Raw genomic sequence first — 288,358 nt, forward strand, 5'->3', positions numbered from 1 at the left:
AGAGCGGCATTCTGACACAGACAGTGACAGGAGGGAAGATGACCGATCCCAACACAGTAGTGGAAATGGGAATGATTTTGAAATGATCACAAAAGAAGAACTGGAACAACAAACAGATGGTGATTGTGAAGAGGAGGAAGAAGATGACAATGATGGAGAAACAACTAAATCTTCACATGAAAAATCATAATCTACCTAATTTGGGGACTAAAAAAGTACAAGAAGTTGGATTTTCTAGGTTGGCTGACCATCATGATGCACACATGACATTTGTAGCGTTCTTTACATCCATCTACTGAAATGTATTTGACAGCCAAGGACTATTCAGTCCTTTTGTTTCATGAATACTATTATTGGTACAGTTAAAAGCCATTTATAAGTTTTATCTATTTGATAATTTTACAGTAAGTAGGTCTCATTAATTTTGATAGTTGTCAAAGGTGCACTTTCCACAATGACATTTAGATTAATGGCATTTTTGATAGTTGTATGGCTTTTTACTGTTAGACTAATCCAAATCATTAAAAGGGATAAAAAAGAAACACCAACATTTCAGATTATGTATAGTTATGTAGCCATTTCACAGTTTCTTTGAGATGAAATGCTTAAACTCATTGTTTTTGACAGTTAACTTTTGTTGATTATAAAATTATACCAGGAAATTTCTAATATTCTGAGTTAACAGGGTTCAAAAGCATTTTGTGAAAACAGGCCAACTAGTAATACTGCAACAGCACTTGTAGTTTAGCTACAAATTCTCCTTTTCCAACTTAGGAAATCCGAACTGGTTTGTGCATCTGATTCAGAGAGAGGTGGTCATCTCCAACAGAGAGCAAGCAGCGCTGTTGGAAGGTGATGGCTCTTCCCATCTCCTTGTCGTAAAGTAAAATGTATTCTGTATATAATTTACAAATAAACATTTTATTTTAATTGTTACTTATTATTTAGACATTTTCTTAACACTTAAATTTCTAAAATTAAGACCATTAAAGGGTATGTTTTTAGAGAAATGGAAGTTTCAATGACCCACAGAACATCTGTGATCTTTCTACAGCAGCCTCGGGTGTTGTGCCGACATTCCATGTGTTTGAATGAGTTAAAACGATCCTTGTTAAGTAAGAACAGACTTAAAGTAGCTGTTTGTATGCCTTAATGTTCATTTTGATTTATTTTAAATCTCTACATTCAGAAGTGGGGTACTGTATTATCAGCCCAGGAGGCACTGCTATGAAAGAAAACTCACTGTTCTAGAACATCAATTTAAAATAAAGGACGTGAAAGAAAACATAAGAGAACCATTGGACTGTAATTGCTTTGAACTAATTTTGCAGTTCGATTTTATGTCTTGCATATCTTAGTTACAAATCTTTGGAAAAGTCTTGCATTTATTTATAAGCATAATCATTCCTTGGAGTTATACTCTTATAAACTGATAATGAATATTAAATTATTTTCCTTTAGTCATAGTGAAAGCATTTTGCTTTGTAGTTGAAATAGGTGGCGTGTTTGGGTCTTTATTTTTCTTTAGGCTGTTTCCTGTCCAAGTGTTTGACTAAAGATATTAAATTTTTCTAATTGCAAAAAAAAAAAATACACTTTTTGTATACTGACACATATTATTACATATAGCTTTATTTTTCTTTATAGTATTTATTTTAAGTGGACAGAAATGTGGCTATTTAGTGCTAGTGCAACTTTATCAAGGCTGTAATCATTTTAAAAGTTTTCTCCTAACAAATACTTAGTGATTTAAGTGTAGGGGTGTTTTCCCCTCACATTTTTGTAATTCTGTGTTATTTCCACAGTAAGGGATGCATAATTATAGCTTCTGCGCTTAACCACCAGTAGAATTAATACCTATTTTGGGGTATGGTAGTGATATCAAAAGTGTTTTTCAGAAATAAAAATGACAACCTTTAAACTACTATGATAATACCCAGGCATATAATATTTATCCTTAAGCTCTTTATAATATATGTACTATATCTCCTCTTAAAGGTAGTTGTTGCATGGCAGGAAAGTCAGCTTCTTATTGATGTTTGTGCATTCTTACAAAATGTCAGTACAAATTTTTATAAATACCTGCTAGTCCCTTGAGGGGAATGTCATTCTTACTTTGGTTAGAAAGTGAGTTAGAAACTTCAGCTCCGTGTCTTTTACTATTCAAGGTTGTGTGCTTGAAACAAATATAAAAATCAAAAGGCTGCCACTATTATATCCCTCAGAGTAGATGGTTGTGTTTGTTGACTAATATTAAATATTCTTATGCCAGAGAATGGAGAACTATCTACACTAGCCAATAAAACTGTGATTTTAAAAAAAGGAACTTCAGGTTTGCCATACTACTGAAAGTAGAAGCTTGAAGCTTTTGGATCGTGTAGGATTTATTGTGGAGTCAATATAAATAGGCATAACTAAGCAGGATTGAATTCACCAGCTGAGTCCAGATAATAAGAATTGTGCATTTGTGACTGTTCTTAAAGTCAATGTACTAGGTAGATTGTTTTTCTTTTTCCCTCCATTGATTTCTTTAATTTTTGTACTATAATGGCCTTCTAGACAAATTTAATTGAAATAAGTTGGATTTAGTCAAATACTATTCAGAAAGTAGTAAGTTTTAATATATCACATTGAAATTATGCAATGGTGATGGATTTCCCCCCGTCTGGTTTTACATTATGAATACTAATTAGCTGCTGACTATAGAAAAATCATCTATCTTTTGTAAATTGAATTTCCTCTTTTTGAATCTTTATTAGGAACTGGAAAACAAGTACAGTTGATTGTCATTATTCGTGGTAGTTAGGCTCTGTAAAGTCACCACCAAAATGCGATTAAATACTTCCCCACTATTGTTCTGTGAGCCTCTGTTCACATTTCCATCAACCAACAATATGTAAACTTGTCTGAGGTATCTTTCTGTTTTGCTGATTTACTAACATTGAACTCATGGTCAACAGCACAATAACTTCATGCCTGAACAAAGCTTATCTAATTCGTGTATTTTCTGCATAAGACATATCACAGCCTTCTTTCACTTAGAAATACTACTAGACAGCACTTCAGCACTACATTGAAGGGCCACTTGAAACAACAAAATCATCCAGAAAACCCCCACAAAAATGCACTAAGGAGAGCAAAGGACACTTGTTAACATTATCAGAGCCGAAACAAGAAAGTGGCACATCACCCTGTCATCCTCAACTTGGGAACACATGTAGCAGACAAGTCGTTTTTCACCACTCTACACGTGACCGTGAAAGCACACACATTTTAAAGATTGGGCAATTGTGCAAATAAGGAATACACAAATAATGAGGATCAACGGCATGATAAAGCTGACGTACCTACAGAATAAAATGTGTTGCTCAATCATGCCCCAATATTTCTGTAAGATTTTAAATATCTACTTTTCTGAAAGTAAATACTTAGTTCCTTGATGTGTGTAGTAGATAGTTTGCTTTTATTCTGTTTCAACAATATTTCAATTCTTTGTTCATTCGTTCAGTAATACTGAGCACTTACCGTGTGCCAGGATTTTACTAGGCACAGCCATGAATAACACACACAGTTCTGACCCTGGCCAGTTTGGCTCAGCGGTTAGAACGTCGGCCTGCAGACCAATGAGTCGCAGGTTCGATTCTGGTCAAGGGCACGTACCTTGGTTGCAGTTCGTCACCAGCCCTGGTCAGAGGTTGTGCTGGAGGCACCCATTCGATGTGTCTCACATTGATGTTTCTTTCTGTCTCCCACTCTATCTGAAGATAAATAGAAGTCTATCCTCGGGGGAGGATTAAAAAAAAATACGGTTCTGCCCTTTCGGACCATCAAATAGTGTGATAAGTGCCATGGTAGGGGTTTTGCTGGGTATCTAGCTCTCCAGCTCCACTCTGTGCCTGTCCCATGAGGCTGATGAATGGACCACAGCTCCTTTGCTTCCTGATGTCGGGATGGGTTTGGCCAAGGAAATCTGAGGATGGTCAAGGTGTCTATTTTGCCTCTCACCCAGTGGGGTTGCTTCAGTGGTCAAAGGTCACCACTTCCAAACTTCCCTTCACTGCTTTCCTTGGAGTTGCCACTTCCTGTTCTCTGCGGCGACTAGCATGGAGTTGGTGCAGCTGCTGTGCGCCCCCCGTGGCCCCCTACCCCACGTCTTTGTAGACTGTCTCCTCAAAGTATCTTAACGTAAGAACCACCTGTTTCTTTTCGGAACCAAGACCAACAAACCAAAGAAGAGGAATGCCAGTGAGGAGTTTTATCTCTGACAGGCCTTCTCACCAAAATTGGTTAGCAAGGATCTCACCACCTTACAGAGCGTGTCCTAAAGAGTTTCAGTCGCCCAAATCCTGCTCTAGTGCATATCTATGCAGATAACTATGCAAACGTGTGTTTGTTTTCTTTGGTACGTTCTTAAGCCAATGTCTGCAGCCTTTAGTTGGAAGTTTCTGAGTAGGTCCACTCTTCCAACGTAGACCAGAGACCCTCTGAACTTAAATCCCACGGCTTTCCCATCCAGACAGGATTTCAGTCACAGAGGACATCTTTTCTTAGATTTGTAGTTTTAAAATAATCCAAAAGGCCCTGGCCGGTTTGGTTCAGCAGTTGGAGCGCCGGCCTGTGGACCAGAGAGTCCCGGGTTCCGTTCCCATTAGGGCACGTACCAAAAAAAAAAAGATTGTCCAAAAGGCATTGTCTCTCAGCATGACATTAGAGAGGGCGGGTGGGCTATGTTCTCAGACCACACTTTTAAGTGAATGCCCAGAGCACTTCAACTTTTATGTGTCACCGACCCTTTCTTAGAAGAATGTTAAGTGCAGAAAATAAAATGCATGGGGATTATAAAGAAAACCAGTCATATTAAAGTGTAAGTTATCAAAAGTATGTAAATGTGTGATACGGTAATAGTTCATTTAATAAGTTCATTTAATAACCAGATCTAGCAGGGACTTTAATAATTTCCATGACATTGAAGCAGCATAAACAATATATTGAGATCTATTTAACAATGAAATATGAAAATACCTATCATTGAGAAATGCACAGTTACTGTCTAATAAACTCTGGGTTGTTGCCTACATTTATAATCAAAGGAAATACTAAATTTCAGTTAGAGTCTAATTAATATTTTTTCCCACCCAAGTTCACATATCCTCTGAATTCTATCCTTAAGTCCCTTAGAGGTCTGTGAACTCCAGGTTAAGAACCTGGGACCTAGCTAATTAGATTCACCAATATTTCAAATAGGATTATGACATATTCAAAGGCCAATCATACTCAACGTAGCACAATTTAGTTTTTAATATTCATGTGTCTACTTCATAGGCACATATTTAGCAAATTACATGTGTCCTGTGAGGTTTTATTTAAAATAGATTATATGTTACTCCTAAACAAAAATTCAAGATTTTTTGTGTGAACTTGATAAATGGAGAAAGCAGGGTAAGATCATCTCCATACTGAGGTTCTCTCAGTCATCCAACCAACATTTGTGGGGCGGTTACTAATGCCATGCGCTGTGTAATCACTGAACTCAAAGAGCTAGCTTAGTGAGGGAGAGACAAGTTCTTAGGTAAACAGTTGCAAGAGAGTGTAGTTTGATGTCAAGAGTATCTTATGGGATCACTTAAATGAATACCCCCAGCCCAGTAGGGAGGATCAGGAAAGACATCCCATAGAGGTATCACAAACTAGACTTTGAAGGATAAGGCGGCCTAGGCAAAGCAGGCTCTTTGGGGCTAATGCTTAGCAAGACGTGCAAAATAAGAGACAACGGTGTGAGTCTGGCATGTTCCTGGAACTGGAAATAGTTCAGGTGCAACTACAAAAGAGATGAGTGTGGAGAACTGTGGAGTGTGGCTGGTGGTTCGACAGCCCACGGGCCTGGCTGGCTGCCGTCCTGCCACTGTGATCATACTTGTGCCCTGCTTCCCCTGTGGCAAAACCGTTGGCAACGAGTGTGGCTGCTGCAGGCTGAGTACACCAAGGGGACGCCCTGGACACTCTGGACCTGAAGTGCTACTGCAGCCACTGCATGCTGCTGGCCCACGTGCCCGTGATCGGGGAGCTGCTCAAGAGTGCACCCCTGGAGGAGTGACCCTGCAGGAGCCGCCACCTGCCATGCTGACCATGGGCAGTCTGTCTTGCCCAGAATTCAGAGTTCCGTTCAGGTGGTGGAGCTGGACCAGTGCCTGGCCTCAGTTGTGTGGCACGTGCCCTGCTCTGAAAGGGGCCGTCCAGTAAAGGTCTTGGCAGAACCACACAAAAATCAAAAGAGAGAGGCAGGGAGAGTGGACGGAGAGAAAGATGAGCCTGGAGAGGGATACAGGTGGCAGGTCATGGTTTGCCTAGAATTTCTTCCTTTGGGGAGCACCCCTTTCCCTTCTGTAGAAGTCCTCATTCCGTTCTAGGGTGACTGGCCCCAAGGAAGAGCACGTGACCCAACCTACACCGAGCCAAGTCCTCTCACTTCCTCAGGATCTTGAGTTCTTGGATGCTGTGGGCCTGGAGATGCCAATAGCCACGTTTCCCTCACAGGGGCAGAGCATGTCTAGAAGGAAAACCAACATGAAAAAGCAGAACCAGGCCCTGGCCAGTTTGGCTCAGTGGTTAAAGCGTCGGCCTGCGGTCCGGAGAGACCCGGGTTCGGTTCCCGCTAAGGGCACATACTTCGGTTGCAGTTTGTCCCCGGCCCCGGCCTGGTTGGTCGTGCGGGTGGCAGTCACTCGATGTGTCCCTTCACGTCGATGTTTCTCTCTCTCTCTCTCCCTTCCTCTCTCTCCCTCCCACTTTATCTGTACAAAAAATGGAAGAATATCCTCGGGTGAGGATAAAAAAAAAAAAACAGAACCAGGAAAGAAAGGCATTAATGCCATCTTTGAACGCCCAGCCCTACCTACAGCCAACACTGGACTTTCAGTTACACAAGCAAACAAATTCCTCACTTTTACTTGAGCTATTTTCAGTGAGGTGTCTGTCATTTGGAACTGAAAGATGACTTACACAGGGTAGTAAGTGTGAGCAGTGACACTGGAGTACCTTTAGAGGGGACTGACTCAAAGCAGGGAGGTGCCACAATCAAATTTGCATCTTTGCACAATTGCAGAGCAAACGCAGAGGGAAGAAGAATGATGTAGCTATTGGAGTGACCATCAAATTCTCTGACTATTTCTAATTGTTCTTAGATTTATGTATTCTAACCATAACTCCCCTCTTATTGTTTTCAAATCATTTAAATTTTTTTTCTTACTACAGAAAACTAAAAATACTTAAAAGCAAAAATAAAGAAACAGAAAACCTCCAAACCTACCTTTCAGAGACAACCTCTGTTAAAACTCATATATATATATATGGCCTTCTAAACCCTTACATGTGTGACTGCATTCACTGAAGTGGGGGGAAGGTATTAAATAAAATGGAATCATACCATATGTACCTTGCACTTGCAATATGCAAAAATTGATGATCTGGAAAAAGAACATGTTCTGTGAAATCACAGAATTAATATTTTCCAGAAGAACAAATCATTGACCAGCTTATTATATTAAATTGTATTTCTGCTCATTAACTTCAAGCTTCAAAATGTAAATTGATGTCAACTGTAGACTAAGAATATGCCAAATGCGCGTTACAGAAATTTCACATTACAGTATGTTTGATAATCAACCTAAGTGGGGTTAGAAGAGGAAGATTTTATGATTAACTTTTCTATATCTTCAACTATACATCTTCAGCTTCTTACGATTGTGACACTTGGCACTGCAAAGGCACAGTGAAGATTGTGACAAGCAAATTTTTCCACAGCTGAGGAAAGAGCAGTAAGTGGTGGAAACTGGTCTTCATTTACACAGCGCATATCCACCCGTCACACTTCACAACTTAAAGAGCTGTTGGATGCTGTAGGAAGTAAGACATCATGTCTCCATCTCTATTCTTTAGTTGCATATACTCTGAAAGATTTACGAAAGTGAAACTCTTATTCTCAATAACTTTTTCTCACTGATCTTTAATAAAAGAAGAAAATTCCTATACACTTCCTTTTCCCTCACTTTCTGTCCTACCCCTGACTTAGTCTCTTTGCAGAGGCTGGATTGCAGATTTTATTTCCTAAAACAGCACATTGCAAGGACTCTGAAGATGTCTAGTGCTTCCCTCTGTCTTTAACCAAAGTGACTTAATAACTGACAATATTGGAGGGGAGCACGGAATGTTTGTTTTAAGGTTTCCGTCAATGCAAGCTACAATTATAAACAGATCACTTCCTGTAGCAGGGGAACCAACTCCTGGGAATAAGCTGAAGTTTTCAGGCCCATTGCTACCTCACATTCTTCACCCCACCCGATACATATCGAAAGGAATGTGGTGATCAGTAAGGACAAAAGGAATGCCATTTAGATTCACAATATAGATTATAGATAGATTTTTCAAAAGGCAATTACAGTTTTCCGCAGCACTCAGGAAGCAGGTCATCTGAAGAATCTTGAAACTGGGAGATTTGATCCCCATCCCTTCTTTTCTTCATTCAGCCAGCACTTGCTGAGTCTCTACCATGTGCCAAACAATGAAAATACAAACATGAGGAATCAGTGGCCCCTGCCCCTGAGCCGCTCACAGTCCAGGAAAGGAGCAAGCGGCCACCTCAGCCCACACAAGAAAAAACATGGTACAGCAGGAGATCCATCTGCCCCAGGAGCTACAGTCTCTGCCACCCAAAGGCTCCCAGCCTGGCGGGAATAAGGCAGCTACAAAGTGGAACCCTGTGTGCCACCGAGACAAAACATTGGTGCTGTGGGGCTTTGAGAGAGACCATGGAGAGACTGGGGAGGCGAGATGACAGAGCGCTTACCCAACAAGCAAGGATTTCACAACTGCCATCACTGGTTCCTTTGTCCTTTTTACCATCAACGATGATTTCCAAAACTGGTGGTATTGCCTTCCGGGAGTTTACAAATTCAACGGTTGGAGTAGAGAGGAAGGGAACGGATGCATACCTCCTTGCTCCTGTTTGTGAGAGAGGCTACCAGCCCAGAGCCTTCACATCTGGGAAAATGTCAAATCAATATCCATTGATCTTGTGTTTATCATAGTTAAGTTAAACCTGCTTAAAATAAGATCCGTCAGGATGCTCACTTTTGTTTACCCCAACCCCACCTGCCACCCAAGAGGAAGCAACCCAAGACATTGTTTTATGCAGCTGAGAACAATTCCATTTCCTTCCTGGTGGCTTTTTTTTTTCTTGATACAAGTAATTATAGAAATTTTTTTCAAACAGATTGCTATAAAACTCAGTCCCTCCTGTAGCAACGTAAGGTGCCCCTGCAGATCATAGTGCCTAAGAACTGTGCATTTAGAGAAGGTGGCTTGCTTGCTTTGATGTTGTGTGTGATCTGCATGCTGCTGCCTTTTACTGTCCTGTTACTAGAACAGCTTAATTGGATAATTAATGTTAAAATGCACACATGCACAACAAATATTTTTAAATAAAATGTGACATAGTTAAAGAAAAGTGCACAAATCGTAAGTGTATGGCCCCATGAATTATCACAAAGTGAATACAGTCATATAACCTCAGTCAGACCAAGCAGAAGGCCAGCAACCAGAGGCCCATGATGTACACGCTCTCAGGAGATTACGTCTATTTATTACAAATTTCTAGGAAAACACAACTTATCAAAATGAACATGAGAAAAAATAAAGATATGAATAGTGGCCTGTCTTTTAAAGAATTTTAATTCAATTAAAGTTTTTTCCCACAAAGAGAACTCTAGGGTTAGATGACTTCATAGAAATTCACATATTTAAGGATGAAATAACACCAGTTTTTTTTGTATTACATTTTTCTTTATTGAACATTTTTCAAACATATGGAAAAGTTGAGTAATGAACCCATGTCTCTTCGCCTAGCTTCAATCATTAACGGTATCTGGCAATCTTGTTACACTTTCCTCTCCAGTTCTCCAGTACCAAAGAAAATGTGTATATTCTACTATATCCCATAAGAGTCTCTGGCTTGTACTTCCTCGGCCTGGCCTGGGCTACTTTCCCATCACTTGAACCAGTCTAGGTCAGAAGATGATCAGATGAGCCAAGCCTGCATTCTGTGCCCTCTCCTGCTACCAGGGTAAGGCAACCCCTTTTAAACTAAGGGGACTTTTGCCCTGGCCAGTTTGGCTCAGTGATTAGAGCCTTGGCCCATGGACTGAAGGGTCGAAGGGTCTATTCCTGATCAAGGGCATCTGCCTGGGTTGCAGCTTCGATCCTGGCCCAGTTGGGGTCATTCAGGAGGTAGCCAAAGGGTCCTGCAGGAGGCAGCCAATCGATGTGTCTCTCTATCATCGATGTTTTTTTCTCTCCCTGCCCCCTTCCACTCTATCTAAAAATCAATGGAAAAATATTTTTAGGTTAGGATTAAGGAAACAAAATAAACAAACAAACAAAAAAGACAAGAGGACTTTTGCACCAGTATTATACAAATTCTTTCTGAAAATAGAAAAAGAAAAAACATTTTCCAACTAATTTTATGAGGCTAGCATAACTTAAAATAAAAATCAGACAAGAACATGAAAAGGGAAAATACAGACTAATTTTTCCCATGAATGTATATGCAAAAATCCTAAATAAAATATTAACAAATCGAATCCAGTTATGCATTTTGTATGTATATATATTTTTCAAAGTGACAGACCTTTGCATTTCTAGAATAACCACATATATTGTTATACACATACAAGCAAGGTGAGTTATTCTAGAAATGCAAGGGTGATTTGTCATTTGAAAATAAAGCAATGTAATTCACTATTTTCACAGGGAAAAAAAGAAAAACCACATCATCATTTCTATATATTCAGAAAAAAAGTATCTGATAAAAGGCAGCTCTCTTCGTAATTTTAAAAAATACTCTCCCAAATATTGAGTCATTATGTTGGGCACCTAAAGATAATATAAGATTGTATGTGTCAATTGGTAGTTGGTGCCAATTCAGTGTTTACAGGAATCTCTAATTTGGGGTGCAGTAAAGAAGAAAACTTTATTCAGTGCAAAACAGCTCATTGGTGATACATCGTGGCTGAGAGGCAGCCCTGGGGCTCTCCAGCTGGACAGCTCCGCTCTGCTCCTTGCGGGTCTGCTCTGCAGTGTGCTGCTGGGCTCTGCTCCTTGCGGGTCTGCTCTGCAGTGCACTGCTCCGCTCTGCTGTGCGCTGCTCGGCTCTGCAGTGCACTGGTCGGCTCTGCAGTGCGCCGGTCGGCTCTGCTCTTTGCTGGTCGGCTCTGCGGTGCGCCGGTCGGCTCTGCGGTGCGCCGGTCGGCTCTGCGGTGCGCCGGTCGGCTCTGCGGTGCGCCGGTCGGCTCTGCAGTGCGCCGGTCGGCTCTGCTCTTTGCTGGTCGGCTCTGCGGTGCGCCGGTCGGCTCTGCTGTGCGCTGCTCGGCTCTGCTGTGCGCTGCTCGGCTCTGCTGTGCGCTGGTCTGAAAATGCACTCAGAGCCAGAGGGGAGCTGGCTTGTATGGACAAAAGTCCCCACCGCTGGTCCCTGATTGGTTTGCCCTCATGCAAATGAGGACTCCAAATCCTGGAAGTTTGATTAGTCCAAAAAGCACTGTCCTGATTGGTCAGAATAGAACCATTCTGGTCGGCGGCACAGCTTCAGTTGGATGAGGAAAGCCTCGGTCCTGTTGGTGGAAATCGGACTCCAAGAACCTCTCTGTAGGGGCTGCTCAGATGGCAGAAGCACAGTGCAGGCAGGCAGTTCCCTGAAGTGCAGTTTATGCAAAAATGGCTGCTAGGCTCTGTTTTTGTTTTTTTAAATTCAGTCACCAGGAGTCCTTCTTAGTAGGTGTCTTCTTTCTTAGGGTTCACATATGTCAATTATCTCCCAATTAAAAAAAATACAAGTGAGAACACACTGGAGCCACACCTTTAAATACTGAAATAAAACACTGTCAACCTAGACTTCTACCACCCCGATGTCTTTCAAAACCCAAAACAAAATATTTTTCAACCATACGAAAGCTGAAAGAATTCATTTCCAACAGACCCACATTGCAAGAACTGTAACAGGAAGTTATTCACACAGGAGGGAAAAATCAATGCCAAGCAGCACTAGGGATCTACCCAAAGGAATGAAGTGCAGCAAAGATGCAGCAGCGCTCATCCCACGGCCTGGGACCTCCGGTGTCCCCTTCCAGGACACCTGCACGGCAAAGTGTTTTCGTAATCATGCTAAGGTGTGATTGCCTTTTTATGCTTCTTTCCTCACAGTGCACAGTGCTGTTTTCCAGTGTGACGTGGCCAGAGAATAAATGCGGGGGCAGATCTGAGGATCTTGCTTCTTCTATTAAGCAAGATATTTGTTAAACGTGTAAAACGATGCTACTCTGAGGACACATTTTTGTTTTCAAAATGTATTTTTCATAAAAACATGTTACGCACAGTCACCCGTCAACTTTCATTTGTTATTTTAAAATTAATTAATAAATAGCTCTTTTAAATTGTTTTGTTTTAAAATTTTAATTATTTCTGAATATTGATAGAAAGAATCCATAGTCACAGAAGCTTTTCGGCATCCTCCATACTTTTTAAGACTCTTTAAGGAGTCCTGAGACCGAAAAGTGTAAGAGCTGCTGGGCCAGAGCAGCTCTGAATTGAAAGGCCTTTAACTGGTGACTGGAAATAAGGACAGTTTTGTGACAGCTGCGTGGTTTTGAAAAGCTCGGCTGGCCGGTGTGGCCCAGTGGATTGAGCATCATCCCATAGACTGAGAGATCCTGGTTCAATTCCCGGTCAGGGCACATGCCCAGGGTTGTGGCCTCGATCCTGGGTAGGGGGCGTGCCAATCGACATAGCTCTCACACATCAATGTTTTTCTCTCTAAAAAAATCAATAAAAAAAATTTTTTTTAAATGTTTTTGAAAAGATGAAAGAAGGGCTATAGAAACAGAAGCAGACAGAATGAGACCAGAATACCTCATTCTGGAGGTTTATACCAAACAGAGGAGGGGCTGAAGCTTTGAGGAGTCTCAGGCATGTAAATCATTAACCTGCTCACCGTGCACCAGTTGTGCTTGGCAAATGTAATTGCTTGGCAACCTCAGCCATTAGTTGTTTGAGACACAGTAATGAGTGTAGAGTATTGCTGCATTTAATAATAATACCACTGAAACTGTATCTGACACGTAGGGACACCATCCAAGTTCCTGGTGGCATCATCATTCATGGTTACCTTTCTGCCATCGTGTATCCATTTTACTTACAAAGAAATTGCACACTTGTAGGCGAAAGGGTGTGGACTTTGGATTCAGGCAGCCCTGGGCTCAAAATCCTGCCTAATCCTGCCTCCGTCTAGGAATTGCTGCGTGAGAGCTTAACCATTTCAAGCTTGCACTGCTGAAGGTGCTCGCCTGGGAAACAAGTGCTGTGACTCGGGCTTGGGCTCTGACCGCGTGGCTTGCCCTGCTCCAGCCCACGGTTGGAGCCTGATTCTCCAGCTTCTCCAGTAAGTCTCAGAACACTCAGACTTTAACAATGAATTAACTTCTTCACGTAGCAATAAATGTGGATTCCAACTCACCACATCGTCTCTATGCATCTTTTACTGTGCATCTTTTTTATTATTAGCCATCCCCGTGGGGGTGAAGTGGTATCTCACTGTGGTTTTGATTTGCATTTCCCTAATGATTAATGATGTTGCTATGGACTGAATGTCTGTGATTCCCCCAAATCCGTATGTTGAAACCCTAATGTCATGGTATTTGCAGGTGAGATTTTAGGAGTTATTTAGGCCATGAGGATGGAGCCCACGGTGGGGTTAATGTCCTGTTTAGAAGAGAGAGTAACCTTCTCTCTCTCTCTCTTTCCTCCAATGAGAAGGCAGCCATCTGTAAACCAGGAAGAGGGTCTTCTCCAAGAACCTGACCATGCTGGCACTGTGATTTTGGTCTTCCTGCCTCTAGAACTGCAAAAAATAATTGTTTGTTGTTGAAGCCACCCAGTCTATGTTACAGCAGCTCAAACAGATTGAGACAGATGTTAAACATCTTTTCTTGTACTTATCTTTTGCATATATTCTTTGGAGAAATATCTATCCTTATCCATTTTTAACGTGGGTGTCTTTTTATTGCTGAGTTGTATCAGACAGGGTAATTTTGAGGTGCACAATGCTACACTGTCTGCAGAGTTCTCCATTTGGGGTTAAGATCCATTTGGTCACACTGGTAACTTGCTTCATACACATGCTTTATTGGCACCCTCCCTTCTGTATTAGTGGCTTAAATGACAGAGATTTGTTGTCTCATAATTCTGGAGGCTAAAAGTCCAAGGTCAAGATGTCAGTTCTGGTGGTTCATTTGAAATCTTTGATAGAAATACCCACTCAGATCTCTGCCTTCATGTTCACATGGTGTTCAACCCGTGTGCATGTCTGTGTCCAAATTTCCCCTTTCGATAAAGACATCAGTTGTATTGGGTTAGAGTCCACCCTACCCCATATAACCTCATTCTAACTTAACTAATTACATGTGCAATATCCTATTCCCAAATAAAGATACATTTTGAGGTACCGGGAGTTAGGAGTTCAACATATGAATCTGGTGGTGAGGGCACAGTTCAACCTTTAACATCTTCCTTGTTTCACTTCCTACTCCCCAGTTGCTGTTTCCTGAGATCGCTGCCTGATAAACAACATGTACCAAATCCTTATCTCAGGCCCTGCTTCCAGGGGAGCCAAAGCCAAGAGGTACAAACAATCAAGGCCTTGCTAGGTTAAAAGGCACACATCACTCCCAGGTCCTCTAATCACCCGCCTCCAACAAGGTGGAAACTTCCAGGGACATTCATCCTTGCTAAAACAATCAAGGGCTTGGACTGGAAATATTTTGGTGGTTGTTGTTGTGTGTGTTTTTTTTTTATCCTCACCCGAGGACATTTTTGGATATTTTATTCAGATAGAGTGGGAGGGAGGAAGGGAGAGAGAGAGAGAGAAACATCGACGTGAAAGGGACACATCGAGTGGCTGCCACCCACACAACCCAACCAGGGCTGGGGACAAACTGCAACTGAGGTACGTGCCCTTAGCGGGAACCGAACCCGGGTCTCTCGGGACCGCAGGCCGACGCTCTAACCGCTGAGCCAAACTGGCCAGGGCTGGACTGGAAATATTAAGTCCTTGGCTACTTTCCCTAAGAACTTAATATAACTTGGTAACCCTGGGGGTGGGAGTCTTTGTCAATCAAGCTTTTGCAGTATATTTGGTGATGTTTTCAATTCATATCAATTGAGGTAGGTAGAGTGGAAGGAAAGGTTTTTACAAACTCCACGGAGACTGGGTATGGATGCTGTCTTATTTTAAGTCATTCCCAACTTAATTTAATCAGAGTGAATTCCAGGACCTGAGTGGCAGCCTTCAGTCCAGATGGGGGTGGGGGCCTGGAGCTCCTGGCAGCTGTCTCACCACCATGTGGAGCCTGAGAACGAAGTCAACATGGAGAGGAGCAGACAGGAGAGATGGAGAGAAGCCCAGCATTGGGGGCATCATTGAATTCCTGGATCAAACTATGGCCAACCCAGCCAAGTCTTCAATGTCTCAGTGTCATGTGCCAAAGTATTTTGCTTTCTTATTTAATGCAATTTCAATTGATTTTTGCTTTTTAGAAATGAATCCAGAGATCTAAGACTGAATCATCCATGAAATACAATTTCCAAGGTAAGGGCAGGATAGCCATGGGGACAGGGGTCCTAGAATGACACAAACCCTAACTCCTGTGGCAAGTCTTTTCTGAATAGAACATTTTATTAATTAAGCCTCATGATTTGGAAGTTCTTTTTATAGTATAACTTCAAATACATGATTTTCAATTTTTTAAAAATCTAGTTATGCCCTGGCTGGTTTGGTTCAGCAGTAAGAGTGTCGGCCCACAGACCAATGTGTTGAAGGATCAATTCCGGTCAAGGGCACGTACCTCGGTTGCGGTTCGTCCCCGGCTCTGGCTGGGTCATGCAGGAGGCAACCAGTCGATGTGGCTCTATCACATCGATGTTTCTCTTTGCGTGTCTCTCTCTCTCTCCCTCCCTCCCTCCCTCCCTCCCTCCCTCCCTCCCTCCCTCTCTCCCACTCTATTTGATGATAAATAGAAAAGTATCCTCAGGTGAGGAATAAAAAAATCTAATTATGATATTTTTTACTTCTTAGAATCTAGAATTTTAGAACTGGAGGAGATTTTAAACGTACAGAGTCCACCCCTCTCATTTTACAGATGAAGAAACATTTGCACAGATAGGTTCAAGGGCATTGCCAAGGTGGTGCTGCAGCTAATGGTGGAGGCAGAGGGATAGAACCCAGGTCCCCCACCTCCCAGTCCAGTGCTTTTTCTACTCCAAAGCATCTAGCACACTACTCAGCACATAGGAAGTGCCCAATTAATAAAGAAACGATTGATCACCCACAGGCCCTGCCGCTCAACTCAGTATGAGAACATCAGTTGTGAGACTTCTCCGAGAACACAGCAGACATGTTCGAAGAGCCTCCCAGCTGCGGGACTCTGAGCCTAGTTGGCCTGCATTAGCCTCCTTCATACCAGGAAACTGGTTTTTGTGAGGCAGAGATGATTCCTCCAGGGTTGCTGCCAGCAAAGGCAAACATCCTGAATGTGACTTGGATTAAACTGAGGTTGCCCCAAGCCACCACTCTGCAGAGCTAGGAGATTCAAAGGGCTGGATTTCTTACTCTAAAATAGTTAACTTTCCTGTCTTTTTGGGAAAAAACACATAATCACTTTTAAGACTTTGGGTGTTCAGATGGAAGACAGCTGGCCTATGACGTGTCCCACATTGAAGGGTTTGTTGTTTCTAAGGCACCCTCTCCTCGAAGCAATAGGAGATCACCGCCCTCCTGATAAAAAGTCTTGACTCTCAAAACTACAGCATCCACATCAGAAGCCAGACTAGACTCGGTCACGACACCCAGCCCCACTACCAAAGGCTTCCTGCCTGACTCTGGAGCCCTCTTCTATCCCATTCTTCATTATAGGACTAAATACAATAATAGTGTCGATAGAGAGGAACAAAATGGTGTGATGCAGACTCAACCTCAAAATGACCTGAGCCCAACCTCCAAATCCCTCCTTTTTGTTTTCAGGAAGTCCCAATGACAGCTCAAACTGCTCCCTAGCAGCCACAGTGGTCCGTCTGGGACTCTAACCTGCTCCCAGCCCCTCATCCATGCTCCAGGACCACCCACCCTTCCTTGCTATGCAGCTGTCTCCCGTCCGCCATACTTGCTGTTCCTGTCACTGCCCACTTGATGCCATGTTGTCTTATCCTGGCCGTCCTTCTGCCTGGCTCCAGCAGTCACTGCTCTGCCCCTTGGAGCCTCCTGATCTCTGGTCCCATCAGTTGTCACTGACAGACTGTTTCATGAAGCATCTCCCTCTCTTCCAGGAATGTGACACCAGGTACCTGGGCGGTTGGACTGGAAGGTGAGGTGCACACACTATCCCTGCACACCAGTGCCCATCCAGGTATTGTGTGGGTGAATTCCTTGATCAGGTACCCCCAGAAGGCTGAGGGGTAGAAATGACCCACTTATGTGAGGATCTTAATCTCTGGCCCAGCTTCAGCACTATTAGCCAATAATTCATCCATCCACTCATCCGTTCATTGTTCAGTAAAAATAAATCACTGATCAATATAAATGAGGCAGGCAGTTCTAAGAACTGAGGATACAGCTGGTACAAGACAGGTGAGGTCTCCAGGCCTTTAGAAGCCTATTTTCTGACTTCCAGTCAAGATGATATGTAGGTAAACATGGTATAGCATCCTCCCACAACCACATCAAAATTACAACTAAACTACAGAACAACCATCATTTATAACCAATTGAGTTGAATGGAAGTCCTACAACTACGGAATTAAAGGAGCCACCACACCAAGACTGGTAGGAGGAGCGAAGGTGAGGATGGGCTGGTTCTACACCCACGTGGCGGATAAAAATCAGGACACCTCGGCTGGGAAGTTCCTCCCTGAGGAGTGAGGGGTCCCTGTCCCACACCAGGCCACCATCTCAGGGTTCCAGTGCCAGGAAGAGAAGTCCCCTCACTTCTGGCTGGAAAAACCAGCAGGAACTGAGGCTGAGGGAGGCTGAGGCTGCAGGAGCCCCAGGCAGCTCCTCTTAAAGGGCTTGCACAGGGACTTACTTGGACTTGCTCCCTTGGAACTCCAGCATGGGGGAGGCAACTCGAAAGGCACCAGAGACATATGGTGAAGAACTGAGTTGTTTGGCATTGGGGCAAGGGCTGGAGAGGCAGCTTTCTCCTGGACAGACGTGCTGTCAGGGGCCTTTGTTCCTTTGGTGAGCCCTTCCTCCACAAGGCCGGCAGATGGCAGCCATATCTGGGACTCCAGCAACCTGGCTCACACTATTTGCCCCACCCTGGTGATTCCCTGAGTTTCTGCCCAACCCAGCTTTCAGAACCACCCAAGCTGTTACCAGTTGCTTTATCATAGGAATGGCCTGTCTTAGATCCTGCTTCAAATTTTCCTAAATTCTCTCAAACAAGCAGCATCTGGTCTCAGTGAGCCCCATACCTCTCATTAAGTGGCCCCAGGCCTGGCACTAGAAGCAGCCAGCTTTGGTTCACAACTTGGCTTTCCCTGGGCACCTCCAAGCCCAGCACAAGAAGCAACCATCTGCAGATTGCTTTGTAGTTTATGCCTGGTAGCCCCCGGTAGAACTCAGGCAGTGGCTGACTTGGCCCCAGAGCCAGCACACCCAGTGGACAGCTTCAGAACACTGTGAAGCACCCACCACCCAACCACCTCCACAAGTGACACACTCAAGGAATGGACTCAGTGGGTACCAGTCCATTGTTGAAGTAAGTCTTGCTCTGTGTAGTGGGCCCCTGCACAGCTGATTATCCAAGGTAGCTAGAGGTTGGTGAATAGTGGCCACAGCCAGTCCTTGCAGCTGATAAGCCTGAGTAAATCCCTCCCATTGACGCACCAACAGCAATCAAACTCAAATACAACATAAGGGTATACAGTCCACACTACGGGTGCACCTCGAGGGCCCAGCTGGGAGACCAGGGGGGCTGCACCACTGGACCCTACAGGCCACCCTATGAAGTCCAAGAGACATAGCAACTCTACCTAATACATAGAAACAATCACAGGGAGGCAGTCAAAATGAAGAGACGAAGAAACATGTCCCAAATGAAAGAACAAAACACAACTCCAGGAAAAGAACTAAATGAAATGGAGATAAGCAATCTAACAGATGCAGCGTTCAAAACACTGCTTATAAGGACGCTCAATGAACTTAGTGAGAACCTCAATTAATTTAGTGAGGGCCTCAAGAGCATAAAAAAGGACCAGTCAGAAATGAAGGAGGCACTAATTGAAATAAAGAATAATTTATAGAGATTCAATAGTAGAGTAGGTAAAGCCAAGAAGCATACCATCAATTTGGAATATAAGGAAGCAAAAAACACCCAATCAGAACAGCAAAAATAAAAAAGAATCCAAAAAAAATGAGGCTAGGATAAGGAGCCTCTGGGACAACTTCAAGTATACCAACATTCTCATCATGGGGTGCCAGAAGAAGAGAGAGAACAAGAAATTGAAAATCTATTTGAAACAATAATGACAAAAAACTTCCCTAACTTGGTGAAGGAAACAGATGTTCAAGTCCAGAAAGCACAGAGAATCCCAAACAAGATGAACCCAAAGAGGCCCACACCAAGACACATCATCATCAAAATGCAAAAGGTTCAAGACAAAGAGAGAATCTTAAAAGCAGCCAGAGAAAAACAGTTACATACAAGGGCGTTTCCCTAAGACTGTCAGCTGATTTCTCAAAAGAAACTTTGCAGGCCAGAAAGAAGTGGCAAGAAATATTCAAAGTGATGAAAAGCAAGAAACTACAACCAAGATTACTCTATCCTGCAAAGCTATCATTTCGAATCGATGGACATATAAAGAGTTTCCCAGACTAGAAAAAGCTAAAGGAGTTCATCACCACCAAACCATTATTATATGAAATGTTGAAGGGTCTTCTTGAAGAAAAAGCAGAACAACAACAAAAGCATGAACAATAAAATGGCAATAAATACACATCTATCGACAGTTGAATCTACAAACAAAATGAACAAGCAGAACAGAAACATTCTCATAGATACAGAGAACATCTTGTTGGTTGCCAGATGGGATGAGGGTTGGGGGAATGGGTGAAAAAGGTGAAGGAATTAAGAAGTACAAATTGGTTGTTAGACTAACAAACCTCAAAAGGAAGGGGGGTGAGGGAGTGGGAAGAAATAAACCAAAGAACTTCTATGCATATATGCATAACCAGTGGACACAGGCAACAGTGTGGGGAAAGGCAGGAGAGGGTCGGGAGCGGGGAGGAGGGGGGCAATAGGGGAAAAAGAGGAACATCTGTAATACATTTAACAATAAAGATAAGTTTTAAAAAAATGATGTCTATTTTCCAATGAGGTGAAATAGATAATAAACAAGTGATATTTTCAGAGAGTGATGAGTGTTCTTGAATAAATTAAACTGGCCCAGAGAGCACGGAAGGGTTGGGCCAGTACTCTGGATCAGGCTTAGGGAAGGCGTCTCAGAAGAGGTGACATTTAAACAGATGCCTGTGGAGAAGAAGGGTCCAGTCACACAGTGATCCAGGGAAATGGCTCCAGGCAGGGGGCAGACCTTGCCAAGGCCCACGGGCCGGGAGGAACTGCCTGTTCAGAAAGAGGCCTCTTGAGTGAGGGGAGCGTGGTATTGAACTGGGCTATTTTAAAAAATCAAACTCCATTCTGATCAGTTATTCCTGCACGTAAACACCTGAGCAGTTTTCTAAAACACCTGGGACTGACACCCAGAGGAACCATAAAGATAAGGGGTTAATGATGGCCTTGGGAAACCTGGAGGGACCATAAAAAAGAGATTAATGATTGCCCCAATCCCTGCAACAGACCCCCCTCCTCCTCTGGAGAAGTCTGTATCAGCCCCAACACCAATTAAGCGGAACCAGGAGGAAAGTAGGTGTTTTTCTTCCAATGTAGTTTTTTCTGTTTTTTGTTCCATTATAAGCCAATAACAAAGGAAGCTCGGGGGTTGGGATTTGGGAGATCCCCCCAGCCCGCAGGTGTAATAAAGTGGTGTGATAAAGTACTCCTTTACAATGCGGCTGTGTGTCTCTGATTATCTCGTTGACAACGACAACAGTACGGGTGAGGTGGGAGAGGCCAAAGGGCAGAGCAGGAAGGGCTGTAGGGGTGGAGGAGGCTTGAAGCAGAGGAATCCATGCTGACAGTGGGCCGGCTGGCTGCTCTGCGGAGTGGCTAAGGCAGGAAGCTGTGACAGGAGGGAGGCACGCAGCATGCATTGGACTGAGCGCGGACACAGGGAAGGAGGCAGGTTCGGGATATATTTTCAGTGTAGAGACAACAGGATCACTTTAGGAGCATATTGTAAAGACTGTCCATAGCCTTCTGTGCCTTGATTTGTAATGGCTTCTTCTCTTACCCTCAAAGGAACTGAGCCCGAGGGTTTCCAAATTTCGTTCCCTCGGGCTACCTCCAATTTAGTGGCTGAAACAACACAATGTTTCCTCTCATAGCCGTGGGAGCCAGACGTTTGAAATGGATCTGGGGTGGGGCTGAAGTCAGCTGTCAGTGGGGTTTGTTTCTGGAAGCTCCTGGGAAGAATGTTTCCTGGCCTTTTCCAGCATCTTCTAGAGGCTGCCTGTGTTCCTCCATCTTCAAAGCCAGGACTCCCATCTCTCCAACGTCTGCTTCTGTCCACACATCTCCCTCTCAGGGTCTCCGCCTCCCTCTTTCATGTATACAGACCCTGGTGACTGCACTGGGCCACTCAGATGGTCCAGGGTCACCTCCCCACCTCCAGATCCTTACCTTTTCTACATGTGTGCCGGTCCCTTTTGCCACGTAGAGCAACACAGTCATGAGGATTAGAACGTGGGCATCTTCGAGGGAGCTGTTATTCTGCCTAACCACACTCTCCACAGATTGTCATTTCCTTGCTACTTTCTTCATTGCCACATACAATCATTTGTGAAGCTCTGGCATTTCCCCGCATTTGTTGTTCATTCCTTCCTTCTTCCCTTCCTTCCTTCACCAACCATTTTCCGTGCATCTACTATTCCATGTGCTGAGCACTCTGCCAGGCGTTGTGGGGAGCAAACTGTGTATCCAGATGCTACCCTCAGGAATTTACTGTCCCCTTTCTTGGAGAGCCTCGTTACGGGTCCAGTTAAAGTGAGCTGGCTGTCGTGCAAGGACACTGCAAAGGGGGCAGGTGCTCCAAAAGGCAGTCGGTCACCACATGCCACCTCCGCTGGGGTCGGTTAAACACCATCTAAGCCTCAATAGATCCACCCGAAAAGGCAGAGTAGGGGCCAAGGTTTGGAGTCGTGGTTTTCACAAAATGTGGGGCTGACGTTCCCTGAGTGGGCACAGGTGCTGGGATGGCCGCTCACACGCTCACCGAAGGCTCGCTGCCGACCAGAGCCACCAACTCCGACCGCTCGCCCTGCCCGTCGAGGGCAGCTTTCCGGAAGGCAGCTGAGCCATGTCTTGGCAAATGTTCCCACAAACCCTTCTCAGGAAATGCTTGACAAAACACTCGGCCCCCAAAGTCTTGATCTCTTAGAGATACATACTGAAATATTTACGGATGAAATGATACGAAATCTGGAATGTACTTCTGAGCAAAACGTGGGAGGAAGTGGGTGGATATTGATGAAACAAGCCTGGCCATGAGTTAATCATTGTTGAAGCGGGTGATGGGAACGCAGGAGTCTGTTATATACTGGGTTTGGGGGGTGTTTTTATGCATATATAATATTTTTTAAAAGGTTATGGGAAAAAGTTTCCCACATTTCACCCTATGTCATCGAAACAAACTTAACATTTGGATATATGTTACTGTTTAATAATTGCCTAGATTTAAAGAATAAATAAATGCAGGCATACACATATTTGACAAAGTGGTCATTTTCTGGAGTCACTGGAGTCCCAGCAGGGAAGAAAAAGTGGTAGATAGTTTGCCTGCTGCTTCCCTTGAAGGAACAGGGTTCCTGTCCTCCAGGGAAGAAACACAGAAAACTGCAACATTATTCCAGTAATTGGATTCAAAGGGCTAAAGATATCATCTGGAAAACGACAGTTTAACTTGATTAAGAGATAATTGTGGTTCCCTGTGACTGAGGCGATGAACCAGCTCGGCCTGTCTCAGAATTTTCATTCATTAATTTCCAGCAGCACATTAGCATTAGAATCCCTGCGGATCATGAAAGTGTGCTGTTCAACCTCAGGACAAATCCGAGGAAAACAACTGTGCAGTGGATAGAATTCTCTCTGGATCCTCTTCACCTGCTCTTCCAGCACTCCTGTGAGGCAGTGTTATGTAGTGGAAAGACCACAGACTTTGGAGCCAAAAAAGTTGACTTGACTTCCACCTCAGGCACCTGCTGTGTGACTTTGGGCAAGTTACATAATCTCTGTGAATCTCAGTTTCCTCATGTATAAAATGGGCCTAATTATATCTACTTTTCAGGGATGCAATGAGGATTATGGATAATGTAGCTTATAGTATTTATAATTGCATGTGCCTCTTTACCCCATTCCATATCTCCCAATATAGTGCCTAGCACATAGTAAGAATGCAACGAATGTTTGTTGGCTTACATTCAATCTTAAAGTGGTAGATAGAGTTAGTGGGAAGAGCTATTAAGATTATACCAAAATCCTCCTCTTTGCTCGTCATTAATCCAATTGCTGACATTGCCTTCTTCCTCCTCCTCACATCTAATCAGTCACCAAAGTCTACCTATTTGAGTTCTCAATTATCACCAGAATCTTTTTACTTCTCTCAAATCCTACTACTACCCGCTTAGTTGAAGACCACCTTCTCTTTCATTTGGTCTATAGCAAAGTTAGGTCTCCTCACATATGTTCTTACTCCTCTGTAATACTTTCTCTTCATTGCAGCCGGAGGGATTATTTTTCTTTTAATTATGGAAAAATTTAAATAGTCACAAAATAAAGAGTATAATAAACTTCCATGTACCCATCACACAGCTTCAACAATGATCAATGACTAAGCCAATTTTGTTTCATATATACTCCACCCACTTCCTCCTGTTCTCAGATTACTTGAAGCAAATTCCAGAAGTCATAGCTTTTGGGGGATTTTTTCATACATTCAGAATGAAACTCTAAACCCTTCACATGGCTTGATGATCTCATCCCTATTGACTTTAACCACAGCTCACAGTTGGTTCTCCCGCCTCTGCAGACCCAGTCACATCAGCCATCTCTTAGGTCCTCTAACATTTTATGTTGTCTCCTTATGGCCCAGAGGCCTCCAGGCTGGGCTATTTCCCATGTGCAGGAAGCCCGACCTTTAAACTCTTTCACCCTCTTTGCTCAGCTTCAGCTACTCCTGCTACCACCCTGCACATCACCGCACATCACTGCTCAAGAGACCCCAACAGGCAGGTCTCTCAGTCTCCTGTGCTTCTCCTGCAATTATACATGCATGACTTTATAGGGAGCCACGCAAGGCCATCGCCTCTGTTAAAAAATAAACTTTGTGGGCATAAGAACGGTGTTTGTCTTATTCTCTGATGAGGCACCCAGCACACAGTTCAGTACCTTCCGTAGAGGAGGCATTTAATAAATATCTGTTGAATGAGGTCCCCAAGAAAGGTAAACACAAAAGCCACATCCATTTCATGTTATAACCTGCTGACAGACCAATGTCCTAAACCTTTTATAACCACCAGAACAACGCTCAGACCTTTAAATTAAGGTATGTATTTTGTAACATTCTGCAGAGGCGGGAGAACCAACTGTGAGCTGACTTTTAAAAAAGGGTATGAGCTGCATTATGCTAGACACCGAGATACTACATGGATCCTTCCTCACAGAGGTGAGTCTAGTGGGAAAGACAGTCATTTAATTGTTTGAAAACTGGTAATTTCTCACGTATTATATAGAAAGACCAGAATACTCAACTAGCCAGAGAATCTGTAAAGTGTTAGACAACTAAGAATAACAGGAGTTTGTTGTAAAAGCAACAGCTAGCATTAACTGGGGCCAGGTATAGTACAAAGCATATTTCTCAAATGATTTCATTTAGCCCTGGCCGGTTTGGCTCAGCGGTTAGAGCGTCAGCCTGCGGTCCTGAGAGACCCTGGTTCGGTTCCCGCTAAGGGCGCGTACCTCGGTTGCAGTTTGTCCCCGGCCCTGGTCGGTCGTGCGGGTGGCAGCCACTCGATGTGTCCCTTTCACATCGATGTTTCTCTCTCTCTCTCTGTTCCTCTCTCTCCCTCCCGTTCTACCTGAACAAAAAAAAAAATAAAAAAATAACTGGGGCCAGGTATAGTACAAAGCATATTTCTCAAATGATTTCATTTAATCCTCACAACACCCTTTCAGATATGCCTTATTATTCCCATTTTTCATATTTTTCTTTTTTAAAAAAGAGTATTAAAAACTCAGATAAGTCCCCAGGGGTCAGCAAACTTTTTCTGTAAAGTGTCAGACAGAAAATATTTGAGACTTTTCCAGTCACATATAGTCTCTGCATAGTCATCTTTGTTGTTTTTTTTTTAATCCTTGCTGCAGGATATGTTTGTTGATTTTAGAGAGGGAGGAAAAGAGAGAGAGAAATATGGATGTAAGAGAGAAACCTCAATTGGCTGCTTCCCTTATGTGCCCTGACCGGGAACCGAACCCACAACCTTTTGGTGAATGAGACAATGCTCCAAACAATTGAGTCACACCACCCAGGTCTGTCTTTCTTTCCTTCCTTCCTTCCTTCCTTCCTTCCTTCCTTCCTTCCTTTCCTTCCTTCCTTCCTTCCTTCCTTCCTTCCTTCCTTCCTTCCTTCCTTCCTTCCTTCCTTCCTTCCTTTCTCTTTCTTTCTTTCTTTCTTTCTTTCTTTCTTTCTTTCTTTCTTTCTTTCTTTCTTTCTTCTCTCTCTCTCTCTCTCTCAACCCTTTTAAATTTAAAACAACATTCTTACCTCTTGGGCATTACAAAAAGAAACCGAGGGCCAGGTTGGCCAACTGCTGTGTGACCTGGCCCATACTACATGCCTCTCTGGTACCTCTGACAAATGGTCCCCACAGTGTCTGTGTAACAAGGGACTACCTCCTCACCAGGAAGTGGAATTTAATCATCTCCAGTTGAACTTCTATATGCCCTCCACAAGCCTAAAAAGACGGCTGTGAGTTCTCATGGATACATTTTTTGAAATCAGAGTCCTGAGAAAAAGCTGGCAGCCACCATCATTGCTGAGCCAGCCTGACTGCCCTCCACTGCTGCTGTTTTCCCTGGGCCAGTGGCACCTGGGCCGAGTGTGTGCCAGGCAGCCTGCCCTGACAGACCCGCAGCTCCCAGCTGGGTTCAGGAGAAGCTAGCAGAACGCCTGCAAACAGACGAGCGAGCCTGGTTGCTGGGGGCTGTGGGCGTTGCAAGAGTGTAAAACCAAGCCTCCCATACAACCCGGAAAAGACCAGCTAAACTTCATGACATGATAGAATCTGAACAAAACCCCTCTCCCAGCTCAGCTGCCACTGGAATTTGAGGAGAGGGGATTCAGAAGAGAAAGGAAGATGACAGAAAATAGGTGGTGAACTTTACAGATCCTTATTAACTTAGGTATTCTTGGGAATGGGTGGTGCACTCTGTTCCTTTGGGTCTCACTAGTTTCTTCGAGATGCTCCCTCCAGCCTTCTAACACTAGTCTCCCACTTGCTTCCTCTCGTTCTTTCCTTTAACCGGCCTTCTCCCCACCTGGGCTCAGCTCCCCTGAGATGGGCAGGAACTTGCTTTTGAGCAACCCTGTCTTCCCTTAAAAAAAAAAAACATAGATAACTCTAAAGCATCCAGGCTCGAGAGCATCCCTAATCTTTATGCTGGAGCGGACAATCTTTGAGTACTGCTCCAAGACGAAATGAAGCGAAGGACACTTTCCAATCCATCAGCGTTTCTACTTGGTGTCCTGGTTCCAAACGACGTGTGCATGCTTTCAGAGGGAAACTGCAGCTTTGGAAACCTCTTACTGACCGGGCCAGGTTCCTTTGGGCCCAAAGAACTAACTATTGAATTTGGACTTTGTACCAAATTTTTCCTACAAAGAGAAAAAAGCTAGAAATTCTCAAGTTGTGAAGCTGTTGCCTGCCTCCTCAGCCAAAGCTCTGTGTTGTTTTCCTCGTTGCACAGTGTGTCTTGCCTGCTTACCTTCTACAGATGGGCACTGACCAAGAGGAAAAGTATTCTATTTTAAAAGGGAGAAATGGTTAGGGTAAATTGTATGAGTGGACCTTGAACTATGAAAACAAATTTTGTATTAATTATACTATCTGGGGATTTGTTTTTAAATTTGCTGTTGTTGTTACTCCTCTGCCGAGGACATTTTTCCATTGATTTTTAGATAGAGTGGAATGGAGGGAGGGAGAGAGAGGAAAACAAACAAAATATCACCGTGAGAGAGACACATCGATTGACTGCCTCCCACATGACCCCAACTGGGGTCGGGATCAAACCTGTCACCCAGGTATGATGTGCCCTTGAATGGAATAGAACCCACAACCCTTTGGTCTGCAGGCTGAGGCTCTAACCACTGAGCCAAACCAGCCAGGGCTAAATTTTTATTAAGGAAAATTTCAATCATATACAAAAGTTGACTGAATAGTATAATAACCCTCCCAATACCCATCACCGTTTCAACAATCATCAACTCACAGCCAATCTATGTCATGAATATTGCCTTCGCCTTCTCCTCCTCCTCTTGTTTTATTTTGAAGGACATATGATTGGGATTGTTTAGAATGCCATGTTCTGTTGGTAAACTGTAGAATATACTGAATCAATAGAATGAATAAACATGACTTGGTCAGCAAGATATCTGGGAAAACAGGAACAAGAAAGAGGAATAGGTTTTGACCATAGAAAAGGCAGCATTTGTACGGGCAGATGACAACACACCATGAGTGGAAAGTTTTTACTGTAGACAAAGGAATGTGGTGGGTCTACCTGTCAAGTGTCTTGAGCATACCATCTTTGCCTTTTATTCTCCAATCACTGTCCCTCCCCACCACCACATATTCACCACCAATGTATTTAAATCACTTGTTTGAGGATCCATATTGTCCCCCACAATGGCGCCCCCACCCTGACTTACCTAAGTCATTGCTGCATGGGAAAAAACCCTAGAGGAACTCTGTGCAGTTAAAATATAATGTGTAATTTTACATTTTTAGTAGACAGATTGTAAAAAGTAAGAAGAAGAAACAAGTGAAATTAATGTTAATATTATATTTTATTTAACCTATATCCAAAATATTATCATTCCAATATGTTATCAATATAAACATTATTATCGAGATATTTTACATTCTTTCTTTTGTAACTAAGTCTTTTAAATGCAGTGTGTATTTTACAGTTACCGCATATCTCAATTTGGACTAGCAAATATTTCAAGGGCGTAATAGCCATATATGACTAATGACTACTGTACTGGACAGAGAGCATCTCTACACACCCCAGGTGGGAAGTCAACAGCTATATTGCAATTTACTTGAAAATAATGCTATTAAAGATTTTTGGTAAAAGGTGAAGTATAATCTGTATATTCTGAGATTCTCCAGGAAATCTACTGAAATGAACAAGAGAAACAACAACAATAAAAAGATTAGACAAGTCAGTCTACAAACAAGGAAATAACTATAAACTCCAAAACCCAGGCAATAACCCAGGCTCTTTGGATCTTGAGCAAGGTTGTAGCAAGTAGAAAGCATATTAGCTGTTCCTGAGAGTTTCTTTACTTACCGTAGCTCAGTGGCTCTGGGGATTCAAATCCTGGTTCTGTTCTTCCCAAACTGTGTAGCTTGGGCCAGTGATTTCATCTCTCTTTGCCTCTAGCTCCTCATATTTAAAATGAGGGTCACAGAATCTGAGCTGGTTGGAAGGATGAAATGAAGTAAAACATATCAAATGCTTAGAACGCATGTTAGTATGGCCCATATTAACCTCTCCATGAATGTTAACCATTAAAAACAAAAATATGACAAATCCAACACAATGGCATTGTGGGCATCAAGAGGAATGTAGAATCTGAGGAAAGAGGGGCTGATGATGAAAGTGAATTCACAAGACAGTTTTATTTCTCTGGGGTCTGGGTTCTATCTTAATAAAGTTGCTTGGAAGTGGAGGGAGAAGAGAAGAAACCAAAGCTGGCTTCGCAGATGTTGACCAGAGTCCATTAAGCACAGTTAAACACAAAGTCAGTAGACAGAACACCTGTTATCTGTGAATCATTGCAGTTGCCCACAACAATATCCTACTTGGGCAACTTGCTCACCTGGAAGGAAATTAACCCACTGAGAAAAAGAACAACATAGGTCATTGGAAAAGGCATGCTGAAGCAGCATTTTCATTTAGAAGTTGTAAACTATGCCAGCTCACTCCGCCGACCCTCTTCCAATTATTCTTTAACTAAAGGTAGACCCAGAAACACATTACTGTTCACAGATAGAGATCAAATACAAAAAACAATGCAACTGGTCATGGGCATTTAGCACAACTAAAACAAAAAAGAGAGAGAGACAAGTATAGAAGAATATTTAAGAAAAACAATTCACTCTCAAAGAATTTAACAAGAACCTGTGATTCATTGCAAAAGAGCTTCAGGAGGCGATATGAGAAATCAGAGAGGAAGATAATGTAAAATAGCATCAACCAGGAAAAAGTATAGCTGTGTCTGCAAAAACAATCAATGACTTGGAAGATGGACTTGAGAAAAAAACAGAAGGCAGAGGTAAAGAAAAGACAGGACAATGATCAGAGATGATAGATATGAGAAGCAATGACTCAGAAAATATGATACCCATCAAACCTTGGAAAAGTTGCTTGCAAAATCTAGATAATCAAAAGACAGTTTGGGATAAAGAATTCAAGAATGGGAAAGACAATGGCCTTAATTGATTGTTGGTGAACAGTGAGTCCATTTAAATATGACACTAAGGTAAACAATGGCAAGAATTATCATTACAGAGCAGAATGAATTGCTGGGTTGACTCAATGTAAACAACCGATCAGGTGGTTTAAGAGGGCTACTGAGGCTGCAGTAAGCCTTGTCTGTCCCATGAGAAATATCTGACAGATGGAGGATGTGGGGAAGGAGCAGCTGTCTCAGAAGTGCTTCTGGATTAAGTGGTTTCTAGGGACGCTGGGCACCACTGTTGATTAATTTTGCTGCAAGAGAGTGAAGGAAATGTAGTCTTTGTTCTAAGCAGCCCTGGGCTCTGCTTCATTTCTATTGTTATGGAAGGAGAGAATGATATTGGGAACAACCAGGGGCTTGGTCACAATTCCTCCACTAGCCCCTGAGACAGTTCCCCTTGGGAAGGAGTCTGGTGTGTACAGCCATATACTTTTCTGGACAGGAGGGGTATGAGGGCAGTTGGTGACACAGGCTTGGGGAATGGAGCAAGAGAAGTAGGCATTTGGGGATACTTGAGTATGATGGGTGCATCTGAAGACAAATTCTGCCTCCTGGACTGACCTAGAAAGGGGCCTTAAGAATGCAGGCTGGCTCTTCAGAGACACCTCCTCCCAGCCCTGGCATCTTAACTTTCTAGTCCTTGTTTTCGTCTTCTGTAAGGGGAGTAATAACCCTACCTTCAGGGTTGATGTGAGCCTAGGTTGAAGTGATACATGTCCAGCTCCTGTCTTATACTATACAGTTCATGGATGGCAGCTGGTATTTTTGATAGGAGCATGATGGGCTCCTGCACCCCCTGCTTTAACCCAGCTCACATCCTCTCCTCAGCTATACTCACTTGTCATTCTGCTGTCAGAATATGTATTCTCTGCCCAGCTTTCTGCTTCCGGTTTTGTCCACAGTGGACTCCTGGCGGAAACACCTCGCATCCTGGTGAAGCCTGCAGTCCTTCACCTCTTCACCTCGCCTCAGCTCACCTCTCCCCTTCTCCCGGAATTCCTCTCTGACCTCTCCAGTTTGAGTCAAGCCCTTCCTCAGTTCCCCTAGCAACCCCCCTTCTATCACAGTTCCTACTGCACCCTGGCAGCCCTTCACTAAGGTCCTTACAAGCCAGTTCAGGCTTTCTGGGCGGTTAAGGAAGGCCCTGGCCACTCCCCCTGTTCATAGGTCTATAGGGAAAAAAGGAAGAAACTGTGCCCTATTTTAAATGTTTAGATGGTGCCCTGGTCAGTTTTGCTCAGTGGTTAGAGCATCAACCCACGGATCAGAGAGTCCCACTGGGCATGTGCCTCGGTTGCAGTTTGTCCCCAGCCGGGCTGATGTCTGAGAGGGACAACTAGTCGATGTGTCTCTCTCAAGTCAATGTTTCTCTCTCTCTCTTCCTCCCGCTCAATCTGAAGATAAATGCAAAAATGTCCTCAGGTGAGGATATAAATAAATAAATAAATAAATAAATAAATAAATAAATAAATAAATAAATGTTTAGGTGGCATGTCCGAGGTGCTCAACAAACATTTGTTAAATATCATATTAGCACTGTTGGGGCAAAAAAGACAACACAGTGTAAGTGTGTTATCTGTCAAAGTGCTACTTGCAGATTTTTACTTAAAAATCAGAATTCATCGAGCACCACAGGTGGTTGCCTAGGGGCATACACGGTTGAAGTTCTGTCGCCCTGAGCATACATACCCCATCCTGAGGTCATTGCCAATGACCACCCTGCCCACCCGGCTGGGAAACGGGGAGCTCCCTGGGCTCGGGCTGGGGGCCTCAAGGACTGGCACAAGGAAGGGGTCTCCCTGAGTGCCAGGGGGGTCCCACTCCCGCCACCCTCCACCCCGCACCGTGGGGATGTCCCTTCTGCCAGCCTCAACCCCAGTTCCTCTCCTGCAGGTCCGCAGGGGCGGCTTCCGTGGGTTCTCGCCGCCCCGCCGGCAGGCGGCGCCCTCCGGCCGATCTCCGGCCGGGGTCTTGCCGGGACGTGCGTGCTCCAAGGCCCCGGGCGCGGGCGCCGGAGCCCGCACTTCCTGGTCGGAGCGGCCGAGCGGCGCACGGGTTGCTTCGGGGCCCGGGCGCGCCCGCCACCGCCCCCTCCTCCCGGAGCGCGGGGACCGGGCTGCCCGGCTCCCGCCCGCCCTCGGCGGTCGCCTGGGACGGGTCGCTGCAGGTGCCGGGACGGCGGTCTCGTCGCGCGCTGGTCAGGCGCCCGGCGCGGGGACGCGGAGCGCGAGTCGGAGCCGCGGCGCCTCGGGTGAGTGCGGGGCCGGCGCCCTCTGCGTCCCCTTCGGGGTCCCCGCGGTCAGCGGCGGGCGCCGCCTCCGAGACGGGCGCTCCGCGCGCCCGGGGCAGGGACGACCTTCCCGGACTCCGCGGCTGCGGCTTCTCACCAGTGGAACCTGGTGCGCGGCCGGGCCCGCGGCCAGAGGCACCGACGCCGCTCGGGCGGCTTCTGCTCGCGCTGTTCGCGTCGCCTCGGCGCCTGGCGCGGTCGCGCGTGTGGGGGCCGGGGAGCCGCGGGTGAGCTGGTGGCCCGGGCTGGGCGTTTGCTCGCACCCAGACACTCGCCCCTGTTTCCAGGGAGGTCGGTTTGAACAGTACAGAAACAAAGAAGTGGGTGCACGCAGTTATCACGGACCTTGCTGGCACCTTGAGGGTGGTGTGCACCGCGACGGACCCGCACGCGTGTGCTGGGGGCGGACTTCGCGCCCTTCCCCTGGCCGGGCGTGGGCACTGAGCCCCGCGCACCGGCCTTTCCAGGCCGTTTGTCGTGGGCGAGGCCGTGGCGCCCTGCTTGGTTCCTCAGTGGCCAGCCTGGACTGGTCCGAAATTCTCTCCAGATAACCTGGGACCTCCCTCCGGACGGTGTTGGCTGACATTCATTTTTCTCACCTGGGCAGGTGCCTTGGCAGGTGGAGGCGACCCCGAGGAGCCGGCCGCCCGGGGGAGTCCGTTGGGTGGGACACGCGCCCGCTTCGCCTCCCCTGTGCAGGTAGGTGAGGGCCGAGTCGCCGCCGAAATCCCCGAGGTAAACCCCCACAGACCAGAATCGGCCAGGACACGTGAAGGAATGTTCGACCCAGGATTGCTGGTAGCTTCAGGTCAGACCGCTTCGCTTCTTTCAGATGAAAACAAACAGAAACAACTCATCTAATTATAAAAACGGCTGGTGTACAGTTATTGAGAATTGCCAGTGGGGATCGGCCTGGCTGCTGTGAAAATCACAGGGATGAAGAACCTGTTGGTTTAAAAACTAAGAGACGTAACACGGCAATGCAATACAAAATAGGAGCCTTGGATCCTGATTTGATTTTTAAAAATCAAATGTTTTGTGTGTGTGTTTTTTAATTGAGCCAATAGAGAAAATGTGTACTGGTTATATGATAGCATTAAGGATATTAATTATATTCAGTTACGTAAGGCAATAGTATCATAATTACATTTTTTAATTTGATCCTTATTTTTTAGAAATAGATATTGAAATTTAAATATAGGTTGAGGATTTGCTTCAAAATAATCCAGTTTTGAGGAGCACTGCTAGTGGAGAAGTGAGGTGGGGAACGGAGCTGAAAGGCTGGATGAGGGTATGGGGTATGGGATTTCTTACAGTTTGTCTCTACTTTTGTATGTTTGTTATTTTCCCTTAAAAGTACTACCACCACCACTACCTGTGAAGCTTTTTTATTTTTCCTGGAAAGGTTTGGAAGTTAAGCGCTAGTTATTCTAGATTCAAGGCCTTCCACAGGCCCTTACTCTTTGTAAATTGGGTGTAAAGGCTGCCTGTCTAGATTAATAAAAAGTCTTCGCTTTCTCTCTCCTGGGGTGCTGCTTTATTTTGCTCAGAAGGCACTGGGTGTTTGCTGAGTGTGACAGAGCTGAGCGGATCAAGTTGATGCAGGTGGATGCTGGGTCAGCTTTTTTTACACAAAGGGTATTAGCAAGCCTGGGGCTTGACTTGTCTGCAGGGGGACAGGTTGTGTACAGTGTGTTAGCAATTTTTCCGAACTGCCCAAATCCTTTCCAAGTTATGCTCATCAAAAAACAGCTCATGCCCGGCCGGTGTGGCTCAGTGTTTGGGCATCCACCCATGCACCAAGAGGTCACCGCCAGTGCAATTCTTGTTCAGGGCACATGCCCAGGTTGTGGGCCAAATCCCCAGTGGGGGGCATGCGGGAGGTGGCCAGTCGATGTTCTCTCATTGATGTTTTCATCTCACTCTCCCTCTCCCTTTCTCTTTATAAAATCAGTAAAAAAATAAAATAAAAACAGCCCTGGCTGGTTTGGCTCGGTGGTCAGAGCATCGGCCTGCGGTCCAGAGAGATTCGGGTTCAGTTCCCGCTAAGGGCACGTACCTCAGTTGCAGTTTGTCCCCAGCCCTGGTTGGGTCATGCAGGAGGCAGCCAGTCGATGTGACCCTTTCACATTGATGTTTCTCTCTCTCTCTCTCTCTCTCTCTCTCACCCTCCCTCCCTCCCCCTCTTCCTCCCTCCCACTCTGTCTGAACAAAAAATGGAAAAATGTCCTCAGGTGAGGATAAAAAAAAAAACAACAGAGCTCAGAGTAGTGAACACACCCATATACACTTAGAATTTGTGCACACTTCTGGAAGGATTGCATACGTCAATTAAAATAGTACATTATGTCCTGGCCAGTGTTCCTCAGTGGTTAGAGCATTGACCTGTGCACCGAAGGGTCTCAGTTTTGATTCCTGGTCAAGGGACCATACCTAGGTTGCAGGTTTGATCCCCAGCCCTGGTTTGGGGGAGGGAAGGTAGGAGGCAACCAATTGATGTGTCTCTTTCACATCACATTTCTCTCTTTCTCTCCCTCTCCCCCTCTTCCTTCTACCCTCTCTAAAAATCAATGGAAAAAATATCCTCAGGTAAGGATTAACAACAACAACAACAACAAAGTGTACATTATAAAACAAATCGCACGGTGTGTCGATCTTATTACTTGAAAGAGATCTTATGTGTGTGTGTTGTCTTTATAATGTCCTTACCTTGTTCGCTTCAGGCACTATGATGTGTAAATACTTAGCAGAGATCCGATTCCTAAAATATTCTGTGATTCTTTTCCTTTCCAAGAACACTGCTTTGAAGGGGCTTGGGGAGAAGTATCTGTACTGTATCCGTACAACTTTCATGTTTTCTCCCACTCTTGATTACCATGTAATTTCTCCTCATTCTGTCATCCTTCATTAGTAATTTGGATGATTGTTCAAGGGAGCTAGTCAAGTTCAGTAGAGGGAGGAAGAGGTGACATACTCCTCAGAGATAAACCCACATTTCTTAGTAGTTTGAGTGGAAAGGATTTTAATGCCTCTCTGCTTTTAACAAGCCAAGTAAATGCTATCTGTGATATTTGAAAGTTGAAGTCAGAGGAATCCCCTCAGCCTAGACCTTGCCTAGTAGATTCACTAGAGTAAAAGAAGTTGTAAAGATGCTTCAAGAATTCAGTTGAGGAAATGCCAAAGCACTTCCCAATTTCCTCGCAGTGTATGGGGAAATGAGAGAACCCACAATAGTCTCCTTACAGTTGGAAAATATAGTGAATTCATGATGGTATGTAAGTGAAATTGGCTTGTGGTTTAGTTTTCTTTGTGTGACTAAAAGATGCAACTGTTACGTGACTTTCCTTTCTGCTTCCACTCTCTAAAACAAGAGCTTGGAGACAGAAAAGAAACTTTCCTGGCCCTTAAGTGACCAGGCAGTGACCTGAGCATGTTTACCATCCTCTGTGTGAGGGTGGTGGAATGGGACTCCGGAGAGTAGCTTGCTAGTAACCATTTTAAGGAATCACCAAAACATGACATCATTTTCTCCCTCCATCATGTTGTTTAAGGGTATAAACACCTTAGAAGAGCAAATGACTACTTTGTGGGTTTGGAAGTGAGAGGGAGGGGTGTTGGCAGACAAGTCAGTAACTCTTCCACCAGATGGACACTGCTGGCGCGGTGTCACTTCGTCCCATCCCGTGAGGTTTTAGTGTTTAACAGATGAGAACATTGAACTTCGCAGATGCTAAGTAAGACTTGCCAAGTCACTTTTTTAGAGAGATGGGGGAAGAAAATGTATCATAGTCGTCTTCACACATACATGTTTTTAATTCTCACAAGTGCCTTGAAGTTGGATGTTATCAGCCCGTTTTGCAGATGGAATTATAGCTAGTCGAGGCTGATTTCACTTGCAGCTACTGAAAGTAGAGCCGGGATTTCATTTCAAATCTGTGGGATCTCAGAGTTCCTAGCCCCACTACCTTTAGCAGACCATGGAGCTGCACACCCGAGAGTTGGTTAGTCTCTCGGCAAGCTGTCTTTTTACCACCTTCGCCTACCCTGGCTACTGACTGGGGACATGGGCCACACCCACCCCACAGAGATGTCTTATCAGGCCAGCACCAAGTTAAAAAGAAAACTGAACCAGTGTTGAAAACTAGGAGGTTTCAAATATTCTGCCCTCAAGAATTCCTGAAGGCAGGTCCCCAGTCTCCACCACTCCCTAAGGTTCCCCGCCCCAGAGGCGGAAGCAATCACACTCAAACTGTTGTTTCTCTTACAGTAGGAGGTCTTTCTACATGTGTGTCTATCCAAACTGGGCTGACAGGTGATAGGCTGAGAGGCTCTTGTCCCAAGAAAAATGGGAAAGAACATTTTCCTTTGAGGGCATGAGGACTCCTGTATTTAGTCTGCATAGCTTCCCTGTGAGAAAAATACAAGGGATGTCATCATTTTTTTCTCAGCCATTATTTCATTTACTCATTACTTCATTTACTCTAGACTTGAAAGTTCACTACCCCGTAACAGCAGATGGAGTGCAGGTGTGGGCATGGGCACGCGGCAGTTGAGAAAGGATGCCCCCAGAATCCCAAACCCGAGCTCTGTGTGAGTGGGAAGATGGGCCTTGTGCTTGTTGTGGGTTCCCTGGGGTGTCCTGGGGGAATGGGCACCAAGAAACCCTTTTTCTTTCTTTTTTAAAAAATTCTCACCCAAGGATATTTTTCTGTTTATTTTCAAATAGGAGTGGGAAGGAGGGAGAGGGAGAAACATCTACGTGAGAGGGACACATCCACAGGTTGCCTCCCACATGACCCCCCCCCCCCAACCAGGGCTGGGAACGAACCACAACCGAGGTACATGCCCTTGGCTGCTGGAATCGAACCCAAGACTCATTGGTCTGAGGGCCAGTGCTCTACCGCTGAGCCAGACTGGCCAGGGCCAGAAGCCTTTTTTCTTTAAGCAGCCTGATACTGGGATCCAAGTGGCTCCTGAGCTTGTACGTTGGCTCTCTGTGGTTGCTCTGAGGGGTCCCAGGACTTGAAGGTCCTCCTCACTGCCTCTCTGTCCACTGCTCTCCAGCTAATGACAGTTTGCTCCTGAACACTGCTGAGGCATAGCCCTGTCTGAACACTTCAGGGATGAGGGATTGGGGCACCCATAGTCCAGCCTATGAGAGATTTCTGTGATGCAAATTCAAGGGTGGCCTAATATCCTCATCTTGAAACTTGTGGTTAAGAATCATGGGACAGCCCTGGCCAGTTTGGCTCAGCAGTAGAACGTCGGCCTGCGGTCCAGAGAGACCCGGGTTTGGTTCCTGCAAAGGGCATGTACCTCGGTTGCAGTTTTTCCCCGGCCCTGGTTGGGTCATGTGGGTGGCAGCCACTCGATGTGTCCCTTTCACGTCGATGTTTTTCTCTCTCTCTCTCTCCCTCCCCACTCTATCTGAACAAAAAATGGAAAAAATGTCCTTTGGTGAGGATAAAAAAAAAAAAAGTCATGGGACAGATATTGTCACATCGATCAGTATTTGGAATTTCATTAGAGTTGAAGCTTCCGTTTATATCTTTGCTTCCTTTTCCTGAATCTGAGTGCTCACACCTGGGGTGGGGGGTGGGCGCAGAGAAAGAGAAGAGGAAACAGCAATTGGAACATTGTGGAGGGGGTTTGAGGAAATGTCACAGGCTGTTTGAGGAACTGGTCACTGGAACTGTCAGGCTAGGTATGTACCTTGAGACCAAGGAAGAAACTTTCCTCAGGGTTCTTTCAGCTGGTCTAATAATGAACTCTACATGAGACAGATCATCAAGAGAAAAATAGCCAAATTTAATTACATACATACACATACCCCACATACATGAGCCGTTCATACAGAAAGGGAAAATGAGGTAATATGGCTCCCTTTCCAAGAATGAGGTAAGGCCCCTGCCTTGAGGGGGGAGGAAGATCATTTGCAGGGTGGTAAGAGCAGACGTTCAGTACAGTGAAGCCTCGATATGACAGACCGAATCCGGCGAGGGGGTGTCCCTTAAAGCTGAAAGTCTGTCATCTAATAAAGTAGGTTTTCCGAATGCGTATGTTAAAAAATTGACAAATTAGTTAGTTTGCCTGTTTTTACTCATGTAGACACATTTGTGTAATTAAGTATGTACGAAAGTTCAATTTCACAGAAAGGTTTTCTATATGCATTACTGTAATTTTAAATTATGTTCGAGAACCGAGGTATCACTGTATACTGAATAGGCCTAGTAAATGCGTACATTCACCAGTTACCATGAGTAAACTAATGCACAGGGTGGGGAGTAGCTCAGCACGTGTGGGAACATGGGTTGTCCACACAGAACTGCTGCAGAAGTCAGCCCCTCGACAGCAGAACCGATCACCATGTGCAGTTTGGTGTGATCGTCTGCTAATCATTTGTCAAATGTTGAGTATGAGCAGGGACTCTTGGATATAAATATGTACACTCTAGTTGTAGATATGTAATATTTATTTATGTCATTAAATTACTAGTTTTTTTCCAATATATGGCCTGTTTGCTAAAATTTGCTAAAAATAACTGGATTAATAATAAAAAAAATAACCTGTTAATTTAGCTATAAATAAATCTTGGTTAAAAGCATTTTAAAATTAACAGGGTGTTAATTTTCACATGTGACATATGGACTGGAAATTTTGTCCATTAAATCAATGTCTGCAAAGTCAAGGGTTTACTGTAATTAGAAGTTTGCCCTGCCCTATAGATAGCTCATAAAATGTTATTTCTGCTGATAACTCTTGTGGGCAGGGTCTCCAGTTTAAAATCTTGAAGGGAGAGGTAAAAGGATCTCAGTTGCCTTAGCTCAAAATAATTCACATGGCGACGTGGCTCACCTGGGGCGGCGGTGCCCCAGTGTGACGAAGGACAGAGGAGGCTGCAGGAGCAGTGCCTCGTTTGATTGAAAGAGGGAAGTTCAGAGACGGGGTGCTTGTAAGTGCCTGGCTGTTGGTTGCTTGGACCCTTTGGAGGAGGACTCTGGATTCAGATGTGTGGGTGTGTGCTCCCTCAGGTAGGCAATCACTAACTCCCTGGTCAAACAGGCAGGTGGTGAGGAAAAGTGGGCTGATAGATTACAGACCAGAGCAAACAAAGGTGAGGGAACAAGTCCTGAGTGTGGACTGCAGCCAGATCACTGGATTTATTTCTGGTTCTCCCACCACCTACCTGTGTAACCTTGAGTTTCTCTTGTGTGAAATGGAAGAACCAATAAATGATACCTGCCGCACAGGGCTGTGAGGATTACATGGCACATCAGGACCTGGCATGGAGTAAGGATTCGCTGTGGGTCAGCTGTTGTTGGAGCCCTGCCTCCTTTACTTTTGCCTTTATTTGGGGGATCCCCCCATAATTTTAGAAGGAAAGCTGCAGGGCATGGGCAGTGTTCTCTGTGACAAGTGCTCAGGAGTTGGGAGCAGCAAGCAGCTTTGGTTGATGAAGAGGACTGGGCTGAAGCCCTTGGCTTTGAACCCCGGGCTTTGGCTCTGTTGTTTGGGGATTAAAGTCTGCACTGACTGTGGAAAAGAGATGGAATCCCCTGGCATTCTGTGTGGGTGCAGACTCCACCCTACTGTGGAAGAGCAGACTGGTGTCAGCGTGGAATTGGGGCAGACAAGGAGTCCTAGCCCCATGGCTGTCGCCCCTTGGTGGGCCCTGGGCCTTTTCTGTCGGCCAGACATGAGCACACTTCGTAGCAACTGGTGAAAAACTGATACAATTTTTTTTTTTTTTAATCCTCATTCGAGGACATTTTTCCATTTTTTGTACAGACAGAGTGGGAGGGAGAGAGAGGAAGAGAGAGAGAGAGAGGGAAACATCGATGTGAAAGGGACACATCGAGTGGCTGCCACCCCCACGACCAACCAGGGCCGGGGACAAACTGCAACCGAGGTACATGCCCTTAGCGGGAACCGAACCCAGGTCTCTCCGGACCGCAGGCGGACGCTCTAACCGCTGAGCCAAACCGGCCAGGGCAAGACTGATACAGTTTAATGACATCCAGACACAGGCACAGGGAAGTGCTGTGTTCGACTTGCCCCTTACTGGTGAAACCATCCAGCAGGTACACCGGCAGGTTAAGGATGCTGATATGTTGGCATGGGTAAGTCACTGAAACATGCAAATTACAAAGACAGTGAGGCAAAATGAGGTATTATGTCATTCAGAACTTAGGTGAGAGGAGTAAGAGAATTCACAGGGAGGTGAAGACTTATTGTCTAGTAAACTCATGTAGATTGAGTCATCCTGAGAAGGTGGCACACAGAGAGGCCTTTGCTCAAATGGGCCTTGCTCGGTTCCTCCCTGTCCATCACACCTAGTTCATGTTAGAGTCATTTTTCCTGGCCTGTGGGGGTCAGTGGGGCTCAGTGGATTGAGCGACGTCTCATGAAATGAGAGAACCTGGTTCGATTCCTGATCAGGGCACATGCTCAAGTTGCAGGCTCAGTCCCCAGTAGGGGGCATGCTGGAGGCAGCTGATTGATGTTTGTCTCTCATGTTGATGTTTCTATCTCTCCCTTCCTATCTCTCTAAAAAAATCAATGAAAACATATTTTTAAAAAATATAGTCATTTTATGATGGTAGCCTCAAGTCCTTTGTCTAAATTTTTTTAGGCAGTAAAGGATAAGGTCAAAGTTTCTTCCTGAGCCTTCTGGACCTCAGTTGTTTTCAGGTCCAGGGTAATAATCTGTGCCCAGGGAGGCACATTTGGAGCAGCGTGTTCTGAACCACTGGCGTTCAGCTTCCCGTCTCCCATTGGGCCAGACCCTCTGAGGCTGAGCACATTCCCCCAGTAACACTGATTCAGGCATCAGCACAATGTCTAGGAGACGGGAGAATTCCATTACAGTCGCCCATAAGAAGCCCTGATATAGATACAGCTTTTATGCTGCTTCTGTCATTTAACATTATATGTCAGCATTTTCCAGGTCTTTAGTTTTTCTGAGAAGCTTGTTTTTCATGGCTGCAGACCTGTAATCCATATCATAACCATCATAATTCATTGGACTACTTCCCTATTGTTATATGCTTAAGTTGTTTTGATTCTTTTGGGGCAAGAGAGTGTTCTGTAGGCCATGATAAGTATGCTGAAGTGAGCTGCTCATGCACTAATCATTTCTTTAACTCTGATTGTTTCCTTACGATAAATTTCTGGAGTCAAAAGGCGTGAACATTTTAAACAGTCTTTAAAATGCACCAGGAGTTTAGGAAGTGCCCTGACACTATACTTTCCTGGGCAGTGGATAGCGTAGTCTGTAGATGGTCCCTGGGGAGCAGTGGTTATGTCTCTTAGTCATCACACCTCCAAACCTGGTTTAGAGCAGACCATAAGGTGTGTGGCCCTCAGGAAGACTGGGGGAGTGGGAAGGAAGTTACCAGAAGGGTGGATGGCTGCCTCTGGTGGAGGGGTTTCCTTCCTCCTGGTCCTGAGTTGTAATAGATGCACTGACCAGGCAGCAGCTTCCTTGAGGGTGTGTTCACACAAGTGCTTCCCAGTAGCTGCCTGGGTCAGGAGTGGAGCAAATGGACCTGCATTTAGTTAGTGGAGGCCTGACATGAATCTGCTGGATCTGGTGGGCACCAAACTTGTTTTTGTATCATAAGTCTGAGTCTGCTTGGTTATTGAACACTTTTGCTTTCACGAGCAGACCAGGAAAAAGTAAACTTGATTCTGTAAGGTACCCTCAGATTCTGACAGAGAGAAATATCAGCATTGTATTTGTGACTGAGTCACAGTTTGAACTTGAATGGCTTCCATAACTGTTTTTGGAGTAAATGAGTGAATGAATATTCAAAGAATAAATGAATTTGATTATGTCTTATAATATACATATGTTAAATATATGTATCACATGACATAATTAAAATATTTAAAAATGAGAAATCAGCCCTGGCTGGTTTGGCTCAGCAGTTAGAGCATCGGCCCGCCAACCAGAGAGCCCCCGGTTCAGTTCCCACTAAGGGCACATATATCAGTTGTAGTTTGTCCCTGGCCCCGATTGGGATTGTGTGGGTGGCAACTACTTGATGTGTCTCTCTCACATCGATGTTTCTCTCTCTCTCTCCCTTCCTTTCTCCCTCCTGCTCTGTCTGAAGATAAATGCAAAAAAAAAAAAAAAAAAAAAAAAAGTTCTTGGGTGAGGATAAAAAATAAATATAAAAAAAATGAGAAATCATTACCTACTTATTTACATTAACTATTTGACATGTTATGATTTCCAAAAGACACACACACATACACACACACTATACCTTCTGGAAAGAAATATGATTAATTGATTCATAGTTTGGCTAGTAGTAAGTTTGAGGGGGGCATTTTTAATCACTTAAAGATGTATTGAGGTACATATAGTAAAATGCACAGATCTTAATTGTTGCGTTTTGATAAATGTATGCACGCATGACGCATGTAAACAATATTCCTGTCAAGATATAGAACGTTTTCATGCTCCAGAAAACCCTCCTGTGCCCCTTTGCAATCAGTCTCCCTACCACAGAGGCAGTTGCTCTTCTGATTTCTAGCACCACAAGTGAGCTTTGCCTGTACTTAACTTCCTGTAAATGGAATACAACATGATAATACAAAAAAGAGTAGACTTTTATCAGTGGACACAGTATACAATAGAACCTAAGTGGCTTCTTTTGTCCACAGTTTTTGAAATTCATGCATGTTGTCTGTTTCCAGAACTTTATTAATAGCTAATATTCCATTCTTTGTTTATACCACAATTTATTCATCTCTCCTTGTGTTGGAGTTTCTCAAAAGAAGGGCCATAGGAGCTTAGGAGAAAGAAAGGCAGAGAAAGTGTGCTTGGGGGAAGGAGAGGGGAGAGGGGGGAGATGGGAAGAGAGGGAGAGGGAGGGACACCCACACTGTCTTTAGCTTTCCAGGTGTGTCCCTTCAGGGTCCTGTCTGCACTGATCCGTTGGTGCCAGGGCAGGGGATCATTAGTCATTGCAGCTGGTCCTGATGTCAACCCCGGTGTTGCCCCACCCCTGGCCTTCTGTTTTCTGGGCCTGGAACTGAAGCACAACTGAGGCCTAGATGTCATCTCTAGTTTGATCAAAACTCTGTCTCTGTGGTCAGCAGACTCGAGGCTTCGTTCCTAAGATTATTTGATTCAGGTCAGAACCTCATTGTCCTGAGAGTTTAATACTTAAGTGGGGGGTCATGGAGGGCTTGTACAGGAGGCCTATGAGGCTCTTCTGTGGCTCCCCTGTTCCTCCTCTAAGGGACTCTACCACACGACTAGCCACATGCCAGGGAAGGAAAGGTCAGGGGAGGGTCTAAACCACCTGACCAGCAATATGAAGGGTCAGGGGTCTAAACCACATGCCCAGAGATATGCCAGGGGAGGAAAGGTGACCCTGGGGTGAGGTCTCACCCTACAGCACTCGCCCTCCCCGTTGTACCTGTTGCTGGGTGCCCGGAGCTTTCTGCTCTGGTGATCTTCGTTCCTGGCCTGTCCTTCCTGCTCTGCTCATGTCTGACTGGCTGCTGCATCACTTGGAAGACCATATGGATTGTTTCTAGTTTGGGGCTATTATGAATATAGCTTCTATGAATATTCTTGTACAAGTCGTTTAAAAGGTTTTATTACAGTAATTTACATGCCATAAAACCCTTTCATTATAAGTGTACAATTCTGTGATTTTTTTATAGACTTGTACAACCATCACCACAACCTGATTGTAGACCATTTCTGTCACCCACAGTTTCCTTATGACCATTTACAGTCAGTCCCCACCCCTAAGCCCAGGCTTTTTGCTGTCTCCTGCCCTTTTTGTTGTTTCCTGTTACTGGAGTCCTAAACTCTGTGTGTTTTGTGTCTGGCTGCTTTCATTTACCATGATATTGTTGAGGTTCATCCGTGTTGCAGCACGTATCAGCAACTTGTTCCTTCAGACTGTCGACTGGTGTTCAGCTTTACCGTGATGCCACATTGTGTTTATCCATTCACCAGTTGATGGGCGTTTGAATTGGTTCTGGTCTCTGGCTATTATAAATAATGTTTCCATAACAAGTCATGTACAGGTGTTTGTGTAAACCTTTTTTTTATTTCTCTTGGGTGGCATCTTAGGAGTGTAATTACTGGATCATATACAACCTTTGCTATCAGTGCAAGTGGGGTACCCACCAGTGGGAGTGGGGGAGCCCTATCCCCACTGAGTACTGGGGGTCAGGTTCTTAACAATATCTTGAGGAAAAGAATTTCCTAAAACTCGCATGGGAAAATAGTGATTTTTATTTGAGTGTATAGTGGCGTGAGAGAACGGAGAGACCACCAGAGCCAAATTAAAGCCAAATAGAGAGCAAGCCGGCTGGTGACTGATCCCGAGTCCTCGGAGACCAGCCCTGGGGCCTCCAAATGTTGTGGCGCGACAGAGTCAACGAAAGGCCACTAGAGAATTGAAGTCCAGATAAGAGCCGTTTATTAGCCGGCCGGCGTCTGATTCCGAACACCCCTGTGACAGAGTCTTCGGAATCAGCCCGAAATGCTTCATTACGTGCCTTTTAGACCTTACAGAAAATAGGATCTTCTTGATGTAATGCCAGGGCCACAGCAATGCTGTCTAGAATTAATTTGCCTTACAGATAACAGGAACACCCAGGTACACCCAGAAACACCCAGGTATTGAAGGTATTTCAAGGTACACTGGGTCACACTTAGCCCCGAGCTGCACAAACACAATGCAAGCCTAATTCCTCGAGATTGTGGGGAGGTCGAGTCTCTGACTCAAGACCTCCAGGCTCTGTCTCTGTGGACTCTGTTAGACACGTAGCCGGCTCCCAACAATTTCGTGGTTCAGGGAGTATTCCAATTGACTGAGGTTATTTTGACTAAACAGGTTCAGCGAGAGAGCACACAGCGACTTTCCCAATCATCAGTTATGGAGCTATAAACATGCCAGCACAAGTGGAGTTATATCCCTCAGTTTGCAAAGTCTCGTTTCCCTTAAACCAGTCCTGGAAGAGGTGCAGCTGTGGATTCAACTGAGCTAAAAGCAAAGCCAATGTCCAAAGTTACCATTCTATGTTGGAGTTGGGTCTGGTGAGCATCAGGCATCAGGCTAGTCACAGTCCCTCAGTCCGTTGTGTGGAGTCCACATGGCTGTTGGCCACGTGGGTGACTGCAGGGGCTTGAGAGCCCCACAAGCCAGGAGTCAGGTGAGCAGCCAAAGAGCCAAGAGAGAGAACTCCCTCAGTTTAGGAGTTTTAATATCAAATCTTCCCATGCTTGTAGTGGCCACGCTATTCTAGCCAATTACCTCTTCCTGGGTGTAACTGACAGGTCAGCATCTTCCCACATCACCCAGACCTTAGTGGGCATGTGTCTATTGTCTGGTCCCTTCCCCCAGCAATTTGCTGGGAACAGAACTGGAGAGTGTTAAACTGCAGCCTCCTGGCACAAATGGCCTGTGTTATCTGGCCATTTACTCCTTTCCTGTTAACTAATAACCAGGTTATTGCAATAGTACCACCTTTATGTTTAACTTTTTAATTTTCTGATTCTTAAGGGAATGGAAACAAACAGGCAAGTGTATGTGGTAGCAGACTAAGTTGGCATAGGTCTGGGATGCTGTTGTCAAAGACTCATGGGAGAACTAGGTCCAGGTAGATTGGGTAGGCTATTCTAGATTGCATGATGGCGAGAAAAGGGTCTCTCTCAGGTGACTGGCCTGGTTCACCTTCTCAGAAATGACAAACAGAGCCGTGGCTTTGGAAACCACAAACGACTGAACTGGAGCAGTGTTGTCATCCCTGGTTGTTGCATCATTCCAGGAGCCCTGTGCAGTAGCCCTGCAAGTGAGGTCTCAGGATCTATTGAGCAGATTTCTGATCGGCACTTTCTAGGTCACTGTGTGCTTAAACTAACCCTCCCTCTGCTTAAGTACAAGACTGAAGTTGATGATAATCATTGAGATCTAGGAAGCAATCTCTAGTTCGAATGTCCTTTGAAGATTAAACCTCTTTTATAAGGGTGCTTGCTAAGCATATGTACTTGGACATTTCTGGTGGTGGTGCAAACACTAGCTCCCAAACTACATATGCTGCTTTTGAACAACTCCCATTTTTATAACCCTTTAACTGTTTTTCTTACGAAGCTTTTCCTCATATTTATTAACTTCTTTATGTATATTTCTGTTTATTGGTATCTTTCTTAAAATTTGGTAGCAAACCCTGAATGACTAGTCCAAGGTATAAGATGCCTTTCCTCTTCATTCTAAACATTGTACTTGTATTTATTATATGTTCCCACCAAAATGATGAAGAAGTGGGTATGTATATACAATTTACAGTAAATAAGACAGTTACATTGTGAGGGAGGGCTATATGAAAATATACATCACCAGAATATTAATTTATAAGCAAACATAGGGCATTGGGTAAAAATTAATGGTAGCTGTATGGAAAATAGAATTAATATCAGTGTAACCTAATTTTTTCAAGAATGTTGTAAGGATCTGGAGGAAGCAGGGCACATATATCTTGACTTTCTCATGCCACTGATTTAATTAAGAATATATAATCATCTGTGACCCAGGGAAACACACTTTAGCTCAGATTATACCATAGTTAGATGGTGGGAAGGTCATACAGAGGCATAGTCAAGCATAGATATTGGTGTGGGATAGCTGTTAACTTTCAGAAGTCAGTCTGGGGCCCAGTTCTATTTATTCAATTTTAATCTGTGACCAGGGATGATGTATTGTGTGTGTGTGTGTGTGTGTGTGTGTGTTTGGGTGCCAGAAATTCTAGAAACAGGAGTCAAAATAACCAGGATAAATTGGGTACTTAGAAATTGGACAAAGTCAAATGAAGGCTAGTTAATTTTGAAAGAAGGAAATTCAAAATGGAGAATGACTAGCTTTGTGCCTGTTCTTGGCAGAAAAAGCCCCTGGGCCATGGTGAATCACAAGATAGTTGAGCCATCAATAACTAATACGTGCATATGCAGAAGACTACATTCCACAAGTCAGTGATCTGGTTAAGAATACTGATAGGAGGCTGAGAGTAGGCAAAAGACACAGTGAAGGCTTATAGTGGAGAAAAATTTTGTGATAGAAGCAGGGATATATGCAGCAAGAGGGCAGGGCTATGAAAAAGAACATTAGAAGTATTATGCATTAACAGAATTACACCTCCAAAATGCAGGATTCACATTCTTCTCAAGTGCACACAGGACATTCTCATAGACCACATGTTAGGACAGAAACTAAGTCTGTACAAGTTCAAGAAGATTGAAATCATATCAAGCATCTTCTCAGATCGCAATGGCATGAAACTAGAAATCAATTCCAAGAAAAACACTCAAAAACATTCAAACACATGGAGGCTAAATAGCATGGGTTACCAAGGAGATCAGGAAGAAATTTAAAAATTCCTGGAAATCAATGAAAATGAACACACAATAACACAAAATCTATAGGATGCAGAAAAAGCAGTCCTGAGAAGGAAGTCATAGCACTACAGGCCTACCTCAAGAAACAAGAAAAATTTCTAATACACTACCTAACCTTACATCTTAAAGAACTAGAAAGTAAACAAAAAAGAATAACTCAGCAAGTAGAAGGAAGGAAATAGTGAAGGTCAGAGCAGAAATAAATGATATAGAAACTAAAAAAAACAATTCAAAAGATCAATGAAACAAAGAGCTGGTTCTTTGAAAAGATAAACAAGATTGATGAACCTTTAGCCAGACTCACCAAAAAACAAACAGAACCAAATAAACAAAATCAGAAATGAAAGAGAAGTAACAACTGACACCACAGAAATACAAAAGATTGTTTAAAATACTGTGAACAATTATATGCCAACAAATTGGACTACCTAGACAAAATGGACAAATTTCTAGAATCACAGCTTTCCAAAACTGAACCTGGAAGAGAGAGAAAACTTGAATAGACCAATAACAACTAAGGAAATTGAAGATGTAATCAAGAAACTCCTAGCAAACAAAAGCCTGGGCCTGATGGCTTTACAGGGGAGTTTTACTGAACATTCAGAGAAGAACAAACACCCATTCTCGTCAAACTAGTCCAGAAAATTCAAGAAGGAAGACTTCCAAACTCTCTTTATAAGGCCAGCATAATCTTAATTCCAAACCCAGATAAAACACTACAAAGAGCCCTGGCCGGTTTGGCTCAGCAGTTAGAGCATCAACCTGTGGTCCAGAGAGACCTGGGTTCGGTTCCCGCTAAGGGCACGTACCTTAGTTGTAGCTTGTCCCCGGCCCTGGTTGGGTCGTGCAGGAGGCAGCCACTCGATGTGTCCCTTTCACGTTGATGTTTCTCTCTCTCTCACTCTCTCTCTCTTCCTCCCCACTCTTTCTGAACAAAAAATGGAAAAATGTCCTCCGGTGAGGATTAAAAAAAAAAAAAAGACACTACAAAGAGCCCTGGCTGGTTTGCTCAGCAGTTAGAGCATCGGCCCATGGACAAAAGAGTCTCGGGTTTGACTCTTGTCAAGGGCACATACCTCAGTTGCAGTTCAGTCCCCGGTCCTAGTTGGGGTCGTGTGGGAGGCATCCAATCAATGTGTATTTCCCACATCGATGTTTCTCGCTCTCCCTCCCCCTCCCACTGAGGATAAATGGAAAAATATCCTTGGGTGAGAATTTATTTATTTATTTGTTTGCTTGTTTGTTTATTTATTTATTTTAATCCTCACCTGAGGACATTTTTTCATTTATCTTCAGATAGAGCAGGAGGGAGAGAGGGAGAAAGAGAGAGAAACATCAACATGAGAGAGACACATTGAGTGGTTGTCCCCCACATGACCCCAACCAGGGCCAGGGACAAACTGCAACCCAGGTACATGCCCTTAGTGGGAACCAAACCTGGGACTCTTTGGTCTGCAGGCTGACGCTCCAACCGCTGAGCCAAACCAGCCAGGGCTTCTTAGGTGAGAATTTAAAAAAACAAAAACACAAAACACTACTGCCCGGCTGGTATGGCTCAGTGGTTGAGCACTGACCCATGCACCAAGAGGTTGCCAGTTTGATTCCTGGTCAGGGCACATGACCAGGTTGTGGGCCAAATCCCCAGTGCGGGGCATGCAGGAGGTGGTCAGTGTTCTCTCTCATCAATGTTTCTAGCTCTCTCTCCCTCTCCCTTCCTCTCTCTCTCAAAATTAGTAAAAAAAAAAAAAAAAAAGATACTACAAAAAAAAGAAAACTACAGTCTAATATCCCTGATGAACATGGATGCAAAAATCCTTAGCAAAATATTAGCAAATCAGATCCAGCAATATGTTAAAAAAATTATTCACCATGACCAACTGGGTTTCATCCCAGGGATGCAAGGCTGGTGCAATATTCACAAATCAATAAATGTGATACACCACATAAACAAAATGAAAGATTAAAACCATATGATCATATCAGTAGACACTGAAAAGACATTTGACAAAATTCAGCACCCATGTCTGATAAAAAAACACTCAGCAAAGTGGGAATAGAGGGATCATATATCAACATAATAAAGGTCATATATGATAAACCTGCAGCCAATATCATACTCAATGGGCAAAAACTAAAAGCATTTACCTTAAGAACAGGAACAAGACATGGATGCCCACTTTCACCACTTTTATTGAACATAGTACTGGAAGTCTTAACCACAGCAATTAGACAAGAAGGGAAAAAAAGGGATCCAAATCAGAAACGAGGAAATGAAACTGTCATTATTCACAGATGACATGATATCATACATAGAAAACCCTAAAGACGCCATCAAAAATCTAGATTTAATAAATGAATTTGGTAAAGTAGCAGGATACAAAATTAACATCCAGAAATTGATGGCATATAATGAACACTCAGAAAGGCAAACTAAAAAAACAGTCCCATTTACCACTGGAACAAAAAATAAATAAAATACCTAGGAATAAACTTAACAAAGGAGATAAAAGACCTGTTCTCAGAAAATTACAGGACATTGATAAAAGAAATAGAGGAATATATTAGAAAAATGGAAACATATACCATATTCATGGATTGAAGGACTCATCATTAAAATGTCCATATTGCCCAAAGCAATCTACAGACTCAATACAATTCCTATTAAAGTACCAACGGCACATTTCACAGATCTAGAATATTCCAAAAGTTTACATGGAAACATAAAAGACCCCGAATAGCTACAGCAATCTTGAAAAAGAACAACAAAGTGGGATGGATCACAATACCAAGTATCAAGTTATACAACAAAGCCATCGTAATAAAAACAGCCTGGTACTAGCACAAGAACAGGCGTATAGATTAATGAAACAACAGAGAACCCAGATATCGACCCAAGACAGTATGCACAATTAATATTCGACAAAGAATGCAAGAGCATACAATGGAAAAAAGATAGTCTCTTCAATAAATGGTGTTGGGAAAATTGGACAGGTACATGCAAAAAAATGAAACTACACCACCAACTTATACCATACATAAGAATAAATTTAAAATGGATAGAAGACTTAAATGTAACCCGTGAAACCATAAAAATCCAAGAAGAAAATGTAAGCAGAAAAATGTCAGATATCATATGTAGTGGAATTTTCACTGATACATTACTTAGGATAAGAGAAACAAAGGAAAAAAATTAAGTGGGACTACAATCTAAAAAGCTTCTGCATGGTAAAAGAAACCAGCATCAAAATGAAATGAGAACCCACTCTCTGGGAGAACATATTTGCCAACCATACATTGGATAAGGGGTTAATATCCAAAATATATAGAGTGCTCCTACAACTCAACAAAAGAAAGACAAACAGTCTTCTGTTTGAGCAGAGGACCTGAATAGACACTTCTCCAAACAGGACACACAAATGGCCAGGAGACATGTGAAAAAATGCTCAACATCTGTAATCATCAGAGAGATGCAAATTAAAATGACTATGACGTATCACCTCACACCTACAAATCATCAAACAAGTGCTGGTGAGGGTGTGGAGGAAAGGGGACTCTAGTACACTGATGGTGGGAATGCAGACTGGTGCAGCCACTAGGGAAAACAATATGGTTGGTGTTTCCTCAAAAAATTTAAAATGAAAAAATTGAATAAAAAAATAAATAATAAAAAAATTAAAAATGGAACTGCCATTTGACCCAGTGATCCCACTTCTAGGAATAAATCTAAGAAGCCTGAAACACCAATCAGGAAGAATCTATGCACCCCTGTGTTCATAGCAACACTATTCATAATAGCTAAGATCTGGAAACAGCCCAAGTGTCCATTAGAGATGAGTAGATAAAAAAGCTGTGGTACATATACACAATGGAATACTATGCAGCTGTAAGAAAGAAAGATCTCTTACCCTTTGAGATGACATGGAGGGACCTGGAGAGTATTATGCTGAGCAAAATAGGCCAGTCAGAGAAAGACAAGTACCACATGATCTCACTTATTTGTGGAACATAATGAACAAATAAGCTGTCGACCAAGAGATCCGGAATTGTCATAGAAGGAGGGAGCAGACTGACAAACCTCAGAGGGACGGGGGTGGGAAGAGAATAACCAGAAAACTTACATGCATACATGCACAACCATGGACACAGACATTAGGTTGGGGAAAACAAGGGAGGGGGGTGGAAGTGGGAAGGAGGAAGGTCATTGGGGGAAAAAGGGGAGACATCCGTAATACTTTTTTTTTTTTATCCTCACTCCAAGACATTTTTTCGTTTTTTGTTCAGATAGAGTGGGAGGGAGAGAGAAGAAGAGAGAGAGAGAAAGAAACATCGACATGAAAGGGACACATCGAGTGGTTGCCACCCGCACAACCAAACCAGGGCCGGGGACAAACTGCAACCGAGGTACATGCCCTTAGCGGGAACCGAACCCAGGTCTCCCTGGACCACAGGCTGACACTCTAACAGCTGAGCCAAACCAGCCAGGGCGACATCTGTAATACTTTAAACAATAAAAAAAAAAAAGTATTTTGTATTAAATAGGATGGGCTAAAATGCTGTAAAAATAGACCAAAAATGTAATGACTCACATTTAGTACAAGTTTATTTCTGTCATGTAACAGTCTGGGTAGAATGTCAGGTCACTGGGTGGCTTTGCAAACAAGTGTTTAATGGCTAGGAAATGTGAACAGGACCCAGGAGCCAGCTGGAAGGAACTTGTACAGTTTGGGAAAATTGGGGCATTCAAAAGAATAAGGGTGGCAGATTATAACACACCAAATAAAAGTAAGTCCATGAATCCATAATATATTTCCAGGGGAAAAAATTGCCAGAGAGCAAAAGCAGAAGGAATCCTAGAATCAAAATCACCATTTTGTAATTCACAAGATGGTAATTGATTCAGGCAAGGGTGATAAATGGATGCTAAAGCTGTTGGATGAAACAGTGTTGTGGAACAGCATAGTCTAATAGCCTCATGTATTACCCTGGAGATTACTTATTGATTACAAAAGGGAAAAGGGACCCGTACAATAGGAGTATATGACAGACAACTCCTTAATTAGATGATCTAGCTTCACACAACCAGTGATGAGAAAAACTGGCATAATGGGACACATAATTCAGATAGTGTTCTTGCGGAAAATGTTTATCTAATACTGAGGCAACAGTTACATGGACAATTCCAGTTCGTGCAATATTCTACAAGATGACTGGCCTGGAGTGTTTAAAAATGTCATTGTGTCACTCTCATTAGGCATCCTTGTGAGAGTGATATCATCTTTAAACCCAGCATGGCAATTCCTGACACACCGCCGTGATACCCAGGGAAGACGGTGACCTAGAAGCCAACGACTTCTTTAGGATCATCCAGCTTCTGACGATTACGTAAAATGGTTCATTGTGGGAGCAAACAGTATGGGCTTCGTGCAGATGCAGCAGATCCGCAAGTCCCTTCTGGGAAAGGCTGTGGTGCTGAATGGCAAGAACACCATGATGCGCAAGGCCATCCCAGGGCATCTGGGAAACAGCTCAGCTCTGAAGAAACAGTTGTCTGGCATCTGGGGGAAGGTGTGCTCTGTGTTTACCAAGGAGGACCTCACTGAGAGCAGCCACATGCTGTTGGCCAATAAGGTGTCAGCTGCCGCCTCTGCTGATGCCCTTGCCCCAAGTGAAGTCACTGTGCCTGCCTAGAACACTGGTTTGGACCAAAAACGACCTCCTCCTTCCAGGCTTTAGGCATCACCACTAAACTCTCCAGGGGCACCACTGAAATCCTCAGTGACATGCAGCTGATTAAGACTGGAGACAAAGTGGAGCCAGTGAAGCCACACTCTTGAACATGTGAACATCTCCCCCTTCTCCTTTGGGCTGATCCCCAACAGGTGTTCAGCAGTAGCAACAGCACCACCCTCTCTCCTAAGAGGCAAACAGTGCAGTTTACATTTCTGTTTTTTTTTTTCCAATTTTTATGAGTGATGCTGACCCTCTTTTCATATGTATAATAGCCCATTAATCCTTTTTTGTGTGAACTGTCTCTTCATATCTTCTTCTTTCTCTTTAAGTTTGTTATTTCTTTCTTAAATGTTTGGTAGAATTCATCAATGAAGACATCTGAACCTAGAATTTTCTTTATTAAAGGTGTTTAAGTTCAAATCAGTTTCTGTAATAGGGATTTTTAGGGATATTTTTAAATGAGTTTTAGTGTCTTTCCAGAAGTTTGTTTCATTACAGTTGTCTCATTTATTGGAGTTAAGTTATTCATAGTAGCCCCTTATTATCTTTTTAGTGTTTGTAAGATCTGTAGCGAGGTCCTGTCTTTCCTAATTTTGATAAGTTATTTCTTAGTTTGGCTAGAGGTTTATCAATTTTATTGTTTTTGTTTTAAAGAACAAGCTTTTGGTTCATTGGTTTTTCTGTTGTTTTTTTTAATTTCATTGTTTTCAACTTTTTATTACATCCTTCTGTTAGGGGTTTAATTCACCCTTCTTTTCCTTAAGGTATAAACTTAGTTCACTGACTCAAAATCTCCTTTTCCATTATAGGCAAATATAAGAAAATCAGAACAAAACAATGCAAAAGATGTACTGGAAATTAAAATTGAATTTTGATTTTACCAATTTTCTTATACTTGCATTGTTGCTTTTCAAAGTTTTTTTTTTCTACTATAGCTTTTTAAAAATTCTGATTAAGTAATATGTACTAGCTGTTAAAAAATTTAAAAGGGTACAGAGAATTATAAAGAATTGTGTTAGGATAGGACATAAAAAATAATCACAAAATTCTTGCAGCTTAATACAACAAACTTTTATCTCTTACACTGTACATCCGTTGTGAATCATCAGGGGCTTTGCTCCACATAGTCACTCAAGGACCCAGGTTGACAGAGGCTCTACCATCTTGAGCAGGTATGGGTGAGCACTATAATTCGATACCCCGGGGGGCAAGGGGAGGATCCCCTTGCCTCCTACTCGGAGATACTCCCTACTTCCTGTCTGGTCCCACTGACGTTCCTCATGGCCAATCTTGTTTGGGTTGGTGGAAATGACTCCTGTGGTCTAACAAATCACTGATTCACATTTTGTTGTGTTCTACCTTTGCCGCTCTTAACTCATTTTATCAGTGTATAAATGAGACCTGGGAAAGGACAGATCAAGAATCCCTTGCTAGTTGCTTTAATAACAAGTAACTGGTAACAGTGATTTTCTTTTAATACCTTGCTTTAGAATGTCTCTGAAAGCTACCTAAGTAACTGGTAATGGGTTTTGTCTAGGGAGGGACTGGATAGTGATGAATGGGGCTGAGGGACGTTGAAAGAGTGGGTAGGATTAATAATTTCACTGTATACACTTCCTATAACTTGAGGTTTTGACTATGTAAATTGCTATGACCTATTTTTTTAAAGAACTCTTCTTATATTTTCTATATTGAATCTAATTATACTATGTAAATGAATAAAAAAACATCTGTTCTTTAAACTTGTCAGACAATGCCCAGCCGGTGTGGCTCAGTGGTTGAGAATCAACCCATGCACCAAGAGGTCGCTGGTTCGATTCCCAGTCAAGGCACATGCCCAGGTTGTGGGCCTGATCCCCAGTGGGGGAGATGCCGGGGGTGGCCAGTCGATATTCTCTCTCATCGATGTTTCAGTCTTGTTCTCCCTCTCTTTTCCTCTCTCTCTAAAATCAATAAAGAAAAAAATATTAAAAAAAAAAAAAGTTGTCAGACAATTGAATGCATTTTGTTTTTGCACTAAATTTTGACATATTAAGCAAAAACCACATTTTAAAAAATTTATATTTACCTTTGGAGGAATACAATTACATTATCCAAATAGATCAGTCAGTTAAGGTCCTTTGAGTACCAGGAATCAACATGGTCACTCTCAGTTGGATATTACCTTTTTGGAAAGCTCTTTCACATACATGAATTGGAACCCTTTCTACATTTCCAGTTGTGAGTGGAGCCATAACTGAGGTTCACTGAAGATCATGATCTTTAAAATCAGACCTGAGCCTCACTTCAGCTCCAACACTTACTAGTCTTGCAACCTCGGAAACATGTGTATTAACCCCCAAGCCCTTTTCCTCCTGGGGAAAAAAATAATGCCCTTTCATGATTGCTGAAAGGTATGTAAAACCCCTGGACAGGGCTCAGTTATTTCTCCCACAGGCTTTCTCCATTCAAACTCAGCAAATTCAGCATGCTAATTTAATTTTCTGTAGAGTAATTGACCAGAATGTTCATTCACTGTGTTCATCTTCCCATCCTGTTTCATGCACATGGTTTTTGTTCAGCTTTTCTGAGATTGCATAATACAACTATTTGATTATAATACTTCTATGAATGTATTGTTTAATTTATTAGTTTTTTAAAATTTTATTCTTTTATCCTCACCTGAGGACATTTTTTTCTATTTTTTGTTCAGATACAGTGGGAGGGAGAGAGAGAGAAACATTGACATGAAAGGGACACATTGAGTGGCTGCCACCTGCACGACCCAACCAGGGCCAGGGACAAACTGCAACGGAGGTACGTGCCCTTAGCGGGAACTGAACCCGGGTCTCTCTGGACCGCAGGCCGACGCTCTAACCGCTGAGCCAAAGCGGCCAGGGCTTTTTACCTATTTTTTAAAAGGTATTTTTTTCATGAATGTACAGAGGACTTTCCAAAAGCTATATGAAGTGTGATATCACACCTGATTTAATATAGATGAAAATTCAACTGTCTTCTTTTGAGCCAGACACAAGCTACCTGTGAGATGTGAAACAATACCACTTTGCTCATTCAATTTTTTGGTTTGGGAAAACAGAATTTTTCATTTTAAGAAATGTTACGTATGTTAACATACAAGTGTCAAAAGGTCCTGTAACCAAACTATGAGAACTGCTAGTTTATACTCAGAAACCTGTAGGTGAAAACTGTAATGTAAGCAAGACTTCTTTAAATAGATGACATGTTATATGCACCCATATCTCAGGATCTTTGGAGGACTTTCAGCTTAAGTATCCCCTTTGTTCCTTTGTCTAAGCAGAGATCTGGAGCCAGTTATATTGAACTCCAGTTACTAAGATAGCTATTAATGATGGTTATTTTTATTTTCTATCTTTCACACAGCTTATTCATGTTGCATTTTGGTATGCTAGGAACCAAAAGTAAGGTCATTGAAGACACCAGACTAATAAAATAGGAAGATCATCAGCTGAGAAACACCTGCTGGAGAAAGCAGAGTAAGTATGGTGTGTTGTTAAGAACTGGGTTGTTGAAAGGAGGGGGTGTGGGGAGGGGGTCGATGGGGGGAAAAGAGGAGGACATCTATAATACTTTCAACAATAAAAATAATAAATAAATATGTCCAGCTGGTGTGGCTCAGTGGATTGAGTGTCACCCCATGAACTGAGAGGTCCCAGTTCGATTCCCGGTCAGGGCACATGCCTGAGTTGTGGGCTTGATCCCGTGGAGGGCATGCAGGAGGCAGCCGATCGACGTTTCTCTCTTATATCAATGTTTCTATGTCTTTCTCCCTTCCTCTCTCCCCCCTCAAAAAAATCAATAAAAATATATTTTAGAAAATTTTTATATAAATAAAAGAGTGGGTTAATAAATTAATACTTCTAAACTGGTCAGATCACAGTACAAGCCCAAAGATGCCTGGAAAAGGACTTCCACATTAACTTTTTAAATTATATATGAAGCAATATGACTTGATTCATAAGTAGTTGAAAAATTATTTAGGAAAAGAACCATCTTATAAATCTCAATCTCTGGAGTTAATGTGAATATTTTTCAAGAAAAAATTTGGGATAGGTAGCCCATCAAAGGATTTTTGTCTTGTCCTGGGGGGCTTGTATAAAGAATAAAATGTTGGCATTTTTAATACTTTTAGTGGTTTATTGAGGACATGGGGTATAAAGTTGGTATCACTTAGCAAGTCTTGGTTTCCATGATCATGATATTCAGGAACCGTTGTAAAATGGCCAGAGCTTGTTTCCATGGCCTTTTCTGCCTCGAGTTGCACCTCTCCCCTGGGCCTTGCCTTCCTCTTCCCTGAGTGTCTTCCAGCCTTGCCGCGCCCTCACCGTCCCACCTCAGACGTGTCCTCCTCCCCTCCCCCTCTTCCGCCACCTTTGCCGCCCGTACCCCCAGGAGACAGTCCTCCAGGAGCAGCCTGCTCCTCCGGCCTGCACAGCCCCACTGCGAGAGTCGAGAGTCGGTAATGAAATGGAAACTTGGGAAACATCCCTTGGATGTTGCCTATTTAAACATGAATCCCTTAGCTTTGCTTATTTATTTTGCATAGGAGTTATTAAGGATAAAATAATTTTATACAAATAAATTTTAAATTTTATACTAAAGATAACTTTTAAAAAGGGGGGTCTTCATAAACATGAACTCTCACTCTTTCCTTTACTCACCTCCATTCCAAACCAGTATTTGCTATTTAAAACTAAGCCTGGTTTTTTTTCTTGGCACAGGAGGGCTTCATGTGGTCTTATCACCCATCTATGCTTCCTTAACCAAGCACCACCACTTAACAAAGCTAGTGGCATGCTCTTTAGATCATATAGCAAATCGGGAATGGAGCTTTTTTTGAGAGAGGGTCGGGTTAAACTACACAATATATTTGAGTATAGAAAAAAATTTGAATGCGTAAGAGAACTCGTTTCATTGGTTCTTTTACACCTACGGTTATAAACATGGGTATTCAATGACTTTTAAAAATTGTTTCTATGTATACACATATGTGCATGTATAAATATATTATTTGTGTACCTTAATAAGTGAGTTTATGACATTGGTGTATTTATGGCCATGAAAATATGTTAAAGAAAAAATTATTCATGACCCTTGTTGAATAATGGTAGGTAAACCTTATTCAGGACGATTGTAATAGGTGTACGGACCATGATGATGCAGTTTTGCAGTGACAGGAAGAGATTGGGCTCAACTCCAAATACAAGTGGGAATTTATAGCCAGGAGCAAGGTGGGGGTTGCTGGATGGAATATTACTAAGGAAACGTCAAGGGTAAGAGGGGATTCTGGCTAATCCCTAACAGGATTCTTGCTGAAGGCAGGTCAGGGTGATTGGACATCACCTGGGGCATGGTGAGATATCTAGTGGGAGATCAGCCCTGGCCAGTTTGGCTCAGCGGTTGAGCGTCGTCGGCCTGCAGACTAGAGAGTCCCGGGTTCGGTTCCCACTAGGGGCACGTACCGCCACAAAAATAAATAAAAATAAAGTCTAGTAGGAGATCAGATATTGAGGATGAGATGCTGGCTAACCTGATTTAGCAGGATTCCTGCTAAAATAAGACAATGAAAAGATGAACACAGAAGCTCAAATGTCAGGCCTAACTCTTCTCATTTAGGAGAGACTATTTGTCAGGTTAGGATTCTTTCTGTGAAGAGAACTGCCAGCCTTCTCCCATTCTGAATTCTTTACCTCAGACAATATCCTCATTACTCCTTTGAAATTATTTAATCAGTTATCTACTTGTTAGCACATTCCATTTTTTACCTTTTAGACTTGATTCTCCCTAACTTATTTTTTCCTTAAAAAAGTTTGAGAAATTAAAAAAGACCTATAAATCAGTGTGTACCTTTTAAGTTTTTTCTGTATAGGTATAATGTCTTAAAAAGTAATGACATAATTTTGTAACCGGCAATTCACTTAATTAAACATAATTGTGGAAATGTATATTATTTTTTAAACATGTACCAACTTCTGAGGCTTAACACTGAATAAGTATAGAAAAGGTAGAATGAAAACAGTCTTCCCCCTAATTTGAGACATTTTTAATAGCTGCAGGATAGTACGTGGTAGGGACGGATTGTGTATCATTCTAATCCTCTCCACTTGTTGACATTTGAGGATGGATCTGTTGTTATATTTGGGTTTGGTTTTATATTGCTACTTAGAACTACTGTGGTTGAACAGTATTGCAGATACATCTTTGGGTTAACTGAGATTTTGTTTTTATAATAAATCTTGAATTTCCTTCCTTTTCTTCCATCCTTTCCTGATTTCTTCCTCTCTGACCTTTCTTTTTCACCATCTCTTTTCTCCCGCCTCCAAGTGCATTTACCACTCAAGCTTCAACTCCTGTTCTTTTGCCTTTACTTAGCACTTCTTAATGTTCTCAGGTATCCATACTCAGTCCTATTCCTTCTCTGCATTCTCTTGTCTCTCCAGGTGTCACATCTGAAAGATCATGTCCAGAAGACAAATCTTTCCTTCCTTTACCAATGTCCCCATTATTTTCAACGGAATAGTCTGTTAAGTATATTTGAGCTTCATAAACTTAATCTGAAATGATGATTCTACAGCTAAAACGTTTTGAACACTGCCATACTAGAGGGCCTCATAAGCACTACATCTGTTCCGCTGACAGAAAGAAAAGGCGGACGGGTGAAGTAACATTATCTTGAGTCAGAGTGGGACTTGGTTAACAGCTGTCAGTGCTAGTTCTGAGTTTACCTGCAGGCTGCTATTTAAGTCTGTGTTTTCACTCCAGTAGGTAAAAAGTATCTTTTTAAAAATTATTAAAACTTGTACTTACATGGAAGTTTTAGTAATTTATATGTAACATTTTGGTTATAGATCTGAGTTCTGAATGATCTGGGTCTCAAAAAATGACCAATGTGTACATATTAATTCTTCATCATATTCTATATTCTATAAGTTTTATGAGAAATATAAATTCCTATTCAAACATTATTTATGGAAATGATTGGATTAAATTAGGTTTGGGGAATTGCAGTGCTTGTTTTGTCAAGTTTTAAAAGAGAGATAGAATCAAGATAACATCAAGATTTTCTTCACTTTTCTTTGCAGGGATGGAAAATAAAGCAATGCAGTGTTTTAGTCGTATATATTTCAGCAGGCCTTCTGAAGTTTAACTAAAAATATGACTGCTCTTTCTTCAGAGAACTGCTCTTCTCAGCACCAGTTACATCAAACAAGTCAGCCCCTTGATGGTAACTTTCTGCTTGTCTTGATTATACTTGGAAAAATATTATTAAATATCCTCACACTGGGAATGAGAAGAAAAAACACCTGTCAAAATTTTATGGAATATTTTTGCATTTCTCTAGCATTCATTGATCTTTTACTTTTGGTAAATATTTCCATTATATCTTATTTCAGGGATTTTGTACTTTTGGGCATTAGGTTTACTAAATACCACATCTGCTTGTTTACTCAAATTATTTCTTTTACTTATGGCTTTTTGCATTATCCAGTTTTCCTGATAGCTTGTATAGATTATTATATTAATTTCTCTAAAATCAACCTTCCATTTAAGTGTCAGAAATTACTTTATTTCTTTACAGTAATTATAATTTGGATTTCAGTTTTTGCTTATGTTTTGGGAGATCCAACTATCTACCAAAACTTCAAGGCACAGAATGTTTATTCTTATCAATGTCCTTTCTACATCAGCATTCAAAGTTACTGGCTGTCATTTTCCATGGTGATGATTTTATTTATGGCTTTCATAACCTCTTTGTCAGAAGTTATTACCTTGGTACAGGCTATTAGGATAACTTCCTATATGAATGAGACTATACTATATTTTCCCTTTTCATCCCACTTGAGTGATACTGTGAGTTCTAAAAAAACACTCTTGCCGAGGTTCCTTGTCTGCTTTCTTGGTACCTGGTTACCATTTGTACTACTGCAAATAATTATCCTTTTATTTAAAGTACAGATTCCCTCATATATTGAGATGAACATTCCGTGGTTGTACTTTGTCAATAGTTTTCTCATTGCTACTGTTTACTGGTTTAATTGTCAAAAGCTGAATTTAAGAGACATCGCATTACCTGTGGATCCATTTGTCAACTGGAAATGCTGCTTCATTCCACTTGCAATTCATAATCTTGAGCAAATTGAAAAGCCTATATCAATAATAATTTGTTAATATGTTATTACGTTAAAACTTACAACTGCGGAAAGAATAATGACTCAGGACATACAAAAATTGAACTGATCTGAAGCCTTCCTCCACCGACCTGCCTCCCCGTGCTCATGCTTTTTCAGAATGTGTGTTTTGGGGCTATGACATTATTTGTTTGTTTGTTTTTAACAAAAGAATTCAAGAAGAAAATGTTATACCTGTTCATGAAAAATGCATGTTGCAAATATTAATACAGAAGTGAAATGACTTTACATTTGGCCACACTGATGTTTGTGTTGTCCAAAAAACTACTGTATGCAAACTGTTATGTAAATCTGAGATTCGCTGCCAACTTTGATAGAAACTTAAATAAACTCTGTATTAAATTCAGAGCAAGAAAATCAAGATCATTTTCTTAAAATGATTTGGTACAAATATTCTTTAACATAAGGAGAAGAATAGCTCAATTTAAGTTTAGCTAATTTTAAAAACCAAATCTGGCCCTGGCCGGTTTGGCTCAGCGGTTAGAGCGTCAGCCTGCGGTCCAGAGAGACCCGGGTTCGGTTCCTGCTTAAGGGCACGTACCTTGATTGCAGTTTGTCCCCAGCCCTGGTAGGTCATGCGGGTGGCAGCCACTCGATGTGTTCCTTTCACATCGATGTTTCTCTCTCTCTGTTCCTCTCTCTCCCTCCCACTCTACCTGAACAAAAAGTGAAAAAAATGTCCTCGGGTGAGGATAAAAAAAAAACCAAAAACAAAAAAACCAAATCTGTTCATAATTAAATATTTCTGGAAGCAAAGTTTTAGCTGCTTAACCTTACACAACTAGGAGTAGTGACTAAGTCTCTTTCCATGACATACCAGATTAATTTTGTTATAATTATTTGTCACTTGCAGTGTCAAATCATAATTACATTGGCAATGTATCACACTGTAAAAATAAAGTAGGGTTTCTTGTTATCGGCACTCTTGATATTTTGGGTTACATGATTCTTTGTTTAGGGAGACTGCCCTGTGCACTGTGGGATGTTTATCAGCATCCCTACCCTCTACCGACTAGATGCCAGTAGCACCTTCTTCCCCAGTCATGACAATCAAAATGTCTCTAGACATTGCCAAACCTCCTGTGGTTGGCAGAATGACCCCTGGCTGAGAACTACTGGAATAAAGGAATCTGAATGGCGAATAATCTGAAGTCACTTTGTGAATTAAACTGAACTACATAGACATTGTTAATCTGTCGGTGTCTAAACTTGGCCCTCTTCTCTGTTTCTTTTCCTCTGAATGTATTGTTTTCTAATTGGCCATAACATGGGACTATGATATTTAAAAATATATTGTACTTAATTTATAACTATTTCAGACCCCTTATTAAGCTTTTTTTGTTGTTCAGTTAGAAAGTGTATTCCCCATGCCTCATAAGCTTAAAGAAAAAAGAAATTATTCAATAGACCAGCCAAATGGAAGAGGCTTTTATTTGTAAAGAAATGAACTTAACAGCTGGTCTACAATATATTATTGAACTATAAACAATATAAATAAATGATCCTGTAGGCCCACTAACCTTCCATCCAGACCCACATGAAGCAATGTTACACAATATTCTGTGAAAATGTGCAGGTAACAAAGGTGCAATTACAAGCAAATTTAAGCAGCAGAGTATAAGGTGCTTTAATTTAACAGTTAATGTTGCCATCAACAAACATTTGAATGTTTAATTTTACTTCACTGAATACAGACACAACAAATATGAAAATCTAAAATTAATACACATGCTACTTATATGAAAGTGCCTTTTCTTTTAAAAAAAAATACATCAAATGGACAATCTTTTTACACAGATCGTGGTGTGCTCTTATAATGTAAAATTAACTTCATTTTCATGTTATACATTTGAAAACTGTAGCTACAGACACCAATCTAGGAACACTAATACTAAGAGAGCTAAAACTATTTAATTTCCTGTAAGGAGGACTCTAATACAATATCCAATGTAAAGAATACATCTATATATAATCTTAACATTTGTTTTCTGTAAAGATAAAAAATGTTTTTTCCCCTTGGTGATGATGCTTTGTTCATCCTGGGTGGATCAGCTTTTGAGGTTTTAATAATATGAAAGTCCTATTTTAGAACAATGTGAAGAACCAAAAGGAGAAATATAAAAAAGTCAATTAACATGTGCTTGAAGCATCAAAAATTAACATTAAAAAAAAACTAATTTATCACAACAATTTGCCTTTGTCAAATCAACAAAAATAATTAACAAGCAAGACAAAAAGCACTAATGCAGAAAGAGGCTTGAACTGTCTCCCATGCGTGTCAGCATCCCTCCTGCACACTGCTGCCTCCTACTCCCACCCTCCACAAGCTCACTCCTTACTCTGAGGATCGTTTCTGAAACCTACTTGGACTATTTTTTTCTTACAGGGAAAAAAACCAAAAAGCTTTTGAATAAGGTGAATGGGAATCTGGGTAAACGTTGAACGTCTCAGAAGTTAGACATCCAAAATTATACGATCTTTGCACACTACATTGACTTTTTAAACTTTTAAGAATACACATATAAAAATATTTATCTATTTTAACAATATCTACTTTAACAGCATAAAATACTTTAAAAATTGGGTAAATCAAAGCATTCTAAAATTAAATTTAAACGCAGACTCTTGGTTACTTAGGTGTCAGTGTTTCTATTTTAATCAATTTGTGAAAGATTCTAATCCAACATGTATTTGGACATTTTCCTGCTTTAAGCAGCTGTGACTATGATGCATAAAGGTCTTTTTAACAGATTCATTTTTTATCTTTATAGTAAAGCTGCATCAATAGGAATTACAATGTAATTCACAGAATCCTCAAGTGGTAAGGAATCTCTACCCAGTTAATAAATGACCCCATTCATTGCTTACTCCCCAAATACTTGTCAATTTAAACATGGAACTCTTTTGTTTACTAGTTCTGAATTTTATTTATTTATTTTAAAATATTTTTTATTGAATTTTTTAGAGAGAGAAACATCCATGTGAGAGAAACATCAATCAGCTGCCTCCTGCATGTCCCCTCTATTGGGGATTGAGCCTGCAACCTGGGCATGCGCCCTGACCGCGAATCAAACTGGGACCTCTCAGTCCATGGGACGATGTTCAATCCACTGAGCCACACTGGCCTGGTCTAGTTCTGCATTTTAAAGGAAACACTTTTACTATGTAATGTGTGCTTTCTAAAAAGTAGATATTTGTAATAAAATTTAATTTATGTAATCTTTCTTGCTTTCAAAATAAACCAAACCAAAACAAAAAAAACAATACAAGATTAAAAAAACTACAACTGTTAAGTGATCTCCTTTGAGATTTTTCAATTTTAGAGAATTACTTCACTCTCAATACTGGGTGTAAAGCTTCTGTTGTTCAAAATGTATAGAAAGTCAGCACCAGCTTTCTATCACACACCCTGTATAGCAATATCTCTGGAATAGATTAAAGGATCAAAATAATTCTTAGGAATATGGAGTGTCACAACAGTCTCAAAATATAAATCCTTAATGTTAGTACCCTTAATTTTATAACCTAATCAGGTGTATGACTGACTGATGTTTGGTATGTGAAATACTATAGGAATTAATGTGATTCACTCAGATCCCTTAGCTGTCATCTAGCCTAATCCTTCCTGCAACACATACAAAAATTCCCTAAGTTCCAACTTTACATAAGAAAATTATGTCCATGTCTGTTTAAACTACAATCAGTATTTTGTTTGGGAAGATTTTATTTACTGATTACTAGTTCCTTAAGTCATGTATACCACATGCACACATGTTCAAACGGTTTGCTAAATGAATGGATAAATGCATGAATGATAATGTCCATATGTGTACATCTGTTCTGTGGTAAACTAGCAAGAAGCATTTAGAAAAACGTTACCTGCTTTTCTGTTTGAATTTTCTGCCTTATTCCTTAGGACAACAAAAACTAGGTGACCCAGGAAATAATGCTTAATAAACAATTATATTTTAGCAATAGCTCTGAAGTATGAAATGAACCATTAAAATGGGAATGAGAATTAAGTAGGAGCAACTTAAAAACATCCCATTATGTGGCCCAAAATCATAGTTTTAGAGCTGGGAGGACCCTTAGAGATGATTTTAAACCGAAATCAACATTTTGAGTAGTACAGGCTCCATACTGTATATTCAGAAGAGGAAACTGGTTAAAAGGTAAGTAACTACCTAGGTGTCACACACAGCTATTTCAACTGGATGTAAAACCCCAGTCATTCGTCATATTAATTTAATGATTATGTTCATCTAGTACTTAACTATTGAAGTAGATTTAGTACTACCTAAAACAAAAAGAATTATGACTTTCAACACCATTCTAAACAAAGATTTTAAGCAATGGGTACTTCTGGTTTGCTTGGAGCAAGAACTGAAAAGTTCCTTCTTTCTAAAATAGGTTGACGTTTATTTCATTACCAGCCTGACCACCCTCACAAACACCAACTTATTCACCTTCATCAATTTAAGCTCCAAAAAACATGGATTTAACACTGATAATGTGCCCTAAAGTATAACTTTTAAGCCAGTAATGATGGCTACTATCAACCCTAAAGATTACTGGAGTCGATTTAAATTGGTGGTCTAAAAGGACTTACCATTTTACTCTTAAATCTAAAACTATGCTATGTTAGCATAACGGTGTTGTAGATTTATATTGATTTCTTTTTTCCAAATTAAGATTCATTCATTACTATACTTTCTTTTAAACAATACATTTAAAAACCTTTGCACAGGTTTTGTTTCTATGGGTTACTATTTACGACACCAGTATCACTAAGAGCAATTGTACTTTTCAAAGACAGTAGAAAAAAATATTTTTCTAGTGAACCTCCTTTCCAACATGAGATTAAAACTGTCATCTTTAAATAAAATTAAATTTCATAAGCTATAAAAACAGGAAAAATGGAACATTCGTGGAAAACATTTCCCCAAAGGTTCCATAAACATGGCACTTAACGGGTTCGTGTGTTAAGAGTAGAATGGGACAGTATGCATTAGAGAAGCTGGGCTTATTAACGGGTTCGTGTGTTAGAGTAGAATGGGACAGTATGCATTAGAGAAGCTGGGCTTATTAACGGGTTCGTGTGTTAGAGTAGAATGGGACAGTATGCATTAGAGAAGCTGGGCTTCCCTTTTAATGAACATACACTAAAATGAAAGTTCAGAAAAAGCCAAATGTTTTTCTGGAATATGATGGTAATAATTACCATCGTATTAGTGCTTTACAACTTTCAAAAAAAACTTTCTGAGAGTATTATTTTAAGCTAGACTAAATAAGCTCTAAAAATAATATGTAAAACTTTAGAATTCTTAAAAATTTAGGAAACTTTTTCCAAAGAAGATAATATATTTTATAAAAATTTTTATTGAAGAAATGGCTTGTATTGCTGCTCTGAAGGAAATTATATAATGATACATTTTCTGAACTTCTAAGAAAAGAGGAATATTTTCCAAAGAATTCTTTGAATGATATACAGCTTCTAATAGGTTGAAATTAAATTTTAGTAAAATTGCATATACTTTTCCTAGAACTGTATTTGTGCTTATCTAAATTTAATCACAATCTTTAAGATTAAATCAAATGTTCTAAATAGATTCATAAAATACCAATATTGATGAATGTGAATTAAACAGTTTATTTCATGATCCACACTACTGTGCATCAAAAAATAGAGGTAGGCTTGTGTTTACTGAAATCCACACTGATGAAGAGGAACTTACAGCGCTTAGTCATCCGATCCTTAGACTGAGACACAACCTAGTAAATACAGCCTTAACAATGCTTTTCTTAATAAAAATCTACAAGATTGATTCAACTGTGGCATCTGAAAGTGAATACTCAATAATTCTGATAACAATTATCATGATTAACCTTTGCATTTTTGACAAATATTTTCTAACTATAATAGTTGTCACCTTTTTCAGAAGTCAGAAATCACTAACTTATGTATCAACAGAACTTTTGATATGCTCCTAACAGATAAAGAGAGTGAAAGATTGGAGTTTGATTACAGATAAATCCTGACACACTGAAAACCTGTTATTGCTATAACTGGAATCCAACCATTACAATGTATTATTTTGAAGTACTTAAGGTCCGGTCTATACTACACAACCTCACTCGGGTAACTGTGCTGTCCTCTCAGGTCTGGAATGCTTTTCCTGGTTGGTCTCCTCCTCCACTCCCCACCCCCAGTAGAAAATGCACAGGAAATAGAGCAAATTGTGCATAGATGGGCCAGTTTCCACTGCCCAAAGGTTTCTCTGAAGCATGACTGTTAGTATTAGAAAGCCCTGTCCCAGTTACCTCCCTAAAATTAATCCCACTACAAAACCTTCTCTAAGGATTTTCAGGCAAAGGTCTGTTTAAGAAGAGTCTTCACTATGAGTTTTCTTGGGGCTAGAGGAGGCTGAGGGGAGGTAAGGGGTGAGGAAGGCTCCTTTACACTGTTAGGTAGTGCTCAATGTCGGTTGCATATACACAGCATGTGCTCCTGAAATTCACTAAGGGCGAGGATCTTCAAACCACAAACTAAAACCAGGCTGTCTTGGTTGAAGATAGATCTTTAAAATGTTTGAACCGTGTGTACAGTTAGGGATTTCATCCACTCAATATGGCTGTGAGGATACATCATTTCCATAGATCTATAATAGTTTACTCTTTCCAAAATTGTTTACACACGTGTAAACACAACCTAAGACACAACTATAAATAAAATCTATATTGCCTCCCTACCACACTTGTGCCATGGTAGTACCAACACTCGCAAATGCAAATAATGGGACTTAATATCATTTAATTGAACACGTCAGTGACATGGGGTACTATGACAGATTTCAAACTAAAACAGGTATTTGAATAAATGTCTGACTATAATTTCACACAGGATATATGAAGATTATCAAAATGTCAGAAATTACTCAAAGGCATGGGCATGGTAATACTTATTTCATGTAGTTTTAAGTGTTTCAACATACCAGAAAACAAAAATAAAACAGTGGGCTACTTAATTTCTATTTAAAAATAGGTAAAATATGAACATTAACTTCAAAAGTGCAGAAATCTGTTCAGTGTTGAAGTGGGACAAACTAACAAGTGGCAGGTCTCTTGTCTGTCTCTTGTCTGCCTCATTCTCAAGATTCCTCACTAACAGTTCTTTCCTCCCATTCTTCCTTGCCTACTTCTAGGTGACAGACCTTAAAGTGGGGCTTTAAAAGTGTCCGTTTAGAGGGTGCCACAGCAAATTAAAAGTACCATCCTGGTAGTTAAATGCCACTCAAAAAGTGACAAGTTTTAGGACAGCAATCCGTCTCATACTATACTGATTTCATCGAAGCTACATAGCTGTGTCAGACACATCCCTATACAAGGCCTGATGAAAATCCACATCATGTAAAAAGTAATTTGTACAAACCAGCTCTCAGCTTGTTTACTTTCTTAGGAACACATGGCTTAAAGTAAATAAAATTTCAAACTTATATGTTCTTTTTTCCCTCAATGGAAAAAGAGTGCATCAGTTTAAAGAAGTCAGAAAATGCAAACTTAAGTAGCAAAAGTAGGAAGGACTTCCCATATTCCCTCCTTTACTGTTTGTCATTCCCTCTCCTCAATCAAAATCCTAAAACAATAATATAAAGGAGAATTAAAATAATAGCACTCTTCCCACATACATCATACTAAAACTGTGCTTAAAGCTCAGGAGAGAGGTGGACACCCAGTGTCATCATCTATATCCGTTACATGTAACTGAAATTAAGATGGTTTAATCATCTTAAAAGAAATAGCTGCATTAAAGGTGAGAAAGACCAGTTGAAAGCAAATGCGCCATCTCTAAATAAAACGACTCACTTGAAAAAAGCAAGTATATTTTCTGGGGACAACAGAAGGTCTGGACTATTCTTGAGATTATTATTATAAAATTTAAGATTATAAGGTGCTCTCAAATGGAAATCCTTCTTGCAAGCTTTCTTGGATATTTAACACAGTGCTAGGCACAGGGGCTTTAAGAACATAATGACTGCTGTTAGAAGAGGGTGTGAATAAAAGGACAACCTATAATACAGTTCAAAGTTAATACCTTAAAGGCTATAGATAATATAGTTATGGGAGGTAATCATTATTGTAAGAGGAATCTATCCCCAAATAATAAATTTTCTATTAATTATTTGTGGATTCTCTATAATAAAATTTTAATTCCAGGGGAGATCTTTGTGCCCCCACCCCCATACAGTGAACCGTCTCCCACCAATACTTAGACTATAGCATTGTGTTCTGAAATTGCAACATGAGGGGAAAAGTCAAGCATATGACAACTCTGTCACAATAATTAAATGCTAATAAATGAAAATTAACTATAGAGTACCTACCTTTCCTTGAAACTTTAATCCAGTAATTTAAAATGTGATATAAAGACATATGTAACATGGACTACAAGCTATTGTAGGTCTGGAACATGAGCCTTACACTATATTACACATTCTAATCCTACACTCAACTATCAGTAAACATCTTTTTTTAAAACATTACTACACAAAAGAATTCCACAAAGCATACATTCAAACGAGGCATCTAAAGATTAAAAAAATTACCCGCTGTATTTTTGTATAAAAATAATCAACATTCTCTAATATACACAAAGCCAAAAGATAAATATCTGTGACGTCTTCAGTGACATCTTTAGTCTTCTACTAGCTCAACACAATCTTTTTGAAAAAGAGCAGTGACAATGACTGAAACCCATGGACTCTTTCCCACTTTTGCCAAATATCGATGTATGTTCCCTCAATTATTAAAACATTTCCATTGTATGGTAAAGATAAGATTTTAAAAAAAGATTAAAACAAACTTTTGATGTCCAGGACTATAAAGCTCTCAGGCTCCCACAATAATTTTGTTTTTGTGTCGTAATTATAATAGATCACTAACTGTTCAGTGAAAGGTTTTGCTTTAAAATTTTCCCCCCTAAAACATGTACATACAAAATTAGATCTCATTATCCAAGAGATACAATGTGGTAAGTGCTCTGCAGGAAACATGCAAGGGTTTAGTCAGGAAAAAGGAATATGCTTTCCAGCCAGACCCAGCATGTTCGACATTAGAAAAACGCCAAAGACCAAATACAAGTATCTGCTACAAACGTCTTGTTGGCAAAAGTTGTATGTACACTGGTTCATAAGGTACAATCAGATTATGCCTTCATCAGTACAGAGGAGCAGAGAGATATGAAAGATAATTAATATGAATCAATATATTTGTAAAATTATTTGTATGCTAGTACTTATTTTATCAGCCAATTTAATGGATTTCCCCCCTTTTTCTAGTGTGCATACACTGGGAAAAATACTTCAGCAGAACACTGATGCTATCTGAAATATTTCCATTGTATAATGTATCAATTTGGGTGAAAAAGAGAAACATTTATCACTCTTACATCAGTTTCTCAACCTTGGTACCACTGACATTTTGGACCATATGACTGTTTTGGAGGGCTGTCCTGTGAATTGTAGGATATGAAGCAATATATACCTGTCCTTCCTGTGTCAGATACCAACAGCACCCCTCCCTCATCCCCCCAAGTTATGACAACCAAAATGTCCCCTGGGCAGCAAAACTGATCTCCTGGAGAACCACTGCTACCTGTACAAAAACAAAAAAGAAAACTTTCTCAGCTACACCAAATTTTTGGTCAAGTTTGGAATAGAAACCAATGCTTCTGACTTCCAGATCAGTATTATTCTTGCTAGAATGTAATCCTTTTTTATAGACAAAGCAACTTTCTAACAGACATGAGTTTTTTAAATGCACACTGATACCTCATTGCATACAATTCCAGTCACTGGACTCCTAAATTATTCCTAAATTATCTCTCATGACAACCTATGGAAAACTTATAGGGTAGAAAAATGTATAACAAAACTGAACTGAATCAAAAGAGGAGAAATGTAAATCATTAAATTACTTTTAAAAGGATTCTTTATATTAATGATAAACATTACTTTTTTAAAAAGTATCTACTATAACACGTTTCTTTGAAAAATATCATGGCCCTCTATAATAAGTCTTTTCAATGTTGTGTGTCACCTGTAAAATTAATTTCACCAATGTTGGCTAATTATGAAAATGTGTATCTGTAGAAGAAATGTCAGCTTTTGATGTGGAGATCCCAATGTGCTTGGCTATCCACCACAAACAGTGATAATATTCTAGGCCAACCTGAGCCTTTACCTTACAAGTTCAAGAGTAAAACTGCTGTTATCTCAAAGCCTCGGGATCCTGTTAAGATTCCTTCAGAGAATTGATTCGTGCACAGATCTTTAGGGCTGGGCCTAGTTTGATATTCATTGCACTCATAAGATGGTCTTCTTTTAGCAAGAGAAGGGCCTGTCCATCAATCTCCTGTGTTCTGAACTCATCTGCAATATCCTGGCAGCCTGGAATTTAATCACAGGAAGGAAGTTAGAAGTAATATACAACAATTAGATGTTATCCCTAATAGTCAGTTATGTTCTCACTGAGTCTGAGTATCTGAAATATAGGCTGAGAAGCAAATGAAATTTATTTATGGTAGTCCTGGGTTCACTCCTGAAGAAGAGAATATTTCTTGGCATTCTGAAAATAAAAATTAATACAAAATTCAGGTAAAGCAATTTACTTAGAAGCCTTGTTCTAAAAATAATATAGAAATAATTAGAGTCAAGTAAAATGTACAGATTGATTAGTCTAGATATAGCATATGTTCACAAAAAGGACAATGGTGTCACCTCAAAGCATGGCACACATATAACAAGTTTAGATTAGATAGTTATTATTATTCCTCATGAACTTATCTTTCTATAAGTACATATAGGTACAGAATAAAATATGTTCTTCCATTTCAATAACAATTTAGAAATATTTTCTTATGTACCAGACTACCACTTTCATGATCACTTGTACCTTGCTTTAACTTACAACCTTCAATTGGCAAGCACATCTAAAACATTTTTATTTTTCACTCAGGACAGAACCAATCAATCAAAACTGTAATACCACTCTATTGCAATACTGCTGAAATGTATTACACTGTTCGACTTGTGATTTCAACTTCAAATCTTAATATCATTGGGCTCTTCTCCCCTTTTGAAACAAATTCTCACTGAAACTGGGGGCTTGCTAAATAATCTCTTGTCAAATAACCAATAATTTAGCTCTCAGTCTAAACCAGGTGCTTTATCAGGTAACAAACACAATGCTAGCATCTACTTGAACCCCAAATTATTTTATTATCTACCAAACTTTGCAGTCAGGTTACTGAATAAACTTCCCCATTAAGGATGAATTAGGGAACCAAAAAAGAAGAGAATGTAAATGTAGAAGCTTCTTTAGACAGTAAAATTATAAAAATAAATTTAAAAATAAATACTAACAGCTTAAAGTCTATCTATTATATTAAAATCAGCATTCTAAGGGAAAATACAAAGAAAGATTTTAAAAATGGAAATGCTTATGTTACATCTTTCTATTGCAAATGTATCATCCTCTTGTTTATATAGATAATGGTGTCATCCCTATAACCCCTAGCACCAAGCATGAAGCACTGTAGGTGCTAAATATATATATTTTGGGATAAGTGAAGGACTAAATGAGTGAATAAAAAAACAATGAAGGAAAAAATAGAATCCGCTACCGAGGAGCTAATCTGTAAGAATGATAAAAATGCTTTTTCTGTATTTAACAGTGTGGCCATCTTTTCTTTTGCCTCTTTTGTTGGTTGTATCTTTCCCGTTTCCTATAAAGCAGCCAGCTTATCATTTCTCTAGTATTTACTTTCTCAGACTTTTAAAAATCGACATTTCTAAAGTACCCTATGCAGAATTGTTATGGTTTTGCCCATTCACAATACAAACAAAACCATGTAGTTCAGAGGGATTACTCACCACAGAAAAGCCCCTTTTCTTTTCCCAGAGGTAGCTCTCAAAACTGGGCAGACAAAACTGACTAATCTTGCATCTAGTTGTGACTTCATCCTTCTTTATATGAAAGAACTAATGTTCTTCTCTCTTCAGTCTTACTTACAAGAACACAGGAAAGAAAAGAAGAGAGAGAAAGACAGGGTAGGGCTTACTTAGATTCAGAAAACAGGAGTAATGAGAAGTAATGAGGACCATAGAGCTACATTTGGGAATAGAAACAAGGAGCGCTCCATGAGGAAAATACATAGCATGTGTTTGTTCATCTGCAGTATGAGATCCCTATTCCAGTATCTTCTTATAGGTGGACAATAAATGTATTAGCAAAATAATAAAGAAGAGAACGTTTGGGAAACAGTATGATCAAATATTAATGTGTTATCTTCGGAATTTTAGATCACAACAACTTTCTTAAGCCAACCAAACAATGGAGGGAAGGGATGGTTATACTATACATTAGTATAGAAATGAAAAAATAAAATAACTTTAAAAAGAAAAAAAAAGTAGAAGCAAATACGCTTCCAGAAAATCATTAGAGAAAACCAACAGTTTTTAAAATTCTGGATGTTCAAGCTAAAGTTCTATGAGTTTCTGACATTAGAATCTACATCTATAAAATGGCTGGCACTCTAGGGATATGTACAAAATATAATCCAACGGCAGTATCAGGATGTGCACAGACCTGAACACATGGACATGGGTACCAACTGAACTTCACAAGCATCCAGTCACTTTTCCAGAGAAACCCAATATAAACTCACCCTGCACAAAAAATGACCTCAGTACGCTGGTGAAAAAATATTACCTGCCACTCAATACTATAGAATAATCAAGTCCCAATGTTAGTATTGTGAAAACCAATAGTCATGTTTTATATGATTTCTACACTTTATATGCCTACAGAGAAACCAAATCTACTGCAGTTTCAAAGATCAATAAATACAGAATAAACTGGTCTTCACAAAAGGCAGTTCACTGTTTTAAGGAAAAGTTAAAAAAGTAACTGCAATTAACTGAAAATAAAAAGCATAATTTCTGTGGAGAACTTTTCAATGCACAAAAATTCAGAAGAAAATAGTTTTTCATTCTGCTAACAGCTCTGAGGTTTGAGTGTACTGCACACCAGCTTTATTACAGTCCCACCAGAATGGTTCACAAGATGATATTATACGAAGAGATACCTCTAGGAGTAAATATTGGTGCCCTGATAAAAGAGGGAAGCCTATCCTCAACTGGAAAGAAACAAAAGACTAAAGATCACAAAATTTACAAGCTTGCTCATTCTATGAAAAAAAACTTGAGAGTGGACTACTCAGGAAAAAAACAACAACACACACACAAAAAGAACAGGTCTGAATGAGCTGAAAGAGGCTCAAAAGGGAGTTTATAAAGACCAGAAGAACATAGAGAAATGAAGATAAAAGGTTATTCCGGTATGAAATCTACCTTAGGCTACGGGCATTATACACAGAAAAACTTTGAGGAAAGAAGATAAATGGTCACACAAATAAGCTTGTTATTTAACCTATCTAAGCAGTTTGGAAATACTCCCATTTAATCAGTAAAAGAAAAGCAGAGTTATATTAAGCAGATCCAAGCAATTCTTAATTAAAGCAGTCTCCTTTTAATGACGTGTAATGTTCTCTAAACACTGGCAATAAAAATGTCTTGGTGAACTTAGTAAGACAAGCATCTCAAGTTATAAGCAATAATTTTTTTCACTCAAATGAAGCAAGAATGAGACAAAAGAGTTAGCCTTTGTTCTAATAAAAGCAGCCAAAAGTAGCCTCATGGCAAATGGATACTAGGGAAAATTAGAAAATTATCCCTAAAAAACTGTATGAAGTGAAAGAAGACTCAGGATTATCTACTCTTTGTTTATTAGCCAACTACTTTCTTCAGGGTATGAACTTCCCCTCATCCCCAAAGGAAAATAAATATTTTTCACCAAACGAGAAATCCAGCTAACAGACAGCTCACATGCCCAACTTGGTAAACTGAGCTTACTTCTGAAGATGATGGAATAAAAGTCTAGCCTAGGACATCAGTTTGGAACTTAGGGTTAAACCTAAAGATACCTAAACTGGTCTAAAATCTAAAATTTATTTCATTAAGTATGAAAACCACAAACAGTAAAGACTCACCATCCTCTAATACATCAGCTTTAAAGCAGATCCTAAATCCACATGCCTAACACTTAACACATACCGAAGTTTTCTTAGGTGTATGCTTAAAAATCTTCCCATGGAAAATGTATCTCTCTTTAAACAATTTCTTCTTTCTTTAAAAGTGACCATATTTTGTTTTCTTTAAAAATAAACAAAAAATGTATTTAGCCTTGGATGCTTTGGCTCAGCAATCAGAGAGTCGGCACTAGACCAATGAGTCGTGGGTTCAATTCCGGTCAAGGTCATATACCTCGCTTGCGGTTCATCCCCATTGCAGAAGGCAGCCAGCCGATGTCTCTCTCTCACATCAATGTTTCTCTCTCTCTCTCTCTGTCTCCCTCCCTCCCTCTCTCCCTCCCACTCTACCTGAAGAAAAATGGAAAAATGTCCTCAGGTGAGGATTAAAAAACAAACAAACGTATTTAGTATTTCTAAAATAAGCTATTGAAAAAATAATTTAATAAAATCTCATAAAGTTCTGTATATAAATAAGGTAACATGGCTGACAAATTTTTTTAAAGCAGTAATACTGCTAAGTATACTTTCTTCACTCTCACAGCACATTAGCTGTAAGTTTGAGACAGTGGTCGCCTTCATAGAAAGACTAATTAGCAAAAATAGCTGGATTAACTTTAATAAGCCCGCAGACAACCTTAAAGGGGATGTAGTTTTCTGGAAAGCTTATGTCAAGATAAATGGTATGAGTCATAATAAAACAAAAATGGAACAAATGTTTTAAAATCTCCTTGTGTGCCCTGCCTGGCTGGTTTGACTTAGCGGTAAGAGCTTCGGCCTGCGGACCAGAAAGTCCCGGGTTCAGTTCCTGTTAAGGGCATGTACCTCGGTTGCAGTTTGTCCCAGGCCCTGGTTGGGATTGTGTGGGTGGCAACCACTCAATGTGTCTCTCTTACATTGATGTTTCTCTCTCTCTCTCTTCCTGCCTCTCTCCCTCCCGCTCTATCTCAAGATAGATGCAAAAGTGTCCTTGGGTGAGGATAAATAAAAAAAAAAATCTCCTTATGTTCCATATTTATAAGGCCAAAGTGAATAAGATTTGTTGATTTTAAAAAACATATTGTCTTACATATATAACCAGTGTGGGTCTCATCATGAGCAAAGGTGCAGATGTTTTTAATAGCCAGCCCTTTGGAGAAAGTGGATATAAAAGATAATTGTTGCATTAAAGAAAATAAGATAAAGAACATAAAGATTAAGCTGATGGAAAGAATACCAAAATGAGGGAGCAGGAAAACATAAGAAAAGTTACCCTCAATACTGGGATAGAATATCATAACTGAATGTTAGTTGTCTACTTAAAAAAATCAAATATTGGAACTATTCTTAATATCTACTTATTGCAAAGAATTAAAGAATGCAGCTTCCTTTAAAAGAACCAGCTCAATTTTTAAAAAGAAACCAAAATTTTATCATAGTCTAAAAGGTCTTGATTACTTTTCAAAAATGTAAAAAAAAAAAAAAAAAAATCAGTCTCTCTTATTTCTTTTTAAAAAGGTTAAATTAGGAAACGAGGAGGAAACAGGATAGAAAAATCGAAGAGCAGAAGGGAAGAAGTGTCTGACTCAATCTCTCTACTGACCTCTCGAGAGAAATCAGACTGAAGAGAAGAGAGCACCTTTAATATCTTCACCGGCTGAGGTGTCACAGCTGAAGCAGAACTAGTCAGTTTTTATCGACTTGGGGGTATGAGAAAATACCCAGTTGTGCTGAGGGAATAAGCAAGAGGAAACAGATCACATTTCAATAGCAAATGCCATTTAATTAATATATACACATAAGTACTTCTCTAGCCCTTTTGTGCAATAGGTGTGGATGGATCTAACGTCACTCCTGTGTGTGAATGCTCAAGAAAAATATTAAGGCCAAAGTGCCGAATTACATACCAGGCAAAGAATGGATGAAGGCCCAGACATCATCAACTGTCCATATAGAGGGCTCTGTCTGTGCAACTGGTAGCAAGTCACTGTTCTCAGGCATCTTCCTAATTCTTACATCCCGGAGCTCACGCTCTCTTTCCCGCTCACTCTGCCTGCGCAGACGTGTTGTCATAGCAGATGGCACAGGATCTTCATGAGAAGCCAAGTCTTCTTCTGCAGATGGATAAGTAATTGGAAGCTGGAAAATGTAGTACAGGTAAAATACAGCATTGCACTTTCCTTGCATTACTGAAAAGGGTATTTATTGTACATTGAAGCAAGATTTCTACAGACCTGCCTAAGGATATGTTCTCTTGCTGCCCCATCAGGGCCACTTGGACGACGGCCACGATGCCCAAGACTTTGATTATCAGGCTTACGATTCCAACGACTAAGTGCAAATTTTTTAGAACAGCTAACATTGTACCTAAGAAATTCAAGTAAGAAAAAATATTAAATGATATATGGGATAGGCTATTTAGTAGTTAATTATGACTATAAAGTGAATTTGTGAATCAGTAAATGCTATATACTTCGTTAAGAACTATAATACCTCAGGAGGTAAATCATAGTGTTCAAAGGATTTACTTATGCTAACAGTCAAAAACTGGCCTCTGTATATATCTGTATAATATAGCTTTCAATCTAATAGTGGTCAGGTATTGATATTTTCTCCTAGTAACAGCATGATAGTGGGAAACTTACTGCAAAACAGAGAGGGCAACTGATTTTTATAGCAGCAAAATAATTTCCTGGAGAGATTAATAAAAATAAGTTCATACAGTAAAGAAAGAGAAAATTTCAAATGGTTAGAAAAGGATTTTTCAAATATACAGTATTATTGAATCAAAGAGTAAAAATGTAAAGTTGAGATTTCAAAATTACACAAGGAATTCATAGCTCTCTTCAGGAAATTTAAAAATACATAATTCTTTGAAACTTATAGACTGTCTTAATATTTTCAAATGTAGACCTTTATAAGGCACAATGACAGCTTAAAAGAGTTCTATACCATTTAATGGGTTCCAATGCCCTAGAACACGGGCCAGCAAACTTTTTCTATAAAGGACCAGACAGATATCCCGGCTGATGTGATTCAGTGGTTGATTGTTGACCCATGCACCAAGAGGTCACTGGTTCAACTCCCAGTCAGGGCACATGACCAGGTTGTGGGCCAAACCCCTAGTGTGAGGCATGCAGGAGGCGGCCAATCGATGTTCTCTCTCATTGATGTTTCTATCTCTCTCTCCCTCTCCTTTTCTCTCTAAAAATCAATAAAGAAAAAAAATTTTTTTTTAAATAAAGAGCCAAATAGTAAGTATTTTAGGCCCTATGGGCCATGCAAGTCTCTGTCACAACTAGTCAACTCTGCTATTGTAACATGAAAGCAGCCACAGACAATAATAAATGAGCATGACTGTGTTCTAATAAACCTTTATTTAGTAACACTAAAATCTGAATTTCCCATAATTTTTTTTTTTTTTAATTTTTATTTATTTTTTTGTTACAGATGTTTCTCCTTTTTCACCCATTGGCACCCCTCTCCCCACCCCACACCCGCCCTGTCCCCTGCTTTGTTGTCCATGTCTATTGGTTATGTATACATGCATATAAGTTCTGTGGTTTATCTCTTCCCCCACCCCTACCCCCTCTTCTGACGGATGTCAGTCTATGCCCTACTTCCATGTTTCTGGGTCTACCGTATTCCTCAGACTGTTATGTTCATTATATTCCATATATAAGTGAGATCATGTGGTATTTGTCTTTTTCTGCTTGGCTTATTTCACTTAGGATAATACTTTCCAGGTCCCTCCATGTCGTCTCAAAGGATAAGAGATCTTTCTTTCTTACAGCTGCATAGTACTCCATTGTGTATATGTACCACTGCTTTTTTATCCATTCTTCTACTGATGGACGCTTGGGCTGTTTCCAGATCTTAGCTATTATAAATAGTGCTGCTATAAACATGGGGGTACACATATTCTTTCTGATTGGTGTTTCAGGCTTCTTAGGGTATACTCCTAGAAGCGGGATCACTGGGTCAAATGGAAGTTCAATTTTTAATTTTTTGAGGTAACACCATATTGTTTTCCATAGTGGCTGCACCAGTCTGCATTCCCACCAGCAGTGTATTAGAGACCCCTTTTCTCCACACCCTCGCCAACACTTGCTGTTTGATGATTTGTTGATGGCGGCCATTCTGACAGGTGTGAGGTGATACCTCATTGTTGTTTTAATTTGCATCTCTCTGATGATTAGTGATGTTGAGCATTTCTTCATATGTCTCTTGGCCATTTGTATGTCCTATTTGGAGAGGTGTCTATTCAGCTCCTATGCCCATTTTTTAATTGGGTTCTTTGTCTTCCTTTTGTTGAGTTGTATGAGCACTCTATATATATTGGAAATTAACCCCTTATCTGAATTTCCCATAATTTTCATGTGCCACAAAAGATTATTCTTATGATTTTTTTCAACTACCCCCAAATTTTAAAACCATCCTTAGCTCAGGGGCCATACAAATATAGACAAATATAGACAAATATAGACCACGGGAATGACTCGGCCTAGGCACAGTTTGCCTGTCCCTAGAAAGAAGAGTGAAAAGAAATCTACAAAGCAAATTTCTGAAAAGCTACAGAAAGGCTAAGAAATATACATGTAGTTCCTCTTTTCTTACACGTCTAAAACTGCCATTGTAATTTCGTATTTTCAAAACTCTTTGTTCTAAGATTTTTCAGAAAATGACAAGACTAAATCCCAAATTAACTTTGCTACTGATAATGTTCTAGGACCAATAAACAGATATCAAAATGAATTTCCTCACATACGTCTTATGAAACTATCAGAAGGTGAAAATAACAGCACTACAAGAATGAATAGACTCCCCGCCCAAAAAAATGTTTTTAAAAAAGTATCCTGATGGCCACCTCATTTTACCCTAAAACAATTTAACAAGCCTCTGCTGTGTCATTATGCTCTTCAATGGATTCAGCTCTGTCGGTTTCTGATTTCCATTCTTACCAATTGACAAAACTTCTTTCCCCACTGATTAAAGATCAGAAAAAAGAGACTAACTTCCATTTGTTATTTAGTCCCTAAATATTTAGATCTCCAAGATAGTCATGTAAAACAGCAGCAGTTCCTCACTGAACTGATTTATTCTCTCCCCTTTGTTGTCTCATCTGCACTTCCCTAGGTGAGGGCCCTTAATCTCCTAAAGAGGTTCACCTAAAGCTATAATAATGTCCAACTCAGCAATCATCTCTGGGAGAAGAGTGATGGTAGTGTTAGAAGTCCTGAAATATTTCTAAAATGTCAAGAAATTTAAAATATTCTGTAAGGCAGTTTTTCCCTCGGAGTTTTTAATTATTCAGAACCATAGAGCCACTATTCTTTCTTGTGGTGGTATACATAAACTGGAAAACTCCCAAGTTAAATGGGAGCTACATAATTTTATTAGGATTATCAATAACAAAATAATATCTGAATAACAGATTGGCAATTGAGAAACCAATGAACACATTTTGGGAGTAAAATACTTCTATTACTTATTTAATAGTACAATACTTATACTAAGTTTTACTAAGTATATTTTAGTGCCACCATACTAAATAATATGTTCAAGCAAGAAATTCCCCAGATACATAAAATTAAGGTCATCAACTCTTTTTGGAACAGAGAACAAATTTCAAAGTAATTGACCTGTGCATACATTTCACTTTTAGTGGTAAATACCAATATTAGGATGTATTACATTGACTGTAAACAAAAAGTCGGCCAGAAATTTCTCCAGCAAAATAGATTTATTCAAGAACAAGGAATTGCAACCCGATACATGTAACCATGGTGAGCGACACTTCTTCCCTTCTACTCTTTTATTTTTCTATTTTATTTCATCAATGAAGGAGAGGAAATTCTTATATATAGGGGAAAAGTAAGTTGGGAAGGTTTATTAGTTTCCCCATTGTGCCTTGTGATCAACATAGGGCACGAGAGCTCCCCCTTCTGGCCTCTCTACTTCACGTTAAATAAGGTTCCTGTTAATGAATTTTTACCATTATCAAAATCAAAGGGTTGTTTTTTTTTTAATGTAAACTAAACTTGAGGCAAGATCAATAAAGATACTAAACATTTCTTTTGTTATTAATACTATTTACCTATAAACTATTACTGCAAAAACAGATTTAGAAAAGATATTTTGCTGATAATGTAACAACATGAAGAACATGCTAGAAGCTCTTATTTAGAAACCTAAAGTTAATAGGATACAGTTAAAACAAAAGAAAATATTTTAAAACAAAACAAAGTAATTCCAGGTATTTCAATACTGATTTAAAAAATCAGGTGCTATCCCGGCCAGTGTGGCACAGTGGTTGAGTGTCAACCCATGCACCAAGATGTCGCCAGTTCGATTCCCAGTCAAGGCACATGCCCAGGTTATGGGCCTGATCCCCAGTGGGGGGCATGCAGGAGGCAGCCAGTCGATGTTCTCTCTCATCACTGTTTCCATCTCTCTCTCCCTTTCCCTTCCTCTCTCTAAAATCAATAAAGAAAAAAAAATCAGGTGATAAAACAAAAACTGTTTTGACACCTTAAGGACTAAGTAGTCTACTCACAGGAGGGATTCTCCTGAGCATATGTTCTTACCACCAAGAGATTGCTACTTCAACATTAGATTATGCTGAAAAACTGTGTTATGAATGTGTGATTTTCAAAGAGCAAAATGTAATACCTAAATACCAAAGAAGTTCCACATAATGTCTATTTGATATTATTCCTCTGTATTGTAATATCTAGTTTTGACTACTGGTAAACTCAACAAGTTTTTAGTTTTTGTTAACAGTGGTTGTTGGTTTGTGCTTTAGTAAATTCAAAATAACAGAAATACCTTTTGGCACATGACATAGTGCAGAATCGTTTTGACCGCAGAAATTCATTAGCATATCCCATCTTCCCACAGAATTCACACTTGAGCAACTCGCTGTCCATTTCTTCTAATGTCTCTAAAAAAGAAGGAAACAGAGAAAAATTATAAAAACTTAATTGTGCAAATTTTCTTTTAGCTTCTATTTTGGATGCTGCTAGTTCATACTTTCCAGGAATCTTAAAGGAATAATCTTTGAATTTTTCAATCCACAGCCGCTTTGGCAGGGCAAAGGCTCTAAAACCAACCACCTCCATAAATTCCCTCTTTGTCCTGCATAAAATGTTATGGACTTTTCTCTATATACATAAACAATACATTTTATAAGTTCATTTTACTAAGGAATCCGACATGTTTAAAGTGTGTAAATAACTTTATTAAGCCCTATAAGAAAAATGAAGATGAATGAGACAAAGTCACTACCCTGCAGAGGCGGGAACACGTTCAAAAAGCATCTTGTGGGATATGAATTTTGGTGCATTGTGCTATGGAAATATATAGCACAGAATACGTAGTCCTAACTGGAGGGAATAAGGATGACTTCAAGAAGAAGTTAAAATTTTGATATGTCTGATTTTAGAGGATTATATGAAATAATGAGCATTCTCAAAGATCCACAGTGTGTATATATATGTATGTGTATGTATATATAGATATAAATATGTATATATCTAATTATTAAACACTCTATACACTAAACTCCATTTTAGTTATATCATATTAAAACAAAAATAACTTAATCTTTAAAATCAGAAATAGTTTTGTAACCTCTGACCTCTGCTTCTTTTTGTGAGGATGCTCTCTATTAAGTTAGAATGTCCTTCCTCCACCTCTATATCCCTAACTTTCTTTGAGCCATACAACTAAGTCCTAAAATATGCAGCAGTAGTCACCTGTAAGCAAGCAAATTAATCTTCATGACATTTAGTTTTCTCACCTATAAAATGGAGTCTATAATACCTTTCCCAAAGAAATGCAGTGAAGACTACATGAGTCCCAGCAGGTATTAGGTATAGATAAGTGAGAGTTCCACATCTATTTTCCACAGAAGAACTAAGAGTACCAAGAACTATAAGTGCTTAGGAAACACTTACATAAAAACTTAAATTCTAAATCACCATATTTTTCCATTTTCTTGCATCCTCATAATTACCATACTAAGTCAGCACTCCACTAACTAAAGCTTATGGCTGTGAGCTCCATATTACTTTGTTCTTCATTAACCAAGACTTGTTAAGATGAAGAGAAAGACTGAAATGTAGACCTGGATAAACATGTACTCCTAAGTTTAAGCACTTACATTATCCTAGTGTTGGAGAAACAAATGGCAAAGTGATAAATCAAGTGAAGACAGCAAGAACTACTATAAAACATACCATGAACAATATTTGAAGTTCCAAGAGACATCCAAATACACTGTTATGACTGGCAAGTGATCATTTTAAGAAAATTCTCAAGACTACCTTTGTAAGAAAAAGTAATTTATTTAGTAACAATATGGAAGAAATAGTCTCAAAACAAGTAAAATAAAAATTGCTTCTTCAATGACCTAGAGATGGCTTTTACAAAGCCGTAGCCCAACAATACTTTACTGAGACCTTTTGTCCTAACTACCAGGGGTATTGTTTTTACTGTCATGCTTGTAATCTGATCTGACCTTGAAAAGCCTGTACTGGAGACAAAACCTCTCACCCAACCACCACTGCCACCAAGCCAGCCCCAAAGACTCCATTTGTTCCATTTCCAGACAATACTGAAAGCTTTGTTTTTTTCTTTGTTTGTTTTTTTTTTTATCCTCACCCAAGGACATTTTTCCATTTTTTGTACAGATAGAGTGGGAGGGAGAGAGAGGAAGAGTGAGAGAGAGGGAAACATCGATGTGAAAGGGACACATCGAGTGGCTGCCACCCACACGACCAACCAGGGCCGGGGACATACTGCAACCGAGGTACATGCCCTTAGCGGGAACTGAACCCAGGTCTCTCCAGACCGCAGGCGGATGCTCCAACGGCTGAGCCAAACCGGCCAGGGCTGAAAGCTTTGTTTTAACAGTTCTTATTAATCAAAGAACAATATGCACTATTAATAATAGAATACTTTAGCCCTGGCAGTTTGGCTCAGCGGTTGGAGCACTGGCCTGCAGTCTGGAGAGACCCGGGTTCAGTTCCCGCTAAGGGCGCGTGCCTCAGTTGCAGTTTGTCCCCGGCCCTGATTGGGTCGTGTGGATGGCGACCACTTGATGTGTCCCTTTCACGTCGGTGTTTCTCTCTCTCTCTCTTTCTCTCTCTCTCTCTCTCTCTCCCCCTCCCACTCTATCTGAACAAAATATATTAAAAAAAAATGTCCTTGGGTGAGGATAAAAATATAATAATAATAGAATACTTTATAAAGGAGAAGGAAATGTTTTTGCTGATGAGGGGTTAACAACCTAACAAAAATAGAACATTAGTTTTACTTCTCATAAAGAGAACAGATTCTATGCCCAAGACAGCTGGTAATTCTCTAATATTCATTCATTACTTTTCCCATACTAACAAAATTCTAATTTTTAGCTAGGAATGTGACCACTGAGAATAAAAACTACAGTTTCTGCCCCAAGTGTGGCCAATTTCTGACCAATGACATTTGAATGGAAATATTTGCAAACTCCCTTTCCCCCATCTCACTGATTAGAATGTGACCATAAAGATTAACTATCTTGGAAATGAGAATAACATTCTAGGGATGGCAGAGCCATAAGACATTGGGAGGTTGGTGCCCAACATCATGGAGCCCTAGACTGCTTACCTTTTGGCTATGTCAGAGAAAATTACACTTCTATTTTATTTATCAAATATTTTTCTGGAGTGGCTGAACATACAGCTTAACTAATAGAGGTCTTCAATTTTGTATAAGAATGGTTACTTTTTAATTTTCCTGAGACCACTTGAGGATCAGCAGCAAAAGGAGAGGGAATGAGACAGAAACCATGATCAGTGTCATGATTTACCAGGGAAGACAAAAATATTTTGGTAGAGGACTTTCAGTCAGGATGGCAGCGTAGGTAAACACTGTATTGCCTCCTTCCACAACCACATCAAAATTACAACTAAACTACAGCACAACCATCAATCAGAACCACCTGACACAGAGCTGAGTGGAAGTCCTACAACTATGAAATTAAAGCAGCCACCACCACAAGACTGGTAGGAGGGGTGGAAGCGGATGGGTTGGTCCCACACCATAGTGTGACAGATAAAAATTAGGAGGGATATCTTGGCTGGGAAAGTCCTCCCTGAGGAGTGAGGGGTCCCTGTCCCACACCAGGCACCCAGCTCAGGGTCCCAGTGCCAGGAAGAGAATTCCCATCACTTCTGGCTGGAAAAACCAGCGGGAACTAAGGCTGAGGAAGGAAGGCTGAGGTGGCTGGAGCCCCAGGCAGCTCCTCTTAAAGGGCCCGCGCATAAGCACGGACGTACTTGGACTCGCACCCTCCAGGCTCCAGCATGGGGGAGGCAGCTTGAAAGACACCAGAGACATACAGGAAAGAACAGAGCTGTTTGGCATTGGAGAAAGGGCTGGAGAAGCGGCTTTCTCCTGGACAGATGTACTATCAGAGGCCTTTGTTCCTTTGGTGAGCCCTTTCCTAGGGTGGCAGACAGCCGCCATATCTGGGACTCTAGCAACCTGGCTCACACTTTTGTCCTGCCCTGGTGATTGCCTGAGCTCCTGCTCCACCCAACTTTCAGGCCCACCTAAGCTGTTGCCAGTTGCTTTACCATAGGATTGGCCTGTCTTGGATCCTGCTTCAGGTTATCTTCAATTCTTTCAAAGAAGCAGCATCTGGTCTCAGCTAGCCCCATACCTCTCATTAAGTAATACATAGAAACAAACACAGGGAGGCAGCGAAAATGAGGAGACAAAGAAACAGGTTCCAAGTGAAATAACAGAACAAAAGTCAGGAAAAGAACTAAGCGAAATGGAGATAAGCAATCTAACAGATGCAGAGTTCAAAACACTGCTTATAAGGATGCTCAATGGACTTAGTGAGAACCTCAATGAACTTGGGGAGGGCCTCAAGAGCATAAAAAAGGACCAGTCAGAAATGAAGGATGCACAGTCAGAAATGAAGGAGGCGCTAACTGAAACAAAGAATAATTTACACAGATTCAATAAGGTAAAGCCAAGAAGCAAACCATCGATTTCGAATATAAGGAAGCAAAAAACACCCAATCAGAACAGCAAAAAGAGAAAAGAATCCAAAAAAAAAATGAGGATAGTGTAAGGAGCCTCTGGGACAACTTCAAGCGTGCCAACATCCGCGTCTTGGGGGTGCCAGAAGAAGAAGAGAGAGAACAAGAAATCGAAAACCTCTTTGAAACAATAATAGCAGAAAATTTCCCTAACTTGGTGAAGGAGACAGACATACAGGTCTAGGAAGCACATAGAATCCCAAACAAAATGAACCCCAAGAGGCCCACACCAAAACACATCATCATCAAAATGCAAAAGATTCAAGACAAAGAGAGAATCTTAAAAGCAGCAAGAGAAAGGCAGTTAGTTACCTACAAGGGAGTTCCCATAAGGCTGTCAGCTGATTTCTCAAAAGAAACTTTGCAGGCCAGAGGGGAGAGTCAAGAAATATTCAGAGTGATGAAAAGCAAGAACCTACAACCAAGATTACTCAAATAAATGCAAAGCTGTCATTTAGAATCGATGGCCATATAAAGACTTTCCCAGACAAGAAAAAGCTAAAGGAGTTCATCATCATCAAACCATTATTATATGAAATGTTGAAGGGTCTTCTTGAAGAAAACGATAAAAAAAAACAACAAACAAAATGGCAATGAATACACATATATCGACAATTGAATCTACAAACAAAATGAACAAGCAGAACAGAAGCGTTCTCATAGACACAGAGAACATTTTGTTGGTTGCCAGATGGGAGGGGGGTTGGGGGAATGGGTGAAAAGGTGAAGGGATTAAGAAGTACAAATTGGTTGTTAGACTGACAAACCTCAAAGGGAAGGGGGGTGGGGTGTGGAAAGGGATAAATCAAAGAACTTATATCCAATATGCATAACCAATGGACACAGACAACAGTGGGAAAGGCAGGAGGGTGGTGGGAGTGGGGAGGAGGGGGTCAATGGGGGGAAAATGAGGAACATCTATAATACATTCAACAATAAAGATAAAAAATTAAAAAAAAAAAAAAAGAAGAATCCTCACATTAGGGATTTTTTAAATAGTGAATCAAACTGTATATACTACTAAAACCAAAGCTACTAAATAAGTGATCTCACCACTTCACCCTATAGTGCTTCTCATAAATATTGAGGTACACAGTAATAGAAACACTTTATAAAATTACCTTGGTAAATTAAATTATAAAGTATTTAAAACTTTGGCACATTTTATGTAAAAATATGTCCAATATTAAATAATCACTTTTCTATTGACTATATTTACATGTTAAATATATTCAATAGACTTTAAGGTGTACAACATGTTAATCTGATATATGTATATATTATGATTGCCGCTGGAACAGTATTTACCACCTCTATCACATTACATAATTATGCTTTCTCTTTTTTGTTGTTGTTAATCCTCACTTGAGCATATTTTTCCATTGATTTTTAGAGTGGAAGGGAGAAAGGGGTAGGGGAAGAGAGAGAAAGAGAGAGAAACACATCGACTGGTTGCCTCCCGCTTGACCCTTAGCAGGGAATCATCAAACCTGCAACCCAGGTACATGCCCTTGACCAGAAATAGAAACCAAGATGCTTTGGTCCGTGGGCTGACACTCTTAAGTGCTGAGCCAAACCAACCAGGGCATTATGCTTTCTTTTTTTTAATGATTTTTTTTTTATTGATTTTTTTTTTAATCCTTACTCAAGGACATTTTTTTGCATTTATCTTCAGATACAGCAGGAGGGAGAGAGGGAGGAAGAGACAGAGAAACATCGATGTGAGAGAGAAATGTGGATCAACTGCTTCCTGCACAGCCCCTACTGGGATGGACCCAAAACCCAGGCATGTGTCCTAACTAGAAATCAAACTGGGACCTCTCAGTGCATGGGACGATGCTCAATCCACTGAGCCACACTTCCAGGCAGCATTATGCTTTTTAGTTATGATAATTAAGTTTTACTCTCTTAGCAAGTTTGATGATTGTAACACAATATTGTTGTCCATATTTATTATACTGTGCATTACATCTCTATGGCTTATTTACTACTTGTTGCATAGATTATTCATCTTTACTGATTTACTACCCAACTGATATCAAACATCAGAATATAGAAAGTCTAAAACCAAACAACTCAGAAGCTCTAAGTTTTTAAGCAAACTCAATAAAAAAAGTCATTTAAGTTGGCTTAGAAAAAAATACAGAAAATTGGTTGTTTTGATGCTAAAATTTTTAATTACTGTCATGTATAGTGGAATTTTTCCCACCCACATTCTTTCAAAAGTCAAACTGACATTATGCAAATTAACACCAATCTTGTTATTTTTATTTTTGGGCCATTATGAGCCTGGTTAGCGTTCTAATTATATTAGTCAAATAATGCATTACATGAGAATAAAAGTATATACTTCCAAGTAAAATTCTGTGGAATAAAAATCCATGTCCTGTTCCTAACAGTAAAAGTCAAAGTTAATTTAAAGGGTATCTTAGGTAAAATTTACAAACCTTCAGCAATCATGTCTTCCATCTCTGTGTCAGATGAATTATCCGCATGCTTTGTATTATTCTGTAGCTCTGGCTGAACACACACAGAATTTATCACCTGATTATCCAAAAGAGGTCTTTTTTTCACAGGCTGTTCTATTAGCAAAGATGAACGACTCACCTTTAAAAGAGAGAGAGAATAAAATGAAATAAGCTTTTTAAATACTTTTAGAAATAAGTTGATTAAAAACCTCTTGAAAAGAATGGTATCTGTGATCATTGCTTGTTCAATTGATCAGATACAGTCATTAAGTGCTTTATTCCTTGAGAAAAAGTTAGGCTATCTGGACATAAACACTTTATTATACTTCATGTCATCAGCAATATGGAACCTAGCAGCCTAGTTTCTTTAAAAATCAGTAATAAATTTTATTTTCCAGTTTCTTTAATTTTTTTCTGCAACTTTTAAGATTTATTTTTCATGTACAAAGTGTTTTATTTGTAGGGTTATTTCCTTAGGATAGATCATTATTATGAGTATTATATAGATAAGGGCAAAAAATGGGCATAGGACATGTACAGACATTTCTCCAAAGAAGACATATAGATGGCCATCAGTTATATGAAAATATGGTCAATATCACTAATCATCAGGGAAATGCAAATCAGAACCACAATGAAATAACACCTCACACTAGGCAGAATGGCTATTATCAAAAAGTCGCTATTATAAAAAAGTCAACAAATAATAAGTGTTGGCAAGGATATAGAGAAAAGGGAACTTTTGCACTGTTGGTGGGTGTGTAGATTGCTGTGGCTACTATGAAAAACAGTATAGAGCATGGCTGGTGTGGCTCAGTGGCTGAGTATCGACCCATGCACCAAGAGGTCACTGGTTTGATTCCCGGTCAGGGTACATGCCCAGGTTGTGGGCCCGATCCCCAGTGGGGGGTATGCAGGAGGCAGCCAATCGATGTTCTCTCTCATTGATGTTTCTATCTCTCTCTCCTTCACCCTTCCTCTCTCTCTAAATAAAGAAAAAGAAAAAAAAAAAGAAACAGTACAGAGATTCTTCAAAAAACTACAAATGGAACTACCTTATGATCCAGCAATTCCACTACTAGGTATATATCCAAAGAAATCAAAAACACTGATTCAAAAAGATATATGCACCCCTATCTTCACTGTAGCAAAATTTACAGTAGCCAAGATATGAAAGCAACCTAAGTGTCCAACCACAGACAAATAAACAAGTGGTACATATGTGTGATGGAATATTACTCAGCCATGAAAAAGAATGAAATCTTGACATTTGTGACAACATGATGGACCTAGAGGGTATTATGCTAAATGAAATAGGTCCCACAGAAAAAGACAAAGACATATTATTTATATGTGGAATCTAAATAAACAAAACAAAAAAACAGACTCACAGAAACATCAAACTGATGGTTGTCAGAGGGTAGAGGGTGGGAGATGGGTGGAAAGGTGAAGGTGAATATAATCAATAATATTATGGTAATGTCTCACAGTGACAGATAATTACTAGACTTTGTGTGGTGATCACATCATAAGGTATATAAATGTCAAATCACTAAATTGTACACCTGAAACTAATATAATATTGTATACCAGTTATACTTAAATGTAAATAAATAGAGATAAGAAAACTAATGTTCAAAATGTTGAGGTGATTTCTTTACAAAAGCAAAAACAGAACTAGAACTTATGCCTCCTGGTTCTTAGTTCAACAACCAAATCCACTATAATCGTGAAAAGAAATGGGAAAATCCGCAAACATTAACATTAACAACAAAAAATTCACTTACATTCAGTATATTTAGTTAAGTCATGAATTCAGTATATTTAGTTAAGTCATGAATAATACTTATTTTAGAAATGTTTTCAGCAAAAACAGTCCAGATAAAAAATATTTAGTGATTTGTTAGTGAACCCTCAGCTAATCTGAAAAAATAGAACCTCTTATTCTAATTAAGAATGCTGGTTAATTCTTCAATATCTGCCACAGTTGGTCAACAATAGCTTACTGAAGATGTCTACATTTAACTTTGGAGAATCATCATTAATAAACTTTTAAATTGTGTTCATTTCAGTTAGTATTGTCTAATATGCCTCAAGTAAAATTTATAAAACTTATTGCTGTAAAAACTATTAATATTCAGTGCTGCTAAGGATATATACTTTGGGTGTATTAATAAATTTAAATAATCTTTCCAGAAAATAATTTAGTAATATATAGAGAATCTTACAAATATATATATAATGTGATCCAATACCAGTACTTCTATGGAATTAATGATAAAGAAATTATTTAAAATGTGAATGATTTATATACAAATATATTATTTTCAAGATTATTTGAATAGTGAAAAAATGGAAACCTAAATGTCCAACAATGGAAGGATGACATAAATTATAGTTGTACATAAAGTAGAATATACTGTAACGCTTCAAAATGTTTCCAAAGTACTATTAATCATAGGAGAAAATAAATGCTCAAGATATACTAAGTGAAAGAAGCAAAACTATATATAATAATAATCTTAATCATATGCAAATGTATATATAAATATATATCTTGTGGTATTGGTGTGCATTTTTCTGTATATTTCCCCAATATTCCTTTTTTTGTAATCTTAAAAAAAAATGTTGTAACTGTCACTAGTAATATTAATAATAGCTATGCCTATTAAATGCCAGGTACAACAAAGAACAATTTATGCATATTTAATCCTTACAACAACCCTAGGAGCAAAGTATCATCTCTATTTGCCAGATGAGTAAAATGAAGATCAAAAAGACTGAGTGACTTCCCACGGTCAGTATTCTGCAGAGTCAGGATCCATACACTGAGGAGTAGAGAGAAGTAACTGTTCCTCTACTCAGTAAGTCAGGACTCTTATAGGAGATCCATGTTTAATATATCCATAGCAAATTGAAAACAAAGCAATTAATTAGGCAACCAACTATCACAATGTAAGATCTTCGCTACCCATAAATCTAAAAAATCAGGTGATTCAAAGACCTTCAAAATAAACTATTTTGTTTTCTTTAATTTTGGCCCTTCATTTTAAATTTTTTTCTAAGAAAAAATGTTCATCTCTAGAAAATAGCATATGAAGTATATACAGCTAGTCTCAAATTGTAAGACTTTTAGTAATAGATACTTTGAGGTGAACATTCTAAAGAATTTTTAAAAATCTGAAGACTGAGATTTAAGAATAATGAGAACACCTGTTTGCTAATTGTAAATCATCAACTGGGTAACTTCAGAAAGATTAGGTCATTGGGAAGTTATTTTCTGCACTCAAATTAAAATTCACAAAGTATCACATTATATAAGAAACACAATTTTTTAAAAATACACTTTCGGTATCATTTCAGTCCCCTTAAAAAGAAAAAACAGGAAAGTGTATTTGAATAAACTTCCAACTACCGTTCTATAAAAATTATAAAACTGGTATCTCTTTATATACAAGTTTCCTCCTTAGTTTATACATCTAAATAGCTAGCATAAAATTCTAGAAATATATTTGGAATATATACATGACATACAGAGAAATAAATTCTAGATAAAAGTGACAAATTTTTTAATATAAAATTATAAGTTTTTTATTAGAAAATAATAGACTAAATTTTAAAATAATGTTACACAAATTATTTTAAAAATAAAAATTTGCTTGTTACTTACAGGAAATGGCTCCAATCCCTCCTGAATCACAAAGCCTTCAATAACATGGGTCAAGATCTGTGGTTTAACAATGGCCTGTGGAGGTTTGTTTTCTATATTGGGAATGCTACTGGGTATAGATGTACTATTACTTCTTGTGGTAGCAGCCGGAAGTAAGAGTGGAGGAGGAGGAACAGAAACATGTGAAGGATCTGAAGGAGATTTAATTACTGAAGCACTGACTGATGCCACAGCAGGTAATTCCACTTGCTCTGAAAAGAAATCATTCTTTTAATGTTTAGCATTTTGCCCAGGCTAATATGAAAGACAATTTAAAGATAATCATGAATAACAATAATAGCTAATATCTGGTGCTTAAAAAAACCATTCTAAAAACTTTATATTTATTATCTCATTTAATCTGCACAACACCTTATGAGACAGAAACTACTATTACCCCCAGTTTACAGAAGAAGGGGGTAACTTGCTCAGTTATCATTCCAACTATGGTTAAAAAGAACTTACCTAGCCCTGTCCGGTTTGGCTCAGTGGTTAGAGCATCAGCCTTCAGACTAAAGGGTCTCGGGTTCGATTCCTGGTTAAGGGCATGCACTTGGGTTGCAGGTTCGATCCCGGCCCTGGTCAGGGTCATGCAGGAGGCAGCCAATCGATGTATGTGTGTGTGTGTCTCTCTCTCTCTCTACCTCCCTCCCTTCCATTCTATCTAAAAAAAAAAAGCAGTGAAAAAATATCCAATATCCTCTAATGAAGATTAACAACAACAAAAAAAAAACAACTGACCCATAAGACATGAATGTTTTTGAATGTCAAATTAAGAATAATTACTGAATAATTACAAAATCCCTCTATTTTGCAGGTTAGTTTATTTCATGATTTGATGAAAGTTATCCTAAATATCAGCCTTGCTTGCCCCGCCCCCCATACTATAATAGAATAATATGTATGAAGTAAATTATAGGAGGATTCAAATTGTTGCTGTTGCTGTTTCAAAATGTTAAGCTACATAGATATTAAATTCCCTATGTTACTGTTAATATATTCCAAATGGTAGGAGGGAATAAAAGTTCTTTGAAAGTATGCTTAAATAAAAAAGGATCATGCAATCCATAAAATAAGTAAAGATTTTAATCAACTACACAAATCACATCATCTTCATGTCAAGCAGTAAGGCTAATCCAAACCCATGCACAAATGTTCTGTGGTTTTTTTTTGTGTGTTTTTTTTTTAAACTCTTCAGTGGCACTGTATATGACAATTTGGGGAACACTGTATTACCAAGTAACTGCAAAATGGGCTGGATCACTGCAATTCCTCCCTTTCGAACTCTTGAAAACCATTAACAACATAGCTCTGCCATCCATTCGACAGCACTGAAACTTGACTGCCTGTGTTAAAGTGGAAAGATGGAACCAGCTGATAGCTAAGAATATCAGTGAGTATAGATATCTGAGAAAAATAAAAAAAGAGCAGAGATTTATAAAAACTGAATCCTAGATAAAAAACAAGTCCCTCTATTTTGCAGGTTAGTTTATTTCATGATTTGATGAAAGTTATCCTAAATATCAGCCTTGCTTGCCCCGCCCCCCATACTATAATAGAATAATATGTATGAAGTAAATTATAGGAGGATTCAAAATTCTACATTGTACTTAGACAATTTAGCCAGAGGGATATGCTTGACAGGATCTCAGACTATATTCCTTGCCTCACGTGGGAAGATATTATTGTGCTCCAATATTTCAAAATTTTTACAATTTCCTTTGAGTACCATTAGTGATGCTTATCAGTCACAATGCAAGGTTATTATCCAATTACTGGAAATGTCTATTTCTGCCTTTAAACCAAAATTCCAGAAAATCTGCAGCATCAATTCATTTTCAGTGTACAGAAAATACAAAAATTTCATACTAGAGTTAGATTTTCTTACATCTATCTTTTGAAGTATTGCTTTGAATATACAAAAGCAATAATATTAAACTTGTCTTAAATATTTTGTATAATTTTACTGACTAAACGTTTTCTCTTTTTTAGGAGGGGGAGAAATTGGAAGAAAATTTATTTTCCTTCTATGCTTTCCAGAGATTCAAATCTGTAGTAAGGGAATAAAAACTGGAGAGAATGGAAGGATGAGATGTAGCATGTTGAAGAAAAGAGAGGGCAAGGGTTACTGTGGCAGCAAAGTCAATGCCCCTACAATTTGTTTCCATGCCTGTTACAGTGGTTCTTCATACCTGAAATGATCATGAGGACCAAGAGATATGCAATGGAACAGAATAATTGCAATGAAACCTGAACCAACATTAGTATTATCGGGATCAGGGGTCAACAAACTTTCTATAAAGGACAGTATGGTCTTTGTAACTACTCATCTTTGCTGCAATAACACAAAAATAGCCATAGATAATATTTGTATTGCAGACAACTGTATTAAAGAACAATGAAACAGCCCTGTACAATTTGGCTCAGCAGTTAGAGCGTTGGCCTGCGGACCAAAGAGTCATGGGTTCGATTCACGTACCTCAGTTGCGTTTCGGTCCAGGCCCTGGTTAGGGTCCTGCAGGAGGCAACCAATCGATGTGTCTCTCACATTGATGTTTCTTCCTCTCTTTCTCTCTCTTTCTCTCTCTCTCTCTCTCCCTCCCTCCCTCCCTCCCTCCCTCCTTCTCTCCCTCCCACTCTGTCTAAAGATAAACAGAAAAATATACTTGGGTGAGGATTAAAAAAAAATTTATATTTCACATAATTTTCACATGACATGAAATATTACTCGTTTTGATTTTTTTCCAATCATTTAAAAAATTTTAAACCATCCTTACCTCAAGGGCCATATAAAAACAGGCAGCAGGAAAGATTTAAAGCATGAGCTAGTTTGTCAACCCCTGACCTAAATAAAATATTCATAAATTTAAAAAACAACAACACTAACACAAAATGTATAATTTTTAGAATCAAGACACTGGGCAACAGCCCTGGTCGGTTTTGCTCAATGGTTAGAGCATTGGCCCATGGACCAATGAGTAGCGGGTTCAATTCCAGCCAAGGGCACATACTTCAGTTGCGATTCGTCCCCAGCCCTGGATGGGGTAGTGCAGGAGGCAACCACTCAATGTGTCCCTTTCATACGAGATATGTCTCTCTCTCTCTCTCTCTCTCTTTCTCTCTCTCCTTCCCACTCTATCTGAACAAAAATGGAAAAATGTCCTCGGGTGAGGATAAAAAAGAAAGACACTGGGCAATAGATCATACTAATATTTTAGTAAAATAACTAGGATTCAGATTCACTTTGATATTGTGAGAAGGAGCATACAAAAGATTTATTTGAACTTAAAAGTAGCACTGAAGTAGTGAATAAGAATTGGAATGATCAAGCTCAAAAATTTTTTAATCCATTTCTAGTAAGAATTAGTGAGGCTTAATTTAAGTACTATATGGGAAAGAACACTTTTAAAAGCATTTATTCAGCCTAGATCACAAGCAATTATGAGAAATGCCAGATACGACTTAGAATGCTTTCTGATTTAGGGAAGGCATAATTGATATCTTTTTTTCTTTATTTATTTTAGAGAGAGAGGAAGGGAGAAGGAGAGAGAGACAGAGAACATCGACTGGTCGCCTCCTGCATGTCCCCCACTGGGGATCGGGCCCACAACCTGGGCATGTGTCCTATCCAGGAATTGAACTGGTGACCTCTTGGTACATGGCTTGATGCTCAACCACTGAGCCACACCGGCTGGGCATAATTGATATCTTTTGATAGAACTTTGATTTATTCTAGTTTTTAAGCTAGAAATAGCTTGATACATGAGTCTGAATGATCATATGAAACATATCTGTACAAACCAATAAAAATTAGGAAGTTACAATATGTTTTTCATTTGGGTAGTTCCTCATCAATTGCTCTCATTGTTCTTCAAAAAATCTTTAATTCTAATTTGTTTTACAGCAATTAATTATATAACAAACTAGTTTAATATCATCTGTAGTGAAAAAAAAAAAACAACTTTCCCATTAACTAACATTTTATCTAATAGAAAATTCCCCCCAACTGAGATATTTCCTTACCTAGCAAAGGATGGTCAGAAGTCAAATCTTCCCCTCTCCCCACAGTTATAGCTGCTGGAGACAATGTGGGTGGTGGTGGGGTTCTGTCCATGCGGACACATTCATCTGACTCTTCTGGCATTTCTTCTTCACACACATCTTCTACTTGATAAACCTGCAACAACAAACCATACTGCCTTAAAATGTTGCTAAAAATACATTTAATAAGGTATTTCTCACCTATTAAAAAATAAATAAATTCCAAAGTGTTTTTAATTTAAAAACAAGGCAAAATGACTATTTGACAGGTTGAAAAGAAAACTTTAAAAATGAAGTTTTGCAAATTCTTGACAATATTCACTAAAAGCAAGTTTTGGATCAGTATCAGTTTTACAAATGACTAAGGCTTCAAAAAGGTGACAGTCAAGTCAGGACATATTTTTAATTTTGATAAGTTAAAGAAATGTTTTGAATTTACTATTGTTTCTGTTAACTTCTAATTGTGGTAAATCAAAATAGATATATTTTTCATTGGCACACTAAGTAAGTCTCCAAAATGACACACAACATATCAGGAAGTGTACTGCCTAAAGGACTACATCCCAGGCTCTTTATTGTATTTATGTGAAAGATTAAATTGAGAAAAGTAATACCTGAGTACCAAAAAAAGGTATGCATGCAATTATATCTTTCTTTAATCTTCTGATCTACTCAAGAAAATCAATAATTTTTTATAAGCAAATATCAGATAAACAGCAAATATCTGTCCCTGAAATACAACAAATGTACATGCGCGCACACACACACACACCACCCTAACCCTTTTGAGACATTAATTTTAGTTCTTTAATATTATTCTATAATTATAAAGTTTTTAAGTCTTTAACTTAACTACCTTGTTATTCAATTGTAAAGACTGTACTTAAACATGGACTCAAAAGCACTCAGAGAAGGAACCATATAACAAAGTATCACTTATTAATTTTTCAATAACTTTAATACTGAATTTTCAAAGTCCAGTTTTAGAGATTGACACAGGTACTTTGATTTGTCATCATTCTTTATTTAACCATTGTTTTTGAAAGACAGGCTTTTTTAAAAAAGCGGCTAAGTAGTTCACCTCCCTTTTTTTATGTGCAAAGCTTACTACTTAAATTTACAAAGTTGTGAGTTTTTAAGATTTACCCAAACTGATTAATATTTCTAATAAATGTTAAAACTAAAACTTTTCAACGTTAACAAAAAACTTTAAGTGATATCTAACACTGCATATATTTTTAATCAAACTATTGATAAAGTTTGATTTGAAGTACATAAAATTAAATATAAAAACAATCAAGATTTCTGAATCTAAAATAAACCAGATGTCATAAAAAGGACTATAAAGTTTCATCCACAAAAGCATATTTAATAAGTGATAGGTTTTTTAAAACTAACTTTACAAGCCTCTACTGAGAAATCTTCTGGCTTAAACACTTTTTTTTTTTTTTTAATCCTCATCCGAGGACATTTTTCCATTTTTTGTACAGACAGAGTGGGAGGGAGAGAGAGGAAGAGAGAGAGAGGGAAACATCGATGTGAAAGGGACACATCGAGTGGCTGCCACCCGCACGACCAACCAGGGCCGGGGACAAACTGCAACCGAGGCACATGCCCTTAGCGGGAACCGAACCCGGGTCTCTCCGGACCGCAGGTGGATGCTCTAACCGCTGAGCCAACCCGGCCAGGGCTGCCTTAAACACTTTTTAATCCTACTGATACTGATAATTTTATATCAAATATAATATCCAGAACTGTGATCCAAATCAGCTACTAAGTAGGCAACATTTTAAAAATATTTGCTCACAAATCTGCATTTGGAAACCTGTTTCACCAACAGATTCCTTGCCTCATGTCTGGATCCTCAGAAGTGAAAGCAGTTGTTCATTATTGTACAGTGTGCAATAACAATAGCTGTTAATATCTATACATGGTTGTTGTTTTTTAGTGATGATAATGTCCAACACAGGGGAGATCATCCAAAAAAAGTCCTGAGGTTAAAGAGGGGAAAAAATCTTCTAGTGAGAGGTATCTGCTGTAGTAGTGATTACCTTATTTTGGTGGAGTGGCAGAGATGTTGAGTCAGGGGTAATTAGACAAGTATTGATTTATCAACCAGTTCAATTTTATCTGTGTAGCACTCCTTTCTTAGATATTCTTTTTCCTCCAAAAATCATTATCTTTTCTTAAAATGCTAAACTCTCTTTAATATTAATGCTGTCACAAATTTTTTAAACACCTACCACAGTACCTTTTAAGGAATCAAAGTTTGATCATGCATGGAACTCTGATTTTTAAAAAATAATGAGAATTGTAAAGGATAAATAGAGGGATATTATATATTTTGAAATAATCCATCAAATAATACTGTAAAATACTTTTCATTCCTTATAGTTAAATCTAACTATACATTCTTCCAAACTACCCACGTAAAGGCAAATTAAGTTAATGAATAAAAGAAGTAGACAAAAGCAGATCTGTCCCAGATATCTGGCACCATGAGCATTAAAAAAAAAATCTGCCTGGCCAGTGTGGCTCAGTGGTTGAGCATCGACCCATGCACCAAGAGGTCGCCAGTTCAATTCTCGGTCAGGGCACATGCCTAGGTTGTGGGTCAAATCCCCAGTGGGGAGCATACAGGAGGCAGCCAATCGATGTTCTCTTCCATCGATGTTTCTATCTATCTCTCCCTCTCCCTTCCTCTTTCTCTAAAAATCAATAAAGAAAAATCTAAAGTCAACAACTAAAATATTGAGTAAAGCAAACAAGTAGAGGTTTTGCTTACAAGATCACTAGAATACTGCACATCACAATTTCTGTTTAGCTCATAATTACTATTCCAAAAGTAGCAATGCCTGCCAAACTTACCTCAATAAAGTACATTAGTGTCATCTGTCTCCCTTTCCTAACTAAACCATGGACTATTAATTATCTACTTTCACCACATCTTATCACACCCAAATATCAACGAAGAGATAAATATACTTACAAATATATCTCTTTAAAACACACTGATTTTACTTTGATAATTCACTTATCTTTCAAATTTTCAACTATTTTAAGAAATATATATATACTTTATATATATATATATATATATATATATATATATACCTTTAAATATTTGAAACAAGGAAATTGTGAAGAAAGGTGTCATTTGTGAAGAAATGTTATTTGATTAAAAAAAAATTTGGTTAAGGATAATAAAAGAAAAACATAGCAATTTAAAACTAGGCTATGGTACTCACAGAAAGGTATAAGAAAGATAACATGAAAATATCAATAGCAAGTAGAACATACCAGTGACAGCACAGAAAGTTATTTTCACACACACACACCTTCCAAAAATGAGATAACATAAATTTTAAAAAAAATCTTTTTTGAGAGAGAAGGACATGACAAATTAGACCATAAATATTTTATTTTTTACTTGCTAAAAAACAATTTACTGAACTAGAAAATAAATATAAATTTAAATTAAATTTGATATCTTTGAAGGTACTGTATACTTTGAAGCCTGTATTTTTGTTACAATATCTATTGTAAACTCTCCAAAATTCCTTTTAAAAAAATATAGAGACATGATAATTGAATGACAAACTTATTTCTAGATGCTCGTTGTTTTTGTCAAGTTTTGTTTTTAATAAAAGTGAACAGGAAATAAAATTCAATCTCTTTATGCCTATTACAGTCAAGAATAAAGAATCAATAAATTTTCCCCACTAAGGAACAGACTTTGAAAATGCTTTCCTTTATGAGTAAATGGTTATTGATCTTTAAGTGGTAAAGTCCCTGCAGCGAGATCTTTATATAAAAATATAAATCTCCTTTTGGGAAGACTGTTTTCTTCAGTTATAAATTATTAATTTGATCATTTTACCTAAAATTTTGAGACCTTATTCAATTTTTACTCTAAATTACTTTATAATTTAAAAAGTCCTTTAGAAAATGTTTTTAAAAAACATTTTTCAGGACAACTTTCCTTTCTAGGCAATATATACCATTTTTAGGGGTTTATTCTGATAACTTTCACCATACAATCTCAATTATTCAAAACTTTGACTCCCCCTAATGGACTTTTTTCATCTTCAGTATTCAATTCATCCACTGAGATTTTTTTACCTTTTTAAATGACAAATATTTTAAGTACACAATTTCCCTTAGTAGAAATTTAAAAATCAGAAGTTTAATAATTCTGAAAGATGATCTACAGTTAATATTTTTTGCAAAGTTGCATTCTTTCCTAGAATAAATGTTTTTACAATTTTAATTACAAAATATAGTTTTACCAGAAAATTGTATCATACGAGCATACCTCCACCTTGAAACAAAAGCTCCTAAAGGCATTCTGCATACAAACCAAAAAGGGTTAACTAGATAAACCATACGTTTAAGAACATACAACAGAAGGGATCTATGAAGGATAATCACCTTAAGAGAAAAAACTTTGTGCAGATGACACTGGTTCAAATGTATTCCCTTGGGGAAAAAAAATCAACTCTGTAAAGATAGCAGATGGATTTGTTTAAATAGTAATAAAATTAATGAGGGACTTTAATAACCATCACAAATTATCAAGCATGCAACCAGACTACAACAAATGGCCATTTTTTTTCCCCCATATAGCATGTTTGTCAGACACTGACAGATGTAAATTTCAAGCTTTTTAAATTCATAGGCATGTAGCTCTAGTAATATAATGTAATGTAGGGGAAAACAGTTTTACTTTCAGTTCAGCAAGAAAGTCAAAGAGCTTCCAAGGGCTTACCACTGGTGGATCAACAGGTGCTGGTGGTTGTACTTGTAGGTTTACCGCAACAGTCTGTGGAGGAGGAAGAGTCTGAAATGGCAACTGGACCAAAGCTTCTGCAGCTGGAAGCGCCTCTTCTGACACCAAAGCATTCTGTACCAAAACCTGGCCCTGGGACAGAATTTCAGGCTGCACTTGTAAAGACTGCATAGACTGTAAGGGCAGTGGTGGAATCTGAGCTGGAGGAGATGTTGACATCTGTGGAGGGGTTGCAATTGGGATTGGAGAGGACTGCAAGGTTGAATATTGCTGGTGTGATGCTGGAGACACAATCTGCTGACCTGGGGACACTAAGGCTGACTGCTGAACTGGGCCAATGTGTACAACAGGGGAAGCTGGAAGTGGAAGATGAGATGGAAGATTCAGCTGTGCTGTTGGTTGCACTTGATTAGCAGTGGACTGCTGCAAGTTTGGCCCTGGCTGAAGAGCTGATGACACAAGAGGGTGTGGCTGAATAAGTGCTTGTGGATGAATAATTATAGTAGGAGACTGACTTGGTGAATGAGGTGGTGGAGGAGACACCACTACAGACTGCTGTGCTGACTGTGAATGGCTAGGAGACATTGTTAAAGGAGGGGGATGACTCTGAATTGGTGAACAATGCTGCGACTGGGCATTACTAGGAGCTGGAGGAAGGCCATGATTTTGGAGTGGTATACAGTGCTGGGATGGGGGTGGATCTTGAGTTGGATTTTGGAGTGTGATTGGCTGAATTTGCTGTTGCTGCTGTTGTAGTATCAGCTGATGATGGGAAACCTTGGGAGGTGGTGAATGAAGAGGAATCTGCTGATGTTTTATTAGAGGATGAGGTTGAACTGGAGGATATGAAGCTGTGAGAGAAAAAAATGACAATTAGTATTATTTCAAAAATATCATAAAAAATTTTAAATAAATTTAAAGGAGGAAACTTTTTACATTAGAAGGTCATGATTATCAGAAAGTTATTAAAAGTCTTTCAGACAAGCCCTGGCCAGTTTGGCTCAGCGATTGGAGCATCTGCCCGCGGACCAGAGAGTTCTGGGTTCAGTTCCCACTAAGGGCACATACTTTGGTTGCAGTTTGTCCCCGGCCCCGGTTGGGATTGTGTGGGTGGCAATTAGTCGATGTGTCTCTCTCACATTGATGTTTCTCTTTCTTTCTCTTCCCCCCTCTCTCCCTCCCACTCTATCTGAAGATAAATGCAAAAATGTCCTCGGGTGAGGATAAAAAAACAAAAAAGTCTTTCAGACAAGAGTGATTTAAAAATGCAATGACAAACAACTTTTCCTGGAAAACTATAGATTTCATAAAATAAGCTGCACTGTGATGAGATTATCTAAAACAATTAATTTATAAACCTGTATCTCTACATGATTTATTCTTATTAAATTTTATAGGTCCTCAGAAAATCTATATTAACTTTTAACAAAGTCTATCCACTTGAATTCCTTCTTTGGGGAGAAGAGGAGTGTCAGTGAACAAGTATAATACATATAAAGATAACTTTAAAATCATAAAAATGCAATATTAAAATCCATAAAATAAGTCCCATCCTTTCTAATCTGCGTCTAAATATTCTTCCAACTAATTATCAATGTAATTACTTATGAAGCTTCCGAAATAAGTTACCAAACTTAACCAAGATGAAGAGCTGGTATTATTTGACTGAGGAGGAGAAAATGTTTTTGTACAAAAGTTAATTCAGCCCTAGCCGGTTTGGCTCAGCGATTAGAGCATTGGCCTGTGGACCAGAGAGGCTAGGGTTCAGTTTCTGCTAAGGGCACGTACATGGGTTGCAGTTTGTCCTCAGCCCCAGCTGGAGTCGTGTGGGTGGTAGCCACTTAATGTGTCTCTCTCACATCGATGTTTCTCTCTCTCTCTTTTCCTCCCTCTCGCTCTATTTGAGAATAAAGGCAAAATTGTCCTCAGGTGAGGATTTAAAAAAAAAAAAAAAAAGTTAATTCAGAAACTCCTAGAGCACGGTCAAATAATCACTATAACTAAGAAATGAAATTTCAGGGGCCCTTCCAAATCTTTGCTTGCAGAGAGAATGAGACAATAAAAAATTCATGCTGTCTAAATAAAGGATCTGGTTTTACTTCTCCCCCCACCACCAACAAAAACAAGCACATAAACAAAATACCTACAGTAATCTATATGTTATAGTACCAGTCTTCTCCACAGAGGAGCCACTCAAAACAGGGATAATATATATACAAAGAATTAACAAAATCAAGCATCTCCCTCATTATGCCTCTTTAGCATACTAGTGTTTGTATTTACACAAGGGAGATGGTGGTGCAATCCTCTCTATCTAAATAAGAATGGAAACTGGGTTCACTATAAGTGTAGAATCACTATGCTACACACACCTCAAACTAATATAATATTGTATGTTAACTGTAATAGAAAATAAATTTTTAAAAAAGAAACGGGGGCCAAGCTGATGTGGCTCAGTGATTGGGCGTCGACCAATGCACCAAGAGGTGGCCAGTTCAATTCCCAGTCAGGGCACATGCCCAGGTTGTGGGCCCGATCCCCAGTAGGGAGCATGCAGGAGGCGGCCAATTGATGTTTCTATCTCTCTGTCCCTCTCCCTTTCTCTCTCTCTCTAACGTCAATAAATAAAAAATATTTAAAAAAACAAAAACATTTTGCATCTACTTTTATATTCAGCCACATTTGTGACAAAGGCCTCATAAAAACTTGAAACAATTTTTTTTTTAAACATTTCTGCATGTGGTTGTTTGCTTTTTAATGGTTGTTTGCTTTTTAAAATTCTGGAGATCCAGCCCTGGCCGGTTTGGCTCAGGGGTTGTAGTCCAGCCCGTGGACCAGAGAGTCCTGGGTTTGGTTCCCGCTAAGGGCACTTACCTCAGTTGCAGTTTGTCCCCAGCCCCGGCTGGGGTCGTGTGGGTGGCAACCAGTAGATGTGTCTCGCTCACGTCAATGTTTCTCTCTCTCTTCTTCCCCCCCCCCTCTCCCTCCTGCTCTATCTGAAGATTAATACAAAATTGTCCTCTGGTGAGGATACAAGAAAAAAATAAATAAAATTCTGGAGATCCTTTAAATAAATTAACATCTGATTAACATCTTAAAAAAGAGGCATTTAGAAGGTTCAATAAATATCTATGAATTTTTTAAATAGAAATTAAGTCTAAAATTTCATCTAATCAAATAATTTTCATATAACTAGACTAGTATACTTCAAACTGAGACTGAAAATTTGTCGGCACTTTACAAATGTGTTGATAAAGACTCTATAATGAGTAAATTCTTGAATTTCTATAGTGTGCCTTTCCTTCAAAGGGCTCTAGTTACTTTCACACTGCTCATCTTACTAATAAAAAAAAATGCCTATTAAGTAGATAGGTATTATTCTCTTTTTACGGATAAAGAAATAGTGTGTTTACAAGCATAACAGCAAAGGCCCATTTTAATTCAATGTTTAAGTTATAATTAAAATTTATATATTCTTTAAGTACAACGGATATTATATTCACAGGAATAAAAAATACTTCTGTGCTCTAGAAGTAAGCAATCTTTATATTCTAGAGTTGATAATTCAACAGATTAACAGTCTATCCTTTCACCTAGATTAAATTTTTCTTTGATCAGAAATCAGTGAGGCTATTATATTAGTCCATAAGTCTAACTGACAAGCACATCTATTACAGAATAATTATGAGGCTATATGAAACAATACTTCTGTACAAGAAAAGCCCTAGTGCTCTGGAAAATCATATCATGCTTGCTTTTTTCTGAAATATATTTTATTATTATTATTATTATTATTATTATTGGCATTATACTTGAAGAATCCATGACTGGCATCATCTCTCACTTATATAGAACTCTTTAATAACTGTAAATAATCGCCTGGCCAGTGTGGCTCACTGGATTGAGCATTGTCCCCTGGACTGAGAGGTCCTGGTTCGATTCCCAGCAAGGGCACATACCTGGGTTGTGGGCTTGATCCCCAGTCGGGGGCATGCAGGAGGCAGCCGATCAATGTTTCTCCTTCACATCGATGTTTCTATCTCTCTCTCCCTTCCTTTCTCTAAATAATCAATAAAAACATATTAAAAATAATAACTATAAATAATATATTATTTTAAATTACTAAATACATTATTTCATTCAGTAGTTAAAACAACCCCATGAGGTAGACGGGGTATTACATTAATCCAATATATTACAAAAACCCATAGTCCTAACTGAGTCTGGATGGATTGAATGTTTGTGTCCCACAAATTTGTATGTTGAAGCCCTAAACCCAATTGTGACTTTTTAGTGATAGGGCCTCTAAGGAAGTAATTCAGGTTAAATGAGGTCAGAAAAGTGGGAGCTTAACCTAAGAGAATCAGTGCCCTTGTAAGAAGAGACTCCAGAGAGCTCATTATCCTCTCTGCTAGCACGAAGACGAAAGGCCGCGTGAGAACACAGCTAAAAGGCAGCCATTTGCAAGCCAGGAAGAGAACCCTCACCAAAAACTAAAACATTGCTAGATCTTGATCTTGGGCTTTCCAGCTTCCAGAACTGTTGCTTAAACCACCCAGTCTAAGGTATTTTTTTATGGCAACCTGATCAGATTAACACAGGTTTTTCATTACACAATGAATTAACGTCTGCAAAGAAAAGGGTATATATTTTTTCCAACTAGACTAATTTCATAAAAGCTATAAAAACTGCTATAAAAAAATTTGAGCTCTAATATACTTAAGGATAATTTCCAGACATTTGCCTTATATATATATATATATTTTTTTTTTTTTTAAATTCTCACCTGAGGATATTTTTCCATTTATCTTCAGACAGAGTAGGAGGGAGAGAGAGAGAGAAACCTCGACACGAGAGGGGACACATCGACTGGTTCCTCCCACACAGCCCTTACCAAGGCTGGGGACAAACTGCAGCTGAGGGAAGTGCCCTTGACTGGAAACGAACCTGCAACTCACTGATCCGTGGGCCGATGCTCTAACCACTGAGAAAGACCAGCTAGGGCTGCCTTATTTTATATAATAAAAATAAAATTATTAGCTATCAAGTGGGAACACCCCTTCAAGAAGAAATGAAGAAAACAAAATGATTTTAGCACCCTAAAAATACACAGAAGGAAACAACAACCATGTCCATTTTAATATTAGACTAAGCTAAATTGGAACACAGATTTTTTTCTATTTGAAAGTGACCTGTAGGAACAAGCATTTTTGTAATTGAGAAAAAGGACAAATTACCAATCCAAAAATGTCCAAAAAAAAAAAAAAAAGTTTAGCTTCAGATTAAACTTCTGACCAACAAGAAAAACTAAAAGGGTGGAAAATACAGCTTTTGCCAGAAGATACAAATTGCTTTGAATAATCACAGTGTATTTAATGAATTTATAATTTGGTAGCTGCAAAGGTTTATATGATTTAGGATATTCCATTTGGTTTTGTTGCTAATCACCAACACTGTAGAATATTCGAGTTTGGTTAATACACATAACATCTGCATTTGGAGTTGCAATTGTCCTGAGAGCCTGTTGGTTTTAGCTTATTGGTCTTCTCCATACCTACATAAAATAGTGGTCATAAGAAGACAACAATAAAGATATTATTGCACTTTCAATGAAAGGGGAACAATAATTGTCAACTTAGGACCAGGTACTGGGAGTTCAGGGAGACTGAAAATCTGAATATAGATAGATCTCTTTGCTTGAACTAACCCTGAAAAGGTTCCTAGCTTTCTCTGAAGGCAACATTCTCTTTGGAAGGGAATTAACCTACCCTCCATTATAATCTATCAATCCACTATAATCTATGGGCATCACTAGAAATTGTCCTGAACAGTCATTCCAAGCACAGTGGGTGATCGCTGCTCCTTACTGACTCCTTTCAGCACTAGCCAGAGGCTGGTTTGAGGCTGAGAATACAAAAATTCAGTATAAAAACCCTGTTATCAAGCCATACAGAGAGCAAAACCTGGCATGCAGATATTTATAAAAAAGAATTCACTGGGGGGAAAAGGAGAAACATCTGTAGCAAAAATTAATTAATTTAAAAAATATAAATAAAAAATAAGTTAATGAAAGGAAAAAAAGAATTCACATCTAACTATACTGTGAATAAATTTATTAATTTATACATTATAAAAAAGCTTGTACTTAGGTCTAAGATTCAGATTTAAGAATTCTAGGTAGTGATACCTAATTAATACAAATATAAAAAATTATGCTATAACTTCCATTATTTAAATGGAAAAAAACTATTAATTCAACAAATATTTACTGTCCACCTATTGTAGAGAAGTACATACAAGACACAACTTAGTACAGTCAAGATAAAAGGATGGAAAGGTGAATCTGAAAAAAGGATTAAAGAGTTAATAAATGGACCGGCCGGTATGGCTCAGTGGTTGAGCGTCGACCCATGCACCAAGAGGTTGCCAGTTCAATTCCCAGTCAGGGCACATGCCCAGGTTGTGGGCCAGATCCCCCGTGCGGGGCATGCAGGAGGTGGCCAATCGATGTTCTCTCTCATCGATGTTTCTATCTCTCTCTCCCTCTCCCTTCCTCTCTCTAACATCAATAAAGGGGGGAAAATGTTTTTAAAGAAAGAGTTAATAAATGTAAAGTGCCTGACACATACGTGCTTGATATTATTATCTTACCCTCAAAGAGGTTACCATCTAATAGAAGAGCTAAGATCATAGGTTTATAAATAACTATAAAAGAAAAAGTGCCATAAAAATGTTATACAAGTTCAGAGTAATGAGAGACTTCTAACTAGGGGGATCAAACAATTCCAACATATTGAGATTGGGTGATTTAGAGAATGTGGGCAGTATTAGCATAACAGAAACTTAAAAAGAGAAATATGTCTAGGTAGAGAGAATGCAGACTTCAGTAGTGTAAAATAAATCTTTAAAAAGTAATGCAGAGTTATAATAGGATAGAAAGATGCTTGCCTGATGAGGTTGGAGAAAAGGATTTTTTTTTTAATCCTCATCTGAGGACATTTTTCCATTTTTTGTTCAGATAGAGTGGGAAGGAGAGAGAAGAAGAGAGAGAGAGAGAGACGTGAAAGGGACACATCAAGTGGCTGCCACCCGCACGACCAACCTGGGCCGGGGACAAACCCTGGTCTCTCTGGACCACAGGCCGACGCTCTAACTGCTGAGCAAAACCGGCCAGAGCGAAAAGGATTTTTTTTTTAAATGAAACATATGTGAGGTGTCTAGCCCAGTGCATCACATATATACACACACATACACACACACACACACACACACACACACACACACACACAGATATTTTCAATAAACAATAGTTATAGTGGTATAAAAACATGTGTATAGCCCTGGCCAGTTTGGCTCAGCGGTTAGAGCATCGGTCTGCGGTCCAGAGAGACCAGGGTTCAGTTCCCGCTAAGGGCATGTACCTCGGTTGCAGTTTGTCCCCAGCCCTGGTTGGGTCATGTGGGAGGCAGCCACTCGATGTGTCCCTTTCACGTCGATGTTTCTCTCTCTCTCTTCCTCTCTCTCCCTCCCACTCTATCAAATAAATAAATAAATAAATAAATAAATAAATAAATAAATAAATACATGTGCATATATATTAAGATTAGGGGAGACCTAAGTATGCTGAAGAAGCAAAGAAAAAATCCAGCATAAGGGAGACAAAAGACGCCATAATAACTATGATAAAGACCAGGAGCCAGTAAAAACGATGCAATCAATGACACAAGCAAATATTGCTAACTTTAAAGAAGAAAGCGGATAATTCCTTATCTTATCAGAGTGAAGAAAGCTCAGCACTGACAAATTCTGAGATGAATAAAAGAGATGGTAAGAAAATTTGCTCTCAAAGGCCCCAACATTTTCAGCATGAGAACCATGAAGCAAGGTTATCTGTAGATAGCAGGAGTGCACATGGGATTCAAAGGTTGATGAGAAAGAAAATGACTTAGTTGATTCCCTGACATCTTCCTCTCAGAGGTGAAATCCGAGATGGAAAAAAGCAACATGGTATAAAAAATAATTGTGCATAATCCTTATTTTTGGAAAGTGATAAATTCCTCCCACTAATGACAATTTTACACAAAAACATAAAAACTTGCTTTTCTAAAGACTTTTAATTTTGTTCCACTAAAGCATATTAAATAAACTACAGACAAATCTTGTTTCTAAAGCTAAAAGGTTTTATTATCGCTGAGACCAGCACATAATGAAGATAATCAAATGTCAATTGATCAAAATATATATGTGTGTGTATGTATATATAAGTATATATACACATACATATATGTGTATTATTACAATTTGTTTTAATTGTTGGGCTCTTTTTTTATTTTATCCTCACCCGAGGACATTTTTGCACTTATCTTCAGTTAGAGCAGGAGGGAGAGAGGAAGGACGAGAGAGAGAGAAACATTGATGTGAGAGAGAGACAATGACTGGTTGCCACCCACACGACCCCAACTGGGGCCGGGGACAAACTGCAACCGACATATGTGTCCTTAGCGCGAACCAAACCCAGGCCTCTCTGGTCTGCAGGCCAATGCTCTAACTGCTGAGCCAGGGTGCTGTTGGGCCCTTTTGATTCTTTTTTCAAGCTACAATATTGAGATATTCTTTTTTAACTTATGAAATTCACATTTTGAAATGCTTTAAAAGTATCATTTTTATTCAAGTAATGGACATCTTTGTTTTTCTCTGCCTGTAATAAAATGAATAATGCAACTATTTTCAACAAAAGTTTTATCCCACCTGGTGCTATTAACTGGTGAATACTTGATGTCCGGGTGACAGCTGTGCTTCGTGATTCCAGACTTGGACTTTCTCCTTTCCTATTACTTTCTGGAGAAGGATCTCGTTGGCTGATTTTTGAACTGGTCACTGTTGTTTTGTTATGACAAATTGTCAATGACTGAGTATGACTAGTGCTTTTTGGTGGACCATTCTGTGAGCTAGATAACACACCCAACCTCTGGCTGCGTAATGTTAAATTCTGAACCTAAGGACCACATAACAAAAAATAAGGATGAAATAGATGGTATTAATTGATGTGGTAATCATTATCATTATAATGACAACACATTTATATTATGCTCTTCATACATAAGCTCCAAGCACTTGAAACAACAAATTAATCCTAAAGGAAAGGGGAGTTATTATTCTAAGTAATCAAATCTTAAAATATTGTGACATTTTTTAAAAAGATATTAAGGGAAAGAGAGAATCATTAAGAACTAAAAGAAAATGGAATATATATATGAACTATGAGTAAATTATTCTGCAACATACTGCATTTAAAAATTATTACCAGCTTGGAGACAGCTAACGAGAAGGAGAAAGAGGAAGGTTATTCTAAGTAAAGGGGAAAACTTGAGCAAACTTGCAGAGGCAGGGGAGCCCAAAGGGTGTAGGGAAGAATCTCAGTCTGACTGTTCCATGCCAGGATTGTGAAACATTTTAAGGTTACAAGAACCTCAAAAACTTAGATAATTAGAAGAATGTGGATACATAAGAAAGAGACAACAAAAAAGTTACCAGCTCTATAGAGATTATAAGGAACCACTAATCTTGTAAGAAAATTAATTCTTAAAATCACCTGCCCCATTGTGATAATTATGAAAATAATTTTCCATTAACTCCTTTTTTAAGATAACTTAGTTAGATTTCGTTATTGTATGAAACACTTAACTTGCCTCTGAGAACCAGACCTCACGAACTGAAAAGATTGTGCATGGCCTTGAAATGGTTTCTGTGATGGCTCCTGTCTATACCCGGTGTCATTCTAAAAATACTGCCAGTCTGGATGGTGGCAAGGATCATCCCAATTACAGTCATGTGAGGTTTATAACATTTCCAAACAGCCAGGCAGAATATGCCTCTCCAATAACTGCCTATGTTTTTGCCTATCTGTAATGAATGTACCAAATACATTTATACTAACCCTGGGAGGGAAATTGAAGTAAAAGAGATTCTAAAATGATACATGGCTGCTTTATAAATGTTCTTCAGTGTCATGTGTGTTCTGTCTCTACAACTGTATTATTAACGGATGCTCAAAAGCTATCTAGACCTTCTCTTTCCTTGTGTCAAATGAAATGTTCAGCCAATAGCAGGTGCTAAACAAATATTTCAGGGCAGTCGAGGTTTTCATCAGTTCCATACTAAGCTAATGCAAGAATCTTCTCAGTGAGACCATATGGAGTATCTTCTCTGATTTTTATCAAATATTTCATAGTAATATAAGTGGACTAAAAACTACTGTATTACTGAAATTTAATGCAAAAATAAAATATACTAAAACCCAAGTTTCTCAGCTTGCCACTCAAAGCCCTTCAAAGTCAAGGCCCAAAGCACATCAAGCCCCATTTTCCACTACTCCAGTCCATAATACTCATATCCTAGCCAAACTGTTCTATTCATTCTTTTCCAAACTACCTTGCAATTCCTTCATTCAGAGCCCTTGCTCAAGTTCCTCTTGCCTCAAATGCCATTCCTCCTCAACCCTCCTTCAAGGCCCAGTAAAAATCCCATTCAATCTCCCAAAGAATCCTCCCTAAAGTCCCTGGTTAGAAATAATCTCTCCTCCCTTAGCTAATGCTTTTCCCATAGAATTTGAATCATATTGGCCTATAGCAGTGACTAATGTGTAGCTTATTTTAGCGTTGCTCATGTCTGTGTCTAGCTGGCAGCCTCTCATCTCTGACATTCATGTGTGTACTCCTCAGTTCTGTGCCGCAGACATGACAGAAATGCCACAAGTCTGAGGTAGTACTATATATCTGATTCTCAAATATATATTTACACGGCTTTCTTCTTTCTTTTTTGTATTTATTTCTATTTATGGTTTTCTTAGACTAACATTAAAAACTATTCATATTTTACCAAAAAAATCTTAACAAATATCTAGTGGAGGCACATTAAAATCTTAAAAACTTGACAATTTAAAAAATTTTTTAAATTTAAAAAGCATATATATTTACAATGTAAATAAAGATTTGACACAATGTACCCTAAAACCTGCAGCAGTCCATTTCTATAAAATAATACACTCTTTTCTTCTAATTTTCCTTTTGTTTTCTAAAATTCTGAAAGAACATCTATGTGTGCGTATTTTATATAATATATACTACATATTTTTATATGTATAGATAAAATTTAGACTATGGCTATAAAACCTATGGTCATCTTGGCTTAAATATTACAATAAATTTCAAATATGTAAACTATACTTCCAAAGCATATTACAAAGTTAATTTAGCTACTAATAGGAAGATCATATATTCAGATTTCCTTGACAGAGCTTCACTTTGGAAGAGAACACATCCTTTCTAAATAAAGAACATTAGGGTGCTCTGATGTCCAACTTTCATTTCATCTAGACTTTTCCTATAATTAAATTATGGAAACTTTCTGACTTTTGAAAAAAGTCACATGAAGTAATTTTTGCTAATTTCATACCTTACATTTTTACAATGGTTTACCAAATACTCTCACACAAATTTTTCAGTTTGAATCTAAGAAATACTGTGTGAATTACTGTAGCATCCCTTCTTTGCCTAGGAGGAAACTAAGTGTTAATATTACATTGCTGGTAGTAGAGCTGAGTTTCTAAATTTTAAATCCAAAGTGCTGTTTTCTTCTCAATTCTCACTGCATTCCCCAGACAGTAAGATCTCTTACTTTCTATAAACATACCTTTAGTCCTATGATATATCTTTCTGAAAATAAATATTTTTAAATTAATAAAAATTTACATAGTGGGAAGAAGGGATGGAGCATTTAAAACAGTAAATAAAGGTAAAATACTTCGAAATTTCTCATTTTTAAACAGTATGCTAAAAATAAATTTTAATACTAAGGAAAAATTAACTGTTATACCGACTTCTAGCACTTAAAGAGTATGACAATAAAACTTCAAATTTGGTAGTTCTCAATTACACACTATTTTAAAAACTGAAAATATAACCTTTAAAATTAACAAAGTGGAGGCACAAATTTTTCAAAACTAACAGCCCTGAGAATTTGAGGAAAGTTACCACTGGAATATTCAAAGTATTAGCATCACTTACCACTGCCATTTCAAAAGCATAGCAGAGAAAAACATTGTAGAGAAATTCCTAAAGGCTCCTCAAAGTCTACCCTTGAATTAAGTCAGATCATCACAGAGCCACATACCTGTATCACATTAAACTGAAGCCACTTTTATAAATTACTTTACTGTGGTCATTATACTATTAAAGACACTGTACGATGTTTTCTCTGTGAGAACCCACAAGGCAGACTGTGCTCTAGAAAGCATGTTAGTGTATTTTCCTAGCTGGTTTATTTTACCTTGAGTGCTTGAAATCATTGTGTTGAGATTCACTATTAGCTACTTCCAAGCTAAAAACCAAATCTGTGACTCGTCTTTAGACAATATATAACAAAAATAGTAATTAGTAGCATGTGATATCTTACATGCCAGGCAGTATGCTAAGTACTTTACGATTATTGTCTCATTTATTCCTTGTAACAACTCTTGAGCTATCACTTCTAGTTTACAGTGAAGAAACTGAGGCTTAGCAAAAGTAATAATAATAAAAGCTAACATTTAGTGAGTGCTAACTTATATGTATGAGACATTGTTCTATTTTTCATTTATTAACATATTTAATCCTCACTACAACCTATAAAATAAGCATTATAATTATTTTGCAAATATTTATTTTATATTGTTGATACTGAAGCAAGAGACTAAGGATGTCCAATGACAAAGTGGTAGAACAGGTACCTGAACCCAGAGAGTCTGGCTTCAGAGTCCAAACTTATAAACATTATGCTGTACTGTGATCTTGTCCAAAATCAATTGGCTGGCAAATGACAAGGCTGTTGTTGGAGTCAGAATTTGGATCTAGGTCTTCCTCTCCCCACCATTGCAAAAAAAAGTACTAATGAGTGCCTATAATGTTCTAGACACTAAACATACATGTTACTCGTTCTTCAACCCACCCTGAAAGTATGTATGATTATTAGAGATGTTTGATGGCTTGTCTAAAGCCACACAACTACTAAATAACCAAATGAAGAGTTGAACTTAAGTCCATGCAGGACTTTAAGCATATAATCTGAATAGCCACCCCACTCCTAGCTCCATGCCACTTTCCTTTATTTGTGCTTTTTTTCTTGCATGTTTTCAATTTATTTTATCTTATTTTAGTGTATGCATCTTGTAAATCAATTAACATTTTAGTTGGAACAAAATATAAAAAAGAAAACTGAAAATATTCTGGAAGTTCATAATAGTCTAGCTCTATTATGTTTTTAAAAAGAAAACAGAAAATCATTACTCCAACAAATCCATTCCACAAAGAGACCTTGTAAAGGTTTAGAGCTGAAAAAAAACCTTAAAGTTAACAAAGACTAAGGTCTCATTTTGTAAATATGGAAACTAAAGTCCAACAAAGTTCAGTAATTGTGGGAGGGTCATAGAGCATGTTAGGGAAAACCCAAGTTCAATTGGTTAACATCTTTATATGCTAATAATTAAAACTGTTCTTTATTATTAAATAAAATATAGAGAGGGTCTATGAAAAGTACCAAAGAGCCCTGGCCAGTTTGGCTCAGCGGTTAGAGCGTCGGCCTGCGGTCCGGAGAGACCCAGGTTCGGTTCCCGCTAAGGGCATGTACCTCGGTTGCAGTTTGTCCCCGGCCCTGGTTGGTCGTGCGGGTGGCAACCGCTCGACGTGTCCCTTCACGTCGATGTTTCTCTCTCTCTCTCTGTTCCTCTCTCCCTCCCGCTCTATCTGAACAAAAAATGGAAAAATGTCCTCGGGTGAGGATAAAAAAAAAAAAAGTACCAAAGAATATTATTACTATCTCATTTTTTGCTTTTTACCAGAAGACTGAGGCTATTAAATTAGAAATAAGAAGCCCTGGCCAGTTTGGCTCAGCGGTTAGAGCGTCGGCCTGCGGTCCGGAGAGACCCGGGTTTGGTTCCCGCTAAGGGCACGTACTTCGGTTGCAGTTTGTCCCCGGCCCTGGTTGGTCGTGCGGGTGGCAGCCACGCGATGTGTCCCTTCACGTCGATGTTTCTCTCTCTCTCTCCTTTCCTCTCTCTCCCTCCCACTCTATCTGTACAAAAAATGGAAAAATATCCTCAGGTGAGGATAAAAAAAAAAAAAAAAAAAAAAAAAAAAAAAAAAAAAAGAAATAAGAAGCCAAGGATGATCCCAAGATAAAATAATTTCCATGGAAAAAATACCAAAATGGTATCATACAAAGTAATATTCTATTCAATTGTTTTAATTTAAAATTTGCTCACTTCATGTTTACCAACTTTACTGAGGTATAACTTACATACAATAAAATGAATGAACCAGTTCAGTGAGTTTTGACATATGTATAGAACATATTACTACCACTCCAGTCAAGATACAGAACATTCCCATCACCCAGAAAGTTGGCTCATGCCCCTTCCAAGTCAATCTTCTCCACCTTCTGCCCCAGGTACCACCAATCCAATTTTTTTCACTATAGGTTAGTTTTGCCTGTTTGGGAATTTCATATAAATGAAATCACAGAGTATGTATTATCTGTTGTTTGGCTTCTTCTGCTAATTATGATGTTTCTGAGGTACAGCAATTGTTGTTTTTCTTTGTTATTTCTGAGTAATATCCCACAATTTGTTTATCCATTCACCAGTTAAAGAACATTGGTTGTTTCTGGTTTGGGGCTATTCTGAATAGTGCTATGAACATCCACTCACATATCTTTATGTGGATATATGTTTTCAAATCTTTCACAGTAAATACCTAGAAATAAAATTGCTGGGTCATATGTTTAAATTTATAAGGAACTGATAAACTGTTTTTTTAGTGGCTGTACCACTTTACACTCTCATCAGCAATGTATGAGAATATGGCTGCTCCACATTCTCAAGAATCAGTCTCCTTCATTTAGCCATTCCAGTGAATGTATAGTGATAATCATTGTGTTTTGGATTTGCATTTATATAATGATGAATAATATTTAGTATTTTTTTCATGTGCTTATATATATCTTTTATATATCTTCTTTTGTGAAGTGTTCAAATCTTTTCCCCAATTTTAAATGAATTGCTCAAGATATTATTAGAGTTGTAAACACACTTTGCATATTCTGAATATAAGAACTTTGTCACATATATGTATTGTGAACATTTTCCCTTATTCTGTGACTTGCCTCTTCATTTTCGTAACAATGTCATTTGAAGAACAGTTTTTAATTTTAATAAAGTCCAATTTATTTTATTTTATGGGTGGTGTTTTTGTGACCTAAGAAAGCTTACTCCACCCTAGAGTTGTGAAGATATTCCCTATGTTTTCTTCTACAGGTTTTATAGTTTTAGCTGTTACCTTAGGTATACATTCTACTTCTATTTTATTTTTGTGAATGGTGTGAGGAGAAAATTAAAGTTCACTTTTTCCATAGTACCAAACAAAGTAATATTTTATTCAATTTTTAAATTGAAAATTTATCCAATTTAATTCATTTTTAATCTTAAAATCCATCCTGACTTAGTTATTACATAACTGCTTACAAAGGAATCTACACAAAAGAATATATCTCACATAACAAGAAATAAATCTGCTTTAGAATAAAACTAAACACAATGTCATAGCAAAAACTCATTTTCGCTAATGTCAATTTCTATAGAAGAAAAACAATTTTCTAGAAGTTCGTATTGTTTTATTAAATTTCAATCTGAAATGTGTAACAAAGAGTAAAACCATCAGTAACTTAAACACCAATGTATGTGTCTGAACAGCAGACCTCGAGTACCACATTATGAAGCTAGACAAGCTCACCTGAGTAGCTGCAGACTGACAGGAAGATGACGATGACGACGAGACAACAGGAATGTCAGACTGTACAGCAGCCACAGTGGTAGCGGGTGTGAAAATCAGCTGTACAGACAAAAAAACCAAAAAAAAATACCCTAAGACAAAAGAACATGTCTCACACACAATGTATAGCAGGCAAGGGAGACTGAATTTGTGACAGAAAGACAATGCAGTTTAGGACTGCCTCCTAAGCAAAAGGGTTTTACATGACAGAGAGAAGTTTCTGATAGAGAACTAAAAAAAAAAAAAAAAATTATAAACATTTTTGAAACAGCACATGATTCTGATGAGTAGAAAAATAAATAATTGCTGAAAAAAGAATGCATATTTCAGTAATATGATATTTTCATAGCAAATTTTGTCCCAAATAAGCTATTATACTTAGATTTCTCCCAACTCAAAACTACTGTGGCAGGATTCCTAAAACATAAGTTATAATAGACAACCATAGTCACTATTCTTGAATACAAATTAAAGTGAGAAACATGAAAAGAAACCTCAAAAGGTCTTTTCAGTCCTCTTTACCACAAAAGATAACTATATTTCGCTCAGCTACATAGGATCTATAGTACAAACCTAGGTTGCTCTTGATTTTAAAACATCTGTAAAGAAAAATTCATTCTAAATGTAAGTACTGGAACATGTCAGAATTCAACAACAAAATAGCCTTTAAAAAAAAAAAAAAGCTTCACATCAAAAAAAAATAATAATAATAATAAAGGAAGGAAAGACAAACTTGTTTTATTTACTAATATAATCACCATCTCTTTTCAACTTTTTTCAGTACTGAAACAAAATGCCGTTACTTTATTTATTTTTATTTTTTTGTTGTTGTTCAACACATGTTTATTTGTATACATATTGTGTCCCAGGTTACTGGAGTTAAGTAATTATTGGAATTAAAAGGTGAGAGTTTTAATTCATCAAACTACTCAAAACAGCTCATCTATAGGAGTTTAGTTTATAGGAAAACATGAACCTTAGACATTATCTTTTCAAACTACACATTTTGTAGCACAGGGAGCCAAGAGCAGAGAAGCTCAATGATTTGCCCAAGATAACCCAGCCAGTTACTGGCAGGAAGTTGACCCAGATCTCTTTACAGCTGTACTAAAACATGAGGAGAAGCAATGTAGTATGGGACCATGGTTTCAAATTTTGATTTAGCAGAGGCATGTTTTAAAAATCTTCAAAGAACTCCAATTTATAAAAGAAATCCAAGTGAAGTTTCTCGTGTTGAAAAGGAAGGGGGAACATGGCTCCCACCTTCTCAACGTCCTCCTCCTTCCCAAGGTGACTGTATTTTTAGCAAAATTAAATCAACATCAAACAGGCACAGACAAACTCAGGTTGGAGCCATTACTTTAACAAGGTAATACAATCCACTCAAAGATTATCCAATCCAACTCAGTAAATTATGACAGTTATTTCCAAGAATGTATAAATACTCTTTCAAAATTGCATCAAGTTATTCAGTTCCTCAAAAACCATTCCTGTTTAAATTAAAATGACCAATTAAGGGATCTTTTAAACTTCAGTTCTTTATAGTATATTAAACTTAAGTGACCTAAACAAAAAAGTATAACTTTCATGAGAAGTAAATTTCCAGTACAAACAGCTGAAAGCACTAAACCTAAAGAGATATTCTATTTAACTTGAACCATATGAAACTGCCAAGGGGTCAAAAATAGTCAAATTATAACCTTTCAAATGGTTCAGCGTAATTCTTAAGCATATTATTAATTACATAAAAGCTCATGGCAAAAAAACAAAAACAAAAAAAACCATACAGAATCTGTAAAAAAAGGTGAGTCATGTCATTGCTTCCTATCAGAAATATGATGGGGAACTCTTTCTTTGCAATTTTAGTGGAGATCTGGGGATCCAGATATATATTCAGTTCACTGGACAAGAAAAAAAGAAAGCATATGTATGCTAGGGTCAAAGTTTTTGTCTAGCTACCTACAAAGACAGAAAATAAATGTCAGCCAACTTCTTCATTCCTTAAGGAAGCTCAACAATTAAATTAGGAAATCAGAATAGCCAAATTAACATTCCTGTATTGATAAAAGTTCAAAGTGAGCTAAGACACACAAATCACCTCGCACATTTTGAGATGGGAATAACCAAAGCTAAGAATCATCTGGTAAATTACCAGAAATTCTAATCTAGATTTCAGAATATGCCACAATATAAATTCTAACTTATATTTGATAACCAAGTTTTTAACATTTCTAACTACTTTATCAAATCAAAGATTTGATACAATGATTTTATGTATCACTCTAAGTACCAATTATAATTGTGAGATGCCATCAATTTTAAAATGCTTCTCAGTTTCAGATGTTAAAATGTGAAAAAAAGTATGAAATCAATAAAATTTGATGTTAAAAAAATAATCACTCCTCTGTTATAGATCTGCCAGCTTCCCAATGTTGCTGATTACTATTTGATACACCACGAAGGCCTACCAATTAAAATGATTTTTCATGACATAAATGTATAAGAGTTGAGCACATACATGTAAAAAATTTGTTAAACATAACTTAAATATAAAAAATGACTCTTATTGCATCAAATCAAGAAACATTTTGATCTCTCTCAAGTCCTTAAACACTAAAAAATTTGGTAGCTCACATCTTACCATTTGAGCTCGGAGATACATTTGAGCTTGGCTTGCAGTTAGGGTAGGGGAGGTACTCCCTAGTAACATAGTCTGTTGGGTAATACTGCCGCTGGTAGAACTGGAAGCCTGGGAACGGCTTATTAACTGTGCAGGTGTAGGAGAAGTGGAGAGGTTGATCTAAGGAAGAAAACATATTAAGTCATAGGCTTCCATGTCACTGAATTTCACCAAGCTGCAGTTAGGCAATCAATAGTATATACAGTGGCTAAGGAATCTAAAAAAGAGGACTTCAACTTTGACAGACCTCCCTCACTTCTTTGGGAAATTATTTGCACAAATGCAAACAATAGCATTTACTGGTTAGTAATTAGAGCAATTTTGAAGGATATTTTCAATGTGTTTCAGTAAGATTCTAGTATCTTAAAATATCATTTTCACTACCTCCCAAAAAATAGGGCTAGTATTCCACTATTTTAATATTCCACATAATAACTTAAAACATTCAAATAAACAATTTACACTATTCTGTCAGATTCTGTCACGTTCTGAGGGATTTTTGAAGTGAAGAAAATTAAAACACAGATAATCCATTCATATACATAAAAACATACATGCAACATATAATTAGTGTAACATTCTCCTTCAAAAGCTCTCGGAAAAGAAGAAACTACAATTGCTACTTATCAAGCAGAGGAAAAATCCTGAACACTGGTTACAAAATTAAATTATACACACTATTTTAAAGTTTATAACTACTGTTAAAGAATAAACTAGTGTATAGTCTATTTCTAGGATACATAAGAGACTAGTAACTGGTTGTATCTGTGAAGGCAAACTGGGTGGAATAAGTAGGGAACAGGGCAAAGGGAGACCTGTATACCCTTTTTTATCTTTCCAATTTCATACCATATTCATGTATTATCCATTTGAAAAATAATATATGTGTGTATTTTTTAATCCTCATCTGAGGATATATGTTTATTAGTATTGTTGATTTTAGAGAGAGAGGAATAGGGGGAGAGAGACACAGAACATGGATCAGTTGCCTCCCATACTGTCCCCAACTGGAAATCGAACTCACAACCTTGGTATGTGCCCTGACCAGGAATTGAACCCACAACCTTTTGGTGTATGGGATGACGGTCCAACCAACTGAGCCACCAGGCCAAGTCTAAATAATATTTTTAATGAGAATAATATAATCCAATCTCAAATCCTTTTTCTGGACAAAGCAGTGAATAAAATTAAGAAATAAATTAAGAAATCGTTTATTAGACTTTTGATTCAAGCAACAAGGCAGACTGGATTCATATATACATGTGTCCAAATACACTCATTGAAAAGCTAAATCAACATAACAAATTCATATATTTTAAAAATTCATATATTTAAAAAATTTTAAAAAGGAGAGCCCTGCCCTGGCCAGTCTGGCTCAACAGTTAGGGTGTTGGCCCGAGGACCAGAGTCGCGAGTTTGATTCTAGTCAAGGGCATGTACCTCGGTTGTGGCTCAGTCCCCAGCCCTGGTAGGGATCATGCAGGAGGCAACCAGTTGATGTGTGTTTCATGTCGATGTCGATGTCTCTCTCTCTCTCTCTCACTCTCTCTCTCTCCCTCCTCCCCCCTCCCACTGTATCTCAGGATACATGGAAAAATATCTTCGGGTGAGAATTAAAAAAAAAATGAGTATCCCTAGCCAAGTGACTCAGTTGGTTGGAGCGTTGTCTCATACACGAAAAGGTTGAGTGTTCATACCCAGTTGGGGCAAATATGGGAGGCAACTGATCAATGTTTCTCTCTCTCTCTCCCTTCCCTTTCCTCTCTCTCTACAATCAATAAACATATCCTAGGGTAAAGATTTAAAAAAAGGAGGGGGAGCCCTGGCCGGTTTGGCTCAGCGGTTAGAGCGTCGGCCTGCGGTCCTGAGAGACCCCGGTTCGGTTCCCGCTAAGGGCGCGTACCTCGGTTGCAGTTTGTCCCCGGCCCTGGTCGGTTGTGCGGGTGGCAGCCACTCGATGTGTCCCTTTCACATCGATGTATCTCTCTCTCTCTGTTCTTCTCTCTCCCTCCCACTCTACCTGAACAAAAAATGGAAAAATGTCCTCGGGTGAGGATAAAAAATAAAAAATAAAAATAAATAAATAAATAAAAAATAAAAAAAGGAGGGGGAAATTTCTGGGTGCCAGAAAAGAATAAATCCAAAGGTGTAAAGTTCCAGCTGACACCAAGGTAGTCTAGGGGGATACTGGCCTACAAATATAGAAGACCTGATTTTGAACCTATTTCAGGGATAGTAAAACCCCTATTTTGAGCCGAGATCCTCAAAGGGGCTGCTCAGTATGTGAAAAGGGAGCTGCAGAAGCTCCACCTATACACCCTGAGAAACAGCGAGGCAGTTTGCCATCTGTCCTGTTCCCAGTGTAGAGAGAGAGGCTCCTATGAAAATCAAAACCAAGGCGTGCACCATGTGGGGGTACAGAATAAAAATGTACACTACCTGTACAGTTTCATAATCCATCCCAAACATTAGCATTTGCACTAGTCCAGGGCATTTGTTAAACTGAACAAGTGAATGGAGGAAGTTGAGTGAAGATTATAGAGGAGGACTTCTCTGTACTATTTTTGTAACTTCATATATGAGTCTACAATTTTAAAATAAAATTGAAATTTTAAACTGTAAGAGGGTATACACGGGTTAGTTAATTGATTCTCTAAATTTAGCTGTATCTTTCAAGTCTTTATTTTAATAAAATACTTAAACCTGTAATTCACTACATAAACACAATATAATATACAGAATTAGTCTGCAATCTGAATTTTACTCCTCGCACACTACCAAAACCCCATTAGCAATAATCAGTGTCCTCTCTGACACATTCAGTGAATTGTTTTCAGACTATTCCTTCTCGACCTTCTTTCTGACCCATCTTCAAAGGGTTCATGCTTTGTCCTCAACACTTTTGTTCTTAAATTTCTAAATTATCACATCTATTTCCACAGTTTCAAAAATTTTTAAATCATGGTTACTCTCAATCCATGATGCCAAACTCTTATTCTGAGCTCCAGATCCAAATACCTACAGAACACATCTTACTGGATGTCTCTTACCAACTCAAAATGAACATGTTCAAACACCAAACTCACTATTATTCCTTCCTAAACTAGCTTTTTCTCAAATGACCACCAGCATCTTTTAAAATCCCCCAAAAGAGATCATCTGGGAGTCATCCTGATTCTTCCCTCTCCTTAACCACACATGTATCTTATTGATTCTACACCTTTATTCTCATTTTCATTTTGATTTTTAATCACTTACAGAGTCTGGGCTCATGGCACTTCCACCTAGATTTCTTTAGCAGCTGCAAATTGATCCCCCCTACCTAGAATCTGGCCTGCTCTTCCTTGCCAGATAATCTTTCCCTGATTTTATTAATATTAATTAACCATTTATAAACCTCCTATATAACATCAACTTCCCCCGACTCTAGCATCATGTCCTCCCACTTTTCTATACAAAACCTTTACATATGCCATATGAAACTATTTGCAACATGATGATTTCTCAGGCCTCTATGACCCTGGTAACAATGTTCTGGACTAGACTGACTATCCCCCTACCCCCAAGCCTCACCTCCCTCCATCTATGTAGTGAACAAAAACTCCCTCTCAAAATCTTCAGCTCTAATAAGCTTTATCAGGCATCCCTACATCCCATAGTAAAACTATTTCCCCACTTTTTTGTCTAACTATAATCTTCTATATACCCTGGTATATACTTCTACCCTTCTAAATAAGAATTTATTTAAGGATGGGGACCGTGTTTTATTCATCTTCATATATCCAAAAAGTGCCTTCATCTAATAATACATTAAGTTAATAAATGCAATGTTATTTTAAGGCATACTTTAGAGTTTTGATGTAATACATAAGCCCATCACAAAGAGCATGAGTGTATGAGGGAGAGAGAGAGACACAGTAATTTTGGTATAGCCCCTAACAAAGCAGAGTAAAAATGTAGAGAGTGTGGTGATATTAGTTCAACTCTATTTTTATGTGATATATATATATATATATATATATATATATATAAAATAAATTTTTAAAAAATCCTCATCCAAGGATATTTTTTTCTATTTATCTGCAGATAGCATGGGAGGGAGATAGAGGGAAGGAGAGAGAAAGAGAGAGAAATATCGACGTGAGAGGGACACATTGACTGGTTGCCTCCTGTAAGACCCCGACCAAGGCTGGGGACTAACCAAAACCGAGGTATGAACCCTTGACCAGAAACGAACCTGCGACTCATTGGTCCACAAGCCAATGCTCTACTGCTGAGCCAAACCGGCCATGGCATAATAAATTATTAATAATCCCCCCAAAACATAATCTTTTCTATATCACTTACAAATAGATATTTTGGATAAAGCCTTGCTCCAAAGATTAAGTCACTTAGCAGTGTAAAACTGATCCAGGCTTTTCTTGACTCAAGTATTTTGGCATTCAGGGGGCTTTTCTATACCTTGAAAGCTCAATAATTTGGGTCACTCTGCAGTAATAATGCCTTGGCAATTTTTTTTTTTAACATGGAATTGAGAGAGACACATCAACTGGATGCCTCCCGCATGACCTGGACCAGGGCAGGGGACAAACCGCAACCGAAGTAACGTGCCCTTGACCGAAATCAAACCCTCGACTCATTGGTCCGTGAGCCAAGGCTCTAACCACTGAGAAAACTGGCCACGACTGCCTTGGTAATTTTTGTCAATCAGTGATGGGAGAGGAGGAAGAGAGAGGCTAACTGACTCTGGTAAGCACAGACCACACACTCCTTAAACAAAAACATACCAAAAGTCTTTTTAAAAAATGACTGGCTGATAGCTAAAATGCCTGAGTACTCTTTAAGGAAGTAGAACACAAAGTACAGATAGAACATTTTTATTTTTCTTAAAAAAGAAAAAAAGGAAGTAAGAAAACTACTAGTTACTTCCTAACCACCTGCATTGCATTCCACTTTGTCTAAGTTGTGAGATCTAAGAACAAATAGTATGTTTATTTTTAAGTTCCATATAGCAAATAACATGTCAGGCAATGTCTACTAATGAATGCCCAACCCATGAGAGTAAGTAGATCAGAACTCACCTCGGCAAGAAGTCCATCTCCACATTTGGCCTAAAAGAAACTTTCCTTCCTTTCCATAGCTGATAAGGCTCTCTTCTATTTTCTGCTGACCTGAGCCACATGCCCTTAACAGTTTCCATTATTTTCTGTCAATTACATCCCAACACTCCAAGTCCCTTTCACTTTAAAACCTTGGCCACTTCTGGCACTTACATACCTCAAGCTCCAGACTTCACAAAGGAATTTATTGCTTAAGTCCTATTACTGGAGGCTCTCGTCCCACTGGCACTAATTCCAAGAGTCACCAGAGAAAATAAAGTCTGCTAAGAAAAGCCATTTAACTCCCAACTACCTCTTGGTGTCCCCAAAAAGAGATTACACAGGGTTTCTGGCCCAGAGTACTCTCTAGAGCCAAAGTGCATTTGAGAGCCACTACTGACATTTGACTGATCGGAATCAATTAAGTGTATCTTCAGGGAGACACAGATATTAAAAGAATGATGTATACCTATATTATATGGAATGAAATATCTTAATGATCCACTGTTAAGTGAAAAAACTGCAGAACAACATGTAGTATAATCTTACTTATATAATTACATACAAATGCCTGTGTGTGTGTATACAGGATGTCCAGATTCTTCTATTAATTTTGAAAATAAAATGCACTTTAATAAACACTGGCTTTATAATTATTCAAAGTTGTATATACATTTTTAGGACACCTTACACATACACATACAAATTACATATGAGAAGAACATGTTGAGAGAAAAGTGACTGCACTGTATACTGTTTAGACACACAATAATGCATAGCGTGGTCCCCCCTTACCCATGGTTTTGCTTTACCAAAAGTAGTCCAAAAATATTAAATGTAAAATTCAATAAACAATTTATAAGTTTTAAACTGTGTGTCATTCTGAGTAGCATGATGAAATCTTGCACCACCCTGCACCATCCTGCTCCATCCCACCTGGGATATGAATCATCCCTTTGTCCAGCATATACACACTGTATACAATACCTGCCCATTAGTCACTTAGTAGCAGTCTTGGCTATCAGATCGACTGTCATAGTATTGAAGTGCTTGGTTCAAGTGACTCTTTTTTTAAAATATGTTTTTATTGAGAAAAAAAGGGAGAGAGAGATAGAAATATTGATGTGAGAAAGAAACATCAATCTGTAAAGTAAAATAAAAAATGTATTATTTCCTATTAATAATTATGAATGGTGCCAGGTGGGTAATGGAAATATTGGGGGGAACACGTTGTAAAGTATATTCTTGTCTAACCACTATGCTGTATATCTGACACTAATGCAAAATAATATTGAATATAAACTGCAATTAAAAAAATTAAATATGCCCGGCCGGTGTGGCTCAGTGGTTGAGCATCAATCCATGCACCAAAAGGTCACCGGTTCAATTCCTGGTCAGGGCACATGCCCAGGTTGTGGGCCAAATCCTCAGTGGGGGGCATGCAATGTTCTTGTTCATCGATGTTTCTATCTCTCTCCTTCCGCCTTCCTCTCTCTCTAAAATCAAAAAAGGAAAAAAAAATTCTTTTAAATAAATAAAATATTTTATCCGTCACAGAAAAACAGGATACTGTAAAAAAAGAATAAGAAAATGTTCTCAGCCCTGGCTGGTTAGGCCCAGCGGTTAGAGCATCAGCTTGCGGTCCAGGGAGACCCGGGTTCGGTTTCTGCTAGGGGCACGTACCTCTGTTGCAGTTTGTCCCTGGCCCTGGTTGGGTCGTGCGGGTGGCAACCACTCGATGTGTCCCTTTCACATCAATGTTTTTTTCTCTCTCTCTCCCTCCTACTCTATCTGAACAAAATATGGAAAAATGTCCTTGGGTGAGGATTAAAAAAAAAAAAAGGAAAATGTTCTTAGAAATTGGAAATACAATGGCTGAACTAATTTTTTTTAATACAAAAGGAAAAAGTTTTTTTAAAAGGCTAAGGAACAACCCACAACAGAATGAAAGGATAAAGACAGAAAATGAGTACAAAGTTAAAAGAAATAAAGAACCTATCCAGAAAGATCAACATCCAACTAAGAAGTTCCAAAAAGAGAGAAAACAGAAGGAAATAAAATGTTTAAAACTTTTTTTATTTCATATACATGAACACTAAACACCTAGTTTTCACATTAATAGGATCCAACAAGTATCCTGACATCTAAATACATCCTCATGAGCCCTGGCCTGTTCGGCTCAGCGGTTAGAGCACCAGCCCCCGGACCAGAGAGTCCCAGGTTCGGTTCCCGCTAAGGGCACATACGTCGGTTGCAGTTTGTCCCCAGCCCAGGATGGGGTCGTGAGGGTGGCGACCAGTCGATGTGTCTCTCTCACATCGATGTTTCTCTCTCTCTCTTCCTCCCTCTCTCCCTCCCGCTCTATCTGAAGATCAATGCAAAAATGTCCTCTGGTGAGGATATAAATGAATGAATGAATGAATGAATGAATGAATACATCCTCATGAAAATCCAAAAAACTAAAGAAAACAGGCAAACCTAAAAGACTTTCAGAAAGAACCAATTATCCCAGAAGAATGATAATGAGACATAACATCAGCCTTTTCTTCAGCAATACTAAAATTTTGAAAGAAATGGACCTTGCTTTCAAATTTCCTAAGAAAAATTATTTTCAATGTTGAACATAATTATTTAAAAAGGTGTGGGGAGAAAATTTTCAGGCCTATAAAAATTCCAAATTTATCTTCCATGTACTCTTTATAGGTAGTTACTAAAAGATTCTCCAGTAAAAAAAAAAAACAAAAACTTATCACAATGTTCTCTGACTACTTACATTTCTTTTTTTTTTTTTTTATCTTCACCCGAGGACCTTTTTGCATTTATCTTCAGATAGAGCGGGAGGGAGAAAGGAAGGAAGAGAGAGAGAGAAACATCAATGTGAGAGAGACACATTGACTGGTTGCCACCCCATGACCCCAACTGGGGCCGGGGACAAACTGCAACTTAGCGGGAACCGAACCTGGGACTCTCTGTTCCGCGGGTTGACGCTCTAACCGCTGAGCCAAACCAGCCAGGGTGACTATTTACATTTCTGTATCCTGTAACCCACTGTACACTAAAACTTTTGTTTACTTTAAATCCTTGACACTGAATGACTGGCACCGAGTTGACATTCATACAATAAGTACTGCCCTGGCTGGTTTGACTCAGTGGTTAGAGCGTTGGCCCGTGGACCAGAGTCCCAGGTTCGGTTCCTGCTAAGGGCATGTACCTTGGTTGCAGTTTGTCCCTGGCCAAGCTGGGGTCATGTGGGTGGCAACCAGTCGATGTGTCTCTCTCACATCAATGTTTCTCTCTCTTCCTCCCTCTCTCCCTCCCACTCTATCTGAAGATAAATGCAAAAATGTTCTCCAGTGAGGATAAATTTAAAAAATTAAAAAAAAATAAGGAAGTACTGGCACAGACTACTCCCATGAGCAAGGGAGACTAACAAAGAATCCCATGCAGGGATGAATTCCAGAAACTAAGCACTGATGTTTCAATATCATGAGTTCATTATGAGTCCTCTTCTTGGCAAATTCTACATATTTTTTAAAGCTCAGCTTAAGTCCCATAGAAGAAGCCTTCCCTAACTACTACAATCCCCAAAGACTTCTTTCGTGTTAACTTCCATGGCATTTACCACTAAATTATATTCAGTTATGTTGTTTAGTCTTTGATATGTCTTAGGCATAGTTCTTCAAATGCATATTACTGTCCCTGAAGGAAGGAACTTTGACTCATTTGTCCCAGGACAACTAACACAATGTTAGACAACAGATAGATAGCACCTGCTAATTGGGTGTCTGCCTATAACTGGCAACAAAAGAATCTCATCACTGGGATAAGGGTATACATTCTCTTCCATAACACAATATCAGGCAATCAGAATATATCCTAGAATGATTCTCTGCATTGCAGATAATCCACTTTCAATAATTAAGCATTAAAATTAATATTATGCATTACATAGTCTAGTTGGTAATAACTCTTATAACTTCAACTTTCAACAAAAATGTATTATGCACCTACTGTGTGACAGTGCTTTTATAATACATATAAAGAAACAGTTAATATATAGAGGACCCATACAACTCAAAAAAAGGAAGACAAAGAATACAAGTAAAAAATAGGCAGAGGCCCTGGCCAGTTTGGCTCAGCGGTTAGAGCGTCGGCCTGCGGTCTGGAGAGACCCGGGTTCGGTTCCCACTAAGGGCACGTACTTCGGTTGCAGTTTGTCCCCGGCCCTGGTTGGTCGTGCGGGTGGCAGCCACTTGATGTGTCCCTTCACATCGATGTTTCTCTCTCTCCCTCCCACTCTATCTGTACAAAAAGTGGAAAAGTATCCTCGGGTGAGGATAACAAAAAAAAAAAAAAAAAAATAGGCAGAGGACCTAAACAAACACCTCTCCAAACAGGATATATAAATAGCCAAGAGACATATGAAAAAATGCTCAACATCACTAATCATCAGAGTGATGCAAACTGAAACAACTATGAGGTATCACCTCACACCTGCCAGAATGACTGCCATCAACAAATTCTCAAACAAGTGCTGGTGAGGGTGTGGAGAAAAGGGGACTCCAGTACACTACTGGTGGGAATGCAGACTGGTACAGCCACTAATGGAAAACAATATGGTGTTTCCTCAAAAAATTAAAAATGGAACTGCCATTTGACCCAGTGATTCCACTTCTAGAAATATATCCTAAGAAGTCTGAAATACCAATAAGAAAGAATATATGTACCCCTATGTTCATAGCAGCACTATTTACAATCACTAAGATCTGGAAACAACCCAAGTGTCCATCAGTAGATGAGTGGATAAAAAAGTTGTGGTACATATACACAATGGAATACTATGCAGCTGTAAGAAAGAAAGATCTCTTATCCTTTGAGAGGACATGGAGGGACCTGGAGAGTATTATGCTAAGTGAAACAAGCCAATCAGAGAAAGACAAATATCACATGATTTCACTTATTTGTGGAATATAATGAACAATACAAGCTGATGAACAAAATAGACCCAGAGACATAGAAGTAGGGTACAGACTGACAAACTTTGGGAGAGGGAAAAGATAAACCACAGAACTTATATGCATGTATGCATAACCAATGGACATAGACACCAATGCTGGGGGGTCGGGGAGATAAGGAGGAGGGTGTCAATGGGGGAAAAAGGAGAAACATCTATAACAAAAATAAATTTAAAAAAAGAAAGAAAGAAATATTTAAGAAACTCTGACAGAATCTTGGATCAACATCTAAAGTACTGGTTCTCAAACATTTTTGTTGTTGTTAACCCTCAACCAAGGATATTTTTTCATTGATTATTTCAGATAGAGTGGAAGGGAGGGAGAGAAAGAAAGAAAGAAACATCAATGTGAGAGAAACACATCAACTGGTTGCCTAACACAAAATCCCAACCCAGGCCAGGGATCGAACCTGCAACCCAGCTACATGCCCTTGACCAGGAATTGAACCCGTGACCCTTTGGTCTGTAGGCTCTCTTAACCACTGAGAAAACAGTCAGGCCCCAAACTTTTTGTAACAGAAACCTTTCTTTAAATGCAATCTTACTCAGCCCAGCCAGTGTGGCTCAGTGGTTGAGTGTCAACCCATGCACAAAGAGGTGGGCTGATTTGATTCCTGGTCAAGGCACATGCCCAGGTTATGGTCCTGATCCTCAGTAGGGGGTGTGCAGGAGGCAACCAATTGATGTTCTCTTTCATCGATGTTTTTATCTCTCTCTCCCTCTCCCTTTTTCACTCTCTAAAATCAATGAAGAAAAAAAAATTATTTTAAATAAAAATAATAAAAATAAAAGAATAAATGCAATCTTACTCAAAACTCTCAGAGCCCCATCTATTTGAGTCTGCTGGGGCTGCCATAAAAAGGTACCTTAAACAACAGAAATTTATTTCTCATAGTTCTAGAGACTGCGAAGTCCAAGATCAAGATGCCAGCCAGTTAAGTTTCTAGTAAGAGTTCTCTTGCTGGCTTGCAGATGGCAGCCTTCTCACTGTGTCCTCCCATAGCAGAGAAAGAGAGAGAGATCTCTGGTGTCTCTTCCTCTTTCATGAGGACACCAGGTCTATTGGATCAGGGATCACTCTTATGACCTCGTTGAAACTTAATCACCCCCTTAAAGGCTCTATTTCCAATACAGTCACATGGAGGTGGTTTAGGACTTCAACATAAGAATTTTGGGGCCTGGCCAATGTGGCTCAGTGGTTGAGCGTCGACCCATGCACCAAGAGGTCACCGGTTCAATTTCCAGTCAGGGCACATGCCCAGGGTGTGAGCCAAATGCCCAGTAGGGGGCATGCAGGAGGGAGCCAATCAATGTCCTCTCGTAGATGTATCTTTCTCTCTCCCTCTCTCTCTCTAAAATCAATAAAGGAAAAAATAAAAAAAGAATTTTGGGGAAATGCAATTCAGTGTATATTATCATCATCTGCATTTTCTCCTTGACCTAGACCCAGAGATATCTGAATGAAAGACTAAAAAACCACCTAATTAGATACCTTAAGTTTACATTTTAAAAACTGGGGTACAAGAAAGTTAAATGACTTGCCCTAAGTCACATCACTAGTCAAGCACAGAATTAAGACTAGAACCCAGGTCCCTCACCTCCATTCTTCCAAAGTTTCTCTCATTGATATTACATAATTGGGAGCAAAGTCATGATCATGTACTCTTGTGAGTTGAATTTTCAATGAGATGCACAAGACATCAGTAATCATCAAACCTCCCACAGGAACTCCAAACTCATAAATCCATTGTCTACTCAACATCTACAGGTGGGTGTCTAATATGCATCACAAATTTAAAATGTCCAAACCAAACTCCTGATTTTCTTCTCCAACATCTGCTTTAGCAGATCCTTCCAGATGCTCAAGCAAAATACTACGGCATTATCCTCAACTCTTTGCCTCACACCTTTTATTCAATCAGCATATCCTGTTAGCTCTACTTCTAAAACATATCCAAATTTCTATAATAAAATATTGGAGAAAAAAATATTCAGAATCTAGCTAACCACTTCTCATCACACCTATTGTCACCATCATGGTACAAGTCACCAATAACTCTCTCTTGGATTATTACAAGAACCACTTAACTTGTTTCCCTGCTTCTTTCTACCTTCGCATCTCAGAACCTACTCTCAATGTTATAGTTAAAACCTGTGTGAGATCATGTCACTTCCCTATTGAAATAACTGTCCAATAGTTTCCAAACTCATTCCAAGCAAAACCCGAGGGTTTTATAATCTGTTAAGATCACAATGGTTTCTAACATCATCTCTAAATCATACTCTCACTTTCTCATTCCACTCCAGCCACACCACCCTCCTTTCTGTTGCTTGAGTATGTTTGCCTCTCTCACCATCCTTCAATTGCCATCTTTATTAGCAATGCTTTCCCTGACCACCCTAATTAAAATTAGCAAACTCACTCGTCCCATTCCTCTTCCTTGCTTTATTTTTCGCTATAGTACTTACCACCATCTGACATTTTATATACTAGTTTACTATTTTGTCTATTCCTAACTCCATAAAGACAGAGATTTTGTCTGTTGTGTTGCTGCATTCTCAGCACCTAGAAGGGTGTCTGGCACATATTAAATGCTCAGCAAATATTTGTTGAATGAATACTCATGTATGAATGTATAAATGAAGTCATAAAAATAACTGGGCTTCAAAAACTCATGTTGTTTAGCATCAAAACCAGAAAACTATCAAAAATAAGGTTTTTCCCTTTTGACAGAATAGTACAGTAAATTAAATTCAAAACATCTGGGATTAATGTAGACTCAGATTAACAACAAAGGGAAAGAGAATGAGATACAAACAGCCCTGGAGTCATGTAGAGACTTATGATTGCAATTTCCAGCCACATAATCCTTTCCAGCTGAAAATGCCCAAACACATAGAAGAGAAAGTATATAAAATAAGGGCACTTCATTTACATAAAAATAAATAAAAGTAACCATAGGCCTATCTATTTACATTTATGTATAGAAACACACAGTAATACGATAGGAAAGCTTCACACAAACTTTGCCAGGACAAAAGGGACTACTGAAAAGGGAGTGTCACTTTTATTCTATACATTTGTATTTTCCGTCTCTTAGACAATGAGAGTATATTCATATTTTATTTAGGCAATATAAAAATAAAATAAAGCTCTTCAATCTACTTCCTCAGAGATAACTACTGATAAACAGTTTATTGTGAATTATAGATTTTCTCCTGCATAATCAGATATATAGATATTAACTTTTAAAAAATAAGTTAAATGACAGGAATTCTGTTGCCAGGAAGATGGAAGAGACACACTTTTCCCTATTTCTCCTCTTAAGTATTACTAAAAACCCTACGTTACATATAAAATAAACATAAGACAATCCAAAAAGGTGGAGAAAAGCAGATTGGTTAGAGACCTCAAGACCCAGCAAACAATGTAGTTGTGAGCTCTGTGGGTTTCTTTTTGTCCTATATAACCCAAACTTAGAGCTAAAGAAGTCAGTAACACTGAAACACCAGTGAGCGCAGACGAAGGACTGGGAAAAAGAGTCTAGCAGATGAAGGACTGGGAAAGAGAGTCTAGCAACACAGGAAACTTTAAAAAAAATAATTGCTCTACTTCAGCCAAATACCACAGAAAACATTGCAGCCCCATCCACACCCATACCAGCAAAGACCTCGCCAGGCTGTAATAAGGCACCCCAATCCCCCTAATCCCTCGAAAGGGTAGTGTCAGCGAAGGCTAGGTAGAGAGCCAGAACTTTCATCCCAGCCAGGTAGTAATAGACCACCACAACAAACACACCTGATCCCTGCAGAATCAGTGGAGACCATGTGGGAAGAGTAAAGGGCAGTCCTATCCCTGCCAACCAGGAAAGCATCAGTGGAGACCTGGTGAGGAGCCAGAACTCTCACCCCATACTCAGCAATTAGGAGGAGCACCCACTTGGGTGTCAATGGAGAACAAATGTGGAACCTGGACTTCTAACCCCGTATGGCAGTAAGGAGGTACACATGCTCCCTTTCAGAAGCCAGCTAAATTAGAAAGCTTAAATAAGATCCATAGTCTTGTCCTGGCAGGTTTGGTTCAGCGGTTAGAGCATCAGCCCAAGGACTGAAGGATCTCAGGTTTGATCCCCAGTCCCACTCAGGGTTGTGCAGGGGGCAACCAAATGATGTGTCTCTCTCATGTCAATGTTTCTCTCTCTCTCTCCCTCTCCCTCTCTCTCTTCCTTCTCTCCCTCCCTTCCTCCCTTCCACTCTACCTAAAAATCAATAAAAAAAAATCCTCAAGTAAGGATTATTTTTTTAAAAAATCCATAGTCTCATAACATAATACTGAAAACATCCGGGGTTTTTTTTTATTAAAAATGCCAATACCAGATGAAAGAGATTATAATGATCTGACAAAGATTTTAAAGCAGTTATCTTGAACAATCAGTTATGAGCCTGCCTGAAACAAATGAAAACTATACTCTCAGAAAAGAAATAGAAAATATAAAGAAGAACCAAATAAAAAGTTTAGAACAGAAAGAAAAATAAAATAACCTAAATAAATTAAATGAGATCATACTATACATTCTTGCTTTTTTTCATCTTAATACCTAATGAAAATCTAAGTCTCTCTGTAAATACACATAGAGCATTTTATTAACTAAAATATTCCATTGTATAAATTAACTATCATTTATTTAATTAATCCTCAATTAAAGGACATGTATATTGTTTATAATTTCTCACTGCTATAAACCATGCATATGTGCATAATTCTCTATATAATTTCTGCATAATTATCTCTCCTTTTTAGTAAGTGGCATCACTAAATCTGAGAGTGCCATGTGAAAGGGCATGCACAGTTTAATTTTTCATACACACTGCAAAATTGCTAGACTGCCACCTGACAGATCATTATGGTCACTACCTACAGATTTCTGCTACCATGCTCTGCCCCTCTTTTGGAGCTTGACCTAAATTTACTAAGCAAACTTGGGTATCATAATTTGAACTTCTAGTCAACTGACATGAGCTATGGCTCAATTGGGATAGAAAATAAAACAAACATGATATATTATTCCTTTTTTCTCCCTGGATATCCATTCTCCCTACGTACCTACTTCTTTTTCCTCACCAGCCACTCACAGGTTCTGGCAAACTTCATCTCACAAGGCTGCCTGATTTATGATAAGTAGCACTAATGTCATAAAAATTAAGCACAATCACTGGAATTGTAATTTCTGTGAAAGTCACATACATAAAATCATAATGAGAGAAAAATAGTTTAAAAGGATACCTTGTAAAGGGGAAATTTTTAAAAAACATTTATCTCTATGTTGTCTAATGTTATCCCAGTATTTCATGGAAGAATTTGTCTATAAGGTTTTTAACCAGCCCACAAAATGTTTACTAGCCCTTTCCTTAATTACCACTATATTAATTAAAGACAATATCTAACATCAAGAAGCCTTAACTATAGTATCAATGCTTAGGGCCATATTATATTACTTAGATTTTTCATTTTCTTCAGTCTAATATTTTCAAGTAATAAGTAACTTCTTTTTTAACTAATTTTATTTATGTTCCAGGATACTTCCCTTAGCTGAAGAAGTATAGCACAAGTTTACCTTCAATTCTTGGCGATCTACAACCTATTGTAGTTAATTTTACAAAGCATCAAAGTATTACCACACTGGATCATGGGAAAATAGCTAAAAAGGACATTATAAGGTTAATTCAATGGTTCTCAACCAGGGACAATTTTGTCCCTAGAAACATTAAGCAGTGCCTAGAGACATTTTTGGCTGTCACAATGGGGGAAGGAGGAGGGCGACAGTCCACTGATATTTAAGTGGATAGAAGCTAAGGATACTACTCAACATTCTATAATGTACAAGACAGCCCTCAAAACAAAGAATTATCTGGTCCATCCCTGGCAGGGTAGCTCAGTTGGTAAAAAGAGCACTGTCCTGATATGCCAGGTTCAATTCCTGGTCAGGGTGCATACAAGAATCAACCAATGAATGCATAAATAAGTAGAACAATGAATCAATGTTTTTCTTTCCCTTTTCCTCTCTCTCTCTAAAATTAATAAATAAAAATGTTTAAAAAAAAAAAAAGAATTATCTAGTCCAAAACACAGTGATGAGATTGAGAACTCTAGGACAACTGATGAAATTTTAATATACGCTACATTGAAGCAATGTTAAGTTTATTGAATTTGATCATTTTCATGTGGCTTCATAAAGGAACGACTTTGTTTCTAGTAAATATATATCAAAATATTTGGGAGTAAAGAAACATGTCTCAACTTACCCACAAATGATTCAAAAAAAGAGAATATATAAATATGTAGAGAGAGAAAACTGAATGATAATGCAATGAGTCAAAATGCTAACTGGTAAATCTGAGTAAATTTTTTATTCTTGCAATTTGAAATTGTATCAAAATAAAAAGTTAAACAAGTATTGCCATGCCTGTCAATTTCTTTTAGCCAGGAAACTTTGCACAATTTCCCAGTATATTATATATGTAATAGAGCAAACCAGCTTTCTTTGGCACCTTTCTCAAAAGAAATTACACTACCTTGAGTGGATAATAGTAAATTTGACCCAAATAACTCAAGTAAGTGTAAGCTGAAAAGTATAATTTCTAAAATGTGAATTTCACAGAAAAAGCTAGAAACATTTAGATGTCTAACAACGATATGACATATCACAGTAAATGCATGGCCTAATAGCCCTGGATTACATACTTCAGGCTTTCGATACATACTGAAAACTACAATCATTTAGAATCACAAAAGATCTGAATACAATCCATGGGAAAACATGTATAAAAAGTAATACAAAAATATTTTTAAGACTCAGATTTTCAGAAGTTTAACATTAGTTCTGAGTTCTTGAATCTTACAATTCTTATTTCTAGGTACTAGTTACTTAAACAGCATTTCCACAAATATACAATTAACAGCTTTGCAAATATTAAAAGTTTACTTTTGAAAAGCAATAATTAAAATTTTTAAATCCAGGAAAAAATTTAGGGCACTTACAGATGTCTGGGACATACTTGACTGTTGTGTGACACTTCCTGTGGGGGATGTAGATGGTCTTCCACTGGACAAACTTGCCTAAAATAATAAGATCTTTACAATATGTCTAGAAAAACCTGAAGTTAAAAACTTTCTGGTATCAGGCTACCACAAAACAGCAATAAAAGTTAAAATGTCTATGTATGACTCAATTCATTTCACAGTCAATATGGATTAATTCTGGCCAAACAGATTAAGAAAAAACTGAATGGTGGAAACAGAGGACCCAAAGGGTAATATTATTTTAATAGCTGCACTCATTGTTAATTTTACTCTACAGGCCTCTGTTGTCTTTGAAGTGGAATCACCAGTCCAACGTTACAAAAAAGAAACTGAAGCTATATCAAGTGCCAGTGGGTTTCAGTTTCCTAAATCATATCATGAACAGGATGTTATTTAAAATTACACTACCAAGAAAAAGCAACAACTGGGGATGTGACTACAATAGAAATAAAACTTTTTCAGGTTCTGTTAACTGAGATCCTCCTCTGGTAAGATTTAAGATTAAATTTCACACAGTTTTATTTAAATAAACAGAATAATAATGAATTTTTTTTAAAACATAGGCATTTAATCATAAAATAATCCTGTTATCAGTAGAAACAGTATGATTAGATTTTAGAAAGTACATATGCATATTTTTATACTGAAAATTTCCGGAAGGATACATATTAAAACTCGTATAGTAGCCAACTCTGAAACGTGGAAAACAGCAGTGGGTGTAGGAAAGAAATACTTCTACTTTACTGCTTATAAACAATTTTATACTGTTTGATATTTTTTAATAGTGTAAATTACTTGCATACTGAAAAAATACCCTTTTTTTATTAAAATGTAAATATAATTCATGTAACCCTAAGTATTCACTGTTGTACCTAGAATTTTACACACAAAATCATGATACTAGCATAGCATTTCTGAAATATAAAAAGCAGTGGGACAAAAAGTTAGCAACAGAGTAACATATAAAACATACCATTTTTTTTTTTTAATTAACTTCTATTTGGCAGCCATTACATTTCCCTAAGAAAAAATCATCACAATACATCTGAGAACTCTGAAATAATACCCAACTTATTTATTTCCCACAATTATCTGCAAATAATGTCAACTTTGGCCTCATTCTTCATTGTTTTCAGTCTCACCTGAACGGCAGCAAGGCTCTGAAGCTGGGAGCTGCTTAAGTGCTGCTGCTGAAGAGCTGCAGTGTGCAGCATTAAGTGCTGCTGTTGAGCTGCATACATTTGCTGAAGGTACTGAGCGGCTGAGCTCGGGGGGCGATGCAATGCCTGTTGAATTACCTGTGATAAATCAATTGAACCAACGTCAGACCATAATTGTAACCCTAATCTTTTTTTTTTTAATTTTTTAATTTTTTTTTTTAATCCTCACCGAGGACATTTTTGCATTTATCTTCAGATAGAGGGGGAGGGGAGAAGAGAGGAAGAGAAAGAGAAACATTGATGTGAGAGAGACACATGGAATGGTTGCCACCCACACGACCCCAACCAGGGCCGGGGACAAACTGCAACCAAGGTACAAGCCCTTAGCAGGAACTGAACCGAGGACCCTCTGTTCCATGGACTGACACTCTTAATCGCTGAGCCAAATCAGCCAGGGCTAATTTTTTTTCTTTATTGATTTTAAAGAGAGAGGGAGGGGGAGGGAGAGAGACAAACATTGATGAGAGAGAACATCGACTGGCCACCTCCTGCATGCTCCCCACTGGGGATTTGGCCCACAACGTGGGCATGTGCCCTGACTGGGAATCGAAACGGCGACGCTCAACCACTGAGCCATACAGGCTGGGCCATAACCTTAATCTTTTTTTTTTTTATCCTCACCCGAGGATATTTTTCCATTTTTTGTATAGATAGAGTGGGAGGGAGAGAGAGGAAGGGAGAGAGAGAGAAACATCGACGTGAAGGGACACATCGAGTGGCTGCCACCCGCACGACCAACCAGGGCTGGGGACAAACTGCAACCGAAGTACGTGCCCTTAGCGGGAACCAAACCCGGGTCTCTCCAGACTGCAGGCCGACGCTCTAACCGCTGAGCCAAACTGGCCAGGGCCATAACCTTAATCTTAACCATAAATAAAGTATTAAAAAAGTGACAGTTTAAAATTTCACTGCTTTAATATTAAACATCATCAAGCTTATTAATATAGTTCTTTCCTAATTACATATCACTAGGATTATACAAATTAAACCCGTACAAATTACCCAGTATAGTCAATTCACAAAAGAAAAAGGTCTAAACAAGCATTTCAAAAAATCTTCAGTTTCATTAGTAGATAAAACTTACAAATTAAAACAGAATACTATTTTCCAACTTTCAGATGGATAAAGATTTAAAAGAATACTACTATCAACTGAGGAAAAAGGTACTCTCATAAATGGTCATAAGAATGTAAATTGGTATAGGCGTTTTAAATAAAACATGGTAGAATTCAAGGCTGGGGTATAGAGAGGAGTATGTATAACCCTATAGCCATTATAAATAGTAATGCAGATCAGTGCTGTCCAACATAGTAGCCACTACCCACATGTGTCTCGTAAGCACTTACAATGTGGCTAGTACAGCTAAGGAATTAACTTTATAATTTTATTCAATTTTAATTTACATATAAATAGCCACATACAGCTAGTAACTACTGTACTAAAAGAATTCTGAAATATATTATAAGGTGAAAAAAGCAAGTTACTAAATAGTATATAGAGAAATATGCCTTTAAAAAAAAAATCCTCACCTGAGGGTATTTTTATTACTTATCTTCAGATAGAGTGGGAAGGATGGGGGGAGAGAGAGGGAGAGAGAGAAACATCAATGTGAGAGAGACACATCAACTGGCCGCCTCCTACAGGATCCTGACCAGGGCCAGGGACAAACTACAACTGAGGTACATGACCTTGATTTGGAATCGAACCCACGACTCATTGGTCTGTGGGCAAACATCTCTAACCACTGAACCAAACCGGCCAGGGTCAGAAAAATGTCTTTTTATGTTAAAAAGTTTGAAAGAATATTCAGGAAAACATTGAAAGACTATACCAACGGGTAACTGAATTAGAGGTGATATTTTTAGCCTATTGATTGTACTTCTCTTTAAATGTCTGAAAAAGTTTATAATGAATAGGTGTCATATTAATAATCACATAAAATTATAAAGCAATTTACTTTTAGAAAATTACTCATTACTTTTCAAATATAATTTTTCAAACATTTAAAAATGTTTTTTAAATGTCTGATTCCTTGTTTCAATTGTTTCAAATATTCTAATACAGTCATCCCTCACCACTTTGTGCTTTGACTTTGCGGCTTCACTCTATGGAGGTTTTTTTCAAATATATTCATTAAAAAGTTGATCAAGACAGTAAAAATGATACAGTGCATGCTCGATTGTCTGAGTCAATTATTCACTCCTGTATTACAATTACAATTAAAATTACTATACGTATGGACTGTAGGCCTATGTATTTGAGCACCCCTGCAAATCCTCCAATGCCAGGTGCAACCGTTCAACCATTCCTTGTGTGTGGGCAATAATTTTTTTCCAAAATATCAAGTGTGGTGAAACTAAGCCAATCAGAGCATGCTGTTCACATATTGGCTATCCTATCCTCTTCCCATCCTGGCCATTGATTGGCTCAGCCTCATGCAAGTTCATTTCTCTCATACACCCTTCTACATCACTATGCACCGGAAGCATCTTTGCTCTTGTGTTTGCGATTTATGTGAACTTTCATCTAAGCCTCATGATGGCTCCTAAACATGCTGCTTCTTCAAAGCCTTCTGATGACAAAACTAAGCGCCAGAGGAAGATGCTTACCATCCAGGAGAAGGTGAAACTCTTGGATATGATCAAAGATGGCAAGAAAATCATGGAGGTTACCCACCATTACGACTTGAATGAGTCTACCGTTCGCTCCATCCATAAAGATGAAAAGAACATCTGTGCAACGGCTACTGTCTCTTTCAACAAGGAAGCAAAGCGTGTCATGACAGGTCAAAATAAGTTCATAGTGAAAATGAAGTCAGCCCTAGCTTTTTGGATCAGCAACAGCCGCAAGAAAACCATTCCGTTGGATTCGCTGGTCATCCCGGGAGAACACGAGGCAGCTCTATCAGTGCTTTATGGTGGACGAACTTCAACCAGGACCCTCTTCTGCAATGTTCATGGATTTCACGGCAAGCAAGGGCTGGTTCAAGAAGTTCTAGAAAAGGTATCATCTGAAGAGTGTCGTTCTCCACGGAGAACCTACCTTTGTTGACCAGCCTGTAGCAGAGGACTAAGAGAACAACATGTTCCACAAGATCCTTGAGGAGGGCGAGTCTCATCCAAAACAAACATTCAATATGGATGAAAAAGGACTGTTCTGGAAAAAAAATGCCTTCCCAGACATTCATTTCCAAGGATGAGGCCAAGGTCCGTGGCTTCAAGGCGTATAAGGATCGTATGACTATCATTACGTGTGGAAATGTTGAGGGATTTTTGCTCAAGCCTGCCCTTATCTACAAGGCCAAGAACCCTAGGGCACTAAAGAATAAAAACAAAAACCTGCTGCCAGTGCATTATATGCACAATGACAAGGGCTAGATCACAAAGAAGCTGTCATTGGACTGGTTCCACGAATGCTTCATCCCTCAAGTCAAGCTGTATCTTGCAGAGAAGGGATTCAAGTTTAATGTCCTTCTCCTCATGGACAATGCTGGAGGTCATGCGCAAGACCTATCCTACGAAGGTGTGCGGATGGAGTTCCTCCCAACACCACTTCGCTGATCCAGCACATGGACCAAGGCGTTATTCACGCATTCAAGGCCCTCTACACACGAAACACCCCGCAGCACCTCGCTGAAGGCACGGACCTTGAGGAGAACTTCTTGCTGAAGGAGTAGTGGTGGCAGTATACCATCGCGACCTGTCTGAGAACATCTAGGCTGCGTTGAAAAACATAAAGATGGAGACCATGAAGGTCAGCTGGAAGATGTTGTGGCCTGAAATTGTCCACGACTTCAGAGGATTCACCCCAGAGGATATAAGCAACTTGGCAGTGGATAAGGCAGTTAGGCTAGCCCGGATGCTAGCAGGAGAAGGTTTCGTGGCTATGACCCATGATGACGTGGATGAGCTGCTGTAGACACATTCAGATCCCTTAACTGACAAGGATCTGGTTCAGATGACTAAGTTTGCAAGTGAGGAAGAGGAAGAGCAGCCAGAGGTTCCTGGGGGTCAGGAGGAGGAAGCTGGCCTTACACTTGATTGTCTCTCTCAAGTCGTGAGAACTATTAAGGTAGTACAGGACATGACTGACGAATGGGACCCACAAATGATGCGTGCATTACGGTTCCAGAATACACTTGATGAAACGACAGAATCCTACAAAAGCCTCCTCACGCATATGAAAAGACAGCGCCAGCAACTGCCTGTCACAATGTTCTTCAGCTGCGCACCCAGACACCCACAGCCTCCTCCTAGTGCTCCTCCAGCGGAAGACGATGACGCAGCTGCTGAAGATACTGCACCACCTGAAGACTCTCCTGAGGTCGTGCCTTCAGAGGAGAAGTAACTTGCTCTTCTTTGCTGTGCAGTACATCTCTTCATCTTCATCGCTTCATCATTGAACAAGTGGCACTCTTTTCACAGGTTAGAGGTCGTGTGTAAGAATGTGTAATTAAATGTACAATAATAATGATATTTGTAATGTCTAATGTCTTATTTTCTCTTATTTTGTCTAATATATTGGGTAATACAAGTGTAATGGAGACTAAAAGGTGTTATTTCATGTCTGGAGGGCTCTAATAATGTTAAAAAATGTATTTAGAAGGTCGTAAACAGGTTTTCTATGCTCTAACTGTGAAAATATTCGATTTATAAATAAAGAATCCTACTTCGCGTAAATTCATTTATCGCAGTAGAGTCTGGAACTGATTAACTGCGATAAACGAGGGCCAACTGTAACAGAGAAAAATTCTTTATCTGTCCAAACCAGTAAGTCAGACTATGCCAGTCCTCTGCAACACATTCCAAAGTCATATCTTGCCCATGGTAACACTGAAACAGCACAGAACCCTAACAGCAGCATCACACCACAGAGTTTTCAAAGAGCTAAGGGAGTAACAGAGATACATATCTTACAGATTTAGGATCTGAGTCAGGACACCTTGAACCACAACATCATGATCTCTTTATCCAAATTCCAAGAAAGATATTTCCTTGTGTTGTTTACTTTCACATGTTCATATCTCATCTCTCCAGCTACAGATTGCTAAACCTGCTACAAACTCCTGTCACAATATCAATGTAGGTTTTTGACCCCTAGTTGCAGGAGACTACAGACCAGCTTTAAGTAATTTAGGATTATAACAGTATATCTTTTGGTCAGGTAAATCTATATATATGTTTTTCTAATTCCATAACAAATGAATAATCTATTTGACAGATACTTTTGTTAGAGTATAATAATTTTCCTATTGTCAACATAGTCTTTCATTACCATTTAATTCTATACTCATGGAAGAGAAATATTATTAAATACAAGTTAAAGACAGAGCACATTGTTCTTACTTTGTTAAAGGAAAAGGATGATAAAGAACATTCGCAGGACTGAAAAAGAAAGCTGGAAGGTATTAAAGAACTACTTAGGTAGTTCAATAAATATTGATTTGAATGTACTGCAGGGGAATCAATTCTATGATATCACACAAACTAGTGTTAGTGCTATTTGTGAAATATATCTCTATCTATATAGCTCCAGTAACACTTTTTTAAAATGTGTTATTAAAATATAGTTGAGATACAATAACATATCACTTTCAGGTGTACAACATAGTGATCCAACATCTATATACCTAACAAAGTGATCACCACTACAAGTCTAGTAATCTTCCATCACCCTACAAAGTTATGATATTATGAACTATATTTCCTATGCTGTATATAACACTATTTTTTATTAACACATCCAACTTAGCTAAAAACTGGAGAACGAAAGGCATATTAAAATATCACATAATCTATATGTTCAAAGACCTAGATACTCTTTCCTATATCCCTTGCCTCAGAGAAAGATGAAGAATATTAAAAACACAGTCTGCATTCCAGTTTGAATTTTTGAACTGGCTGGGTCTCCAACAATTCTGATTCCACCCAGGGTAACTTCAGAATCTTAAACCATACAACAGTTAAAGAGCCATTATACTGGAATATCCACTCTAGAAAAATGAACAGGGAGAGGACTATATTGCAAAGTTATTTTCAAGGAAGAATGCAATTATGGGTATTTTAGACAGAATAAGCAAGTATAATGGAAAAAATAAGAACTCACAGAGTGGTTAAGGGAACAACTCTAAAATCAGAGTACCTACTGGAGCTTTGTGAGTTTAGGAAAGTTATTTAGCCTACTTAAAACATCAGTTTTTCCATTTGTAAAGTGGAGATAATGACAGTATCTAATAATCCATGCAAACATTTATCAAATGCTTGGTCCACAGAAACTGTTCAATAAATGTTAGCTATGATTACTTACTGGGTACATCTAATGTGCCCACACAGTTCTAGATGTTTCCTTTAATCCTCATAATAACTACTGAAGTAGGTGGTCTCATCCTCATTTTATAGTTTCCTGAGGCTATTATGCCTCCTACCCAAGACTACATAGCTACTAATGATAAAGAAAATAAAATTCAAACAAAGAGCATATCAGACTGCAATACCCATGTCCTTTCTATGCAATACCACATTGCCTCAATTTCCATTTTTATAAAGGTTAACCAAGTAAACTTAATTTTCTCAACTAAGTAAAGAGCCTAAGATTTTTCCTAGTCAAATATTCCTTTCTACCTCTGCCCAAAGAGGTTTAGAACAAATTCTTCTGCTTAGGGTTCTTAAACCACATAGGTTTCAATTGAACCTCTTAATACATCTACAGACCTGAAAAGATCTCCCTAAGTCTATATTATGGGTTCAAATATAAAATAACCCAAAAAACCTAGAGCCATTCTGCATGTTGGGGCTCTAGATTATCTCCACATTGCAATAGCAGCTAGAGACCTTCCAATTATAATTTTCCTTACATATTTTATAAGCTACACTCTGACAAGTGTAAGCCCTCTCAATAGAATGATTATTAAATAACTTCTTGGTTGTTTCAAACATTAACAATTCTAACTGTACTTATTTAGAGGATATCATATAATTCATTGGATATGAAACAACAAATTTATTTGGCATAAGCAAAAAATAATGACATCCTAAGTCTTAGCCTACCCATCATTATAACTAAAATACCTGTACAGCATGTCGGTCTGAGCCACTGTAGACAGAGATCTGTGGTGGCTGCATTCGAGAGGAGGAAGTGGTGATGGTGGTCGTGGTGGTGCTACTGGTTGTTGTCGACCCAGAAGATGTTCCAGGGTTTGGTTCACTATCCATAGCTGTACTGTGGTCCTTGAATCTGGCAGATAACACAAAGGGTTTGTACTGGCAAAAGCATTATCTTATGGGTTTTAAAGAATATTTAATAATTCCAAAAAATAATCAATAGTCTAAGTTTCTAAGAAGATCCTCAAAACACAGATAGCACACAGTCACCATAAACACTTAGAAAAAGTACTTCACAAACATATAGCATGTTTAATACTTAATACCAACTAAATATGAATTCAAAATTTTCAGGATATTTAATTCAGATAAAGCCTGGACTAAAGTTTATCTTTTCATTATTGAAAGAAGATGAGTGTTTTGAAACCAAGTGATGAGTGAATACTAAACTACCTAGGAAAATGAAAACTCAAGCAACATCAGAGTACTTTAAAATATATATTTACGTTCTTTTGACCATACTAATTACAAGTTAAAGTCGTTCTTATCTATACATAAAATAGGATGCCTAAGGGCTTGTGATAATTACCTTAGTTTCTGGCTACCATGTATACTTGCTTTAAAAGTAACTTATTTTAGAAAATAAGTTAATAAAAAAAAATCACACTGGCTTTTTCCCTAATTAGTCTACAACACTGTCCTTACTACATCTAATAAGTATAATGAGTTATACCTATAAGGAGTACTCTGACTGGGTAGAGAAGAGCTGACAACAATTCCCCCACTTCCTTACCAAAATCTCTTTTTCACAAAGAACTGTTCCAAATTTTGAAAATAGCATAATTATGTCACTTTCCTCAGGTGGGCAGTAAAGTACATTTTAGTACAAGACTTTCTGATTTTTTTCCCCTTTAATATTACAAACTCACTTCACTGTTGTATAAAATTCTACTAAGTACAGAATTTGTATCTGAATAAATTCAATTATTTTAAGTCAACAGTAAGGGCTTCAATATTGTTATAAACTAGAATTATAAGTAGTTTTTGTATAGGGTGAGAAATGCACCACAATGGTGAAAAAGCACAGCAAATATACTGGTTTTATCTGCCCTTCTTACCTGTCTTTTCTTCTGAGAAACAAAAGCTGGCCCACCTCACATTAGCAGCACTGACAAGACTGTAACAAGAACACTTTCTACTTCAGGAAAAGACAAAGGAATTTGGCACTAGCTGTGTACACATACAATGTTCCCATATGGTGTCCTTTTTTTAAAATCCTCACCAGAGGACATTTTTCCATTTATCTTCAGATAGAGTGGGAGGGAGAAAGAGAGAGAGAGAAACATTGAGGTGAGAGAGACACATCAATTGGTTGCCTCCTACATGACCCCATGCCCATGACCAGAATAAAACCCGAGACTCTTCAGTCCACAGGACACGCCCTAACCACTGAGCCAAACAAGCCAGGGTCATATAGTATCCTTTTATGTACACGTTTTCTTTGTTCTTTATATCATTTATGTAAATAATATTCATATACTCTTCAAGCTATCAAATGTGCTTTTTTTTTAAAGTCTCAATTTAATAAGTGGAAAAGTGAAAGAAAAAAAGTGGGGGGGAGGAGCTCACTACACTAACTTTTTTTTAGTAAATGACTCAGATTACACTTCTCTGTTGGTTTTTCAAATAGTTTTTCAAACTGCCTTCCAATCATCAAATCAAATCTTATGGTACCTGTTCAACATCTTACAGATTTAGTGGTGTATAAGGTAAACTTTTTCCAAAGTACTGCCTGTCATAACACTTGTGAACCCATTACAAGTGATATGCAAAAAGGCCAGCTTAAATTCTGGTCCCTTTATTTATTTTTCTTATTGATTTTAGAGAGAGAGGAAGTGAGAGGGAGAGAGAAACAGAATCATCTATGAGAGAAAACATTGACTGTCTGCCTCCTGCATGCCCCCCACGGGGATCTGGCCCACAACCTGGGCATGTGTCCTGACCAGGAATCCAACGGGCAACCTCTTGGTGCATGGGTCGATGCTCAAACACTGAGCCACACCAGCTGGGCAAATTCTGGTCCCTTTAGAGTGCTCAACCATACCCGCAATCCAGTTCAGTGACTAACCAAAAATGGTCACAGAGAATCCAAATTGTAGGCACAATTCCAACCATCGGTGAGTGGAACCGGCCAAACCACTAAAATGCATTTAAAGACCTGGCACAAAAGAACAATTTTTGTAACTCCACCGTCTCTGCATAGCAATGTCTGCAAAACACAGCCGGCAGTCCTGGTGCCCAAGAGGCCTACTCAGTAAATACTAAGTTTGCGTCTCTAACTGAGCGTGCCATCACACCGCCACACAAGAATGTGGCCCGCCCGGGAGGCATCAACACTGCCTCGGAAACCCGAGGGAAAGCGGATCTTCCCTGCCAGGGGGTTTTCAGCCTGGCCAGACCCACAGAAGCCCCCGCCGCCGCAAGGCCGGCGCTGGGACACCTCCTCCAGGGCTCCGGGGGGAGGGCGCTAAGCAGCCCCACATCTCGAGTTTTCCCAGAGGTGGAGTGGGGTGGCACTGGAGCGGGAAAGAGGGGAGCGCAAAGGAGGCCTGGCAGCGCCCGCCCCCAGCCCCAGCCAGCATCCTCGGGCCCGGGCCGGCAGCCGTCACGAGGCTGCCTTCGGGGCCCACTTGCAGGGATGACAGCGCCTGGGAGGCCCACAGCGCGTCATCCCTCGGAAGACCCCAGTGACCTAAGTGCAGGGCCCCGCTGATCCAGGACCAGCTGGCGGAAGAGGCGCTCCCGCCTGGAGGTAACTGGACCCTTACAGGTCGCCTCCACCCCCCGACACGGGCCCAGCGGGCTCCTCCAGGGGAAGGACGCTCTCGAGTCTCCCTTTCCCCGCACTGCCAGCGAAAGAACCCTGAGCTTTCCCCTTGGAGGACGTGTCGCTGCCCCCACTCGCCCCCCGGTTACGACATTAGTCACCAGCAAGTCACTCACTCCGCTTCCGCCATCTTCTCTCCTCCATCACTAATATGGGCTGCGCATGCGTCCCCTGGCGGCTGCCGGCAGAGGGGCGGGGTCGGCCCAGCCCCCTGGTCCCTGGGGTCACGTGGGGTCGTTGGCTTCCAATACCCCTCCAAACTCAGGCCCTGGTGTCTCTGGGAATTGACCAGGGTTCCCCAGTTTAAATACCAAAATCCAACTCCTTGCTTTCTCTTGTCTAGGGTCTTCTTCCTCTTGGAGGGAGGTCTGTAAGCAAGATAAGAAAAGTTCTGCTTAGACTGTTAAATTAAAAATGTGAAGAACAGTGCCCTGGCCCGTGTGGCTCAGCGGTTGGAGTGTGGGCCTGCGGACCAGAGAGTCACTGGTTCGGTTCCCGCTAGGGGCACATACCAAAATAAATACATACATACATACATACATAAAAATGTGAAGAACATGTAAAGTATAGCAAAGCCTATGCAAACTGTGGAGAGTGAGATGATAGAAAATACCAGGAGGGCCCCTGCTGGTGTGGCTCAACAGTTGAGTGTGGACCCATGATTGCCAGTTCATTGATGTTTCTCTTTCTCCCTCTCCCTTTCTCTCTCTCTAAAAATCAATAAAGAAAAAATATATATATTTTTAAGAAAATACCAAGAAGATTGAATGCTAAGGTCTCAGAAGGCAAGGAAATGCCTTGGTGGATGCAAGGATTGTTACTGAGGGCAAATTGGAGTTTGGGGGCCTGAACCAGCAGTTCCTCTATCTTTTTTTTTAATCCTCACTCAAGGACACTTTTGCATTTATCTTCATATAGAATCGGAAGGAGAGAGGGAGGAAGAGAGAGAGAGAAACATCAATGTGAGAGAGACACATCGAGTGGTTGCCAACCACACGATCCCAACTGGGGCCAGGGACAAACTGCAACCGAAGTACATGCCCTTAGCAGGAACCAAACCCAGGACTCTCCAGTCCACAGGCCAATGCTCTAACCACTGAGCCAAACTGGCTAGGGCAGCAGTTCTTCTATCTTAAAGATAGTGTTTAGGAGGCTGGTGTAGTGGGTGGTTAAGAAATCACCCTGATTATCTTATGTCTTGGACATGAATGTAATGGTCACTTATTGGGGTTGCAAACTGAAATACCACAGGGAACAAGCAGGAATGGCCAATAGTTTGCTAAAGTGGTTTACTAAAAGAGATATAGGTATAGATATATAGATAGATATGTAGCAACTACAATGAGACAGGATAAAACATATAAAGATGAGTATAAAAAGTCCCTGTCTTCTAAGAACAGCCAGTTGGAAGAGCCTCACCGGGCAAGGTATGTGGGAAGGGGTGCAGAGCTTCCATGCCCTCTCCAAGTAGCCACTCTCCCAACCTGGCTCTATTATATAAGCATGATTGATTAAATCATTGGCTATTGGTGGTAATTGATTCAATTTCCAGTCCCTCTCCTCTCTCTTAAGAGAAGGGGATTGCAAGGGTTTTAGGAACTCTGTGCCAGGAATGAGGTCAAAGACCTAATATATATTTTTTATTATAAATCACAATATCACAAGCCCAAACTGACTAACACAAGCCCACAGATCAAATACAACCTGCTTCTTGTTTTTGTACAGCAATCAAGCTAAGAATGGTTTTTACATTTTCTAATGATTGAGAGAGGGATGTCAAAAGAAGAAGAATATTTTGTGACAGGTGAAAATTATGTGAAATTTAAATTTCAGTGTCCGTAAATAAAGTCTATTAGAACACATTCACACTGTTCATTTATATATTATCAATGGCTGCTTTTGTGCTACAAGAGCAGAACTGAGCAGTTGCCACAGACACTGCAATGATCTATTTACTATCTGGCCCTTTACAGAAAATGTTTGCTGGCCTGTAATCTGTATCACTGGTCAGTCCATGCTGGACTCTTTTAGGGTAGTTAATAATGCGCACACACTGTCCTATGCTTCTACTAGCCTGTGATAGCTCTCAAAGGATTCTGTGTGATGAGACAAAAAGTCCAGCAGACTCAGATTTGAATACTGGGCTCATTGTTTTACCAAGTGAGCCACCTTGAACAAGTGATCGAACTGCTTCAAGTTTTAGTTTAGTTTTTTTTAATCCTCACCTGAGGATATTTTTCCATTTATCTTCAGATAGAGTGGGAGGGAGGGAGGTAGGGGAGGAGAGAGAGAGAGAAACATCAATGTGAGAGAGACACATTTGTTGTTGGTTGCTTCTCGAACAACCCCAACCAGAGCCGGGGACGAACCGCAACCGAAGTACGTGCCCTTGGCCACACTCGAACCCACATCTCTTTGGTTCATGGGCCAATGCTCTAACCTCTGAGCCAAACCAGCCAGGGCTCAAGTTTTAGTTTTATAATATGAAAAAAGGGGGGCAACAACACCTTACAAGATTGTTGTACACTCTTAAAAAGCAACATGTAAAGTCTAGAAATACCTTCTTTTTCTTTTTCTTTACTTTTTTGTTTTAAATATGTTTTATTGATTTTTTAGAGAGAAAGATAGAAACATCAATGTGAGAGAGAAACATCGATCAGCTGCCTCCTGCACACCCCCTCCTGGGGATCGAGCCCGAAACCCTGGGCATGTGCCCTGACTGGGAATTGAACCGGGACCTCTCAGCCATGGGAGGATGCTCAATCCACTCAGCCACACAGGCGGGGCTCTTTTTTTAACTTTTTACCAAGCTCTTTCTCTACCTAGATTTGCTCAATAAATGCTATTGAGTATGCCTAATACTCAATAGGTTTTAAATGCTTGTTGAGGGAATGACTGCTTGAATATTTGGATGAATGAGGCATAATTCTAGTACCCTGTAAATTAGAATGAGACCATGTATAGACTTGCTTTGTCTTTACCTTGAAAGTAATATACTAAAACAAAATACTTTTTCAAAATCAAATAGTATTGAAACTGAAAAGACAGTGTCTAGTCCTACCATCATCACTCAGAAGGTTAATCATATGCTTATCAGTCTTATCTTCCCTTGTATACCTGTGGGCGGCACTGTACACAGCTCTATCTCCCCAGGTGCTGCTGAATAGTAGAACCGCTGAACATTAAAGCTGGAAGGAACATTAGACATAACGTGACCCACACTGAGGAAGAATCATGGCAAAAGAAGAATTTGAACTTTGATCTTCTATCCTCCCAGTCCAGAGTCGTTGCCTTGTGCCACAAAGCCTTAATTCAAGCTTGCAGGTGCTCAATAAGCACTTGAAGATGCTATATACTTTCACTTTCATTCTGCTTTTATGCTTAGTGTTTGCTTAGCATTATGGCTGCCTAGAAGAGTTGTTATAAGCAAGGCTTTAGAATCAGACAAATTTATATATGAATCCTGGCTCTTCCATTTGACAGCTGTGACGTTTGCAATCCTGTCTGCTCCACCTTCAAAATATAACCTCGCCCTGGCCAGTTTGGCTCAGCGATTAGAGCATTGGCCTGCGGTCCAGAGAGACCTGGGTTCCTCGCTAAGGGCAGGTACCTCAGTTGCAGTTTGTTCCCAGCCCTGGTTGGATCAGGGCCGTGCGGCAGCCACTCAATGTGTCCCTTTCACATCAATGTTTCTCTCTCTCTCTCTCTTCCTCTCTCTCCCTCCTATTCTATCTGAACAAAAAATGAAAAATGTCTTTGGGTGAGGATAAAAACAAACAAACAAACAAACAAAATATAACCTCATCTCTGGCCACACTACCATGAACATGCATGAAATCATCAAAATACAAACCAAATGCGACACTTCTCACCACCTGCACTCTTACCAGCCTAGGCTCAGCATCTGTCTCCTGGACCACTGCAATCAGTTCCTGAGAGGTCATCCTGCTTCTATTCTTGTTCCTCTATTGTCTGTTCTCCAGCCAGCAGCCAAAGTAAGCTTTTAAAACTGTAAATCAGATCACATCACTGCTCAAATCCTCCAGTGATTCACATCACACTTAGCAAAGAGCCCAGAGTTTTGTCTTGCTCACTTTGCCCCAGTCACACTGGCCTCCTTGCTTTTCCTCCTTTGTTCTTGCTGTAGTGGGTTTGATTCCCAGTCAAGGGCACATGCCTCAGTTGCAGGTTTGATCCTCAGCCCCAGTGTGGGTTGTGTGGGAGGCAACCAATCGATGTGTCTCTCTCACATTGATGTTTCTCTCTCTCTGTCTCCCTCTACCTCCCACCATCCTTCCCTTCTACTCTATCTAAAAACCAGTGCAGAAATATCCTCGGGTGAGCAAATTTGGGATAGGAGAGTTTGAATAATATTGGCAGGCTCTGATCCATAGGGATCGTCTCTAGTTGTTCAGTACCTGGTCCTGGGGTGATTTAGAGTAGGGAAAAATATTGGCTTGGTGTGTGAGAGTTACCTAAAGCAGGTGGTTGGGGATATGAGTTTTGGATTACTTGGTCTTCATATGAAAAGCACATTCACAGGGAGCTATTTCTAGGAGTTAGATAGCTCTGGGAGGAGAGTCTCTCTTCTGTCAGTAAGACCATCAAGATGTCAAAATATCATAAAATATACCCCAAAAAGTATGTTTAATACATTTATAACCTAGTTTAAATATTATAAAGTTTTATTCCCTGATTAGATTCTTCAGATGAAAGACAGAAACTATTATTGCTATATGGTATTTTAAATACACTATATACTTATACAAAGCATAGTGCAATATACATTTATTGCAGAATGATTTCTGCTATGATGACTTAATGTATATATAGTTTTATTCAAGTAATTCATGTAACATTGATGTATTTTGAGAAATGCTTGCGTTACTTATTTGAAGTAGTTTTATGGAAATAAAATATGTAAAAGCTGTAATTTTCTCTTAGCCAACACCATACTATTTTATCTTAACCTACAATAAATTGCTTCTGTCTCAATATAGTGTGTATATATATATATATATATATATTTTTTTTTTTTAATCCTCACTTGAGGATATTTATTTATCTTCAGATAGAGTGGGAGGGAGAGAGAGGGAGAGAAAGGAAGAGAGAGAGAGAAACATCGACATGAGAAGGACACATCGACTGGTTGCCTCCCACATGACCCTAACCAGGGAACCGCAACAAAGGTGCCTGCCCTTGACTGGAATCGAACCCAAGACTCATTGGTCTGCAGGCTGACACTCTACTGCTGAGCCAAACCAGCCAGGACTCAATATCATATATTTAAGAGCCCAGAAGCAATTTATTCTCTGTAACAGGTATAAAATATTTTGTAAATAATTAAATGTTGTGTGTCTGTGTGTGTACACATTTTTGTCTAGTTCATCGCAGGAAGATAGGCAGGGCAAGAAATTTGGAGTTAAATAGCTGAGTTTAAGAACTGGTCCTAAGAGACTTCTGGTCAAGATGGTAGCAGAGGTAAACACAGTATCGCCTCCTCCCACATCAAAATTACAAGTAAACTACAGAACAACCATCATTCAGAACCACCTGACATCCAGCTGGATGAAAGTCCTATAACTATCAAGACCAGTAGGAGGGGCAGAGGTACGGACGGGCAGGTCCCACACCCACATGTGGCGGATAAAAATCAGGAGGATACCTCGGCTGGGAAGGTCCTCCCTGAGGAGTGAGGGGCCCCCCATCTTACACCAGGCACCCAGCTCAGGGTTCCAGTGCCAGGAAGAGAAGTCCCCATAACTTCTGGCTGCAAAACCAGCAGGAACTGAGGCAGAGGGAGGGGCTGTGGGAGCCCCAAGCAGCTCCTCTTAAAGGGTCCACGCACGGACTTACTGGAACTCACCCCTTCTGGGCTCCAGCGTTGGGGAGGCAGCTTGAAAGGCACCAGAGACATACAGGGAAGAACTGAGTTGTTTGGCCTTGGGGCAAGAGCTAGAGGGGCAGCTTTCTCCTGGACAGACTTGCTGTAGGAGGCCGTTGTTCCTTTGGTGAGCCCTTCCCTGAGGTGGCAGATGGCAGCCATATCTGGGACTCCAGCAACCTGGCTCACACTGCCCCGCCCTGTGATTCCCTGAAGCCCCGCCTAACCCGGGCTTTGGGCCCACCCCAGCTGTTTCCAGTGGCTTTACCATAGGATTGGCCTGTCCTGGCTCCTGCTTCAGATTTCTTTTAAGTCTCTCAAACAAGCAGCACCTGGTTTCAGTGAGCCCCATATCACTGGTTAAGTGGCCCCAGGCCTGGCAACCAGCCTTGGTTCACAACTTGGCTTTTCCTGGGCATCTCCAAGCCCAGCACAAAAAGCAGCCATCTGCAGTTCACTTTGTAGCTTATGCCGGGTGGCCCCAGGTAGAACACCAGCAGTGGCTGACCTTGCCCCAGAGCCAGCTCACCCAGTGGACAGCTTCAGAACACATTGAAGCACCACCACCCAACCACCTCCACAAGTGACACAATGAGTGGACTCTGTCGGTACCAGAACCCTGATGAAGTAAGTCTTGCTGTGTGTGGTGGGCCCCTACACAGCTGATCCTCCAAGGCAGTCAGAGGCCAGTGCTCAGTGGGCACAGCCACTCCTTGCATCTGATCAGCCTGAGTAAATCCCTCCCATTAATGTGCCAACAGCAATCAAGACTCAATTACAACAAAAGAGTGTACAGTCCACACTAGGGGTGCACCTTGAGGGCCCAGCTGGGGTGATCAGGGAGGCTGTGCCATTGGACCCTACAGGACACCTACAACAATAGGCCACCCTACAAAGCCTAGGAAACATAGCAGCTCTACCGAATACATAGAAACAATCACAGGGAAGCAGCCAAAATGAGGACACAAAGAAACATGTCCCAAGTGAAAGAACAGAACAAAATTCCAGAATTTTGGGGAGGCAGCTTGAAAGGCACCAGAGACATACGGGGAAGAACTGAGTTGTTTGGCATTGGGGCACAACTTGAAGGGTCTTCTTGAAGGAGAAGAACAAAAATATGAACAATACAATGGCAATAAATAGATATCTGTCAACAATTGAATCTACAAACAAAATGAACAAGCAGAACAGAAACAGACTCAGATAACAGAGAACTTTTTATTGTTTGCCAGATGGGAGGGGGCCAGGGGTATGGGTGAAAAAGATGAAGGAATTAAGAAGTGCAAATTGGTTGTTAGACTGATGAACCTTAAAGGGAAGGGGGGAGGGAGGGCCGGAAGAGATAAACCAAAGAACTTCTATGCATATATGTATAACCAATGGACACAAATAATAGTGTAGGGAAAGCAGGAGGGGGGTTGGATTGAGGAGGAGGGCGTCAATGGGGGGAGAGGAGGGGGACATCTGTAATACATTCGATAGTAAAGATAAGTTTAAAAAAATTAAAAACAAAAAACAAAACAAGACTTTAATGGTGAGATATACAGATAAAAATTAAAAAAAAAAAAAAAAAAAGAACCGGTCCTGTACATTTCCAGCCAGTACTCTTTGGAAATTCATTTAACCTCTCTGAATACCAACTTGATCATCACTAAAGCAGAGATAACACTAGTTTTTATCAGATGAGCTTTGGGCAGAAATCACTTAATCTAAATGTAATTGTGATGTCAAAGTGTTTTATAACTTCAATGCACTAAGTGCATATGTTTAAGGTTTATTTTACTGCAATATATTGAAGAGACATTTTTTGTTGTTATTGTAAATCCTCACTGGAGGATTTTTTTCCATTGATTTTTTTACAGAGAGTGGAAGAAAGGAAGGGAGAGAGAAGAGAGAGAGAGAGAAACATTGATGAGAGAGAGACACACATAGATTGGTTTCCTCTTGCACCACCCTGACCAGGGCTGGGCATCAAACCTGCAACCCATGTGTCCTTGACCCGGAATCAAACAGACATTTTTTTCAGAATAAGAATTCAGAAGGTCTTTTGTTGTTGTTCTAATTATAGAAATATTCAAGGACAAGACTAGAGGACAACACTAAAAATTGATTCAGGAAAATAATATTGACTCACTGTCTATTTATATAGTAAAATTTTGGATTTAAAGGGTACTTTCCATCAATGAACTTCAAAGAGCTTTGAAAATTTTTTTTTTCCCATAATATTTTGAGGTCAATTAGGTTAAAGTTGTCATTTGCTCTCTGAAGGGAAATAAATGCAGGGCAAGGTACATAACCTGCTTGAGTCAAAATTAGAACAAAGGCTTTACATTTTGCCACATAGTACTCAGAGTGGAGATGGCATTACTCCCACAATAAGTACCTTCTTTTGCTAGAATCATCGAAGGTTTGGTTTTATCAAACTACTTCTTGGTGCAAGCAATTAAAATATAGAAAATCTGTCATCAGCTAATCATTAGGAACTCATTATCAGCAAGTAGGCCAAATCAAGGCCTCCAAGACGCAGGCCTTGGTTTACACTTAATGAAGTCAAGAATCTGCATCCTCTTCTGAGGTCCCAGAGCTACCATTCTTGTCTATTCTGGGCCACCCTTTCCTCTCTTCTTATCTAAAGAACAAATATCTTCACATTCTTCTTTACCCTAAAACTTTAGCTGATTTAGTACTAAATCATAGGACTAAAGCCAAATCTTCTTCCTTGGCTTACAGTCTTTATTTTCTAATTCTAAAACACCTTCACTTGTTTCCAACTGTCTTTATACTTAAACCTGAATAAATTCCTCACCATTCAGACACAAGCTAGGCCTCTTCTCTGCTTTGCTTTTACACGCAGCCTTAATTCCACCTAAAATAGCAATAAGAAGAGGTCGAGGGGAGAAAGAGAAGGCTATATTTGTTGAATACTTACTCAGTGTTCTACACACAGTATCCTACCTAATTTGCACAGCAAGCCCATGAAGTAGGTATTATTATCTTCCATTTTGCTGACGAGAATACTCATTTTAGTGTCATTAAGTAACCTGTCCAACATCACACAGCTAGTAAGTGGCAGGGCTAGCTTTGGAACCAAAGTCCAACTCTAAAATACAAAAGGCCTATTCCATATCCTGACTCCACCACTGTCATTACCTGGCGTTATTCTTCAGATTCTGTTCAATGTTTTCTTTCTTTGGCCTTCACAGCTTCTCTCAAATGGAGTTAGCTGCTTCCATTGAACTCTGTGTATACTCCTCTAACAGTACTTACCAGGTGTTCATTTTTAATTGAGATATAGTTCACATAATATAAAATTCATCTGTTTAAAGTGTAGAACTCAATATATAATCACAATGTTATATAACCATCACCACTATCTAATTCCAGAACATTTTCATCACCCCAAAAGAAAACTTTGTTTCTTTTGCAATCATTCCCCATCCTTCCCCTTCCTTGTAACCTCTGACAACCACTACTCTGCTTTCTGTGTCTATGAATTTGCCTATTGTGGACACTTTATTATTATTTTTTAAATATATTTTTATTGATTTTTTTAGAGAGAGATAGAAACATCAATGTGAGAGAGAAACAGCAATTGGCTGCCTCCTGCACACCTCCCACTGGGGATTGAGCCGGCAACCCAGGCATGTGCCCTGACCAGGAATGGAACAGGAACCTGTCAGTCCATGGAACGATGACCAATCCACTGAGCCACACCGGTCGGGCACATTGTGGATATTTTATACAAATAGATTTAGACAACACGTGACCTTTTCTGTGTGGCTTCTTTTACTTAATGTTTTCGAGGTTTATCCACATTGTAATATGTTTCAGTACTTTATTCCTTTTAATAGATTAATACTATTCCGTTTTGTGAAAATACCACATTTTGTTTATCCATTATTCAGTTAATGGATATTTGGTTTGACTTCACTTTTTAGCTATTACTAACAATGCTTCTGTGAACATTCATATATTAGTTTTTGTGCAGACATATGTTTTCAATTCTCTTAGTTATATAACCAGGAGTGGAATTGTTGGGTCATATGGTAACTGTATTCAGCATCTTGAAGAACCATCAAACTGTTTTCTAACGTAGCTGCACCACTTTACATCCCCACCAAAATGTGTGAAGGTTCCAATTTCTGCACATCTTTGCCAGCATTTGTTATTTTTTGTCTTGAAGTAGATTCTCATTGTGATTTGAGTTGTATTTCCCTAATGATAAATGATTAATATTTTTCATATTTTTATTGGCCATATGTATGTCTTCTTTGGAGAAATGTCTATTCAAATCCTTTGCCCACAAAGAGAAATTGAGTTATTTGCTTTTCATTGTTTAGTTGTATTACTTATATATTTGAATCCTTAGCAGAGATATTCCCTTAGCAGAGATATGATTTGCAAATGTATTCTCCCATTCTGTGGGATCTTTTCCCTTTCTTGATTCTTGATGGTGTCCTTTGAAATGCTAGCGTTTTTAATTTTGATGAAGTTCAATTTATCTTTATCTTTTTCTTTTTTTTTTTTTATCCTCACTCGAGGACATTTTTCCATTTTTTGTTCAGGTAGAGTGGGAGGGAGAGAGAGGAACAGAGAGAGAGAGAAAAACATCGATGTGAAAGGAACACATCGAGTGGCTGCCACCCGCACAACCGACCAGGGCCGGGGACAAACTGCAACCGAGGTATGCGCCCTTAGCGGGAACCGAACCCGGGTCTCTCTGGACCGCAGGCCGACGCTCTAACCGCTGAACCAAACCGGCCAGGGCTATCTTTTTCTTTTTTTACTTGTACTTTTGATGTCAGTCTAAGAAACCATTGCCTAATGTAAGGTCACAAAGATTTACTACTATGTTTTCTTCTAAGAGTTTTATAATTTTAGCTCTTACATTTAGATTTTTAATCAATTTTAATTTTTGTAAATGGTTTAGGTAGGGGCTCAACTTTATTCCTTTATATATGGATATCCAATTGTTTCAGCATCATTTGTTAAAACAAAGAAACAAAAACCCTATTGAATTATCTTGTCCCTTACCATGAGTTTTAAAATAAATATTGGCACAAATCTGCTACCGTGGGCTTCTTAATGGCAATTTTTTGTATTCCTACCTCCATGTCTACCATGGGACTATGACATGGTAAACCTTCAACAAACATGTTCAATGAATGAAAGGCTTGAAGAGTCCTATTGTTAACCAACAAATACCAAATGCCATAGGCTTTGCTAGGTGTTAGGGAAATGTTATCATGAAGCTCACAGTCTAGTAAACTTTTTAAACCAAAAGGTTCTAAGGGGTCCCAGAATCTTACAGTTTTAGACTGAAATGGGTCTTTGAGATCATGGACACCCCACCCTCCCCCCCATTTGCCAGTAAGGAAATGCACACCTTGGAAGGCTTAATAGTAGCCTGTGGCCTATCATGTAAATTTACCAGAGGATCCAGGTCTCTTTGAACTTACATTCTGACTATTACAAGTTTAACAAAGGATTTTTTTCAGTTAATCCTTGATAAAGCATTTTTTCCAGTTAGTCCTTGATAAAGCCCTTTTCAGATAAAAGACAATGGTTCTGTTTCATGGCACACCTATCTTCTGAGATAACTGCTATCAGAGATGTAAAAAAAAAATCTCCATCCTAGCTGTACATAGTTACTCCTTTCTCTGAATTTCTATAGATCTTACCTGCTCTTCCACAAAATTAGCAATCTCTTTTGTACTGCCTATTGCTTTGGAATGTTATATAATCTTGAATTATTATTTATCACAGGTTTATGTGTGGCCTTCCTAAATAGATTACCCCAACCAGACTCAAGGGAAATTTTTGCATTTTACAGTTTATTGTATGAAATGTGGAGCCTTGTACCTAGTGGACATGGAGCAGATGTTTCTTGATATTACTTGTGTGTTTAGTTAATTCATATTTAAAATAAGAAGCTATTAGGCCTAAGTTTCATTCTGTTTCCCTCCTTCTAGAGATAAAGCAGCTTATTCTTAGGTGCTCAGGGAAAGAGGCTTTAAGGAAGAAGCACCTTCTCTCATTTTCTAGTGACCCTCTACTTGCTTTCCTAGAGGAATAGAGAGGCTAGAGCCCTAATAATTAATATATCTATTTAAACATTTCTTTATATTACTATTAAAAGTTTTTAATTATATTAAAAGCATGAAAGGAACTTCGGCAGAATTCCCCCAAGAACTCAGTGAATTAAACTAACTCTCAAGGGAACTCTGAGTTGTAGTTTTAAATTACTGAGTCAGAAAGTAGAGAAAGACATCCTGTTTCTCTTCTTATCTCAAGCTTTCTTTCTCGTTATGAGGTGGAGGAAGGAGATGGAATAATCTAGCCTCATATTGAATAGTGCCTTGCAGAACATAACCAGCATCTTTGGAACTGTTTAACTGAGTTAAAATATAAAATTAAGACATGAGAAAGAATATGCCTTGATATAATACTCATACACTGTTATGCCTCCATGGAAATACAGTGAGCCTATTGATTGTGATAAGAACAAATTATATGTGGGCTAAAGTGCTTCTTTGATAAATGAACACAGACAGCATTTTAGCATATGGTTAGATCATGGAAAACAAACAAACAAAAACAAAAACTCAGAATTTTGTGAAGTTAATTTTTTCCCTTATCAGCCAGAAATCACTCAGTCTCTGTTTCAAATTCATGGTATTTTGTTTTATTTTTTAATTTATCTTATTGTCAAAAGTATTACAGATGTTCCCCTTTTTTCCCCTATTGATTCCCTCTACTCTGTTCCTGGACTCCCCACCCAAGGCCTTCACCAAACTATTGTCTGTGTCCATGGGTTATGCATACATGCATATAAATTCTTTGGTTAATCTCTTCCCATCCACCACCTTCCCTCTGAGATTCCTCAGTCTGTTCCATGCTTCCATGTCTCTGGATCTATTTTGTTAATCTGTTATTTTGTACATTAGATTCATGGTATTTTAAATTTGTGCTAGAGAATGAAAAACATTGGATCAACAATAAAATCATTTTCATTTCACTTCTCTGGACTTCATTTGTAAAATGAGGCCTAGACTTTTTGCTCCTCAAATTTTAATCAGTGTACCAGCAGCATCGGCATCAGCATCACATGAAAGTTGGTATGAAATGCAGAATTTGGGTCCCATTCTAGACCTTCTAAATCAGAATCTTCATTTTCAGAAAATTCCCACCTAATTTTCATGCATGTTTGAGAAGACGGACCTAGATGATATAATGTAACTTCCAGCTAGTAAATTCTACCATCTCATGATTTTAGTTGAAAGATTCCAAGTTGAGAAACATGAGAATCACTTCCTTAGGAGTTATGTTTGGCTTGAGTAAACGGATAGCTCAGCAAATTGAACTAACCTTTCAGGTCACAGCTTTAACAAGGCATAGAAAAGAAAATAAAGACTTGCTCTGTTTGTTTGGTTTTGCCAGTTTCTTTCCTATCACACTAAGATTAATTTTAGTATTTAAGTGGACATAAATCAATGTAAACCTAGTTAAATATTAAATTAAATAATTTAATATTTGTTGAATTCCTACAAGTTTGTAAGTGCCAAAAAGAACTTAAAAGTTGCCTGGGTGGGCCTGGCTGGTGTGGCTCAGTGGTTGAGCATCGACCCATGCACCAAGAGTTGCTGGTTCGATTCCCGGTCAGGGCACATGCCCAGGTTGTGGGCCAAATCCCCAGTGGGGGGCATGCAGGAGGCAGCCAATCAGTGTTCTCTCCCATCGATGTTTCTATCTCTATCTTCCTCTCCCTTCCTCTCTTTCTAAAAGTCAATAAAAACATATTAAAAAAAAAAAAGAACTTAAAAGTTAAGAGTCCTACTGTTGAGGCACCTAATGAAGATGGTAGCTTTGCTTGAAAAATCTTAGTGTCTGGAGCCCTTTGTTGATTTAATCACAGGCCGATTCATAAGTTATTATAATCTGAACTAGGAAGCCATACCAAGTCAGTAAAATATCTCATACTTAAGTCACAGGATGATAAGTACAATGAGCCAGTGAAAGAACAGGCAGCTTTATCTCTGGAGTGCTTTTCCCATTGACATTGTGCATGTGATTAAGCAGCCAGAAATCATTATAGACTTTGAGCTCTGCTTTTTCTCTTGATTTCTCTGTGACCCCAAATAGGATACGGTTTAATTCAAGGTCAGCAGAAATTCCATATGAAAATATTTGAGTCCAGCAGGAAGTAGGTGGAGGCAGTAGAGAAATGAGCTAGTCCTCTGTGGTGGGGAGAAAGGTTGGCAACCTTGTGGGGTAATCCTATGAGTCCATCCACTCCAGAGGCCATGAGAGAGAAGTAGATTATTGAAGGAGGCCAATGTTAGGGTAGGTGAGCTGCCAGAGCAAGGAGAATTTATTAGATTTACATTTTCAACTGAATATGCCATCCTCATGAATAGGTTTGCCATTTCAAATTGGAGGGTAACTTACATTTGATGGTTGATCGCTATTAGTGTCAGCATACTTGGTGCACAAAAGTCATTAAATAATAATACTTCTAAATGAAGTTTCTATATTTTGATGGAGGCTCTTTCAACATCATTCCACTTGTTAACTTTGTGCCTTTCAATCTAGTCAGACATAAGTGGGTTCTTCTTGTTCCCCAAGAAGATGAAGTAGTACTCAGGAGCTGTTGCAATTATTCTTTGTCATTTATTAACACACAGCTTGCTACTTTGTATTTTTTCTTCCCTCTTTATTGGTACATGTCCTGACATTTTATCTAGACTCTAGCTTTCTTGAAAAGAAGGAGAACATAGTGCCTGGCACCAGTTAACCCCATTGGAGTTAATTATGTTGAGGTTTCTTAGACCTCTTTAATATTCAGTAACCTTCTTTAAGTAAATGTTTTATAATTTTACTGCTGACTCTTCTGCTTAATGAAACTCTCCATTGATGGTTCATCAAAACAAACCTCTTCTTTCATGAGTTTTTTTTTTTTAATGTATCTTTATTGTTTAAAGTATTACAGATGTCCCCCTTTTTTTCTCCATTGACCCCCTTCTCCCCAATCCCACCCTCTCCTGCCTTCCTTACACTATTGTTTGTGTCCACTGGTTATGCATATATGCATAGAAGTTCTTGGTTTATCTCATCCTGCCCTCCCTCCCTTCTTCCCTTTGAGGTTCATCAGTCTAACAACCAATTTGTATTTTTTAATTCCTTTATCTTTTTCACCCATCCCCCTAGCCCCCTCCCATATGGCAAGCAATAAAAAGTTCTCTGTATCTATGAGTCTGTTTCTGTTCTGCTTGCTCATTTTGCTTGTAGATTCAATTGTTTACAGATATGTATTTATTGCCATTTTAATGTTCATATTTTTGTTCTTCTCCTTCAAGAAGACCCTTCAACATTTCATAGAATACTGGTTTGGTGGTGATGAACTCCTTTAGCTTTTTCTTCTCTGGGAAGCTCTTTATTTGTCCATCGATTCTAAATGATAGCTTTGCAGGATAGAGTAATCTTGGTTGTAGGTCGTTGCTTTTCATCATTTTGAATATCTCTTGCCACTCCTTTCTGGCCTCCGAAGTTTCTTTTAAGAAATTAGCTGACAGTTTTATAGGAGCTCTTTTGTAGGTAATGAACTGCTTTACTCTCGCTGCTTTTAAGATTCTCTTTTTGTCTTTAAACTTTAGCATTTTGATGATGATGTGTCTTGGCATGGGCCTCTTTGGGTTCATCTTGTTTGGGACTGTCTATGCTTCCTGGACTTGTATGTCTGTTTCCTTCACCAAGTTAGGGAAGTTTTCAGTCATTATTTTTTCAAATAGGTTTTCAATTTCTTGCTCTTTCTCTTCTCTTTCTGGCACACCCATGATATGAATGTTGGTATGCTTGAAGTTTTCCCAGAGGTTCCTTACACTGTCCTCATTGTTTTTGGATTGTTTTTTCTTTTTGCTGTTCCGATAGGGTGTTTTTTGCTTCCTTCTATTCCAAATCGATGGTTTGCTTCTTGGCTTCACCTACTCTACTATTGATTCTCTGTAAATTATTCTTTATTTTACTTAGTGCATCCTTTATTTGTGACTGGTCCTTTTTTATGTTGTTGATGTTCTCACTAAGTTCTTTGGAGTTTTTCTTACATTCCTTTAAGTTCTCACTAAGGTCCTTGAGTATCCTTATAACCAGTGTTTTGAACTCTGCATCTGATTGATTGCTTGTCTCCATTTTGTTTAGTTCTTTTCCTAGAGTTTTGTTCTTTTCTTTCATTTGGAACATGTTTCTTTGTCTCCTCATTTTGGCTACTTCCCTGTGATTGTTTCTATGTATTCGGTAGAGCTGCTTTGTCTCCTAGGCTTCATATGGTGGCCTATTGTTGTAGGTGTCCTGTAGGGTCCAATGGCACAGCCTCCCTGATCACCCCAGCTAGGTCCTCGAGGTGCACCCCTAGTGTGGACTGTATACCCTTCTGTTGTAATTGATTCTTGACTGCTGTTGGAACATCAATGGGAGGGATTTACTCAGGCTGATCAGCTGCAAGGACTGTCTGTGCCCACTGCCAGTCAGCTGTGTAGGGGCCCACCACACAGAGCAAGATTTACTTCAGCAGGGTTCTGGTACCCACTGAGTCCACTCATTGAGTGGGTCACTTGTGGAGGTGGTTGGGTGGTGGTGCTTCAATGTGGTCTGCAGCTGTCCACTGGGAGTGCTGGCTCTGGGTCAAGGTCAGCCACTGTCTGTGTTCTACCTGGGGCCATCTAGCATAAGCTACAAAGTGATTTGCAGATGGCTGCTTCTAGTGCCAGGCCTGGGGCCTTTTAAGGAGATTTATGGAGCTCACTGAGACCAGATGTTGCTTGTTTGAGAGATTTTAGGAAAATCTAAAGCAGGATCCAAGACAGGCCAATTCTATGGTAAAGCAACCGGCAACAGCTAGGGTGGGCCTGAAAGCTGGGTGGGTCAGGGCCTCAGGAAATCACTAGGGTGGGGCAAAGAGTGTGGGCCAGGTTTCTGGAGTCCCAGATATGGCTGCCGTCTGCCACCCCAGGGAAGGGCTCACCAAAGGAACAATGGCTTCCGCCAGCATGTCTGTCTGGGAGAAAGCTTCCTCTCCAACTCTTGTCCTGATGCCAAACAACTCAGTTCTTCCCCATATGTCTCTGGTGGCTTTCAAGCTGCCTCACCCACAGTGGAGTCTGGAGTGGGTCCGAGTAAGTCCGTGGGCAAACCCATTAGGAGGAGCTGCCTGGGCCCTGGCCAGTTGGGCTCTGTGGTTAGCACATCAGCCTGTGGACCAATGATTCTTGGGTTCAATTCCTGTCAAGGGACGTACCTCAGTTGTGGTTTGACCCCGGTCCTGATCGGGTTGTTTGGGGGGCAACCAGTCAACGTGTCTCTCTCACATCCTCTCACATCCATGTTTCTCTCCCTCCTTCCCACTCTATCTGATGATAAATAGAAAAATATTCTCGGGTGAGGATTTAAAAAATAAAAAAGAGGAGCTGCCTGGGATTCCCACAGCCTCAGCCTCTCTCAGCCTCATTTCCTGCTGGTTTTCACAGCCAGAAGTTATGGGGACTTCTCTTCCTGGCATAGGAACCCTGGGCGCCTGGTGTGGGACGGGGACCCCTCAGTCCTCAGGGAGGACCTTCCCAGCCGAGGTGTCCTCCTGATTTTTATCCGCCACACTTGGGTGTGGGACCAGCCCGTCTGCCTCTGCCCTCCTACCAGTCTGGATGTGGCTGCTGCTTTAATTCCGTAGTTGTAGGACTTCCATTCAGCTTGATTTCAGGCGGTTCTGAAGGATGGTTGTTCTGCAGTTTAGTTGTAATTTTGATGTGGTTGTGGGAGGACGCAATACCGCGTTTACCTACCCGCCATCTTGACCGGAAGTCTCAGGAGTTTTTCTTTTTTTAACTTTTTTTAAACGTATCCTCACCCGAGGACATTTTTGCACTTATCTTCAGATAGAGCAGGAAGGAGAGAGAGAGAGAGAAACATCGATGTGAGAGAGACACATCGAGTGGCTGCCACCCATATGACTCCAACCGGGGCCGGGGACAAACTGCAACCGAAGTACGTGCCCTTAGCAGGAACCGAACCTGGGACTCTCTGATCTGCAAGCTGATGCTCTAACTGCTGAGCCAAACCGGCCAGGGCTTATGAGTTGTTTTTTGTATTAACAGTGTGCTACTTTATATTTTGAGAATTAAATTCAGTCCAGCCTCAGGAAATCCTTATCAAGTACAGCAAATATTTATCCTCTTCTAATAGATAAGAAAAATGAAGCAAAGTGGTGTTATTCAGTGTCAACAGACATTGAGAACCTATTATGTGCTAGGTGCAGGGACACAGAGATGAACAAAGTAGGGTTCCAACCTTATGAATGTGCCAGCAAGAAAATAAAGTATGATACTATGCAATACGTGCTGTAATTGATATATAAACAGAGTATAGAGCAGGAGTACAGAGGAAGAAAAACCATGAAAAGAATGGGTACCTAACAGCCTGGGGAGCAGAGGGTAGAATTCGGCCAGAAGTGGCAGGGACTGATTTAGGGAGGGCATTTCAGACTAAATAGAGGGTATTATATATACAAAGACAGAGATATGTTTCATTGGCATCAATGAACAAGCTTCCTTTTCTGTGATTATCAGGGAACATAGGACATGAATTTTAAAGTTATTTTAAATTCAAAGTGAAGATATTTTATTTCAAAGGCAAAATAATTAAAGTCCAAACTGCCATGTCATTATGTGTAGTGTGGGAGATTGAGAGATATAATGGAAATAAGTTTGTGCAGCTGGAGTGAAGGGAGTACCCAGATAACTTGGAGATAAAGTTGGCCCAGTGTCAATGGAGCAGCATGAGGACACAGGAAGAAGACAGGGGAAAGGGCCCTGGCTGAGTTGGCTCAGTAATTACAGCGTCAGCCCTCTGACCAAAGGGTCATGGGTTCGATTCAAGTCAAGGGCATGTACCTGAGTTGCAGGTTCATCCCTGGCCCTGGTCAGGTCATGTTGGAAGCAACTGGTCAATGTGTCTCACACTGATCTCTCTCTCTTTCTCTCTCCCTCCCTTCCTCCCTTCCACTCTCTCTAAAATTCAATGGAAAAATATGCCCACGTGAGGATTAACAAAAAAAAAAGGGGGGGGTGAGTCTTGGGGTTATTATTTGCTATCTATGTTAATTAACAGAATAAAAACTAAACTCTCTCATATAATCTCAGCTATCAGGACTTCAATCAGGAGTTGTGGTCATAGCTTTTGCTATTGAAGGGTGAGTAAAACAATTACTATGATATTAGGACATGATCACACGGGACCTGTATCTACTGTTTACTATCATATTCACCATTCTCCAAGCAGGTTATTTCTTTGCTCCACCTTGGGACAAGTACTCTGATGATGATAAAATGAGAGAATGTTGGTTAAAAAACATTTTAAATCTCCTAAGTCTATGGATTTGAGCATTAATCATTTTTTTCCTAATAAAGTTATTGCAGTGAACCAAAAGCAAGCATAATTCAGCCCAGGGCCTAATGTTTATCTCTACAGGTAAAAAAAAAATCTGTCCAAATGATTAGGACTTGCAGTTTAAATACTTCTCTCTCTCTCTCTCTCTCTCTCTCTCTCTCTTTATTTATTTATTTATTTATTTATTTATTTATTTATTTATTTATTTATTTATTTTTAGGAAGGGAGAGAGAGATAGAAACATTGATGTGAGAGAGAAACATCAATCAGCTGCCTCCTGAGTGCCCCTACTGGGAATCGAGCCCAAAACCTGGGCATGTGCCCTGACCGGGAATTGAACAGGGACCTCTCAGTCCATGGGATGATGCTCAATCCACTGAACCACACTGGCCAGTTGCAAACAAATTTTCATTTCATCCTGGCTGCAGGGTTCATTAATAAGGCCAATTAAAACTGAATATAAAGGTTTATCTATTCTGATTGGTCATTTTCTTGTTAGAGCAGTTCAGTTTCTAGAAAGGAAGCCAAATTTTCCTAAATATGTGATTAATGTGATGACAGGTTCATTTTAAATGCTTTTACACAGTTTGGTTTACTTTAAACCAAAGAGACAATTCAATAGTTTCCAGTACTTTTTAGTAAAAATAACATTATTTCTGTGCTCTGATCATTCCTAGAGGCATAAATGTTTGTGCCTTATTGACTTTAAAAATTAATGTTAGAGCACTTCCAGAATGGAGACCTGAGGAGCTCCCTGTATACTCTCCTTAATGAAACAACCACAACTAATCAAAATTATAAATAGAAAAATAACCATTGGCTCATACTGTGAGGCAATTTATGCTTCTAGGTATTGTCAAAACAATGAGGCAGCCCTAGCCAGTTTTTCTCAGTGGTTAGAGTGTCGGCCTGTGGTCCAGAGAGACCCGGGTTCGGTTCCCGCTAAGGGCACTTACCTTGGTTGCAGTTTGTCCCTGGCTCTCGTTGGTTGTGTGGGTGGCAGCCACTTGATGTGTCTCTTTCACGTCGATGTTTCTCTCTCTCTCTCTTTTCCTCTCTCTCCCTCCCACTCTATCTGAACAAAAAATAGAAAAATGTCCTCAGGTGAGGATAAAAAAAATAAAATAAAATAAAACAAAACAATGGGGCAATAAGTTGCCAATTAGTGGAGGCTAATAGCTAGGAGTGATATCAATAAAGGCAAACCAGTGAAAAGCTAGATAGGGAGATGAGGGAAAGAAACAGTCAAAGAGAACCTGACTAAAACCACGGTCATCCCCCAGGGGAGGGAGAAGGCAGGGTGACATTGTGCATGCCAAAGCTTCAACCTCTGAGGAGAGACATCAGAGGCTGCACAGTGAAGGGGAAATGGACTTCACTGAAATGGTCTGGCCAAGTCTCTAAACAAATAAATAAGCAAACAACTAGACAACAAACCTTGGAGCCAGTCAGGATCATTCTCCAGAGTTGCTGCAATGGAAATGTACAATCTGAAACCAAAAAATTATGAGACAAAGAAAAAAACAGGCAAATGGGACCCATATACACAGAAACTGCCTTTAAGACACAGATATCAGACTTAGCATCAAAGACTTCAAAGCAGCCATTATAAATATGTTCAAAGAACTGAAGGAAAGCATGCTTATGAGTATAGATTCAAAATTCCTCAACAAAATATTAGCAAACTGAATCCAGCAACATATAAAAAAGAGATTTTAATAAAAGTAAAAATCTGCAGAAGAAAAACAATGACAATTTATACCTTAAAAAAAATAAATAAATAAAAAAGAGATTATATCTCATAACTAAGTAGGATTGGTCCCAGGAATGCAAAGTTGGCTTACATCCAAAAATCAATTAATGTAGCATACCATAGCAATAAAATAAAGGACAAAATCACAGGATTATCTCAATGGACACAGAAAAAGCACTAAAGAAAATCCGACACCCTTTCATAATAAAAATAGCGAAAACGCTAGAAATAGAATGAAACTTCCTCAACCTGATAAAGGGCAATCTAGCATGATCATCTCATTTAATGGTAAAAGACTGAAAACTATTCATGTAAAATTGAAAATAAGTTAGGATGTTCACCCTCTCTTCTTTATTCAACATAGACTACAGGTTCTAGCTAAGGCAATCAGATAAGGAAAAGAAATAAAAGGCATCCAGATTGAAAAACAAAATAGAAATCAATCAAAATGGCATAATCTTGTATGTAGAGAAATCTAAGAAATCCACCAAAACACTGTTACAACTAATAAATAAGTTCAGCAAGCTTATAGGATACATAGTATATGCAAAATTAATTGCATTTTTATACACTAGCATGAATAATCAAAAGTGGAATTAGGATGGAATTGCAAATTGATGTAGCCACTATAGAAAAGAGTATGGAGGTTCCTCAAAAATTTTAAAATAGAACGATCATATGATCCAGCTATCCCATTTCTGGATATTTATCCAGAGAAAACAAAAACACTAACTCAAAAAGATATCTGCACCCCCATGTTCATTTTAGCATTATTTATAATAGCCAAGACATGGAAACAACCTAAGTGTCCATTGATGGATCAATGGATAAAAGAAAGTATGATATATACACATAACAGAATATTTTTCAGCCATAAAAAAGAAAAAATCCTGCCATTTGTAACAATGTGAATGGATCTGGACAGCTTTATGCTAAGTGAAGTCAAAAAGAGAAAAACAAATAGCAGATGATTGCACTTATATGTGAAAAAATAAATAAATAAATAAAAAATTCTAACCCCCAAACTCATAGATACAGAGAACAGATTGTCAGGTTGGTGGTGGGAGAAATGAGTGAAGGAGGTCAAAAGGTACAAACTTTCAGATATAAAATAAATAAGTCCTGAGGATGTAATGTTCAGCATTGGTGACTATAGTTCACACTGTGTTTGAAAACGCTTGCCTGGCCAGTGTGGCTCAGTGGATTGCTGTCCCATGGACTGAGAGGTCCCAGTTCAATTCCTGCTCAGGGCACATGCCCGAGTTGTGGGCTCGATCTCCAGGGGAGGCATGCAGGAAGCAGCCGATCAATGTTTCTTTCTCTCTTTCTCCTTTCCTCTCTCTCTCTCTCTAAAAAAAAAAAAAAAAAAAAAAAAAAAAATATATATATATATATATATATATATATATATATATATATATATATATCAATGAAGCCCTGGCCAGTTTGGCTCAGAGGTTAGAGCATCAACCTGCAGTCCAAAAAATAAATAAAAATTCATTAAAAAATAATAATAATAATAAAAAACAAACAAACAAACAAACAAAAACCCTGCAGTCCAGAGAGACCCAGGTTCAGTTCCTGCTAAGGGCGTGTGCCTTGGTTGCAGTTTGTCTCCCGCCCTGGTTGGTTGTGCGGGTGGCAGCCACTCGATGTGTCCCTTTCACATAGATGTTTCTCTCTCTCTCTCCCTCCCACTCTATCTGAACAAAAGATGGAAAAATGTCCTCTGGTAAGAAAAATAAATAAATAAATGAAAACATATTTTTAAAAAAGAAAATGGCTAAGGCTGAAAATGCTCATCACACACAAAAAATGTGTAGTCATGCTGTGATGGATTATTTTGCAAAATATACATATATGGAATCATTACGTTGTATACCTGAAAGTAATATAATATTATATGTCTTTTATATCTCAATTATAAGAAAGAAAGCGGAAAAGATACTGATGCCTATTAGGGAAATACAAATCAAAACCACAGTAAGGCCCCAGTTGGGTGGCTCAGTTGACTGGAGTGTCATCCCATACATGCAAAAGGTTTTGGGTTTGATTCCCCGGCAGGGCACACACCTATGTTGCAGGTTTGCTTCCCAATGGGAGTACATACGGGAGGCAACGGATTGATGTTTCTCTCTCAAACCAATGGTTTTTTTTCTCTCTCTCTTTAAAAAAAAATCAATAAACATATACTTGGGTGAGGATTAAAAAAAAATAATAATAATAATAAATAATAATAATAAAACAAAGTTTTTTTGTTTTGTTTTGTTTTTTATCCTCACCCAAGGACATTTTTTCCATTTTTTGTTCAGATAGAGTGGGAGGGAGAGAGAGAGAGAGAAACATCAACGTGAAAGGGACACGTCGAGTGGTTGCCACCCACACGACCCAACCAGGGCCGGGGATAAACTGCAGCCGAGGTACATGCCCTTAGCGGGAACTGAACCCGGGTCTCTCAGACCGCAGGCCAACGCTCTAACCGCTGAGCCAAACCAGCCAGGGCAAAACAAAGTTTTTTAAGAAAACACAATGACATACCACTTTCACAACCACTAGGATGATTATAATTAAGAATACAGGCAATAACAAGTGTTGACAAGGATGTAAAGAAATTGGAAACTTCATACATGGCTGACACAAATGTAAAATGGTGTAGACACTTTGGAAAACAGTTTGGCATTCCCTTAAGATGTTAAACATAGAGTCATCATGTGACTTAGTACTTCTGCTCGTAGGTATATACTCCAGAGAATTAAAAACATATTCCACACAAAAACTTATACATGAATGTTCATAGCATCATTAATATGGAATACTCATGCAATGAAAGACTATTCAGCCATATATAGGAATGCAGAACTTATATGTTATACAACATGGATGAAACTAGAAAACATTAAGGTAAGTATCAAAGAAGCCATACACAAAAAGCCACACATTGTATGATTCTACTTACATAAAATGTCCAGAATAGGAAAACCCATAGTGATAGAAAATACACTAGTGATTGCCAGAGGCTATGAAGAATGGGGAATTACAGCGTGTGTAGTTTCTTTTGGCAGGATGAAAATGTTCTGGTATTAATGGTGATGACTGCATAACTTTGTGAACATACGAAAAACTATTGAACTCTACACTTTGAATGAATGAATCGTATGGTATGTGAATTATATCTCAGTAATGCTGTTAAAAAAACTAAGGTCATGCTTTCCCTGATAATCATAAGTAAAAGCTTTCATTATTCAGAAAAGGAAAATTTATCTATATGGTGGGATTGATGCAAATTATCAATATGTGTAGATTCTTGTTGATGACAAGGTAAGAAATAAACCTCTTCTGAAAAAGAAAAAGTTACCTTCAAAGCATGCTATGAGGCCAATGATGAAGGATTTTTTCACACTGCTAAGGAATAGGAATCCAAAATAAAAAGGTTTTCATGCCTTACCTTTCTAACGTCTCACTTCCTATATGGCAGCAGTTCTCAATCTGTGGGTCGTGACCCCTTTGGAGGTAGAACGACCCTTTCACAGGAGTTGCCTAAGACCATAGGAAAACACATATTTCTGATGGCAATTCATAACAGTAGCAAAATTATAGTTATGAAGTAGCAACAAAAATAATTTTATGGTTGGGGGTCACCACAACATGAGGAACTGTGTTAAAGGGTCGTGGCATTAGGAAGGTTGAGAACCACTGCTATATGGCATACATTTCCTTTTCTAGAACATTATATAATCTTTCAAAAATTGTCACAAGCATACTAAATTTTCCATTGTCCCATTTAAAATGTCATAATCTCACTTCAGAAATGGTTTATATTTCATAGCTGATTGATTCATATTTAATATGCTGGCTCAGGTCCCCAATTGCCAAAAACTCTGATACCAAGTCTTTCAATGGGGATTTTTATTAAGAGTATATAATCCAAGTTTGTAACAGTTCAAGAACATACCAGGCTAAGTGTCACAAATAACTCTGATGAGTCAATCCCCCAGCCCTATTTTAGCATAGTAAAGAAAGTTATTCGATTATTCCAACCCTTTTAGCATGGGTTGGTACAAGGACTCATGCAGGGGCTTGATTCATGCTACCTCTAATTGCAGTATGTGAAAGAGCCAAGACGAGTGGAATGTCAGGGACTACCTACTGGGACGGATTCTTTATAATACTTTGTTAGCCAGTGTTAACAGAAAAAATGCTGATGGATGGATGGATGGATGGATGGATGGATGGATGGATGGATGGATTGGATAAATACTCATTGTACACTTGTTCCATGCGATGGCAATATATAAGGACCTGGATATGAGGGCCACGAAGGAAGAAAAGCCAGTCTTCTATCATATCTTTTTTTTTTTTTTTTTTTCTTTATTCATCTTAGAGAGAGAAGAAGGGAGAGGGAGAGAGAGACAGAAACATTGATGAGAGAGAACATCAATTGGCCGCTTCCTGCATGCCCCTCACTGGGGATTTGGCCCACAACCTGGGCATGTATGTGCCCTGACCAGGAATCCAACTGAGGACCTCTTGGTGCATGGGTCAACTCTCAACCACTGAGCCACCCCAGACGGGCCCGTCGTATCTTCTTAGTTGGGTTTCCTCCTTTATTACATTCATTGTTACACTTGTTACACTAATTAATTCTTTGCATAAGAGTCTATGCTGAGCAGGTAATCACATTTTTGTTACTAAAAAAAAAAAAAAAAAAAAAATGGCACTGTATAATTGAGATGATTAATGCAATTGGAAGAGAGAATTCATCACAGAAAAAAAAAGTCTAGATCGTGCCGAAGCCCAGTCATTTCCAGTGACTAGAGACGCCCAAGCTGGATTTCCACTCCGACGGCTCCTGGGCGCAAGCCCGAGACGGGCTGTCGGCGAGAAGGCAGGGCGCTCTACACGCAGGGAACCTCAAGTCCCAGCATCCCCCGGGGACTCCAAATCCCAGAAACCCGCTCAGGAAATCTCCCCGAATCCCAGATCGGCTGACCACAGACGCGACCAAGTTAGGACGCTGGGGTGAGATGCGCAGCATCTGCCCCCTACCTTTTTCCCTGTAAGGAGAGGGCTTTTCACAGAACCATGGTTACCAGAACCTTGCCATTCTCTCCGACACGGCTTCCTCGAAAGGCCCTCTCCCGGTGTATTTGATGTGATGGTTAGCGTCTCCCGTTCTCTCTCCCCCTTTCCCTGCCCTCCGCAGGAATGGTTCAGCCGGGCATTGAGGCTCCTTGAGTTGGCTCCGTGGTTGCGCCCGCCCTCCCCGGGAATGTGGGCCTTTGGAGCCAGCGAGGTGGGAGGGACCGAGGCCGGGAGGCGTGCTGGGTCCGGGCGACTGTAGAGGCGGTGGCGGCCGCGGGCGGTGGGAGGAGCCGCGTGGTTCCGGCTGCCGGGGCGAGGCGACCCTTGGGTCCGCGCCGCGGGCTGGGAGAACAGGTAGGGCAGCGGACTCCGGGGGAAGCTCAGGCAGCCTAGTCCCCCACCGCGCCCGGCGCGCCCCCAGCACCCTCGGCCTCTGGCATTGAGGCGGGGGAGTAAGGAGATGCCGACCCAGAGGGACAGCACTACCATGTCGCACCCGATCGCAGGCGGCGGCTTTGGGGACCACTCTCACCAGGTCCGGGTGAAAGCCTACTACCGCGGGTGAGTGCCCTGGGATAGGGGTGGAAGGGAGGGAGTAGGCCAGCTCGACTTGGCCTGGAGGAGGGGAGGCTGAAGCGCTAGAGATGTGGCGGGTCGGTCTGGGAGAGCGACTCTGGGCACTCGGGATGGGTCACCAACTGGTCCGCGGAGGAGCATGGGGCGCTGGATTGGGGCACCCCCCAGATGTGGTGCAGGGCGTCTGGGAGTCCCGCGGCTGAGGGTCCGGAGTAGAGTCCGAGGGAGGAGCCTTGGAATAGAGTAGGTACACCTGGTGGGTTCCATGGACTCGCCTAAGAAGAAATTGACAAGGGACGTATTTTTGTTGTTGTTGTTCAGACAGAGTGGGAAGGAGAGAGAGGGAGAGAGAGAGAAACATCGATGTGAAAGGGACACATCGCGTGGTTGCCACCTGCACGACCCAACCGGGGCCCGGACAAACTGCAACCGAGGTACGTGCCCTTAGCAGGAACTGAACCCGAGCAAGGGACCTATTATCTGGGGCTGAGAGTTGATTCAGTGATGGCTCAGCGAACTAACTTTGCTATGGGCTTAAAAGACAGGACCGCTTCAGTTTGCTGGCCCTTTTGATTTCCAGCAGGCCTAAAGCCTCTGATTCTCTAAGTCAGGTTTGTTTCATTGCCTAGAAGCGTTCATGAAGTGTATCTGGACTATGGTCAGACTGCCAGTAACTTAGACATGGGAGTCATTATTTAAGAGTAGAGTTGATGCGTTTTCAGGATGTGCATTAGGTACTTATGTGTCTCCAAGATTAGATTGTGTATGTGTAAAGTTTTATAAACAATTTTTTGTCAGTGTTGCCTCATGGACCTTCCGATAGGATGAGATAATGCAAGGTGAGAAAAGGACGAGTCCAGGCACAGCTCGAAAACTGTGATCTTTACTCATATTATTACCTAAGTTATAACTCCTGTGGTTACCTGAAATAATTCAGTCCTGAGATAGTTGTATTAAATCATACTTCATAATCAGTGACCTGAAGTGTCCCTTTTTCCTTGTATTCAGTTGTGGTTTGAAATTGCTTTGAGATGATTATATTTAGGAGGATTAGAAAGGTGAAACGTTAGTGTGAGAATAAAGGTTTGAAACTAAGGGTTAACAGAAAATCCAATTGTTTTGGCGTGCCTTACTGCTTGTCCAAGCAGAAATAAATTGCTTAAAAAAACTCAAGCACTTGGAGGTTGAAACTGCGATGCATACTTGTACATTCCTGAAAGGATCAGTGCAGATAGCAAACTTTCAACATGCCTCTCTCTCTCTTTGATTTCAAAGAAAATATAAGCCCCTAAATGTTACTGATTTGATGTAAGGACATACTCGTTTAGTTTGTTTGCTGCCATGAAGCCTCTGACCTGTGTATATTAGCTTGACTGTATTCAGAAGTAGTTTACGGGCATTATTTTTGGACAGTATCAGCATTTTTGCTTAAATTTTAAAGCAATACCAAAAGTTCTGTGTAGATTCTTTTAAAAGTTTGTAGTTGTCAAAATTGACTTGAGGATGGTCAGCTATGAAATTTGCATTGTGAGGAAAAAGTTTTGCTTCTTTTATCTTACCTTTAATTTAATAGATGAGATACTTTTCACTTCAGAATGTGTTCCTTTTTTTTTTTTTTAAATCCTCACCCAAGGATATTTTTCCTGTTTAGCTTCATATAGAGTGGGAAGGAGGCAGGGGGAGGGGGAGAGAGAGAGAAACATCAATGTGAGAGGGACACACAGACTGGTTGCCTCCTGCATGACCCTGACCAGGGCCAGGGACAAACTGCAACCGAGGTACGAATGCTACCCACAACTCTGGTCTGTGGGCCGATGCTCTAACCACTGAGCAAACTGACCAGGGCCAGAATGTGTTCCATTTTATAAAGTAAACATCCATGAGTTATTAGGTACAGAGAATGAAATACAGTACCAATTTTTTTTAAAGGTATCTGATTATTGACAGTTTAAAAGCTAGATTAAAAAATGAATATACAACACATGGTAGGAAAGTGAAAATTGTATAGATATACAATAAAAAGTGTTCCCCATCCCACATTCCCATCCTCTAGAGATAACTACTGTTGACAGTTTATTTCTGGTTCTTCTGGAGATTGCCTTTATTATTTTAAAAGTTATAGTTGTGTCTTACAATTTATCAACTGGAGATAACATCTTTTGCTACTCTGAAAGATGAGAAATTGGATGCACACTGCCTTTTGCTTTTTCTCCTCTTGGTGCCTCTCAATTTTTTTTATTGTTAATCTATTATTTTTAGTTCTCTGGTTTACCTTTATGACTGTATTTATTTTATTTTGTTTTTTTAACCCTCACCCGAGGATATTTTTACATTTATCTTTAGACAGAGTGGTAGGGAGAGAGAGAGAGAGAAAGAGAAACATCGAAATGAGAGAGACACATCGACTGGTTGCTACCCACATTACCCCAACCAGGGCCGGGGATGAACTGCAACTGAGGTACATGCCCTTGGCCGGAATCAAACCCAGGACTCTTTGGTCCGCAGGCCCACACTTTAACCGCTGAGCCAAACTGGCCAGGGCATACCTTTATGACTTTAAATAATATAAATTCTTGACTTATAAATTTAGACAGTTTCCAATAATTCCAACTATGTAAGATGAAACTGGTGCTTCTTTATTTATTCCCACTTTTGTTAGTTTGACAAATACAAGTAGGCCTAATTAGTAAATTAAAATCATTGTAAGCTTCTCCTTTGGAAAGAAATCAAAGTCTCCTATACTTTAGGAATGTATGATCATATTTTCTTGGCTTATTGCTCCAATTATTTTAAGAAGGAAGAGAGAATAAGGAAATATAATCCTTTTAATGCTTGACTAAAATTTCTCCAAAGCATTCATGTTAATGTTTTCTTCATTTTATTTTAAAATCTATGAATTTTTGCTAAGGAATGAAAGAACCCTTTGCTCTTCAGTGCTTTTAAGACAACAAAAGCTGTTTAATAGTGCCTTCATTTCAAGCCTTGTTTAAAGACAACATCAGCACTTTAAATTGTACCAATTTCTGTCCTCTGAAATTAGATCTGTTAAGATTATATGTTTATTAACAATAGTCTAAACTGATGGTTATGATATTACAGTCAGCAGCTCATTACTACAGATGAAACTAAAATGAGTCATCCGTGAGGATAGTTAATAAACAGGTTGGCTAACTAGAACACCTACTTGATTTTAAAATAGAAAATCCTTTCTTTTTATCAAGAAATGTAAGGACGATCTGCACTGGAAAAAAATTACTTTCTTTCAGACTTTCTGAATGACTCTTATCCAATAGCCTTCCCCTTATTTTCTTCTAACAATATTTCCAGGGAATGTTGAATCTCGGAACAGAAGCATTTTATTAATGCTTTAATGCAGTGAATAAATGGTCCTCTTCTTTCAAAGATGTGTATAGTGTTATTATTCTGCTAAATTTGTTCTTAGTGCAAATGTGTTGTCTCCCTAGATATAACAGACATTTGATTAGATTTTTTTCTCTAGTTTTTAAGCAGGAGAGTAATAGCACTGAGAATCTGATTTTATTGGAGCTCACCTAAGAGTGCTTATATCACAGCCTGCACAACTCTTTCCTTGCCACGCTAGCTTGTCAGTGAATGACCTTTCTTCAATCATTACCTAGTGGTATTAGTTTGGAAGAAGAGAAACAGGTTTTGTTGGTTAGCGATAGATTGCCATTGGATGTGATTATCTTTATATAAAGTTACTTGATATTATGGGATCAAATTTAACAAGGAAATGTCTGGACTAATTTCTTTACATTATAAGTATATGAGAAATTTTGCAAAAAGCTTGTAAAAAAATGCTTTTTAACCACTGCTGTTGTGCAGTTATAACAACCCAGAAGATTCTTTGTGTGCACAGCTACAGATAAAAAGATAGTTAATTCCTTGCACATTTGGAATGTATAGCTGGTTCAGTGAAGAAATAGGCAGGATTTTTTTTTTTTTCACTGTTAACAAGTCTTGGCAAGAGTTGTTTTTAAAAGTATTGCAAAATAATTTTAGTGATATACTTTCATAATGGTTCTAAGGCAATAAAAATAGTGTATTGATTTGAGAGGTGGGGGAACGTTAGGTACTGGAGATTCTGGCATGGCACCTAACTAGGGAACTTGTCCATAGCTTTACTGGAGAGAAGGAAAGGGCATGGTGGCCTGATGCCAAAAACCAAAACCAAAACCACCCTCTCAGAAATTTGAATTAGATGATATGGAGATAAATTGCTTGTTAGCAGTGAGTTAGCAGAAGAGTTGAGGGAGAGGCCGGTGAGGCCAGGACCAACCATGTGCGAGTGGAAGGTCTGATGAAACAGGAGACAGAAGCAGTTCTCTGCAGAAAATTCCCCCTAGAGGTCCACGAAAGCTTCTAATACAACTCCCAGACCTCTTTCTAAAGTCACTTGAATGTTTGCTTTTTTATGATTGAAATGAACCTAGTTAAAACATGAATTTAAAAAATCCCAGTCTTGCTTATGAGTTCATATATTACTTGTGTTTAAATTCAGTTTAAGCCCTGGCCGGTTTGGCTCAGTGGCGGTCCGAGGGTTCAATTTCAGTCATGGCACATAATCAGGTTGTAGGTTCAATCCCCAGTCAGAGAATGTACGGGAAACAACCAGTCAAGGTTTCTTTCTCTTTCTCTCTCAGTCTCTCTCTCTAGAATCAATGAGAAGCCTATCCTCAGGTGAGGATTAATATATAAATATATATATATGTGTGTGTGTATATATATATACACACACACATACATATATAAAATACTACAGTTGAATACATATATATATTATATTATAGTTGAATATATATATTATATTAATATATATAGTTGAACATTTTCTATAAGCCAAGCACATGGTGCTAGGGTGGACACAGAGGATGTAGAGGTGGATAATACAAGGCTCTGCCCTTGAGGAACTAAGAAACTTATAGGAAACAAGACAAAGAAGAGTTAATAAAGGTGTGTGTGTGTGTGTGTGTGTAAAAGGTACTTGGAGACATAGATATTGGGGAGGAGTTTGGGGTGAGGGAAGCCTTCCTACAGGATGAAATGTTTGAGAATTTTAAAGGATTTTAAATAGGTTTGCCCTGTGGATGGTGACGTTGGGTAGGGCATCATCCCAGGCATTGCACAATTGCATTATATGTTTGGGGAATTAAGATCAGTTTAGTTGTTTAAACCCCATATGCGTTCCTTATTAGGATATACAGTGTGAAGTGGGCACTGATGAGAAGTGAGGCTGCTAATAAGAGGGTTCACAGACACTAGTGAAGACTCTTTTATTTTAATTTTTTTGTTGTTAATCCTCACCCTAGGATATTTTTCCATTGATTTTTAGATAGAGTGGAAGGGAGGGAGGGAGAGAGAGAGTGAGGGAAACATCTATGTGATAGATGACACATCAATTGGTTGCCTCCTACATGATCCTGACCAGGGCCAGGGATCAAACCTGCAACCCAGGTACATGTCCTTGACTGGGAATGAACCTAAGAGACCCATTGGTCCTCGGGAACCAACACTCTAATCGCTGAGGAAAACCAGCCAGGGCTTGTGAAGTCTTGAATGTCTTATACTGCAGGCTTGAAACTTTTTGTCATTGGTGAAGCTTTTAAGTACACAGGATGCATGATTAGATTTTCATTTTTAGAAAGATCACTATTGGAACCTGTATGGGAATGAACTGGCCATGGATGAGACTAATTTGGAGGCTTTGAAGTAGTCCAGGTAATAGACTGAGGGGATGGGAAAGAAGATATGGATTCAGTGGTGATTTTAGAAGTTAGAATCAATATGAATTAGGGACAGATTGCCTGTGGGGAAGGGGGGGTGGCTGACAACTCATAGGTTTCTTATTTGAGAGAGCCTAGGGAATATAGAAGAAAGAGATTAATGGGAGAAGGTAATGCATTACCTGGAACAAGTAACCGAATTTTGAGTTCAAGGTGCTTTGGGGGATCCAGGTGGAAATGTTTAGAATTACCAAACAATCATTGTGGCTAACTCTATGTAGGAATGTGGCTGAGAATGATGATAGAAACAAAAGTGCTACCAGTAGCCTACTATAGATCACAAAGGCAAGGCACTAAAGCTAAAATTTTAAAATACAGAAATACACAAAGTGGAAAGTTCCCCACTTTCTAGGGTAGCCACTGTTAACAGTTTGAGATATTCTGTATCATATCAATATGTCTATAAGAATCGATATGTGTATACATGTACACACACATCCTTTTATTTTTTCAATAAATGGGTACATATTTTTCACATTTCTGCAATTGATTTTTTTCATTTATGGTCATCTTTGCATATCAGGGTAAACAGATAGATAAATAAGTACATACATGCATACATATAGCTAGATCTATCTTTTTGTTGTTGTTGTTTTTAATCCTCACCCGAGGATATATTTTCATTGATTTTAGAGGGAGAGGGAGAGGGAGAGAGAGAAACATTGATTGGTTGCCTCTGTTCCAGGGACCCGAAACCTGGGTATGTGTCCTGACCAGGAATCGAACCTGTGACCTTTCCGTGTACAGGACATTGTCCAACCAACTGAGCCACACCAGCTGGTGCAGATAGATCTATCTTTCTCTTTATAATTGGTACATAGTACTTCATAATATCGTTGTGCCATAATTTATTTAATATTTTTCTGATTGATGAACACATAAAGTTGTTTTGAGTAAATCACTATTTCAAATCTTGCTGAAGGAACATTCTCATATTTAATACATATTTTTACCAACATGGTCAAAGATATGCCTGTTTTAAAACTTGATATTATCCTCCAAAAACTTATGAATTTATATTCCAACAACTTTATGGATGAAGCATTTCCTTATGCGCCCGTTGCATGTTATTAGTCTTTAAAATTTTTGCAATAAGATTGGCAAAACATACTTTTTTTTAAACAAGTATCTTTTCATATGTTATTGCTCATTCGTAGTTCCTCTGTGTGTTGCCTATTCATGTCTTTTGCCAATTTTTTCTCTTGGATTCTTTTTAAAAAAATTTATTTGTTTGCCCTGGCCGGTTTGGCTCAGCGGTTAGAGCGTCGGCCTGCGGTCCTGAGAGGCCCGGGTTCGGTTCCCGCTAAGGGCACGTACCTCGGTTGCAGTTTGTCCCCGGCCCTGGTCGGTTGTGCGGGTGGCAGCCACTCGATGTGTCCCTTTCACATCGATGTTTCCCTCTATCTCTCTTCCTCTCTCTCCCTCCCACTCTACCTGAACAAAAAATGGAAAAATGTCCTCAGGTGAGGATTAAAAAAAAAAAAAAAAAAAAAAAAAAAATTTATTTGTTTGACATTTTGTCTGTTTAAAAAAATGCCAGCATTTCTCTAAACTGTTGGTTGTCTGGGGTTTTTCTTTTTTAATCCTCACTCGAGGATATTTTTCTATTTATCTTCAGATAGAGTGGGAGGGAGAGAGGGAAGGAGTGGGAGGGGGAGAGAGAGAAACATTGATGTGAGAGGACACATCGACTGGTTGCCTCCGGCATGACCCCAACCAGGGCCAGGGATGAACCGCAACCAAGGTATGCGCCCTTGGCCGGAATTGAACTTGAGACTCATTGGGCCCATGCTCTACTGCTGAGCCAAACCAGCCTGGGCTGGGGTTTTTCATTTTATTTAATCAAATCTGTTCCTTTCTTTATGGCTTCTGTGTTTGCTCACAAGTATATGTGTTTCTCATCTAAAACTATTCTATTTTTTCTTCTATTATGCAGTTTAAGTGATTGTCTTTTCAATAAATCTGGTATTTGGGGGTTTAGTTATTTGTGATATACTGATACAACTTAATTTTTTTCAAAATGTATTCTACTAATACTAATATTGAATAGGTTATTCTTTCACCCTGGTTTGAAATGACAATGTTGTTATATACTAAATTTATCAGAGGTGCATAAGTACTTTCTATTCTTTTTCATTGATTCTTGGAGAGAAATCTTTTTTTCCATATAACATCATTGGTATGATTATTGTATTACTGTTACTATAGTTAATTTTGATATATGTTATGGTAAGGCCCATTTCATTAATTTTCTATTTCCAGATTTTCTTGGCTATTCTTGTATATTTTCTCTTTCAGATGAACTTTTGAAGGCTTTTATAGGTTCCAAAAAACATTCTTATTGGCATTTTGATTTGGAATTGCATTGAATTTATAGCTTAATTTGAGAACTGCTAGTTTTATAATTTTCAGCTTTGCCTTACAAGTATATGGTATACTACCTATTTCTTAATTTCTTTCATATTTTTTCAGTAAGGTTCCTGTCCCATAGGTCTTGCATATTTCCTGTTAAGTTATTCTTAGATATTTTATAATTCTGTGCTTTTATAAATTTCTGTTGCTTTTATTTTATTTATTTTTATTTTTTAATCTTCACCCGAGGATATTTTTCCATTTATCTTCAGATAGATTGGGAGGGAGGGGAAGAGAAAGAGAGAGAGAGAAACATCAATGTGAGAGAGAGACATTGACTTGTTGCCTCCTGCATGACCCCGACTGGGGCCAGGAGCGAATTGCAACCGGGATATGTGCTGTTGACCGGAATCGAATCCTCGACTCCTTGGTCCACGGACCAATGCTCTAACTGCTGAGCCAAACCGGCCAGGGTCTTTATGACTTTTTATAATTAACAATTAATTTGAGGGATGGTATTTTGAGATTGTATGAATATTCTATTCCTCCAAAACCTTTCATCCAGTGGTTTTACCATCCATGGAGAATCCTGCCTAAATCTATTATGTTGGTGATTTCAAATAAAACTTTTGTTTCTGATTATACATTTAATTTAGGAGAAAAGCTTATGCTGAGATATAGCAAAAGGGCTGAATGTGGTTCTTTTTATTTCTAAAAGCAATTGGTCCTAAGGAAAAACTTTAGATTCTATATTTTAGAATATAAGACATAATGAATGTGTAAAGTAGCTGTCTTCTGAAGCTCAATAGCAAAATTCAAAATTTATTTTTTCCTTTTTTAAAAAATTCAGCTAAAACTATATCTGAATTTGTCATTTTGGGAATCTTTGTGGTGAAGCAGACTATATTCTTTGAAGACCAGTGGTAGGAGGTAACGTGCTAACACTGAAGGTAAAACAAGAAAGAAAAAAAAAAGTCTTTCATGCATAATTTGTTTCATACCTTAAAAGGTAATATCTTTATTTTGCAGCTCATTTTTAGCTTTGGTACTGTGATAAGGATCTGGTGATTATGGAGTGTATGAACCTGGTGCTTTCCCAATTACTTAGAGAAGTGTTTATATAAAACTCCCTTAAATATTTTAGTTCCTGGAACTTAAGGAGTGGCAGTTGATAAAGCATGACTCCTTCATTGAGTCTATTTCGGAAGTATGTACTCATGTTTTCTAAGGATTGCACAGATGTTTTAGAAATATTTGTATGTTCTGATAAATATTTTTTAGCTTTTGAAAAATAAGATTTCTGAAAAATCTCTATTGTTTATAGACATGCTTACATATGTGTTAATTTTTACTCCATGTGGACCTTAGTAAGGAAGTCATAGTTTGAGGATGTCTGGTCATACTAATTATTTTCCCCTTGCATTTAAAAATGATAATGTCCCACTTGTTTTTGCTAAAAATATGTTACGGAGCCTTTCCTTCTCTTCTGATTTAATTCCACAATATATTTCTCCCAACCCTTACTGTACTCTCAGACTAGTAACCTTGAGAGTATTTTGAAAGAAAAATTGCCTTAAGGTAAGCAGATTCTCTGTAATGTCATTAGAAGAAGGAACTGTTTTCTGATTTTATTATTTAATGGAATTTTACAATATTTAAAACATTGATTTATAGAAGTTAGTCAAAATTTGTTTTATATTTTATTTATATTTATTTTATTAGAAAGTAAATTTTGTAATCATCCCTTTACATGGTAGAAAAATTAATAATCTATACCATTCAGAAGGGTCTAAGTACAAAGTACATCTTTTCATCGCTAGCCTCTTCCAGATCCCCAGTTCTACCACCCACAGTTAACTACTTTTATTTTTAAAATTTATTTATAATCCTCACCCAAGGATATTTTCCCATTTATCTTTAGATAGAGAGGGAGGGAGGGAGGGAGGGAGGGAGGGGGAGAGAGAGAGAAAGAAAGAGAAAGAGAGAGAGAGAAAGAGAAACATTCATGTGAGAGAGACAGATCTATTGGTTGCCTCCCGCATGACCCCAACCAGGGCTGGGGACTGAACTGCAACTGAGGTTCGTGCCCTTTGCTGGAATGGGGCCTGCATCTCTTTGGTCCCCAGCCCGAAGTTCTAACCACTGAGCCGAACTGGCCAGGGCGAGAGTTAACTACTTTATTTATTTATTTGTTTGTTTGTTTTTTCTTTATTGATTTTTAGAGAGAAAGGAAGGGAGAGGGAGAGAGAGAACAATGATTGGCCGCCTCTTGCATGACCCCACTGGTGATTGGGCCCACAACCTGGGCATGTGCCCTGACCGGGAATCGAACTGGTGACCTCTTGGTGCATGGGTTGGCGCTCAACCACTGAGCCACACCAGCTGGGCAAGAGTTAATGACCTTTAAAATTTTGTTTTGTTTTAGTAGATTGACGCTCAACCACCGAGCCACACCAGCCGGGCAAGTGTTAACTACTTTTAAAATTTCGTTTTATTTTAGTAGATCTGTTAATTAATATGAAAGATGAGGAATTTAACACTTCTTCACTGCCTCTTCTCCTGACTGCTTTTAGTTCTTGTGGTTATATATATAATTTAAGTAATATACCTTCTCCTGCTTTTCTTTTTCTTTTTAAGAAAAAAAAAAGCTTATTAAATTTACCCAGCATCTTAACCATTTTGAAGGGTACACTTCAGTAGTATTAATTATATTCATGTGCAACCCATCTCAAGAATTTTGCATTTTACAAAATTGAAACTCTATACTTAGTGAACAAGCCCCCATTTCCCCTCCCCACAACACCTGGCAACTACTATTCTACTTTCTGTTTCTATGAATTTGACTACTGTAGATACCACATGTAAGTGGAATCATACAGTATTTGTCTTTTTGTGACTGGCCTTTTTCACTTAGCATAATGTTTTAGCATGTGTCAGAATTTCCTTACTTTTTTTTTTATCCTCACCGGAGGACATTTTTCCATGTTTTGTTCAGATTGAGTGGGGGTGGGGGTGGGGGGAGAAACATCGACGTGAAAGGGACATATCCAGTGGCTGCCTCCCACACGACCCAACCAGGGCTGGGGGCAAACTGCAACCGAGTTATGTGCCCGGGAACTGAACCCAGGTCTGTCTGGAGTGTAGGCCAACGCTCTAACCACTGAGCAAACTGTCCAGAGCAGAATTTTTTCTTTCTTTTTTTTTTTTTTTCCTTTATTTATTTTAGTTCAGATAGAGTGGGAGGGAGAGAGAGGAAGAGAGAGAGAGAGAGAAATATCGACGTGAAAGTTACACATCGAGTGGCTGCCACCCACATGACCCAACCTAGGCCAGGGACAAACTGCAACCCAGGTACGTGCCCTTAGTGGGAACCGAATCTGGGTCTCCCTGGACCGCAGGCTGATGCTCTAACCGCTGAGCCGAACCGGCAAGGGCGAATTTTCTTTCTTTTTATTTATTTATTTATTTTTTATCCTCACCCGAGGCTATTTTTTCATTTTTTGTACAGATAGAGTGGGAGGGAGAGAGAGAGAGAAACATCGATGTGAAGGGACACATCGAGTGGTTGCCACCCGCACGACCAACCAGGGCCGGGGACAAACTGCAACCGAGGTACGTGCCCTTAGCGGGAACCGAACCCGGGTCTCTCCGGACCGCAGGCCGACGCTCTAACCGCTGAGCCAAACCAGCCAGGGCGAATTTTCTTTCTTTTTAAAGCTGAATAATCCTCTATATTTATATTTCACATTTTGTTTATCCATTCTTCTGTCGATGGATACTTGCATTGCTTCCATGTTCAGGCTATTGTGAATAATCGTGCCATGAACAGGGGTGTACAGATATCTGATGGAGTCTCTGCTTTCAGTTCTTTTGGCTACATACCCAGAAGTGGACTTGCTGAATCATATGGAAATTCCTTTTTTTTTTTTTTTTTTATCCTCACCCGAGGATATTTTTCCATTTTTTGTACAGATAGAGTGGGAGGGAGAGAGAGGAAGGGAGAGAGAGAGAGAAACATCGACGTGAAGGGACAAATCGAGTGGCTGCCACCCACACAACCAACCAGGGCCGGGGACGAACTGCAACCGAAGTACGTGCCCTTAGTGGGAACCGAACCCGGGTCTCTCCCGACCGCAGGCCGACACTCTAACCGCTGAGCCAAACTGGCCAGGGCGGAAATTCCATTTTTACATTTCCACCAACAATGCACAAGGTTCCTATTTCTCCACAACCTTGTCAACACATATTGTTCTGTTTATGTTTTTGTTTTATAGTAGCCATCCTAATTGGTGTGCAGTGATACTTCATTAGGGTTTTGATTTGCATTTTCCTAATGATTAGTGATGTTGAACATATTTTTATAAGTTTATTGGCTATTTTTATATCCTCTTTGGAGAAATGTATGTTCAGGTTCTTTGCTCATTTTTTCATTGGGGTTTTTCTTTTTCTTGTTCCTTGCTTTTATTTTTAAATTGCTAGTTTTAGCTAGAGTATTGACTCTCCACTAAAAAAGGAACATTTTTGAATTTATACTTCCTTTCACTTTTTTATACCATGATTTTTCTTAGTAATTTTTACATTGTAAAGGTTTATAACATTCTACTCTTTAACTCATTTTTTTCTTTAAAGAAATTTTAAAATTTTGTAATGAATGCTTATGTAAGTGTTATGCACTTGAAGATTCCGAGTGATGTACTAGATGCTTAGAGAAGGCAATGTAATCTTGTGTCAGTAAAACTTCTCTCTTTAAAGGTTCCTCTTAACTCTTGTAGTTTGGGGCTAGTATGGTTTCTGGGTCAATTTTATCCCATCTGTTTTCAATCTCTTAGGACTTTCTTATACTTTCTGGTCTGCTGCTTGTGCCTTTTTTTGTTTGCAAAGGTTTTGATAATTTGTCATTTCAGTAGGCCCTTAGGATGAAAAGATACAGATGTGTGTTCGCTCTACTATATTAAACCAGAAGCATCTGAGTTTTGTTTTTAGAAGGTTGGGTTATTTTTATCTCTCTAATGAGATTTCACTTCTATTTAAAGTATTCTATGAGTACATAACATTTTTAAAGTTTATTAGACACATATAGAGTATGCTATATGCTAGGCTATAGCTAAAATAATACTATTGTAAGTATCAATCCACTTAATCTATTAAATCCTTATAATCCCATATAAGATATTATTCCTGTTTTATAGATGAGGAAGTTGAGCCACAGAGAAGCTAAGTAACTCACTAGGTTACACAGCTGGTAAGTGATAGAGCCTGCATGCAGACTCAAGCACCCTGACCTTAGCTCTCACGATCGTAACCATTTTATTTTGACTGCCTCTTATATGCCATTCTTCCTGTCTGGAATGCTTTTTATTTTTACATTTCCCTTGCTTTCTTTAGAGTCCAACATGTGACACCTCCATTCATTTAACATACATATTAGATGAATGTCCACCCTGGACCAGACACTGCTTTAAATATTTGTGATACAGCAATGAGCAAAACAGAGTGCCTGCTCTTATGGATTTTACATTTAGTTGGGGGAGACATAAAATATGTATAATTTATATATGCTGGCAGTGTATTTTCTCTGAAGAATAAAAAAAAAATAACTAGCTTCAGATACTAAAGTAGACTAATTTCCAAAACAAGGATTATAGTTTTCATTAGCTGGTCTTTTAAAGATGTGATGGACTATTTGAATCCATTATGTTTTAGTAAAAAAAAAATAAATAACATCTGACAATAACTACTGGGGAAAGTGATGTCTCAGATTAGCATGAAGGAGATTTATTTATACAGGAGGGCCCCTGGAATCGACAGCTATGGAAGAAAAGGGAAGGGAAGGAAGCGAGCTTCGGTAGAAAAGAACCAAGGGGCCTGAAGTCTCAACAGAAGCCTCAGTTGACCCTTCAGCGAGTGAGTTCTGAAGAGGAGTTTACACTTCAGAGCTTTCTCGAATCACATCTAGGACCTTTATACCCCCACACTGAATTAGTCATTGGTTGTGGGCTGTTTCTAGGAAGGGTGTGATCATATTGCAAAGAGTGAAATCTCTGAAGGAGGCTGACAGGTGGGGATTGTCTACTGGTGATACTCCCAGCAGCTGGTATAATAAATGCTCCATTGCTATTGGGTGATTCTGGGGGTGGGTAGGGAGGGGAAAGGTGAGATTAAACATCCACCACTGGGCCCTGGCCGGTTTGGCTCAGCGGTTAGAGTGTCGGCCAGTGGACCAGGTTAGGGTTGTGTGGGTGGCAACCGGTCGATGTGTCTCTCTCACATTGATGTTTCTCTCTCTCTCTCTCTCTTCCCCCCTCTCTCTCCCTCGCTATATCTGAAGATAAATGCAAAAAATGTCCTTGGATGAGGAAAAAAAAAAGCATCCACCACGAGAATCATTAGATTTGGATTTGAATTCATATTCTGTGAGATGCTAGCAGATATTATAGAGTTGAGTATTTTGCTTTTTAAGTTGGTAAAATAGGGTTAGTATGTCTAGTTTGATGGTTATTTTGAAGGTTATATAAGATAAAGTTTGTTTAAACACCTGGAACATACTAAGTATTCTATAAATGTTTATAGGCAAAAGAAACATAAACAATGATATTCCCTTGTCATAAGTGCATTTTCTGGAAGATGTGTTTCTCCTAGAAAGTATTTCTTCTATATTTAGTTAAGAAATATTTGAGTCCTGCTCTGGCCGGTTTGGCTCAGCGGTTAGAGCGTCGGCCTGTGGTCCTGAGAGACCCGGGTTCGGTTCCCGCTAAGGGCATGTACCTTGGTTGCAGTTTGTCCCCGGCCCTGGTCGGTCGTGCAGGTGGCAGCCACTCAATGTGTCCCTTCACATCGATGTTTCTCTCTTTCTCTCTGTTCCTCTCTCTCCCTCCCACTCTACCTGAACAAAAAATGGAAAAATGTCCTCAGGTGAGGATAAAAAATAAAAATAAAAAAATAAAATATTTGAGTCCTAATTATGTTAATAGTTATGTGAATATATTAAAAAGTTCGAAATTTTTGTCTTCCAGTTGTTTACAATTTAGTTGAGGATGTATTATCAGTATATAATGAGTTAAATAACAAAAGGTGGAACATAAGATACATGTTGAACAGGTTTAGAAGTATAGACCATTGGGCTTGTTCGGTTGAAAAAGGTTTAATGGCTGCTTTTTTTTTTTTTTTTTGTACAGTTTATAGTTCAGTTAGTATACCAGTATTAATTTTAGTTTTGATGATTGTTCTATGGTTATGTGAAATATACCATTAGAGGAAGCCAGGTGAATGGTGTACAATAATTCTCTGTACTATATTGGTAACTTATGTAAACCTAAAATCATTTCAAAATAAAAACGTTTAAATCTGCTATATGAAAAAAAAACAAAGAAAAAGGTTTAATGGAAGAGGATGTTGAAGTGCCTGTTAAGATTAATCCCCACCTGAATGCAGACTGGTGCAGCCACTATGGAAAACAATATGGTGTTACCTCAAAAAATTAAAAATTGAACTTCCATTTGACCCAGTGATCCCACTTCTAGGAATATACCCTAAGAAGCCTGAAACACCAATCAGAAAGAATATATGTGCCCCTATGTTCATAGCAGCGCTATTTACAATAACTAAGATCTGGAAACAGCCCAAGTGTCCATCAGTAGACGAATGGATAAAAAAGCTGTGGTACATATACACAACGGAGGAAAGGAAAGGAAAGGAAAGGGGAAGGGGAAGGGGAAAGGGAAGGGAAGGGAAGGGAAGGGAAGGGAAGGGAAGGGAAGGGAAGGGAAGGGAAGGGAAGGGAAAGGAGGGAGAAGGAAGGAAGGAAGATAGATGAGGCAGGGTGTAAGGAATATCTTGTGATTGAAGACAAAGGAGACTTAAGTGTTCAGAATATAGTAGAAGAGAGCAGGGAAGCATACTGTTATGAAAACTAAGGCAAGAGGGTTCTAAGAGGCAGGGGCAGAAAACCATGAGATACTTAGGAAGAGAATGATTATCAAGAAAGGCCATTCAATTTCTATGCTTGGCTCTCTGCTTACCTTCAACAGCCCCTAAGACTGCAGTTTTAACTTTCTGCAGGTGACTAAAAATTTTAATTCCTTATTTCCTACTCTATGTTCCAAGTACCTGTGTTTGTTCACAGTTCCTAACACAGTGTCATTTCCTAAGTTTCTTCAAAAAATATTTATCGAGTAACTATTCCGTGTTAGGCATTATGTTGGCCACTAGGAAGATAATGAATTTTCACCAAGCTTACATTCTAGCTGGGGTAGGTGGTAGACTCTAAACATTGATTTATCTGCCTGGTGGTAGAAGAGGAAACTAGGGTCAGTTCACACAGGACCTTGTAGACCACTAGGGACTTTGGATTTTACTCTGCATGAGAGACAAAAGGCATTGGAAAAGTTTTAGACAGAGGAAGGACATGAACTATGTTAACTTTGTAAACTCTTAGAACAGAGTGTGACACAGAGATTGTTATATAAGTGTTCAATTGGAGTTCCTTCTATTTAATTTACCTCTGGAAGGAAGGCTGGATGGCTACTATGTGATTAATTATGTGGAGGCTTCTCAGAGCTCCTGGGAGGAAACCCCAGGCTTCTGCTCTAACACATTTTGTTACATTTTAAGTTTTATAATGAATAGCTGCTAGGTGGACTTACTGTTGCTTACACATTTATGTCCTTATATTTTTTGGGTATCTACCTGAAAGCATGAATCATTTAAAAACCAATTTAGCACCTGGTCATTGTGGCTCCTTGGATTGAGTGTCATCCCATGGACTGAGAGGTCCTGGTTAGATTCCCATTCAGGGCACATGCCTGGGTTGCAGGCTCAATCCCCAGTAGGGCGCATGCAGGAGGCAGCCAATCGATGTTTCTATCTCTCTCTCCCTTCCTCTCTCTCAAAAAAAACCACTAAAGACATATTTTAAGCCCTGGCTGGTTTTGCTCAGTGGTTAGAGCGTGGGCCTGCGGACTAGTGAGTCTCAGGTTCAGTTCTGGTCAAGGGCATGTTCCTTGGTTGTGGTTCATCCCTGGGGTGGAAGGGGAGACAGCCAGTCGATTTGTCCCTCTCACATTGATGTTTCTCTCTCTTCCTCCTTCCCACTCTATCTGATGATAAATAGGAAAAAAAAAATGTCCTTTGGTGAGTATTGAAAAAAAAATTTTTTTTTTTTAAACCAATTTTGACATTCGGGAATTTTGTGGAAAAAAGGTGAACATGAAGGTGTGAGATCTAAAAATAATGCCATAGAAAGAAAGGTTGACAGTCTCATGGGTGGTTAATCTGTCAAAGATAGGGTTGAGGAAGAGGACATGACAGATCTTTGTCACATTATGGAAGGGCCATCTCCTGGACAAAGGATAGACTTTTGGGGAAGGGGGGATCTGGGACTAGTGATTGGAACAGTTTTCTGTTAAACATAAGGCAGAAGTTATTCATCTATGGAGTACAATACCTAATAAAAGAGTGATCTTCTGATAACGAGTGTTAATGCAAAGGTGGGACTGCTATGTGTTAGAGCTGTTAGTTGGAGACTGAATTAAGATTTCTTACCTATTTAATTTTTATATTACAGAGATAGTTTACTGGAAGAAATATATGTTGATGCACACACAAAACAGCTGAAGTCCTTCAGACTGTCAGGCATTCAGTAACGTGTAGAGCATTATTCATTGTAATCATTGTGAAACTGAAAACTCCCTTTCTTTTTCAGGGATATCATGATAACACATTTTGAGCCTTCCATCTCCTTTGAGGGCCTTTGCAGTGAGGTTCGAGACATGTGTTCTTTTGACAATGAACAGCTTTTCACCATGAAATGGATTGATGAGGAAGGTGAGTGGTAAAGAGAGCATTAAGAATAAGCATCTGCTTTAAGATATTATTCTTTCATTTGTTTTAAAAATATAATAAAAGTCCTAATTAATTTTGGGGCAGTTTTGTTGTTATTGTTATTAATCCTCACTCAAGGATATTTTTCCATTGATTTTTATTATTATTTTTAATTCTCACTTGAGTGTATTTTTACATTTATCTTCAGACAGAGTGTGGGGGGAGGGGGGGAGAGAGAGAGAGGAGAGGAGAGAGAAACATCTGTGTGAGAGAGACACATTGACTGGTTGCCACCTGTACGACCCCAACCAGGGCCAGGGAGGAACCGCAACCAAGGTACGTGCCCTTGGCCGCAATCGAACCTGGGACTCTTTGGTTTGTAGGCCGATGCTCTAACCACTGAGAAAACTGGCCAGGGCTTCCATTGATTTTTAGATAGAGTGCAAGGGAAGGAGGGAGAAAGAGAGAAGGAGAGAGAGAAATCGATGTGAGAGAGACACATCACTTGATTGCTTTCCACACAACCCCAAATGGAATCAGGGATCAAACCTGCAACCCAGGTACTTGCCCTTGACCGGGAATTAAACCCAAGACCCTTTGGTCTGTGAGCTGATGCTCTAACTGCTGACCAAGCCTGCCACGGCAAAAGTTCTAATTAATTTAAAGGGAGGAAAGTATGCTAGAAATTTAATGCCATTCTTAAATTAGTGTGACTTTTTTCCAGCAATAAGGTAATCATCTCATCAAATAGTATTACATTTTACTTTAATTTTGAATATATATTGTCTTATATTTTAAGAGACCTTTACTAATTTGACAGTATTTTTCACTGAATATTACTTTAAAGAAAATGTTATGGAATAAAAGTGATTGTGACAAACATTATTTCAAAGATGATAGAAACTCCCTACCTTAGTGACTTGTACTCGGAAAGCATTTATTGAATATCTGTGTGCCGAGGATAGGTGTTTTCTATCCTCAGGCTCACAGTCTCACAGGGAGATGGACATGTCAATAACAAATGTGGTAAATTAAACAGAAATGCATGGGGGCCTTGGAATACAAAAGAAGCAGCATCTACATACGCCTGAAGTCTCTGATGTTTGAACTAAACTGTAACAGAGTAAAAGTTTTTGAAGCGGAGCAGGTGAGGGGAAAACCATGTACAATGAAGAATAAGATATAAAAAAGCATAGAGGTATGAAGAACGTGGTATGTGGGGAAGAGTAGTGATTCACTAAATCTAAAGTGTGGGAAGTGGTGAGGTGTGAATTTGAGCTAGATCCTTGCTACTCAAAGTGTGGTCTGTGGAACTTACTAGAAAAGGAATCTCAGGCCCTATTACAGACCACTGACTCAGAATCTTTATTTGAACCAGATCTACAGATGAGTTGCATGAACATTAAAGATTGAGAAGCATGGATCCCTGAAGGCTTTGCAAGCCACACTAGACTTTATTTTATTTTATTTTTATCCTCACTGGAGGACATTTTTCCATTTTTTGTTCAGGTAGAGTGGGAGGGAGAGAGAGGAACAGAGAGAGAGAGAGAGAGAAACATTGACGTGAAAGGAACACATCGAGTGGCTGCCACCCGCACAACCAACCAGGGCTGGGGACAAACTGCAACCGAGGTACATGCCCTTTAGCGGGAACCGAACCCGGGTCTCTCAGGACCGCAGGCCGACGCTCTAACCGCTGAGCCAAACCGGCCAGGGCTAGACTTTATTTTACATGATGGAATGTCACTGAAGTGTAGTTAAAAGATACCCTAAATATACTAGTTTGTATAATGGTTTTCTATTAATTATAATATCAGTGGACTTTTATTTTAAGGAATGTCAATATTTAGGTCAATATTTGGGGCCATTTTTTTGTTCCCTGATGTGAAGAGCCCTGGAAAGGTATTATCCTAGCTCCAAGCTATAGTTAAGTTCAAATCTATTTTCTTTTTAAATCCTCACCCGAGGATATTTTTCTGTTTATTCAGATAAAGTGGGAGAGAGGGAGGGAGAGAGAAACATTTACGTGAGAGGACACATCGACTGGTTGCCTCCTGCACAACCCAACCAGGGCCAGGATGAACCGCAGCCGAGGTACATGCCCTTGACTGGAATTGAACCCGTGAGTCATTGGTCTGTGGGCCGACGTCACTGACCGCTAAGCCAGACTGGCCAGGGCCATATTCATTTTTTAAAGATATTTTTAAAGTTTCTCTAAAGTAATCTATATTCACTGTTTGGGAGAAAAAAACTAGTACAGATGTTAATGAAATATAAACATCTTTGTCCTTTTGCTTCTCTCCTCATCAATCTTAGTCCTAAAAAAGGAAACCACTGATAACAGTTTACTATATATCCCTCTAGATATTTTTATCCCTCTAGATATTTTTAACACATATACAAATATGCTTTTTTATGCATTATTGATAAGTACACCATTTTAAACAAAAATTATATACAAATCATTAAGCAATATTTTACTTTTACATTGTGTATTGGACATTTTTTCATTTCACTGTGCAATTTACATCATTGCCTTTTTTAACGCTGCATAGTATTCCATAGTGTAGATATTTCATGATTGATTTATTAATCTCGTATTGATGGATATGTGAACTATTTCCACTACTATGAGTGGTATATAGTGAACATTTTTATATGCAATTTTGTGCTATCGTATGGGACTCTCTAGCAAATTTGCAGAATATGCACATCATAAATTTCATAGCTAATGACAATTTGCTGTCAAAAAGATTAAACCAATTTATGGCACAACTACATTGAATGATAGCATCCCTTCACTATTGCCCTCACCATCCTCAGATATTATGAGTCCTTGACATTTTTTGAAATCTAATAAATGAAATACTAACTTGGTATTTTAAATTTTGTATTATTTAAGAGTAAAACTGAATACCTTTATCTTTTCAACCACTTTTTGACTTATTCTATCACAAGATTAGTTTAAATACTGTTAATTATAAATGGTATGGATATCGTACAGTATGTCTTCAGCCTAAAAATGAGACTATAATTTAACATAGTGCCTAGAATATAGTTAGCATCCATAAACTGAATCTTACCATGAACCAATGTTATTTTCATTTTAATCCTGTTCTTATCATTTCATGCTATTTATTTGCCATTTAGAGGTTTTTCAGTCAGTGGTTTTCAAATTGTAGTGCACATAGGAATCACTAGATAATGATTTTATTTAAAAAATTAATTTAGAGACAATCCATTACATGTCTTATAGTACCCTTATACTTTGTATTAGCTTTGCCTGGAGAGTTCTGTTCCTGGACTGTCTCATGGCTTTCTCTTGCCATTCAGGTCTTAACTCAAATGTCATGTCCTCCAAGAAGCCTTTTACCCCTATTCACGTTGCATCTTATTTGTGTGGTAGAATATAAGCTTCATGAGGACAGAGATCATATGTTTCACTGTGGAACTAGAGCAGTACTCAGTAATAGTATGCATACACAAAATTGTGAATTGTATGAAAGGTTAATATCAGGCCTTTCCACAGTGTAATGTTATGTCTATTATTGGAGATTTAAGCATTGGGGGTAGTGGTGTATTCTGTTTTTTGTTAACAATAGCATATTGTAATTCACAGATTCACATAGTAAATTAAATTAATTATCTAATGAAATAGTCTTATCCTTTTATAATACAACTCATAGTTTTTCTCTCTAAATAGCTATTAAGTAGCCTAATTTTCTAGGGAAAACAAAACTGTATCCTTTGCCTCATTCAAATAAAAGATTAAACTTTCCACTAAGGTCTGTTGATTCCCTTCTTACCCTGGTTAATTCTGATACCAGTATTTTCTTCATTTTAGGCATACAGAGAGCCAGTAGTAATTATTTTTAAGTTCCTTGCAATTATTTTTCAGTTGTAATTTTGTCACCTTTGGTTTTAGCCACATAGGCATTGGGACATGCTTGTCTGGAGAAAAAATTTTCCCTAGGATCAGTGGAAGACTGAACTGTACTTTTACTTCTCTGATTTATGAGAAAGAGTGGTCTAGAAGCTGAACTTTTAATTGTGAGATTTTGTATTACAGCATATCAAGATCATATGCTTACTTCATTCCTTTAAATAGATTTATGGCAACCGCCCTTTTTCCTTGTGTTCAAAACCAGTTTTACTGATTTGTTTTGATGTACATGTGGAAAAACTGGTTTGCTTAACGTAACTAAAGATTTTAGAATGAATAGTAATTTTGTAACAACCATACTGCCCTTTCTCATTTGCTGTGAGGGTATGAGGAAGAGAATGGTAAATGTGACTTTTTAGTTCATCATATTTTAATTGTGGCCATTTTTCCTTAAGGATATACTTTTTATATTTACAACCTAATAGTATTTTCTAAATTTCCAATTTATTCAGGGTTGGAGTACCTGGTTTAAATTTCACTGTGTTTCTTTTCTGTCCTTTCTCTTTTACTAGAAAGTAACCTTTGGATATTAAAGTTTTTATTAAGGATATTGCATGCTTTTTACAAAAACATTGATTTATGTGAAGGAAAAAATATCTCTGGGAATTCTCAGACCCCCAGAAAGAAGTAGCTCCTATAAAATTTTTTATACAGTTAGAAGGGACATGGTAACAGTTTTTTATCTTTCTTACAAATAGACTGATATGTACAAACTATTCTTTACCCTGCTTTTTTACTTAAAGTCTTGTTGATATTTTTTCATATTAGTGCATGGAGATTTATCTTGTTCCTCTTAAAATGTTGTGTGGTATTACTATAACATGGTTGTACCCTAATTTATTTAACCAATTTCCTTTTGATGGGTATTTGGATTGTTTGTAATTTAACTATCAAAAATATTGGTGTAGTCACCCTGGTCGGTTTGGCTCAGCGGTTAGAGCGTCGGCCTGCGGTCCTGAGGGACCCGGGTTCGGTTCCCGCTGAGGGCACGTACCTCGGTTGCAGTTTGTCCCCGGCCCTGGTCAGTTGTGCGGGTGGCAGCCACTCGATGTGTTCCTTTCGCGTCGATGTTTCTCTCTCTCTCTCCCTCCCACTCTACCTGAACAAAAAATGGAGGAATGTCCTCGGGTGAGGATAAAACAAACAAACAAACAAACAAAAATATTGGTGTAGAGTATATCTTTGTGCATATATTTTGGGGACACCTATACTGTATTATCTGTATGGTAAATTCCCTGAAATGGAATGTGTCCTTGATAATAGGTAGTACTAAATTGACCTCTAAAGGTGCTATACCTTTGTTATACTTTCACCAAAAGCATTTGTGAATTCCTTTTTTTTTTTAATACCCTGTAAAAGACTATGTGAGGAAAAAAGTTGAAAATGATTTGCAGACAGTGGGAGAGGGTATTATTTGGATATAGCTCTTTAAATTAATGTCCTATTAGTTTTGATAAGTTAGATTCATAGAAATTTAAAATGAATATAAGCATTCTTTGGCATAAAGAGTATGGGGTTTTTCTGAGGAAATTGAGTGCCAAGATGTAACAAAACCATACTTAGGATAGTAAGGAACATACTTCTTTCATATGATATTTTCCAAACATCTTTAGTCTGATGTAATTTTAATTGGTGTATTAAGAACTAAAATAGCAAATTATTCTTCATACTTTATTTTTATCATCCCACACTATATGCTAATAACTGTCAGTGAGGGGCAAACTTTTTGACTGAATGTCTAGTCATTGTTATTTCAGTTACTTTGATAGCAGTACTATAGCTCCAGACCTGAAAATTAAAACATAAAAATCAACATCAATAAGAAAAATATCAAAGTACCCTTGAGCAGATCTCATTTTGTAACTCTTATTTTTCTCCTGCTTCCTTTAACATTTCTTGTAGTGGAGGCTTGCTGGTAATGAATTCTTTCAGCTTTTCATGTCTTTATTTCATTGTTCTTTTTAAATGCCTTTATTGGGTGGTGGGCTCTCAATGCACCACACAGGTGATACATCATAAAATCGTACACTTGAAACCTATATGATTTTATTAACCAGTGTCACCCCATTGGTTAATATATTTAATTGTTTTATTGAGGTATAATTGACATACAACACACTATACGTTTAAAAGTGTGCAGTTTGATGAGCTTTAACAACCAGGGAATCATCACCGCAAGCAAGATATGGAACATATTTGTCATCCCCAAACTTTTCCTTGTGTTTTTTTCAGTTCCCCACTCCTGCCCCTCCATCCCAGGCAACGACTGATCTGCTTTCTATGGCTAGAGATTAGTTTGCAATTTCTAGAGTTTTGTAGAAATGAAATCTTACAGCATATACTCTTTGGCGGGGAGTGGGGGGTGGTCTGGCTTCTTTCACCCAGCAATATTGTTGATATATGGGTTGTGTGTATTAGTTTACTTCTTTTTATTGCTAAGTAGCATTTCATCATGTGGATGTACCATAATTTGTTTATCCATTCATCTGTTGATGGGCATTGAGGTTGTTTTCAATTTTTGGCTATTACAAATAAAAGTGCTTTGGCAATCATTTACAGGTTTTTGTATGAATATCTGTTATATGGTAGGTACATATATGCTTGTTTTTTATGTAATAGGAAAAGAAAAATTTGAAAAAGATGAGGTGAGGTATTACACCACAGGCACATTCTCAGGCAGATAGTTTTTAGAAAGGAGTTTATATGAACGTGAAGGATCTGGAAATTGATACCTTTTTAAAACTGTCTATGTCTGGTAGTCCCTAGAAAGTCTTCCTGCACTTCCAGGCCTCGAGCACTCCATGCAGAAGGCCGCTGGCTTAGAGAGGTCCCCAAGCACTGGTCTTAGTTCTGGCCCCTGCCCGTCTTCAGTGCTCCAGACATCCTGCCCAGCATTTCTGGCTGCTACCATTTATACACCAGGCTGTGTAGATGCTGAGAGCAAAAGGATCAGTCGAAGGCCCACCAGGGAGAAACCGTTGGCAGTAGTGGGATGGGGCTGGGTTGAGAGGTGAGGCAAGAAAGGCTATAGGAGCCTGATAAGGCATCAGGGGTCCCAGAGTACAGCTAATGCTCTGGTTTTTGGGGAAGGTCTGTCCTTTTTGGCATCCCCATTTCCAATTGCATTGTATTCCTTCCCAAACTATTCTCTCACTCATCCCATCATCCCCAGGCAACCACTGATCTGCTTTCTGTCACTATTCCATTTGTATAAATGACAAAGTATAGTGTCTTGTGTACTTTTAAATTCCTATACATGCCATTATTCAGTTCATAATTCTGGAACTCTCCTTCTTTTCACTGGGCATTACCTCTTGAGTTTGATTCATGTGAAAGGAGAACTAGTATACTCCTTTTTAAATTTTATTTATTTATTTATTCTTATTGATTTTAGAAGGAGAGGAAGGGAGAGAGAGAGAGAAATAGAAACATCGATGAGAGAGAAACATGGATTGGCTGCCTCCTCTACACCCCCTGCTAAGGATCTAGTCCACAACCGAGATATGTGCCCTGACCAGGAATTGAACTAGTGACTTCTTGGGGCATGGAATAACGTTCAACCACGGAGCCACACCGGCTGCACTAGTATAGTCTCTTTTTAAAATTTCTTTTTTTATATTGTGGTAAAATATACATAAAATTTACCATTTTAACCTTTTTTTTTATCCTCACCAGAAGACATTTTTGCATTTATCTTCAGAAAGAGCGGGAGGGAGAGAGGGGGCAAGAGAGAGAGAGAAACATCGATGTGAGAGAGACACATCAAGTGGTTGCCACCCACAAGACCCCAACCAGGGCCAGGGACAAACTGCAGCCGAGTCACATGCCCTTAGGGGGAACCGAACTCAGGCCTTTCTGGTCCACAGGCCAACACTCTAACCACTGAGCCAAACTGGCCAGGGCAATTTTAACCTTTTTTAAGTATATAAATCAGTGTCTTTAAGCACATTAACATTGTTATTCAACCGTCCCATTACCCATTTCCAGAATTTTTTCATCATCTATAGAAAACTGTACCCATTAAACAATAACTCCTCATCCCTTCTCTTCTAGCTCCTGGTTATCTCTCTTATATGTATTATCTCTGAATTTCTCTATGAATTTGTCTCTAGGTCATCTTTGATTTTGAAAGGTAATTTTCCCGGGTAAATAATTTTAGGTTGATTATTGTTTTTTATTCAGTACTTTGTCTTCTAACTTGCATTGGTTCTGATGCAAAGTCTGCTGTCAGAATTATCTTTGTTCTTCTGAATGTAATGTGCGTTTTGGCTGCTTTTAAGATGTTTCTCTTTATTACTGGTTTTAAGCAATTTGATCTTGATGGACCTTACTTTAATTTTCTTCATGTTTCTTGTCTTGATATTTGTTGAGCTTTTTGGATTCATAGGTTTATACTTTTTATTAAATTTGGGGAAATTTTAGCTAACATCTCTTCAAAAAATTTGTTTCTGTCATCACACCCCTCTCCTTTATAGACTCCAGTTAAATGTATGGTTGGCCTCTTGAAGCTATCATAAAGCTTAGTAATGCTCTGTTCATTGTTTTAGTCTTTTTCTCTACGTTTTATTTTGGATAATTTTATTGTTGTGGATTTAAGTTCACTAATCTTTTCCTCTGCAATGTCTAATCTACATTAATCCTATCGGGTATATTTTTCATTTCAGACATTATACTTTTTCTAGATGTTCAGTTTGAGTATTTTTAAATATCTCCCATGTTTACTTAACATGCTCAGTACCTCTAGCTTCTTGAACATATTGGGTATAATTATAATAACTCTTTTAATCTACAAATTCTTTGTTCTATGTCAAATTTGGGGACAAATTTCAATTGATTGATTTTTCTCCTGTTATGGGTCATTTTCCTGCTTCTTCACATGGCTGATTATATTTTATTAGATTCCGGACATTGTGACTGTTGCCTATTAGATGTTGAATATATTTGTATTCTTACAAATATTTTTGAGCTTTGTTCTGGGATGCATTTAAATTACTTGGGAACAGTTAATTGTGTTGCTTGACTTCCAGTATCTTTTATTTTTCTTTTATCCTCACCCAAGGACATTTTTTCATTTTTGTTCAGATAGAGTGGGAAGGACGGAGGAAGGGAGAGAGGGAGAGAGAGAGAGAGAGAGAGAGAGAGAGAGAGAGAGAGAAACATCCACGTGGAAGGGACACATTGAGTGGCTGCCTCCCGCATGACCCCAACCAAGGCCAGGGACAAATCGCAACTGAGGTATATGCCCTTGACCGAAATTGAACCCGCGACTCATTCGTCCATAGGCTGACACTAACCACTGAGCCAAACTGGCCAGGGCAGCTTCCAATATCTTGAACCATTTTTATATTTATTCTGTCTAGTTTTTGTTGTTTTAGGTGGAGGGTTAAATCCAGTTCCTATTACTCCATCTTCTCCAGAAGAGAAGTTGAGGGTGGGCAGCTTGATAGGATAGCATGTGCTTCTATAACCACTGATTTCCACCTGGGGGTAAGAAGCCAAAAATTCATTTCTGTTGTGCTGGGCCCAGTGTTGAAGAGATTACCAACTTAACATAATAGCATTCTTGGAAAGTTTTTACAAATCTATATTTTAAGCAATGTAGAGAGTGCAATGACTTTTGCAAATGGTATACAGTGTTCTGAACCCAGAGGCAGTGGGAAGGTCCTGGTGGGGACAGACAGTGAGTCTGTAAATCTGTCCCAGACTCAAACATCAGGGAGAGGAATGAGGTAGCGCCCTGGCCGGTTTGGCTCGGTGGTTAGAGCGTCGGCCTGCGGTCCAGAGAGACCCGGGTTCGGTTCCCGCTAAGGGCACGTACCTCGGTTGCAGTGTGTCCCCGGCACTGGTTGGGTCGTGCGGGTGGCAACTACTCGATGTGTCTCTTTCACATCAATGTTTCTCTCTCTCCCTCCCTCCCTCTCACTCTATCTGAACAAAATATGGAAAAATGTCCTCGGGTGAGGATAAAAAACAAAACAAAACAAATTTGGTTTTAGGCTATCTTGATTCTTTTAAATGTGTGGCACTGAATTCAATCCTATGTTGAAATAGCTAATGCATATAAATGCATCAGGTTATATAATAAATAATTGGATCTTGTATATTTACCAAATACTTTGAGGTCCAATGCTCTAATTTGCTTCTTTGTTTTGACAGGTGAGAAGAAAATGTAGATACACTGAAAAAAAGACCAGTTCTGCTGGTTAATATTACAGATTTCATTATCTTGAAATTTGTTGAACTGAGCAGATCTCACTCTGGGTGTATACCTGTTTCAGGATGTGAATTCAGATTTTAGTAATAGAGTGGGCTTTAAGAAATAGCTTTTCCTTTCATCTTTGCTTCATGATGACTCCCTGTGGCATATTTTACTTCTGAGTAATGTGTCCTGCTTTATCAGGCATTAAACAGTTGGCCCCAAAAGGTAATACTTGAACCAAAGACATTCAGTCCAATAAAAACAAAATAGATTTGAATATACATAAGGTCAGCTGTTAATTCTTATTTCATACTTCCTTGTGCTTATTCAAAAGTATCAGTCTCTAGGTGAATATTGAAAATGGGTACTTGACTTGGCCTAGGTTTCAGCCAACAGCAGGTAGATACTGGTCTGGCAAAAAGACAATGTCTAGCAAAAAGAAAAATTGACATTTTAAATATGGTTTTAATATACCTTAATAGTTAATTCCATTTATGGCTTTTGATCAAAGTACAATAATAAAAGCCACACCTATAATGTCTCAAACATACTATGAATCATTTTAAATATATCATCTTTAGATTTCCCATCATACCTGCAATATAGGTAATAGCCCTCTTTTTTCTTTATTGATTTTATTTATTAAATGCTCATGTTATTTTGTTTTTCTTTATTGATTTTTGGAGAGAGAGAGGAAGGGAGAGGGAGAGAGATAGAAACATTGATGAGAGAGAACACTGATTGTTCGCCTCCTGCATGCCCCCCTGCTGGGGATTGGGCCCACAACCTGGGCATGTGCCCTGACCAGGAATTGAACTGGCAACCTCTTGGTACATGGGTCGACGCTCAGCCACTGAGCCACACCCGCTGGGCAATAGCCCTCTTTTTTACGTAAGAGAAAATTGAGGCTCAAAGAAGTGATTTTGCTTCAAAGAGACAGGATCTAGACTGGGAGAGAGCCTGGGTGCAAAGTACTGCAGGACGCCTCTTTGAGAGATTTTTGTTGCTTCTTGAGTGGGAGAGAGGTTTTTGAGAGGGAGACTCAAACATGCCTTTGCTTGAGAAGAGCCAGTGGAAGGAAAGCCAAAATAAAAATAGAACTAAGGAAAACTAATGGAATAATACCCAGAGAGGATAGAAAGAAGTAGAGATTCAGTGACCAAGTTAGAGAACAGAACAAACATTTATTTGAGATAGCAGGACAGGAGTTGACTTCATTTTTCTCTCTCAAGTACTAGGCCAAGTTCTCTGCTGAAAGTGATTGAGGTTTGGACAGGGTTGGTGGCATCTAGTGTGTGGTGACATTTAGTGTAACCACAGGAATGAGCAAAAGAATGACAGTGTTGAGGACCCAGCTGAGGCCCCAACTATGTTCAAAATGACTTTTTCATCAAGGAATGCCATTCTATGGGAAATGTGTCATCTCATTGATTGCCAGGGATGACTCAGTTTTTTGGCTAGTTGACTAAGGAAGGTGTTTTTTCCTTTCCCTCTCTGTGTGAGATTACTAAAGCTATACATTTACATTTAAAAGCTCAAATAGGACCTCTTCAGTCCAGAGTACTTTATTAGCCACACTTCCTTTCTGTGAGTCTTTTGAGCAGGCTCTCAGGTGAAGGGAGAATTTGACAATATGATTACATGGAGACCTTTAACAGACTGTATTGTGGCAATGGAACTACTTTCACTTCCCCTTTTAAAGAAACAGGTGACAGAAAGCTTGTCCCTGGCCGTTAGTCATATTGTAGTGACACTCTAAAATGTGGTCTGGTAGATTCTGTTTGCTGCATTTTGAATATGTACACTATTGATAATCAAATGGTTTTATGTATATAAAATTTGGTATCTGAATTTCGTAGAAACAGAAATAGAAGTAATATTACCTACTTTAGAGAATAGGATTGTCTAAATAAATATGCAAAGATTTGTCCTTGTCATATATTTCTCTATGTATACATGTAATGTTTTCCTCAAGATTTTATGTAACAAATTGTTTAATCACATTTAGAGGATTTAAAGAGTGAGCTTTACTTTACTTTTTATATTTTGTAGGAGACCCATGTACAGTATCATCTCAGTTGGAGTTAGAAGAAGCCTTTAGGCTTTATGAACTAAACAAGGATTCTGAACTCTTGATTCATGGTAAAGGAGTAGTCATTTCTTTTTCTTCTAGAGCAATAATATTTTAAAAAAACTATATTCTTGACCAATTTAAAACATAATACTGATGTTATTTTCCTTATCTCTATCCCTCATCACTATATAATTGTCCTTATTCAGTAGTTTCTCAATTGCTAGAGAAAACAAAATGAATCAGCTTTTTTAATCTTGGGAAATTTGCTATTTGTGTATGCTTCCTTGGATATTAAAACTCAGTGTTTCGCAGCAAAGTTTAGCAAACAACTTAAGAATCGAGAGCCTAGTTGAACCTAAGTCATCCTCTTACAGTTTGTAAGTCATGCAAATAATGCTCTCTAAAGGTAAGGTATCTTAAATGTCTTTCTTTTGTTTAAAGGTTAACAGTGAAACAGTTTACATAGTTATTATAGACACTAGTGTGTGAAAGGTCAGCAAGTCTGAGAGGTCTGGGTAGTGGTATAGAGGAAGAAACCTAGACTCAGCCACCTGGTACAATATAGACCTGGGTTGTAAATATAGGTATTCTGATTCCAGATCTGTGTTCTTTTCATTCTGCCATGCTACCTCTCAATTTTTTACCTCATGTAGGACTCCCCTAATACACTGCACTTAATTGTAATACATTGGCAGTTTTTTGTTTTGTTTTTTATCCTCACCCAAGGATATTTTTCCATTTTATCTTCAGATAGAGTAGAAGGGGAAGAGAGAGAGAGAAACATCAATGTGAGAGAAACACATCAGTTGGTTGCCTCTCACACGACCCCAACCAGGGCCAGGGATGAACCGCAACCAAGGTACATGCCCTTGGCCGGAATCAAACCTGTGACTCTTTGGTCTGCAGACTGATGCTCTAACCACTGGACCAAACTGGCCAGGGCATTGGCAGTTTTTTATGGAACATTTTGGGGACACTGTAAACACTTAGGGGACTCTTTAAAACTTGAAACAGATATAAATCTCTAGGTATATCATTTCAGTACCTTGTTGTAATTCCCTTATACTTTTCTATATAGTGTCTTTTAAAAAAATAGTCATTTGACTTTTTATCTACCTAAGGGACTACATAGTGACTCCCAGGGGATCCATAATCTAATTTGTGGAGATCTTTAGCAGAATTTTAGAAGTCTTCCATTTTGAGGGTCATCTCTTTTTAGAATATAACTACAATGAATGTTTGAAGAAATGATTGCTCAATAGATTAAACAGTTTAAGTTTTATTTTTATACTGTTTCACAGATTTATTTTTATAAGTTAGTTTATATTTCAACTTTTAAAAATATATAAGGAACTGTGCTTCCTTCCCATGCTTTGTGCTCCTCATTAAACCTGTCCTTTTGAACATCACAGACCACACATAGTTGATTAAATGTTCATAAATGTACTGTTTATTTATTACGATCCAAATTAGCTTATTTAAAAACATACAGTTCCTAAGGTAAAAATTTACATTTTTGGATTTGGGTACTATTCCTGGTGTTAATTTACTCCTAAGTTTAGTATACCTCTTATAAAAATTATAATGGTTTATGTTCACATTTGTATACATTTTTGTAATTTAATTTTAATTCTTCATTGTAGTAAACATGTCACTACAACAAAGATTTAAGGAAATAGTAGTTAATGATTTCTCTAAGGACAAAAATAATCAATTAATGACGTAACAGAGACTTGAATGAGTAATTTGAGCTTCTAATGCATTATTTATGGATGGTCACTTTCACTAAAACTGTTTTAGATACCCTTGGTAAAGTGGACCTCTTCAAACAAATAATACTGACCATATGCTAAGTTTCTTGTGTCAGGAGAGGGTCAGGTTGAAATTTAGGTCTTTTTTTTTTAATATTTGAATTTAAACTTCTATGTAATTTACATGTTTTAAATATGCTGTATTAATTTTAGTTTATTTTCTTTCAGTATTTCCTTGTGTACCAGAACGTCCTGGAATGCCCTGTCCAGGAGAAGATAGTGAGTGTTTATACACTTCATACCACTGAATAAAGTTATTTATGATCCAGTGGCACAAGTGAAAGGAAATCACAAATATAGCTTTTAATTCATTTAGTTTCTTTTTCATTCTTTAGTCTAATTTAGAAAGTATTAGCAGCTGCCTAAACTCTACTTTGCCAGATCAAAATAAGGCAGTTCTTAGTTATAACTTACTGACATAATTATCGACTATGAATTTGAAAGGGAAATTAATTAAGTCATATTTCTTCTGGGTTTTTAATTTTGGAAATTTTCAAATCTATGGAGAAGTTGAAACATTGAAAACAAAGATACCCATATATCCTTTGCCTAAATTCACCAATTTTTAACATTTTCTGTGTTTGCTTTATCTCTTTATCTGTATGTGTGCACACATATGCCTATATGTATATACACATGAAACGCACTTGTTTTATTTATTTATTTATTTATTTTGCTATACCATTTGAAAGTAACTTATATAATACTTCACCTCTAAACACTTCCTTTCTCTCTAAAAAACAAAATCAATAAAAATATATTTTAAAAAGGAAGGAGTCAAAGAGCTATTTGGCCTGATGTAATTTAAATATGCAAACTTATATTGATCATAATATATTGGTTTTGATACATGGTATAATTTATCAGTTGTGGCCATTAGGAAACTCATTTTCACTTGAGGTTTCTGCACATATCTATGACTTTAGTAAATGTTTTGTTTTGAATTAAGTGAAGTAGTTCTAACTTTAAAAAAAAGTATTTTTTATTGATTTTTTTTAAAGAGAGAAAGTGAGGGAGGGAGAGAGAGACTGAGAGAGAGAGACATTGATGTGAGAGAGAAATGTTGATCTGTTGCCTCCCACATGCCAACCAGAAATCTGGGTATGTGCCCTGACCGGGAATCGAACCCTCCATCTTCTGGTGTATAAGACGACACTCCAACCAGCTGAGCCACACCTGCCAGGGCAGTAGTTCTAACTTTTAATTTTTTGACTCTCCATGCACTTGGTAAAAATGAAAAATTAAAGAACTATGGGTATTTGTATATAGAGTTGAATGGGGGCCGTATACTGTATAGGAAAATGAAGAAATATAAGAATCAGGCAGCACTCTGAAGCAGTAGTGAAAAATTTAGGTTTTGACTCACCTAGGAATATTTCTCTGGACTTCCATTGGCAGATGGATCAAAGCGAGTATAGGCTGCCTTCACAGAGCTGTTGGAGAAGCAACTGTTCTGTCTTTGGCCAACCCTGAGTTTAAAGACTTGCCATTGTAGCAGATCTTGGCTCCAGAGTCCCATCTGCAAATCTATTATGGGTCTATAGCACACAGATAAAATATTATTTCCTAACTTTTACACTATATTTCATGCTTGCTTTCCCGCTTTAAAATTTGCTGGTGGAAATTTTCACGCCACTCCTTCCACAGTATAGTAAATATTAATAAAATAGAGCATGGGGGAAAATTGATAACCATTATTGTGGTCTCTTGGCTCTTTTAATTCCTGGCCAACATTAACATGTTTAAATTTAAGATATATTAAGTTGTAGTTCATGAAAGCTTATGAAATAGGATGTTCTTTTAGGTTAAGATATGTTAACAGGAACTTTCTGCTTTGGTTACTCCTAACAGAATAAATAAAAATAAGACATCATATTCAAGGTTCTGTATTATACTATCTCAAAATTTCTAATTCAGAGCACTTCAACTGGTCTTTTCTATCTTTATTTTATTTTTTTAATTCCTCACCTGAGGATATTTTTCTATTTATCTTCAGATAGAGTGGGAGGGAGGGAGACAGAAACATCGATGTGAGAGGGACACATCGACTGGTTGCCTCCCACACGACCCCAACCCACAAGTCATTGATCCACAGGCAGACTCACTAACCACTGAGCAAAACTGTCCAGGGCTCTGTCTTAATTTTAAATTCAGTGTTACTTTGGCTTTAAAATGAATTTAGAAACCCACTGGAATCTTTCCGCAGTATTAACTATTATTGTGGAATATTTATTGACTGATAGATGTTGTATATACATAATAGTGATTGACTTAACCAAAGTTACACAGGTGATCTAGATTTGATTTTGTAGGAGCTCTTAGTTTGTTTAGGAAAATTTTTTTAAAAAATATTTTTTATTGATTTTTTTAGAGAGAGAGGAAGGGAGAGAGAGATAGAAACATTGATGAGAGAGAATATCAATTGGCCACCTCCTGCATGCCCCCCACTGGGGATTGGGCCCACAACCTGGACATGAGTCCTGACCTCTTGGTGCATGGGTCGACACTCAACCACTGAGCCACACTGGCCAGACTAGGAAAAGTATTAATATAAAAATACCATTGGATAAAAGGTTGTTGGGGTAGAGAATATTCTCATGGTTACAAAATGTTCCTTAGATATTTGTAAGAGTGCTTACAGAAAGGAACAACCCTGACCGGTTTGGCTCAGACCCAAGAGTCACGGGTTGAATTCCCAGTCAAGGTCACACACATGCCTAGGTTGCAGATTTGATCCCTAGACCCAGGTCTGTGCAAGAGGCAGCCAATCAATGTTGACACATCGATGTTTCTCTGTCCCTCCCTCCCTTCCACTCTTATCTAAAAAAAAAAAAATCAATGAAAAAATATCTTCAGGTGAAGATTAACAAAAACAAAACAAAAAGGAACGGTGGTGTGGCTCAGTGGTTGAGTATAGAGCCATGCACCAAGAGGTTAGCAGTTTGACTCACAGTCAGGGCACATGCTCAGATTGTGGGCTAAATCCCCAGTGGGGGGCATGCAGGAGGACACCAGTCGATGTTCTCTCTCATTGATGTTTCTATCTCTCTCTCCCTTCCTCTCTCTCTAAAATCAATAAAGAAAAAAATTTTAAAAAGAAAAGGAACATACCTTATAATAAAGAGAACTAGTAATCACTGCCTTTAACAGAGTGAACACCAATAGTGGGACTCAGTGAGCTGACTTTTGTGTATTTCTTGATGTGATGCAATAAGAAATACACATCACTTGTGTATTATTTTTGCCTAAGTATTTACTACTGACTCTAATGAAGCAACAGATAAATCCAAAATGTAGGACTTAAGACAACTGCCTAGACATTTTTTAAAAACTCAACGTTATGAAAAACAACATATAGAGTGAATGTTTTGTCCAGCTTGTGTGGCTCAGTGGTTGAGTGTCGACCCATGCACCAAGAGGTCACCAGTTCAATTCCTGGTCAGGACATATGCCCAGGATGTGGGCCCAATCCCCAGTGGGAGGTGACCAGTTGATGTTCTCTCTCATCGATGTTTCTATCTCTTTCTCCCTCTCCCTTCCTCTCTCAAATCAATAAAAGAAAGAAAAAAAGCAGAGTGAATGTTTTAGCATACATTAAAGAGACAAAAAAAGGTAAGCATCCAAATGCAATGCCTGAATTTTGATTAGATCCTCTGGAGAAAAAGAAAGCTATGAATGACACGTTGTGGGCAAATAGAGAAATTTGCACCTGAACTGTATATTAGATAATATTAAATTAATGTTAATTTTTTAAGACATGGTAATGGTATTGTGCTTAAGTGGAATTAGGGGGAATGTCCTTAATCTGAGGCAATAGGAATTTAAAGGTAAAGTGTTATGTATGATACCTGCAACTTTTTTGCTTTTATCCCCACCCGAGGACATTTTTGCATTTATCTTCAGAGCGGGAGGGAGAGAGAGGAGAAGAGAGAGAGAAACATCAATGTGAGAGAGACACATTAACTGGTTGCCTGCCACCCACACGACCCCAACCGGGACCAGGGACCATCTGCAATCAAGGTATGTGCCCTTAGCAGGAACCGAACCCAAGACTCTCTGGTTCACAGGCCAATGCTTTAACCGCTGAGCCAAAATGACCAGGGCGATATCTGCAACTCTTAAGTGATTCAGGAAAACGTGTCTGTGTAAATAGAGAGGAAAGCAAGTGCTTGCTTCCGCAGCACATATACTAAAATTGGAAAGCAAAATATGACAAAATAAAATGTTAGTAATGGCAAACTTTGGTGAAGGATGCAGGTGGTTATTGTTTTATTCTTTCAACTCCTCTCTGAACTTAAAAATTTTTCAAAAATCAAAGTTGGGGGGAAATGAAAAAACAGAAAAACAATAATAGTTACTGAAACATTTATATTCCGTGGGCTTTATTTTCATCTAGTCCTTTGATGAATCCATTTTATTTGTTCACTTTCAGGTTTTTATCAGTCTACATTTTTTTTCTTCCAATCAATATTGTGAAAAAAATCACAGGCTTAATTATAATAATTTTTATTCACAATTGCTCTTTTTTAAACTTTTAATCTCTCTTCAGAATCCATCTACCGCCGAGGTGCACGCCGCTGGAGAAAGCTTTATTGTGCAAATGGCCACACTTTTCAAGCCAAGCGTTTCAACAGGGTAAACCTTAGTTTGTTGAATGCTGATAATTTGAAATCTCTATTTTGAAATCTCTATTATGAAAGAAAGGTAGTCGTGTTATCCCCTTTTAAAGGAGTAAGGTTACCTAACATTCCTAGTATTTGCAGTACACGTGTTTTCTTGAGGTAACTTTTTTTTTCTTTAATCCTCACCCAAGGATATTTCTTTTATCATTTTTACAAATTTATCTTTATTGTTAAATATATTATAGATGTCCCCCCTTTTTTCTCTCATTGACCCCCTCCTCCCCGCTCCCGCCTTCCCCACACTATTATCTGTGCCCGTTGGTTATGCATATAAGTTCTTTGGTTTATCTCTTCCCCACCCTTCTCCCCCCTCCCCTTTGAGGTTCATCAGTCTATAACAATCAATTTGTACGTCTTAATCCCTTTACCTTTTTTGCCCAATCCCCCAACTGAGGATATTTTTCCATTGATTTTTTTAGATAGATAGAGTGGGAGGAAAAGAGGGAGAAAGAGAGAGAAACATCTGAGAGAGACACATGGATTGGTTGCCTCCCACATGACCCTGACTGGGGCTGGGGATTGAACCTGAAACCGAGATGTGTGCCCTTGACTCTCTGGTTAGTGGGCCAACACTAACCACTGAGACAAACTGGCCAGGGCTCGAGGTAATTTTTTTTTTAATCTTCACCCAAAGGTATTCTTCCATTTATCTTCAGATAGAGTGGGAGGGAGGGAGGAAGAGAGACAGAGACAGAGACAGAGAGACAGACAGAGAGAGAAATATCTATGTGAGAGAGACACATCAGTTTGTTGCCTCCCGCACGACCAGGGCTGGGGACTGAACTGAAACTGAGGCATATGCCCCTGATGGGAATGGAACTCGAGACTCTTTGGTCCACTGGCCGACGCTCTAACAGCTGAGCCAAAACAGCCAGGGTGGCTTGAGGTAATTTTTAATAGCATTTCGTTTTGCTCTCTAAAATGTTCCTGATTTGATGATTAATTATATGGTTACCCTAGCTATAAGAAAGTTGGGCTTTTTAATATAATTCAAGACACCCAGAATATAAACAAGGTTTATTTTTTTAATTGATTTGACAGAGAGGAAGGGGAAGAGAAAGAGAGAAAATCATTGACATGAGAGTGAAACATCTATTGGTTGTCTCCTGCACACCCCCTACCAGGGGTCAAGCCCAAAGCCCAGGCATGAGCCCTGACCAGGAATCCAACTGGCAACCCTTCAGTACATGGGTCAGTGCCCAACCAACTGAGCCAGGGCTCACTGTCTCTTTGTTTTTAATTAAAAAATTTTTTTTCTTTTATTGATCCTAGAGAGAGAGGAAGGGAGAAGGAGAGAGATAGAAACATTGATGAGAGAGAATATCGACTGACCGCCTCCTGCATGTCCCCCACTGGGGATTTGGCCCACAACCTGGGCATGTGCCCCGACTGGGAACTGAACTGGCGACCTCTTGGTGCATGAGTCAGTGCTCAACCACTGAACCACACTGACCAGGCGCACTGTCTCTTTAAAATAAGCTCTCTTTTCTGTTTATTTTTCCCTGACCATCGTAGCTTTGGAAAAGTTATGTATGATGATGAGAATTGCGGTAGAGAAGAAAGCCACTTATTTTCACTATTTTATGAGCAAATTGTTGGGGAATAATTATGACCCTTTTGTTGTTGTTACTAAATTCTGTTGAATTACTCTTTCCAGCGTGCCCACTGTGCCATCTGTACTGACCGAATATGGGGACTTGGACGCCAGGGATATAAGTGTATCAACTGCAAACTCCTGGTTCATAAGAAGTGCCACAAACTTGTCACAATTGAATGTGGGCGACATTCTTTGCCACCGGTAAGATATAGTTGTCTATTTTTAATAGAGCTTTTTAAAATAACACTACTAGCACAGAGGACTAAATGGGCCGGGATGTTAAGGAATCACAACTCGACAGTGTTGTTACAGAATGTGGATAGGAATACTGTATAGTTCAGCTCACATATTTTGAATTTGGGAATTGTCATTACAAATCTGTCTGTAGGATATAGTTAACTTTTCTGTTTAGTTGATACAAAACCTTCTGGTCTAAATTAGAAAGATGTAGATAGAACCGTTTAAGTGATTTTTTTCTCTTCTTTAAGCTAAACTCATTCATTTATAGCTCCAATTATTTTAACATTGACACTAAGCACAGATCAGATAAGAACAGTCAGAGTCTTCTTGTTTGCTATTTAAAGTGTCATATTAATTGGGGAGTGTTTGCATTTAACATTTTTATTTTTCACTTTCTGTTTTAAATATGTAATAAAAGCATGTTTCTTATAGAAAAATAGATAACACAAATGCATAATAAAAATTAAATAAGCCCTGGCCAGTTTGGCTCAGCGGTTAGAGCGTCGGCCTGCGGTCCGGAGGGACCCGGGTTCGGTTCCCACTAAGGGCACGTACCTCGGTTGCAGTTTGTCCCCGGCCCTGGTTGGTCGTGTGGGTGGCAGCCACTCGATGTGTCCCTTCCCGTCGATGTTTCTCTCTCTCTCTCCCTTCCTCTCTCTCCCTCCCACTCTATCTGTACAAAAAATGGAAAAATATCCTCGGGTGAGGAAAAAAAAAATTAAAAATTCCCTATTAAATCTACCATCTAAAGATAATTGTCATTTGTATATATCTTTTCAGAACTTCTTCTGTGCAGATTAATATGCATAAATATTAAAATTTTTTCCATGTAGAAAAAATTTAAACATATATTAAGAGTAGATGGAACAGTCCTGGCCATTTTTGCTCAGTGGTTAGAGCATCGGCCTGTGGTCCAGAGAGACCCGGGTTCAGTTCCTGCTAAGGGCATGTACCTCGGTTGCAGTTTGTCCCCGGCCCTGCTTGGGTTGTGCGAGTGGCAGCCACTCAATGTGTCCCTTTCACGTCGATGTTTCTCTTCCTCTCTTTCCCTCCTACTCTATCTGAACAAAATATTGAAAAATGTCCTCAGGTGAGGATTATAAAAAAAAAAAAAAAAAGAGTAGATGGAACAGTATAATGAACTTCCATATACCAGTCACCCTGCTCCAACAGTTATTAATTCATCACCAATCTTGTTGCATCTGTACCCCCACCCATTTAACCCCGTGTTATGTTGAAACATATCCCAGACTTATTTCCGAATGTACCTCTAAAGATAAGGACTCTTTTTAAAAACTAAAAACCAAATTCCTTATGTCAAATGTCCATCCAGGACCAGGCAATGATCAAAATTTCGGTTATCTCATAAATGTTAATTTGTTTTTACAATTTTCATTATGAATCAGGATCTGAATGAAGTCCATATTTACAATTGATTGCTATATCTTAGCTTTTTTGGGGGGGTGGTACATGCCCCTAGCAGGAACCAAACCCAGGACTCTCTGGTCCGCAGGCCAACGCTCCAACCACTGAGCCAAACCGACCAGGGCATATCTTAGCTATTTTTAATTTACCGATTCCTTTCTCTCTCTCTCTCTCTCTGTGTGTGTGTTGCTCTCTCATTCTTGCTATTGCTCTTTTTTTTTTCTTACAGTTTAATTGTAGAGGAAACTATTATCATTTAAAGTTTTGCATAATTTTTCTCTTTGTTTTTTCGTGGTTATGTTTAAAATGTTCCCCTTCTTTATTTTCTGTATATTATAGTTAAATCTAGAGGTTTAGATATTGAGTTTTGGGGTTTATTTTGTGGGTTGTTTTTGAGACTACTTCATCGAAAGTGGAGTGTTTATCCGTCAGAAGGCACATAATGTTTGATGTGTCTCTTTCTTTTGCATACTTTTTAACAAAAGTGAGATCATATAGGTACTGTTTTTTAACTTATTTTTCTTACTGAACAATATATTTTGGTCCTCTTTCTATGTTTAGCTATCTATATCCTCATCATTTTTAATGTAATATTTTGTTATATGTCTATTCCATGATTTTTTTAACCTGTTCTTCACGATCAAACAGTTGAGTTGTTTTCTTAATTTTCCTATAAAGAAAATCATAATGAACTTTCTGTAAATAAATCTTATTTTTTCCTTAAGGATCCAGAAGTAGAATTACAGGATTAAAGAATATGCATTTTTAAAAAGATCTGGATGCATCTTTCTAAATTGTCTTCTAGAATAATTATACCATGTTTATTCATAGTGCCTTCTTTAACCTCCTGAAAGCAGATTATTAGTGATATCTCTTAGGTATGAGAATTATTTAGCTGGTTCATATAAGCGTAGATGTGGGTTTATACAAGTTAGGAAGGTGAAAATTCAATATTAAGGAAAAACCGAAGGACAAAAAGGGTGAACATAACTTCTCCAGGCTACTGTTGATATTTGTGTGTGTATTCTTTGGTGATAGATGACTTGTGTGAGTTTATAAATGTAAAAGAATAGAGGGACAGAGTTAGTGATTATATTTAGAATGGATGCTAAATGCATTGAAAAATTCACAGCCTATCTTTAAAGCAGCCGTAAAGTTATAACCATATAATTAATGCTCCTTCTCAAGTTCACCTTTTTTTGCTGGTATTTATTAAACCTGGTTCCAAGATTAATGAGTTAGTAGTATTATCCTGAGGTTATTGGCAGTTAGTTGGTTAAAACTCAGTTTCTAGGAGATTTTTCTATTCCTTTTTCGATCACTGATACCTTGCCACAAAATTTTACATATAATTTTAAGACAATTATATACATCTTGAAATCTATCTCTGGGCCTCAGCTGAAGAAGTCAAATACTAGAGAATCTTTCTGCCAGAGACTTAAAGTAAGTATATGGAGCTCAAAACAAGATTAAGTAGTATAGAAGAGAAACAAATCAGAGTATATAGAAGTTTAATTTTGATTTCTACCTGATTGTCTGAAATTAGTTTTGTGTTCCTTCTGTTATCTGTAAAATGTGACATTACCTCATTTATAGGAATATTGTATGGAATATTATATAATAAAATTAAAAGTAAATTAAATATAGTAATATAATTCTCACTTATTAAGTTATATTTTTTCAAATTTGAGTTTTAATATGCTGTTTCTCATCAAAATAATGTTCTTCGATTTATAGAGATATTGGGATTTAAAAATAATCCACTGAGTTATTGTTTCTTTGGAAATGTTTGTAGGAACCAATGATGCCCATGGATCAGTCATCCATGCACTCAGACCATGCACAAACAGGTAAGAATGACAGTGTCATGAACCATTATTCATCAACAAAGTATTATTCAAAGACTTCTGTAGGTGACTCATTCACCCAAGTTTAAAAACATTTCTGTCCTCCCCAAATAAAAGTTAGGTAAACATATTTTGCATTGGTAATATTGTAACAATATTTAACATATATATTTAACATTTTAAAAAGACAACTGTGTAAGCTACAGCAAATGATTTTTTTTCTCTAATTTAGATTAATTTATTTTGAGATCCCTTTAAATTCAGCTAGTCTGGTTTTTTCAATAATGAAAACATACTGATTTTATGGGCCATGTTGACTGTTAAAGTGAGTCTGTTTTTATTAAAAGCTTTATTATCAGAAGTAGAACGTGTGTAAAAGATACAGAGATGCAGTATAAAAATTTTTTAAAAATCATGTGAGAAACATTGATGTGAGAGGGACACATCGACAGGTTGCCTTCCACACAACCCCACCAGGGCCAGGAGCGAACCGTAACTGAGGTACATGCCCCTGGCTAGAATTGAAACCCCAGCTCACTGGTCCACGGGCTGATGCTCTAACCACTGAGCAAAAACTGACCAGGGCAGATACTTAATTTTAATGATGAAAACTAAACTAATAAAATCAAGAGAAAATTTAAGTCAAACTCAGCTAATGGATGCTGTGTTTCTCTTTTTTTTTATGTTTGGGATTGGGTTTTTAGTAATTCCATATAATCCTTCAAGTCATGAGAGTTTGGACCAAGTTGGTGAAGAAAAGGAGGTAAGTAAGTTAATTAGTCTTTTAAAATATGTATATAAAAAATATATATATATATATTTAATGATAGTTGTTCATGTTAATTTATTGAAGGTTAGTCTTATTGTACATTATGCCATTAAGTTTTAATAATACTTGACAGTATAAAAATATGAGAAATTGACTTACTTAGATTTTATATTATAATGGTAAAATGCAGGAATGATTTTTATTTATTTATTTATTTTTAAATATTTTTTTCTTTATTGATTTGAGAGAGAAAGGAAGGGAGAGGGAGAGAGAGATAGAAACATTGATGAGAGAGAACATCAATTGGCTGCTTCCTGCATGCCCCCTACTGGGGATTTGGCTCACAACCTGGACATCTGCCCTGACTGGGAATCGAACTGGCGACCTTTTGGTGCATGGGTTGATGCTCAACCACTGAGCCATACCAGCTGGGCAGGAATGATTTTTATTGATTCCAGAGTTTTATTCTGATTTAATCTAATAATTAAATTATTGATATCATTTAAATTAAGATATAATCTGATAGAATAATTTATTTTCATTTTAAGATACCATAATCTAAAATTTATAATGCATTTAAGAATGGTGTTTAGAATACTTGGCCATATTGTTAAAGTATACTTATAGATCCTTTCATTTTTATGGGCTGTTATTTAAGTATAAATGATTAGGCATCTTAACTTCCACTATTTTTTCTGACTATTAAACATTTTATCAGTTTTTAAAATAAAATTTTAGTTAAAATATTTAATTAAAATGATAACCAATTAAAAAAATATATTTTTATTGATTTAGAGAGAGAGTCCAGGAGAAGGAGAGAGAGATAGAAACATCAGTGAGAGAGAAACACATCAATTGGTTGCCTCCACATGACCCACCTGTATCAGGACTGGGACTGAACCTGCAACCCAGGTACATGCCCTTGACTGGAATTGAACCTGACCCCTCGGTCCGCGGGCTGATGCTATAACCGTTAAGCCAAACTGGCCAGGAGGATAACCAATTTTTGTAAAACAGCTTTTAGTAAAACAAATTTATCATACCTCATACCTTTCATTCCTACTTTGACTTCTGAGAGGCAAACCTTTTTAGTCATTCTAGTGTGTCCATAATGTTTATACCTCTGGGGGTTTTTGTTGTTGTTTTTGTTTTTGTTAATCCTCACCTGAAGATATTTTTCCATTGATTTTTAGATAGAGTGAAAGGGAGAGAGGGAGCGGGAGAGAGAGAGAGAGAAACATTGAAGTGAGAGAGACGCCTTGATTGCCTCTCACATGACCCAGAACTGGGTCCAGGATCAGACTTGCAACCCAGGTACATGCCCTTGACCAGATATCAAAACCGTGACCTTAGATCTAACTGCTGAGCCAAACCAGCCAGGGCGATATACCTCTGTTTTTTAATATTAAAACCCTATTAATGATCATGAAAGATGTAGTTCACACTGCCTCCCCCTTTTCTCTTCATTTTCTAATGTTTAATAGGGTATGTTTTACTCTTGGTTACCTTTAAAAAACCCACCTTAACCCACCTTTTATTATGGAAAATTTCAAACATAAATAAGAGTAAACAAAATAGTGTAATAAAGCCCCTGTATCCATGTTAAAACAATCATCAGTACATAGCCAACATAGTTTTGTAATTGTATTTACACTAATTACTGATTTGTTTTTAAATCCACCATTTTACTATTTTCTATAACTCACCTATTTAATATGTTACTTTTGTTGCCTTCTTTTGGGTTAATTATTATTACTTTTTCACATCTTTTAGCTTGTTTGATATTCTTTTTTAAAACCATTTTCTTTTCTATTACAATTGACAGTATTTATATTAGTTTCAGGTGTACAGCATAGTGGTTAGATATTTATATAATTTATGAAGTGATCCCCTTGATAAATTTAGTACCCACCTGGCACCATTCACAGAATTACAATATTATTGACTATATTGCCTATGCTATATTTTACATCCCCGTGAATATTTTGTAAGTACCAATTGTACCTCTTAATCTCTTCACCTTTTTTCCCAATCCCCCTTCCCAACTGGCTATCAGTTTTTTGTCTGTATCTGTGAGTCTATTTCTGTTTTGTTTGTTCATTTATCAGCAGTTCTCAACCTGTGGGTTGCAACCCCTTTGGGGGTCCAACAACCCTTTCACAGGGGTCCCCTAAGACACAACAGTAGCAAAAGTACAGTTATAAAGTAGTAACAAAAATAATTTTATGGTTGGGGCAACCACAACATGAGGAACTGTATTAAAGGGTCACAGCATTAAGAAGGTTGAGAACCACTGAAGATTGTTCATTAAATTTCACATTTAAGTGAAATGATATGGTAGTTGTCTTTCTCTGACTGACTTATTTCACTTAGCATAACACCCTCTCTGTCCATCCATGACGTTGCAAATAGTAAGATTTCATTCCTTTTTTATGGCTAAGTAATATTCCATTGTAACTTTGTACCACTTCTTTATCCAATCATTTATTGATGGACACTTAGGTTGCTTCCATATGTTGGCTATTGTCAATAGTGCTGCAGTGAACATTAGGATACAAATCTTTTCAAATTAGTATTCTGGATTTCTTCAGATATATACCCAGAAGTGGTATTGCTGAGTCATAAGGTAGTTCTATTTATAATTTTTTCAGGAACCCCCACACTGTTTTCCATAGTGGTTGTACCAGTTTGCATTCCCACCAACAATGCACAAGCATTCCCTTTTCTCCATGTCCTCGCCAACACTTGTTTGTTGATCTATTGTTGATAGCCATTCTGATAAGTGTGAGATGATATCTTATTATGATTTTAATTTGCATTTCTTTGATGGTTAGTGACCTTGAGCATCTTTTCATATGTCTATTGGCCATCCATATGTCCTCTTTGGAGAAATGTCTATTCAGGTTCGCTGCCCATTTTTAAATTGGATTTTTTTCTTTTTTTGGTGTTATGTTGTATGAGTTCTTTTTAAATTTGGGGTATTAACCTCTTATCAGATGTATCATTGATGAATGTCTTTTTGTTTTGTTGATGGATTCCTTTGCTGTGCAAAAACTTTTTATATTATGTAGTCCCATTTATTTATTTTTTCTTTTGTTTCCATTGCTCTAGGAGATATAGCTACAAAAACATTACTAAGAGTAATGGCAGAAAGTTTACTGCCTATGTATTCTAGGAGTTCTTAAGACTTCAATCCCTTTTTAATTATTCTCTTCCTTTCTTCCTTCCTTTCTTTCTTTCCTTCCTTCTTTCCTCCCTCCCTTCCTCCCCCCTCTCTTTCTTTCTTCATTGTGGTATGTGCCCCTAGCGGGAACCGAACCCAGGACTCTCTAGTCCGCAGGCCGATGCTCAACCGCTGAGCCAAACTGGCCAGGGCTGAATTATTCTTATATATGGTATAAGAATGTGGCCTAGTTTCATTTTTTTTTTTGCATGTATCCAATTTTCCCAGAACCACTTATTGAATAGACTGTCTTTACTTCATTGTATATTCTTGCCTCCTTTGTTATAGATTAATTGACCATATAGGCATGGATTTATTTCGAGCTCTCTATTCTGTTCTATTCATCTATGTGTCTGTTATTATGCTAGTACCATGCTGTTTTGATTACCATAGCCTTGTAGTATAGGATACTGTTAGGTAGCATCAAAACCTCCAACTTTATTCTTTCTCAAAATTGCTTTGGCTATTTGGGGCTAATGTGTGGTTTCATATACATTTTTTGGTTATTCTGGTTCTGTGAAAAATTCCATTGGTATTTTGATAGGGATTGCAGTGGATCTATAGATTGCTTTGGGTGGTATGGACATTCTAATGAGGTTATTTTTTCCTATCCATGAGCACAGTGTATGCTTTCATTTATTTGTATGTCCTTCAGTTGCTTTCTTCAGTGTCTTAGAATTTTCCATGTACAAGTCTTTCATTTCCTTGGTTAAATTTATTCTTAGGTGTTTTATTTCACTTTTTTTGATGCAATTGCAAATGGGATTGTTTTCTTAATTTTTCTTTCTGAGAGTTGTTATGGTGTATAAATATGCAGCTGTTTCTGTATATTTATTTTGTATCCTACTACTTTACTGAATTCATTTATCAGTTCTAGTAGGTTTTGGTGGAATCTTTAGGGTTCTTTTTTTTTTTCTTATCCTTACTTGAGGATATATTTGTTTGTTTGTTTGTTTGTTTGTTTTAATTGATTTGAGAGAGAGAAGCAGAGAGAGAAACACTGATATGAGAGAGAAACATCGGTTGGTTGCCTCTCATATGTGCTTTGACTGGCAATTGAACCTGCTGCCTTTTGGTGTATAGGACAATATTCCAACCAACTGAACCACACCATTCAGGGCTAGGATTCTTTATATATAGTATGCCATCTGCAAATAATGAGTTTTACCTCTTCCTTTCCAATTTGGATGCCTTTTTCTTTTTTCCTTGTCTGATTCCTATGGCTAGGAATTCCAATACTATGTTGAATAAAAATTGTGAAAGTAGACATCCTTGTCTTGTTCCTGATCTTAAGGAAAAGGCTTTTAGCTTTTCACCACTGAGTATGATGTTAGCTATGGGTTTGTCATATACAGTCTTTATTATGTTGAGGTATGTTCCCTTTATTCCCACTTTCTGAGAGGTTTTATCATAAATGGATGTTAGATTTTGTTAGATGCTTTTTGTGCATCTATTGATACGATTATATGATTTTTATCCTTTATTTGTTTATGTGATGTATTGTGTTAATTGATTTGCGGATATTGAACCAGCCTTGCATCCCAGAAGTAAATGCCACTTGATCATGGTGTATTAGCTTTTTAATGTATTGCTGAGTTCAGTTTGCTAATATCATGCTGAGGATTTTTTTTCACTAATTTTTTTTTTTGATCCTCACCGGAAGACACTTTTGCATTCATCTTCAGATAGAGCGAGAGGGAGAGAGGAAGGAAGAGAGAGAGAGAGAGAGAAATATCCATGTGAGAAAGACACGTCAACTGGCTGCCACCCACACAACCCCAGCTGGAGCCGGGGACATACTGCAACCGAGGTACGTGCCCTTAGCGGGAACCGAACCTAGGTCTCTCCTGAACATGGGCCAATGCTCTAACCGCTGAACCAAACTGGTCAAGGCTGCTGAGGATATTTTAATCTATATACATTATTATGGATATTTGCCTGTAATTTTCTCTTTTCGGTAGTGTCTTTGTTTGGTTTTGGAATCAGGATAATGCTGTCTTCATAAATTGAGTTTGGGAGCCTTCCCTCCTCTTGAATTTTTTGGAATAGTTTAAAAAGATAGGTGTTAAGAATTATCTGTGAAGCCATTCAGTCCAGAGTTTTTATTTTTGGGAGTCCTTTAGTTACTGATTTGATTTCAGTAGTAGTTATTGGTCTGTTCAAATTTTCTGTTTCTTCTCGACTCAGTCTCAGAAGAGTGTATGTTTCTAGGAATTTATCTATTTCTTCCAGATTGTGCAACTTGTTGGCATATAATCCTTTGTATTTCTGTGGTGTCAGTTGTCACTTTTCTTTTATTTCTGCTTTTATTTATTTGAGTCCTCTTTTTTTCTTGATGAGTCTGGTTAAAAATTTATCAATTAATTGGGGTGGTGGGGGAGAGATAAACCACAGAACTTATATGCATGAACAATGGACATGGACAACAGGGCTGGGGACAGGGCGGGGAGGGAGGGGGAAGGGGAAATCAGTGGGGGAAAAAGAAGAAACATCTGTAACAAAAATTAATTAATAAAAAAATAAATAGATTTATCAATTAGTTTATCTTTTCAAAGAATGAGCTCTTGGTTTCATTTTGTATTTTATTTTTAGACTTTGTTTTATTTATTTTGTCTCTAATCTTTATTATTTTCTTTTTTCTACTCCCTTTGGGCCTTGTCTGTTTCTCTTTTTGTAGTTCCTTTAGTTATAAGATTAGATTGTTTATTTGATATTTTTCTTGTTTCTTGAGGTAGACTTGCATTGTTATGAATTTCCCTCTTAGGACTGCTTGCACTGTGTCCCATAGATTTCTGGGGTTGTGTTTTTTTGTTTGTTTTTGTAATCCTCATCTGAGGATATTTTTCTGCTTACCTTCAGATAGAGGGGAAGGGAGGGAGGGAGAGAGAGAGAGAGAGAGACATCGACTGGTTGCTTCCCACACAACCCTGACCAGGGCCGGGAACAAATTGCAACTGAGGTATGTGCCCTTGACTGGAATTGAACCCATGACTCATTGGTTCGTGGGCCAATGCTCTAACCACTGACCTGAACCGGCCAGGACTGTGTTATGTTTTTATTTCATTTGTCACAAGGGATCTTTTGATTTTTTTACTTGATCTCATTGTTAACCAATTCATTGTTTAGTAGCATGTTATGTAGTCTTCATGTTTTTGTGTGTTTTTCAGTTATCTTCTTGTAATTGCTTTCTAGTTTCATATCATTGTGCTCAGAGAAGATGCTTAAAATTATTTCAGTCTTCTTAAATTTATGGAGACTTGTTTGTGGCCTAACATATGGTCTGTCCTGGAAAATGTTCTGTGTATGCTTGAAAAGAATGTATATTCTGCTGCTTTGGAATGCTCTAAATGCTCTAAAACTATCAATTAAATTCATCTAGTCTAATATATTGTTTAAGGTTGCTATTTCCTTTTTGATTTTCTGTCTGGATGATCTATCCATTGTTGTCAGTAGGATATGAAAGTCCCCAACAGGTCAGTTGTTGATCTGACCCTTTATGTCCATAAATATTTGCTTTATGAATTTAGGTGCTCCTATATTGGGTGTGTATATGTTTACAAAGGTTATATCCTCTTGCTGGGTTGAACCCTTTATTATTCTGTATTGTCCTTCTCTGTCTCTGTTATAGCTTGTTTTGTTTTTTTTGTTTTTTTTTTTATCCTCACCCGAGGACATTTTTCCATTTTTTGTTCAGATAGAGTGGGAGGGAGAGAGAGGAACAGAGAGAGAGAGAAGCATCGATGTGAAAGGAACACATCGAGTGGCTGCCACCCGCACGACCGACCAGGGCCGGGGACAAACTGCAACCGAGGTACATGCCCTTAGCGGGAACCGAACCCGGGTCTCTCAGGACCGCAGGCCGACGTGTTATAGCTTGTTTTAAAGTCTATTTTGTCTGATATAAATATTGCTACCCCAGCTTTTTTATTTATTTGTTTCCATTTGCTTGAAATATCTTTGTCCTTCCCTTTATATTCATTCTTTGTGTACCTTTTGATATGAAATAGGTCTCTTATAGATGGCATATATATGGGTCTTGTTTTCTGATCCATTCAGCTACCCTGTGGCCTTTGATTGGAGCATTTAATCTATTTACATTAACAGTGATTGTTGATAGGTATATAGTTATTGTCATTTTGTTATTCATATTTATGTGTTTTTTTTTTCTTCTTAAAAAGTCCCTTTAACATTTCTTAAAATACTGATTTGTTGGTGATGAATTCCTTTAGCTTTTACTTCTCTGGGAAGCTCTTTATCTCACCTTCAATTTTTTTGTTTGTTAATCCTCAACCAAAGATATTTTCCCATTGATTTTTTTTTTTTTAGATAAAGTGAAAGGTGGGGAAGAGAGAAAGAGAGAAACATTGATTGGTTGCCTCCTGCACTACCCCGACCAGGGCCAGGGATGGAACCTGCAACCCAGGTGTGTGCCCTTGACTGGGAATCAAACCCACAACCCTTCGGTCTGTGGGCTGACACCCTAACTGCTGAGCCAAACTGGCCAGGGCTCTCCTTTGATATTTATTTATTTACTTTATTATTTATTTATTTATTATTTTTATCCTCACCTCAGGACATTTTTTTATGTTTTGTTCAGATAGAGTGACTGCCACCCACATGACCCAACCAGGGCTGGGAACAAACTGCAACTGAGGTACATGCCCTTAGCGGGAACCGAACCTGGGTCTCTCTGGACCTCAGGCCAATTCTCTAACCAATGAGCAAAACTGGCCAGGGCTATTTTTAATATGTTTTTATTGATTTTTTTAGAGAGAGAAGAAGGGAGAGATAGAAACATTGATATGAGAGAGAAACATCAATCGGCTGCCTCCTGCACGCCCCTTACTGGGGATTGAGCCCACAACCCAGGCATATGTCCTGACTGGGAATTGAACCGAGATGTCTCAGTTCATGGGGTGATGCTCAATTCACTGAGCCACACTGGCTGGGTTCTCCTTTGATTTTAAGTGATAGCCTTGCTGGATAAAGTAATCTTGATTGTAGGTCTTTGCTTTTCATCACTTTGAATATTTTGTGCCAATCCCTTCTGGCCTATAAAGTTTCTGTTTAGAAATCAGCTGACAGTCTAATGGAAGTTGTCTTGTAAGTAACTAACTACTTTTCTCTTGCTGCTTTTAAGAGTTTCTCTGTGTCTTCAACCTTTGGCATTTTCATTATAATGTGTCTTGTTGGATTCATCTACTTTGGGACTTTGTGTTTTCTAGACTTATGTATCTATTTCCTTCACCAGGTTATGGAAGTTTTTCAGTTATTTTATCAAATAGGTCTTCAATCCTTGCTTTCTTCTCCTTCTGGTACCCTTATGATGCAAATGTTGGTTTGCTTGATGTTGTTCCAGAGGTCCCTTAAACTGTCCTCATTTTTAAAAGTTCTTTTTTCCTTTTTGCTATTCTGATTGGGTGTTTTCTACTACCTTGTCTTCCAAGTCACTGATTCTGTTCTCTGCTTCATCTAATCTGTTGATTCTTCTAGTGTATTCTTCATTTCAGTTATAGGATTCTTCATTTCTGACTGTTTTTTATGTTGTCCATGTCCTTTTGTTATATTTATTATCTCTTTGTCGAAGTTCTCACTTAGTTGATCTATTTTTCCTCTAAGTTTGTTGAACATTCTTTTAACCAGTGTTTTGAACTGTGTGCCTGGTATATTTCTTGCCTCTATTTGATTTAGTTTTTTTTCTGGAGTTTTCTCCTGTATTTTCATTTGGGACATTTTTTTTTCTCCTCATTATGGCTGCCTCCCTGTGTTTGTTTCTGTATATTAGGTAAATTAGCTATGTCTCCCAGACTTGTCAAGGTGTCATTATGTAGTAGGTGTCCGGTCAGGCCCAGGGACACAGACTTCCTGGTCTCCTGAGCCAGGTGCTCCAGAAGTGTTCCTTGTGTGGATTGTGTGTGCCTTCCTGTTGTAGCTGAGCCTTGATTGCTGTTTGTCAGTGGATAGGGCTGACTGGCTGTGAGAACTGGCCACAACCACAGTGAGACTCACCTTACCCCAGCAAGGTTCTGTTGCCTGCTGAGACTACCCTTTGTGTGTGCCATTTGTGAAGCTAATCTTTTGGTGCTCTGTTGTGGTCTTAGGCTGACTACTGGGTGTGTTGGTTCTGGGGCCTCTTGTTAAGGGCTTTAGTGCAGGCAGAGGTCATCTGCTGCCTGTGCTCAGCCTGGGGACACCAGAAGCTGCAAAGTGATCTGAGTTTGGCAGCTATGTTTGCTGGGCCCAGAGGTCTGTAGAAGAAGTCAAGGTGTAATCTGAGGTTGACTACCACCCACACTGGGCCTGTGGCCACTCAGCAAAGGCACAGGGCATACCGAGGCTAACCACCACCTGCCTGGGGCCTGTAGACCTTGGGGAGTTTTTAAGAAAGATCTCAGTGGGGGCTGAGGTTGCCTGTGAGGCACAGCCACTGAAAGAGCCAAGTGTGTGCATTGGGCGGAGTGAAGTCTTGGGGAGTCACCAGGGTGGGGCAAGCATTGTTTACCAGGTTAATGCACATTCAGATTTGGCTCCCACCTGCCCCTAAAGGCTGTGTGAGGGGAGGGTTCAACACAGGGACAATGGCAGCTTTCACCCCAAAGCCTCACAATTTAGTTTCTCCCCAAATGACTCTGGTGCCTTTTGAGCTGCTGGCCCTTCGTGGAAGCTCAGGGTGAGTGCCTGTGAGCGATTGTGCGGGCTCTTTAAGAGGACTGTAGGGTTTCCTGCAGTCTTCTGTCTGACCTGACCTGGGAGGAATCCCCACAGAGCTGTGTGGGTTGGGATCTCAGGGAGTCACAAGGGATGGGTGACTGGTATTTACTTGGTTAATGCAGACTCAGATTTGGCACTTGCCTGCCCTATAGGCTGTGTAAGGGGAGAACTCAGTGGCAGCCCCCGCCTTGAAGTCAAATGACTCAGTCTCTCACAGTAAGTCTCTGGTGCCTTTCAAGCTGCTTACCCTTTGCTGGAGCTCAGGGTGAGTCCTATGAGCAAGTGAGTCTGTGCATGGGCCCTTTCAGAGGATGCCCGGCTGTCCAGCCGCTCTCCATCTCACTGTGCTGGGACAGAATCACTTCTGGTCTTCACATCCAGCTGTTGCAGGGACTACTCTTTCCGGCACTGAATTTCTGGGCTAGAGAGCCTGTGTGGGGGCTGGGACCCCTTGCTCCTAAGTGGGACCTCTGCTGCTGGGATATTCTTCTTGATTCTCAATCTCTACATGTGGGTGTGGGACCAGCCTGTTTCACGTCTCTGGCCTCCTACAGGTCTTGATGTGGTCTCTTCTTTATATCCTTAGTTATAGGAGCTTCTTTCAGCTAGTCTTCAGGTGGTTCTCCAGGTGTATTGCCCTATAATTTAGTTGTAATTTTGATGTGGTCATGGGAGGAGGTGAGCATATTGCTTATCTCCTCTGCTATCCTGACCAGAACCCATTTATTTCACATTCTTTTGCAATTCTATTACTGATTGTTCTAGAGATTGCATCTTACATCCTTAACTTATTTAAATTCAATACAAATTATTAATTATACTTTTCGCATTTCATACCATATGCAAGGACCTTAGGACACTTTAAGATTACTCACTCTCCCTTTCCTGTCTTTGGTGCTATTTTTATAACACTTTAAAATTCTGTGGGTGTCTGTGTGGTTTTGTTTGTTTGTTTGTGAATCCTCACCCAAGGATATTTTCCCATTGATTTTTAGAGAGAGTGGAAAGGAAGGAGGGAGGGAGGGCCAGGGTTCACACCTGCAAGCCAGGTACTTTCCCTTGACTGGCAATCAACTCCAAGGCCCTTCCATCCACAGACCAACTCTTCCTGCTGAGCCAAACCTGCCAGGGCTGTATTAGTGTTTTTAAACAGTCAGTCCTTTTTTTAGGTTTATCCACATTTCATTCCTGTTTGTTTGGTTTTTTTTTTTTACATTCCTTCCCACCTGTCTGCCCTCCATATGAGATCATCTTTCTTCTTAAAGAACTCAGTGTTTTCTTTAGTGAGAGCTGACTAGTGATGGGTTTCCTTAGTTTATGTTTGTCTGAAACTGTTTTTATTTCACTTCTTTTTTGAAGGCTATTTTTGCAGGATATAGAGTTGTAGGTTAGCAGGGGGTGGGGTTAGGCCCTTTGAAAGTAATGTTTGTTTTCTGGCTTCTATCACTTCACTCAGTCTTCTTATATTTTTTGTGAAGGTACTATGCTTTTGTCCCGCTTAAATCTCTTTTATAGTTTCCAGTTAACCTCATAAAGTCTGTACATTGTCTTAGCTTCTAACCGTTCTCTGCTTTCTTAATCTGCCCTAATCTGGTTTTTCTTCACTCCTCTTTATTTATCTTTGTTACCCAATCAGATTATTTCTTAAATTTTCATGTATGATCCTTCTTTTGAATTTTTTTCAGTTTTCACTATATATATATTGCTTACTTGTTTCTTTATCTTTCTCAAAATTTGCTATTTGCTTTTCATGATATTCTTCACTTTAGAAATTTCATACTTAATTTGCATGGGTACATCTGTTGATTGTATGCTGAGAATTTTGCACCTATCTAATAAAAGGTTAATCATTAGTCTTCTTTATAAATTACCAGAAGCCTATGTTTCCGGTTGTGAATGAATTATAAGGCTGATTTTGTGATTCCAAGGGAGCCTTGGTATTGTATAGAAAAGAAGGTTTTCTAGTAGCTGAACTGCCTTGTGCTTGTTTTCTGCTTATAGTTCCCAATGTTTCTGAATGTGTCCTTTCATTAGCTCATATTTCGTGTATCAGACTTCCAGCAGACTCTTTCACCTTGCTGTCCCATTGTAACTTGTGACTACAAAATGAATAACCGAGCTCATTATCTCAATAGCTCTGTCAGTCTTATCGTGTGCTCACACTTTATTTTTCTATCAGTGGACCTCCACTCTACCAGTCACCAAATTTAATGTCATTTTTTTATTCATGCATCTCCTTTGCCACTATACCCCCAAGTTTTACCAGATCCTCTTTAACATTTCTTAGACTTCAACTTCCTCTCAATTGCTATCACCACCCCTCTAACCTCAATTTGTGAATTCGTCCCACCTCATGAGTAGTTAGATTGAATCGTTTGGAATGATGCAAGAAAAGAATTGTTAAGAACTTAAATCAGAAAAGATATTTTAAATCATTATAGGTGTAACTAGGTGTTGGAAATATAATTATTAGGCAAAATACTTCCAGGTATAACTTTTGATATAAACATTCTCAACAGGCAATGAACACCAGGGAAAGTGGCAAAGCTTCATCCAGTCTAGGTCTTCAGGATTTTGATTTGCTCCGGGTAATAGGAAGAGGAAGTTATGCCAAAGTACTGTTGGTTCGATTAAAAAAAACAGATCGTATTTATGCAATGAAAGTTGTGAAAAAAGAGCTTGTCAATGATGATGAGGTAAGCACAATGTTTTATTACTTCTGAACTGTTCAGTTGGCTTTAGTGCACCATTTCAGAGAAAACTTCAATGTTTGTGACTTATTTCATTCTACTTTTCTAAATAATGCTTCAAATGGATTATATAAGATATATTTAAAGAAATCTGATAATTATTAATTTTTTGTTTGTTTGCTTTTCTTTATTGATCTGAGAGAGAGAGGAAAGGAGAGGAAGAGAGAGATAGAAACATTAATGAGAGAGAATATCAATTGGCTACCTCCTGCATGCTCCCCTCTGGGGATCTGGCCCACAACCTGAGCATGTGCCCTGACCGGGAATTGAACCAGCGACCTCTTGGTGCATGAGTTGATACTCAACCACTGAGCTACTCTGACCGGCAATTAGTAGGTTTTTTTAAAATAAAAATAAGCCCTGGCTGGTTTTGCTCAGCAGTTAGAGCCTTGGCCTGCAGACCAAAGAGTCATAGATTCAATTCCAGTTAAGAGCACATACCTTGGTTGAAGTTCGGTTCCCAGCCCTGGTCGGGGTCATGCAGGAGGCAGGCACCCAATCGATGTGTCTCTCTCACATCGATGTCTCTCTCTCTCTCTCCCTCCCACTCTGTCCAAAAATAAATGGAAAAATACCCTCAGGTGAGGTTTAAAAAAAAAATCAAACCATATTATGATCAAATAGAAGTACTTGATTGAGCTTTGTAAACGTTTTCTAGACTATTTCATAATTTGAGAGAGGAAGGGAGAGGGAGAGAGAGAGAGAAACATCGATGAGAAAGAACATTGATTGGCTGCCTCCTGCCACTGGGGATCGGGCCCACAACCTGGGCAGGTGCCCTGACCAGGAATCAAACCAGCAACCTCTTGGTGCATGGGTCGATGCTCAACCACTGAGCCACACCAGCCAGGCCTGTTTCATAATATTGAAATATTTATTGGTGGTGTTTTTCTCTTTGTATATAAATTGTTGTATGATTATTAGTTGTATTTGTGATCATTGACTTGCTAAGAACAAATATATCATAGTTTTTATAATATTTCAGTTTGATAAAGATTTCTTTAATATTTTAAAATAGGATATTGACTGGGTACAGACAGAGAAGCATGTTTTTGAGCAGGCATCCAATCATCCTTTTCTCGTTGGGCTGCATTCTTGCTTTCAGACAGAAAGCAGGTAAGATTGGAAGATAATGGAGTGATTACTGGGCTTTATGTACTTTGGTGTATTACACAATAAGAACCCTTCCCACTATAAGTCCTGAAGAGGAAGTCATGAAGACAGACACAACACTTTGATGCTTATTACTTCCTGACACTCATACTCCAGTTAGTGATACCTATTTGGATTAGCTTGAAGAAATTACCTGCTTAAAAAAATAGCCAGGTTGTAATATGGCAGTAGAAATCCAAACTTTTAAATATCCCTAAGATTTTAGTTTTAGGACTTAAAGTTTTCCAGAGTTTAACTAGGGGAAGAAATTCTAACTTCTTTTCCTTAAGGGACAAGTTGAAGTGATTTATCGAGCAAATGCTAAAATTGGGGTGGGAGTGAAAGGGTCTGGATTGCAGGTGGTACTACAGAAGTAGCAGGTTACAGGATTATTACCATGCTGGTTTACTCTCGTATCGTCTATGAATAAACAGCTTTCTACTCCAACCACCCTTTGTTTCCATCAGATTCCTGGGATTCTTGTCAAGTGTAAATGATAGAATGCTCTCTGTGTTGTGACTGGTCTCCATGGTGTCTGAAATACAAAGTTACACTGCCTCGTTTTGGATCTTGGTTTCATGTGTTCTCTCCTGTGTTTTAGATTGTTCTTTGTCATAGAGTATGTAAATGGAGGAGATCTGATGTTTCATATGCAGCGACAACGAAAACTTCCTGAAGAACATGCCAGGTAAGTTTTTTGGTATTGTGTTAGATTTTGGGGGGACTGCTGTGGGAATTTTTTTTTATGTGCAAGTGGTTGAAAACAGTAGATAAATCATTTATTTTAATACTACTTCTTTTTAAGTCATATAGAGGCTAAGCTAAATATTAGTTTATGTTGTAATATATGACATAATATGAAATATTATGTATTACATATGTAATTAAAAAGTATAAACAGTATTAAGGGTAAACTTTAGTCAACTAAACCCAATTATTTTCAAATATTTTGTCTGTTCAGCATCAGCTTCTGAAATAATTGATGAATTTATAAATACTATTTATAAATACTTATTAATCTTATCAGGTTGCCCTGCTTTCTGACAGTTTTTCATTGAAAGATTATTATTCATATATACTTCAGAGTAATAAAACAATTTCTCTTAAGGTATTATATATTTCTGACTCTTCATCTTATCATTATAATTTATGAATTGGTCTGCTGTTGACTTTTCCCTCTCTAATCCCATACATGTTGGTGAATAAGAACAAAGAGCATTAAATGTTATTTATTTAGCGCCCTTTCTTTGATATTATTATACAAGGTTGTAAATTGTTTATAGTTGGAAGAGTTAGATGGGGAAGGATTGTGGCCTTAGATTTTTAGTTCATCAGTACCATGTTTTGCTTTTTACTAATAATTAGTAGTAATTCTCACTCTTGTGCTTCACAAGAATAATGAAAAATTAAAGCATAGGAGTTTATACATGTCTATCACAAAGGTTAGAGATTTTATTTTTTAAAATAACTTAGTGAAAATCTTGCTAATGCACTGATTTTTGTTTCTTGTCAAAAAGAAATGTATCCTTCAATTTCCTAAGAAGGTATAAATTATGTTAGTCTAACCTCAGGGCCAAACTGTTCTTTTTTTTAATTTACTTTATGTTAATTGTTTATTTAGGCTTTGTCAAATGGTCACCCTTCATAGCAAAGCCACAGATGATACTTTATTTTGTGAACTTAGCCAGTATTTGTTCCTTGTTTGTTCAGTGAGACATGGGGAAAGTAGTCCAGTTTTACTGTATTAAAGTTCCAATTTTTTTTTTTACCATGTTTGCTTTTCTAGAAACCAAAGTACAGAATAAGGGCTCAAGTTCCCTATTCATAGAATTAAGTAGCTGGAAGGTATATATTATGTGCCTTCAAACAAGATTGTGATAACATTTCATCAAAGTAGCCATAAACCAGCTTAGTTGTTTTATTTTCATTATTCAGGTCAAAAGTTCTGATTATCACCAATGAGTTAGTGGCAGTTCTAAAACTTTTTCTTTCTTTCTTTTTTTTGATTTTTTTTGTCCTTATTGATTTTAGAAAGAGAGGAAAGGAGAGGGAGAGAGAGATAGAAACATCAGTGAGAGAGAATGCCAACTGGCAGCCTCCTGCATGCCCCCCACTAGGGACCAGGCCCACAACCTGGGCATGTGCCCTGACTGGTAATCGAACCAGTGACCTCTCTGTGCATGGGTCGATGCTCAACCACTGAGCCACACCGGCCGGGCTAAAACTTTTTTTTTAATATTAAATGTCATAGTTGTAGAATTATATTTTTCCATTTATTTTCTAGGAATTTTGGTATGGATTTATGGTTTGAGTAGTGAACTTTTAGTATTCTTTTAGTATTCTAGATGAATCAGTGGGTCTTAGCTTTTTGTGAGGTCTTTGGTTCTTTAGAGAAGTGATACAAGCTGTGGCAACTCTACAGAAGATGTACGTGTACACAGGTACATGCAGCTCTACCCCTGGACTTGTGGTAGGTGTGTGGACTTCCTGGAGTCCATCCAGATTAAGAACCCTTGTTTGAGGCTTTCAAATGAATAACTTCATGAAAAGTGTTAGTTTAATTTATACTTGGATCTTTGATCGTTGTGTCTTGGGTTCAGATACTTTAGAGGGGTACTTCAATTTGTGTTGATATTGTTCCTAAAAACACTAGGAGGAAAAAAATCTTTTGACATGATTTTGATGTTTTATTTATTTATTTATTTATTTATTTATTTATTTTAATCCTCACCTGAGGATATTTTTACATTTGTCTTCAGACAGAGTGGGAGGGGGAGAGAGAAACATTGATGTGGGAGACACACATCGACTGGCTCCCACCGGCACAACCCGAACTGGGGCAGGGGACGAACCAGAACCGAGGCACATGCCCTTGGTTGGAATTGAACCCTGGACTCTTTGGTCTGTGGGCTGACGCTCTAACTGCTGAGCCAAACCGGCCAGGGCATGATTTTGATGTTTTAATTTGGAGACCGCAACAGGACTTAAATAACTCCCTCTAGAAACTTACTACAATTTAAAAACTTGAATAAAATTAGTTATTTTTCATTTTATTTTAGATTTTACTCTGCAGAAATCAGTCTAGCATTAAATTATCTTCATGAACGAGGGATAATTTATAGAGATTTGAAACTGGACAATGTATTGCTGGACTCGGAAGGACACATTAAACTGACTGACTATGGCATGTGTAAGGTAAGGGTAAATTCTAGTTACTCAAAAGATCCCAGCTGCTCATAAAATTGTTTTGGTAAAATAACTTCATGTTTAACTTCCTTTTTTTAAATTTAAATTTTTTTTTATTGATTTTAGAAAGAGGAAGGGAGAGAGAGAGAGATTGAAACATCGATGAGAGAAAACATCGATTGGCCGCCTCCTACATGCCCCCCAGTAGGGTTCGGGCCCACAAACTGGGCACATGCCCTGACTGGGAATTGAAGTAATAACCTCTTGGTGCATGGGTCAACGTTTATCTGCTGAGCCACACTGGCCAGGCAATAACTTCATATTTAAAGATGGGGAAATGATTGCTGCTTTGTTTAGGGTACTTTTTGGAATTGTAGCACAAAGACAAGTATGCACGGTGAGGCAAAAGTAGGTTTACAGTTGATCGTATGGAAAATAATACAATAATTAATAAATAATAAAAATTAACTGTTTTACATACTTAAAACTGTAGACCTACTTTTGCCCCACTCTGTAGTTATTTTCTAACCATTTACAAAATTCCATATTTTCTGTTAGTGTTATTTATCCTATAATGAGTTAATGTCTATTTATGCTCTGTAACATTTTTTCGGAAGTTGTGATTACTATTAAAAATTGAAAATAAAAATTATCTACAGTCCTTCAACTTTAACACTACTACTTGCATATCATCTTGCAATTTTTGTCATTTAATTTGTAATTCTTAATAATGCATTTAAGATGTTCCTAGGAAATCTAACTCTTTTTATATTTAAAATCTAAATATCTCGCATAAAATACAATAGAACAAAATAAGAATTTTAGCTATTTTGGGGACACATCCTTTATTTCTTGGTGTTTTATTCTTTTTGTACCAGTGCTTTGTTTAAGGGTTCAGTCTTTGTGTAGGGAGCTACTCTCCTCAGAATTACTGTCACACAGCAATAAGGCAGCAAAGAGGTAATTGTGTGAATTGCATTCCCCTGTTCACCTGAGGGACACCTGAGGGACGTGCCTTCAGAGACTGGAGATATTCAAATGCTAACATTAAGATGGTCTAATAGGACTACGGATTTAATCTTACCTGTTCAGCAGTATTAGAAAAGAAAATTTTCACTTAAAGGGTTTTTTGCTTTTATGTACAAAACTCAGACATTTGCCTTTTCTTTCTTTCTTTTTTTTTTTTCTTTATTGATTTTGGAGAGGGAGAGAGAAATAGAAACATCAATTGGCCACCTCCTGCATGCCCCCCACTGGGGATTTAGCCCACAACATGTGCCCTGACTAGGAATCAAACTAGTGACCTCTTGGTGCATGGGTTGATGCTCAACCACTGAGCCACACCAGCACAGTGACATTTGCTTTTTCTTATATTACATTTTTATTTCCTTTAATTTTCTGTTATGCAAATTTTTATCATACACAAATAGAGATTTAGTAGGTGAACCCCTCTATATCCATCATTTAGATTTGCAATACCTTTTGATCACTGTATCATTTTTTCCCCCAGCGTGCTTTTTCTCATTTCAAAAGAAAAATGACAATAATAAAGGAATCATAATTTATCAAGGGAAAATAAAGCCGAACATAATAATATGAAGAATGTTAAGCTTGTTACAAAGTGTAAAAATTAAAACAATAATGAGCCCTTTTTTTGGCATCTCAGATATGGGTTTTAAAATTATAATAGTCTCACCCTGGCCGGTTTGGCTCAGCAGTTAAAGTGTCTGCACGTGGACCAAAGAGTCTCGGATTCAATTCCGGTCAAGGGCATGTACCTCGGTTGCAGTTTGTCCCCGGCCCTGGTTGGTCGTGCAGGTGGCAGCCACTCGATATGTCTCTTTCACGTCGATGTTTTTCTCTCTCTCTCTTCCTCTCTCTCCCTCCCACTCTATCTGTGCAAAAAATGGAAAAATGTCCTCGGGTGAGGATAAAAAAAAAAAAAAAAAAGAAAGAAAGAGAGGAAAGGAGAGGGAGAGATAGAAACACATGGATCATCTGCCTCCTGCACACCCCCCAACGGGGATTGAACCCAAAACCCAGTCATGTGCCCTGACCAAGAATCAAATCAGTGACTCTTGGTGCATGGGTCCATGCTCAACCACTGAGTCACACTGGCTGGGCTTTTTGTAGTATTTTATGATAAACAGTATAGATAATCTAAATGGCCACTGGTAAGAAGAATGATTGAGGAAATTATGGAACGATTACAAAACATAGCATATGAAGTCATATAAAAAGATGAGCATATGAAGTCATATAAAAAGATGTTTATAAAAATTCATAACTGTATAAAAATTCATAACTTTTTTTTTTTTTTAATCCTCGCCCGAGGACATTTTTCCATTTTTTGTTCAGATAGAGCGGGAGGGAGAGAGAGTAAGGGAGAGAGAGAGAGAAACATCGACGTGAAGGGACACATCGAGTGGCTGCCACCCACACGACCAACCAGGGCCGGGGACAAACTGCAGCCGAGGTACGTGCCCTTAGCGGGAACCGAACCCGGGTCTCTGTGTACCACAGGCCGACGCTCCAACCGCTGAGCCAAACTGGCCAGGGCCATAACTATTAAATGCTTATAACATTTAGTAAAGTTTTTTTTTTATCCTCACCCGAGGACATTTTTCCATTTTTTGTTCAGATAGAGTGGGAGGGAGAGAGGTGGAGATAGGGAGAGAGACGAACATCAACGTGAAAGGGACACATCGAGTGGCTGCCACCCACACAACTCACCAGGGCCGGGGACAAACTGCAATCGAGGTACGTGCCCTTAGCGGGAACCGAACCCGGGTCTCTCTGGACCGCGGGCTGAAGCTCCAACCACTGAGCCAAACCGGCCAGGGCAGAAAGTTTTAAGGTATAGAATTCTCTAATTCTAGATGTGTTATATATCCTGTTATGTATTCTATTATATAGCATTACATATCCTGTTTACTTTTATATATTTTAAGTCATTATAATGGGCATACATTACCTAAACAGTAAAATTTATAAAAATTAATGCTTTCTTTTTCTCTGTCTCTATCTTTCTCTTCTGTCTTTTTTTTTTTTTTTTTTAATGTAAAGAAATTTGGGAATCCTGTTTTGCCTGGAAGATTTTATTAGAGAAAGATTACTTAATCTTTTGTTACTCTTAATGATAAACCATATTGGTTTATTATACATTCTCATTCTTTTCAGAGATTCTCAACCAAGTTGATCAGGATCTTTGATAAATCTTAGAGGTCTTACTCAGTAGGGTTTTAAATTCATTCTCCTGCCTACCTCCCTTTTTGCCTTTCCTCCTTTTTCAGGAGCTGCTTAGTTTTATGAGTAGCAAAAGACACCAGGATTGGAACTTCTATTCAAAGACTTTACTAATAGTATTTTTTCTCTTCTCTCACTAACACATTTATACCCCTGTGATGTTAAAGCTTATGTGAAATGAATCCCCAGGAAATAGAATGTTCTTGTCTTAGGATTTAAAGTCAGTATTTAAACTTACCTAAAGTCTTACCTCTGGCAAATGTTGGATACATTTTTTTCCCTTGTAACAACAGTTCCTTGGGCAATCTAAAACACTAAAAAAAATTGTGTGTAGTTTCTCCAGAAATATTTCCTTAAGGTTCAATTAATTTAATTAACTTTTTCACTTTCTCACTAGATGCTTTTATATAAAGAGTGCTTAGGGTAATGATGACCAGAGGCATATGAAAACTTGAATTAATATCTTCAGGCTTATATTTGAAATATTTTATGAACATTGATTTTATGGATTGAAAAACTTTGACGATTTTATGAATTAATATGCCTTTAACTATTTCATTTATCAGCAGAGGAATTTTAATAATAACATCTTGGCGCCCTGGTCAGTTTGGCTCAGCAGTTAGAGCGTCAGCCCCCGGACCAGAGAGTCCCAGGTTCAGTTCCCGCTAAGGGCACGTACCTCGGTTGCAGTTTGTCCCCTGCCCGACCCGGGCCATGTGGGTGGCAACCACTCAATGCGTCTCTCTCATGTCGATGTTTCTCTATCTCTCTTCCTCCCTTTCTCCCTCCCACTCTATCTGAAGATAAATGCAAAAATAATAATAATAATAATAACATCTCGGTTACACTGTAGATAATTTAGTTGATGGGCCTATGTTTAGATATTCAACAAGTGAATAATTTACAGTCTGTTACATGTTAACAGACTGCATCCCTTGTCTCTGACTTTTGCTCTGAAAGTATATGTCATTTATCATTAAACTGTATCTCAAGTCATTGCCAATAGAATAAAACAACTTAAATCACAGTCATATTTCCTTGTGTACAGAATAGCTTATATATCCCTTTAAGGAATCACAAGATAATTCCAGGAGTCACAACATCTTACTAAATATTTCTTCTAGATGTTTATAGAAGTGTTATATATGATAGAGTAAAATTTAAAGAAAATATGAGCCCACAACCTGGGCATGTGCCCTGACTGGGAATTGAACCAGCAACCTCTTGGTGCATGGGTCAATGCTCAACCACTGAGCCACATTGGCTGGGTTCCCCATTTTTTTTGGGGGGGGAGGAATTTTGTACCATCTAATTTAATAGTAGGGACATGGTTAAATTATAGGTATATACATTCAGTTGAATTTATACAGTCATTAATAATAGGGAGTCTGGCCCTGGCGGGTTTTGCTCAGTGGTTAGAGCGTCAGCCCTTGGACCAATGAGTTGCAAGTTCCAATTTTAGTCAAGGGCACATACCTCGGTTGCGGTTCATCCCCGACCCTAGGTGGGTCGTGCAGGAGGCAACCAGTCGATGTAGCTCTATCACATCGATGTTTCTCTTTGTGTCTCTCTTTCTCTCTTCCTCCCTCTCACTCTGTCTGATGATAAATGGAAAAATATCCTTGGGTATGGAATAAAAAAAGTAAAATAAAATAAATAATAGGAAGTCTGTAATTACACAGGAAATCACATGCTAATAAACTAAAAGAAGCCAATGCTTAATTGTTTATTTAATATTATTCACCTCATTTTTACACCATCTTTTGTTGATTTCTTATTTAATTTCCCTGTAGCTAGAGAATGGTTTGAATAATATTGGTTCTTTGTAATATATTGAGATTTCCTTTATGACTTAGTATTTGGTCAGTATCCCACATGTACTTAAAAAAGGCTATATAATCTCTATTTTGCAAGCAAGGAGTCTCTTTCATATACATACTCTCTCCTTCCTTCTTCCTTTCTCCACACACAAACATAGATAAACATATTCTATATGTTTATAATTTATATCTATTTCTAGCTCTAGCTTTTGTCCAAAGCTTTCTCTGCTTACTAATTTTTTGTCTGTATCATCCATTGTTTTTTATGTAAATGTGTTAAAATCACCTGTAATGATTGGGAATTATATTATCAGTTTGGGCTGCTTCAAAACAAGGTGGCTTCAAAAACAAACATCTGTGCCCAGCCGGTGTGGCTCAGTGGTTGAGTGTCGACCCATGCACCAAGAGGTTGCCAGTTCGATTCCTGGTCAGAACACATGCCCAGGTTGTGGGCCAAATCCCCAATGGGGGGCATGCAGGAGGCAACCAATCAATGTTCTCTGTCATCCATGTTTCTATCCCCCTCTCTCTCTCCTTTCCTCTCTCTAAAATCAATAAAGAAAAAAAATTTAACATTTGTTTCTAATGATTCTGGAGGCTGGGAAGTCCAAGGTCAAAGTGCCAACAGATCCTGTGTCCAGTAGAGGCACTCTTCCTGGTTTGCAGATGGTTGTCTTCTTTTCATACCCTCCCATGGGAGATGGTGAGGAGGGCTAGCCTTCTTCCTCTTTTAAAACAATTTTTTTCCCTTTTATTGATTTTAGAGAGAGAGGAATTGAGAGGGAGAGATATAAACATCGATGGGAGAGAACATTGATTGGCTGCCTCCTGCATGCTCCCCACTGGGGATTGGGCCCACAACCTGGGCATGTGTCATGACCGGGAATCGAACAGGTGACCTCTTATGCATGGGTCGAAGCGCAACCATCGAGCCACACTGGCCGGACCTTCTTTCTCTTTTTATAAGGACACTAATCCCACCATGGGGGCTCTAAACTCATGATCTAATTATCTTTCAAAGACCCTATCTCCCCTACCACATTAGGGCTGCAACATAATATGAATTTGGGGGGCACATTGCAGGGATTGTGAAATTCTAATAATTTTGTCTGTTTTTACTCTTTGTATTTTGAGGCTGTGTAGCTAGGTGCATACACAGTTTGTTATAACTTATGGTGATTGCTCCGTTTGTTATTGTGTAATTTCTCTTTTTGTACATATTAGTGGGTTTTATCTTAATTTTCTTCATCTGGTAGCTACTAAAATACAAAACCAAAAATAACTTATGCCTTAGGAACAACCAGAAGGGAAACATCATAATGCCAGCAGTGGTTGTACTAGGAGTGGGGTTTACAGTGCCTCTTCGCACCCTGGCCAGTTTGGCTCAGTGCTTAGAGTGTGGGCCCGTGGACCAGTGAGTTTTGGGTTTGATTCTGGTCAAGGGCACATGCCTCAGTTTCGGTTTGTCCCTGGCGGGGTCATGGGGAAGACAACCAGTTGATGTGTCCCTTTGCATCAATGTTTCTCTGTCTCCCTCCTTCCTACTCTATCTGAAGGTAAGTAGAAAAATATCCTCGGGTGAAGATTTAAAAAATAAATAAAGTTCTTGTTTTCTTCATTAAGTATGATTTTACGCAAATATAATTAAATTTTTCTATTAAATTTTTACTTGACTATAAATTATTTTAAATGCAATTTTCATCTTAATTGAACTGACCTTTTATCAACATCTAATGAAGGCAGATTTTTCTTTAATCTATTATTTGAATAATAAAGGCAACTGGGCTGTGATATTTTATTTAAGCTTAATATATTACCTACAGATGCCAAGCTTACAGAGATGAAATAAAAGAGGTGAATTTGAAACAGAATTTTGAGTCTTACTGGTTTTTGTTTTTGTTTTTTTTTTCTTTTTTTCATAAAAGGAAGGATTACGGCCAGGTGATACAACCAGCACTTTCTGTGGTACTCCCAATTACATTGCTCCTGAAATTTTAAGAGGAGAAGATTACGGTAATAAGTTAATAGGTGGTATTTTAGCTATATGCTAAAAGGGTGGTTAGATGTGGTGCAAATTGCATTATAGTACACTGTAGTGTTTCAGTGCTAATCTTATTAGTATAAACTTGATCCCCTTAAAACCTACATTAAAGCCCAAGCTGTGAAATTGGAGACAGTGGGACTTTGACAGTATTTGGGGTACAAATTTGAATGATACTTTATTAGTGACAAGCATTGAAGAGTACTAGACACTATTCTGTGCAGTTTGCATATAAGTTAATCCTCTCAATCATATGAAGTAAGCACTGTTAATGCCCATTTTACAGACAATGAAACTAATGTATACAAAATTTAAATAACTTTCCCAGGGTCATACAACTAGCAAGTATCAGAGTAGAGATTCAAACTTCATCCATGTGACTCCAGAGTTATGAACCTCTAGAAGGTTGTCCAGATTTCCTGGGATATTTCCCTGAGGAATCGGAAAGATGGTGGGAAGATAGACTGCTTGTCAGACACCAGGGGATACATTTATTTTAAGAAAACACATGACTGCTTTGGTTCTGGACCTCTCATTTTAGCAGATGTCAAGGAGAATGGGTACTTCTGACAGCTGCTCATACTCTGATTCCAAAGTCCTTCAAGGATCTTTAATCAGCTAGCAGAAGATGAAGTTTTAGACACAGAAAGGTTATTCTCAAATGTAATTTAATTATATCAACAAAATAAAATGTTAGATACAGGCTATGAGTCTGAAACTAAAGATTTATTTGCGAAAAGAAACGTAAATATTTCATTTTTTATATTTTATTTTTAAAGTTATCTCTCAGGTACCTCCCCTTGTTGATAAGTGAAATATGCTTGGAATCCTCTATGCCTACCCTGATAGTTATTGCATTTAGAGTTTACTTTCTCATTATATTTATGTTTTCATTATGTAATACAATGAATCTCAAATTGGTGACTTTCCAGAATGCAGATTGGGTAATATATTGCTTTGAAATTTCTCTTTTGAAGGTTTCAGTGTTGACTGGTGGGCTCTTGGAGTGCTCATGTTTGAGATGATGGCAGGAAGGTCTCCATTCGATATTGTTGGGAGCTCCGATAACCCTGATCAAAACACGGAGGATTACCTTTTCCAAGGTAATTGGCAGAATTTTGCAGAGTCTCTGTAAATAACATATTCTAGAGCATCAATGAGGATGCCTCAAGTTATTACTTTGAGTAAGAAAGAAGAAAATAATCTGGACAATATACTCCTTAATATGTGAGGCTTTGACTTTTTTTTTTATACATCCTTTCTACCTCTGCAGTCTTCAGTCACATTCACCAGTTACCTTCTCAGACTCAAAACCTTAGTTTCCTTAGATTGCGTATCATAAACAGAGATTGGAGGAAGGACTTCTGCGGCTAGAGAGGATGGACTTTTCACATGGGCCCAAGGCTGAGTCCCTAAGTTTAAGAACAATATGGGGAAAAGAAAGAGTCCCAAGAATATAAGAGGTATCAAAAGGTGAAGGGAAAAAAAGCCCTACAATTGGAATACAAAGAATTGAACAGAAGAGAAACAAGCAGATAAGCACTGGGACCCCCCAATACACAGTCCAAAGAAGTGCGAAGATTGCCATAAAATTCTGTATTTAATACTAAGGGCCATCACAGGATATGAGTACTATTTCAAGTAATAGGAAATCCAAATGCCCATGGAATATGTAGAAAGATGTTCAACCCTACCAGTGATAGGGGTATGCACATTGAAACATTAATGAACTACTTCTATTTCATACCTCATACATGTGGCAAAAACCGCCGGTGCTGGTGAGGATGTGGAGCAGCTGGAGCTCTCAGAGGCTGCTGGGGGGAGTGAACCCAACACGTCTGAAGAGCAATTTGGCAACATCCAGTCAAATCCAAAATAGTGATATGTGCCACACATTTTCCAGACATTAACTCATTTAAAGTTCATAACAACCCTAAGAAGCAGGTATTATTTTTATTCCAGTTTTACAGGTGAGGGAACTAAGGCACAATAAGGCAGTCAAAGAATAAACATGCATGTAAATGAATAAAACCAGTATTCAGATTAGAGGCTATTTCTGAGGAGGAAGAAGAGGATTGGGACTGGGAAGGTACACGAGACATGTAGGTCGTGTGTGTCATGTCTTACTTTTTTCTGCTAAAATGCCTTATATATCACATAATAAAAATGTAAAGATTAAATCCATGTAAAAGTTAAACATAATGCCATTATTTTATCTTTCTAGTTATTTTGGAAAAACAAATTCGCATACCACGTTCTCTGTCTGTAAAAGCTGCAAGTGTCCTGAAGAGTTTTCTCAACAAGGTATACACCGTGTATAGAAAGCTTTAGTGGTTTATCTCTGTAAATGAGACTCTAAGTAGAGGGTCAAGAATTTAAAATTACAAAATATCAGAGGATGTAATTTTTTCAGTTATATCTAGAATTTGTCTCTTCACCAAGGAGTAATCTGACAACATTAGATACTGAGATGAGTTGTCCTTTCCATTTGCCAATATAAGTTACACTCAGCTGTATATTCCGTATGGTGTTTTTATTATTATTATCATCATCATCATCATCATCATCATCATCATCATCATCATTTTTACTTAAGGGAAGGTTTATTTAGAAAGTTACAGGGGTGGTAGAAGTGCCCGTAGAGCTTAGGAGAAAGGGCAAGGGGTTCGCACCTTGAGGGATGAAAGAGGGAGGAGCGGTGCCCCTGTGCCCGGGGAAGGAAGAGGTGGGGAAGGGAGCTGGTTGCTCTGTAGAGAGAGCCCCCTACATACGGTGCGTTTAATGTAAGTTGTTTATACCAAGTACTCAGGGAAAAGTTGCATCTTTGGGGATAGTCTCAATTATACTTTCTGCTCTAATTTTCTATTTTCTTTGGATTAGTATTCATGGAATCTTTACTTATTGAGCACTTGGGGCAGTATGTTCTCTACAAATACTCATATCAAAAACTATGATTAGATAAGATATTAGATTAGATAAGATAAGAAATGAATTTTTTTGGCTCTTACCAAATCTGAATGGATTCAGTCATTTGTTGTAAATGGTAGGCTACAGGGTTTTCGGATCTGTCTAACGTTGTGATTCTGAACTGTTTTTACTCATAACATTTATAACAGCAAGAGTGTAGGTTTTTTCCACACCAATAACCAATTCTCCAACTCTCCAGACACCAACTGGGTGTCCTACATTTCAGTGCATTTCTGACACAGACTACCTGGAGTTAGCATCAGACTCCTCCGGTGTAAGGACTCAATTCCACAAGACTGTTCTCGCTTTGGATGCCAGTCACAAGTGTTGGGTACCCACACTTCTGTCTGACTTGGCTATAAAGTTGGGGATTACACACACACACACACACACTTCAGTAATTTTCTAGAATGGTTCACAAAACTCAAGAAAACATTTACTTACTATCACTGGTGTCTTAGAAAGAATACAAAGGAACAAGCGGATGAAGAGGTACATAGGGTGAGGTTCAGAAGGGTCCTGAGCTCAGGAGCATCTGTTCCTGGGGAGTTGGGTTGTGCTACCCTCCTGGCACATAGCTGTGTTCACCAACCAGAAGCTCTCTGACCCCCATGGTATAGAGGTTTTTATGGAGGTTCCATTACATAAGCATGATTGATTAATTCAGTGGCCATTGGTGATTGAACTCAATTTCTAGCCCCTCTGGAAATTGGGCTGAATGTCCCAATCCTCTAATCTGATGGTTGGTTTCCCCAGCAATCATACCCCATCCTGAGGCTATCTGGAGGTCCACCAAGGTCACCTTATTAGCATAAACTCAGGAAGTTACAAGGGCTTTAGAGCTTTGGGTCAGCAATCTGGGACAAAAACCAAATATATGCTTCTATTGTATCACAATGATCTTGACAATCAAATCTTATTTTAAATAAATGGTAAGTTAATGTGTATTTACCTTCTAAAATAAATACATAAGATAATGATGAATCTTAATAAAATAAGAAATTGAGGCTTGTTTTAAATGAGTACTTTATATGAGGAGAGATTTAAACTGGAAACCTAAACTTTCACTGAAAAATGAAGGTGAGAGGTGTTGATATGCAAAATAAAATGCTTTTTGTTGGGGGAAAAAATGGCAACATGTTCTCATTTCACAGTAATGAATAAGCTAAGTGATGCTTATTAAATAAGTCCAGTGATGCAGGTAAAGGTTGTATCATTATTGTATACAAATCATGGATTGTTGCTATATTTGGGAATAGGGCTTCTCAACTGAGCTGAGAACAAACTTGTGAAGTTTGGGGTTTGCCAATTTTGACTGTCACTGTAACCCATGGCAGAGAAATAGCTGGATGCTGCTCAAATGATTCTGCTGCTCTCTTTTCCTCCCATTTCTCTTTAGCAAGCAGTGGTGACATAGCTCCACTTCACTTACATAATGGCTGGAGAAAGAGCCACAAGGACATTTTACTTGTCACAAGCTTCAGATAGTCATTGGAATCTGGTGTTGCACCTTCTAGAAATAAAAGGGTAGACCATTCTGATTTCAGACATAAAGGTATCAGCCCGGCTGGTGTGGCTCAGTGGTTGATCATCAACCCAGCACTGGGAGGTCGCGGCTCGATTCCCAGTCTGGGCACATGCCCAGTTGTGGGCCAAATCCCCAGTAGGGGGCATGCAGGAGGCCGCCAGTCAATGTTCTCTCTCATTGATGTTTCTATATCTCTTCCCCTATCTCTAAAAAAAAAAAAAAAAAAATCAATAAAGAAAAAAATTTTTTTTAAAGATATCATATAATAGACACAAAACACAGGTCACAAAGGTGATGTATTCTAAGCATGATATTCACCCATTTTTGAAACATTTCTTTCCACCATAGGACCCAAAGGAACGATTGGGTTGTCATCCTCAAACAGGATTTGCTGATATTCAGGGACACCCATTCTTCCGAAATGTTGATTGGGATATGGTATGTACTTTTGATGATTTCGTTTTCATTATTATCTTGGGCCAAATTTTATTGCTTTGAAAGAATGTTGAAAAACTAGTGTATTGCAGCCTAAAGTACTTAAAACCACTCTCTAATGTGCTTTCTGAGAAGCTTTTAAAACAATAAAAACTTAGAATATTAATTTAATGGAGCAGGTTGTAATATTATTGAGACCTGCATTAGTGTTCAGATTTGTAAATTATTTCCATCATTGTGAATATTACAGAACCTTACTGAGGGACTCACTTTAATAAGACTGGGAAAACATCTGAGGGCAGAGAAGAAATATAGAGGGGATTTTTCTAAGAATGCAGGCTTGAACTGTCATCCAATATGTCTTTCTAGATGGAACAAAAGCAGGTGGTACCTCCCTTTAAACCAAATATTTCTGGGGAATTTGGTTTGGACAACTTTGATTCTCAGTTTACTAACGAACCTGTCCAGCTCACTCCAGATGATGAGTAAGTAATTCTACAGACTGAAATATTTTATAGTTTTTTGAAAGTTCCACTTTTAGTGCCTATACAATGTTTCATTATCAGATTATACTATAATTTATCTAACCACTGAGTTACCGAGTATTTGAATCTGTTATATAATTATAAATTATGACAATAACTGCCACTTTCTACTTTGATTTACATGCATTATCTTTTAATTCTCACAATAACCTTGAAAACCTAGTTATTGTCATCTTCATTTTACAGAAGAAGAAACCGAGGCTCAGAGAAGTTAAGCACAGTCACACAGCTCAGGGCAGAGCCAGGACTCAGACCCAAATCCGGGTGACTGAGGCCTGTGCTCTTTTCGCTGCACTGCACTGCTTTTCATTTTGATGGTCATCTTTGAGTTCCTGAGCATTACCTTAAGATAGATTCCTAGAAAGGGAATTAGGTCAAAGGGTATGAACATTTAAAGCTCTTGATATGTATTGCCAAATTGCTTTTTAAAAGATTACATCAACTTATCAAGTCCAGCCAGCAGTGATCTCACGTAGCTTTGTGTTTATGTTTACAATATGGTTTAGAATAATTTGGGATGTTTTGATCCTTTATCTGTCATTACAGAGCATTCTCTCGTCTCAAGGAGGCCCTTACAGTTTGACAGTCATGTACATTCTGCTGATTCTTTTCCCATTCCTCATGGCAGTTGTTCCAAACTATCTGTACATTTTAGAAACCTTCCTCCTACCCCTGCCTCCATCACTCTTAATGGTTTAACCCAGCTTACTTCCTTTTCAGCTGTCAGTAGGCTGCCTTGCATCTCGGAACTGCTTTCTAACTCTTCTTGACCTTGTTCTTCTTTCCTGTTCTTAGAAGGCTTTCCCTCTTTTGCAAGGGGTGCTCTCCTATTTTTCTAGACCTGTTCCCTTGTTTTCCTCCAGGGTTTTATTGTGTCAGTTGCCTCCATTACTCTACCTTCTTTAATTTCTTTTTTTCAGCTTCTTTCCCTCTGCTTATAAACATGTTCAGATATCCTAATTTGTTTCCCTGAATCTTAGCTCTTCTTTAAGCCACCACATTCTTTTTCTCATTTTCATCTGCAAGCTTTTTCAAAGATAGTTCATAGATACTCATGGTAAAGGAAAAATAAGCAGTATCTCTATCAGATGCCTTCAGAGTAGTCAACATTGATTGCACTTTCTTGCTGCCAACACTCTAACAAACTCTTACAATTTAACCTGCTCCTTCAGCTTTTGAAGGTTGAATTGACTTCTTAATTTCTAAACTTTAAGGCATTTTTCTATAAGTTCTCATCTCCCCTGATGTCTATAAAGCATGTGGCACTCATGGCCTTGCTTTGGCTGACACTACCCATCCTGGTTCTACTTCATCTCTATGGCCACTTGTCATCTTTTCTTCCCTGTGCCCTTGAGACTAGGATGTTCCATGGTTCTGTTCATGACAGCCTTCTGTTTGCTAGATGCAGTTTGTACCTTGCAGATTTCAGCCAGCTCCGTAGCATGGACACCAGCTATTAAAAATGACTCCCAGCGCCCAGCCAGTGTGGCTTAGTGAGTTGAGCATCATTCCATGGACTGAGAGGTCCCAGTTCAATTCCCAGTCAGGGCACATGCCCGGGTTTTGGGCTTGATCGCCGGTAGGGGGCGTGCAGGAGTCGGCCCAGTCCATGTTTCTCTCTCACACTGGTGTTTCTTTCTCTCTCTCCTTCTCTAACAAATCAGTAAAAACATACCCAAAACCTGGTCTTGTGCCCTGACCGGGAATCAAACCAGGACCTCTCAGTCCATGGGACAACGCTCAATCTACTGAGCCACACTGGCTGGGCTTGGCAAACAATTATTGAGCAAAAGGCACTATACTAAGCACTAGACATTCAAAGATGATCGACATTGGCCAATTTTGCAAAATGCTTACTGTCTACTAGCGGAGAGAGATATACACCCAAATCATTATTTCAGACAGCATCCTGTTTTAGAAAGAGCACTGGATTTCATCAAAAGAAAGGAATTTTAATCCAGACGCCACTTCTTACCAGTTGAGTAACCCGGGTGTGAATTGCACAACTTTTCTGAGCCTGTTTCTTCTCGTATTGCCTACCTCACGAGGCTGCTGTGAAGAATAAATGAATGATGGTTTCTAAAGCACACAGCCCTTCCCTGATATCTGTCCTTAGCTTCATTTCCATTCGCTGTTTAACATCTCCCCTGGCTTGTCAGACAAGCACCTCAAACATATGAAGTCTGAAATCAAAGTAGTGACCCTTTATGGTCTCTTTTTCTGTTGTTCTCAGTGAGTTTCTTGTTTTTATTTACCTTTTTCTGCTCATTGCACCACCGTGCATTCCTGCATCCAGATTCAGAGTATCAGTGATCATTGACTCCTCCTTTTCCTTAAAAAACTACATAATACCTTCATCTGCTGAGTCCTTTTCTATTTTTTCTTTACTTCATCATTTACATCAGATCCTTTTTTATTCACATTGCCATAAGCCCAGTTCAAATCTCTTTCAAATCATACCTAGAATATTATGCCACCGTCCTAATTGGACTCCTTTACTTCACAACCCACTCTATACACCTCATGAAGTACCACTCCATTTCTTTAAATCCTTACATCAGAAACCTTTAGCAACTCCTGCATCTGCCTAGCAAATAAAACCTGTCCCCTTAGCTAGCATTTAATGCCTCGCTGTGTTCTGATCACTCTTGGTTACTCACCATTCCCTGGTAGTGTGCTGCTGACCTTTGCTCCTGCCATTTCCTCTGTGTTCCTCCTTAATTTTTATCTATTGAAATCTTCCCCATCTGACATAGCTATCTCAACTGCAGCCCAATCTTTGATGAATCAGGGTGAATCTCCATAGTGTAAACATCACTGGATTCTTTGAGCTAGCCATTCCTTCCTTCCAGAATCTTCTGCCACATTGGCAGCCTTCTGTTCCTGTGCTCAACTCGAATAAATTAACTGCATCCTCCAGACCTAGCATGATCTTTCATAATTTCATTCAGTGTTTGTGAAATGAATGCTGCCTTTTATATTTCTCTAACTAGAAGTCACCCTTTGGTTTTGTTTTACTTCCTTTTTTTTTTTTTTTTTTAAATTTAAAATTACAGTTTACATTCAATGTCGTTTGTATCAGTTTCAGGTGTATAGCACAGTGGCCAGACAATCACATACTCCACCAAGTGTTCCCCCTGACATTTCCAGTACCAACCAGCATCATACATAGTTATCACAATATTTCTTACCACATTTCCCATGCTGAACTCCACATCCCCATGACTGTTCTGTAACTACCAATCTGTGCTTCTCAAAAAATATGGAATGTTTCACGAATTTGCATGTCATCCTTACCCAGGGGCTAATCTTCTCTGTATCCTCCCGACTATAGTGTATGTGCTGCTGAAGCAAGTACCACCCTTTTCTTGAAATAGAAATGTGTTTAAACTAGGACTTAGCTCATCCTGTATGAAAATTAGCAGGCACTGCTTTCTTTTGTAGCTTTCTGTTATATAAGGTACCTTTCTCCTTGAAGGACAGGGCTCTATCCTGTGGAACTTGGTGCTTTGCAATATGATGCATACGTTGAAGTATTAAAATATTCGATAGTACTGCTCACTCTTTTTGTATATGAACTAGAAGCCCAGTGTAACAGAATGTCAGCCTCTCCCCTCCCCATGTCCCATTACCTGCCTTGATGTTCCTCCCTTATCTGGTCTCAGTGTACTTGTTCCTGCTGCCTTTTCCTTTTGGTTGATGTCTTCTTGGCCTTCTCTTCACCATGTATTCCGTCTGGCTATTGGAGTTACTACTAAAGTGAATACTAATTCAGACCTGGATGTGTACCTGTGATTATGAATGCTATTCAGATGAAAAGTTAAGATGAACTAGAATTGTGACAACTTGTACCTTTAAAATCTCAGATCTTCAGTTTTGGACTATATTTTGGTTCTAAAGTTGCTTGCCAGTTTATTAGTCTTTTTTTTTTTTTTAATTTTATTCCTAGGACCCTTGATTCTTCTAAAAATGTTTTGGGGTTAATCTAAAAACATGTAAAATTTATTTCCGTAATTTATATAAATTAGCCATATTTTTTGTTTCTTAATCTTATATTACTATTTAAATAAAAAATTGAAGAAATCTTGATTATGAAAATTAATTTATTTTTGTTCCAACAGTGATATTGTGAGGAAGATTGATCAGTCTGAATTTGAAGGTTTCGAGTATATCAATCCTCTTTTGATGTCTGCAGAAGAATGCGTCTGATCCTTATTTCTCAACTATGCATTTTGCTTGTGTTGCCATTTAATGCATGGAAAACAGCCTGGATATAATGAACCATTTGATATTTGCCACCTACAAAAAAAAGCACTCAATATCTTGTATTGTTGACTATAAGAGTCAATTATTACATCTAAATTTAACTATGAAAAGAAACTAAGACTAGTTTCTAGACAATCGTGTCAAAATTTAGTTATACTGATAGTCTGTCAGCCTACTGATGAGTAACAAAGTTGTCTTTTTCCTTTGACGGAACTACTTACCACTGCTTTTCAAAAGAGTTATCTGTTGCATTAAGGCACATGGTATTACATCATCAGCCTCCCCTGATTTTTGTTACTCTTCCTTAAGTCATTTAAGTATTTAATTTTGGAATAAAAGATTAATTCAAAATATAGCATCTTGTTATATTACCTGTTAGTTTCTGAATTCTTTGTGTTTAAAAATTCAGCTGGAAATTTTATCATTGCCTTAGATAATTACTGATTTTTAAGGCAACGGGCGTTAAATTACTTGCTTAGAATTGGGGGATACAGATTCTTCTTGAAGAAAAAAATTAGGCATATTTTATTAAGAATCAGATTCCAAATCATTAACTGTTTTTGAAATACTGAATTATCTAATATATTGGGGGGCAGGTAGTTTCTGAGCTAGTCCTTTTAGCCAGAACTTTAACTGGAATGTTAACAAATGTAGTTAAAAGGATCCAGGATTTAGTTGATTGGAAAATTTCTCAATATATAAAAAGGAAAAAATAGAAATTTAAAGTAGATACAAAAAAGTACAATGGTAATATTTATTTCTTATTGGAGAGTATATCACAGTTGCTTTTGTGACTTGATTAAATAAGGAGGCACTCACTTGTTACCAAACTTGTAAAAGCATTCCATTTATCCAGTGGAGACAGAATGTATACTATTTTTCCTTATAATTTAGTATACAAGAGAAGAATTTATCTTCCAAATAATGTATTAAACATGCTTCTTTTCTACCCAAAACACATTATCCCTACTTGCCTGTTTATGGAGTCTTCAGTGAAATCCATGAATAATAATAAACATGAGTAAATGTTAAAAACACACACACATATACTCACACACATCACAGTTCCACTCCTTAAGTGAGTTTTTGTCAAGTAGGTTAACACATGTAAGACAGAATATAATACATTTCAGAGGCAGAGTTCTTCAGATTATGTTTTATTAATATTAGTGTTTAGCAAAGCTTTATTTAAAGAGATGCTAGACATAGCATCCTTCTGTTTATTTTAAATATTTTTTTATGAAAAGGGACTTAAAATGTAACCATAATCATCTAAATTACTTGTAATTACCAATCTTAGTAAAATTTAGTTTTCAGGAGAGCTATAGAGTTTTCAGCTTAGAATGATTTAAAATTTGTAAGCATTTAATAAAATATCTTCTTTTTTTGGATGCTACATTTCATTAGAAATATAATTTTTTCAAAGTTTCTGGCCATGTACTCTTTTATATATATATATATATATATATATATATATATATATATATATATATATATTTTAAGATTAAAATAAAAAATTTTTAGGAAGAGAAACACCAGTCGGTTGCTTTCCTTACACACCCCAACCAGGGATCGAACCCACAAGCTGGGCATGTGCCCTGACTGGAAATCGAGCCCACTACCTTTTGGTGCACCGGATGATGCTCCAACCAACTGAGCCACACCGGCTTAAATAATTAAGTCTGAAAGCAATGAAAACCTCAAAGGAAAAATGTATATATACATTCACATGTTTATTTAAGAGGTATATATGTTTCTCAATACATGAAACTTGTTTTTTTTTTTTAAGCAGTATTCACTTCAAATCATAAACTTACAGAAAATTCTGACATCTTATATCAGAAATATGTTTATGATCTTGCTTTTAAGTGGTGCTGTTTCCCCTAGGGCATTAGTTCTAAAATTTTAGAATGTAGAGTAAGTTTGTTTAAAAGCATATTACTGGGCCAACCTTAGAATTCTGTTGGGTCTTTGAACCACATTTTGAGAAAACTTTGAGCTATTCTTTTATGTTGTCCTGTAGTTAAATATTAGAAAGAGTATTCATGATAAAACATTTTGAGTAGGGGTAGGCAGTGAGTTACTATTGTATCTACTATTTTAAATAAAATTTGAATGAATGACTTAAAGTTAGATATAGTTTCAAAAAAAAAAATTCTGTTTTCTATCAATAATGTTGCAAAAGAGCATTTTTTTGTGATGAGGTTTTAACCATTATTCAGGGCGGTCTTTTGTTTTTAAATCTTTTTTTTAAACTAATAAGATTTACTGTGTATATTTGATACAGAATTACATCACAAATATGTTTCTAATTGTGTTATGTTTTTTGTAGTCTTTAAGTGGCACGCCAATCTTTTTTATATTATATAAAGTTCTTTGAAAATACTCACCAGGGGGAAAAGGCAGTTGACAGGATGGTTGGAATTTTGGTGTTCTAAGAAAAATTTATTTTGTATAAGCATGTGGTCAGATCATTTTATGTGTATACAGCCTGAATTGGCTATCAGGTGTTTTGCTTTATACATTTACTTCTTGTTTTGTTTTTGCCATATAAATTACTGCCTTTGTCATCATAATGTAGTCTGTATTTGTGTACCTTTTTTTTACTTTAAAATCTTTAAATAAAATGTTTAATACGCATCAAGATTGGAACATTTTAAATTATGTAACATATCATAAATTTGTTTAAGTATATCAAAATTTATTCCAAAAGAAAAATGAGAATGTTAGAGTTTGGAATTTTGCTGTACTTCAAATAGCATTCTGGGAATACTTATGCCATGTTATAAACATTCACTCGTATAATAATCAGTGTATTTTTAAACTTGCCTGTCTATACATCTCCTTTATTAGAAAACAAATTAGTAAAAAAAAAAAAAAAAAAAAAAATCAGCTGAACATAGAGCATTTTAACTAATTTTAAAACTGAAGGAGATCTGAACATAATCAGAGCAAAACAGATTATTCCCAGATTATGTTCTACAGTGAATTCTAGATCTTCTCCTTTCTCAATTGTAGCTTAGTGTACATATATAAATAAGTGTGAGTCTGGTGTCCCACATTTACCACCCTATTTAGAGTATCTTAATGTTTCTTTCCCTTCACAAGAATGAAATCTTAAGTGCCTTTGCTTTTTTCTTAATTGACTTGTCAGAGAGCTAGGGACTGTGTAATAAAACCATCAAAGACTGATTTCCTGTATCTGTTATTTTATCCTAAATTCAACTCTTGCTTAAAATGGAGTTAAAGTACTGTCCAGGCTAGCCCCTGTTTTCATTGAGTTACTAAAAATCCAAAAACAGAGTCCAAAGAGGAGTTTGAAGCTTTAGGCATTTAGTCACTGGGGCAACCAACCAGTTTCTCCCAGAAAGCCAATATCCTGTCTTTAAAATTTAACGGGTTGGCCCTGACTGGTTTTGCTCAGTGGTTAGAGTATCAGCCTGCGGTCCAGAGAGACCCAGGTTTGGTTCCCGCTAAGGGCACATACCTTGGTTGCAGTTTGTCCCCGGGCCTGGTTGGGTCGTGCAGGTGGCAGCCATTCGATGTGTCCCTTTCACGTCGATGTTTCTCTCTCTCTCTCCCTCCCACTCTATCTGAACAAAAAATGGAAAAATGTCGTTGGGTGAGGATTAAAATAATAATAATAATAATAATTAAATAATATGATGAAACTCCTACAAGAGTAAAAAAATAAATAAAATAAAATTTAATGGGTTGGCCCAGCCAGTGTGGATTAGTTGGCTCAGTTGGTTGAGCGTTGTCTCATGGACCAAGAGATCCCTGGTTTGATTCCCAGTCAGAGCATATGCCTGGGTTGCATCTATCCCCAATGGAGGGTTTGTAGGAAGCAATTGATTGATGTTTCTCTCTCATCAATGTTTCTCTCCCTCTCCCTTCCTCTCTAAAATCAATAAAAAATATTTAAAAAATAAAATTTAACAGGTTGGTTTCTGGACAACACACAACAGTAAGCCATTTGCTGTATTTGATGGTCTTCCTTTGTAGATTTACCCTTCTCTGCTCTAAGACTTTAGGGACTAGTTAAAACCCAGATAGTCTGAGCAGTTTGTATTCAGAGCTTAAATTCCAGAATATACTTGGAATTTACTATGCATGGTGCTAAATAAAGCTAATAAAAAGACAGAATCTGTACCCATGACATTTGAGATGGAATACACATGGAGGAAGCTGTTCGTCTTCACAACGAACAGTCCAGTGCTAAAAGCTAAATAAATGCAGTAAAATATACATTATGTGGCCATGATATTTATCAGCTTCACCAATAAAACTTGTGAGTTATACTTACATGTATAATTGATGCAGCTAGACATTTTTCAGATTTATGATAGATTCCACAAAGTTTTCTAAATTCAAATATATAATAAAATCTTAGATGCCTATATATATATACTTATACACGTGTGTGTGTGTGTGTGTGTGTGTGTGTGTGTGTGTGTGTATATATATATGGTTATTTTTGGCTTTTGAGCTTAGAAATATGAATTGGATTTTACATGGAAATGGGACAGAACATTGTCCAATGCTTTTGCTTAGATTAGATTTTCTACAGTTCATCTCTGAAATTTATAATTAAAGTGAATCCAGCTCAGAATTTGAGTGATTTTTGGATGTGAAATGTGGCAGTCACCTCCATGTAGCAATTTTTGCCTTACAGGCATAACAGTGTCCTTTTTTTTTTTTCTTTATTGATTTTAGAGAGAAAGGAAGGGAGAGGGGGAGAGAGACAGAAACATCGATGAGAGAGAACATCAGTTGGCCACCTCCTGCATGACCTCTACTGGAGATTTGGCCAACAACCTGGGCATGTGCCCTGACTGGGAATCGAACTGGTAACCTCTTGGTGCATGGGTCGATGCTCAACCACTGAGCCACACTGGCTGGGCTAACTGTCTTTTTATTCCAGTTATGGAAGGAAAGGAAATTACAAGTATCTAATAATTTATTTTTTTAAATTCTCACCCGAGGATATTTTTCCATTTATCTTCAGACAGAGTGGGAGGGGGAGAGAGAAACATCGATGTGAGAGAGACACATACACTGGTTGCCTCTCCCACAACCTGACCAGGGCCAGAGACCGAACCACAACTGAAGCACATGCCCTTGACCAGAATCAAACTCGAGACTCTTTGGTCCTCTGGCTGTTGCTCTAACCACTGAACCAAATCAGCCAGGGCCAAATATCTAAGAATTAAGTGGCTGTTTAGAGTGACCTTTCAAAGTATATCTGAAAGTTATAACTTAAGACAGATGGATTCACTGGAATCAAGAGAGCTTTAGCAGAAGTTTTCATTGTTTAGCTAGTCAGAAGTTTTCATAGTTTAGCTAGTCAGAAGCAACTTCTAATTGTGTAAGAAAAAGCGCATTGAAAGTCCCTAGCAAAATCTATGAAAAAAATTAGATGTTTTGGGTTTTTTCCATAAAAGGGAAGTGCTGTGTTTCTAGAGGTAGTGCCACGTAACCACATTTAAAACTTACACGATAGCCCTGGCCGGTTTGGCTCAGCGGTTAGAACGTCGGCCTGTGGTCCAAAGAGACCCGGGTTCGGTTCCCACTAAGGGCACGTACCTTGGTTGCAGTTTGTCCTCGGCCCTGGTTGGGTCGTGCGGGAGGCAGCCACTCGATGTGTTCCTTTCACGTCGATGTTTCTCTCTCTCCCTCCCAGTCTATCTGAACAGAATATGAAATAATGTCCTCGGGTGAGGATTAAAAAAATAATAAATAAATAAAAATAAAACTTAAATGATATCTGCAATGTGGGTGACTATCCTTGGTGACATTTTACATTATTCATAATATATTAGGAGTAAAATCATGTAAAGGTACTTAAATACAAGAGTCTAATTCTAACACTTTTTATGGCCCTACATAAATTATTTTCTAGGAACTCTAGGTTTTTGTTTTTGTTTTTGTTTTTTATTTATTGATTTTTAGAGAGAGAGAAAGGGAGAGAGACAGAGAGATAGAAACATGGATGAAAGAGAATGATTGTCTGCCTCCTGCATGCCCCCCACTGGGGATCGGGCCCACAACCTGGGCATGTGCCCTGACCGGGAATCAAACTGGTGACCATGGGTCGACGCTCAACCACTGAGCCACATCAGCTGGGCTGAACTCTAGGTTTTTATTTAAAAGTTAGATCTTAAAATTTAAGGATTGTGAAGGGTTTATGCGTTGTTGTTGTTGTTGGTGGTGGTAATCCTCACCTGAGGATATTTTTTCATTGATTTTTAGAGAGAGTAGAGCAAGGGGGAGAGAGAAACATGGGTGTGAGAGAGACACATCCATCGGTTGCCTGCCTCATGGGGGTCGGAGATTGAATCTGCAATCCAGATTCGTGCCCTTGACTGGAAATCAAACCCACTACCCTTTGGCTGTGGGCTGACACTCTAACCACTGAGCCAAACCAGCCAGAGCAGTACATGCTTTTTAAAAAACGCTTGACTCTCGTTTACCCAGTTTGAAACAATATTTTAATGAAGAAATCTGAATCAGTGCGCCCAAAGACTTGAAATTTTGCTAAATGATTCTTACTTTAAGTTTAAAATTTTAATTTATATAATTTTAATTCATATAATTTATTGGAGGCTTTACAATGTGTCTAGCACTACACTGATTCTGAAGGATTTAGTATCGTAAGGACTATTTTATGATATAAGGAATAAGTTCATTCCAGGACAGCTGACTTAAGTCTAAAACAAAAGTCTGTGTGTATGTGATCCTTTTAGGTAGAGGATATAGCCAAAGATTAAAATATAAATTAACATTGTCCCCCAAGTAGAAATGGGAGAGAGAGAACAGCATATCTGGTCTCAGAATGGTGATTCTATTTGCTTCACCGCCACCAGGGGCCAGTCTTGCTGCAGTGAAGGTCGGAGTGGCCAGCACCTTAGTCCTCTGGAGGGGGCAGTATATTCACAACAGGCCTATTACCAGGAGGTTCCAAGATTTTACCAGTGTTGATCATGTGTTTTCATTTTACAGAACTATTTTTGTTATTTAAAAGGTTGATTTATTGTATTTTTTATTGTTGATTTTACAGAACTATTAAAAACCAACATACCATTTGAATTGCTCTTCTGAAAGAAATATTAAATATGTTATCGGGGGGTGTGGAAAGTTCTCAGAGAATTGCTTTGCCTTCTTTAACTGTTCTGGGTGTTAGACCTTCCATATTTATAAAACACAAATGAGGACCTACTGTGTGCCCTGCACTGGCAATATAGCAAACACGAGTCTAATCATGTCATATTTCGTGCTATTTGAACACTTTTCCATCTGTGAAGGATGCCTTTCGCTGAAAATAAAACCAAAGCTGATATTGATCATTTTAATACAGAGGAATTCAATTAAAACAAAATCTAAGAAATTGTCCATCTTCTTTAGTTGTGGGATTTATATATTAAAGATTGCATGGCATTCCGGCTGGTGTGGCTCAGTGGTTGAGTGTCGACCCATGCACCACCAGGAAGTCACCGGTTCAATTCCCAGTCAGGGCACATGTCCAAGTTGTGGGTCTGATCCCCAGTGGGGGGCATGCAGGAGGCAGGCATTCGATGTTCTCTCTCATTGATGTTTCTATCTCTCTGTTCCTCTCCCTCTCTCTAAAATCAAGAAATTATATATACATATATATATGTATCATGGCAATAAAAAGTGTCATTCACAGGTTGAACTCATGAATGTTTGTAGACACTCAGACTGTCCATTAAAAACGTGATTTCAGAAGGGTTTTGACTATGTTGCTGAAGGGACCAAAATTTTGCCACCCTGAAGGTGCTTTTGGAATATTGATTTTTAAGCTGTTTATTAAGAAACAAAAGACTCGAAAAGAGCCTTTGACATACTCCTTTTCCTGCCCAAGAGATTCCCACAGAGAAGCCTGCTTCATAAAGGTGATCTTTGGACGTCCACTCTGGCCTAATTTGAATTAAGTATGGTAAACAAGAGGGCTTTCGGCAGGGGCCTGTTAGCCTAAATATCTCGTGTCCCCCTGTTTCGGAGTCACCCAGCAAGGATTTTCCTGACATGTGTTCAGCTCTTCCTCAGTTACCTGTGAAATCACCCATTCTCACTTATGAAATCTAATACCCTATTCCCCTCATTCTCCTTTGTCCAAAAATGTCCTATATATCTAATGTTGCCTTGCTGTCTTTGGAATTTTCATGCCTATATGAATTCCCATGCGCATGCATTTAACTTTTATGTCCTCTTGTTAATCTGTCTTAATTTGGTTATTAGCTCAGGATAGAGGGATATAGGAGATAGGAGGGAAAGTGTTAATATTTTTTGCCCCCACATTGCTATTGCATAAACACTTTTGTATTGGAGTTAAATAGCTGAAAATCCATTTACCAAGAAATGTTTTTTCTTGGTAATCCCGTTGAAACTTAATTGCCACATGCCTCAATTCCATGCAGTTATTTACTTCATTGCTCAAAATAACTGATTGTACAATGTGCTGTAAGTTGCATGAAACCTCACACCTTCTCCTTCACAGGTTTTTCATCAACAACTTTTTTAGATTTGTTGTGTTGTTGACACCACTTTATAATCTGCACATTGTAATTTGGTAGTAAGAGTAGCTAGGAAGTATAAAATCTATCCATTTACAAAATATTCTTAAAAATATAGGAATTCTTGCCCGGCCAGTGTGGCTCACTGGTTGAGCGTCGACCCATGTGCCAAGAGGTCACCGGTTAGATTCCCAGTCAGAGCACATGCCCAGGTTGTGGGCCCAATCCCCAGGAGGGGGTGTGCAGGAGGCGGCCAATCAATGTTCTCTCTCATCGATGTTTCTATCTCTCTCACCCTCTCCCTTCTTCTCTCTCTAAAAAAATTAATAAAGAGAAAAAAATTTAAATATATATATTATATATATAAAAGAGTTCCTTTTTGTATTTTGAAATAGAGGTGAAAGCTGGTACCTTATAACTGTGAGGTCTGGCGTTTTTACCTCTGATTTCTAGTGATGCCAAAGGAGGTTAAGTGTCCCAAAGAAAGTTGTTCCTCCACGGTAGGTCTACCCCAAGAGAAATATAATTTGTGGATTTTAATAGCCAACGTAGGCCAGGCATGTGCTGAACATTTTGCACGTCTCATTTAATCCTAACAACCCTCTGGCAGACGCTCCCGTTCCAGAGCTGCTGCTGAAATCTTTGTAGGCGGGACCTGAGACTAGCAGCTCAGGCTAGTCTCAAGTTAGATTTTGAGAACCACTAACCTATATTTATATGTTCTATTATCATCATTCAACAAATGGGGAGAAAAAAAAAAAAGATTTAGGGAAGCTAGGTAGATTTATGGCAGCCCTGGCTGGTTTGGCTCAGCGGTTGGAGCATCGGCCCACGGACCAGAGAGGCCAGGTTTGGCTCCTGCTAAGGGCACGGGCCTCGGTTGCAGTTTGTCCCTGGCCCCAGTTGGGGTCGTGTGGGTGGCAGCCACTTGATGTGTCTCTCTCATATTGATGTTTCTCTCTCTCTCTTTCTCCCTCGCTCCCTCCCGCTCTATAAAAATAAAAAGATCCATATGGCATCAGTGTCTATTGCCTCTCAAGACAACTTATATAAGGTTTGCTCTAAACTCTCAGTCTCCTGAAAAATTACACATAACTAATGCAGTTTTACAAACTCAGTCTTGCTAACTAACTCCTTGACAGCCATCTCTGTGGGTCTGGCTAGTCCCTTCTCTGCATCTGTCCGTGTTGATCACCCTGCCAGCCTCCTCCTATGAGGCTGCACGCATACCTTTCCGTGGTTTGAGCCTCCCTCCTCATAGACCTGTGAAATACACTTCCGTGGACATTCCAGGGCCCCTTTCTTTCAAGCGCTCAGAGCTGCGTGGTAGCCTATCAGAAGATGCTTCTGACTCTAACATTTGGTGTGAGGCTGCCCAATGAATTAATCCTGTGGCTGGCCTCCTCACCTAACTATGATTCCCTCCCCAAAAGTCTAGAATGCCGCTGATTTCCAGGAAACTAGCATGTCTTCTGTAACACACACATGCGCACGCGCGCGCGCACACACACACACACACACACACACACACTAATTTACGAGGTGACTGCAGTAAGGTAGCCTGCCCTGAACTCTCATTCCCATTCTCCTTTGGTCGTACCTTCCCCAAATCAACCTTCCCTCTTAACACTTTTGTGCTCAAACGGACCCTCCTTCCTGGGTCAATGAACATCAGTGTTCTTAGCCTATGCGTTGTTTTTCCTGCTGCTCTCTCATCAGAGGCTGCACGTTCTCCTGCTGGTTCCCAGGATTTAGCACCCCCTGGTTCCTCAATGCTACTGCATACTGTCGTTACTCCTACGTAGGAAAACTCAGCTTTTTCAGGGCTCGTCCTATGTGGCTTGGCCTCTTTGTCCTTCAGCATACTCCTGCCGATTGCACTCCATTTGAGGAGGATGTGGCACCTGGCCCCGCACTACTCTCAGGCCTGCCGTCTGGGACAACCTCAGTGTTGTCAGTCGAACACCAGATCCTGTCCCTTTTTCCTATCAGTCTTTTTCTGCCACACATGTTTCCACCTAAGGACCCCAGCACATGGTGTCCCCATGTCTGTAATACTCCCCCCCACCCCCGTTCCCCTGTCTCCGGGTGGGCAGCTTACCTCCTTCAGGCATGTGTGTCATTTGCACAGAGAGGACAACCCAAGGTCACATTATCTACTGAGTGCCTCCACTATTCTCTGTCTTTGCACTTCCTTTGTTTTCTTCACAGCAACTCTCACAACGTATAGTTATGTATTTGCTGGTTTGTTTAATTATCATCTGTGCCCTCCACCAATCTGTATGTTCCACGAGGACAGGGGATCTGTCCATTTTATTTGCTATTGCAGTGTCCCGGCCGCTAGAACAATGCTTGACACAGACCCTCCAGATGTAAACAAATGAGTAAACGAACATTAGCTCCGTGCTTTGGAAAGAGAGCGTTTCCCCTGGCTTGTGGTTTCCCCATGAGTAGAGATTGGCAGGGGGACTTGCAAGGTGTCAGCAGGGTTGGGGCTAAGGAACCAATGTTTTTAATAGACCATGCAGACAATTCTTATGTTTTAATAAAGTTTGGAAAACTGCACTCGAGAAAGGCCTTCACCCACACATGAAATGCTGACCTAGGCTAGAGAAATTTTTTGCTACAGTCGGGAAGGTGAATCATTCTGGGGTTTTCTGGGATTCCCCAGCACTGATGCAAACAGAAGCTTTTAGAGAAGGGCCCCAATTACTTAGGTAATAAAAGGACAGCAAGGGAAAGTGGACTCCTGAAATATTGTAGAGACTGAAAAGCATGGACTGATTTTAGTTGATAGCTAGTTTTCTGTTTCGTAAGAATTTTGGACAGGGGAATTACAGATTCTCCTGAAGAAAAGGGCAATTCTTACGTCGGCTGTCACCTTAACCAGGTGAACACGACTGAAAATCCTCAGTGGCAGCACATTTTATACTTTGAAGTTGGATTTGGTTCTCAGAAATACTCAAAAGCCAGTAGCAGAGAAGTTTAATGTTGAAGTCAAATCTAGGAACTATTGCTCTGGAACTGTGGACCTCATTTCCCTTCCTCTACCCCTTGTGGGAGCAGTCCTTGACAGGGTGACTTCTGGTGATGACTTCTGAAGGTAAACAGGACATTTTGCTCCTTTTCTTTGGCCCACAGAGGAAGGCTTTAGTTCTTCTCAGGAGGAAGACCCAGAGACCCAGAGAACATGTTTTTTCTCCTGCACCATGATTCCTATGCCCTTTGTCCCTGCATCGAGCCCCCTGGAGATAAGTCAGGTGCTTGCTATGGGCCAGGGGTAGGGAGGATCTAGTTCCGAAGCTCTTCTAAGCTTCCAAGTACCCAGCATAATGCTCAGTTAGTTCTGTACTCCAGGCTCCTCATGATAGGATTTCATAGAGTTGGGGTGGTGGGGATGAAAAGAGAAGTTGTGGGGATAAACCGCTAGTTCAGAATCCTTGGCCCTAGGAGTTCACACGACTGCAGGGGCTCACCCCCAGGCCTTTGGGAGTCCTCATGTGGGTGCTAGGATAGCAGAATCCCCCTTCCTCTCTCCCTACCTGCCCCCTGCCCAACTCTTCTACCACATGAGTAACTACTATTCTTATCCCTCTCCCCATTTCTGCTGCTAAGATGGGCAAAGGAAACACAGGCCTTCTGGGGTTGAAGTGGGGGAGGAAAGAATCTCAATGGCCTTTTGTTTGTTTTAATTTATTTCTTTCTAAATTTCTTTTTTTAAAATGCATTGTGAGGGTTAATATGCTATGGCAACATCTCCAGCTCTACATTTAAGATTCAGACTTTCCCTGCTAGCATGCGTCTTGGGCCTTTGGGACCTGCAAGAACACCTGTCTCCTTTTGAAGCCTGGAGTAACATTACAAAGTCCCCCTTTACTAATTTCGTTTAGTTAGAAGCAGTGTCTGATGTCTCCTTCCCAATGTCCTGTTTTCTTCACCCTTTGACACTACGCAAAGAGATGTTATAAATGATGGTGGAGTGTGCTGAACTATTGCTTTGGATATTGTAGGTTAAGCAGGTGTAGGTGTGAGGACCTAACTGCCATTTCTAACACTATTAATATAAAAGATCTATACATCTATAGAAGTATCTTCTGTGTTCTAAACAAAGGACAGATATGCAAACTAGTGGACCTAGTGTTACCATGGAAACAGTCTCTATGCATACACATGAGTGGTCATACACATCACACACATAGAGGCAATGACCTGGGGTATTCTCTCCATATTAACCCTCTTAAATCTCTGGCCACACAAAGTATTACGTAGGGTAGGCTCCACTGCTCTACCAAATAGACCTGTAAGATGATGGAGGTTTTTGGTCTTCCTCTCCTAACAGTCCTGGACAGATGCTCTGGGTCCAGAGCTGGGAGGGACCCAGGCTGATGCTGGTGGCTCTGCCATCTTCAAACCACAGGAACAGGAAAGACTAGAAGGCCAGATTGTGTGGGAGGTGTTATTGCCCAGGCCTGGGAGTGACCTGTCTCCCTTACACTCGCATCGGTTTGGCTAGAACTCAGTCTCGTGGCCTTTTCTAAAGCAAAGAAGACAGGAATGTCAGCCAGCTGTGTGCCCAGGAAGAAGGGGCAGATTTTGCTGGCCCACCTGCTGCCTCCACCGAGCTGCTGGCGGAGTGTCTTTCAGACGGAATATAATCGGATGAGAAGCCCCTACTGACCTTCGGAAGAACATCAGCATTTGTTTCAGGCTGAGATGGATCAGGTGGGAAGTTCTGAACTGACACTCAGAGGGTCACCAGCACAATCTTCTCTTGGGTCTTGGTGGCTGTAGCTGCCATGGTCTGCTTCCCCCCCTCCCTAATCCCTGGCTCCATGCTCTGCACTGTGCCCTGCTCCCAGTCAGCATGACCCTGCTCAGGTCACAGTCCCTTTTTGCCACCAGGTTCTGTCAACCAAGTTTCCTGGTTCCTTATTCAGCAGCCTGGGACGCCTTAGCTTTTGGCTCGGGAATTTCGTAACTCCTCTTTTGTTCCTCCTAATGTGGACAACAGCGCCTGGGCTCTGAGTCCTCATCCTGACGCCCCAGGCCCAGGCCCTGCCTCTTACAACCTTCCTTGGCTTTAGCACTTCAGTCTCATCTTTTGTTTCTCTCCACTCCACATGTCCTCCCTCCTGGCTGACAGCCGGCTTGGCCTTCTTGAAGTTGTCCCTTTCACACTCACTCACCTTTTGCTTCCCCAAACTGCAGACTCATTCTATGTTAAGAGCCTGGGACCTCACCTTCTATGGGTCCCAGCTTCTCCCTGTGAGGAGCTCCTAAGCTAGAAAGATCCTGTGGCTCGGAAAACATACAGACAAAATACACTCTGTAAGACTCCTTCTCATGTCACTTACCATATGTCAACAGCTTTGTAATGGAATTTTTATGTAGGTGATTTGCCACCACCTTCCCCATCCAAGCTGAAAACCCTTGGTCTGTATTTAATGAATATCTCATTATGTCCTAAGTATCATGGCCCATATATACTTCTTTGTTTACTCCACAGCACTGAGCACAAACCAAGCACTCACTCACTGCCAATGCTACCTTTTCCTCATCCATTTATTATTTTAAAGGAAGCTCTTTTTACAGTGAAGATTTAGATTATTTAAAATGTTGGCTAGCCCTGGCCGGTTTGGCTCAACGATAGAGCATTGGCCCACAGACCAATGAGTCCTGGGTTTGATTCCAGTCAAGGTCATCTACCTCGGTTGCAGTTCATCCCTGCCCTGGTTGGGGTCGTGTGGAGGCAACCAGTAGATGTGTCTCTCTCACATCAGTGTTTCTCTCTCTCCCTTCTCTCCCTCGCTCTTTCTCCCACTCTATCTGAAGATAAGTAGAAAAATATCCTCGAGTGAGGATTAAAAAAAAAACCAAAACGTTGGCTATGCCCGGCTGGTGTAGCTCAGTGGTTGAGCGTCAACCCTTGCACCAAGAGGTCGCTGGTTCGATTCCTGGCCAAGGCACATGCCCAGGTTGTGGGCCAAATCCCCAGTGGGAAGGCATGCGGGAGGCAGCCAATTGATGTTCTCTCTCATCGATGTTTCTCTCTCTCTCTCCCTTTCCCCTCCTCTCTCTCTAAAATCAATAAAGAAAACAAAATTTTTTTAAATATTGGCTACTCAGCCCTTAAAATAAGTAACAAATGAAGCAATGACAATAGAAAAGGCAGAATATATAGCATTAATGAGGAAGGTTATATAAAAAAACTAAAGAGAAAGGAAGCTTAAAGGCTATATATATGTCAGAACAATGTAAAGCTAGATATTTGCTGTGCTAATCTGAAGCTTGCTTTGTCACTGTACCTACAATGTGGCTTGGCTGTGTTTTTAACAGCATTATAATTACATTTTGAAATGAGGATCTGTCTTGATAAAAAGGAAAATATGGCAGCTATGAAGAGAAATATCTTGTATGCAGGCTAAAAGTTGGCCTGACCAAGACATTCTTTAGAGACTCATTTATTTATATCTTTTGGCAAAGTAGACCTGAAGAAGGAATTGTACGTTATGGAATGCTAGTCAAAATTTGAAAAGGAAGATCTGCTAGGTAGGAAACAAATTCTTTACAGAACCCAGCTCATTTGAAGTGAGAGGAAAAAGTTGATGGGTGGTTGGTTGAAATGGAAATGTTTGACTGAAGCCTGCCTGCTGTACCCATAGCTACCTGCCCACAAGAACGTGGCTCCGTGGCGACAGCTGCACTAATTATAGAGAAACAAGATGAGTTATGTAAATTTACATTGACTGAAGATCTTGTTGGAGCATTTAGGAATTTTAATTATTAAAAATAAGCCTAGGATTTTCTCACATTCGAAAGCAATTAAAAAGATGAATGATAATTTGCTATAGTCTTAGAATGAAATCTGGATCAGGAAAAAAAAAAAAGCAATGTTAACATTGCTGTAAATTACTTGCAGGTAATACCCCTTTTGTGGATTTGAGAAGCAGCATAAAGTGTGTTTTAAACTGTAAGTTTATATTTTAATTTTTGTTTATTAAAAAAAAATGAATGGTACCAAAAATGTCACACTTTTCATGAACCTGTTAAAATAGAAGCCAGAAACTTTCTCTGCTCCATGTCAAGTAGATTTCTTATTTTAAAATATAAAACCTAGCTTAAAGGCAGAGGGTTAGAAAACAACAAAGACTAGAAAGCCACTCACTCTTCTAAAAGAAAACCTTTTCTGTTTATGTCCAATGATGGGCCATTGAAATCAATACCTTAATAAGGATGTTTAACATGATTCTTTACACATTTAGCAATTTGATGAACTCAGGTTTAGTGAATATGTTAGCAAAAGCAAAAGAAACTGGTATTTAAAAATTTCCTTAGTGAAACATTATTCAACACTTCATTTTACATGCTATAATTTTAAATGAATCTTTTTTTTTTTCCTACTCAGACACATAGGGAATGCAGCTAAATTGTTTCAGTCGCCCACTCACTGAACAGAAAAGAAAAAAAAAGACATTTCTTGCTACATATCAGGAAGGTGAAGGGTCTGCCACTAAGGTTGCACAATTCACAGGGAAGGTTCTTTTTCTCACTCCCCAACATCATAGCACTTAGAATACATAAGGGGCAGAGGTGGGGGGAGCACTGTTATGTCAGGGTCAGAAACCTACATGATTATAAAATGCCCTGTTTATTGCCACTCTTAATTCCCAAATGTGTGTGTGTGTGTGTGTGTGTGTGTATTTTATCCTCACCCGAGGACATTTTCCCATTTTTTGTTCTGATAGAGTGGGAGGGAGAGAGTGGGAGAGAGAAAGAGAGAGAGAAACATCGATGTGAAAGGGACATATCAAGTGGCTGCCTCCCGCACAACCCAACCAGGGCCGGGGACAAACTGCAACCGAGGTACATGCCCTTAGTGGGAACCGAACCCAGGTCTCTCTGGACCGCAGGCTGATGTTCTAACTGCTGAGCCAAACCGGCCAGGGCTATTTTTTAACAATCTACAATTCAGGGGGAATACCCCAGGTCTTCTCAAAATGTAGATTTGTCAAAATCTATGTTACACAGAGAACCCCTGGGCAGACAGACAAAGGACAGCTTGAGGACACCCCGGTGTTCACATTTAGCACTGGCACAGGGCTTTTATCTGTAACGTGCCTTATAAACATCAGCTAATTAAGAGGAACAACAGCCCTGCAAGGTATTTTAGCAGAATGCAGAAATGAAAACCTACAAGCAAGAAAGCCAGGATGCATAAATCATGAAGTGTTAAATCAACATGACCTGAAAACCAGCAGGAACTTCCTCCCCCCTTTCTTGCCAGGAGTATCTTTCGGGAAAGGCAGGAAGTTAGATTTTTATGCCAAGTGATGGTGGTGGTGGTGCTCGCGGTGGGGAGATGTCTGGGTGGGGGTGAGTGAGAGAACGGTGATCAAATTCTAAGTATCACATTTGCAAAGGAGAAATGTTCTACTAACTCAGAGAACGGGCTTCAAGAATATAACCCTTTTAGATGTACCTCAGAGAATAGAAAATCAATGCAGTGTTTAATTAATCTACTGCAGATTGACTCCCCATAAAGGAGCCCCAACCTTGGAAAGTGCCACGCTGGGAAATCTGACAGTGCACAGCTGGAGAGTCTAGGAGGGCAGCTAGCAAGTGGCTAGTGGTAAAATTGGCATTTCTTGTTGTTCTTTTAGGGGTGGGGAAGGGTATCGTGACTACCCTGTGATCTGACTGCTCACTTGCTCTGTGAAAGAAGTCTCAACAGGTAACAGCATTTCACAATGATGAGTGGGATCAGTTCAGTAGCTTTTAATTTAAATTTTATTTTTAATATGATTTTTTAGAGAGTGAGAGAGTTAGAAACATTGATTGGCTGCCTCCCACATGCCTTCCACTAGGGACTGAGCCTACATATGCCCTGAATGGGAATCGAACAGGGACCCCTCAGTCCATGGGACTGATGCTCAACCCACTGAGCCACACCAGTTGCGTGAGTTCAATAGCTTTTGGTGGAGGGGATAATCTGCAGTTCAGGGCTTTGAGTAAAGAAGATTGCTATTCTTAAAGGGAGTGCCAGAAAGTGAAATGAAATGGACACATAAATGCTTAACTGCAGAGAAGATGCTCAGTGAACTGTAGTGTCTCCTTACAACCTCAGGCAGCTGCCCATCTGAGGCAGGTACAGTTGTCCCAACCCCAGGAGGTCTGCCACCATTAGAAGCAGTTCTAGAGTCAGGATGCATCTTAGATGCCTTCAAATAGCCCCAGGTGGCACTGTCCAACACTGCAGCCATGAGCCAGCCACATGTACTATTATTGAGTGCTAGCAGTGTGGCTAGTCTGAGCTGGGCTGAGCTGCACCTGTGAACTGCTCACCAGATTTGAAGATTTCATTTTTTAAAAAATAATGTAAAATATTTTATTAATAATTTTAATGTTTATTACATATTGAGATGAGAATATTTTAGACATGTTGGATTAAATAAAATATATTCAAATTAATTTTACCTCTTTTTACTTTTCTGAATTGTGGTTACGGAAGACTTAAAGTTACATATGGAGCTTACATTTGTGGTTCACATTTATGTTTCTGTTGGACACTGTTGCCCTAGAACATGATTCTCAAATATCTTGGCTCACACACTTTATCAGTTTTTTAAAAGTTTGAGAATGCACCCCCCAAATATGTAAATTTTTTGTTTATAAGTATACTTTATAGACATTAGAAAACATACAAAAATAGAAAACAAACACGAATAGAGGTCCTAATATCTTCTCCCATACTCCAGTGATCACCATATGTTACTGTAGGGTGTGCATATGCCCCTTTGGAAATTGCTACTTTATAACTGGCTCTTGAGGCAAAGGACCCACTTATCACACTCCTTTGGGGAGTAAGGGAACTGGGTGATTCTACTTGGAGAGAAACAAAATTACCACACAAGTTGTAACAAAATGTAGATTACACAAGTACAACCAAAGTAGACTATTACAAATCTAACAACATGAGTAAGAAAAAAATGCTAACAGTAGGTTCTCTTGAGTTGCAGTTGCAGAATTGTGTTGGAGGGTGGGCAAGTGGGGGAGGGCCCAAATGGGAAGGAAAGAGATCTAGTCTGGAAGCTAGAACTTCATAGAACTTTACAGAAGGTGGGAAGATGTCAATTGTTTGAACCAGAGTATAGAGGGGGGACTAAGGCATGCCCTAGGTGCTCACCACCAACCCCCATTATAGTAAAGAGGGACAGGTTCTGGGTTTCTAAGTTTATAAGAGGAGGGGGAGCCAGGCCGGTGTGGCTCAGTGGCTGAGCATCAGCCCATGCACCAGGAGTTCACCAATTCGATTCCCAGTCAGGGCACATGCCCGGGTTTCAGGCTTGATCCCCAGCAGGGGGAATGCAGGAGGCAGCCAATAGATGTTTCTCTCTCATAGATATTTCTATCTCTCTCTCCCTCTCCTTTTCTCTCTAAAATCAATTTTTAAAAAAAGAGGAGAGAAAAAGGAAAGTGCCAGGAAATAAGGAAATGGAGAAGGAGTCCCTACCTGTTTTCAGTTTCTATGAGCAGGAGCATGGAGTCTACTTGATGTGGGGGACCCAAGAGGTGACAAGACCTTTTCAGTGAGAGATGTTTGGAGATGCTAAGATTTGAGGGCAACAGTGAAAGACTCCTCTGCCCAAGTTTAGTCCAAGAACTAAAGAGATTATGGCTTGGGCAAGGCATGGGGCCTACATGCACTAGAGACCTGGCCTATACATTCTAGAATACACCAAGACCTTCAGGATCTCTTGCATGACCTTAAGGAGGGGGAGAACTCCAATCATGACTGAGATTAATTTCCTGGCAGCAGAATTATTTGAATTAGAGAGACATAGAAATGTGACAAGTTTTAATAGAAATTTTCCCTTTTTTTGTTACTACAATCAAATTTATTTATAAAATTACTTAAATTTGCTATCACCATCTCCACATTACTGCAATGACAAAGAGACTGAGTCATTTCATTTCTTCCAGAAAAATTACATTGAAATGGTTACTGAAAGTTTTTAGTAAAACATTAAGATTTATTTCAACAGAATGTCCAGTATACTATATTAATAAAAATATATAAACAGCCCGGCTGGTGTGGCTCACTGGTTGAACATCGACCTATGCACTAAGAGTTCACCAGTTTGATTCCTGGTCAGGGCACATGCCCAGGTTGTGGGTCCAATCCCCAGTGAGGGGCATGCAGGAGGTGGCCAATTGATGTTCTTTCTCATTGGTGTTTAATCTCTCTCTTCCTCCCCCTTCCATTCTCTCTAAAAATCAATAAAAAAGTATTAAAAATATATATATAAGCAAATAGAGTTACATCTTGGTCTATGAATGATGTTCTCCATAGTGGACTTACAAGTGTTTTTAAAATACTCCTAAGGGGGCACTGGTTAAAGTTTATCTGTGACATTTTAATACAAAATTTCTTAATTAATAAATGTACCTAATTATATCATTTAAAACATAAAAGAGAAATGAAAATAAATGTCCCTTCTCTCACCTCCACACCAGATTCCCACTTCTCAGAAACTTGAAACTTTTTAAGTTGCTGTTTTTCATATTTACTTCCATAATTCTAAATCAATATTTTTACTATTTCTGAAGTTTTTAGTTTTATATATTATCTAAGGATTTCTTACTGTGGAAGATGAAAGTTTAACTCTCTCTCTCACTCTCTCTCACACACACACTTTACCCTACTCCTAGTTATATCACAATTTCATAATTTTGGCTTTTCACAGAGTACATTACTATAACTAGGCCAATTTTATTCATAGCAGAGCCAGATAATGTGTTATGATTTTCTATTTTTGAATAACTATTTGTTTTTTTTAGAATTAATGATTACTTTTAAAAAACTTAGCTTAGTTTTCTATTTACCTGTGTATCACTCATTTGTCTTCAAACTTTCTCACTATACAACAAGGCTCTCTCATATGTTCACACATTAGGAGATGTGTCATTTTTCTGTCATTTCTCATCCTCCTGTACTAATCTGGACTGGAACATGCTTGTCATCCTGGGGCTCCCCTTTACCAGCAGTCTCCCACTTCCCTTTGGCCTTATCTCTTGCAATTTTTTTGCTCTTGTGGGTTCATGATTACTTTATTCATTTACTTCCCTTTTTATGAGGGTTAAAGAAGCTACAGATATTATTTTTTCAGGCAGGCTCCTTATTGGGTAGTGAAACATGGCATTTTCCAACCACACTCTTGTGGAGTAGAAGTCATTGAAGCCTTGTAGGAAGAGCAGCATCTGAAAACCATGACCAGTGCAATACAAATGACACACTGGAGAGAAATGTCTCTACCAATCGGAGCTGACTCCAGTCATCTGCACGCCGGTTAGAATTCATGGCAGAATGTAGTCCTCTTAAATACCAGTGACACACTAATTTGGTTCTATAAATACCAAATTTAAGTAACTCAGAAAAAAATCATTTTCCAACTTCTGGAAAGTAGCTCTTAGTCATATAAAGAAGTAAACACGTGATTGTGGGTCATTCATTCCAAGACCAAAAGCAACTCATATGGACCAAAGTAGAACATCTGGCATAAAAACAAACCATAATGGATTGAGATATGTAAAATATGCTTAAATCCATGGGTTCATAAGGACATATAAAAGAGTCAAAAAACAAAAACTCCTTGGTCATCTTTGGGGAATGCTCATTATTCTGAAAATTGGTAAATAGAAGAAAAAAGAAAATCAATATCCTGCCTTTTTTGGAAAACAAACTACACTTAAAGGTAACCAATAGATATAAGAGAAAGAAAGTTCTTCTTAAAAACTATTTCCAGCTAATAAAAAAGAATAGAATAAGTTATATTGCAACCCCAACTGAAATAATGGATCTAGGTAATGATCATCAGTGGCTACCAAAATAATTTGCTGAAAACTGACAAAGAACTTTAAAATAGATGGATTGGGCTGACAACACCAGAAAATACTGATCAATCTGAATATTACGAAAAGAGAGACAAATACATTATGTGATGTAAATAAGAAGTATACAACACTACCAATAAAATATTCCCACCAACAAATCACATGTAATCTGATAAATTCTCTAGATTTTACTACCACTCAAAAGAAATAGAGGGAGCAGGAACATGATAAATTGACATTATAGGGATGCAGCCAACAAAATCATCAAAAAACAGAATATAGGAAAATCTATCGGACAATGACATAGTTTCTTCCACAGATAAATTTCAAGGAAAAAGAAGTACCTACAGATGAATAGATTCAGTAAACCACACTCAAGTGCAGAATGTAAATCTTGATTCAAACACATCAACTATAGTCCTGGCCGGTTTGGCTCAGCGGTTAGAGCATCGGCCTGCGGTCTAGAGAGGCCTGGGTTCGGTTCCTGCTAATAGCATGTACTTCAGTTGTAGTTTGTCCCCGGCCCTGGTTGGGTCATGTGGGTGGCAACCACTCGATGTGTCCCTTTCACGTTGATTTTTTTTTTTCTCTCTCTCTCCCTCTCACTCTATCTGAACAAAATATCAAAAAAAAAAAAATGTCCTTGGGTGAGGATAAAAAACAACGACAACAAAACACATCAACTATAAAAACAAACAAAGCTTTATGAGACAACCAGGGAAATGTGAACTCTGACTAAATAATTGATATTATCATGGAATTATTGTTAACTGTTTAAGGTAGACACTGGTATTGTGATTGTGTGTGTGTGCTTTTTCTTATTTTATTTATTTTTTTATCCTCACCCGAGGACATTTTTTTGTTCAGATAGAGTGGGAGGGAGAGAGAGAGAAACATCGACGTGAAAGGGACACATCGAGCGGTTGCCACTGGCATGACCCAACCAGGGCTGGGGACAAACCGCAACCGAGGTACATGCCCTTAGCGGGAACAGAACCCAGGTCTCTCTGGACCACAGGCCGACGCTCTAACCTCTGAGCCAAACCGGCCAGGGCATGTTATTTTAAATCCTCATCTGAGGATATTTTTCTATTTATCTTCAGATAGAGTGAGAGGGAGGGAGAGGAAGCGAGAGAGAAGGGGAGAGAGAGAGAGAGAGAGAGAGAGAGAGAGAGAGAGAGAGAGAGAGAGAGAGAGAGAGAGAGAGATCGACGTGGGAGAAGCACATCGACTGCCTGCCTCCCGCAGGACCTTCACCAGGGCCAGGGGCCGAGTTGTAATTGAGGTATGTGCCCTTGACCCGAATCAAACCCGAGACTTATTGATCTGTGGGCTGACGCTCTAATTGCTGAGCCAAACCGGCCAGGGCTGTGAGTTTGTTTTAAGAAGACTTCTTGTTGTTTTGAGATGCATTCCAAAGTAAAGAGAACCTTCCTTCTTTGTCTCACAAACTGTTATGCCACAGGGTTTACTCTCTTTAGGACAGTCAGAAAACTAGTGTAGGTGGCCAGTCCCCTCTGGTTTGTCACAGAGCCTGCTCTATGTGGGCTGTGGAGTCCATCTAGGTCTTTGGAGCCAAAGAAGACCCAGGGTAGCTGGCCACTATGAATGCTTGTAATTGCTGAGTGTAAAAATGTGTGCCAGGGCCAGTGATAGTGAGTGGTGGGGCCATAGTAAATTAAAGAACACATGCTCTATCTGAAGTCATTCAGTGTCTGGGGTGGGGGGGAGAAGCTAGTGAACCCTGGAGACCAAAAAGAGCTCAGCTCCAGGCTATATTATTTAGCCAATTCATGATCCCTGCTGTAGATCTAAACCTACACTTGAGCTGAATCTCAACTTTTCTTGGATGTACAATTTTCAGCCATATCTGTGTCTTTGACTGTCAGTAGAGAACTCTAGCACCTAGTCAGAGTGGATTGAGAAATATTATGCTTATCAAACTGACCAAGCAAGAATGTGTAGGAAATGCACTACCAGGAAAAAAGCAATCCCTTGGGGAGTCTAACTATGTTGATTTAATGATAAAAATCTGTACACCAAGGGTGTCAGCCAGCACAGGAAATCCATCCTGCTGGAGATTCAGAAGTGCCCCAGTCAGGACTGTGGCCACATTGATTGGCTCCAAAGGGCATCCTTTGTACATACAAGCAAAGGGCACATCTAGACTTCCCAGTCACCAGAGACTTTCCTGGACACTAAAGGAGAGTAAAGGGGGTAGGGTATTTAGGGCCTAAGAAAGAGGCCAGAAACCTACTTCTTCTATCTTCCTTGTGTTTGGTTTATTTTTATTCAGTTAAAAAATAATTCTGAGATTCTTCCCAAATACTAGAGAAAATATCAGAATGTGCTAGGAAACTATTACAAAACAACAACAACAAAACAAAAACAGGGTTTTTGGCGTGTTTCAGTATCTCACTCACCAGATAGGATTATAATATATTTGGTGGGTTATCAGGAAGACTGACTATATCAACTTCTGCATTGTCGAGAACAAATACTTACTGAGAAGACCATATTAAGGAACTATACCAAACCCTGCGGGGGACACAGAGACAAATAAGATGTACTTCCTGCCCCACCAGATTTTACAATAGAGATGAAGATTTTAAGACCCTAAAATTATAATCTAAAACACAATGTGATAAATGTAAATGATTGTGAGATTAGGAAAGGCTGAGATGGACAGACACAGCTTCACAGATCTGGGAATTGACTCCAGCTCTGAAGGGTGGCCCAAATTTCAGTAGGTGTTAAGGAGAGAACCTTCTTCCTGTCTAATCTTTCAGGGTGTACTAGATGTTTCCAGTGCCTGCTTGTCTGTATGCCCTCCAGTGAAGCCCCTTTACCCAAAGGCTTTTCTAGGCAGTCATGTTTTAATGTCCATGTTAAAGATAGATGTCCATGTTAACCCCTATTCCAGCAGGTTAGACAAAAGGCAGTTACCTTACCCAGGACTGTCACTCCTAGATGTGGCCTGATCAGCATAACCTGGCTTAGAAAAATATTTTGAGATTATGAGAGTATTCTTCTTGACAATTTAAAAGCAGAAACATAGAAAGAGCTCATGTGTAAGGATGCCACTTGTGAGTCAAAGTCAGAAGAAAAGAAGGTGGTACCAGACTACCTAAGAGCTTGAGGACTTTCTGGTTCCGGTTATAGGTCTCCTTGTAATCCTCCACCTGTAAGTGACTGGAAGTAAATGAAATGGATATCTGCTCCTCAACCAAATGATCTGACTAAATTAAATGCACATGATGAATGCAAACAGTAACAGTTTTCTTTTTCCCTCTTTCTCTTAGCTCTGAGACTCTCTTTGTACAAATATCTTGAAAGCTATCTGAGTGTTTATATTGGTATGTGAGAGTAATCAGCAAATGCTGTAGTTAACTAGAACTTCTGATTTATCTTTCTCTTACCTCCCACTTCTCTCCCTCCTTCCTTGTGTCATGGATGAAATGAGAACAATGAGAAATAAAGGTGGGGAATAAAATCAAACAGGCGTTGAGTCAACACCCAACCGTAGCTAGAGGTAGTCTACAAATTAGATTCTGAGCTCCCAACAAACTGGGGGAAAACATGGTTAATGATAACCTTTTTAGTATTTGTAAGGCAAAAACAATGCAGTTGTGGCCCAATGGAAATTTATTACTTGGGTCCTCCTCCCCTCCTTTTTTTTTTTTATCCTCACCGGAGGACATTTTTCCATTTTTTGTTCAGATAGAGTGGGAGGGAAAGAGAGGGAGAGAGAGAGAGAGAAACATCGACATGAAAGGGACACATCGAGTGGCTGCCACCCGCACAACCCAACCAGGGCCAGGGACAAACTGCAACCGAGGTACGTGCCCTTAGCGGGAACCGAACCTGGGTCTCTCCGGACCGCAGGCCAACGCTCTAACCGCTGAGCCAAACCGGCCAGGGCTACTTGGGTCCTCATAAAGTGAACACCACATCATCCTTAACCAACAAATGACAGGTCACTCTTCCTTAGAAAATCTCCTATGCCAATGGAGAGCATAATTTCAGAATTCTCCTGGAAGGAACTCTCCTTGTTTTAAGTGTAAACGTTTCTGATGATTTTGTTATCATAATTAGCTAGCTATTATTAATATAGGAAGAGAGCAAAGGGGAGGCCAGACATTATAAGCATGGTCATCTGGGTAGCTTCACCAGGAAGCTATACTTCACGCTCCCCAGGGAAGTACCAGTCCATTTCTTGCAGATCACTGGGGAAAGGAATCAAACAAAGGGGAAAATGGACACATGCGCAGTGAAGTCAGGATGAGGTAGGGAAGTTACTTGCCTATCATTCTAACCTGGGAAAAAGATAATTGGCTGGGGGTGGGGTGTGGAACCACTATAAAAATGTGAAATCCTGCCCTGGCCGGTTTGGCTCAGCGGTTAGAGCGTCGGCCTGCGGTCCAGAGAGACCCGGGTTTGGTTCCCGCTAAGGGCATGTACCTCGGTTGCAGTATGTCCCTGGCCCTGGTTGGTCGTGCGGGTGGCAGCCACTCGATGTGTCCCTTCACATCGATGTTTCTCTCTCTCTCTTGTCCTCTCTCTCCCTCCCACTCTATCTGAACAAAAAATGGAAAAATGTCCTCGGGTGAGGAAAAAAAAAGAATGTGAAATCCTGAAGGGTTAGTTGGTTAAGCTCCTAGTTATAATCCCCAGACAAAGAATTCTCTTTCTCATGCTTGCTCCTGTTCCCTTGCACTCTCCTGCTTTGTGACCCCCACTCACCTGCCTTGTGGCCTTAAGCAGCTGCATGCCCTGTGGCCACGTGGACCCCACATGAAATGAACTGCATCTGGGAACACAAGCTAAACTAGCCAGACGCTGAACTGGACTGTGCTTTAATATAGAGTGGAGACTTTGGGCAGTGGCTTTAAGCCTAGCCCTGCTGAAGACAAGATTGAACTTTTTCCATGGCAAGAAGAGAGAGATGGGAACTTGGAAGGGAGCCCCCTTAATTTCCAGGATATCTCATCCTCCCATGGGGTCCTCAGGATATTCTTTTCCACACTAGACCCAAGAATTCCATTTCCCCGGGTAATAGGTGGAGACACAGAGGGCACTCCACCTATAACAGTTTGATTTGATCCAAGGAAAAAGGGGGAAGACTATAACATGCTTATAAGAGTGGATGGCTTTCCAGCCCTCTAGGCAAGCTTTGATGAATAGTATTCCCCACAACTGTGCTTTGATAAGACTTAAAGAGCCTAGAAGTTATACCCTGAAGGGTAGAAATTGGATAAAGCTTATTAAGAGCAGATGCATATTTCTGACACTTTGATATGTGGACAATCAATGAAGCAGGTGTTAAAGGTGTTAATGATTGGCATCATTTTCTGGAAGCAAAGAGCCAAACCAGGATAGGTGACGCCAGATCTTCCAATTTAGGTAGAGGTCTCACTGAGCATCCCAGCAGGTGTGGGGTTGCTGGTGGAATTATAGAGGACTGTGGGAGACTGGATTTCTATTTCCTATTTATTTTGGCCCACCATAATCATCTCTGCAGTGTATGTTTCATGGAGGGTCTTAGGAGTCTACTTTAATGTGGATGATTGTTGACAATTAAGTAATTTTATAACATTTATTGGCTAGTTCTCCATTTTCCTAAAATTATGGTAATTCAATGTTTATTTCATTTATTTTTAAATGTGTAAAACATGCTGAATGCTTGGCACTTGTCCATCCAGGAGTAAGTGACTAAAGCACATGAGGAAAGTATTATATAGAGCTTTATTTGACAAGCTGATTTATTTAAAATCAACAAAATGGCTAATGGAACTTCAGGGCAGTAATTTCATATTTATATTAACCTTTAATGAGCCCATGTGGTTTCTTTAAAATCTATATTACCTGTGTTAAGAAAATCTATTCATTAGAAATATAGTCTCTGATTTTGGTAACAGAGCCAATATTCATATCTCACAGAAGCCAATTCTAGTGAGCTTTGAATTGCAAGGTATTTAACTTTGTGAATATAAGGCTTTATTATCAACACTTATTTCCCATGCTATCAATTGTAAGAATATGTTGACCACCTACTGTAACTAATTTAACTGGTAAATGGTTGAGATAGTAATGGATAAAACAACAGTGTTGTTAATATTTTTCTTAGGAAAATAACTTTTATATTTATATTAGCATATTTGCAAATAATCCTTTTACTTCCTGAGGTTTTAATATATAATTTTATAATTTATTCATTAAAAATACATATGTCAATTCCAATTGGCCAGCTCTGTATTTTTGTTGTTAAATTATAAAAGGAGAAAAATCTCATTGGCCTAATTAATTAGTATCAACCCTTCTGAACCAGGCTTTTTGGGTCAGGCTAAGTCTAGGTTGTTGGCTAGCATATGGTTCAGTTCCCCATTCCCAATCCATTCTGTGACTACCCTTTGCTCAAAGAATAGTTTAAGGTTCTGTTAGAAGAGGAAGAACGAATTTCATGCATCATGATTGATGTGTTTTATACTAGAAGTTTCTAATCTTTCTGTATTGTAAACAACACTGATATCTATCCTTGTTGTATATATTTTTGCACTTGTCCAATAACTTTGTTAGGATGAATTTCTAGAAGAGTAACTATTGAATCAAAGAGTATGAAAAAATGTAATTTTGCTATTTATAATGACACATTTTTACCATTACATGTCTCTTGGTCTTTTAATATTTCACTTACTGAACACCAGGAATATATTACTCACTCTTTTCGTATGAATAAATATATAAGAAATAAAAAATTTTATTTTTTTAATCAGCTCACAAAAATAATTAGCCTTTACAACCTTGTTCTTTTCCTTGCTTTTCTGTGAAACTGTTTATGAAAAAATTTAAATGTTATTTTGGGAAATATACAGATCTCTAGAATGTTTCTTTACTTCAAAAAAAGGTTAGGGCGGCTTGACTGCTGTTAGGGAGGCTAGAATCCAGGAGAGGGAGAGAGATAAAATTCTAGGTGCTCTTTTTCACTTAATTTTGTAAAGATGTTAAAAAACACAAACTGCCCTCAGGGTGGTGGAACAGTTGATTACAAGTACAGGCCCTTGACCAAGAATTGAATTCACAACCCTTTAGTGCACAGGCCGATACTGTAACCACTGAGCAAACCAGCCAGGGAAAGAATCTATCTCTCTCTATTTTTTAAAATCCTCACCTGAGGACATTTTTCTACTTAACTTCAGATAGAGTGGGAAGGAGGGAGATAGAAAAATCAATGTGAGAGGGACACATTGACTGGTTGCCTCCTGCACAACCCTGACCAGGGCTGGGGATGAACTGCAACCGAGGTATGTGCCCTTGACTGGAATCAAACCCCTGACTCATTGGTCCTCAGGCTGACACTCTAACCACTGAGCAAACTGGCCAGGACAAGAATCTATCTAATCTATCTATCTATCTATCTATCTATCTATCTATCTATCTATCTATCTATCCATCCATCCATCTATCTATATTTTTTCCCCCTAATTAAGTTTAGAGAGAGAGGAAGAGGGAAGGAGAGATAGAAACATTGAGAGAGAACATCAATTGGCCGCCTCCTGCATGTCCCCCACTGGGGATTTGGTCCACAACCTCGGCATGTGCCCTGACCAGGAATCGAGCCGACTGACTTCTTGGTGCATGGGTCGATGCTCAACCGCTGAGCCACATGGGCAAGGCAAGAATAGATAGATAGATAGATAGACAGACAGACAGACAGACAGACAGATAGATAGATAGATAGATAGATAGATAGATAGATAGATAGAATTTTTTTTATCCTCACCCGAGGATATTTTTCCATTTTTTGTACAGATAGAGTGGGAGGGAGAGAGAGAGAGAGAAACATCGACGTAAAGGGACACATCGCGTGGCTGCCACCCGCACGACCAACCAGGGCCGGGGACAAACTGCCACCGAAGTACGTGCCCTTAGCGGGAACCGAACCTGGGTCTCTCCGGACCGCAGGCCGACACTCTAACCGCTGAGCCAAACTGGCCAGGGCAAGAATCTACATTTTTAACAAGATCTTCAGGTAACTCTGGTGCAAGTACTTGGTAAATCTCACTTTGAGAAAAACTGCTTTGGGGACTTCACAGGTACTTTTTGGATGGGAGGAAATAAAAACTAAGAGTTTTCTATTAAAAGAAAACTTATTAAATAAAAAACAAATTAGGTATGTTACTCTTTGTTTCAGTAAGTCAGTGCTGGGTGTTATCAAACAGCTTTCTTAAAGAGGATATTTACCTCTGTCTCCCTAATACTTTTCAACAAGAATGCTGCTGGCCCTAAATTTTTCCTACTCTCCCATCCTTTTTAATTAACTCCACTGGTCTCAGTCTTCCATTCCTAACCCTTCAGGTTCTCCTCTTCGTATTGGGCCATGCTAGAATCCCTTGAGAAGCCCTACAGTTTCTCCTATTCCTACTTTAGGAATTAATATTTTGAAGACAAATTTCTGGGACAGGTCAGGGAATGCGTAGGAAGGTCACTTGACTGTCTGCCAGTTCTGACCATCTGATGTTATCTGAGTTACTTAGAATCTGGCTCTTTGCCTTGAAGGTTCTGATACTTGATTTTGTCAACAAACAAGATCAGATCTGGTCTGTGAGCAGGTTCACTCTAATCAAACTCAAAGAGCCTCGTGCACACTATCAGTATGCCATACATCTGTTTACAGCTAGAAAGGAACTGGAACATTTGCATTGGCACAGACCTCCCCACATGCAGTGATTTTGGTAGCCTAATTATAACCAGAAGTTTGCTTCATGGGTAAAAAATCAGAATAAGGGAGGTTAACTACATAATTTGCTTTCTGAATGCCTTGAGACTGATTCATTCATTTTCACAATGGAGATGGCCTTGCTAGTGTTATGCCTTCTGAGGGATACTTGTATTTTATAGATTTGTTAATGCAACTAGTTAAATTTTACTCTGACCAGAGAACCATTTTATCTCTTCAAAGTGACTTTGCCTCTTTCTGCTTTCTTCTCTTCTTTGTTCTTTTCTTTCTTTTTGTTTGTTTTACATGTAATTCTTTATCCATCTTAATATCCTTTTCCCAAGTTATTGCATGGGAGGTAGGGATGTAGTTTACAATGACTGGGTCAGGCACTTCATAGTTGTCCCCTATTGTTTCTGCATTACTCCAGTTTTGTTGTGATTCTTGTCTTTACACTGCAAACCAACTTTACTATTTGCATCTTGTTACAGAAGAAAGTCTATTTTCAACAGAGAGCTGCACTGTCCAATATGGTAGCCACTAGCCACATATGGTGGCTATTTAAATTTAAATACATTACAATTACATAAAATAAAAAACTCAGTTTCTTAGTTGCACTAGCTACATTTTAAGGGCTATTATAAATAATGCTTCTATGAACATGGGGGTACAGCTTTCTTTTCAAGGTAGTGTTTTTATTACTTTTGTATTCCCTGAAATGGAATTGCTGGATCATATGGTAGTTCCATGTTTAGTTTTTTGAGGATCTTCCATAATGTATTCCATAATAACTGCACCAATTTGCATTCCCACCAACAGTGTATAAGAGGTCACTTTTCTCTATATTCATACCAGCATTTGTTATCTTTGTCTTTTTGATAGCCTTTCTAACAGGCGTGATGTGATATCTCATTGTGGCTTTAATTTGCATTTCCCTAATGATGTTGAGCATCTTTTTATGTACCTGTTGACCTTTTGTACATCATCTTTGGAGAAATGTCTATTCAGGTCCTTTGCCCATTTTTTTTCAATTGGGTTATTTGTTTTATAGTTTTTGAGTTGTATAAGTTCTTCATATGTTTTGGAGATTAACCCCTTGTCAGATATATAATTTGCAATTTTTTTCCCCATTCTGTAGGTTATTTTACTTTGTTGATCCTTTCTTTTGCTGTGCAGAAGCTTTTAGTTTGATGTAGCCCCACTTGTGTTTATTTTTTTGCTCATGCTTTAGGTGTCATTACCACTCTCCCCCCCAACACCAATTTATCACCAAAACCAATGTCAAAGAACTTTGTTTCTCTGTTTTCTTCTAGGAGTTTCATGTCTTACATTTAAGTCTTTAATCCATTTTGAGTTATTTTTTATGAGTAATGTAAGATATGGGTCTGGTTTTATTCTTTTACATGTGAATATCTAATTTATTCCAACACCATTTATTGAAGAGACTCTTTTCTCCATTGAGTATTCTTGCCTCCCTTGTCACATATTAGTTGACTGTATGTTTATATATTTATTTCTGGCCTCTCCATTCTGTTCCATTAGACTATGTGTCTGTTTTTATGCCAGTACCATACTGTTTTGATTACTATTGTTTTATAATATAGCTTGAAATCAGGAAATGTGATATCTCTTGTTTTGTTCTTATTTCTCAGAATGCCTTTTGCTATTTGGGATCTTTTATAAGATAAACTTTGATCATATATATATATATATATATATATATTTACATCCAGATTGAACCTACGTAGAACTCAGATTTGAAAGTAATGTATAATCTTTTTCACAATCCAAGTAGATGGATTTATCTAGCTATGTGATCTTAAGCATAACTCTGTGCCAGTTTCTTCATCTATAAAATAGGGTCATAATAGGGTTGTTGTGAAGATTAAACAAGTTATTATATGTGAAGTGCTCAGAATAGAGCCTAGCAATAGTAAACACTATATATATATTAACATTATTATTCTTTCACACATTGTTTCTTAAACTGTAGGTTGCACTGCATTAATAGTGAACTGAAATACAAAGACACAGAATACAGCAGAATAAAATATCAGAGAGCACTGCACATAGCGAGGGTTAAGTATTGTTATAAATATACCACAATGCCTGGTACAATGCTACCTACCCTATAAGTTTCAATATTTGCTCTATTTTGGCAAATCGAATCAGTCCTTATATCTTATTTGAAAGAACACCAAGAGGAATGAGGAAATGAAGAACAGAAACTCCTCTGATGTGGGTCAAATGCATTTGGTTCTAATGCCTGTTCTGCCACTGATCAGCAAAGTGGTTTGGCACGTGACCTAAACTCTGCCTAGACTTCTCTTTTGTTAGAAAAGGAATTTCTTATTAATATCTCATAAGAAAGTGCGAAGCACTTTGAGCTACTTTTAGTCCAGCACTATATATTAGGCAACATCTTTCAACTTGCAGGGTTCTTTCTTTCTTTTTTTTTTTATCCAGGGTTCTTTCTTTTTTTTTTTATCCTCACCCAAGGACATTTTTCCATTTTTTGTTCAGATAGAGTGGGAAGGAGAGAGAAGAAGAGAGAGAGAGAGAAACATCAATGTGAGAGAGACACATCGAGTGGTTGCCACCCACACGACCCCAACCGGGGCCGGGGACAAACTGCAACTGAGATACATGCCCTTAGCGGGAACCGAACCCGGGTCTCTCTAACCGCTGAGCCAAACTGGCCAGGGCTCAACTTGCAGGTTTTGCATTATAGCTTGGTAACATCAGAGCTAATTATGACACACACACACACCCCTTTTTTGGGGGAAAACAAAACAAAAAAAACACAGAGAAAAGGTCTTTGATTTGTAATAAATCAAACTTTGCCATACTTTCTAAACACTCATAAAATTCCTAGAATTGACAATGAAATACACTTAATGTGTTGGTTACACTGATTTTACACTTTATTGTAATTTAAACATTGAAATTCAAAGACATCTAACATGCTCTTTCTCTATTTTATTGTTTCTGGCTATTCCTCTTTGCTTTCTTCCTCTTACTTCCCTTCCAATTTCACAGAGCCCAAGTTAAGACCTGAAAAAAAGCTGTGTGACACTATTCAGGAAGAGGAGGTTAATAGTTTTTAAGCATCTGGTTCTCATCTTATTTAAAGCATGAAAATGAGAATTGGGATCTTGTACACCCAGTACTGACTGGCAGAGGAGAAAGTAGCCCTGAGGAGAAAACCTAATCAATGAGGGGGAGGAACTTTGCACTGGCAGGAACAGTAGTATTAAACTAATATTGGGAGTAAAGTACACAGGAAAGAGGATAGGTAGGGAAAAAGATTAAAGTGTAGTGAGAAAGTTAAAGAGCATCATTATCATAATTCTGACAAGTAGAAATAAATGAAAAACTACAGAAAAAAAATGAGATGAAAAGGGAAATAGTTGAGATTCTTCTGTGAAACTGAAGGACTTTGTATCAGCTGCTAAAAACGGTTTTCAAAAATAATTTTTTTGTTGTTGTTGTTGAGGATTAAGAAAGGGGAGAAAGGAAGTACTAGAACCATCAAGCTACAGTGATTTCTCTTCCTTGGAAAAGAGCAGAAGGTATAAACAAAACACAAGTCAGTGTTTGTATGCTCCATTAACATTTGAATTTTCTTCCCCCTCCTTCATAAACATAAAAATACTCTACATTAAATGTTTGCACTTTACCTTATCCTTTTTGTTTTCACAATTAGTATTAGTAGGTCATAAGTGAAATAAAGTCAGAGAAAGACAAATGCCATATGATTTCATTCATATGTGGAATCTAATGAACAAAATAAACTGACATGCAAAATAGAACCAGAGAACAGACTGGCAGCTGTCAGAGGGTAGGGGTGTTGGGAGGGCGGGGTGAAAAAGGTGAAGGGATTAAGCAAAACAACAACAAGAACAAAAACTCACATAGACAACAGTATGGTGATAACCAGAGTGAAAGAGGGGTGGGGGGGAAGTAGGAGAGGGCATGGTGAGGATAAATGGTGATGGAATGAAACTTGACTTGGAGTGGTGAACACACAATATACAGATGATGTGTTATAGAATTGTACACCTGAAACCTATATAATTTTATTAACCGATAAATTTTTAAAAATTTGTAAGTCATTATCAATAGATCAGTAAATAGGGACAAGAGGAAAGCATTTGCCCCAAACCATTTCTCAGGTTACAGGGCAGAGCTGGTCTTGGAATTTATAACCTCTAAATTCTTGGTTTCTATTATTACCAGATGGCTATAACTACTGAAGAAGAAATTTTAGATTACCTAGTTAGTACCAGTTAGTTTGAATCTTTCATCTGTACTGCTTGATGGAAGAGGAGACAATGGGTAGGGTTCCCCCCTTCACTCATTTGGAATTCTTACATATACACAGACACACACTCTCACAGTGGCCTTGCTCAGTATTTGCAGGCAGTCAAGAAGATGAGGTAAGGGTCCATGGGAAACCCATCGGATATCTATGTACTAACCAATATTTAAGTTGACTGTTCAACACCAGTGAAGACCATAAGTATGTAGGAATCACAATATTTATTACACCACAGTGCTTATTTTTCCTAAGGCCTATATTCTCTGTCTCCGTTCAGTTCTGTTTCTGAGATAAAGAACCATTATCATTTGTTTCCGTATTTTTATTTTTTTAAAGAGTGGGGAGGAGAGAGAATCATGGACTTGAGACAGACACATTCGCTGGTTGCCTCCCCCACGAACCCAACCAGGGCCGGGACCTAACTACAACTGAGGTAGGTACCCTTGACCAGAATCCAGCCCAAGACCCTTTGGTCCATGGGCCCACGCTGTAACTGCTGAACCAAACCGGCCAGGGCTGTTTTGGTGTTTTTAAAATTCATACTATACAATTTTACTGATAATTTCTTTAAAAAAATGCTTAAGTAGGCCTGCAAATGTGACTTAGTGTGAGCCTCCCCATATGCATCAGATCTGTGTAAAATGAACCGTGCTTCACTTGAGTTCAAACCTGTACCTTTGAGGCCAAGACCTTGGGAATTCAAGGGCAAAGTGAATTTTAACTTGCTACATTTTGTACTTTGATGAAAATGCACTCAAAGCTTGATTAGTTCTTGCCACATTTGCTTGTTATTTCTCATACTGTACATAAAATCACTGGCACCCCTCAAAAAACATATTCCTGGGGGGGGGGGCAAATAAAAAGAACAGGGAGGGGAAAATGTGTTTGATTTCTTACAAGTCTACGTACTTCTGTCCAATTTATTTTGGCCCTTAGGTCTTTGGACATACTAGCAAGTGATTATTTTTATGGCCGATACAATGAGTATGAAACAGGTATTTTTTTCAAAAAGAAGAAAATGTCATTTTGGTTTCTAAAAATTGTTTCTTCTTGCTAGACACAAGCCAGATGCTGGGAGTTGACCAGACGCCAACTCTCACGACTGTCCAGTCTTCCACATCAGATCTTCAGCGGAGCCTTCTGTATATTCTCTCGGTAAGAAAATCTATCCCCCAGACTCGCAGATGCTGTTCTCCCCCCCACTGGCTCTGCACAGAACATCATTATCTTTGCCGAGCTTCTGTCTCTATGGCAATAACAGATGGGAAGTGCTTCGGAATTATTCATGTTCAGGAAAGGAGGCAGTCAAGAAGGAGGGGAAGGTGGAGGGTGGCAGAGAACCTAGAAAGGGGGCACCACCCGGGAGCACCGCGTTAGGGGCGTAAGGACAAGAACTTGGGAGTGGGGGGGAATGAGATGCTTGTAAGCCTTCGGTAGGCCCTTTGGGAGGAAAAATGTATGGTCGGTTCCAAATGTGGACCCCATAGGAGCCACCAAGAAGCAGTAAAACCAGGAGAAAATTTTCGAAAATGTGCAAAAAGAAATAAAAGGGTCAAAGCTCAAGTCCTCTGAATTCTGTGCACTGCGACTGGGTGGACTATTTCTGTTCCTGATCTTGCGGTGGGGTGGAGAAAAGGGGATTTCTCGGTCTTTCGAAATAAAACCCGGCAGCGCCGCAGAGTTCTATATGCTAATTGTAATCCTGGGAACACTGACCAGGAAGACCACCCTGAGGGTCACAGCCGGAAGCTCTCGAGTTTCCCTCCAAAACAAAAAACAAAACCCCCTCAGTAGACACTGTAGAAACATATAATTTCTACCTCTGTTTTGGGACCGAGAGAGCAGTCTGGTGGGCAGGGAGGCGAAGTAGGGGCAAAAGTGTTTTCGCCCGGTT

The 288,358-nt window shown here is 39.0% G+C and overlaps 5 protein-coding genes, 1 non-coding gene and 1 pseudogene across 18 annotated transcripts in view; 5 read left to right on the plus strand and 2 right to left on the minus strand.

Moving 5' to 3' along the window:
- Positions 1-1,429, plus strand: part of SEC62 (SEC62 homolog, preprotein translocation factor) — a 25,126-nt gene extending 23,697 nt beyond the window's left edge. The window contains exon 8 of one of the 2 annotated variants that reach the window (XM_036242616.1): positions 1-1,285. This exon is cut by the window's left edge and continues 280 nt beyond it. In XM_036242616.1, coding sequence (XP_036098509.1) covers positions 1-190 — 190 coding nt within the window. In that variant the 3' untranslated portion in view covers positions 191-1,285. The other variant, XM_036242617.1, reaches the window with a different exon arrangement.
- Positions 1,430-5,829: 4,400 nt separating this feature from the next.
- Positions 5,830-6,126, plus strand: LOC118616917 (DNA-directed RNA polymerases I, II, and III subunit RPABC5-like). The gene is given in 3 exon segments (XM_036242487.1): positions 5,830-5,955; positions 5,958-5,979; positions 5,982-6,126. Coding segments are annotated over 3 exon segments (261 nt in total). The 3' UTR covers positions 6,095-6,126.
- A 1,608-nt stretch (positions 6,127-7,734) lies between these two features.
- GPR160 (G protein-coupled receptor 160) lies at positions 7,735-62,002 on the plus strand. Of its 5 annotated transcripts, XM_036243591.1 has the most exons (8): positions 7,735-7,902; positions 13,337-13,486; positions 14,638-14,725; positions 15,640-15,691; positions 17,425-17,504; positions 56,847-56,959; positions 59,924-60,144; positions 60,566-62,002. In XM_036243591.1, the coding sequence occupies exon 8, from the start codon at positions 60,639-60,641 to the stop codon at positions 61,650-61,652; it is 1,014 nt and encodes a 337-aa protein (XP_036099484.1). In that variant the 5' UTR covers positions 7,735-7,902; positions 13,337-13,486; positions 14,638-14,725; positions 15,640-15,691; positions 17,425-17,504; positions 56,847-56,959; positions 59,924-60,144; positions 60,566-60,638; the 3' UTR covers positions 61,653-62,002. The 5 variants fall into 5 exon arrangements, with proteins under 5 accessions (XP_036099484.1, XP_036099482.1, XP_036099481.1 ...); XM_036243589.1 differs by lacking the exons at positions 13,337-13,486; positions 59,924-60,144; XM_036243588.1 differs by lacking the exons at positions 7,735-7,902; positions 13,337-13,486; positions 14,638-14,725; ... (1 more) ...; positions 17,425-17,504; positions 59,924-60,144 and adding exons at positions 32,224-32,272; positions 32,919-33,119.
- LOC118616918 lies at positions 53,038-53,708 on the plus strand (annotated as a pseudogene).
- On the minus strand, positions 61,455-148,987 carry PHC3 (polyhomeotic homolog 3). Of its 8 annotated transcripts, none has more exons than XR_004956838.1 (16): positions 148,958-148,987; positions 145,922-146,087; positions 138,777-138,932; positions 137,593-137,670; positions 120,402-120,560; positions 117,722-117,820; positions 110,649-110,895; positions 101,880-102,751; positions 97,094-97,247; positions 93,032-93,282; positions 89,341-89,500; positions 82,626-82,740; positions 78,032-78,164; positions 77,705-77,936; positions 71,912-72,117; positions 61,455-61,629 (listed from the first exon to the last, which is right to left on the minus strand). XR_004956838.1 is itself a non-coding variant. In XM_036243582.1 (15 exons), the coding sequence occupies exons 1-15, from the start codon at positions 148,969-148,971 to the stop codon at positions 71,963-71,965; spliced, it is 2,991 nt and encodes a 996-aa protein (XP_036099475.1). In that variant the 5' UTR covers positions 148,972-148,987; the 3' UTR covers positions 70,263-71,962. The 8 variants fall into 8 exon arrangements, 5 of the variants coding, with proteins under 5 accessions (XP_036099475.1, XP_036099476.1, XP_036099477.1 ...); XR_004956839.1 differs by lacking the exon at positions 61,455-61,629 and adding an exon at positions 71,267-71,323; XR_004956840.1 differs by lacking the exon at positions 61,455-61,629 and adding an exon at positions 77,401-77,527 and having other exon boundaries at positions 72,024-72,117.
- Positions 148,988-175,227: 26,240 nt separating this feature from the next.
- On the plus strand, positions 175,228-252,208 carry PRKCI (protein kinase C iota). The gene is made up of 18 exons (XM_036242857.1): positions 175,228-175,555; positions 193,427-193,548; positions 205,740-205,829; positions 207,741-207,791; positions 212,122-212,207; positions 213,912-214,052; positions 217,312-217,366; positions 218,068-218,126; positions 230,586-230,762; positions 231,835-231,932; positions 232,570-232,656; positions 235,028-235,163; positions 242,146-242,233; positions 243,239-243,364; positions 244,486-244,565; positions 247,105-247,194; positions 247,561-247,676; positions 251,858-252,208. Exons 1-18 carry the CDS (start codon positions 175,455-175,457, stop codon positions 251,943-251,945), a joined length of 1,791 nt encoding a protein of 596 aa, XP_036098750.1. The 5' UTR covers positions 175,228-175,454; the 3' UTR covers positions 251,946-252,208.
- LOC118617952 lies at positions 250,993-251,094 on the minus strand. Its single transcript, XR_004956908.1, has one exon. It is a non-coding gene; the product is annotated as a U6 spliceosomal RNA (small nuclear RNA).
- Positions 252,209-288,358: the final 36,150 nt, after the last annotated feature.

The sequence above is a fragment of the Molossus molossus genome, unplaced genomic scaffold, assembly GCF_014108415.1.
Source record: "Molossus molossus isolate mMolMol1 unplaced genomic scaffold, mMolMol1.p scaffold_m16_p_5, whole genome shotgun sequence".
NCBI lineage: Eukaryota > Metazoa > Chordata > Mammalia > Chiroptera > Molossidae > Molossus > Molossus molossus.

Coding starts and splice junctions, on each gene's coding strand:
- GPR160 (XM_036243591.1), top strand. CDS start 60,639: ATGACTGCTCTTTCTTCAGAGAACTGCTCTTCTCAGCACCAGTTACAT.
- PHC3 (XM_036243582.1), bottom strand. Junction 110,896..117,721: donor GTCAGTCTGCAGCTACTCAG/GTGAGCTTGTCT, acceptor TGTGGTCCTTAG/GTTCAGAATTTAACATTACG. Junction 89,501..93,031: donor AGGGATTGGAGCCATTTCCT/GTAAGTAACAAG, acceptor TCTCTTTTAAAG/GTGAGTCGTTCATCTTTGCT.
- PRKCI (XM_036242857.1), top strand. CDS start 175,455: ATGCCGACCCAGAGGGACAGCACTACCATGTCGCACCCGATCGCAGGC. Junction 218,127..230,585: donor AAGTTGGTGAAGAAAAGGAG/GTAAGTAAGTTA, acceptor CATTCTCAACAG/GCAATGAACACCAGGGAAAG. Junction 230,763..231,834: donor AGCTTGTCAATGATGATGAG/GTAAGCACAATG, acceptor ATTTTAAAATAG/GATATTGACTGGGTACAGAC.